Here is a 288,358-nt window from a genome sequence, read left to right as displayed (position 1 = left end):
ACTAGGCCTGTTTTTGCTATGTGCCCAGTACAACTCAGCACCTGAGCTCACCTGATAATGATGATGGCGATATTACGGGAACTAAGTTAAGTATTGTTTGAAATCTATTTCTCAAAGTGTTCAAAGATCAGTATCTTAAAAATTATATGCAATTCTTATGTCAAACGATATAAACTGAAAAGTTTATTGTCAGTCCCATGTGCGGATGTCAGAATGAACCTTGATGACAATTTTGTAACATGATGGGCATCTGATATTTTACACAAGAACGTTTTCTTTGGGGTTGGGGAGTGAGTAGTGTATTGAAACATTCCATCGTCTTTTACAATATCAGTAAAAAAGATCAAATTAGTCATTTAAGAAAACTTAGAAATTCAGAAAGCAAAAAGGTTATCTTTGTCGCTAACTCAAAAATGTGTGGAAGAAAATGAGCTATTTATTAAATAAATCATGTTCATGAACTGAATTCTATTAATTCACAATTCAGTCTTTGGGCTTCTTCCGCCCAAGTAACAAGATAAGGAGCTGCTGGATTAGAGATAGGCAACTCAGAACAGCAGCTGCTTCAGGGCTGGATAACCAAAGCATTTCAGCAAAGTGTACTGTATCTGAAGAAGTGTGCATGCACACGAAAGCTCATACCAAGAACAAATTGGTTGCTCCCTAAGGTGCTACTGGAAGGATTTTTTTAATTTAATTTTATTTTATTTTTGACTATGGCAGACCAACACGGCTACCTACCTGTGTGAAGAGCATCCACTTTGTTTGCTCAAAATGTATAGCCCCCATCAGATCCAAAATTAACTGGGCACTCCAAAACATCAACAACCCCTCAGCCAAATGACAGGCGCCACTGCTATAGGTTTCCACTTGGCTGACGCTAACTTGAAACGAAGGTGAGGCCTTCTCAGCCTGGTGAGGAGAGGAAGTTTCTGTGGGAGGGGAAATAAGCCCCACAAGCACTGCTTCCTGTGCCCTGGTGGGGGTTCACCCTAGATCACCCGTGGAAGCAGGAAACAGGGCCCTCAGTTTGCTGCATGGCAAGGGAATCAGACCAGCTCCACAATGAGCCCTGCATGAAGAGGTTGGGCGAACAGGGAAGGTGGAGAGAAGCAGCCCTTGGAAATTGAATGGCCTGGACTCATCCCACACCCCACAGATTTGAGAGCCTGGCTCTGCATTCTTGTGGGCTCTGCGTTCTTGTTTCATCAGTTGTCTAGCAGGGGAAAAAATCATCAACTTTCGGATTTTTCGGCATTTCAGATCCCTAAAACGAAATTTAGGCTTCACTTCTCAGTTTTTGGTGGGATTTAAGCACAACACAAATGACCCAATTACAGGTAGGTAGCCGTGTTGGTCTGCCATAGTCAAAACAAAATAAAAAATAAAAAATTCCTTCCAGTAGCACATTAGAGACCAACTAAGTTTGTTCTTGGTATGAGCTGCATGCACACGAAAGCTCATACCAAGAACAAACTTAGTTGGTCTCTAAGGTGCTACTGGAAGGATTTTTTTCATTTTTTATTTTGTTTTGACAAATAAGCAGCAATCAGCATAGGAAAATACCAAGAAAAAGACCCAGTTTTGAAACAATATAGTACATCTTTTATTCAGAAAAAATGCACATTTTACTGAAATATGCATGTATAACTGCTCACCACCTTCAGAAATTACCTGTCATTATCCCTTCCTCTGTTCTTTTCCTGTCTTTTTTATTGTAAGCTCCCTGGGGGCAGGGGGCTATCTTTGCCTGTAAAACTACCTGCCCCCATGTAGAGTGATGCTGCTGGATACAACGAACACCTCAGTAGGGCTTACTACCTGTATTTGCCAGATTCAGATGAAATGGTGCTCTGTGATTTGCCACAAGCCCAGATCAGAGACTGCTAAGTAAGCTCATGAAGCCTAAGAGATGTGCATTCTCATTGCACCACAATATGGCTTGAAATCATGCCTGAAAGCAGCTTCTGTGTTTGCGGCAAAAAACACATTCCCCCTAATCTTGTTCGAGTCTGCAGCTCAGCCCACATCCTACCCACTGTGAAACATCACCTGTCTTAAGAGGAATGGGAGTCCTAGCATGGGCGTACCCAGGGGGGGCAGGGGGGGCAGCTGCCCCCCTCCAGAAGCAAAAAATAAATAAATGGTTATCGGCAGCCTAAAAGGAAAAAAAGCTCAAGGCTGGTCTTTTTCCCCCTCCCAAAATCTCAATAACAATTGAGCTCTTCCGCTCTTGCCGAGGCACAGTTGGCCACTGTGTGTGTGTGTGTGTGTGTGTTGCGCCGGCTGTTTCCCCCTCCCTCATGCCGACAAAGAGCTGGCGTGCCTATCAGAGACCGGATCCTAGCCTGCACCCTGCTTGGTCAAATGGGGATGCAGGCTGAGACTTGGGCAGTGTCAGGGGGCGAATTCATCGTTGCCGGGATTCATCGTTGCAAGGGAGCTTGGCAAACCGAGTTCCCTTGCTTGCTGAGTAGTTCCTTTGCGAGGACTGAGGATCCTGGGAAACTGAGTTTTTCAGCCATTTGGGGCTTTCTGTTGGGGGGAGGGGGAATGTTTTTCTGTTTTTTGAAGCTGTTTTTGTTTTTGAACCTGAACGACCATGGCTTGCCCCCCCACCCCCTAGTTTTGACCCTGGGTACGCCCCTGAGTCCTAGTCTTCAGGATACTCCCCAGAAAGGGTGGCTTCCTTCCCCTTTTGGAGGCTGGGGTGGGAATGAAAACCACGATCTACAGAAGGTCGGTAGTAGCTTTTGTAACTCTGAGGGAGAAGAAGAAGAAGAAGACGAATTTGGATTTGATATCCCGCTTTATCACTACCTGAAGGCGTCTCAAAGCGGCTAACATTCTCCTTTCCCTTCCTCCCCCACAACAAACACTCTGTGAGGTGAGTGGGGCTGAGAGACTTCAGAGAAGTGTGACTAGCCCAAGGTCACCCAGCAGCTGCATGTGGAGGAGAGGAGACGCGAACCCGGTTCCCCAGATTACGAGTCTACCACTCTTAACCACTACACCACACTGGCTCTCACTGGAGAGCTGAGGGAAGTAAGTTTGACTAAAAAAAACAACAACAACCTCAAGACCCAGTGAGAAAAAGGGTGGGTAAAATAAGCACTTCCGACCGAAGTGTCTGCTGTTCCCCACCAGATGTGCTGAGCTGGACAAGCTGAAGGTAAGTGGGGAACTTTGAAAGAAGGAGCTCTCTGCTCTTTTAAATGGTCACCTCCACACCCTCTTACGTCTTTGGTTTCCGGCTTCAATAAAATAGCCTCTGTTGACATACCAAGAAGAAGAAAAAGACGCTAAAAAAATAGTCTATTTTTAGGAAACCTACTTCTAGCTCACTTTATTTTTAGTATTTAACTGGACTGTTTCTAGGGGGTGGGAATGGAGGGGGAGGAAGAGGAGGAGGAGGAGGCAATTTTGGAAAATGCTCTGAAAGGAATGCTGTTTGAGGAGAAAGATTTTCCATTACTCAGTTTAATCCCAGTCAATATGTGCAGAGAACCAGAGTGGGAAAATAATGTTGGTATGGACAGACATGGTCTATTTTCAGAGATGGGCCAACCCTGCCTTGAACAGCCTAGCCTTTCTAGACAATGCTCTTGTTTTTAAAAGTGTTTCCAGAGAGTTACAAGGTGTGCAAGACACAACTGAAGGACAATTGTAAGAGAAACGTGTTTGCACAAGCCCAGATGTTGAGTTCTTCTTTCCACAAACACTAGCTGAATTCAAAGAAAGTAACAATTCAAAGTGCTAATTTGGCACTGGGGGAAAGGTTTAACCTCGTTGCCTTCATTTTTCCCTGGGGTCAACCCAATTTCCAAAGCCACAAGATTGGCCCTGCAAGGGAAAAGCTCACCGAAGGCAAGATCACAGGTACGTGGTGTAGTAGACATTTGCTAGCTGAAGGTCGCAGGGTCCAAAGTCCCTCGTATCGGAAATGAAAAGGATCAACCTGCAGGTTGAAAGACTCCTGCCTGAAATTCTGGTGAGCTGCTGCCGATAAGTGTAGACCAATGGTTCCCAACTGGTAGTCCATGGCACCATTCATATAACAGAACTACCATAGAGATAACTGGGATGCAGGTGGGGTTGTGGTCTAAACCACAGAGCCTAGGGCTTGCCGATCAGAAGGTCGGCGGTTTGAATCCCTGTGAAGGGGTGAGCTCCCGTTGTTCGGTCCCTGCTCCTGCCCACCTAGCAGTTCGAAAGCACGTCAAAGTGCAAGTAGATAAATAGGTACCGCTCCGGCGGGAAGGTAAACTGGCCACATGACCTGGAAGCTGTCTGCGGACAAAGGCTGACTCCCTTGGCCTATAGAGCAAGATGAGCGCCGCAACCCCAGAGTCGTCTGTGACTGGACCTAACGGTCAGGGGTACCTTTACCATAGAGATATCAACATTTTCAAAAGTCCACCGTACTTAGTTAATTGGAAACCACTTGTGTAGACCATACTGGGCTAGATGAACAAAAGTCTGACCTGGTATGAGGTAGCTCGATACATTCCTTAGTCCGGAGTCCCCAATGGGGTGCCACGGGCACCATGATACCCTCAGACCAAGGCTCCTTGCCCATCCCTATTTTATTTTATATCATGGAATGCTTGGATGCAGAGAAATGGTGGGAGGCACCAGCTGGGGAACCACCAAGGGAATAAAGCTCAGAGCCCAGGGATTGGTGGTGGGAAGACAATGAGTGGTCAGAGGCAGAAGAGGGAGAAGACTGGGAATAGGAAGTGTCAGAAGCTGAAGAGGGGGCAGGGCATCACTCTGTGCGCATGACATCATGACGCATGCGCACGGAGCGACGCCTCCGCCCGGGCCAGCGAGGTGACATCCCTCCTCGCTGGCCCGCCCCTCTCCATGCCCTGGCTCCGCTCAGGCCGGGAGCTCCGAGCTGGGGAATGGAGAGAACGCCCCCCCGCCCCCTTGCTCCGCCCCTGGGTAACAGGGCTTAGGACTCGAGTTACAAATGCCTCAGGTTACAAACACTTCAGGTTACAAACTCCGCTAACCTGGAAGAGTTACCTTGAGTTAAGAACTTTGCCCCAGGATGAGAATGGAAATCGTGTGCCAGCAGCGCAGTGGCAGCAAGAGGCCCCATTAGCAAAAGCACGCCTCTAGTTAAGAACAGTTTCAGGTTAAGAACGGACCTCCGGAACGTTCATAACAAGAGGTACCACTGTAAAATGTTTTGAATGTGTTATAAAGCGCAATATACAATTGTGGCACTAGAAGGCGACTGTGAGCTAAAGCAAATTCAATGCATTTTTCAAAACGATTAAAAAAAAACATTTTGACAACGTTTTTAACATGCATGTAGATTCCACCTTAGTGAGCTGGGAGGGTATGTAGCAGAGAAAAGATCAGAAGCAAAAGCAGTAGAGTGGGAGGAGGGAGGCCAAGAGACAAAAATGAGTTAGGCTGCTGAAGAAGCATGGGTGTCTCCCCCTCCTGCTGTCACAAAATTCCCTCCCCCTTGGTCTCCCAGGACCAGGAGAGGCATTAAGTGGGAGAAGCAAAGGTGGGCACACTGGCACAGCCTCAGATTGCTTGGGTAAAGTCCTGAGAGACTGAGACTTAAGTGGCAGTGGGGAGGAAGGAACCTTCGGTCTCCATACCTACTCCTGACATATTATTACTTTTGGATTTCATGTTTTTAAGAGGAGTAGATGTTTGCCTGGATATGCGGATGGGGGCAATTCTGAGAGGCAGTGTCTTTAGTAAGTCAACACAGTGACAAATAAGAACTCTCTCTTAGCAAAAGCACATGGGTTACAATGCACTCGATAGTAACAAGGGAGGAAACCACCAGCAAGGTGCAGTGTTACAGCCACTTCCTCTTCTCCTACAGAGAACAAGAATGAGGTTTCAGTATTCTTCATATACTGTCCTTACTGCTTTCTCACCATCTAAAGTAGCAAAATCACTAAACACCCACCATTCAGGCCAGAGAGGCATTTATGAGCCACATCTGTACACTTAGCATGGAAGCAGCTGATCAGAATTCCATCCATCACTTGCATCCCTCCCACCCTGGGGCTCCAATCTCTCACCTAAGAGTGTCCATCTTTCCATCCAGCTTCTGTTTGCGAGTCAATGACCCCTCACCCACGTGGAGTAACTAAAACACACAGACACATGATTTTAGGTTAATGGGTAAAATAAGGCCACAACTTTATTGGTTACGTCGTGTGAGTGGTATTGGCTTAGGCATTGGACAAGAGAGCGCAACACCAGACTCCACCCCACGGGGAGGGGAGTCACTTTAGGGTTAACAACCAGTGGGAGGAGCTTGTTGATGCGAATTCAACTGGGATCGTCACCGGGGGTCGTGCCATGGCCCTAGCCACTAGCAGGGCATTGGACAGGATCCACGACTGCCGGGTCCCTTTAAAGGGGTACCCCTAGGAGGTAGGTGATGGCCGCAACCTGACCTCCAACACACCACACATATTACATCACCTATTGAATATTCCAATGCCTAACTGCCAATACAATAAGGTTGTGACAAGTTGCTACGAGGTAGGCGAATTTGCCAAATGGATAAAAAGAAAAAAAACCCTACCAGGTCCCCTGGACAACCAAGGCAACCAACCGAAGTCCATAGCAAGGTGAAAAAACCTAGCAAGACCTAAAGGGAGGGAGGGAGGAGATCTAATGCGAGCAGGGTACAGAATGAGTAAGATGGCATTTGCCGGGGTGCTTGAATGAAGCCAGACATCACCCGCCCGCCCCCCAGCCATGGCTATGGGGCATGACACGGCAGGAAGGAGGGGCTAAGGCAGGGGGTCGAACACGCCCCCCTGCACAGGCAGGAAATGGCTCCTGCTCGCAACCCCTCCCCTCTGGAAAAAGGAGAGGCTTTGTCAGCCAACCCTTCATACAACCATCCTGCTCTGTGCTTTTTGTCTTTCATCTCCCTTATTTCCCAGGAAGTCGTCTTCCTACTCATCTTTCTGGCCCAAAGTTTCTGGGCCTCCCTACCTTCAGACTGTTTTCTCCTACCACGGACACGTTCACTTTGGGGAGTCTTGCACTCTTCGACAGGCCCTAGTAGAGAGCGTGGCTTCGGGCAGATTGGCTACAGAAGTTTTGTCTTCAAAGAAATGTTGCAGAAATCAATCATTTCCACATATCCCACCCAGAAACATCTACAATCCTGTGGCCTGCCTCGAGCATTTATGCATATCACAGAACCAAGGTGTTAAACCCTGTTCCCAGATTGGCCACCTTTTTAAAAGTTTAAAAGCAGTCCTACAGGGATTGGGGGGGGGGGGAGAGAGAAGTCTGACTGGGACCACAGCAATGGTGGAAGGAAGGAGACCATCTTCGGACTTGATCCACCCAAAGCTGCAAGGCTTTGGTGGCAAATAACTCCCAGAAAGGGTTAAAAGGGAGGGCCAAATAACTCCCAAAAAGGGTTAAAATGGGGGGGGGGCCTTAAACAAACCTTCTGCCAGTACCACAATCATAATCAAATTGCCTCTCCCTCTGTTACCGCTTTTAATATTTTACAAAAGCAACTCACATCTAGTTTGGCTTTGAGTGTCTATGAACTGTCAGCACCAGAAATTTATACACTGAATAAGTAAGTTATTTATATGCCCAGAAGTTTCTCATCTACTTATAACAACCCTGTCCTTAAATAATAAATTGCCGTGTTCACATCCATAGCTGCTAAATGGAGATTCCCCACCCCCACCCCCCTCAGGATGACTTAAGTATGAGAAGGCAGATAGAAATCTGGAAAATCCCCCTTGGAGCCAGGTAGAGTCATGAGTGCCCAGAGCTGGGTGACTCAGGTGGGTGGAGTCTGGAGCAGGGAGACCTTCAGAGAGCAGTGACTTTTAAAAAAAACACACAACCCAGAAATATTCCATTTCTAAATACAAGCTCTCTTTGTTTACATGGAAGCTATCATGTCACAAGTTCAAAAGCCTGCTTTTCACAAGAACAAATTCTTCGGTGAGGTGTATCCACACTGGCCCCCCCCCGGCTATTGAGCTGAAGATGACCAGACACAAAGCAAACGGTTCCTGTGACTTTAAACGAGGAGGAAATGTCAGCTTTGCTCCTTACCGTAACACCTGCAAAAATTCAGAATCTTGTACAGCTGTTAAAAGAAAACAAAGCCTGTTCTCTTTTGCATCTCCTTCCCCCAGCTGAACCCAAAATTAAATTAAGCCACAGCTTCTCAGTCACCCAGAAGAAAACTGTAGGCCTACAGGAATGGCAAAGGGGCATGCTTTCTCTAGCAGAAGCCTGCACAACTTATGTGGCTCACCAAGCCAAATACAGCCCACCAGACAAACAACTCCAGCTTTTGCTCTCTGCCTGGGACTATTTAAAAAGGCCACTTGTTGGCCATGTTATGTATTGAAGTTCTCACCCTAGGCCACTAGGGGTGTGTATATATATATAGTTCATTCTGCTGCAGTTTTCACTCAGGTCCGCACATGCAAATGAAGGATTGAAAAGTGACGTTCAGGGATTGGGTAACTACAGAAAGTTGTTACTGTTGCATTGTAGCTGAGTTCTATATAAGCAGGCTGCTGAGCAGCCCTTCAGCTCACTTCTGTTCCAGCCTGAGAATAAACAAGAGCTGCCTGAAAATCACTGTGTCGTCTGCTGTGCCCACCCACAACTTAACAGGCCACATGACAGGTGGTCTTCCTCAGCTCTTGAGTTGGGCATACCTGCTCTAGTGCAATGCACAGGCAAGTACATTCAGCCAAGTCTGTGATCCAGGCCTGGGCTGGGAAAATGTTTTTTTTTTTATTTCGCTCAAGGATCACATTCCCTTCTGACCAGCCTTTTGGAGGCTTCATGTCACTGGCAGGGAAGAGAGAGAGAGAGAGAAATGTAAATTTTAGCATTTGTACAGTACGCTAAACTTCTTCAAACTTGGTCATCTGTCTCCATGCAGGCAAGAAAGAGGCATGATCAGAGTTCAAGCTTACATTCCAGCAAGGCGAAAACATTCAAGGAAGGTGCAAGGCAAGGGCAAGCGAAAGGTGTGGCTTGAAAGGATGCGTTGCCTGGGGAAGAGTCCTGAGCACCCGCTAGAGAGAAGCCTGGAGGGCTGCATTTGCCCCCCACCCCAGGCCTATGGTTCCCCATCTTTGCTCAAACCCGACACAAATTTACAGTACATGGCAGTAGTAAGTCCTGTTAAAAGAGCATGCATGCAATCAGATGGTTTGGCTATAGTCCTATGCAGACTTACTCAGGAGCAACTCCTGTTGAAACTCATCCAGGCTGTCAGTGTCTATGAGCGATGGTGGTGGTTTTCAACTGAATCACAGGAAGCGAGAGGGCTGTTGTGTTCACAGTGGTGGAGGAAGCCTGGGGGCGGGGCGTCGCGACGGGCTGTGTATGCGCGGAATTGCCACACATGTGCAGTCCATCTGCCCTGGTGCCGCGGCGACTGGGCGCCCTGCCAAGTGGGCGGTGGGGCTGCCGGGGCGGCCCCACAAGCTGCTGCTTGCTCGGCGGTTCGCTCGCTCAACACGGGAGCAGCGGCGCCGACTCGGATGCATTGCGCATGACTGGAACCTCCAGGGATGCGCAGTGCATCCCGCCCAGTGCTGCTGCTCCCATGGTGACCGGGGGAGCTGCCGGGCAAGTGGTGGCTCGTGGGGCTGCCCCGGCCGCCCGTGGGGCAGCATGGATGGGGTGCCGGGCAGTGGGGAGTGGCAGGAGGGGCTGCCAAGTGTCACCCCCCTCCCCTGGAACCCGGGGCGCCCCGCCCCATACGCCCCTCCCTTGCTACGCCACTGTGTGTTCATGTCCTTGTTTGCAGGCTTCCCACTGGTTGGCGACTGTGAGAACAGGATGCTGGACTAGGTGGGCCTTCAGCCTGACCTGGCAGGGCTTTTCAGATTTAGACTGTGATAAGCACTGGTGAAAAGACCACAATCCTGTAGTGGAGGAGGAGGAGAAGGAGGAGGAGGAGTTTGGACTTGATATCCTGCCTTTCACTCCCCTTAAGGAGTCTCAAAGCGGCTAACATTCTCCTTTCCCTTCCTCCCTCACAACAAACACTCTGTGAGGTGAGTGGGGCTGAGAGACTTCCGAGAAGTGTGACTAGCCCAAGGTCACCCAGCAGCTGCATGTGGAGGAGCGGAGACGCGAACCCGGTTCACCAGATTACTAGTCTACTGCTCTTAACCACTACACCATGGGGTGTGTGCCAAACCCCATTTAAAAATCACACTTTGACTCACTGATTGTCTAAAAAAAAGAAAGAAAGAAGGAAATTTCATAACGGGAAATTGAGATAAATGAGGGAGAGGAAGCAGGTACTTTCCTTTTTTTAAAGTCCTTACTGGGAGGTCACAGTTTCAACGCCCTTTCTGTCCTTCCACTTCATACCTGCTGTGTAAGTGGAGGAAAGCCAGAGTGGGAATGATCCGCTTCTGTTTTTCCGGTGACCCTCTTTGGTTCTATTTTCGAGGGCAGAGAAGTGAGTCGGGACTCAGTGGGACTCGTGGATATGGTTAGGTGCCCCTCAGCCGCCCGCCCGCCCGCCATAATCTGAGCACTGGGCAGCATGCGCGTAAGGTGAAAGTTCCTGGACATACTTTTCGACCAGGGGACGCACAGCAATCCGCGGTGGAAATGGAAGTATCTGGGCTCCCGACGACCGCCTGCCCGGCATCTCCCCGGCCTCCGCTGGGCCTGGGCGCGAGTGCGGAGCCGGCCTGTTTGGGCAGCGAGTCGGGTGCCGTCCGGCGCCAAAGGGAGGGGAAAGCGCGAGAGAAAGCGGCGCCCCAGGAGTCGCGCTCCCGCCCAGGTGCAGCCGAGGAGGATCGGGGCGGGGAAAGCGAGAGAGGCTGACAGCCGGCGGGAAGGAAGAGGCAGGCACGGCCGCCCTCCTGCCGGGTGGCTTGTTGTTTTGCTTTCGTCTGTTGCAGCTCGGAAACTTCTGAGCCGCCCGGGTGGATGGAGGAGCAGCCGGTAAGTTTGGGTAAGCTTTTAGTCCCTGCCGTCCAGAATCCAGCTAAACCCGGACTCGGGTCAGCCCAAGCGGCCAAACAACCTTGGCCCCTTCTCCCCACCCCGCCGTCCATCCTCTCATCCGTTTCCCCGCCGTTTTGGAAACGCGTCGCGTTGCGCAAAGTGGAACTTTGCGCGCACAAGTAAATGCGTGTTGCGAAACCGGGACGGGGATCCAAACACTCGGGACCAGCCGAAGCTGGTTTAAAGCCTGTCGTTGGTTCGGGGTCCGGGTCTCGCCTGCTCCCTCCCCAAGTAGATCCCGATTCCCGGAAGCTCCGGGCGCGCTCAATGGTTTGGCGGTTCCCCAGCCCCGACGACCTGGGGGGCTGCCGCGTTTGACGGGCAGCGGACCCAGGGACAGACAAAAGAGCCCTTCTCCGGAATTGGCTGCCGCAAGAGGTGGTGGAGATGGCTTTAAGACGAGATCGGAAAAACTCGTGGTTTCATAATTCCACCCGCAACTATTAGCCACGCGGAAGCCGCATGTTGAGAGGCGGCGCGCCCCTGACCACGGGCTCTTGGGGAGCCGGGAGGGAGGTTGTGTCCTTCATCTCCGCCCCTGGGCTTCTTCTGCCTTAGTTTTGATCTAGACCTGGGCAACAAGACTAGACTTCAAGAAATATTGAGAAGAGCCCGAGACACGTCCAGGGAGGGAAGGTAGGAAGGACTCTCCGGATTATATTCCTTGTGGGGGAGAAAATTGGGCGCACACGGAAAAACGAAGTGCCCAAGTCTGCTTAACCAGGCAGTGCCAGCCCCACAAACAACTCGTAAGAAGAGTCCCCCAGTTCTCTTGCTGGAGCCCTGAGACAATGTGGAATCTGTTCAGCTTGGAGACTGTAGTATCACTGCTAGAACAGAGCTCTTTTTTTAAAAAAAGAAAAGTGTTTTGCTGGGCATCATTTTTGGGGAAGTGAGACTTGTAGTGCTATAGGGCAGACAGAATTACATATGTCCTGCCAGGTTGTTTTAACACAGAGATGTAAACTGAAAGTAACCCAGATTTCTTTCTTTTTTTAAAAAAAATAACCACCATATTTTACCTATAAACATATATAATGAAAGAAATGAGGTTATGTGCCTTGTTTCTCTCCCACGATAAGAAGGTGGCCTTTAAAGGCTTCAATGCCAGGGGTTTCAAATAGTGAGCATGATGGCCCAGAATTTTTCACAAGGGAAGGCAGATGATGCTCTTGCTGTGGACTAGACTTCACTATCAGCTGAGCAATTGTGAATGGGATGGAAAAGGAAAAGAAAAAAATGTGAATGGGGTGGAGATCCCTGGGACGGTGGTCATTCTGGTTTGCTAGTGCTGGGTGTGTGACCCGGCATATGTGGAGTTAATGACGAGTTTGCCAAAGTCCATATAGAACAAGGGTAGGCAACGTGGTGCCCTCCTCAAGCTGTGGACGCCATCCTTGTCAACCTCAGCCAGTGCAGCCGAGGGTTAGGGATGATGGAAGTTGTAGTCCAATAACATATGGAGTGCCCCATGTTGGTTACCCCAGACCCACACTAAAAATGGCACATATTTCACTTGCACCGGCTTCCTAGAATTCCACACCGCTGTTCCACCACTGGTGCTCAGATAGGTTATTCATCCCCGACATGCCCAAAACTTGCATACCTCAGTATTCACTCACACTTTGGCACAAGATCCGTGCTAGAAATGAAGCAACGCATGACGTAACCATAGGGATGGGCGACTGGAAGTCACAGGGGCCAAGTCTGGATCCCAGGGAGGTTGTCTCTTTTATTACTCACCTGCAATCTATAGGCACATTAGGCCAATTTCTCCCAAGCTGAGACACAAGCCAGAGGCTCTTTAACCCCTCCCTATCCAGTGTGAACAGCAAGGGAGGCCAGTTTGGCAGAGCTTCCCTTCCTGGGCACCTGTCCTCCAGCTAAGGTGCTGTGAATGGCATTGAGCAACTGGCAGCCAAGCTGCATGTGAGTGACACAAGGAATCTGTGGTCCATGGGCGTACCTGGGGGGGCAGGGGGGCAACTGCCCCCCCCCCGAAGCAAAAAAAATTGAATGGTTATCGGCAGCCTAAAAGGAAAAAAAAGCTCAAGACTGGTCTTTCTCCCCCTCCCAAAATCTCAATAACAATTGAGCTCTTCCGCTCTTGCCGAGGCACAGTTGGCCACTGTGTGTGTGTGTGTGTTGCGCCGCGCCGGCTGTTTCCCCCTCCCTCATGCCGACAAAGAGCTGGCGTGCCTATAAGAGACCGGATCCTAGCCTGCACCCTGCTTGGTCAAATGGGGGTGCAGGCTGAGACTTGGGCAGTGTCAGGGGGCGAATTCATCGTTGCCGGGATTCATCGTTGCAAGGGAGCTTGGCAAACTGCATGGTGAGTAGTTCCTTTGCGAGGGCGGAGGATCCTGGGAAACTGAGTTTTTCAGCCATTTGGGGCTTTCTGTTTGGGGTGGAAAGTTTTTCTGTTTTTTGAAGCTGTTTTTGTTTTCGAACCTGAACGACCATGGCTTGCCCCCCCCCCAGTTTTGATTCTGGGTACGCCCCTGCTGTGGTCCCCTCTTTGGATATCTATTCTGAAATCAGAAGCAGGTCTGGTTTTGGTTGGGGCAGCCACCTTTTCCCTTGCATAATTTTCCTGATGGAAATAGTATCGTCCTTGAGGCCATCCATTTGCGAACTTCTGAAGTTGCTATTACCTTCAGTAGAGGGGGAAAGACAGACAAAATGCAGGTCCCCTCTACCCACTGGTGGAGCTAATAACAGCTTCATGAAGGGGCGGGTGTTTGATTGGGGCAGGTAGAGAATGTGTACTACTACCCCCCCCCCAGCAATTCTGGAACTTGCAGGTGCAACACTGGGAGCTGCAGTCATGGATAACATACATCCTGTGTAGTTTTGTCCTGAGGTGCTTCAAGAAAGGGTCTCTGGTGCTTTTCACACTAGCAGGGGAGGGGGCTAAAAGGCCCTCTGCCTTTGTTTTGCCTTTGTCAGAACATTATTGTTGGCTCTTCGGCTCTTGCTTGCGGGGTGGGGGGGTGATCGTTGTGACTAGCCTGGGCCCCCTGGAACACATGTGGTGGGTTCCAGATTATATGTACGCCTCTCTAAGCAGGAGGATGGGGGCATCGGAAGGCCCTGCTGCGGAGGCTGAGCCAGAGGGAAAGGGGAAAGAGCCATGCTGCAGGCCATAAACGGGATTCTGTGAGCGGCCAAGTACTTGTCAGAGCTTCGCCATGTTGTTTATGAACACTGTCACATTACTCCCTGGAGTTTAGAACAGGGGTCAGAGCAAAGAGCTCTGCTGAAGAATGTTGTTGTCTGTCCTCGGGAATTAGAAGTACGCTTGCCAAAAAGTTGCTTTAATTTCCAAATCTTTTAAAAGGGGTGGGGTGGGCAGATCCTGGGGGTTAGTTTAGTGGTTTTCTCCGGCCTCTGCACTTGCCTTTAACACCCCCTGTAAGGCACCTGCCTTTAACTGTCCCTCAGACAGTTGACTTGGGAGCAATGGTGCATTTAGAAAACCTCTCTTTTGCATGTGCCTGTGGTCACATTGGGGGAAGAAGGTGTACCTGCTAAGGGTAGGAGGCCCGAGTGGGCAAGGCAAGCCACAGGGCCTGGCAGGATGGGTGGGGAGGGGCCGTCTCAAGAGACTTGCAGCATCCACTGAGGTGGAGTACCAAAACCCATCAGGCATGTCCAGTAAGTTAAATGCAAATCTTGGCCACGTGAGCAGGACAAAAAGGGTCCAGCCCTCAGGGTCCTGTGCATAAGCCAACTTTAATAGTACCATTGAGACCAACTAAGTTTGTTCTTGGTATGAGCTTTCGTGTGCATGCACACTTCTGAAGGATTTTTTTTATTTTTTATTTTGTTATGACTATGGCAGACCAACACGGCTACCTACCTGTAACTTTAATAGTACCATTGTTATACATGTTTAGTGAGTCCCATTGAATTAAATGGAGCTTACTCCCAAGTAAGGGATTTCAGCTTAAGTCTTCATTAATTCAGTGAATTGTTATATATAGGGTATTAGATGATAGGCAGAAAAGAAGATGCCTTGAATAACATCTGACAAATTACCACAGTTTGTGTGTATTCTGTGATTGACAAAAGCGGAAGCAAATTCAGTGAGCGCAACACACTCTGCCTCTCAGTTTTGTTTTGTAAAATGTGTGTGTCCGTGACTCAGATTTTCATACAATTTTTGACCAAGGAAAGAAAAACTAGACGAATGGATGAAAGTGAGACTCAAGGGACTCAAAGGCTGGATTTAGTAGCCATGGAGGAATCGGACACAGCAGGAAACGCTCATGAGCAGCTCAGGTGGTTATGGGAAGGATTCTGACCAAGCCACTGTTGATGCTCAAAAAGAGCTTTTGCCTGTCTCTTGGTTCGCATGGAGATAAGTCAGTGTCACCCCTGAGCCGGAAGAGGGATTGTTTCTCCTTAGTAGCTCTGTGGCACATTTTTCTTACCTTACCTGGAGAATCCTTTCCACGTTGACCTGCCTATCAAGGAACCACTTGCACATGTGCCATGAAATCCCTGCGTGTTACTGGAGATTCCGTGGCCTGTTCCACAGCTTTACCATCAGTTTGCCCATGTGAAGTAAATTCACGACTCCCCTGTAGCTGCCTATTGCAGTGGGGGGAGATTATTAGTGAAGGACAAGATGCCGTTCAGGGATGCTCGCCTCCCATCTTGTCAATGAGGAGCTCTTAATAATTGTCCGAACAAGCCTAGGGTTCCCAGGAAAGCCTTCTGCCTTCATCATCCAAATGATTAGGTGAGAATCTCTGCATTTGGTTTCCTAAAAATACATTTCCTGTTCTTAATGTCTGAGAAACTAAAGAAACATGAGCATATATACAGGCCAACTAAGTTCGTTCTTGGTATGAGCTTTCGTGTGCATGCACACTTCTTCTGAGGTGTATCTGAAGAAGTGTGCATGCACACGAAAGCTCATACCAAGAACAAACTTAGTTGGTCTCTAAGGTGCTACTGGAAGGATATTTTTTTTATTTTGTTTCAACTACAGCAGACCAACATGGCTACCTACCTGTAACTAAACAGATATACAGGGATTGGAATAAAGGGGGTAGGAATAAAACCACCTGTGACTTATATGATGAAACTGTGTGGCTTCGTCCTTGGTACTTCTGTATGCAGCCAGTTCAGATGCTGCAGTAGACCCAAGTCCGCTGCAGTAGCATCTGTGGTTAAAGTTATTAATTTTTTCTCAGCCGAAAAAAAATAAAAAATTGTCCAGTAGCACCTTGGAGACCAACTACCATAAGTTTGTTCTGGGTATAAGCTTTTGTGTGCATGCACGCTTCTTCCGATACTTCTTCAGAAAGCTTATACCCGGAACAAACTTAGTTGGTCTCTAAGGTGCTATGGGACAATTTTTAAATTTTTTTTCGACTGCGTCAGACCAACACAGCTACCTACCTAAATTTTCCTCAGATACGCTTTATATTTTCTGCACTTTGACCTGGAGCATATTTACTTAGAAATGAGCCCATTGATTTTACACTGGGCTTGCTCCCTAATAACTATGTTTAAGATTAAGAGAATGCAATGGGAATGCAGTGTGTGTGTGTGTGTGTGTGTGTGTGTGTGTGTGTGTAAGACACCTGTCCTCCTGCTTCGATGCCTGTTGTTCCAGGGAGGGCGAACATCTCTCACCAGGCAGAGCCAGACACATTTTCCTCCCAACAGCAGAGGTTTGTCATTGCAGCCAAACTACTGTGCTATGAAGACCCTTATCCACAAGCATTTTTTCTCCTCTTGAATGGCAAGCAGAAATTCAGTTTGTATTGCTGTCTTTCTGATAAGTAGATGCAGCGATGGGGAGAAAGGATACATGTTGGAATTGTCTTGTTTCTTTCGCAAAGGAAAAAGTGGTGACCATAATGCTTAATTCTAGATAGCAAAGGATTTGTTTTTCTCTCTAGAGGTTTAGCATACCAGGGATCTGAACTCCCAAGAAAAGGAGCCCTGGCTGCTACCAGCCATCTCAGATCCCAGTCTGACACACACATACCCCTGGGTGGGTGGAAAGAACCTTGGTAAGCCAGTGCCAGTAAGTCAGTAAAGGAGAAGACACCAGTACTGAGAGCCAGTGTGGTGTAGTGGTTAAGAGTGGTAGACTTGTAATCTGGTGAACCAGGTTCGCGTCTCCGCTCCTCCACATGCAGCTGCTGGGTGACCTTGGGCTAGTCACACTTCTCTGAAGTCTCTCAGCCCCACTCACCTCACAGAGTGTTTGTTGTGGAGGAGGAAGGGAAAGGAGAATGTGAGCCACTTTGAGACTCCTTCGGGTAGTGATAAAGCAGGATATCAAATCCAAACTCTTCTATTTGCAGAGGGAGGAAGTTCCACCCGTGGGGTGGCACCAAAGAGAAGACACTTACTCACAGCACCACACCAGAGGCTTCACCAGTTGGTGGAACCATGAGAAGGGCCTCCCCTGCAGATCCAAAGCCTGGACCAATAGAAATGGAGGGAGGTCCTCCTTCAAGTACTGTATTAGGTTTCCAAGTTGTTCAGGACTTCATAGTTTAATGTCAAAAAAAAAAAGCTAATGCAGATTCTAAATAATTGTTATATGACTCCATTGTGCTACACCACACCAGCTGCAGATTCCATACTACCTTCAAGGGTGCTGGTTTTTCTACCCCTCCTGCAGTATTGAGGTTGCATGGGATCCATGATGTTTGACTGTAGTGTGAGGGAAATGGGAAGCAACAATCGTGCCACTCTTCCTGGCCTGCTTCCTCCATTAAACCTCTGGGCAAGGTCAAATCCAGCTTTTCACCTACCATCTTGATATGATTGCATACATTAGCATCATTATAATGTTTTGATTCCCCTTTTGTACCTCTCTCCAGATTGCACCGAAGGCTGGTGCTCCTATCACCCCATCCCAGTTATGCTACTAACCCTGCCTTTGTTTACCAGATGCTTCTCTACCATCACCCAGTCCTGTCACACATCAAAATACAAACCGGCCAGCCACCTTGGTTGGCATTCTGGCAGCCCTTGAGAGCCAGTGTGGTGTAGTGGTTAAGAGCGATAGACTTGTAATCTGGGGAACCGGTTTCGCGTCTCCACTCCTCCACATGCAGCTGCTGGGTGACCTTGGGCTAGTCACACTTCTCTGGAGTCTCTCAGCCCCACTCGCCTCACAGAGTGTTTGTTGTGGGGGAGGAAGGGAAAGGAGAATGTGAGCCGCTTTGAGACTCCTTCGGGTAGTGATAAGGCGGGATATCAAATCCAAACTCTTCTTCTTCTTTATTAACCTCACAGGACCCCAAAACTAAATGGAATGAGTCTGTGATTCGTCATATTTGCAAGCAGGACATGAACCCCTTTAACAAAACACATACACACATAGAGTCTCGCTGCCCAAACATCACTTCTTGATATCAGACATTCTGCTGACAACATTGCTTCATATAACAAACATCTCCAGGGAGGGTGGGGGTGGGGGTTCACAATTTTACAACAATTCTTAATCATTTTAGCATTCTTTAGCTTTTTTGTATTGGAAAGTGCCAAAGCATTTAAACCTTTATAGGCAAAAAATATGCTGTACTGGGGCCAGCCTCTACCTTAGGGGGCAGATCCTGAGCCCCACAGTTGTTCCCTCTGTTGGAGGACAGACACACACACACACACACACACACACACACACACACACCCCACAGTGTAAAGGGAAGATTCAGTCTCCGGTTCAGTTGGCTTCTGGATTTGGAGTGTGGGAAGTGCCAGCTTTTCCTTTGCCTCAGGCAGCAAAATGTCTTGGGTGAGCCTTCTTCTCCACTTGCTATAGTGTGTGTGTGCATAGCTGTCAACCCTCCCTGCTGTTCCCCACTGCTATAATAAGGGAATTTCCCGCAAAAAAAGGAAAAGGTTGACAGCTATGTGTGTAGGTAGCCGTGTTGGTCTGCCATAGTCAAAACAAAATAAAAAATAAAAAAAATTCCTTCCAGTAGCACCTTAGAGACCAACTAAGTTTGTTCTTGGTATGAGCTTCAAACTTAGTTGGTCTCTAAGGTGCTACTGGAAGGAATTTTTTTATTTTTTATTTTGTTTTAGCTCTGTGTGTGTGTTTTCTATCTGTAGCATTGGCCTGTACCATAGTAGAAGTTAGACACAGAAATTTACACCGCACTCCTATGCAAACTAACCCAGGAGTAAGTCCAGCTGAATTTACTGGTGCTTGCTTCTGAGTAGACATGCATAGGATTGTATTGTCAGGAGAAGAAGCTTTTCCTAGCATGAATGTAAATGGGGGGGGGGGAGCTTTATCTGTCAGACTTACTGCTGGTAAAGGAACAGTGGAGAAAAAAAAGGCAACTCTGAAGGAGTTTTGTAAAAGAAAGTGGCTTGAGAGAGAGATTTTGCTTCCCACAGGGAACACACACATATTCTTTTCCACTGACCAAACAGGTTTTGCAGGATTTTGAAAGTAAAAAAATAAAACCTACAAAACATGTTTACCCGAATCAAACGTGTAAGAGGTGTTAGTACCATGAGCTGCAATTCCTCTTTCAAACCATTTTCAGCTCACTGGAAGAAGAAGAGAAGAAGAGTTTGCATTTGATATCCCGCTTTATCACTACCCGAAGGAGTCTCCAAGCGGCTAACATTCTCCTTTCCCTTCCTCCCCCACCCAGCAGCTGCATGTGGAGGAGTGGAGACACGAACCCGGTTCCCCAGATTACGAGTTTACCGCTCTTAACCACTACACCACACTGGCTCTCATGGAAACATGCATTCATGTTTTTAAGATATTCCCTCATTATTATGGATAATTGTCAGTACAATTTTGAAAAGGGGGTAGACTTTCATGTTTTATTTTTGCACGTACTATTTTTTTTAAAAAACAACAACAACAACATTGCAAACGCTATCCGTTTTCACTGTTCCAATGAAGCCTTTAAACCTGTTGACACAGTGATGGCACGAAGACTTGCAGGCGGTTGCTGGAACTTTATCTTGCATGCAAAAAAGCCAAAGAAGGGGAAGTACCAATGACAGGAAAATAAATAAATAATAATAATTAAAAAGGGGGGAGAGAGAACATTCTAAATGTGCACAAAAATTTTGTATTTTGAATTTATTTTCCTGCACACTTTCTGTGTGCCATCTCCTCCCTGTTTCTCCGTGTGTGGTGTAATGTGACCTAGCAACTCTTGCACCATTAATCTCTAGTCATGCCTACCAACCCACAGACTGCTTGGGAGTAAAAGGTGTGAAGACTGTAGCAGCTTTGATGTATTTCTGTGCTATGCCACGCAGACTGGAGTTGAGCGTTAAAAGAGGAAACTCTCAGAGCATTGCACGCCCTTCCCCTTTTCCTGTAACACACCCTGCTAAAAAAAACAACAACCATTCAAAGGGTTGCACACTGTATGGGTTGATTCTCTCCCCCCTCACCACCCTCAAAAAAACAAATGAAAGAGCCTTTCAGGGTTAGAAGGCAAAAGAAATTGGAAACAGGCTGACGAAAGCTACCATTTGCTAGCATACATGTCTGGACCAGGTTGGTTTATAGAGCCATGATGCACCACACAATCCTAAAAATCAAGGATAGCCAATGTTGTATCCTGTTGTTGTTGTTGTTCAGTCGTTCAGTCGTGTCCGACTCTTCGTGACCCCATGGACCAGAGCACGCCAGGCACGCCTATCCTTCACTGCCTCTCGCAGTTTGGCCAAACTCATGTTAGTAGCTTCGAGAACACTGTCCAACCATCTCATCCTCTGTCGTCCCCTTCTCCTTGTGCCCAACATCAGGGTATTTTCCAGGGAGTCTTCTCTTCTCATGAGGTGGCCAAAGTACTGGAGCCTCAGCTTCAGGACCTGTCCTTCTAGTGAGCACTCAGGGCTGATTTCTTTGAGAATGGATAGGTTTGATCTTCTTGCAGTCCATGGGACTCTCAAGAGTCTCCTCCAGCACCATAATTCAAAAGCATCAATTCTTCAGCGATCAGCCTTCTTTATGGTCCAGCTCTCACTTCCGTACATTACTACTGGGAAAACCATAGCTTTAACTATACGGACCTTTGTCGGCAGGGTGATGTCTTTGCTTTTTAAGATGCTGTCTAGGTTTGTCATTGCTTTTCTCCCAAGAAGCAGGCGTCTTCTAATTTCGTGACTGCTGTCACCATCTGCAGTGATCATGGAACCCAAGAAAGTGAAATCTCTCACTGCCTCCATTTCTTCCCCTTCTATTTGCCAGGAGGTGATGGGACCAGAGTGTATCCTGTAGATATGTTGAACTCCAACTCCCATCAGCCCCTGGCAGCATGGCAGGAATGATGGGAATTGTAGTCCAAAGCAACTGGAGGGAACTCCAATGGCTACCCTTCTAAGTGGTAAGGAAACTTGCCCCCAAAGAGTTGACAGTTCAGACAGAAAATGGCAAACTGGGTGTTTAAAGTGATCTGTTGATTTTCTGCAACATCTTCCCCCTTACTTTCCATGCACAAGTTACAATTGGCATAAATGAATGAATGAAATATTTAACTAGAACAATGGGCAATTAATTCCTCCTCCTAATCCTTTCCATCGGTAAAGTGGTCAGGGAAGGACAGCTGTTCTGAGTTATGTGCTTATATACAGATGAAACTCGAAAAATTAGAATATCGTGGAAAGGTTCGTTTCTTTCAGTAATTCAACTTAAAAGGTGAAACTAATATATGAGATAGACTCATGACATGCAAAGCGAGTTATATCAAGCCTTTATTTGTTATAATTGTGATGATTATGGCGTACAGCTGATGAGAACCCCAAATTAACAATTTCAACTTTGGGGTTTTCATCAGCTGTGCGCCATAATCATCACAATCATAACAAACAAAGGCTTGACATATCTCACTTTGCATGTCATGAGTCTATCTCATATATTAAACTCCAGTAGCTAATGAAAACAATTGCTTACATAAATGGACTTTTCCCACGATATTCTAATTTTTCGAGTTTCACCTGTAGGTACTCACTAAGAGTTTCAGAAAAGGTGTGCTGGGTTGCTGTGCCATCAATTGACAGGTGTGCATTGTTACCCTTGGTGCTGAGAGAGGAAATCAAGTGTTGCTCATACTATGGATAATTATGGAACCCTCCCCTGCCAAATTTCTTCCAATATTTTGGGATTCTGAATTACTGGAATGTTTTACCAGCAGCACTGATGACATTGCAATACACATTTGCACACTTTTGGAAAGGCAACATAAAGAAATGAAATGGAAGGTGGAGCAAGCTTGTTTTCTCCTGCTCTGGAGGGTAGGACTCGAACCAATGACTTGAAGTTAGAAGAAAGGAGATTCCAGCTAAACAGCAGGAAGAGGTGAGAGGAACTGACTCCCTCCGAAGGTGGTGGACTCTCCTTCCTTGGAGGTCATCTGTCACGGTTGCTTTTGTTGAGATTCCCGCATTGCAGGGGGTTGGACTAGATGGCCCTTGGGTTCTGCTCTACGATTCTATAATTCTATGAAATGACTCAATTGATGTTAGGGATTTTGGTTGGTTGGTTGGTTGGTTTGGCTTCCTCCTCTACAATGCTAGTATACTTCAATAGAAAGAAAATGTGATAAAAAAAATCAATATATTACTATAATTAACAACAATAATGCAAACCTTAAAGGAATAAGCCTTTTCTTCTGCAAGAAAAAAAAAGTGGTGTCATTTTCTTTTCTTTTCCTAAGTACATGCAAAATCAATAATGAACATCCTGAAATTCTCCTTTCTTATTTTTTTTTACATCATAAATGCTTTTTTTGTGTTGTTCAGGAGACTGTTCTTGCTCCTCTGCTTGGGACAATGCAGCCTTGTTTTCATCCAGGAGCGGGGGGGGGGGGGGGCGCCTTTCGGCTGTTTCAGATGTTCTCTTCCACCAACGGGACTCTTTGCTTGTGTTTGCCCTTTTTGGAGGTCCAGTGGGATTGTCTCCTTTTGTCCTTCTCTTCCTCTCTTTTTGCAAAATAATAATAATTTCCCGCACACTTGGGGAGCCTTCCACCTTGTCTGATGATGATCCGACTCCACTGCCATACTTAGTTGGCACAAGAAACACCATGTTTGCTATTAGAACATGTTGGCAGGATTGGTAATATAAACTGTATATGTTAGTTGGAATTCCTCACTTTCTTGTTGAGTCTGTTCCCTCTCTGTGCAAACAGTTTGATGCCAAGGAGGCTATTAAAAGCTCTCTGTGCCCCTTAAGATCTGGAATTTCATCTTGCAGGTTTCCAGTTTCTACCATCTCTTTTGAAAAATTCCCAGCGAGAATTATGCTCCACTCCTACCTTTTCTGTTCTTTTTTCCTCATCAAACATGCTGTGCCTGTACGGTTCTGACGATCAAGAAAAAAGAGGCACATGGTAGGGATTGTGTACTGTGCATTTTATTCTGTTTTATTGATTGCTGTAGTAATTAGGCCAAATCTGAGCAGCATTCTGCAAATCAGACTATTTCTAGCAGAATGGAACAGACGAAAGAATTAAAGAAGTGAACCAGGGTAAAGCACAGACGCCAGACTAAGCCAGGATCTGCCTCCAACCATCACCTTTTTAAAACCATGAATTGTACCCCTCACCAGCTCTTTGCAATCTAATATTTATAGTTGATTGATATTAAAATAGGCCCGGTGCCACGTTATTCCAAAAGTGCCACGCACTGCTGTGCTTTGATAGTTAAACATTAACTGAAGGGAATTCAGAAGGAAAAGCTAACATAATTGTTCTTCATATTCTCTTGGAAGGTTTTCGAAAAACTCCCCTTCCAAGCAACAGTTGCAATAGCTCAGCTGGTTAGACCAGGCTTCCTCAACCTCTGCCCTCCAGGTGTTATGAGACTACAATTCCCATCATCCCTGACCACTGGTCCTGCTAGCTAGGGATCATGGGAGTTGTAGGCCAAAAACATGTGGAGGGCCGAGGTTGAGGAAGCCTGGGTTAGACCGTGGTGCTGATAACACCAAGGCTGCAGGTTCAATCCCCGTATGGGACAACTGCACATTCCTGCATTGCAGCGGGTTGGACTAGATGATCCTTAGGTTCCCTTCCAACGCTAAAATTCTATGGTTCTATGTCCCCTGTTGACAAGAGAAAGGGAAGCCTCGTAAACCTGAAGTAAGGGCTGGGACGCATGTGTTTGAGGGTTGTCACCTTCTGATGGCGCTGAAGAGTCTATCTAGGTCGGAGGAGAAGGAGGCTGTTGTGCTTCAGGGAAAGAATGCCTTAAGGAGAGAATGGGGTTCCGTTCTTGGCTATGCCTGAAACTTCCTGAGCATCCTCAGGCAAGTCACATGGTTCTCTGCCTTGTGGGGGCTTGGCAGAGTGTGAGGCTCCCTTTGTCCATTTAGATATTCATGCAGCTCTCCATGACCTCAAGTAACATCAGATTACTTCCAATTGCAGAACAGGGAGATAACATCTTATAAGGCCAACCAATAAATAAATTGGGCTCTCAGCTGACGCTGATGTGGGTTCGATTAGTTTGGTGATATAATCCACCAACTAAAGCTGTTGTAAGAAGGATTGAAATAAGAAAACGCTTCCTCCAAGCAACAGAAATTTAGTTATGCCTAAATCCTGTTGCTGTCAATGGGGCATTAGCAGGGCCGGCCCACCAGTGGAGCAAGGTGAGGCGACAGCTTCAGGCAGCAGGATCCCAATGCAGATATTTGTTCAGTGTGGTGTAGTGGTTAAGAGCGGTAGATTTGTAATCTGGTGAATCGGGTTCGCGTCTCCGCTTCTCCACATGCAGCTGCTGGGTGACCTTGGGCTAGTCACACTTCTCTGAAGTCTCTCAGCCCCACTCACCTCACAGTGTGTTTGTTGTGGGGCAGGAAGGGAAAGGAGAATGTTAGCCGCTTTGAGACTCCTTTGGGTAGTGATAAAGCGGGATATCAAATCCAAACTCTTCTTCTTCTTCTGTTCCCCCTCCTGCACAATGTAGATCTTCAGAGTGGGGTAGGAGAACTGAAAATAATGCCAAAATATTTCACATCTGGCAACAAATGTGCCCCTTGGGTTTCAGATGGTACATGGAAAGACAAGTCTAAAAATCCCAGGGCACAAATTTCCACGGTCCTCTATGCCGGCTCATTTAATGGAAGCAATGTATTTAGCATTAACTCTGCAAATGTGTGCTCGATTCTGACCAAACTAAGCCTTCTGATGTATATGTACATCAGTGTAGCCAGTGTGGTGTAGTGGTTAAGAGCGGTAGATTTGTAATCTGGTGAATCGGGTTCGCGTCTCCGCTTCTCCACATGCAGCTGCTGGGTGACCTTGGGCTAGTCACACTTCTCTGAAGTCTCTCAGCCCCACTCACCTCACAAGAGTGTTTGTTGTGGAGGAGGAAGGGAAAGGAGAATGTGAGCCGCTTTGAGACTCCTTCGGGTAGTGATAAAGCTGGATATCAAATCCAAACTCTTCTTCTTCTTCTTCATAATGGAGTTTACACTTGCAGAGTTTATGCTAAATAGAGGGCATGAAAATTTTTGCCCCGGGCTTTTTAGACTCGTCTACCCATGTACTATCTGAAAGCCAAGGGGCACATTGGTTGCCAGATGTGGGGAAAAATTGAGCTCTCCTATCCGACACCTTTTTGTCATTTGCCTCAGGTGCCAAAATATCTTGGTCTGGCCCATGACTAACCAGAGTCCCATTGGTGTCAACAGGGCCTAAGGGGAACCAATGACCAGAACCACTGAGCCTTGAGTTTAGTCCTGGAGATTAAGGGGTATAGGAGAAAAGTAGTATCAGAACTAAATTACTATAATCATTAAAATGAAAGTCAGTACAATTCAATATAAAGATATAATTAAGTTGCTTAACAGTGTAGACCAGTCATACAATATAATATAATTTTTTAACAGAGCTTCATAGAAGATTAGTTAAACAAGCATGGTTTGTTGATGTGCATATATCCTGTTTTCCATCAACAAAGAAGCCACACAGATCACATAACCTCAGAAATGACCAGCTTTTCTTAACCCAACAGACAGGCTTAATGGGTATTCGTTTCCCCCTCAACAAAGTTCTTAAAACACTGTTGTAGTGGAGATGCGGAAGAAGTGAAGATGGCCTTGTGCAATTAACCCTTCTTCCAAAGCTGACTCCTGCTTCTATTCGTGGAGATGGCCCAGCTGTGGATTGATTGTTTTGCAGACTTAGATCATGGGACACACACACACACACACAGGCCAGGTGATGACAGCTGGGCAATTAAGCCTCACCTCTGGAGCAGATGAAAACCAGAGGGCTCGAGTCCAAGACCCTCTTGGGGTGTCAACACTGTGAGCCCCTCCACTGTAGGCTCGGGTTGTATATATCAGGCATGTCCAACAGGTAGATCGTGATGTCTGTAGTAGATCACTGGTAGATCAGTGGCTCCCCCCAAAGAAACTAAAAAAGTTTGGCTGCCCTAAAAAAAACTCAACATCTTTGCCCTGCACCCCTAAAATGACCTGAACCACCAAAAACAGGGCTTTCCTTCCTAAAAATGTCGCTTTCCTCCTCTCTAAAGAAGCTCAACAAGTTTTATGTGTACCCCAAAAAACAGTTGTTGTTGTTGTTCAGTCGTTCAGTCGTGTCCGACTCTTCGTGACCCCATGGACCAGAGCACTCAAGGCACGCCTATCCTTCACTGCCTCCCGCAGTTTGGCCAAACTCATGCTAGTCGCTTCAAGAACACTGTCCAACCATCTCATCCTCTGTTGTTCCCTTCTCCTTGTGCCCTCCATCTTTCCCAAAATCAGGGTCTTTTCCAGGGAGTCTTCTCTTCTCATGAGGTGGCCAAAGTACTGGAGCCTCAACTTCAGGATCTGTCCTTCCAGTGAGCACTCAGGGCTGATTTCTTTAAGAATGGATAGGTTTGATCTTCTTGCAGTCCATGGGACTCTCAAGAGTCTCCTCCAGCACCATAATTCAAAAGCATCAATTCTTTGACCTGCCAGATCACTGCCAGTTTTTAACTCTGTGAGTAGATCACAGTCTCTTGGAAGTTGGCCACCCCTGCTATATATAATGTGTAAATAAACCTAAACATCATAGTCTCTGCTGTTTCTCATTCTGAGAAAACCAAACCCTGGGTAAGTGCCTGGAACCCCTGGAATCTTACTGCTTGGAGGTTAGGGTGGCATGCAACAATATTTTGGCTGAAATGGGAGTAACCAATTTCCTAAATTTGCACCTATACAGATAGATTAACATATGCACGTTTTATGCAACTATGTGTGGTCTTTGGCGGTGTTGTGTCTCCTCTTTTTTCTCTTACTACTCCAAGCCTGGGATGCAGCTTCTGCATTGTGGCACAGCTCTAAGATAACAAAAGCAAGCAAGCTGAAGGCAACGAAAGCATAGAGGAACAAAACAGACAGGCAAGTTAATCATCTCTGCAAGGAGAAGGTTTTTATTTAGCTGACGCAAACAAAACTCAGAAGCTAAATCCTGTAGAGGTGATTCTGTAGCAACTTATCTTGTAGGGGTTTATCTCTGCCATAACAGTTAAGGTTTGAATGACTGCGGTTCAATCTTAAATGAGAAAACCCAAATTAAAGCTAATTTTAAAAGGGGCAAAGCTCCTTTAAATTGAGAAGAGCCCCAAGCAAACTTGGCAACAGGAAAAGTTACTTTAGCCTGCAATCCTATCATGCATACTTACCTGGGAGTAAGCTTCATTGAACTTGGTGTGGCTTAGTTCTAAGTAGACATCTAGAAGAGTGTGCCTTCAGTAACTCTTGTGTGAATTAACTTTACTGGCTAAGGTTTCAGTTTCTTTAGAGTTCTATTTTAAGTTCATTGTAAAACCAGACAGTAGATTCAGCAATGTGCTAATTTCACCAAGCTAAGCTGCCAAGAAAGTCCCACGTGGTCACATTTGACTTCTAAGGAAAACATCTAGAAATTAGGGGAAAGTTTAAAAACGGAAGTGGAGAGTCAAGAGGGTCATATCTCTCCAAAACAGTGATTGCTTAAAACAAAAATAGTGGAAACTCAGCTTATTTACCCTGCTTAGAAACAGGAGCCATATGAAAAGTTGCAAAACTGCACAGGCTTTGAGTGTAAGAGCTGGGGCAACAGTTGTCCTGGAAGCCCAAGAGCAAGTGACCAAGCCTGAGCCAAGGGTCACAGGAAGTGCAAAAAAAATACCGAAGATATTTGCCCCCTTGACATCCTCTGATGCCTTCTGTTGTTGTTGCTGCTGCTGCTGTTTCCCCTAGGGCTGTTCCTCAGAGCATCATCAGGCTCTGTGTGGTCCATGACAGCCTTCAACAGCAAGTCAGAATCAGTCTGGGAAGGTGGGGGGTGCAGATGTATATACTGTAATTTGTCAAAGCACCCATTGCAGATTTTGCTTAAATGTACAATCTTCCCTCCTAGATCAAACTTGGTTCTGTATGTTTACTGCAGAAGACACCTGTGCCCTGCGCTGATTGGCTTGGAAGCCTCTCTTGGCATCCCTCCTTCACCCCTCCCTGAAGAAATTTATCAAGGTATTTGGATTTTATACTGCATTTTAAAGGGAAAGGGGGGGGGAGAGAGGCACAAACACACATTTAACTGGAAAAAAGTCCATTCAGCCCTTTGAAAACAAAACAAGTCACACTGCCTGCCTGAATCAGGATTTGATTCATCAGTTTGATTCATGGTGGATTTTGAAGGGGTGAGAAGCTAGTTTCAAAATGGGGGGGGGGGAGGGTTTGACTACAGTTATACCTACATGTGGTAAATCACCACCCCCATTTTGTGGCATCATTCACAGGCTATTATTTTTTATATTTTACATTTTATTTTCTTCCACAATGTTTTATTTTGGAATGTTTTATTTAGCATTTTTATGTAAGCTCTAAACTGCTTTGTTATCCCCCCCCCCAAAAAAAATATATATAAAGCGGTATGGAACTGGAAAGAACAATAAAATAATAATAATGAAAAGCAGGTGGGATTTCACCTTTTGTGAGGAGAGGTGAAACCTGCCAGTACTCCTGCAGCCTCCTTGCTGCTTCCAAATGCCTTTTAAAAATGTCCCTAAAATGTCACATCACAAGAGCTGTTGTGATATTGTTGGGACATTGACAGTGGGCCATAGCTGTCTCCAATGGCAGTTGCCATTTTCCCACCCCAGCTGTTGCTTGGACAATGGCATAGTGCCATTCCAGATTATTTGGGGGGGGGACTCCCCTCACCTCCCCCCCCCCCCACCTCCTGAAATTTGCCTCCTACTTTTGAAAAGCAAAAGGAAAGGGGGAAGGAGTGTCATCCCTCCTGTTTAGGCCAGGCTTCCGCCAGTTCCAAAGTTCAGCCCCAGCACTAGCTTATACAAATCTTGAGTTACTGGCCTGCACGAAATAGCTGCTATAACCTTCCCCCCCCCCCGCCTCGATGTCATTCAGCTGCAGCTCCCGCCCTCCGTAGTTATGGGTCAAGGGTTAATGGGAGTCCAACATCTGAAGGCTCCACTGGGTGGTCTTGAGTCAGTCACTGTCTCCCAGCCAACCTACCTCGAAGGGTTGTTGTGAGAATAAACTGAAGAATAAACTTGATTCTCTTAAAGCTGTGGAGTGCCATAATAGCCTTACCAGCAGAGGTCTTTGGCTAATATCTGAAGGGGATACCAATGGCAGCCTTGCTTTACCTTTCATCTCCCACCTGCGCAGGAGCTGGTGAGAGGAATTTGCACACAAGACCCATGTGCTCTGGGCAGCAAGCGGAGACCCAGCGGGCGAGGGGAGTGGCGTAACATCCCACCCGCCCTTCCTCCAGCCATGGAGCAGATCAGTCAGTTTTTCCACTCGATCTGGACTTTCGTCCTCTCCAAACACCAGGAGGGGGTCTACAACACCGTCTGCCTGGCTGTGCTTCTGGGGCTACCCACCCTTGTGCTCCTGCTCGGCATCTTTGTCTGTTGCCACTGCTGTTTCTGTGGCGGTCGGAGGAAGGACAGCGGTAGCTACAGCACGAGTGAGAAGAGGAGAAAGAAGATGAGGAGGAGAAAGAAGGAAGAGGACCTGTGGATTTCTGCACAGCCCAAAGCGCTCATGCTGGAAAAGAGGCCATCTCTGCTGGCCTAGAGAAAGGGAGTGATGGACAGGAGCTTGTGCATGTGTTCACACACACACACACACACACACACACACACACACCTTCTGTTAAAGGTCTCACGTTGCACTTTGGGCCACATAGCCTAAGACTGAGGACAAATCATGCTGGGTCCCTCCCCTTTCAGCACTGACTTTCAGCTTTTCCCTCCCTTTTCCTTTTTATAAAGGTGTTTGGATTGAAGAAGCTATCTTGGCCCATCACCGGGATGATGTGGGGAGTCTTTAGCTGGGCACACATATTTACATGCACACTGCTGAACGCAAACAGGTGGCGCGAGCTAACAGCCATGCCAGCAGACATACCAGTCCAATGTGTACATAATGACTTGCTCGAACAGACTTGCCAGCCCTTTTTGCAGCTAAGGAACAGGTATCTGTGACTCTTAAACAAGCCTTGGACTGGCACTAGCAAACTATGCCCTGACAAACTACCACATGTGCTTATAAACCAGCGCTGTCACCGTATGCGTACCCACAGGGACAGAGGACCTCTTCGAAAGGTTTTATCTGGGCGGTGGCTTTAAGAGGGGATTAGTGGAGTGGGACAAGGCCACCAGTGGCATTTACGCTCAGTTTCTCAAATTGGGTCCCCACTGTTGTTGCACTGCAACTCCCATCATCCCTAGCCCGCGGGGCCAGTGGTCAGAGATAATAGGAGTTGTAGTCCAAGGGGACCCAGTTGTAGTTGTAGTTGGGACCCAGGTTTGAGAAACACTGGCCTTAGGGATCCTCTAGGTTTCAAGGTACTGTAAGTCTTTGTACCACACGCCAGGAGACAAAGTAGAGAAGGCCTTAACACCCTGCTTGTGGGCACCTTGCTTCCTCACTGTTGGAAACGGATGTGGAATTGGACGGACCTTCGCCCTGACAAATGACACGAGTCCCCTAACCCTGATGCCACATTTCACAAATCCACCACAATATCTGCCCAAAAGGCTATAATTAGGTCTTTGTTTACTCACTATTGTTGCCACAGAATTCCATATAACCAAGAATCTCAACTCTTCAGTGGGTTCTAGGTTTCTGGCCCACAGTCTCACGAGTCTGCTTAAATCTTAGGGAGGGGGCCTTGAGCAGGATTTATAGGCAGTGAGGTTCAGCGCCTCCGTCCCTCCCTCTCTTCTTTTTTTCTCTCTCAGCTTTAGAAGTGGTGTCTCCATTTCCGTCTTCATCCCAAAGTTTCTTTTCCTCTCTGATCCTGGACAGAGCTTCTTCCCAGGTTCCACACAGCAGATCAAAGGCTCCCTCAAGCCCATATCTAACTCCCTGGAGTTACTGGCTGTTGCCCTGTGTGTACTTACCTAGGAGCAAGCCCCCTGGATACGGTGGTGGGACTTGATTCTGTGTAAACGTGAATGGGATAGAGCTGTGAAACTCATTATTGTGAGGGCCTCGTACCCATCGGCATATCCAGGAATTTGGGAGAAATTTCAACTTGGGCCAACATTTCAGGTCGCCTGTAGATGGGATGATAATGAATTCCTTCACAAGGCGATTGCTGGTATATCTTTAGATACTCCTAGGAAATCCACCTGCTGATCTGCCCTAGGCTTAAGCAGTGGTGTGACTAACTGCCCTTCTTTCATCAATACTTGTCCTGTGCCTTGTTTTGGTGTATGCATTCCGAGATTCCCTTATGTTGCACAGTTTATGCACACATGCAAAACAAAAAACAAAAAAAGCACCCAACCCATTCAAGCCTTTTATTTAAAAAAATAAATTTATTTAAATGAAACTAACCTGATTATTTATTGTGTCTCAGCCTCTACTTCTCATTTACTGGGTGGGAGAGAAAAGAAAACAGTTTTGTTATTTTACTGGCCGCAGGGAAGCGGTTTGCACAGAGATGAAAAGGGAGCTGAAATGCTTATCTTTTCTTAGCTGAAATCTGATGACAATCACAAAAGCTCTCGTCCACAGATTCAGGCCTGCACAAATTGTAACCTACCAAGCATAACACCCAGTTGTTGTGTGGTGTGCTGGGTGCTTGACACACACACAGGGAATTTGTAGCTTTTTTTTGGTAAGGCAAGTAGTACAGACCTGTGTGGTTCTTGTTAGTCAGCTGTAGTGCCTACAAGTGGGACTGCCAGGCTAAGCAAGTAATGAAGCAGAAGCCTAAACAATTGTTGTTGTTCATTCGTGTCCGACTCTTCGTGACCCCATGGACCAGAGCACGCCAGGCACTCCTGTCTTCCACTGCCTCCCGCAGTTTGGCCAAACTCATGCTAGTCACTTCAAGAACACTGTCCAACCATCTCATCCTCTGTCGTCCCCTTCTCCTTGTGCCCTCCATCTTTCCCAACATCAGGGTCTTTTCTAGGGAGTCTTCTCTTCTCATGAGGTGGCCAAAGTACTGGAGCCTCAACTTCAGGATCTGTCCTTCCAGTGAGCACTCAGGGCTGATTTCTTTAAGGATGGATAAGTTAGATCTTTTTTGCAGTCCATGGGACTCTCAAGAGTCTCCTCCAGCGCCATAATTCAAAAGCATCAATTATTCGGCGATCGGTCTTCTTTATGGCCTAAACAATTACTCAGGAGTAATTCCAACTGAATTCAATGAGACATTCCCTTGTGTGTTTAGGTTTACAGCTACAGGTAGGTAGCCGTGTTGGTCTGCCATAGCACCTTAGAGACCAACTGAGTTTGTTCTTGGTATGAACTTTCGTGTGCATGCACACTTCTTCAGATATTAAGCTCATACCAAGAACAAACTTAGGTTGGTCTCTTAGGTTTACTGCCCTATTATTATTCATTACTTGTAACCTCCCCTATCTAGTTGCCCCAACAGAATATAAAAGAACACACAATAACCAGACATTAAAAGCTTCCCGACACATGGCTGCCTTCAGGTGCCTATGGAAGGTTGTATAATTGTTTATTTGTTCGATGACTGAAGGGAGGGCGCCACTACTGGGAAGGCCCTTTGCTTGGTTCCCTGTAACTTCCCTTCTCACAGTGAGGGAATTGCCAGAAGGCCTTTGCGGATGAACCTTAGTTAAGTGGGGGTCAATTTAAATTGAGTGATGGAGTTAAGGACATAGCTGTTTACTTTGTGAGACTGCTGTGCCTTTTCTGTCACAGTAAATGAAAAAAATACTACAGATGGCCTAGCTTCTAATTAAGAGTGGTTTTCCGTGCTTACTTCCATTGTGTTACCTCACAAAAAGGCACAGATACAGAGATTTTGGATATGTAAAGGTAAAGGGACCCCTGACCATTAGGTCCAGTCGTGTCCAACTCTGGAGTTGCGCACTCATCTCGCTTTATTGGCTGAGGGAGACGGTGTACAGCTTCCGGGTCATGTGGCTAGCATGACTAAGCCGCTTCTGGCGAACCAGAGCAGCGCACGGAAATGCCATTTACCTTCCCGCTGGAGCGGTCCCTATTTATTTGAACTGCTAGGTGGGCAGGAGCTGGGACCGAGCAACGGGAGCTCACCCCGTCGCAGGGATTCGAACCGCTGACCTTCTGATCGGCAAGCCCTAGACTCTGTGGTTCCATGCTTGCTTCCATTGTGTTACCTCACAAAAAGGCACAGATACGGAGATTTTGGATATGTACAGTTACATAAATGTAAGCAGTGAGTCAATTAATTTAGTCAATAAGAGAATTCTTTCCATTCTGGCAGCAATCATTCCAGTGGTTTATTACCAATTTATTGGTGGGTGGAAGACTGCAACCGCTAATCTACCGAGCTCATCCCTGTCATGCGACCAATTCCTGTGCTTTGAAAAAGCTTAGCAACTGGTCAATGGCACTTATATACTGCCTTTGTACTAAGGCACCCAAGGCGGTTCACATTTTTAAAGGACTAAAACAGATGGTACAACTTTTAAAGTTGTTGGGCCAGGGAGGGGACAGTCTGCCTGGAGCAAGCCTTGATGTTGTCTGTGCCTGCCTTCCTCTCCTCCTCCTCCTCCTCCTCACAGGGCAGGTGCTCAGCTGTGGCCGTGCCTAGCACACTGGCATAGTCACAAATCACGACATCAGTGCAACATCACAACAACCACAATGTACGATTCTTGATGTGCTGCAGCAACCCCTGCGCCTGAGTCAAACTGGCCTACTTGCTGTTACAGATCCTCTTCTCTTAGCTTATCTTACAGACATTATTCTAAAGTGTAAAATGTTTTGTCAAAACAGAGCATGTGTGCGGACACCAGCCAACTGACTTAGGCGCCTTTCAGATTCAAGTAACCATGTAAGTTCAGCAGGGTACATTGTCTTCAACCAGATGTGTGCTCCTTTGCACAACACATGAAGAACCCTAGACTAAAACTGCCATTTTATGTTCTGTGTAGATTGGATTTCATAAAGAATTCTAAGAATATAATTTTAAAATCTTTTTATTTATAAGTAATAAGGATCTTCCCATGATTACAGGCTGTGACTAAATTATAAACTTTGCTAGACAATGCGAACTATTTCCGAAAAATTTCAAGATCCACAGTAAGTATCAAAATTGGCAATCATAGAGAAATGCATTTTTTTCCTAACAAGCATAAGTAATTAACCATAAAATAAAATTTAAGCAGAAGGCAGAAGCAAACAAGACAGGTACTAACTTGATTACAGCATAATTTAAAGCTTTTTTTAAACAATTATGTTTCTGTCTGTAAAGAGTTATTTAAAAACAAAACAAGTTAGATACTTGGGACCCTGTATAGTTTTGGTGAAATTTGTGCCTCCCGGACTTCTCAGTATTTGTTATTTAAAGTGTTTTTATAACAGTTTTTGTAGTTATTCATTCTCCCAAAATCTGATAACCATTTTTTTAACTGGAAGTTGAGAAATACTTGTCCAAGACTCTCCTCTGTGTTCCTGGCTCAGCTGGGATTTAAGACCAGGCCACTAGATAGAAATCTAATCATTGACCCACATTTGCTTTCACTGCGACTTGGAACCGATACAACCACTCCCTATATACATAAAATTATAAGGCTGTCGTCGCACAGCCCTCATTAGAGGATCTGTCGTGCTGCACCACAATATGCGTAAAATCAGCTTAGCCGCTGGAGGATATGTAGGGAATCGTCACAATCCCTGATCTGCATGAAGTCGGGGCTGGGAAAGGGAAGGCAGGCTGCACAATAGCAGTGCCCATGGCATGGGACTGAGAAGGAAGGGACACTAAGAGGGGGAAACTGGTGGTTGAAAACAGCATAAGTTTGAGTAAAGCAGTGGTGGAAAGACAATGAGAGGGAAATGGTGGTTTTAAACAACAGCAGAGGTATGAATAAAGCAGGGATGGAGAAAAACTGAGCAGGAAAATGTGGCAGTTTTAAACAGTGGCACAAGTTTGAGCAGAGTGAGGAAGGAGTACCAGTGAGGAGAAAAAAATAGCATTTAAAACAAAATTTGAAAACTATGAGAAAGGAGTTGGGAAAAGCTCTGCTGTGTTAGCTTCTGGGTTGAACCCATCTCTGCTATTTCTCCTTGTTAAACACACAGGTTTGTTTGTGATTTAAAGAGCAACCCTTCAGTGTACATCTATCCCTGCTGACTCAAACTTCTGCTGATGTTTAAAACCACAATTTTCACCCCAATCTCTCTCCATCTCTGCTTTACTCAAACTTCTGCTATTGTCTGAGTGCAATGAGAAGGACACTGCCAGGGGGGGGGGGGGATGGCTATTTCCCCTCTTCCATTCCTCATCTGCCTCATGTGAGAAAGATAAAGGATGTGGAGCCCTCACATATTTCATAGCACCGTCATACAGCCTACTTGCTATATGAGGCAAATATGAACATGAAGTTCCACATTTAATTTAGAAGAGGTTTTCATTAACAAGCAAACACCCACGTATGTGCAACGTCCATCAACTGAAGTTAAGCTTCTCTAACTAAACAATTAGGTAGAATAAAGGTACGAAGGTTATCATGATGTAGGAAGGGGAAGGGGGAACATGAGAGGAAATGGGGAAATGCGAAAGAGATTGCGAAAAAGGAGGGAGTATGAGGGGTGGAATGGCACTGGAGATGAAAGCAGGGACATGAAAGGTTCTGAAGCATAAGAGGGGATGGAGAGCCAGTGTGGTGTAGTGGTTGAGAACGGTAGACTTGTAATCTGGGGAACCGGGTTCACGTCTCCACGCCTCCACATGCAGCTGCTGGGTGACCTTGGGCTAGTCACACTTCTTTGAAGTCTCTCAGCCCCACTCACCTCACAGAGTGTTTGTTGTGGGGGAGGAAGGGAAAGGAGAATGTTAGCCGCTTGGAGACTCCTTAAGGGGAGTGATAAAGCGGGATATCAAATCCAAACTCTTCTTCTTCTTCTTCATAAGAGAAGGTGAAAAGGATGCTTAATAGTTGCAATATACAGGCAACCCCCATTTTAGGTGCAACCGATACGTGTGCAATCACACACATAGCTCCGAACCCGGAAATGACCCAGAAACGTAATAAAAGATATCACTAAAAGGACAGAATGGGGGCGGAGTGGGGTGTTTCAATTGCATGCAATTTCACGCAAGCGCACAATGACCCAGAACGCAACCCTGCTCAAGTCGGAGGTTGCCTGTATGGAAGGTGAAAGATGTGGGACATTGCAGTCAAACATAACTATGCACAACTGCTAGTTAGTGCAAGGAGGGGGAAAGGACTACAGAGTTGTATTGCTAGATAGACTCAGCTAGGTCACATCAGGAAATGGAGGAAGTAAACCCTTTCTACTTCCTCTTTCTTTCTCTCTCTCTCTCTGTGTGTGTGTGCATCATGTAGCAAGATGGAGATGTGTGAGCTTGCTCCAAAGGTTACAGCACATGTCTGGAACTATATTCTGTATTTTCTATGCACGGGTATCTTGCCTGTACTGTATTATGTTTGTGGCTGCATGGAACACGGCATGACTTAGACCTTGAATCTGTTAAGTAAAGTATTTAAAACTTAAAGGTGTGTGGTCTGCTCACTGCAAGAGGGGTAGAAAGAGGTCCACTGCTGTGTGCACAATCTATAGTCCTAACGCTGTACTGCAGCTTAACTTTTGTGAGTTTAATCTCTGCTGCTGGGGCTCTCTGTATGCTAGCCCCAAATTCTGAATCCAGACACCCAGCTGATTCTTTTGTTTATCCACATGCGCAAGTCCTCAGGGAATCGTGTAGTAAATTCCTTCAGATGATGCACAAGATTCCCCTGGGGGTGGTTTGTGTACAAGGAGGTTGCAGAAAAAGAGTGCAAAGGAGGTATAGACACGAAAGCGGCGGTGAAAACAGGTGTGCAAAGCAGGACTGCAGAACAGAAGAGAGAAGTGGCTTCGGAAATGGTATTGGGAAGGTGAAAAATGAGCTTAGCAGTTGAATAGGGTGGGAAGGAGAAGCTGGAGGGGGTGAATGTGTTGGTGAGCAGAACAAGTAGGAGTTCACCCCCTAGTAAAGCATATATACAGGTGAAACTTGAAAAATTAGAATATCGTGGAAAGATTCATTTCTTTCAGTAATTCAACTTAAAAGGTGAAACTAATATATGAGATAGACTCATGACATGCAAAGTGAGATATGTCAAGCCTTTGTTTGTTATAATTGTGATGGTTATGGTGTACAGCTGATGAAAACCCCCAAATTAACAATTTCAACTTTGGGGTTTCCATCAGCTGTACGCCATAATCATCGCAATTATAACAAGCAAAGGCTTGACTTTGCTTGTCATGAGTCTATATCGTATATTAAACTCCAGTAGCTAATGAAAACAATTGCTTACATAAATGGACTTTTCCACGATAGTCTAATTTTTCAAGTTTCACCTGTACAACATTAGAAATATTGACTTGCTATAGGCCCCTTTTTAGTCATACTTGAAATCAACATTAGGTGGTGCTATAACTAAAGTTTTACACATGGCTTGGCAAACTTATGTCAGGGCTGAGTCACTTCAGGCTGCGGACAGAGGCTTAAAATGACTGCATAATGCTTCTCCATAGCACAATATCTCTGCGCATAGAAAACTACATGTCTGGGAGGAGTGTTCCCCTTAGCCAGGCATTTGGGGCAGGAGGATATGGAGGAACATTCCATGATAGAAGTCCCACTTGTAGTATGAAATGGTACTTACTACAGAAACAATTTCTCAAGCGAAAAGAGGGGGGTGGGAGAAAAGGGGGGTGAAACAATTCCTCACATGGGAATAGAGCCAAAGAACAAGAGCGAACAGGGGCAACGCATTCTGCTTTGCTGCTTGAGGTGAAACGGGAACGGTCCCCGCTGAAGCCTGCCTCATCTGTGTTGTGCAGCAATGAGATCTCACATGCTCTGTGAGATCTTGCAATATTTCAGTGAGATCATGTGAAATTTGGTGAGATCTAGCCAGAAACCAGTGCTGCTGGTGGTGGTGCCAGGATAGGGCCCCACCTCATGGTCTTTTGCCACTTTTGAGGCACTTGCCTCACCTTCCCTCATGGACAGGGTCGGCCCTGAAAAAGAGCAAATGGAAAGCTGGAAAGGTCATGTTTCATGTAGGAAAGGCGTCTCTGAGATGCAACCAACCTCATCATTCTCAGCAGCGCTTGAGAGTTTGATACTGTTGGCTTTTGGCGACTTGGCAATTGTCTTGCAGGGAGCACCATGGATAGGAAAATATGTTAAGTTAGCACCTTGGGTTTTGCAAAGCTACACCTCAGAAATCAGAGCACAGCAGGCCAATCAGGCCCTTGTTGAGCGGAATAAGCAAAGCCACCTGAGAGAGATAGCAAAGAAGGAAAAGAGATGGTGTGGTGACTTCTTTGTTGTCTCTGGCAAGGAAAAGCAAGATCCTGCTGTGCGGGAAGCTGGGTGGCAAGAAGCCCATTGCTTGTCAAGAACACGGAACAATTGGAGGGCTGAAACGGGCCCTCCTGATCCATGGTAGCTGTCAGAACCAGAGGGCACTACAGGAAGACGGAGTGTCGATAGACATGGCTCTCCACAAGAAGAATTTCTGAACCAGCCCTTAGTCTCCTACCTTATTCTTTTCAAATTGCTCTCACAGTGCAGTGCAGGTTCTGTGCTGATCCCAACCAATTAAACCAGATAATTCTTCTGAGGAAGCCTGTAACCAGTTGCATGCGATTATAAATTTCCTAAAATAAGCAACCCAAGGTTACATGATAATGCACTGCCATGTTTCACTTGACAAGCACCACGTTTCCTCCATTTCAAACCCTGGGTTCCTTCACTGCTAGAGATCTCCTTTTTCTACCCAAGATTGGCTCAAAGCCGTGGGAGCGTGGACGGAACTTCATCTCAGTGAAAGGGATGGAGAACAAGTGGCCTTTCCATGGCTCCCAGTTAATTCCCTGGAAAGAGAAAAAGTAGCTAATTAAGCACCACATAGGAACAAAGGACGCTGCCCTGAGCTATACCAAGTCAGGCCACTGCCTGGCTGTGGTTGTCTGGGGCTTCAGACAAGAGTCTTTTCCAGCTCTTAACTGGAAACACCAGGAATTAAACCTGGGGTCTTTTGCATGCCAAAGAAACTTCTTGGCTCTGTGGGCAAAAATTTAAACTCCTGCCCATGTTTATAGTAGAAATAATATCATTTCAACCATATTACAGGTGAAACTCAAAAATTTAGAATATCGTGGAAAAGTCCATTTATGTAAGCAATTGTTTTCATTAGCTACTGGAGTTTAATATATGAGATAGACTCATGACATGCAAAGCGAGATATGTCAAACCTTTGTTGGCTATAATTGTGATGATTATAGTTACAGGTGGGTAGCCGTGTTGGTCTGCCATAGTCAAAACAAAATAAAAATTTATTTCCAGTAGCACCTTAGAGACCAACTAAGTTTGTTCTTACCCACCTGTAACTGGAACTATGGAAGGCACCACACTGAGCCGCATGAAATGGAAGCTCATACCAAGAACAAACTTAGTTGGTCTCTAAGGTGCTACTGGAAAGAAATTTTTATTTTGTTTGTGATGATTATGGCATACAGCTGATGAAAACCCCAAAGTTGAAATTATTAATTTGGGGTTCTCATGAGCTGTACGCCATAATCATCACAATTATAACAAATAAAGGCTCGACATATCTCGCTTTGCATGTCATGAGTCTATCTCATATATTAGTTTCACCTTTTAAGTTGAATTACTGAAAGAAACGAACCTTTCCACAATATTCTAATTTTTCGAGTTTCACCTGTACTGTTATGGCCTATAACAACCTAATGGATTAGAGCCAGTCCCCAAAACCTTTCAATAGGTGTTGATAAACTGCCACGCACCCCGTCTTGAAGTGATGAGCACGCTTAGGAGTTGTGCATGTGAGCTGTGCCGAAGGCAAGCTGAGGGCTAGCTTGGCAAGAGCTCTTTTTATTGGCAGAAAATGCAGAACCAGTACACAGTACATTTCGGACTGTGCCCTCTGCAAACCCACAAGGTCTCGGGATAACATCAAGTTATTTCGGTACCTGTTTCCCACAGCATCCTTTTCCCCATGAGCAAGGTTTAATGAAAGCAGACAAAGGTCACGGACAGGGCACGGCAGACCGCTAAGGAAGCGAAAGGTGAAACAGGGCAGGACGTTTCCATCTATACACCATCAATGAAACTCTCTCCCGGTACAGATCAGAATGCCCCCACATTATACCAGGCACCAGCTGTAGGTCTTCAGAGCACAGGTGAAGAACCTCTGTTTGTTTAACTGTCTAAAACGTTTCCTGCTCCTCTGGCTTGAACACTGATGTCACATCCTATTGTTATCATGTATTACTGGGAACTGTGGTTTTAATTTCTCTTTTATGCTGCGTTTTATGAATGTTGTTAGCTATTCTGTATGAGGAAGGGTGGAAAGAGGAGGAGGTGGAAGAAAAGTGTGCAATACTTTTGAGCATAGTAATTCTGGGTGATCAAAGCATTTCACATACACGGTCTTGCAACCTAGCAAGGTAAAGGTAAAGGGACCCCTGACCATTAGGTCCGGCCGCAGACAACTCTGGGGTTGTGGCGCTCATCTCGCTTTAGTGGCCGAGGGAGCCAGCGTTTGTCCGCAGACAGTTTTACCGGGTCATGTGGCCAGCAAGACTAAGCCACTTCTGGCAAACCAGAGCAGCGCACGGAAACACCGTTTACCTTCTCGCCGGAGCAGTACCTATTTATCTACTTGCACTTTGACGTGCTTTTGAACTGCTAGGTGGGCAGGAGCTGGGACCGAGCAATGGGAGCTCACCCTGTCACAGGGATTCGAACCACCAACCTTCTGATCGGCAAGCCCTTGGCTCAGTGGTTTAAAAGAAGAAGAGTTTGGATTTGATCTCCCGCTTTTCACTACCCGAAGGAGTCTTAAAGTGGCTCCCATTCTCCTTTCCCTTCCTCCCCCACAACAAACACTCTGTGAGGTGAGTGGGGCTGAGAGACTTCAAAGAAGTGTGACCAGCCCAAGGTCACCCAGTAGGCGCTTGAAAAAAATAGCAAGCACACCTGATATATAAAAGGAGAACCATACAGCAGGTGTGGGGGACCTGCAGCCTTCCAGGTGTTGCTGACTACAACTACCATCAGCGCCACCCAGCATGGCCAATGGCTAGGGATGATGGGAGTTGTGGTTCAGCAGTTTTTGGAGGGCCAAAGGTTCCCCACACCTGCTGGGCAGAGTGCGTAGTACTCACCTCACTGTGCTTGTCTTCGCCATATTTGCCATTCAGATTGGCCAAGTGGCAGTTCTTGTACCACCAGCCGCCGTGGTGTGTGATTGCGCAGTTGCTGAGAGCGATGTCGCTGTCCCTGTCCCAGGTGGTGAATTTCCAGCCGTTGTGGTAAGTCATGGCGTCCCCTGAATTGGGGGAAGAAAGGCAGGATTAGGAACACGGGGATCCTGGCTTCATTAACACCTGAGTGCACCTGGGTACCTGAAATAAGAGCTGCGAAAGCCTACCTAGAGGAATCAGAAATACAAGGGAACTTTTCTCAAGGGCCAACATGCAGATACACAACTACTGCTAAAAGGAGAGAACACAAATGGCCAACTATACAAGATTTGTGTCAGCATTGGCTTCTCCTATGAAAATGTGCAGCTTAGATGGATGCTGGAAATATAGTCAGCTCATAGTGGACTTTATTCACTGCTAGTGATCCTGCATGATTATACAGATATACTGCAAGTGAATTATTAAAAGTATTATAGGGAATTTGCTACTGCAGGATTCTGTAATGGCCCCTTTTTGTTCTTCTGAGCTGGGCATACTTCTGAGTAGACATACCTCAGACTGCACAGTTAAAGGAGTAACTAATAATGAAGTGAGTACTTTTTTCCTCCTAAAAAGTAAGGGGAAATATCTGTGCGTCTTATGGAGCAAATGGTGGTCCCTGGAGCTGAATTGCCCAGGGACCAAAAGAGGATCATGCTTTTTATTTTACACAGAGAAAAGGGAGTGTTGAAAGGACCCTGCTCAGCAGCTGATCAGCAAGAGATCAGGAGAGAGATAAGAGTCCCTGGCTCCCTTTCGGCCCCGCCCCCCTTGCCCAGGCCTCCATTGTTGAATGTGCTGCAGAGGGAGGTTGTTTGTTTCCCCAGCGACATGTGACTGGCTGATTAGATTATCTGTCTGGAAACTGTAGAAAAGGCTCCCTTTCCTTTAGAAGCTGCAGAAATGTGAGTTGAACCCCATAAAAATGGGGCTTTTCCTCTTTGCTTTTCCCCCTTTGCAAAAAAAGCTGCAAAACTTTTAGCTGATCCTCAAAAAAACAGGGCTTTTAGAAGAGGAAAACCAGAAAAATATTTTTTTTCTTGTTTCCTCCTCTAAAAATGAGGTGCGGCCTATGGTCCGGTGAGCCCTATGCAGCGAAAAATACGGTAAATAGCTGGTAATAAATCTCTTCATAGCACCTACCACTGAGGCACCAAAAGGTATCCCTTCTGGCAGAGTGGCTTTTTGGAAGTTGAGAAATCATTACACTGATGAAGTCAACAAACAACTGGAGTATGAGAAGGGTGGCAAATATGCTTTTCTGTCAATATGCTATATCACCTAAAGGTAAAGGTAAAGGTACCCCTGACTGTTAGGTCCAGTCGAGGACGACTCTGGGGTTGCGGCACTCATCTCGCTCTATAGGCCGAGGGAGTCGGCGTTTGTCGGCATACAGCTTCCGGGTCATGTGGCCAGCATGACAAAGCCGCTTCTGGCGAACCAGAGCAGTGCACGGAAACGCCGTTTATCTTCCCGCCAGAGCGTTACCTATTTATCTACTTGCACTGCGTGCTTTCGAACTGCTAGGTTGGCAGGAGCAGGGACCGAGCAACGGGAGCTCACCCCGTCACAGGGATTCGAACTGCTGACCTTCCAATCGGCAAGCCCTAGGCTCTGTGGTTTAGACCACAGCACCACCTGCATCCCTCACTATATCACCTACAAAAGGGAATAATGATTTTGGTTGAAAGGGCAAAGCAAAAATATTACTGGCTCCTTAAGTGCCAAGGTCATACTCAATTTATGCATAAAATTTATGTTGTCTGTGCTAGTATTGTCGCTACACATACTGCCACTTACGTATATAAGGTGGGAGTATCTATAAAACCACACCTCTATCTCTTTGTACACAGGTCATAAAGTGATTTCATGGGGAAGAATTGCAAAGAAAGCTGTGTTGCTTTCTATAAGACTATACTGTTAAACCAGCCTTCTCCAACCTGGCGCCCTCCAGCTGTTTTGGACTACAGCACCATGTGCTGGCTGTGGCCAATGAGTGCTGTGGCCCAGAAGAGCAGGAGAGCTCCAAGTCAGCACATAAACTCTACCTCTCTTTCAAATCAGAACCAGTGAAGGCCGTGAAGGTCCTGTGTGAGTGCCTGGAGGCGGTTGGAGGATGGATGGCGGCTAACAGATTGAGGTTGAATCCTGACAAGACAGAAGTACTGTTTTTGGGGGACAGGAGGAGGGCAGGTGTGGAGGATTCCCTGGTCCTGAATGGGGTAACTGTGCCCCTGAAGGACCAGGTGCGCAGCCTGGGAGTCATTTTGGACTCCCAGCTGTCCATGGAGGTGCAGGTTAATTCTGTATCCAGGGCAGCTGTCTACCAGCTCCATCTGGTACGCAGGCTGAGACCCTACCTGCCCGCAGACTGTCTCGCCAGAGTGGTGCATGCTCTAGTTATCTCCCACTTGGACTACTGCAATGTGCTCTATGTGGGGCTACCTTTGAAGGTGACCCGGAAACTGCAATTAATCCAGAACGCAGCAGCTAGACTGGTGACTCAGAGCGGCCGCTGGGACCACATAACACCGGTCCTGAGAGATCTGCATTGGCTCCCAGTACGTTTCCGAGCACAATTCAAAGTGTTGGTGCTGACCTTTAAAGCCCTAAACGGCCTCGGTCCTGTATACCTGAAGGAGCGTCTCCACCCCCATCATTCAGCCCGGACACTGAGATCCAGCGCTGAAGGCCTTCTGTCGGTTCCCTCACTGCGAGAAGCAAAGCTACAGGGAACCAGGCAGAGGGCCTTCTCGGTAGTGGCACCCGCCCTGTGGAACGCCCTCCCGTCAGAAGTCAAGGGAATAAACAACTACCTGACATTCAGAAAATACCTGAAGGCAGCCCTTTTTAGGGAAGTTTTTAATGTTTGATATTTTCGTATTTGATTTCTGTTGGAAGCCGCCCAGAGTGGCTGGGGAAATCCAGCCAGATGGGCGAGGTACAAATAATAAATATTATTATTATTATTATTATTATTATTATTATTATTATTTAGATTCTGTCCATTTTAACACCTGACAAGTTAGTTAGCTCCACCCAGTGAAAGGTGTCTCACTGCTTCTGTGTCCAGTGTCAAGACGTGATACTGCAAGCCAAACAACGTTTTCCTTACCAGCCGTGCCTCTGTACTTCCCCACGGAGAGCTTATATCGATCCCTGCTGGAGCCCACCTGGAAGAGGTCATAGACAGCGTAGGCAGACTCATTGTGCGTTCGTAAATCCACCCTCAGTTCACAGGGAACAGGGGCGCTACTGGTGAGCTGATGCAGTTTTTCAAGGCCTGAAAGAAACATTCCAGAGTAAGTTTGCAGACAACCACAGTTCCAATTGTCCGTGGCCAGTAAGAAATATTCCCAGGCGACAAGGCCAGGAAGTTTTCGTGACAAAGCTAGGTCTATAAATGTCAGTCCCCTTCCTGGATCACTGCCTTGTCGTGGTGAAGGGGCTTGAATAACTCAGGGAAGCTATGGACAGGTCATAGTGGAGAGTTTTGACCCAACGTGATCGACCTGGAGGAGGAACCGGCAAGCCACTCCCAGTATCCCTGCCAAGAAAACTCCATGGACAAAGACAACAGCCATATAAAAGTTATGACACTGGCAGGGGCGTAGCAAGGTAAATTGGTACCCGGGTGCAAAAAAATTTTTGTCACCCCCCCCCCAGGCATGGGAAGGTCAGGTGGTACCCGGTGCGGAAAAATTCTTGTCAACCCCCCATTGATTCCCCCTCCCCAAAAAATGGTTTTTTAAGTTATTTCATATTTTTTTTTACAAAGGAATAATAACAAGTAATAATTTTTTTAAAAAACAACTTTTATTTATATCCCACCCTCCCCGGCCAAAGTCGGGCTCAGGGTGGCTAACACCAGATACATAACATTGGTATAAAATCAAACAATAATTAAATTACCTCCTAAAAACATCTCAAAATCAAATTAAAGTCTAATTAGATGGCTATCCACAGGGTTAGGGTTGGGAATAGTAAAGTGTTCTCTGAACTGAAATTTCAGCCTTCACAGCATAGGAAAACAGCCAAGTAAACAGCTATTTTGGTGGAGGAGGGTGCCGGTCAATGGCGGACGGGAGTCTGACGGCTCCGTCCTCCGACAGGCTTTAGGGACTTCCGTGCCTGCGCCACGGGTCCCTTAAAGCCACGGGAAGAGCGTCCCGTGGACCTGAGCTTCGTGGGTCCCAGACGTGCCGTCTCCGTTCCCGATTTACCCTCGTAAGGGGAGAATCGGGCGAGCGGAGCGCCGGCACGGGACTGAAGAAGCGTCTGCCTGCGGAGGATCAAAGCAGCGATCCCGCCAGACTCGAGCACCCGGCACTTCCTGCATAGAGACTTCCAAAGAAACTCTGTAAGTTAAAAATTGGATCATTTTTACAAGATTTAAGAGCACTGCTTGCAGAGGAATTGTGAAAGGAAGCCTGTTCCCTTTGAACTGTTTGCGCGAGCTTGGTAGCGCTAAAAGATCAAAGCCGCGACTAACGGAAAAGTTTTGCGAACTTTTTAAAAGTTGATTAAAAGTTATTTAAAGGATGCTTAAAGACTTAAAAACAGTTGATATGGCAAAAGAAGATGCCCCTCACCCTCTGGATTAGGATTCCGGGTCAGTAGTGGGCTGTAATACATTGTTGCCATTTTTTCTTTGTTGGTGTTTCAGTGACTGTTTACCAGTGGAGATATTTGGACTTTTTTGTAACCAGTTACAAGCTACTTTGTGGACTTTGGTGGTAACACTGCAAGCTAGGAACTGTGACTGGCTTGGGCTATCTGAAAATAGACTCTTCTTGGCTTTAAGGAATTTATATTTTGGAAAATCAAAACTCTTTGCCTAAAAGTTGGACTTTCAGGACTGGTGTGGGCTCCTGGCTCAGCAGCCTCTTTGTTCTCAGGACTGAGCTGCTGGCCACCTGGTGTTTATCTTTGGGACTGTTGGCCTTCTGCTGTGAATGTCTGAGATTGTTACTACAGAAACTGGAGTGACCTTGAGATTACAGCTGCAGAGCCCACAAGGAATGGAACTTAGATCTAAAGGAACTGGCTCTGAAAAAAGAAAAGGCTCTGTTTCCCTTACTCTACAGGAACAAATGGAGAAACTAGTTGTCAGCGTTGCAGAGATTGCAGCAGGATTGAAAAGCGTGACTGATGGATTGAAGCAAACACAAGACCAAGTTTCCTCAGGAAATACAGCAGTGAATTCAGCAATAGAAAAATTACAAGCTGATATAAAAGCTGATATTAAAAATTCTACGCAGACCCTAGAAAAATCTATTGGACAAATTGAGGAGAACGTAAGGAAGAACAGAGAAGAGATTAATAGGATTGGGCAAGAGGTGGCCACCCTGAAAAAGGACTCAGAGGAAATTAAAGTGGTCAAGGAAAAAATAAAAAAGGTGGAGGAAAAACTAGACAACTTAGATTTGGAACAGATAGAGAATATTGGAACACGACAGAGGTCTGTGGAAGAGTCCCTTGCGTTTCTGCAACTACATCAAAGAGAGGGCAACATCCGCCTAAGAAATCTTCCAGAAGTGGAAGGGGAAGACTTAAAAGACTACATAGTGAAGCTATTCTCAGGATTTTGGGAGATAGAAGAAATTAACGTCTCAGCGCGCATAGTGAAGGCCTTCAGATTTGGTCCAAGAGGTTCCAGAGGAAAGAAAAGTAACAAAACAGTCAGTGACTGTTTGATTGTGTGTCACGATCGACACGATAGAGATTTCTTTCTGGATTGCCATTACAGAAATAACCTGGTGGTAGAGCAGAATAAAGTAATTTTTTATAAGGACATCCCCAGATTTTTCCTCGACAAAAGAATTCCTTACAACGACTTGACAACTGAGCTTAGAAAAAGGAAAATCCCCTTCAGTTGGGAATTCCCAGAAGGCCTGGCATTCACGTTTGAAGGAAAAAAGATAAGAATAAGGTCCCTGGCGGAGAAACAGAAGTTTTTGGACAAGCACCTGGAACAATTTAAAGGCACACCACTCGACCCAGCACAATTTTACAGGTTCCCAGAGGTACTCCCACCACCGCCGGGACCACCACCAAGTCTACCAAGTCCAGGCAAGGATCCAGAGGAAGGTAAGAAAGGAGAAGCAACTGGAGGAGAAGATTAGAGAAAGGAAAATGGCGCTCAAGTTGATGACATGGAATGTCCGGGGATTGAACCAGAGACCAAAGAGACGCAGAGTGTTTTATAGCATAGAAAAGAAGAATTTGGACATAATATGTTTACAGGAAACCCACATAGTTCGGCGTCACAGAAGATTGTTACAGAACAAAAAATTAGGCCAAGAATTTATATCATCGGACAAGGTCAAGAAGAGAGGAGTAGTGATTTATGCAAAGGAGAAATATAGCCCAAGACAGCTATTTAAAGATGAAGAAGGGAGATATATCGCAATTGAAATTAACGTACAAGGCGAAAAATTTTTAATTCTGGGACTCTATGCACCAAATGATGGAAAGTCAATTTTTTACAAAAAAATCCATGACTTGCTGTTGGATTATTTGGACTATAAGGTAGTTTGCCTTGGAGACTTTAATGGGGCAGTTTCCACATTAATGGACAGATCTCAAAGAACAAAATTAACAAATGATGGGAAACTCCCAAAGACTTTTTTTGAAATGGTGGACAATTTGAATCTGTTAGATGCTTGGAGATTAAAAAACCCCACAGAAACAGAGGCAACGTACTTTAGTGAATCTCAGCAGTCATGGTCGAGGATAGACTACGTCTGGATCTCGAATGAATTGGCTCCAAAATTACAAAAAGCAGAAATCGGTCCTAAAACGCTTTCAGATCACAATCCGGTACAGGTAAATCTAAAAATGATTTCCAAGGACTCTTTTAGGTGGAGAATGGATGATGCATTGATGAGAGATACCAAGCTAGTAGAAAGAGCGGCGAAAAAGATGAAAGAATATTTTCAAATTAATTGGAACTCAGATGTGGAGAAAAGGACTGCCTGGGATGCAAGTAAGGCGGTAATGAGAGGATTCCTCATTAGTGAAAAGGCAAAAAAGAAGAAACAACAAAGTGTAGAGATGGAGAGATTGTTGAAATTAATCAAAGAAAAGGAAAAAGAACTAAGAGGACATCCTAGATGTGCTAAAATTCAAAAAGAAATCAAATATTTGCAATCCCAATATGCCAATATTATGAATCAAGATATCGAATGGAAAGTGAAAATGATGAAACAAAGAACATTTGAATCTGCAAATAAATGCGGAAAACTACTAGCTTGGCAATTAAAGAAAAGACAAAAGGCAAATGTCATCAGCAAATTGGTAGTAAATGGAAAAAATGTAGAGAAACCGGAGGAAATCAGATGGTGTTTTCAGAGATTCTATAAACAACTGTACAAGGAGGAGAAGATAGATGACGCAGAGATAGACCGATTCCTGGAGAAGAATGGATTGCAAAAGGTCCCAGAGGAAAAACTAACAACTCTCAACCACCCAATAACGACACAAGAAATAGAAGATGCAATAAACAACATGCAATTGGGGAAGGCTCCAGGACCGGATGGATTAACAGCAAAATATTACAAGACATTGAAAGACTGGCTATCACAGCCGTTAAGAGAAACTTGCAATAGAATACTAGAAGGAGATAGGGCACCAGAGACGTGGAAAGAAGCCTTTATCACACTGATCTTAAAACCAGATACTGATAAGACTTTAATGAAAAACTATCGTCCAATATCCCTTTTGAATGTGGATTATAAAATCTTTGCAAATGTTTTGGCTACAAGGTTGAAAAGAGTGTTGAAAGATTATATACACAGAGACCAAGCAGGTTTCTTGCCAGGAAGGCAAATAAGTAATAATACGAGGATTATTGTGGACATTCTAGAAAAACTGGAGAGAGACATTAACACAGATGCAGCACTATTGTTTGTTGATGCAGAGAAAGCTTTTGACAAAGTATCTTGGACATTCATGAAAAAGAATTTGGAAAAGATGGGAGTTGGAGAAAAATTTTTAAATGGCATAAAGGCCATCTATACAGAACAAAGAGCTAAAGTTATTGTAAACAGTGTGATATCGGAGGAGATTGAAGTAGAGAAAGGAACAAGACAAGGGTGCCCTATCTCCCCTTTACTTTTTATCACGGTCCTGGAAGTCCTTCTAAATATGATTCGGAAAGATAAACAGACAAAAGGAATCAAAGTGGGAGAGAAGGAATACAAATTACGTGCCTTCGCGGATGATTTGATGCTATCCCTGCAAGAACCAGAAGGCAGTGTCCCCAGAGCCTTGGAACTAATTGAACAATTCGGACTTGTAGCTGGCTTCAAATTAAATAAGCAGAAAACCAAAGTTCTAGGTAAAAATATGAGTGCAGAACAGATCCAAAGAATTCAAGAAGCCACCGGCCTCAATTTTGTTAAATCCGTAAAATATCTAGGTATCAATCTCACAAGTAAGAACTTGAACCTGTATAGGGACAATTATGAAAAACTGTGGATGGAGATAAAAAAAGACATGGAGATTTGGACAAGACTCAAACTGTCGTTAATGGGAAGAATAGCAGTGGTTAAAATGAATGTCCTACCAAGGATGCTGTTCTTATTCCAAGCCATACCAATTTTGGATAAATTAGACTGTTTCAAAAAATGGCAAAAGGACCTATCGAAATTTATATGGCAGGGCAAAAAGCCTAGAATAAAATTTAAGATTTTAACAGACTCTAAAGACAGAGGAGGCTTTGCCCTGCCGGACTTAAGGCTTTACTTTGAAGCTGCGGCCTTTTGCTGGTTAAAGGATTGGTTTAAACTAGACAATGTTGATGTGTTGGACTTGGAGGGACACGATAATATGTTTGGTTGGCACGCATACCTTTGGTATGACAAAGCTAAAATCCACAGAACTTTTAAGTCGCATATTGTGAGAAAATCCTTATATCAGGTTTGGACTAGATACAAAGACCTGTTTGAGAGAAAGACGCCTAGATGGATCTCCCCAGTGGAGGCCAAGGCATATAAGAGACCGAACATGTCTGCAAACTGGTTAAGATATATGGACATACTGCAGCAGGAAGGGGACTCTTTAAAGCTAAAAAGCTATGATCAAGTAAAAAGCCAGGTCCCCGACTGGCTGCACTATTACCAGGTTTATGAAACATTTAAAATGGACAAAAAAATTGGTTTTCAAGTAGAAAAATCAAAACTGGAAACAGAACTGATAGAATCGAATTTTAAAAACCTTTCCAAAATGTATAATCTTTTGCTAGAGTGGCATACAAAAGATGAACTGGTTAAATCTTCAATGATAGATTGGGCAAAAGATGTCGGACATAATATCATGATGGATGACTGGGAGAGATTGTGGCAAAAAGGTATTAAATTTACTGCTTGTCATGGATTAAGAGAAAATATAATGAAAATGGTTTATAGATGGTACTTGACACCAGTTAAGATTGCTAAGATGAATACCAAAATGTCAGATGTATGTTGGAAATGTAAACATGCGAAAGGTACCTTTTTTCATATGTGGTGGTTGTGCCCAGTGGTAAGTGCCTTCTGGGACAAGATTTATAATGAGCTTAAGAAGGTAATGAAAGTTACCTTTTGTAAGAAACCAGAGGCATTTCTCCTGAGCATAACCAATGAAGAGATACCCAGTCAGGATAGAGTGTTTTTTATGTATGCCACAACAGCAGCTAGAATTTTATTGGCAAGAACATGGAAAGGTGAAGAGATACCAACGGTGGAGGAATGGCAGATGAAGATGATGGAATATATGGAACTCGCTGAACTGACCGTCAGAATCCGAGACCAGAGGGAGGGGAAGGCGTCGCAGGAGTGGAGAAAATTCAAAGACTATTTGGTTAAATCAGTTAAACTGAATATTTGAGCAGAATTAAATAGAATGTCGGCTTTGGTAGATATGTATTAGATATGAATGGTAAGAGGAATTGTTGTTATGTGAAAGATGTATGTGTCAAAATATGTTAAGATAGGTCGTTAAGATAAGATACATAGCTATTGAGATATTTGACTAAAAGAAAGCTAAGTATATTAAAATTTGGGTAAAAGTGAATTGAACAATATATAAAGCTACCTTGAAGAAGTATATGTTTTTTGAAGACAGTGGAGGGAATGGGGGAAGTCCCCAAACAGAGAAGTTAGAAACAAGAAATATATAAAGAAAGATAATGGTTAAGGTTTGTATATGTTTATTTTTATGTTTTTATTGTTGTTATTGTTTTGAATGTTGATTATGTTTATTGTTGATTAGGTTTAATGTTTATTGTGTTTTTATTGATGTGTATGTTATGTGTTGTTTTTGTATTTTGTTCTCCTTTTTCTATTGGAAAATAATAAAATCTTATAAAAAAAAAAAAAAGAAAGGGCAAAGCAAAAATATTACTGGCTCCTTAAGTGCCAAGGTCATACTCAATTTATGCATAAAATTTATGTTGTCTGTGCTAGTATTGTCGCTACACATACTGCCACTTACGTATATAAGGTGGGAGTATCTATAAAACCACACCTCTATCTCTTTGTACACAGGTCATAAAGTGATTTCATGGGGAAGAATTGCAAAGAAAGCTGTGTTGCTTTCTATAAGACTATACTGTTAAACCAGCCTTCTCCAACCTGGCGCCCTCCAGCTGTTTTGGACTACAGCACCATGTGCTGGCTGTGGCCAATGAGTGCTGTGGCCCAGAAGAGCAGGAGAGCTCCAAGTCAGCACATAAACTCTACCTCTCTTTCAAATCAGAACCAGTGAAGGCCGTGAAGGTCCTGTGTGAGTGCCTGGAGGCGGTTGGAGGATGGATGGCGGCTAACAGATTGAGGTTGAATCCTGACAAGACAGAAGTACTGTTTTTGGGGGACAGGAGGAGGGCAGGTGTGGAGGATTCCCTGGTCCTGAATGGGGTAACTGTGCCCCTGAAGGACCAGGTGCGCAGCCTGGGAGTCATTTTGGACTCCCAGCTGTCCATGGAGGTGCAGGTTAATTCTGTATCCAGGGCAGCTGTCTACCAGCTCCATCTGGTACGCAGGCTGAGACCCTACCTGCCCGCAGACTGTCTCGCCAGAGTGGTGCATGCTCTAGTTATCTCCCACTTGGACTACTGCAATGTGCTCTATGTGGGGCTACCTTTGAAGGTGACCCGGAAACTGCAATTAATCCAGAACGCAGCAGCTAGACTGGTGACTCAGAGCGGCCGCTGGGACCACATAACACCGGTCCTGAGAGATCTGCATTGGCTCCCAGTACGTTTCCGAGCACAATTCAAAGTGTTGGTGCTGACCTTTAAAGCCCTAAACGGCCTCGGTCCTGTATACCTGAAGGAGCGTCTCCACCCCCATCATTCAGCCCGGACACTGAGATCCAGCGCTGAAGGCCTTCTGTCGGTTCCCTCACTGCGAGAAGCAAAGCTACAGGGAACCAGGCAGAGGGCCTTCTCGGTAGTGGCACCCGCCCTGTGGAACGCCCTCCCGTCAGAAGTCAAGGGAATAAACAACTACCTGACATTCAGAAAATACCTGAAGGCAGCCCTTTTTAGGGAAGTTTTTAATGTTTGATATTTTCGTATTTGATTTCTGTTGGAAGCCGCCCAGAGTGGCTGGGGAAATCCAGCCAGATGGGCGAGGTACAAATAATAAATATTATTATTATTATTATTATTATTATTATTATTATTATTTAGATTCTGTCCATTTTAACACCTGACAAGTTAGTTAGCTCCACCCAGTGAAAGGTGTCTCACTGCTTCTGTGTCCAGTGTCAAGACGTGATACTGCAAGCCAAACAACGTTTTCCTTACCAGCCGTGCCTCTGTACTTCCCCACGGAGAGCTTATATCGATCCCTGCTGGAGCCCACCTGGAAGAGGTCATAGACAGCGTAGGCAGACTCATTGTGCGTTCGTAAATCCACCCTCAGTTCACAGGGAACAGGGGCGCTACTGGTGAGCTGATGCAGTTTTTCAAGGCCTGAAAGAAACATTCCAGAGTAAGTTTGCAGACAACCACAGTTCCAATTGTCCGTGGCCAGTAAGAAATATTCCCAGGCGACAAGGCCAGGAAGTTTTCGTGACAAAGCTAGGTCTATAAATGTCAGTCCCCTTCCTGGATCACTGCCTTGTCGTGGTGAAGGGGCTTGAATAACTCAGGGAAGCTATGGACAGGTCATAGTGGAGAGTTTTGACCCAACGTGATCGACCTGGAGGAGGAACCGGCAAGCCACTCCCAGTATCCCTGCCAAGAAAACTCCATGGACAAAGACAACAGCCATATAAAAGTTATGACACTGGCAGGGGCGTAGCAAGGTAAATTGGTACCCGGGTGCAAAAAAATTTTTGTCACCCCCCCCCCAGGCATGGGAAGGTCAGGTGGTACCCGGTGCGGAAAAATTCTTGTCAACCCCCCATTGATTCCCCCTCCCCAAAAAATGGTTTTTTAAGTTATTTCATATTTTTTTTTACAAAGGAATAATAACAAGTAATAATTTTTTTAAAAAACAACTTTTATTTATATCCCACCCTCCCCGGCCAAAGTCGGGCTCAGGGTGGCTAACACCAGATACATAACATTGGTATAAAATCAAACAATAATTAAATTACCTCCTAAAAACATCTCAAAATCAAATTAAAGTCTAATTAGATGGCTATCCACAGGGTTAGGGTTGGGAATAGTAAAGTGTTCTCTGAACTGAAATTTCAGCCTTCACAGCATAGGAAAACAGCCAAGTAAACAGCTATTTTGGTGGAGGAGGGTCAAGATATTAACCAGTTACAGATATTAACCGATATGCATGAAATTTCATATATAGCTATATAATTCTTGGTATAGTAAGATAAGACCTTCGGAGCAGGCATTTTCAAAAAAAATCCCAAAAAAATTTTTTCCAAAAAAAATTGTTCCTTGATAATTTGTCACCCCCTCCATTATGGAACATGGGCCGGGCCGCCCCCGCCCCCCCCCCTGCTACGCCCCTGGACGCTGGAAGATGAGCCCCCTCCGGTCGGAAGGCTGAACTCCACCCATTGTTTCTGCAACATAAATGCATACCAAGAGTTCTTCAGAGGCAGTCTGCCTTCACCTCTCCTGCTGCCTGGGGGCTGCTCCCTGCACCCGCTCCGCCAACCTGAGCCAAGCGCAAGCCGGCTGGCCAGGGCAGTCTGATAGCCAGCTGGACTTGAGTGGTGAGGCAGGGTAGCTTGGAGGCAGTGGGGACACAGGTAGAGGTGGCAATGGCAGCTCAGCCGCAGCTCTTGCAGGGGACTCACCAGAAGTGTGTGCTCTCCTTTGGTAGGAGACAGGGCTGGCCAAGGGGGGAGAGAAAACTTTGAAGACCGCCCCCCAGTCACACGCGGGTGAGACTAAGGAGGGGTTTGCTTTTCCCTGCTTGGAGCCCTCGCTCCTCTCCAATCTCTCCTCTCCCTCCTTTTGCCCTTCCTTGCCACTGAGGGAGAGTGCCACCCCTCCTCTACCCGCTCAGCTCCTGGCAACTGATTTGTATGCGAAGGGAGCGGCTCAAAGAGCCCCCCAGCGCAGACGGGCTTCTGCTGCTTGGCACTGCCTTGGCGAACTGAGCGAGCAATGGCAGCGCGCCCACCCACCCACAAGCTCCCAGGGGAGAAGGACTTTTGGGGGTGTCAGCAGCAGCACCATCCGGCAATTGCAAGCAAAGAAAGAAAGAAAGAAAGAAAGAAAGAAAGAAAGAAAGAAAGCATTGAGAAAGAGACTCACCCCTCCTTTTTGTAGTTCCTTTCCTTCCCACTCCCTCCCTTGTGCATCTTCTTCAGTGCAACTAGTTGGCAACACTGGCAGTTGAGCCCCTACAAATCTTGCACCCGGGGCCACAGCCCCTCTCGCCCTGCCCACCCTAGGCCACTGAGCTCGCCTATCCACAGTGCTGGCCAGAAAGACCAGATAACTATATGCGCACGAGCGGCGGCACTTTTTACAAAACCTGTGGCACCCTTCCCTGGTCACATACAGAATGCAGATACAGTACCAAGCCAAAATTCCCCAGTAGGGTCTCCAAAGCCTTCAACGTAATTCCTCCAGCGCTTAAAGAAATCCAGCTGCCCTGTGTTCCGTCTCTGAAACACCTGCAAAAGCAAACAAAAGCCAAGTGATAGGTCTGGTCCCCTGAACACAGAACACCAATGATAGGATGATAGATGGAAACTGAAGATGAGAAGGCTCAAACCATAGGCACAATAATAATAAGAAGAAGAGTTTGGATTTGATATCCCGCTTTATCACTACCCGAAGGAGTCTCAAAGCGGCTAACATTCTCCTTTCCCTTCCTCCCCCACAACAAACACTCTGTGAGGTGAGTGGGGCTGAGAGACTTCAGAGAAGTGTGACTAGCCCAAGGTCACCCAGCAGCTGCATGCGGAGGAGCGGGGACGCGAACCCGGTTCACCAGATTACAAGTCTACCGCTCTTAACCACTACACCACACTGGCTATCTAACCTGATGAGACCAACTTAATTTGACCATGAATTTTAGAATTTTCCCTATCTGAATATCTCTATTTTGTTTGGGGAGTAACACCAATGCCTTTGTGATCCACTGTTCGTTCTTTCTCTTTCTTTCTTTCTTTCTTTCTTTCTTTCTTTCTCCCTTCCTTCCTTCCTTCCTTCCTTCCTTCCCTCCTTCCCATGGCACCTGTGCAGTTCTATGCAGCTTTGGGTTCTCCTCTCCCCCCCCCACTTCAACAGGTTATCAGTGAGCTCAAGCACATGCAGTTACTGATTAAATCACAGGAGGAAAAGGAACTCCTTATCTCACCAATATTCCTTTTTTGTGCAGTGTTTTAACCATTGTGTGCATGAACTCGTGTGTATCAGTTAAGCTGTAAAGGCAGGGAGGGGAGAGAGACGAAGTAAACAGCGTGGAGAAACCAGTTCCCAATTTAGAAATTCTCCTGGTTAAATGATAATGCAGGGAAAGGAAACCAAGGGGCAGAACCAGCCCACAAGCAAGAACAGGAACTCCATGCAGGAAATCCACTCAAGGAAACTTCAAGGTAGGCTTTCTGAAGCATATGAAGACCCTACCTTGTACTGTTGCATTTCTGACTACCACTGCTAACTTTCCAGGGGGGCACACCTAACCTGTGGGGTTTGTGCTTTGACCTGTGTGCTGCTGCTCACCTCATCCCCCACAATACTGTCTGAATTTTGGTGCAGGTCTTGCAGAGGCAAATATGCTTTTGGTGTGGTTGGTTGCAATATGGCCACCAAGTGATAGTATGCTGCGTCATTCCCCTTGGTGGAAAGGGCCACACCTGTTGCACGAGTGCTTTGTGAAAGGATTGAAAACAGAGCTGTTTAAGAGCAGAACTCACTATCCATCCGCCTCCATCAGTGGCCATGTCACAGTACACCTGCAGGGGTCTGTTGACGTCACCGTTCAGGTAGATGGTGTACATGCCGCTGGCAGAGAGTCCATTTTCCTGGGTCTGGCTGCAGTCCGCAGGGAAGGGATAGTGCAAACTGACTGCAGGGGCGAAGGAGGGGGAAAGCCAAGTGAGCAAGTTCGAAAAGAAAGGTGAAAAAACAAAGAATATTTGTACTGCACAGCAATATAAAGGAGGCCAAGGCAACCGTTTCTCTAGATTTTCCAGTTTTCCATTCTTGAGTTCAGTTTGCTCCCTCTCTGCATCAGTTTGCTAAAATGTTGGGGAGGGGGGATTTGTATGCAAGTTCACATGCATTTTCTGTGCCTTCCTCCTAATACACATTTTTGCACACAGCTTAATCAAATGCATTTTACACCTTCTTTTCACTAATGTGTGCATTTTTGTGCACTCTCCCTGTTTTTTTATATATGGTTTTTTTTGTTTTGATAGCTGCTTTGCAAAATTTGGAGAACTGCAAATTTCAGTTGATAGCTGCATTTCAGTTTGTGTCGGAAAGAGCAAGATTAGGCCAAATAAATCTATCCCCTATCCTACACAGACCACGAATGGCAGAAGGCAAGAAGACCTGAAAGGAGGCGTGAACATGATCGAATGCAGTTGCATAAACCAAAGACTAAGGCTGCCAGTGTGGTCTGTACATGCTTGCTGTTAGCATTTATGTGGAACACCCAGCAGAAACTGAACTGGATATAGAATCCCTGCGACAAACTGAGTTTAATCGGTACATATGCTCCAAATGGAAAAAAGAGTGAATTCTATCAATCACTAGATAGGAAATTAATCAATTACGTGAGAGAAAAGATTATATTATTTTTTTGTTGTTCAGTCGTGTCCGACTCTTCATGACCCCATGGACCAGAGCACGCCAGGCACGCCTATCTTTCACTGCCTCCCGCAGTTTGGCCCCTAATTATATTATTAGGGGACATGAATGGAGTTATCGCACCAGATATAGACAGAATCAAAAATAATATAGGGAGCAAACAAGCAAAATTACCATCTTCTTTTTTCTGAATGATTGAAATTTTAAATTTAAATGATATTTAAAGCCGAAATTCACCCCAAAACAGTATCTGACCACAATGCAGTATTTGTTTGGCTGGAAGGAGAAGAAAAAAGAGACACACTGAGTTTAGGAAAATAAGAAAGCTAATATTTGTTACTGGAAATGCATGCTCAACAGGAAATATCTCTAGTTCTATCTACCTACAATGGAGATGCAAGAAGTATGTCTGCTGTCATCAGGGAGGCATGAATGAGAAGGAAGGTGAGTAGGAAGGGAAACCACCTACCCTAAGATTATCAGTCTGAAGGAAGGTCAACAAAAGGAGGACAGCCTAGGAAGTCTGGAGGTTCCTCTCTCTGTCTGCTCTTTCTAATGCAGTTACATCAGCCTACAGTGCAAATTGATCAGCACTCTGTCACTTCCAGCACTTACCTGGGAGCAAGTCCCATGGAATGCAATATAATTTACTTCTGAGTAGACATGCATATGGGACGCGGGTGGCGCTGTGGGTTAAACCACAGAGCTTAGGGCTTGCTTATCAGAAGGTTGGCAGTTCGAATCCCCGCAACGAGGTGAGCTCCCGTTGCTCAGTCCCAGCTCCTGCCCACCTAGCAGTTCGAAAGCACATCGAAAGTGCAAGTAGATAAATAGATACCGCTCCAGCGGGAAGGTAAATGGCATTTCCGTGCGCTGCTCTGGTTCGCCATAAGCGGCTTTGTCATGCTGTCCACATGACCCGGAAACTGTACGCCGGCTCCCTCGGCCAGTAACGCGAGATGAGCGCCGCAACCCCAGAGTCGGACACGACTGGACCTAATGGTCAGGGGTCCCCTTTACCTTTACCTAGACATGCATAGGATTGCACAGTATTTATGTCTAGCTGTGTTTGCTTACAGCCATCTCTCCAAACCCTTGTCTTTCCTTCTCTCTTGCAGTTTTCCCCACTGTCAGTTTTTCAGATTATATGCTTCTCAGGGAGCAAATGAAGGATGGAGAATCCAATTGTTCCTTTCAAATAAACAGTAGGTCTGTGACCCTGATGACTTTGTCCATATATCTTTCTGAGTTGATGCAGTGTGTCAGTGTAGCATAAGGTAATGGCTGAACAATCCAGCTTTAAAGCTGTCTACTTGTTATTAGACAACTGTTTTGTGCTTGCCCACTTAATTCTTAAGTATGCCAACATTTTTTAAAAATGGATTAGTTTGTAGCTGTTGTCAACTTTAAGGTTGTCTATGGCTCCATCAGCACACATTGGTTGTTCAACAAATTATCAAATGCCGAAACCTCTCGGCATTTTGTGTAAGGATGTTATATTCAAACACAAGTCTGAATGCAAGATTTCATCACAGTGAACTCTTCTTCCACTGTATTCCAAAATCTAGTAGCATCAAACAAGGTTTTATACCGGAGCCTCACCTTTTAAACTTAAAACAAAATAAAATAAAAAATTCCTTCCAGTAGCACCTTAGAGACCAACTAAGTTTGTTCTTGGTATGAGCTTTCGTGTGCATGCACACTTCTTCAGATACTTTTAAACTTATTTAATGATAATCTGAATGAAAACAGGGTCCCTACTTTCTGGTTATGGTCAGGGATAGAAAGCTCTTTATGCTTCTCTGAGCTGATGATAAGATTCTTCCATCTCATTCCCTGTTGAGGCTTCACAGATGGTTAGCATCCTTGAATGCGTTTTGCCACAAAATGTCTCGGGTATAAGCTAAAACGAAAGTCCTTCTTGCTCACCACAGATGAGCTCTTCCTAACTGGTCTTGATGATCAATCTCATAACTGAGTTTATTTTCCAGTTAAGGGGATCAGCAGTCGCATCTGCATTATGGAAAATTAAAAACTGGACAACAAGTATGTGGTACTTTGAAATTCTGAAGGTCTGAAAGTGCTGCCAGTTCTTGACCTGTTAAAACTTATTCCACTATTACTATTCAAATCTGAGGTGCAAAATCATCAAATTTAGAATGTCTTCAGAATAGGCTATTAAGATATTGATCTCAGGATTCGTTTAAATACACCCATAATACTTCTCAGATCACCAGAAACAGGAGTTCAACCTTTCAAAGCAAAAATACATGTTAGATGATGATGGGCACATTACCTCAGCTCAATTCAGTATTGGGTTTGGCAAACAAAACTATATTAAGTTTAATCTGAGCTCAATTTGCGTTCCATTCTGCTCCTGATGACATCATCAAATACTTGGTTATAAAAATGAATGTGTATGATTTGTGATTATGGTTTTCAGCCACATATTTTCCTACTAAGGTTCCGTGTGGTGCAAATTACTTCTTCCCCTGGAGACCCTGAGAAGGCGGCTAAAATCCTGAAATTTCAGATCCAAACCCTGAGACCAGACTGACCTACTCCTTGAACTCCCGGCCTCTTTCCAAGCCTTCATAATACAAAAAATCCTCAGAAGATCAACACAGATTCAGCTACAGGTAGGTAGCCGTGTTGGTCTGCCGTAGTCAAAACAAAATAATTTTTTAAAAAAATTCCTTCCAGTAGCACCTTAGAGACCAACTAAGTTTGTTCTTGTTATGAGCTGTTGTGTGCATGCACACTTCTTCACGAAAGCTCATACCAAGAACAAACAGATTCAGCTGGCAGTGCCACGTGACCCGTTTTGAGGGCAAGCACCATCTTGAACAACAGGTTGAGGAAATTTTACAGCAGTTCCTAAAGCCTACCTGTAGAAAAGGTGGTGGCTGTTTTTCGACTCCAGCGGTCTCCCTTAAAGGCCATGATATGTATGGTGTATTTCGTTCCTCGAGTAAGGCCTTCTAGCACAAACCTTTCCTCATTAGGACCTAACCGCACTTCCTGACACAAAAAAGAAAAGAGAGGCAAAAATTACATTTCACTGACAACTTGGCTCCAGCCCTTCTTGACCTTCCCCATCCAATCCCTGTAAGAGGCAGGGAGAGAGATGATTGGCTACCAAAGGACGGTTGTGATCCATGGGGAAGTGAAAAATGCAGTTTCTCTAGAGGAGGGTAGGGGAACGTGTGGCCCTCCAGGTGTTGCTGGATTGCAGCTTCCATCGTCCCTGACCATCAGGCATGCTGGCTGGGGCTGATTGGAATTGGGGTCCCACAGGATCCAAAGAGACACAGACTGCCCTTTCTGGAGGAGCAAGTCAGATGCACACAGTACTCGGTGAATAATAGTTGAGGTTCATAGTTCATAGAATAAGATCCAGTACTTGAAGGGAATAGGCTGTATTTACATTCCCAAAACACAAGGATGGAGCAAGTCAAATTAAATGCTTCACTTTTAATCTCTGAAATCAACTGTTCTTTTTCTGCTTTTTAAAAGGCTGTTAAAAATACTGTTTTATCTCTAGGCTGCATTTTAAGATTGCTTTTATATTTGCTATTTCTATAATTTGCTTTTACGTGGTTTTAATGCCTTATTATAATTGCATATCATAAACCATCTTGCGTGTGGGCTGGACATTTTCAAAACTAAAATGAGGCAAAAGGGCCCCCCTGACTATATATTGGCTTCATGCCAAATCTTCATGATGATTCAGTGTTGCTTTACAGTTATGTCACCTCCTACCAACTTTTCATAACGGGATGCAGGTGGTGCTGTGGGTTAAACCACAGAGCCTAGGGCTTGCTGATCAGAAGGTTGGCGGTTCAAATCCCCGCGACGGGGTGAGCTCCCGTTGTTCAGCCCCTGCTCCTGCCCACCTAGCAGTTCGAAAACACGTCAAAGTGCAAGTAGATAAATAGGGACCGCTCCAGTGGGAAGGTAAACGGCGTTTCCGTGCACTGCTCGGCCACATGACCTGGAAGCTGTACGCCAGCTCCCTCGGCCAGTAATGCGAGATGAGCGCCGCAACCCCAGAGTCGGACACGACTGGACCTAATTTACCAACTTTTCATATAACTTAAAAACATTAAATGCAAAGCACATGTAGCAAACAGGTTTGGAAAGTGCCTGTTTTATGCAGGTAGGATTGGATGTGGTTTTCTCTCTGTATCAAATCTGGGTTCATGGGTGAAAAGCTTGTGCGTTTTTGAACTGTTGGCTTAGCTCATCTTACATTTGCTCACATAGCAATTTACAGACTTACCTTGATAGTGCCATCTGGTTCCCGATAGGTGATAAGATAGCCAGTGATCTGAGCATCAGGTGGTGTCCAAGTGACCAGTCCACTGGACTGTGTTACATCTGACACACGGACATTCCTGGGAGGGTCAATTTCTAGGCAAACGACAAAGTGGGTGAAGGAGTTTTAACCTGTCATATGGTTTATTCATTACAATAACTTGTGTAGAAAGAAAGAGATACCACCTCCCCATATTTCTAAGAGGAATTGAACAAACTACTGGAAGAACAATTTTGTCTTCCACAATTCCCTGAGCGGTTAGAAATTAAAATATTTCGCAAAATAGTAGCACTGTCTAAAGCAGCATCAGTCCCACGCACCCCCTCCCCCCCATCCTGCTTGGTGTTGTAAGACAAAATCTGCCCTTATTCCCTTATGGGGTACACAAGAGCCCTTGAAAAGTCCTTTGCAGGTTCTCCATCGGTAGGAGTGAAAAACAGAGAATAATTAGAAGCAAAGCAGCTAGTAAGCTTGATCTTTATTGTTCTGTTGCAACAGGGTCCCTTCCTCACACACAGGTGAGCAGGGAAGAAGAACCCCAAACAAAGGGCTGCCTGTCCTTAAAAAGACATTTCAAAAAAATCCCCCCATTGGAGTCTGCCCCACCCCCAGAAACCTCACACATACGTCACAGAAGAGCTGCAGCCCCAAGCCCCCCCCCCCCCCAGATACATCACACCCACATCACACAAAAAGGCGTTATCTGATTGCCTTTTCTCAGTAGCCTGGCCATTCCTTAGAGAAATCTTCTTTAATTCCTGGGACAACCCCTCCTTCCTTCCTTCCTTCCTTCCTTACCATTTGGTAAACATTTGGTCAGTTTTGAGAGTCAAAATGGTGTCAATCCTGTCTTCCTGTGCTGCTTCAAACACGTGGCCTTGTTTGCTTGGAACACTTATGAACATTTATTATTATTTTATATATATATATATATATATATATATATATACACACACACACACACACACACACACCGTAATTTCTTACAACATTGGCAAAAGACAATAGCAGTTTCTCCACCTCTGCTTCATGCCTGCTCTGTCTTTGGGATAGCATACATCTTATTTCCAGGAAGATGCAAATTACAACACCATTTTATGGTTTTTTTAATGATTGTATTGATTTAGTGAAATTGAAGAAGTTCCCCTGTTCAACTTCTGGTTTGTCCCAGCCACAACAACCCTGTGTTGTAGCTCAGGCTGGCCCAGGGTCACTCGGCAAGCTTAGTAGCGACATTCGAACCCTGGTCTCTCTCTTAAATGCCCCTTTAATAGAATTAAACCCTTGCCCTAGATTTACTATCTCTTCCCCCCCCCTCTGGAAACCTGATACATGGTACAGTCCGCTCCGGCATTGAGCCTGGGGTCAGAAGGGACCATAACGATCCAAGGAGGGGTGGTGGGGAACTGGTAGGGTCCTTATACATTTGTGTGTGGCGCTTTTTCCTCTTCTGATAACTGGAGTTTCGTTTGCAAAGCGATAAAGCAGTGCAGAAAGGATTGTGTGTGGAGACAGGATAGGGAGCGAAGCATAGTTGCTGAGCTTTCTCATCCTACATCCCCCCCGCCATAAGGAATGGTATGGCCCGGGCCTAAAAACCTTTTCCTGCCTGGAGCTGAAACTACTAAGAAGAGTTTGGGCCTTCCTCTTAACTGTTTTTTTTTTGGCGGTAAGGCCCTTGGCAGAGGCTGGGGCTAGGGAGATTAATGGGGGGTTTCCCTGCTGTCTGAAAATGGCTGACTGAGGTGAAGGAGGTTTTTTGGTCGGCGCACAGTCTGTGACGCTGCCCTGCGATGAGCCTTTCTATTGGTTGTTGTTCAAAGTCTTTTTGAACATTTTTTTTTGCCTTTATTCTATATTTTAGGCATGACAGGTGTGGGGTTTTTTTAATTTTTATTATGCCAGATCCTTCCTCGATGGTCATGTTACACTTTGTCCTAATTTGATGCTGTTTGTTCCAGTAGCACCAACTATAACGGACTGGCAAAATTTAATGTTAGAATATCTGTATTTAGCAAAAACAACAAGTAAAGTTAGGAATCAAATGTCCCAGGAAGTATGGAAAGAATGGAGGATATTCAAAGATTACTTAAGGAATAATGGTATAAGTGGAATCCTAATGGCAGATGCAGACTGAACCTTTAAGGTAAACAAATAGAGACTAAAGGATGGAAAATTATGATTTGTAAATGAAATATATAACTGTACGCGATATAGGTATAATAGCTTAAAAATGCAATGAGGATAATTGGAGGTACAAGAATTTGTTTGTAAATAAGAAAAGAGAAGAATAGCAGTTTGTTTATGTTTATGTTTACTTTGTTGTGTTTGTGTTTGTCTTTATGTGTATTTGTATTTTTATGTGTATTTTTAAATAATAAAGAGAGATTATAAAAAAAATTGATGCTGTTTGTGGCAAAAGAGTTTAAAAAGAAAAATGTTAGAAGAAAAAAAGTAATAAGGGGATTAATTGGCAATAACTGTGAATTAGGGTTAATTTGGAAATCAATGGGGAGGGAACCGGGGGAAGTCTGTAAAGATGATATGTGCAAAGTAAGTGGTTAAATTGGGAAAGAATTGTTGGCTGCCCCAGTGGGAGGGGGGTTTGTTTTGTTTGCTCCCCTTGGTGAGAGAAAGGGGAGGTTGGAAATTTAAGCATGTATTGTGATTTGGTTTTAATTGGAAAATCTTAATAAATATTATTTTTTTAAAAAAATTGATGCTGTTTGCTGCAGCGGTTACGGAGCAAGGTGGTGTCACGCGCGCATGCAATGGGAACATTTATATATAGAGAGAGAGAGAGATTTGCTGATTTTATTTACTTTACTGCTCTCAAGCTGCTCTGAAAGTTTTAACTGAACAGCAGGGTACTGAATTCATATAATAAGTAACTACTTTGGCCCCTAAATCAGTATAACAGGGGGACAAATGTGTTTCAACCTGGCTTAAGTAGGAAAAAAAATCTCACAAGATATTTTAAAAAACAGGTAATATACCGTATTTTCCGTGTATAAGACTATATTTTTTCCTAAATTTTTGAAGTTTAAAATAAGGGGTCGTCTTATACACGGATAGTGCATAGTGCATTTTCGTAATTTTGAGTCCCAAAAATTAGAGGTCGTCTTATACATGGGGGCGTCTTATACACGGAAAAAAATACAGCAATTCGTACTTCGGATTTCTGTCAGAAAGAATGGGTGGGTTTTATTTTTGTCAGACTCGTTATCTAAGAACTTGCTTACATAAATCAGTTTCAGAAAAGATTTGCGGCAGTCGAAGAAGCCGCAAGGCCTCGCATGAGGACAGGCAGCCTCTTCTCTTGTGCTGAAGCTCCAATATTATGAAGTTAGCTCTGTGCACAAAGCCGCCTGTGGTTCTGTGTTCCCTGGCTGCCCTTCCACATGTCTGGAACTCTCATCATGGCTGGCAAACTGGCAGGCAAACAGCAACACACATGCCAGACCAACCCATGTTTCTGGCTGGTAGCTGAGCAAGCTCAGCCCATAGGCTACTATAAAATAAAATTTAAAAATGCCAGGACACATAAATGAATGCTTTGCCAACCCCCTGTTTAGTTGACTATTGAACTGCAGCCATAAGAGCAGAGTGTGCTATTTCAAGGCAAACATACAACATATAGTTGTCACAACTATCAGATCTCCATAGCCATACAGCTACAAAAAAATTACAGAGGGTCGACACACATGTCAGAGTATCTGTAAACATCACCAACCAAATTCAATCCCACTAAAAGAAAACTTATTTTCATGAACATAATAAAGCTCCTCTTAGTTTTTAAGAGTAGTTTGATAGAGAATTTGATTCCCATATGGGTTCACACATATCTTTCATCCCACAGTTGCATTTGGTCAAACAAGTTTTGCAGTTTTTTGAAACAGTATAAGAATCCACAAAACCTGTTTACCAGAGGTGATGTGGGATAAATGAACACACCAGTCAGGAGCAGTGTGAGAATACATTCAGTTACAGGTAGGTAGCCATGTTGGTCTGCCATTGTCAAAACAAAATAAAATAAAAAATTCCTTCTAGTAGCACCTTAGAGACCAACTAAGTTTGTTCTTGGTATGAGCTTTCGTGTGCATCTGAAGAAGTGTGCATGCACATGAAAGCTCATACCAAGAACAAACTTAGTTGGTCTCTAAGGTGCTACTGGAAGGAATTTTTTATTTTATTTTGTTTTAGAATACATTCAGTTCATTCTCCCATAAACACTTAAAAAGGTAAAGGGACCCCTGACCATTAGGTCCAGTCATGGATGACTCTGGGGTTGCAGCGCTCATCTCACTTTACAGGCTGAGGGAGCCGGTGTTTGTCCGCAGACAGCTTCCGGGTCATGTGGCCAGCATGACTAAGCCGCTTCTGGTGAACCAGAGCAGCGCACAGAAACGCTGTTTACCTTCCCACTGAAGTGGTACCTATTTATCTACTTGCACTTTGACATGCTTTCGAATTGCTAGATGGGCAGGAGCTGGGACCGAACACCAGGAGCTCACCCCATCATGGGGATTTGAACCGCCGACCTTCTGATCGGCAAGCCCTAGGCTCAGTGGTTTAACCCACAGCGCCACCCTGGCTGTAAACACTTACCTGGAGGTAAATCATACTGAACTCAATGGGGTTCAGATCTGAGTATACATGATTAAGCTTGTTTGTAAGCTGACTGTGGGTCTAGCCAACATGGTGCCCTGCAGATGGGTTGGACTCCAACTCCCATCAGTCCCAACCAGCATGGCCAAAATGGCCAGGGATCACCTGGCCAGGTCACACATTAGCCAAATCTGGTATAAGAGATGTCCTCCCCCCCCCAACCTATTTTCACATGAATCACCCTAGCAAACACTGCCACTGCATTGTGCAACCACTTGTACCTCAAAAGGAGAGGGATGAATTTTACTGCAACATCCATTAATGTTCATTTGAGCAAACATTTCGCAAAGCTGTTTTGAAACACCACCCTCAGCATTTCGCATTCCAGCTTAAGAAGCGGTTTCGTCCTGATGGCCACATGACCCAAAAGGCTGTCTGTGGACAAACGCCAGCTCCCTTGGTCTGAAATGTGAGATCAGTACAGGACCCCGTAGTTGCCTTTGATTGGACTTAACCCTCCAGCAGTCCTTTACCCTTTTATCTTTACCTTACTGTCCCTAAGAGAAGTCAAGTTCCCAGTCGTGCACACGCACACGCACACATCCCAGCAAAGCTAGTGTTGTCTAATAAGAGAGCCCAGCTAGGTATGCATGAATTTGGCCGTTTAAAAAAACAAATTATGCTGTAATATGAAGACTCTGAGCAGGCAATATTGGCTGCAGGAGAGGGAAACTTGGCAGAGAAACAGCCTGAAAAAATGTCCAGAGCAAGCTTCTTCACATGTGGACAACAGAGGGAGCTGCAGGGCCCCAAATTCACCTTCCTAGGACAAGGTATGTCAGTAGGTTTGCCATTAGTATTGTGCAGTGCTGCTTCTGCAAATTTTGTAGTATCTCACTACGTCCATAATGCTGCTATTTGTATAATGAAGGAAGCTCCCTTAGTATTCCATGATAGTGTTGGGAGAAGTCCACAGAACAGATACCCATATTTCCCTATGGGGTGATGTAGCACAGAGCCAGAAGCATCATTGAGAGCAGAGATTTTTTCAGTGCTGCGTAACTGCTAAGCCTTAGCAATGCTAAGGGTCAAAGCATACATGGTGTTAAAAATGCGGTTTAATCTCGCTTGTATCATTGTTGCTTTAAAAAAATAATAATCTATGATTCTGTTTTATAGCTTTAAAAATGATTTGGGCCCTGAAACCAACACAGAAACCAGTGCAGATATCCGAACACAGCTGCACAATGCCCAGAGTGGCAAGTCCACTTAACAAACTGACCACTACATTCTAGACCAGCTGTAATTTCAAAACCTCTTTTAGAAACAGCCCTGCATTATTATTATTATTTAATTAAGAGGATAATACTCTCCTGGGCCTTGTCTTATAGGGCTGAGGAACAGATTACTGAAATAAGTGTTATTGTCACCATCACCCAAAGAAGCTCTGGAGCCAATAGAGATTCGACAGCCTTGTTAATGCTTAACTCTAGTTAATGCATGGAGGGGTTAAGACCATAGAGAAAGCTGCCCTGCCAGGCTTAGCTAGATCACATCCCCTCCCCTTGGGAATAAGGGTTACCAAACTCTTTGTTCTCTCACCCTCCACCATGTAAACCTGACCAGTAAGGATGTTTAAGTTGGATGGCTTTAGCAAGCCATATTTGTGTTTCTATACAGATAATTTAGAAACTCTTACCATTTTTGAAACTCAGTTCTACTGCCCATCTTTTCTTGCTGCTGTATGGAAAAGCGCATGAATCTGACCTTTGAAGAGTTTGTAAGTAAACTATTTTTTAACTTGCCCAAATGTGTGGTCTCTTTGCTAAGGGAAGTGGGGAACTTTGGAAGGGGAGATATTAAAGGTCTAACACCAACATTTCCATACTTTACTTTGCTGCATGTTTCGCTACTTTAAATCTCTGCCAAGCCTCTCTCACCAAAGAGTACTTGCCCCAAACCTGGATCTAGGTATCCAGGGAATTCTCCTTTTAGTGCTTTAACCACATCATTAAAAACCAACAATCCCATCACTCCTCTCCACTGCTCCCCACTTAAGTTACCTGTCAGTGTCTTTGTGATTGTCCTCCTGCTCTGCTGGCTCCCCTTCACAGCCCAGATGTAGATGACATACTCCATGCCTGGCTTCAGTCCAGTCAAGGTGGTGCTGGTCTTATCCTTCCCAACGGTGATCTCTCTGGTGTCTCCATCAGCAGAGGTGTAGCTAAGTATGTATCGGTCTATAGGAGCCAACGCCTTATTCCAAGAGATAGTGGCTGTGTTCTCTGTTGCCTGGTCTGTTTTCAGGTTTGTAGGGCCGTCTATCTCTGCGAACCAGAATGGGGGTATTATTATTATTATTCTTTCTTTCTATATCAGTTATAACCTTCTTGGGCTTTTGTTTTGCAACGGTAAGTCATTTGTCATATTGATCTGTGGGACTTCACTTTGCCATGGCTAGACTGGCAAGTAGGTTTTTTACTCAGAAGTTAAATGTCATGCATACTTGCATCTTGATGCGTAAGAATTTGAATTAACTAATGTGAGGGAGGGGCGCAGAATCTGGGGAGGTGGAATTAGCCGTTGACAATGCAACTAAATCACTTAACAGAATGCTTGTCCGTCAAGGAAAAGGCAGGAACGCTCTCCTTCTAGCTCAGATCAGTTAGCACAGCTGAACTGGAAGCATTCACAGGGATCAGGTAGTATCATATATGACCCTTTCTGGCCCAGGGTAGCCAAGAAATTCCCCACTGGTCTGGCAGTAGTTCCTACTGTTGGCCTGAGCTTGGCAATGAATCTCCACTTGGCACACTTCTAGACCTAAGTTCAGAAGCTTGTCTTCACAGTGTGAAAACTCTCTCAACTCCTTCCATCAACGACTTACAACGTAAGTACTCATCCTCCCCCATGAACTGATCCTAAAATTTTATAACATTTAACAAGGGCTACATACTGTATGAAAATAAGAAACAAAATACAGGCAGAAAGGAACAGCACACATCTCTGGGTTACCTGTTTCAGCTGTTGTGCTTGCCTTCCTGCTCTGTTGGGTTCCCTTCACGGCCCAGATATAGATGGTATACTCCATGCCTGGATGCAAACCCACCAGGGTAGTGGTTTTCTTGTCCTTCCCCACAGAGATCTCTTTGGTGTCACCATCAGCAGAGGTGTAGCTCACCACATATCTATCTATTGGAGCCTGGGCCCCATTCCAAGAAATGGTAGCTGTGTCTTCTGTTACTTGGTTGGTTACCAGGTCAGTTGGACCATCAATATCTGTGAAAGGAGTAAGGACTTTTAGTCACAGCAGTGATCCTGACAAGATTTCTATCATAGAATCATAGAGTTGGAAGAGACCACAAGGGCCATCCAGTCCAACCCCCTGCCAAGCAGGAAACACCATCAAAACATTCCTGACAGATGGCTGTCAAGCCTCTGCTTAAAGACCTCCAAAGAAGGAGACTCCACCACACTCCTTGGCAGCAAATTCCACTGTCCAACAGCTCTTACTGTCAGGAAGTTCTTCCTAATGTTTAGGTGGAATCTTCTTTCTTGTAGTTTGAATCCATTGCTCCGTGTCCACTTCTCTGGAGCAGCAGAAAACAACCTTTCTCCCTCCTCTATATGACATCCTTTTATATATTTGAACATGGCTATCATATCACCCCTTAAACTTTTATTCTCCAGGCTAAACATACCCAGCTCCCTAAGCCGTTCCTCATAAGGCATAATTTCCAGGCTTTTGACCATTTTGGTTGCCCTCCTCTGGACACCTTCCAGCTTGTCAGTATCCTTCTTGAACTGTGGTGCCCAGAACTGGACACAGTACTCCAGGAGAGGTCTGACCAGAGTGGAATACAATGGTACTAATACTTCCCTTGATCTAGATGCTACACTCCTATTGATGCAGCCCAGAATTGCATTGGCATTTTAGCTGCTGCATCACACTGTTGACTCATGTCTAGTTTATGGTCTAGTTTGCCCATGTGTAAAAAAACACTCTAGGAGCCAATTCTTCAAGGCAAACCAACTCAAAGCATTTTGATGCACAAGGGCATCAAGTCCAGGTGGCACTCCCTGCTCTCCCCCAATTAACACGGAACACAGTCTGGCCATATGAAATTAATGGTAGTCTTGTCAAAGCACCTCCTCGAGCTTGACCAGGGGACCTTTCCAGTGATCAGTTCTGTCTGTCTCTAACTCAGTCAATCCACCAGTCAATCATTTAATAGTCATCAAAATTTACCACCAAAGGTTGCTCCTTCACTTTATTTGAAGGATACTGACAAGCTGGAAGGTGTCCAGAAGAGGGCAACCAAAATGGTCAAAGGCCTGGAAACGATGCCTTATGAGGAACGGCTTAGGGAGCTGGGTATGTTTAGCCTGGAGAAGAGAAGGTTAAGGGGTGATATGATAGCCATGTTCAAATATATAAAAGGATGTCATATAGAGGAGGGAGAAAGGTTGTTTTCTGCTGCTACAGAGAAGTGGACACGGAGCAATGGATTCAAACTACAAGAAAGAAGATTCCACCTAAACATTAGGAAGAACTTCCTGACAGTGAGAGCTGTCCGGCAGTGGAATTTGCTAACAAGGAGTGTGGTGGAGTCTCCTTCTTTGGAGGTCTTTAAGCAGAGGCTTGACAGCCATCTGTCAGGAATGCTTTGATGGTGTTTCCTGCTTGGCAGGGGGGTGGACTGGATGGCCCTTGTGGTCTCTTCCAACTCTATGATTCTATGATTTCATAGCAGAAGCATCTTCTGCATTTGATTTCAAACACTTACCAGCACCTGTCTATATTATGAACCCTTTCAGAGTTTGGCAGTAGCCCCCTTCAGGCATTCTACTTGCATGCAGAAGCAACATGTGAGCAAGGAGAGGTGAGACAAGTGTAGGAAGCTCCACCACCACTCTGCTGGCGTCATGAGTGTCACACTCCACAGGTTGGAGAGCAAACCTCTGAAGTGGGGAGCTCCTGTACTGGGGATATTCTCTGGGTGGTTTGGTGTAATGGAAGGTCCAAGGGTCTAAATCGTGCAGGGAGCCGCCAGAAGTACAGGAGAGGCCAAAGGGGACAGCAAGAGGGTCGTGTTTGGAGGTTAATGCACTCATTCCTGATCTCATCTTGCTTTTAACATGCAGGCAGAATGCCCAAACAGGGCTAATATGACTCACACAGACCTTACACCATGGTCAACCACCCAAGCAGCCTTTAAGACTGAAATACTTCACACTTTTTTCGTACTTTTAAAAATAAAGATGTTAAACCAAGGAGTTGCACAGTGGTGCTAGAGTAGGACTTCCCACATTCCCATCCGTTTGAAGGACTGCGGTGATCCTGAGTTTGACTGATAAGATTACTTGAGCCATTTTATAATGCTCAGATTCTATTCCAGGAGGCAGCAAAACGACCCTGGCTGCAATCAGACAGCTGTTTACTGTGCTCTCGCTGCGTTTCCTGAGCTGGGTTTCTAATCCGTGCTCACATGACTTTATCAAAATGTGCGCGTATCTTTTACTTCGTTCTAAAATACTGCTGTTTGAGTTGTCACTTCTCAAACCAACCTCAAACCAACTAGAGTCCTTAAGCCATTCCTGATTCATCTCTAGCCAAGGTGTGAACACCTTTGCATAGGTTAAAGACACCTCAGTCCCCTCAACGCACCCTGGTTTAAACCCTAACAGAAATGAATCTGACACTAATGAAGCCGTGCTGATGTGAACAGCTAGGTGGGAAAAGAGCAGTGAAACACATTGGTGGGGGGGGGCAACTTCAGTGTTATTTAAGCCATCACTCTGGGTTTATCCACACTTACCTTTTCTCCACTCTTTCCAGGCATGGTTTGAGATTTAAAGCTATGAGCTTTCCCCACAAAAACCTACTCTACGTTCAATCCTTTAAAACTCCAAATAGATGTTTGCTCCAATTAAGCGCCAAAGAATGGGTTAACACAGGGCCTTGTTACCCAAACAGCAAGGGAATCTCTTTTCTGTGAGTGGCTCCCATGTAGCTGGGAGAAAATGATCTAATCACATGGGCATGGAATGATGGGATGTAATCTTTCCCAAAAATGGGCACCCAAAATCCTCCCGGCAGAATCTGTGCCTGTCCACGTGGTTGCGTTGTGCACATGGACAATTCTAGTTGCAGCTGTGCAGTTCTTGCAAAGCAACTTCTAGGACTTCAGTTGTGTGTGGCGGCTTTATCCTGACACCTGGTTTAAGACAAGCTTTGCAAGTGTAGAACTACCATCAGTCATTGCTATATAGGGTGCTTAGCTTCTGTGTAGCAGAACAATTTGTAACAGAAAATGTGCGCTCTTTCTGGAGCTTGAAGAGCAGCCCACATGAATCCAAACAGCTCCTGCTTTTACAACCAAACCACTGGACAGTTTGTATTTTTGGCAATACAGACCAAAGAGTTGGCTTAATATATTTTGCCTTTCAGATTCCCTTCCCAGTTCCTTGGAGCTACTTTGCTGCAGCAACAAAGGAAGAAATGGTGCTTCTCATATCCAGCCCAAAGCACAACATGTTCGAATCCAAAACTGTTAAAATGGACACATCATCTGCAAAATCAGGACATTCCACAGCAATGATTTACTGCCCGAGAGGAAGCGGAATTTCAGTGCTCTAGCCTGACTTCCTCCCACTGGCAAGAAAATTCTGAAGACAGCAGGAGTAAACAAAAACACTGATCCAAAGTCTAACCCAAGGCTGCCAACTATAGGCATCTGGTGCAGGCAACGTCTGGTGCTGCCGGGTCTGCCCTCCTTTGAGAAAAAACAGTGGTCTGGTAATTCCATTGATGAATCCTTACATTTCCATTAGCAGAGGGAGAGCTGTTAATTCATGGCCTCTTCACAAATTACACAGTTGCAAGGCCCATGTTTGATCCCAAAAGTGCATGTGCTTCACATATACCTTTGGGTATAGGGCGGTATATAAATTCAATAAACAAAATAAACAAAATGTTTACTGCACTGTACAATACAGGGACCCAGGTGGCGCTGTGGGTTAAACCACAGAGTCTAGGGCTTGCTGATCACAAGGTCGGAGGTTCGAATCCCTGCCACGGGGTGAGCTCCCGCTGCTCAGTCCCAGCTCCTGCCCACTTAGCAGTTCGAAAGCACATCAAAGTGCAAGTAGATAAATAGGGACCGCTCCGGTGGGAAGGTAAACGGTGTTTCCGTGCGCTGCTCTGGTTCGCCAGATGCGGCTTAGTCATGCTGGCCACATGACCCGGAAGCTGTCTGCGGACAAACGCCGGCTCCCTTGGCCTATACAGTGAGATGAGCACCGCAACCCCAGAGTCGGTCACGACTGGACCTGATGGTCAGGGGGCCCCTTTACCTTTACTTACAATACTGCTAGACATCACATGATGATGACGATGATGAAGAAGAAGAAGAAGAGCAATAATGGAAAATGACAGAAACTGAAGTGTACAGATATCAACTTCACAGCTGTTTCCACAATTCCTTAGTTTTCTATGTGGAATTATTTATTTATTTATATTAATTATTATTATTATTATTATTATTATTATTATTATTTGTACAGAGGAACCATCAGCCTGACATGGTGCAGCCCATAGATTTTTACTTTCACAATGAGAACTAGGCCTATCTGCAGTGCGATACTCTAAACAGCATACCCTCCAATATTTATCCGATGAAAATAGGGACGTCCCATTCCATAATGATAATTCTCTTATTTATAACCCACAGATCTTACTGGGTTGCCCCAGCCACGCAGGATGGCTTCCAACATATATAATAGCATACTAAAACATTGGGGGGGGGGGGTGACTCCCTATACAGGATTGCCTTCAGATGGCTCAAGGGTCAGATAATTCCATACCTTCCAACATTTCTCCAATGAAAATAGGGACATCCTAAGGAAAAGGGGGACATTCCAGAATCAAAACAGAAACCAGGACGGCTTCTCTAAATCAGGGATATCCCTGGAAAATAGAGACACTTGGAGGGTCTGAAACAGCTATATGTGCAAGGAATATCTCAACGTTTTGAGATCTTGATATATAGGGCTTCTCCACACTTCCATTTGTACCGTGCCTTGAAAGCAGAGGTCCGAGTTGTTTTCTCCTTGTCCCATGCTTTCCAGGCACAGGCCTGAGCAGTTCCCCACACCCCACCCTACTCGTTTCCCAGGGTAAACCTGATCTTTATTGCTAAATTGGAGCAAACACCAGTCTGGAGAATTGCTGTTCATTCCAATTGAGAGCTTAAGAGTGGTTTTCCCTAGGGGAAAGCAGTGGGACAAGGGGAAGTGTGGATGAGCCCATACTGAGATGTTGCAAATCCTTCTGCAACCCAAGCTCTGGGTAAATGACTAAACTCTGTCTACAGTTAACACAGAGAGAACTGGGATTGCAGCAAGAGGCGCCACCCTCAGCCACCATACATTGGTCTATTGTCTTCAACACAGAACCTCTGTGTGTACAAGCTGCATGGTGCACACAGACACTGTCCTTGGCAATAGAAGAGACTATGCAAAGAAGCTTTGTGCAGAATAGACAAACAACATGGAGGGGCTTGAAGCGGTGGGGTGAGATCCCACTCTCCCTGCCCATTCAGGTCCTGATTGTACACAGATTTTAGTTAACTGTGAAGAGAGACATCTGGAGACAGTAACCGGGACACTTGGGAAGGCTCAAAGGATCACACTGTATGATCGATTGCTACGGCAGCTGTGACAACCAGTAGCAGCTGTGCTTGTGGAATGATGTTGCCAAAGCCCTAGATTTATACCTGTCCAGCCGTTCACAGAGGATGGCTTCCCTTCCATCTCATCCTTCATAGATATGACGGTGATCACATACTGGGTTCCTGGCTTCAGGCCTATAAAGAGAACCAGAGAGAAAGAGGTAAATTCTTCTGAGACACAGCTGCATCTTTGATTTCTTTCCGTATTCCATACTAGATGCGTTCCAAAGCCCTTCCTTTGTTGCATGTAGGATTTGTCTAGCGAGGAGGAGGGTAAAACTGCATCTCTCCTGTTCACAGTTCTAAGCGAAACAGTGAAACCCATCCCAGAAGAAGGAGGCCTTGGTCTGCATCCCCTCTTTTAATGTGGGAAGATCAGTCCTGAGACTCAGTTGCAGGGCTTCCCCTCTGAAATTCCCTAATGGTTTTTTTTTGCAACACTTGTGTCACTAGCTGAGGGGGGGGGACAGGACGCATTTGTCTCAAAAGGCATTTATTTGCTGCAGGCCTGGAGCTTGTTGGCTCTGTGTTGCCCTGTTTTCAGTTGGCTTTATCCATCTAAGTACTGTCTATTCAGACAGATCCATTGAAATTAGTGGACCTAAATAAGTCATGCTCATTAATTTCAGTGGGTCTACTCTGATCATGACTAACGCTGGATACAGATGACACTGGCCTGGGTTTTTATTTTTAAAATGTTGCATTAACACTTAGAATCATAGAGTTGGAAGAGACCACAAGGGCCATCCAGTCCAACCCCCTGCCAAGCAGGAAACACCATCAAAGCATTCCTGACAGATGGCTGTCAAGCCTCTGCTTAAAGACCTCCAAAGAAGGAGACTCCACCACACTCCTTGGCAGCAAATTCCACTGCCGAACAGCTCTTACTGTCAGGAAGTTCTTCCTAATGTTTAGGTGGAATTTTCTTTCACTTTTGTAGCTCATAAATGAAACAAAAAAAAGTTAATGTTTGGCCTCAGAGCAAGAAAGCACATGAATCAGAACTCTGTAAAAACTGCTTAGAGACCATGTTTGATACAGATGCCTAGACCTATATAAGCATATTTTTATTTTATTTTATGCCAGGGGCAGGTAACCTGGGACCCTTCATGTGTTGCTGAGCTACAGCTTCCATCACCCCTGACCTCTGGCCAGGCTGGCTGGATCTGGTGAGAGTTGGAGTCCCCTTATAGAGCTGCATTTCTCAGAGTGGTTTAACACTGAATCCCTCTTCCCAAGGAACTCTGGGAAATGTAGTTCTCTGAGGGGAATAGGGGTCTCTCTTAACAAAATTACAGTTCCCGTGATTCTTGCAGGGAAGCCGTGACTGGTTGGTGGTATGGTAGTGCTTTCAAAGTACAGTGCAGATGGGGCCTAAATAAACAACCAAATCAAATCAATTTATTTACAGTGGTACCTCGCTAGGCAAATGCCTCGCTAGACGAAAAACTCGCTAGACGAAAGGCATTCGCTAGTGAAAGGCTGTCTCGCAAGACGAATTTTCCTATGGGCTTGCCTCGCAAGACGAAAAATTTCCGCGATTCCCCCCCCCCGTCAAACCGCTATTCCCCCATTGGTGCTTCGCAAGACGAAAAATTCGCTATACGACAGCACTCGCAGAACGAATTAATTTCGTCTTGCGAGACAGCACTGTATTGCATTAGCCATATGGCCATAGCACATAGTAAAAGACCAGGCAGTGGCCTGATGCGAATATACAAAGAATGCTACAGATACAGTTAAAACATTGGAGGTAAAATCATGCTGGATAATACAAATAAAATAGAGAGCAATAGCAGGGCATGACGACAGAGTCCATGTCAGGAAGATACATAGGACTAAGGCTAAGGCAAGTTAGCCAAAAAGGTGGTCCTGAGTTTCAGGGCCTGTAATGTATAGATGGCCACTCCACATGAAATCAAGGGGTTGGCATCCGCCAGTAAGTATTTCATGCGGTCATCGTCCCTGGTGATAGTCGGCGGGATTAGAGGGGAAAGCCTGGGTCTTATTGAGACATATAGTGGGCAGTAGAGGAAAAAGTGAATAAAGTCCTCTATCTTTCCTTTGTTGCATGGGCAGAGTCGAAGAACCAGAGGAGTATTAGAAAATACACCCTGTAAGAATGCTGTGGGGATGGCATGAAATCGAGCCAGTGTAAAGGCCCTTCTTAGCGCAGGATTTATCAGATCACTCAAATAGTGGGCCAGAGATCTAACTGCCTTCAAGCGAGGGAACCACGTGGAGAGTCTGGCCGCATTAGATAGTTCTTGATCGAGGGCAGCATCCCTAGCAAGAATCCAGTCGCGAATTTTGTCTTTGTCCCATGAGGATAAACAACCAAATGTCAGTTCTCTTTCCAGTTAACAGTGAGAAAAATCAACAGATCTTCTCCACCGGCCTCATTCCTGATCGTAAGAAACTTACCATATTAATACCACTTACCTGTGATGACATATCTGCTCTTGGCATCACTGCTTTTAGGGACCAGCACCTCCTTCTGCTCCCCTGGCCGGAGCAAAGAGCTGAACCTCAGCTTGTAATAATCCACCTCTGTTGAAGGATTCTCCCACTCAACTTCCAGGGAATTATCTGTCTCTTCTGTCACCCATATAGCACCAATGGCAGAGACCTCTAGAAAAAGAGAGAATAATCGAAAGCAAAGCTGAAACAGCACATTGTTACAATCAATTGCTTTGCTTTCTAAGGAATAATTATAACGGAACTTTGGCTGTAATGCCACTTGCTTAGATGAAAGGCAGATGGGGAAAGGGAGGAATTTGGGCCAGCAGTTTCCCCATTAACTCCTGAGAACACAAGAGCCCTGCTGGAGCCAGCTGGATGCCTCTGGGAAGCCCGCAGACAGGGCTTGAGTGCTGCAGAGCTCTTGGGCTTCCCCACAACTGGCATTCAGAGAGATGCACGGCCTCCAACAGTGAGGTGAAACTGTAGCCGCCGTCTGCTACCCTTATTGAAATATACTCGGAGTCAAGTGTGAATTTCATGCTCTTTATTCAGCTCATAGTAGTGAGGAATGCAGTTCCCCCAAAACGTTTGCTTTATATACACTATTTACACAATGGGCCCCACGTGATTGGCTAATTCCGGGATACTCCTGTATGCCAATCGGAGTGCGGATTCACTTCCACCTGGAGCTGGATTGGGTGGCTGCTGCAGACCAATCAGACTGCTGCAATCTCAATCCTATTGTTCTGGGACCAATCAGACTGCTGCAATCTCAATCCTATTGTTCTGGGACCAGTCAGACTGCTGCAATCTCAATCCTATTGTTCTAGGACCAATCAGACTGCTGCATTTTGGATCCTATTCAACTCAGTACATAACACCTATCCACCACGATTTTCCCTAAACTTTATTTAAAGCCATATATGGTATTCGCTGCTATGACTTGTGGTAGCAGATTCCATAATTTAACCATTACGCACTGTGTGAATAAGTACTTTCTTTGGACTGTCATGAATCTTCCAACATTCATCTACGTTGGATGCTCCTGGGTTCTTGTATTATGAAAGAGGAAGAAAAACTTCTCGCTATCAACTTTCACTGTGTTCTGCACGGTTTTGTACACTTCCGTCATTGTATCAGGTCAGACGTTATACCAAAACTATGGTTTAAGTTTAAACATGCATAACAAGCAAGCCATAGTTTGTTGCTATGGTCTGCTTTAGGTTTTTGCTGGGAGTGGCACTCCAACTCTAGGTGCAATGGTTTGCCAGTTTAGACATCGTACCAAACAGTAATGAGCACAAATCCTGGTTGGTAAACTGACTTCAAACCATAGTTTTCAGCTGTAGTTTGCCAGCTAATCGCCAATCATAGTGTGTAAATTTCAACACCACTTCAAAATCACAGCAATCTTCAAGCAAGGTTGGAATCATGCCTGAACTGAATCGCTTTTTCAAAGTTTTCCCTTTGCAATCTGCTGGTGTGAACCAAGCACCACATAATTTAGGACTGGTTTTTTTTTAGTGTTCTTACCTGTGGTGGCTTGCAGGAGTTCTGGGTCACTGGCAATCCCCTTCTTTACATTGCGGACAGTGATAATATACTTTGTACCAGGAAGAAGACCCAGAATCTCATAGGTGATTTGATCTTTGGGCACTCGCACTTGCTTCACCGAGGATTCATACCCAACGGGAAAGTAGCTGATGAGATAACTGTCCACATCCATCACCTTATCCCAGCCAATGGCCAGGGAATCTTCTGTGGTCTTGAGGACTCGTGCATTCTGGGGAGCAAGCACTGGAGGAAGAGGAGAGGGCATCATCATTCAAAGGAATGAAATAGTTCAACAAGAGTATATTCCCCAATGCTGCAGACTGCCACTGTGTTACATTCATCAATAGGAACAGTGCGCCAAGTTAGCTTTATGAGTCAGAAGGTGAAATGAGGGTTTGCAGTCTAGTAAAATCTAGTAAAATCTTTGCATCTTAAAAAGCAAAGACATCACCTTGCCGACAAAGGTCCGTATAGTTAAAGCTATGGTTTTCCCAGTAGTAATGTACGGAAGTGAGAGCTGGACCATCAAGAAGGCTGATCGCCGAAGAATTGATGCTTTTGAATTATGGTGCTGGAGGAGACTCTTGAGAGTCCCATGGACTGCAAGAAGATCAAACCTATCCATTCTCAAAGAAATCAGCCCTGAGTGCTCACTAGAAGGACAGATCCTGAAGTTGAGGCTCCAGTACTTTGGCCACCTCATGAGAAGAGAAGACTCCCTAGAAAAGACCCTGATGTTGGGAAAGATGGAGGGCACAAGGAGAAGGGGACGACAGAGGATGAGATGGTTGGACAGTGTTCTCGAAGCTACTGGCATGAGTTTGGCCAAACTACGAGAGGCAGTGAAGGATAGGCGTGCCTGGCGTGCTCTGGTCCATGGGGTCACGAAGAGTCGGGCATGACTGAACGACTGAACAACAACAACAACAAAATCTCGCAACTCTTAAGCTGAACTATCAGTTTTTCAACATCCTCATGCAAAAATAGATAAAATGTGGGAGATCAGTAACCGGATCTCCCGGTGTTTTCATTTTCTGAAAGCAAATTAAGGAGGTTATATAGATTTTTCAAAATGCATGCACACACAAAGAAGAAAATGCAAGCTAAGCCAGCAGCCAGTAAGTAATGTGTGTGTGATCATCCGTGTGGTTTAGTTCATGATGCTATAGGCTGGAGCGTTGACAACACAACCTTAACTTTACATGCTTTTGTACTGCCAGTCCACTTGGTTAAATGTCTTGGCCACCTACTCCATAATTTTGTAAATGGCACCGTAATTTAAAGTCACAATAAAGCAGTAGTCAACGTCATTGCTTTGAAGCTTCTGCAGTACGAATACAGAGCTGTGACCACAACTTAAGTTCTGCTGTTATGACTACAGCTGAAGATAATGCCAGTAAAAAATTAGTCTCAAAACATCTCTTGGTGGTTGATACTGAAGCAATTACCAACAAATCACACATACAATATGTGTATATTGTATACACATTACTGTTCATGGCTTTCTTCCATTCTCTCATCAAGCCAAACCTGGCATTGCAAGAACAGGTAGATAGATGATCAAGAAGCTACTTTTAACAGTTTTGCAGTCTGGCTAAAGCTCCTAGTTTGCACACACAAAATAGTGCCTAAAATGTAATATGTTTTCCTTATTCCTGGTGATAAATTAATGGTTATTCTGTAGTATGGGGAATTTCAAATGCTATCTAAATTGGCAATAATTTAACACATTTGGCACAAAAGCAATTGCTTTGGTAATGATCATGACATCAAGTAGAATGATAAATAATTTTAATTTGCATTTATGGGTGAGATTTTCCCTTGAAACAAATTGGGTTTCTTATTTCCCCTTTTCATTACTGCCAGTTAAATGTTAGCATTGCCTAAACATACAAATTCCTCAGTCGCTGTTTGCAATTATAATGTTCATGCAAAGAGGAGATTCTGCCCATTCCTCAGTTCATGTTACAGGTAGGTTTTACAAGTTTGGACAAGGCATCGTTCCCATCCTTTAAAGGAACGTGCAGAAGCTTTGAATGTAGCGGAGCAAGAAGTGGAGACAACGCAGAGAGAGCTGTTTTCATAGATGAACAGGATGGAGGAGGAAAGAAGAAAAATAGTTTGGGGCCAAACTTGCTGCATAACAGCATTGGATTTGTGTCACCGAATCCTACACTACACTGCACTGCTTCTGCCCCCAAACTGCTTATTATAGCCACTCTGAGACAGATAGGAACCACGTTTGAGTGAAAAATAACCAAAAACAGTTTGGAATGAAAACACCTGAGTTCAGCTCCTCCATCCCCCTGCTGCTGCCCAGCCATGCAGCACTTTTAATAACCTTCCTCACATCTCTGCAATTGAGTCCCATGCAGGCCCATCTTACCCATAGAGGCTAGTGGCGCAGGGCACCAGGGCACCAAGTTCTGGATGGCGCCAGGCAAGAGTCCCAGGAACACCAAACAAGCACGCTGAATGAGCGAGGGTGTGTGCACTGCTCCCACCGAGCGTCAGCTTGGTTTTTTCAGGGTGCCAGAAGGCTAAAAGGCGAAAAACCGAGCCGACACTCGGCACAGGTCTGCTTGCTCGATGTGCTGCCTGCCATGGCCACTGCGGCACGAAGCAGCCAGCTAAGCCGGGAGACACTGCATCCAGCCTCTGCCTCTTCCCCACCAGAGGAGCCGCCCTCCAGCCGCTACCCGCCTCCTCCTGCCCTAAAAAAAAGGCTGACAGCTCTGGGAAAGGGGGGGGTGCCAGAGGGATCTTTGCACCACGGCGCCGGGTATGCTTAAGATGGCCCTGGTCCCATGGCCATGATATCTAGTGGTGCTCTCGTGTCTGATGTTTGAGCCTCCCCTCTTTGTTGCCCAGCACAGAGCAGGTTGCTTTTGGTTGACCCAATTGGTGCAGTACTGAGTTAAGGACAGGTAGGACGACACCAAAGGTTGGGCGGAGGGGCAGATTATCCAGAGAAAGGGGCCACTGATTTGCAGGGTTCTGTGTCACCTGTGAGGTGGTAGGGGAGAAGCTGGGCAGTCCAAGATGGGAGGAAAGGAGGTGGGGGGGGAGCTGCAGGGGGGCTCACAGGTGAAAGAGATGGTCCCAGAGAATCTCCCCTGTCCCCTGTCTCCAAGGACTAGGAGGGACTTAAAGCAGGAGCCGTGCGTGTGATTCTTGCACCTTGGGAGCTGATTATAATTGAGTGCTTTGCCAATAAAGAAATAAACTTCCAATTGTGTGTCTTCTTCCGGGGAGGGGGGCTGGGTTTGATCAGGACCAGGGGTCAGCAACCTTTTTCAGCTGTGGGCCAGTCCACCGTCCCTCAGACCATTTGGTGGGCAGGACTATTTGGGGGGGGGGGAATGAATTCCTACGCCTCACAAATAACCAAGAGATGCATTTTAAATAAAAGGACACATTCTACTCATGTAAAAACACACTGATTCCCGGACCGTCCACGGGCCGGATGGAGAAGGCCCCTGGGCCTTAGGTTGCCTACCCCTGCTCAGGACAGACTGCAACCTTAGGCTTGCTACTTAGGCCACTTCTACCCGTTTGGCAATTAGTGCCTGTACCAACAACCTAGGCCTCACATATCAAATATAGCAGACCGTCCAATGGGCTCTAAGCTGTGTCCAGTATGATTAAACAAAAAATGATCCAAGTCATAATCCAATTATTTGGTCTCCACCTACTTCTCAGAACGCCAAGGACCTACTTCAGGTATGTGCCTAGGTCCTCTGACATATCCGTGTCTAATGGTTGGAAACAAACAACTCATCTCTCAGACCCCACATTAACAAGAGCCTTGGTTCCTGGCTGTCTCTAAGACCAGTGGAGACTCTTGCGCTAGCTAGAACAATAGGGGCACAGATCTGTCAAAGAGAATAGCAAGCAAATATATATATATCCCCCCAACTCCCAAAGCTACACGCTCTTTCCTGCCCCCCATACGATACTTCCCCTGGAGGCATTTCTGTCAATCTCCTGTTCTCTGGCTAATCAGCTCTCTGCATCACTCAGCCAGCCCCAATCCAAAAATACTGCTAAGGAAAAGAGATCCTTGTTGCTTTATTAATTTACTGCTCTTAATGAGGGGTCTTGATTTCTGTGTTTCTGGTTTATCTCTCTCTTTATTCCGCACACACCAATCTTACAACAAATATTCCTCATGTTAATATGGAATTAATGAACGGTAAGATGCATAACTGGTAAGCAGTCAGCCTAGAACATAACAGGATCTCTACAAAGTGTTGTGCCTAACCAAGGCTGTTCATAATATGTACATTAAAGTTAATTTTTATTAACATAAAGCAAATTAATCCAGCAACAAAACCCAATTCCACACTGTGCACAAAATGAATGTGCAATGGATGCTGTGAACATTTCCCATAGCTTATCCTGAATTGCCAAATCTGGGTTTTGCTTCATTTTGTGAGGAGTGGTGAGTGGGACCCACGACAAAAACGTTGCCCTGTGCAGAGCTTCAGTTCAGGATCCAAGGCTCTCCTTCCCATTTCCCATCCAACAGTAAACCAGCATCCCACACCCACTGAACATACCCAATCATATGCCTGGTTTGGGGGGAGGGGTTCCTCTTACCGGGGGGGGGGGGTGTTTGCAGGGGGTAATGTTTTATATATGTTGTCAAACCTTCAGGTTCCCACTGACTGTTCCTAATTGTCAGGGAATTGTCCCCGCTGCAGCGCAAGGTGGTGGAAGGGCTCTCCGGATGCTACAGAGAGCCCCAGTCCCACCTTGCCAGCAGCTCCTCCTCTGGTAGTGAGAGGAGCGGCGAGACGTCCAGCGAGGAGGGGGAGAGTTCACAGGGGAAAGGGAGTAGAGGCTCTGGGGATGCAAGAGAGACCCAGCACTCCCACAGTCCCGAGGGCGATACAGGGGGAACGCAATTTCCGTCGCCCCAAAGACGTCATGGGGTGAAAAGAAAGGATGGAAGGCGGGGTTTTCGTATACCGAAACTCTTTCGTTGGGGTCAGAACTGGAAGGGGCCATTCCCGGATTCTGACACCGCTTGATACAGACATGAATTTTTTAGCTCTGCACTGTACATAGTTTGCACAGGAAACAGCTGAGTCCTGGCTGCTTACTTATGAGCAACTAACTGAGAACCTTACACTAATGGATTGTGATGATGCGCTTCCAATCATCACAACGCAATGGGGCTTTGCAGATATGGGGTGTCTCGATTCTTAAAGGCTCCCACTAAATTATATATGATAAAAAGTGATCGGCTACCTCTCCCTTCTTATGTGCAGTGCTGTCAAGTATCCCATTTTCCCCAGGAAACTCCCTTATTTGAAGCTGTTTCCCGCTGCCATCCCTTATTTTTTTATATCCCTTTAATTTCCCGTTTTTCAAAGGAAGCAGCTCCTTCCCCCTCCCCCTGCTGGCCGGGGACTGGGAAGACCTCGCCTACTTGCAGCCTCAAAGCAAGCGGGAGCCATTTCCTGCGCTCACAGGGGGGCGTATTTGGCCCCCTGCATCAGCCCCTATCAGCTGCTGCCGAGCCCCTCATCTAGACAATGGGGTTAGCTGGGGGGGGGGAGCCTGGCTGCCTTTGAAAACGGGCGGCTGGTGCTTTGAAACGTTACAATAAGCTAAGTTAACACGATCCTTTCCCCTTCCATTGCCCAGCGCCGGCTGCGGCAGCAACCGACAACTGCCTCCTCCTCCTCCTCTCGGTGCTGAGAGAGAGAGAGAGAGAGAGAGAGAGAGAGAGAGAGAGAGAGAGAGAGCGCTGGCTGGGGAGGGGAGAGAGAGAACTTTTGCCTTCCTTTCCCCCCTCCCCTTAAACCCCTCTCCTACATCGTTAGCCACCTCCTTCTCCACACACCCCACACATGCTCCTTGTCCCTTCAGTGTTTTTTCCTTCCCTCCCCACTTAAAACTCCTCTCCTACAACATTTGATTCAGACCGGAGCTCGCTGAGCAGCCGAGGCGTCGTAGCCCACGGGCAGCGTTTCCAAAATACAGTAAGCCTACTGCGTGCGTTCACACCAGTGCCGCCCACTTTTGCTTCTGGCTCCGCCCACCACTGCCATGTGACTGTCCCTGGGATAGGTGAGGCTGCTGATCCCTTATTTTCAAATCCGAAACTTGACAGCTATGTGTGTGTGTCTTACCTTTAGAGCAGTCAAGCCCAATGAAGCCGTCCTCGCAGTAGCACTCGCCAGTGTCACAATATCCATTCCCACTGCAGTCGTTGGGGCACCTCTTCTCACTGCAGTCATCACCAGTGAACTCCTTGTAGCAGTGGCAGACGCCATTCACACAGACTCCATTTCCACTGCAATTCTCAGGACACAGGAGCAGGCCGCAATCCTCGCCAGCATAACGTGCATTGCAAATGCATCGGCCGCCAACGCAGCGCCCGTTACCATTGCAGTTTCCCGGGCAGGTAGGGCGGGAGCAGTCCTGGCCTTCCCAGCCTTCGTCACAGTTGCAGGCACAAATCTCTTGGACGAAAACTCCGTGGCCGCTGCAGGATGAAACCTCTGCCCAACATGAGAGATAGAACCACAAGAAGCAATAAGGGAGACAAAGAGCCAAAACTAGAAAGACAACAAACATGAAAAGCATCCTGGTAAAAGCACAACCATGGAGTTACCAATTGCTATCCAGTACTTGGGTGGCGCTGTGGGTTAAACCACAGAGCCTAGGGCTTGCTGATCAGAAGGTTGGCGGTTCGAATCCCTGCGATGGGGTGAGCTCCCGTTGCTCGGTCCCAGCTCCTGCCCACCTAGCAGTTCGAAAGCACCTCAAAGTGCAAGTAGATAAATAGGTACCGCTCCGGCAGGAAGGTAAACTGCATTTCTGTGCGCTGCTCTGGTTCGCCAGAAGCGGCTTAGTCATGCTGGCCACATGACCCGGAAGCTATACGCCGGCTCCTTCGGCCAATAAAAAGAGATGAGCGCCGCAACCCCAGAGTCGTCCGCGACTGGACCTAATGGTCAGGGGTCCCTTTACTTTTGAGGATTTCTCCCTTTATATCGGGGCCTATATGGGGTATAGTACCCTGAAAGAGAAATCCTGGTACCTCTGGTTACGTACTTAATTCATTCCAGAGGTCTGTTCTTAACCTGAAACTGTTCTTAACCTGAAGCACCACTTTAGCTAATGGGACCTCCCACTGCCACTGTGCCACCAGAGCATGATTTCTGTTCTCATCCTGAAGCAAAGTTCTTAACCTGAAGCATTATTTCTGGGTTAGCAGAGTCTGTAACCTGAAGCGTATGTAACCACTGTATTTTGTACACTTTGAGGGAAGTTAGAAGTGCATGGCAGACACCATACAATTAAAGCCCACTGTTCCAGTACAAAAACTGTGACCCAGTAAGCTGAATCCATCCGACACACATATGTGAGGCCACCCAGAGTTCAATAAGTCTTCTGACTTTACTGCTTACCTGAGGCTGCAAAAACACGGAGTGGGGGGGAGATTGTCAACCACCCAAAAGGCCACAAAACGTAACTAGTGGGCTGCATTTGACTTAGCCAGTCACAAGTTGTGGTCATCACACATGGTTCTTACCTTGGGCTTTGCCACAGCACCTCTGAGGACCACAGATCCCCCTCAGATGTCGCACTTCCAACTCTATCTTTTCCAGCCTTTCCAACAAAGCCTTGAGCTGGCCTAGGAGTTCACAGTCACCTTTGGGAGCCTGCAGCCGAATGTTGTGCCTGAATATAATATTTTGCTCCTCACCCTCGTGCATCTCACCAGTCGACAGCAGTGTGTGACTGTCATCTTGGAGGGGACGTGGGTCTGGATCAACTTTGATCTGAGAGGACTTGGGCACGTCAATCTTGTATGAGTGACTGAAGGAGATCTGACTTTTGCCGGAGCAGTTTTCCGGTTGAGTCGGAAGCTGTGCCAGAGCTCCCTGGAGAGAGTAGTGCAGCACAGCCCCCAGAAGGAAATTCCAAAATATCATCTTGTTTCTGTTATTCCTATGAAATGATTAAGGCTAATTTGGAAAGAGCAAAAGTAGTGTTATTATGAAAGCAAACACTCCAAGAAAGGTATCATCCAGACAGCCCTTTTCTGGGAATTCACAGTCTGACAACTGATCTACACATGGAGTAAAGTCATGCAATGTAGCTTTTCCTGGACAGTATAGCCCTGCAGAAAGTTGAACTCTTGTTGGTACATCAGGTTGAAGGCTATCCTAAAACCCTTCCTTGACAAACTAGATTACTACATGTGTGGAGCAATTTTTGGATCAGGGTTTCCTGCTTACCATCTGATGAGATGCATTCAGCTGCTTCAAATGAACAACGTTCCAGAAGGACATTGTGGGCCAGTTATGGTACCAACCCAAGTGGTGATTGCCGCATTTTTCGCTCCATAGGGCGCACCAGACCATAGGGTGCATCTCGTTTTTAGAGGAGGAAACAAGGAATTTTTTTTCTGGTTTTCCTCCTCTAAAAGCTCTGTTTTTTTGAGGATCAGCTAAAAGTTTTGCAGCTTTTTGCAAAGGGAAAAATCCTGTTTTTTTTAGGATCAGCTAAAGGTTTTGCAGCTATTTTTGCAAAGGGGGAAAAGCAAAAAGGGAAACCCCCATTTTTATGGGGTTCAACTCACATTTCTTCAGCTTCTAAAGGAAAGGGAACCTTTTCTATAGTTTCCAGACAGGTAATCTAATCAGCCAGTCACATGTCGCTGGGGAAACAAACAACCTCCCTCTGCAGCACATTCAACAATGGAGGCCTGGGCAAGAGGGCAGGGCTGAAAGGGAGCCTGGACTCTTATCTCTCTCCTGATCTCTTGCTGATCAGCTGCTGAGCGGGGTCCTTTCAACACCCCCTTTTCTCTTTGTAAAATAAATAGCATGATCCTCTTTTGGCCCCTGGGCAATTCAGCTCCAGGGACCAGCAATCGCTCCATAAGGCGCACAGATATTTCCCCATACTTTTTAGGAGGAAAAAAGTGTGTCTTATGGAGTGAAAAATACAGTAAATACTACCTTCAAATTTAGAGCTTTGTACAGCTATGCATAATTTGATTTCACTATGGTCTTTATGCCAGTAAAGGCTTTTGAACTTATTTCTAGTTAACCAGAGATCTACAAGGAATAAATTCATTTAAAAATCGAAGGTTCTCAGGAGCCCCAAAGTACCTTCCAACCAAAGAGGCTGAACAGTGTATTGGGTGTCTTACAGCACACTCCTGTGAATTCTTATTTCCTAGTGCCTATGTTAAGAATTACAGCTGCATTAGTCTGGATTTGCCTCCTTTAGATCACAGAACACACCCAGAATGTAGCCTTAAGGAAAAACATAGGATGTGAGCTACTTTTAGGTTGGTTAATTCTGCCAAATCTTGACACCAGAAAAAATTATTTACGCGTCAGGCTGCTTAAAATGCCATTTTATTGTTTATATTACTGACTAGCAAAAAAAAAAAAATGTTTCTTGTGCACATTACTCAAGGTCATATATTGTGTTCGTCTACTGGACCTTAAATTGTGTGATATTTTCATAAACTTATCTTGATATCTGTCCTAATTCACTTCTGAAATGGTGGTCTCAATGTTGTCTGAAATGTATTTTATTTTGTCTTTTTGCGATTATGTTGAGTGTTATTTTATTTCCTATGAAATATGAATAAAACAATTTAAAACACAAACGCAAAGTGGAATAAAATCTGCAAATAAACTCTGGTAGAAACAAACAAAACCTGTGTGACAATATTGTTTCTACCTCTTATCAAAATCATTCAAACCAGACATTATCGTTTATTTGTGCACACACCATAACTTTAAAACAACCACCCCAAAAAGAATGAGAACTGTAGTTTTTAAGGGTGCTGGCAACTGTAGCTGTGTGAGAGGCAAACTACAGTTCCCAGGGTTCTTGGGACAGGGATGTGCTTTAAATGTGTGGTGTGTGCACAGCCTTTGTGTAAAATTGTAGGCCATTCGAATTCTATATACAATATTGCAAGAATTCTAGCACAGTTTTGGTATGCGACCTGCATCTTTATCCTAAAAAGACATCTTATCTTCATTTGGATGTGTTTTGCACAGAACATCAAGCACATCCTTCAACCGGGCACCTTTTACATTTAGTTAAATTAACTAATTCGTTTCATTTAGTTGCTATTTAAAATCTGTGACATGCTTTAAATTAGCTAATTATTCTAATTACTAATTAAATTTTGTGACCTGCTTTACTCTTCCATGCTCTGAAATTAAACGTTATTGAGGCACAGAAGTGAACTGTGCCTAAACAAAAGAGAGGCAATCAGACCAATGAAAAGTCAGTTTATGCATTCGGTGTGTTTTACCTCTCTGAGTGGGCTATCATTCACATGCTACAGTGGCCTCCAAGGTCTCAGGTAGTTTTATGGGGCCTACCAATGAGAGCTGATCAAGACAGGACAACTGCCCGGACAGATCAGTTGGTTAGGACATGGTGCCAAGGCTGCAGCTTCAATCCCCGCATGGGAAGGTTGCATGTTCCTGCATTTCAGGGGGTTGGACTGGATGATCCTCAGGGCCCCTTCCAGCTCTACAGTTCCATGATTCTATGAACACTAGACCTACCATGCAAGTCTTCCCAATCACGTATAAAATGCAGACTAGGGGATCCACATTTAAGAGAATATGGGGTGCACAGGTATGGGCTTCATCTAAACCCTTCCCCCCAACCAGCTTACCTCCACACATTCTTCTCCCCACCAGGCAACTGTTAGTATCAAAGCCCAGCAGAGGGGGAAGTGATGTCTGTTTCCTGTGGTTGTGCCTTCACTACATGCAGGTGTACTTGTAAGAATGAGTAACAACGGACCAGCTGCAGGAAATTCTCACTTCCCAGTTAGAGTCGCTTATAAAAATGAATGTAATATTAACCTGTTCTAGTTACAGGTAGGTAGCCGTGTTGGTCTGCCATAGCCAAAACAAAATAAAAAATAAAAAAAATCCTTCCAGTAGCACCTTAGAGACCAACTTGTTCTTGGTATGCACTTTCGTGTGCATGCACACACTGCTACCACTGTGGAAGCGTGAACAGAACGTAGTCACATATAGGAATAGATTTTTTGAAGCAGACAAATCCAAAGCAAATAATAACACACCCCAGTTAACTGCAAAACAAATACCGGTAGCATTATGAAATGCTGGCAATATTCTAATGCCCACTTCTTTTCAAAGTTATAAGTCCTCCGACCTTGAAAGCATGATATGACTTGTAACCCCTATAGCTAAAGGACTGCCTTTCGCCCATATGAAACTGTCCTCTGTGGCCCTTCTGCATGTCGCCACAGAGGGAGGTTGAGAGGCTGGCAATGCTTTTCTATAGGCCTTCCCCACCTCTGAAATTCGCCCCCCAGAGAGGACCACCTGGACACAGCCTTCTCACCCTTTCAGCAACAACTTCATTTTCCTGGGTGTCTGAGCAGCACCAATGACTGAATGTTTTTACTCTGTTTATGTTTTTAATACAAAATAAAAAATAAAAAATTCCTCCAGTAGCACCTTAGAGACCAACTAAGTTTGTTCTTGGTATGAGCTTTTGTGTATCTTTATTACTGCATTTACAGGTAGGTAGCCGTGTTGGTCTGCCATAGTCAAAACAAAATAAAATAAAAAATTCCTTCCAGTAGCACCTTAGAGACCAACTAGGTTTGTACACCCCAGGTAGTGTGGTTGCTGACCTTGAGCCAGACATCCTGGAGAGTGAAGTCAAATGGGCCTTAGAAAGCCTTGCTAACAACAAGGCCAGTGGAAGTGATGATATTCCAGCTGAACTATTTAAAATTTTAAAAGATGATGCTGTTAAGGTGCTACACTCAATATGCCAGCAAGTTTGGAAAACTCAGCAGTGGCCAGAGGATTGAAGAAGATCAGTCTACATCCCAATCCCAAAGAAGGGCAGTGCCCAAGAATGCTCCAACTACCGCACAATTGCACTCATTTCACACGCTAGCAAGGTTATGCTTAAAATTCTACAAGGCAGGCTTAAGCTGTATGTGGACCGAGAACTCCCAGAAGTGCAAGCTGGATTTCGAAGGGGCAGAGGAACCAGAGACCAAATTGCAAACATGCGCTGGATTATGGAGAAAGCTATAGAGTTCCAGAAAAACATCTACTTCTGCTTCATTGACTACGCAAAAGCATTTGACTGTGTCGACCACAGCAAACTATGGCAAGTTCTGAAAGAAATGGGAGTGCCGGATCACCTCATTTGTCTCCTGAGAAATCTCTATGTGGGAGAAGAAGCTACAGTTAGAACTGGATATGGAACAACTGATTGGTTCAAAATTGGGAAAGGAGTACGACAAGGCTGTATACTGTCTCCCTGCTTATTTAACTTATATGCAGAATTCATCATGCGAAAGGCTGGACTGGATGAATCCCAAACCGGAATTAAGATTGCCGGAAAAAATATCAACAACCTCAGATATGCTGATGATACTACCTTGATGGCAGAAAGTGAGGAGGAATTAAAGAACCTTTTAATGAGGGTGAAAGAGGAGAGCGCAAAATATGGTGTGAAGCTCAACATCAAAAAAACTAAGATCATGGCCACTGGTCCCATCACCTCCTGGCAAATAGAAGGGGAAGAAATGGAGGCAGTGAGAGATTTCACCTTCTTGGGTTCCATGATCACTGCAGATGGTGACAGCAGTCACGAAATTAGAAGACGCCTGCTTCTTGGGAGAAAAGCAATGACAAACCTAGACAGCATCTTAAGAAGCAAAGACATCACCTTGCCGACAAAGGTCCGTATAATTAAAGCTATGGTTTTCCCAGTAGTAATGTACGGAAGTGAGAGCTGGACCATCAAGAAGGCTGATCGCCGAAGAATTGATGCTTTTGAATTATGGTGCTGGAGGAGACTCTTGAGAGTCCCATGGACTGCAAGAAGATCAAACCTATCCATTCTCAAAGAAATCAGCCCTGAGTGCTCACTAGAAGGACAGATCCTGAAGTTGAGGCTCCAGTACTTTGGCCACCTCATGAGAAGAGAAGACTCCCTGGAAAAGACCCTGATGTTGGGAAAGATGGAGGGCACAAGGAGAAGGGGACAACAGAGGATGAGATGGTTGGACAGTGTTCTCGAAGCTACTGACATGAGTTTGGCCAAACTACGAGAGGCAGTGAAGGATAGGCGTGCCTGGCATGCTCTGGTCCATGGGGTCACGAAGAGTCGGACATGACTGAACGTCTGAACAACAACAACAAGTTTGTTCTTGGTATGACAATTCTTGTTATTCTTGTTGACAATCATTCTGGCACTTCTTATAATGGAAGAAAGTCATTGATGGAATATGAAAATCGTAACCAAGCAGGAGTTCCAGTGTTGGACAGTAGGATGAAATATCTCCTTCCTTCCCTCCCCCCAATCTTAACATACTATTCTGCTGAAACAGCCATTCTCCAAATCCTGCGGTTAGTCTGGCCACCTGTCATGCAAGGGACATCTCTGCTATTTCATTTTCCAAACTTTTCCCCCTTCTCACCAAAACGCCACAGAAATTAGCTATCTCTGCAAGTGCTCCAGTCCCTGGCATTCTCAGGCAAATCGTCAAATGAAGATTGCGTCAAAGCTTTCAACTAAAGTAGCATTTAAGTTCCCCCAGACCTTCACCATAAACCTCAGGAAGGATTGTCCAAAATGTTGTTTTGCGGTATTTGTGTTAAAAGACTGCCAGACCAAAAAGAGGCATTAAATTAAACCCAACATATTTCTGCAGCTCTCTCCTGGATGCCATTCTTAGCCATAAAGGTGACTGCTTGTAATTAAAGTCTACCCAGGGGCCACAAATTGATTCCAGGTTGGCTGAGTTGGCCAGTCCCTCAGAGTAAAGGCCCAGGATACAGCTCTTTTAAACAGCATAATAAGAAGTTTTGGTTATTCCTGGAGGCAGAGCATCCAATAATCTCCTATTTGTAAGAGGCACAGGAAGGAGGATGGCCCATTGCATAACGATCTCAATGAATCACTGGCTATAGCTTGAGGATCAGAGGTGAAAGTAAAAGCAAAGGAAAATATTGCACAGAATTATAGCAGGAAAGAATTCCCTAACAAGGAGGTCTATTAAGGTTCTTCCAGACCCCGCAATAAGTTAGCAGCTTGGCAGTGATGTATTACCAGCAAACACAAATAGTATTGCTGTTGATATTACTGTTTGCTGGCCCTCATCAAGCCCATCACCGAGTCCAGGCACTGGCCTAGGGCTTGACCACCCAATCCTGATTCCAATGTTACAGAGGAAAAGAACTGTAATGTGCATTAATGCAATGTACTGTGTAAACTATCTTAGAAACTTACATTTGAAAGACAGTAAAGGTAAAAGGTAAAGGGACCCCTGACCGTTAGGTACAGTCGCAGACGACTCTGGGGTTGCGGCACTCATCTCGCTCTATAGGCCAAGGGAGCCGGCGTTTGTCCACAGACAGCTTCTGGGTCATGTGGCCAGCATGACTAAGCCGCTTCTGGCGAACCAGAGCAGTGCACAGGAACGCCATTTACCTTCCCGCCGGAGAGGTACCTGTTTATCTACTTACACTTTGACGTGCTTTCGAACTGCTAGGTTGGCAGGAGCTGGGACTGAGCAACGGGAGCTCACCCTATCATGGGGATTTGAACCGCCAACCTTCTGATCGGCAAGCCCTAGGCTCTGTGGTTTAGATCACAGCGCCACCCGCGTCCCACTTGAAAGACAGTATACACATCTAAATAAATAGTCAGAGGCCTTTTAGTTTAGGAAAAGGAAAAGGGTGGCTAAAGGGAGGCAGTGGCGTAGCAAGGCCGGGGCGTTGGGGGCGGTCCACCCCAATTGTCACCCTGGAGGGGGTGACACTCAGCGTCGTCCCCCCCCGCGATGTCTAAGCAGAGCCCCATCACCCAGTAAAAAGCACGCATCGACAGCTTGCTCGCAAACCTGCTCGGCACGCGCTTTCCTTTTTCCAGCTGGAGTGGAGGCGAGGGCCTACCCCTCGCCTCCACCCGCCCCATAGCGTGCATGCGCAGCATTGCTCTATAGCGGGCATGCGTTGTGCTTCGTGGTGCATGTGCCGCGTGCCGTGATGTTGCGCATGCGCGCTACGAAGCGGTACCACGGCAAACCCCACTAGCAAGCTGTGGAGCGAGGCTGCCTCACTCTGCGGCTCCCGGGGTTTGCCGTGGCACCGCTTCGTAGGGCGCATGCGCAGTGCCGTTCCAACACACAACACATGCACACTACGAAGCGACACCCCGCCCTCGGGGGGGTGGCCTCAGGTTTGCCGCTGCAGGTGACCAAGCGGCTCTGTTCACCTCTGAAGGGAGGGCATGAGCAACTAAGGGAGAACTCAGGCACATCCATATATATTAATTGGCAGCGGGTCTTTGATACACCGAAGAAATAAGTTCTTGAATCCACTACCACAGGAAGTGGTGATGACTTCTCCTTTTGAAAAGAAATCTATATATATATAAATGTTCCCATTGCGTGCGCGTCCGGCCGCACCTTGCTCCGTAACCGCTGGACCAAATCACATCAAATTTAGGACAAAGCGTAACATGACCATGGGGGAAGGATATAGCATAATAATTTTTTTAAAAAACACACGCACACATGTCATGCCTAACATATAGAATAAAGGCCAAAAAAATGGTGCGCCTATTATACCTCACCAGCAAAAGGAATAAAGACTCCAACAGCATCCAATAGAAAGGCGGATTGCCTGCTGACATCATCAGACCTGGCCAGAGCAACAATGCCTTTGCCCTCACCTAAAATGGCCGCTGCAGCTTCGCATGTGCCGAGAAAAAAACAAACAACACGGAGCAGGAGGCATGCCTGAGAGGTCGCACTGAGTAAGACCAGCTCTGAGGGGATTGTGTCGCTGGGGTGCATGATTTTGGGACTGGGTAATTTTGGGACTGGGGTAGGGGAGAATGCTCTTTAAGGCTCCCGTGACCTAACCTAAAATGGCCGCCGTAGCTTCGCATGTAAAATGCATCTCTGGATTATTTGTGGGGCATAGGAATTAGTTCACCCCCCCCCCCAAATAAAAATATAGTCCGGCCTACCACATGGTCTGAGGGAAAGTGGACCGGCCCACGGCTGAAAAAGGTTGCTGACTCCTGCTGTAAAGGGACAGGGAAGAATGAAAACAGGAGCTTCCAGAATACTCTTGGGGTCAGGAGAATTTTAAAAAGCAAAAGAACCCTACAACAATGCGAAAGTTGGGGGGGAGGGAGACAGAGAGGTGCCAGGCAAGAGTTCAACGGGAGAAGCTGTGGGGAGGAAGGCAAAAACAGGAAATACGGAGAGGAGGCAGGCGGAAGTTCAACGGGAGAAGCTGTGGGGAGGAAGGCTAAAACGGGGGGAAGACAAACAGGAGGCAGGCGGAAGTTCAACCAGAGCAGTGCATGGAAATGACGTTTACCTTCCCACCGGATTGGTACCTATTTATCTACTTGCACTTTGACGTGCTTTCGAACTGCTAGGTGGGCAGGAGCTGGGACCAAGCAACAGGAGCACACCCCGTGGCAGGGATTTGACCTTCTGATCAGCAAGCCCTAGGCTCTGTGGTTTAACCCACAGCGCCACCTGGGTCCCTTTAGGGGGGGGCAATTAAAGAAAGCAAGGAATCACCGCTGACTACAAGGAATCCTGCATCCCAAGGCAGGCTCTCTGCCTGACTGCTTGCTTCCATGCACTAAAGGGACTTTTTGGTATCTATTTCTCAACCAGCGGCCCCCCTGCAACACAAGGCAGCCCATTTTCTTAAGATGAGAAGAGTTGAAAAAGCAGTCTGCAATAATGGCTATGTATGTTGTTTAAGAAAAACCATTTAATGGCTCTACCACCTCACTCCCCCCCCCCCCAAATCCTCTCAGTGGCTGCACACAAGCCTTTCTTTTATTGACTGTAAGGTATGACGCGGGTGGCGTTGTGGTCTATACCACTGAGCCTCTTGGGCTTGCCGATCAGAAAGTCGGCGGTTCGAATCCCTGTGACGGGGTGAGCTCCCGTTGAAAGCACGTGAAAGTGCAAGTAGATAAATAGGTACCACTCCGGCGGGAAGGTAAACAGCGTTTCCGTGCGCTGCTCTGGTTCGCCAGAAGCGGCTTAGCCATGCTGGCCACATGACCCAGAAGCTGTCTGCGGACAAACGCCTGCTCCCTTGGCCAATAAAGCAAGATGAGCGCCGCAACCCCAGAGTCGGACACGACTGGACCTAATGGTCAGGGGTACCTTTACCTTTACCTTTAAGGTATGAAAAGCTTTTGTTTCTCTCTGCCGTGGTCCTCAGCTATTCTTTTCTAGAACTGTTTCCTGTGGAAAGTTTATCCAACCAAGTATAAGTACCCATGTGGGCTGAAGGTGTGTGTACTTAAATCTGACACTGATCTTTCAGAACACAAGCATCCTTTATAAACCTTGCTTTGAATGTGTTAAACTCCCTTTTCGTCAACTGAGTAGTACTCTCTTTGTGTGCAATTTTGTACTTTTGCCCATGTGAGCTCTTGAAGATATTATTTATCACAGGTTATTTCAAAATATGCATCTTAAAGTAAACATCCATCATTTAGTGAATATTGTCAGCCACATGTGAGCACTGATGAGAACCAGATCAATTTCAAGAATGTCCATTATATCTAATCTTCTCACTTCTGAGGCTGACACTCTTCAATGACCATCAAGATGCTCTAGTTTATCTCCAAAGTTTTAAACATTTACAGCATTAAGGTAGAATTGTGGATACCAAATTCAACAAGATTAAGAGTTCATTGTAGCATACTGTTGTGAGATTGGAGTTCTGGGCAGGAAGGGGCTATGGGGTACAGAATGAATGCAAATGTTTTTTGTCAGTCCATGGCAAAATAGCCAGACACATATTTTGCTAGGGAAACTAGAGGGGATGTGTTTCCCTTGGGAACCAAATTTTAAGTTTTCTGTGTCCAGTTCTGGGCACCACAATTTAAGAAAGATATTCACAAACTGGAATGTTTACAGAGGAGGAGGATGAAGATAGAATCATAGAATCATAGAGTTGGAAGAGACCACAAGGGCCATCCAGTCCAACCCCCTGCCAAGCAGGAAACACCATCAAAGCATTCCTGACAGATGGCTGTCAAGCCTCCGCTTAAAGACCTCCAAAGAAGGAGACTCCAACACACTCCTTGGCAGCAAATTCCACTGTCCAACAGCTCTTACTGTCAGGAAGTTCTTCCTAATGTTTAGGTGGAATCTTCTTTCTTGTAGTTTGAATCCATTGCTCCGTGTCCGCTTCTCTGGAGCAGCAGAAAACAACCTTTCTCCCTCCTCTATATGACACCCTTTTATATATTTGAACATGGCTATCATATCACCCCTTAACCTTCTCTTCTCCAGGCTAAACATACCCAGCTCCCTAAGCCGTTCCTCATAAGGCATCGTTTCCAGGCCTTTGACCATTTTGGTTGCCCTCCTCTGGACACGTTCCAGCTTGTCAGTATCCTTCTTGAACTGTGGTGCCCAGATCTGGACACAGTATTCCAGGTGAGGTCTGACCAGAGCGGAATACAGTGGTACTATTACTTCCCTTGATCTAGATCAGTGTTTTTCAACCACTGTTCCGCGGCACACTAGTGTGCCGCGAGATGTTGCCTGGTGTGCCGTGGGAAAAATTGAGAAATTACTTTATATATAGTCAATATAGGCACAGAGTTAACTTTTTTAACATTTTCTAATGGTGGTGTGCCTCGTGATTTTTTTCATGAAACAAGTGTGCCTTTGCCCAGAAAAGGTTGAAAAACACTGATCTAGATGCTATACTCCTATTGATGCAGCCCAGAATTGCATTGGCTTTTTTAGCTGCTGTATCACACTGTTGACTCATGTCAAGTTTGTCGTCTACCAAGACTCCTAGATCCTTTTCACATGTACTGCTCTCAAGCCAGGTGTCACCCATCCTGTGTTTGTGCCTTTCATTTTTTTTCCCCCAAGTGTAGTACTTTACATTTCTCCCTGTTAAAATTCATCTTGATGATCAAGAGTCTGGAAACCAAGCCTTATGAGGAACAGTTGAGGGAGCTGGATATGCTTAGGTTGGTAAATCGGAGAGGAGATATGATAGCCATCTTCAAACATCTTAAGGGCTGTCACATGGAAGTTGGAACGAGCTTGTTTCTCCTGCTGTAAAGGGTAGGACCTGAACCAATGGCTTCAAGCTACAAGAAAGGCGATTCTGACTAAATCTCAGGGAGTTGTTTGACAGTGGAACAGACTCTCTTGGAAAGTGGTGGACTCTCCTTCCTTGGAGGTTTTTAAGCAGAGGTTGGATGACCATCAGCCATGGATGCTTTACTTGAGATTCCTGCATTGCAGGGCACTGAACTAGATTGACCCTCAGGGTCCCTTCCAACTTTGCAATTCTATGATTCTAAGAATGCAGAAAAAGCAGTTCCCTGTGGGCTAAGATGGATGTGATCTAGGTGCCTAGACACAAGAAAAAGAACATGCAGAGAATGAGAGAGAGAGAGAGAAAATTAGCTTGAGCACTAAATCATTATAGAGTGCTAGCTGTCTCTCTGGAGATGATGTAGGAGCAGTGGTCTTTGGTTGATGGAATATTTAGCTGCATTTGTACCTATGCTCAACACGTGTATTTATGAACAAGATCAAACACTACAAAACACCATAAGTGACATGGACCTCCTTCTAAAGGAAACCAACACTGGGTGTCTCCCTGGAAATGTGAAGTGGAGGAAGCATGTAGGTAGACGGATAAATGTAGAAACACACTTGCAAATCACTGCGATTTGAAGAATAATTCCTTTCATTTAGATGATAAATGTATAATTTACTAAAACCATTAAAGAGAGAAAAAAGGTTTGACTTGAAATATTAAAAACAGCTTATTTTAACAGATGTTGTCTCAGAATCTGCTAGGCTACTTTGGAAAACATTGCTATTGAATATGAGGGAGACGGGATTTAAAGGAGCAAACTTGCAGGGGGGGGGAGGGTGAACCAGAAACAAGCTAGGTCACTACAAATCCTAAACCCCACTCTTCAGTGAGTAGCAGTGCCATCCTAAGCATCTCCACTCAGAAATAAGCCCTATTAAATTCAGTTGGGCTTACGTCCTACGTAAGTGAGGCTAGGCTTGCAGACTGAGCCTCGATGAAATTGGTGGAACTTCTAAGTACAGCGATGTGAGTGGCGCTGTGGTCTAAACCACTGAGCTTCTTGGGCTTGCCGATCAAAAGGTCGGCGGTTCGAATCCCCGCAACAGGTTGAGCTCCCGTTGCTCGGTCCCAGCTCCTGCCCACCAACAGTTCGAAAGCACGTGAAAGTGCAAGTAGATAAATAGGTACCGCACCAGCGGGAAGGTAAATGGTGTTTACGTGTGCTGCTCTGGTTCGCCAGAAGTGGCTTAGTCATGCTGGGCACATGACCCGGAAGCTGTACGCCGGCTCCCTTGGCCTATAGAGCGAGATGAGCGCCGCAACCCCAGAGTCGTCCGCGACTGGACTTAACTGTCAGGGATCCCTTTACCTTTACCTTACTTCTGAGTAGACGCATATGCTCTAACACTTGTGGCTCCCTTAGCCCCTATACCATTGATCTTCAGTGGATTGTTGGAATCCACAAACAGACTGCACCCTGATCTAAAGTGGCTTGCACCAGAGGGATCACTGCCACTTTTTTGTTGTTTTGTTTGTTTTATATAGCACATTGTTGCTGACCTGAGGACTTCATGGAGGCCTGCTGGTATAAATATAAAAATAAAAATAAAAGTTGGTCTCTCCCATCATGTTGCAAATTTGCTGGGTGGGTCCTCCTGGTTCTAAAAAAGTCAGAGATGATGATTGCCCTCTGCACTCGCACAGTTGTTATATGACTGACCCATTTGCTGCCAAGGATAATTGGGAGTTCTTGCTCTAATCAAAATGAACCGAAAAGACAAGGCTGCTTTGAAACATATCCTAATATTCTGGATTACTGTTTTATAATGTTTCCAATTGTTAATGAACAACTGAATGCAAAGGAACATGTCTAACCCCGGTATAAGAAAAACAAAATAAAAAATTCCTTCCAGTAGCACCTTGGAGATCAACTAAGTATGTTCTTGATATGAGCTTTCGTGTGCATGCACACTTCTTCGGATACACTGTGATAGAAGTCACCAGACCCTTATATATATAGTGAGAGAGTGGGGAGGGGTATTACTCAGAAGGGGGGTGGGAATGGGTGATTGGCTGATGGGTGTGGAAAACCTGTTGATGACTGTTAACGACTGCAATTAGTCCTAAAGGAAAAAGCAAGGGGTGAGATGGCTAAAGATAGCTTTGTCATGTATAATGAGATAAGAATCCAATGTCTTTCTTCAGACCAGGTCTCTCCGTGGTTTTGAGTTTGGTAATGAGTTGCAATTCAGCAACTTCTCTTTCCAGTCTATTTCTGAAATTCCTTTGTATTAAGACAGCTACTTTGAGATCTTGTATAGAATGTCCTGGGAGATTGACAGTCATCAACAGGTTTTCCACACCCATGAGCCAATCGCCCATTCCCGCCACCCTTCTGAGTAATACCCCTCCTCACTCTCTCACTATATATAAGGGTCTGGTGACTTCCGTTTCAGTGTATCTGAAGAAGTGTGCATGCACACGAAAGTTCATACCAAGAACAAACACAGTTGGTCTCTAAGGTGCTACTGGAAGGATTTTTTTATTTTTTTTAAATTTACTATGGCAGACCAACACGGCTACCTACCTGTACCCGGTACAATAGTGTAAGTTAGTTCTGCACTGCCCATTTCACAGAACTGTGTCAGAATCTGCTCAGCAATTTTGAAAACTAATGGGGCAAAACTGGAGTTTAAAGGAGGGGGAAATTGTAGAATAAAATTGCGCAAAACAAAACATAAAAAGCAACCCAAACCCTACTGATTTCGTGAAAAAGGCAAGGTGTGAACCAGGGACCTCCTGCCTTAAAGAAACCACTTTGACCCTTAGTCAAAACTCCCAATCCACAGCATGGGGTGAGTACTATTGATCTACCTTACAAGGTTGTTGTAAACATTACCTAGTTCATGTATATGAAACACTTTAGTGCTAAACATGTATTCTTACATTAGGTCAATGCTACATTGGTATACTGATGAAAATACTTCAGCTTGGAACTTCCAGTCCCCATACAAATTATTTGTATCTGATAAAATGGACTGTGGTCCATGAAAGCTTGTTTTGTAATATTTATTTGCCTTTAAGGTTTCGAGGGGAGACTGGCTACCCTTCTAGAATTCATCACAAGTAAATTCTATCCTTCGTTAGAATCTATTACAGTAATTGTCATGTCATTAAGATGACAGGAGTTTACGGGGAAACATACCACCCCACTGCCGCATGTTTTCATTTGGGAACATTCAAATTATGAATGGCAAAATCATTTTGTGGCAAAAGCATCCGCTGAGAAAAGAGCGGGGTGAGAAATGTACTTGTGACATGCTGAGCAGGGTCAAAGACTTTGTACTCTTTGAATTGAGACCACGTAATAAGTTGACTTTACCCTGCGTCTTATCTGCTTTATCCTACCACCCGTAACACTGAAAAGGCAATAAGCTTTCCTAAGAAAAGGCTTCCTTACCTTGGAGATGCACTTCTGGTCTCAAGCAAGCAGTCGAATCTTATGCAGTTGGCGCCGAGTGAAAGGAAAGGCACAGAGAGGGCCATGGACTTATTCTTACTTGCCTAGAAATGCCTCTCCTCTCCTCTTGGGGTTTAAATTTCTTTGGGACCTGATGAAAGGACCAATGGATATGTTTGGGTGGTTCCCTTCTGAGGTTTTTCTCTCTCCCTCCTCAGAAGGATGGATGTGGCTAGAGGGATGGAAAAAGCAATGCGTGTCTGTGTCTCTCTTACTCTATCTAGCTGGAGAAACCAAGTTCTATCGTGCAAAGGTGGATTCAAACGGGGGAGCTAAAAGCAATAGGTTCTTTTCAAGTTTACACGTTACAAAGTGGAATTTGAGTTGTGCGCCTCTCAGAAGGCACGTGACTTAGCTGAGATTGGAATCAGGCCTCCCATGGGTCAAATCCATGGGTTCCATGCAATATTTGGTTACTTCCCACCCTGACGTACTCACCACACACAAGCAGAAAAGGGGGAGGCACATGTGTGCACAGAGACATGCACACTTGGCTTTCCTATAGGGACTGGGTAAAAGTCAGGTCCAATGCAATTAAAATACATCCTCTTGATTTAGCGTTATTTTAACATTTGGGATGGACAAACCTGTCAGTTCTGGTTTGTTTCAGTCTCTCATTTTTCCAGCCCTAAGTTCAGTTCACATATCCACATCAGTCTGGGTTGTTGTTTTTAAGTCTCCATGAAAATCCATCAGCATTGTAGTATGAATTTCTCCTAATATAAACATTATTGTATGCCATTTTGCCTACTAGGCACATTTCTGCAAAACAATTTTCTCTAATATAATGCATTTCTGTATATTACGTTCAGCTATATATACATTTAATGCACAGTTTGTGCTAGCAGTTTGTGCTAGCATATGCATTTTTGTACATATTGCTTTGGTGCAAAATTCAGAGTTACACAAATTTCAAGTTTGTGTATCCTTTCAGAAAGTGCAAAATAGGTACTGTAGGTTCGCCTTTAAATTTGAACAGAATCAAATTTCAGGCCTCATTCATACTATACATTTGTATTAGTTTTATACCACTTTCACAATCTTGGTTTTCTGCAAAGAACATCGGCAACTGTGGTTTGTTGAGGGTGCTGGGAATTGTTGGAGACTCCTATCCTAGCACGTAACTACAATAATTATACAATTATTTGCATTTGCATTTTTGCATGGGTATTCTCAGAGCCCCAAAGGCATTTTCTAAACAAAGATTTAATTTTTTGAAGGTATTTGCTAGGTATCTCCAGGAGAACATCCACCACGACCTGAAGCAGCTTGAGCAGGAAATCCTTGGTGCAGTGGGTGGTCGGTAAATCAATAGGAATCCTGTACTTGCCCCTATTGCCCAACTATGGCACAGAATTTGCTTCTGGCTACTGCTAAAATTACTATAGGAAAATATTAGAGGAGGTTACGCATCTCCTATGGTAGCCCAGCAGTGAGTCTGGGATAGTCACTGACGGAAGTAGCAGCAGAAACCCAGTAAAAATTTAGGCAAAGCAGCATACATGTAAGTACTGATGTCCATCCTTCTTCCCTTCCATAGAATCATAGAGTTGGAAGAGACCCCAAGGACCATCCAGTCCAACCCCCTGCCAAGCAGGAAACACCATCAAAGCATTCCTGACAGATGGCTGTCAAGCCTCCGCTGAAAGACCTCCAAAGAAGGAGACTCCACCACACTCCTTGGCAGCAAATTCCACTGTCCAACAGCTCTTACTGTCAGGAAGTTCTTCCTAATGTTTAGGTGGAATCTGCTTTCTTGTAGTTTGAATCCATGTCCGCTTCTCTGGAGCAGCAGAAAACAACCTTTCTCCCTCCTCTATATGACATCCTTTTATATATTTGAACATGGCTATCATGTCACCCCTTAACCTTTTCTTCTCCGGGCTAAACATACCCAGCTCCCTAAGCCGTTCCTCATAAGGCATCGTTTCCAGGCCTTTGACCATTTTGGTTGCCCTCCTCTGGACACGTTCCAGCTTGTCAGTATCCTTCTTGAACTGTGGTGCCCAGAACTGGACACAGTATTCCAGGTGAGGTCTGACCAGAGCGGAATTGTTGTTGTTGTTGTTCAGCCGTTCAGTCGTGTCCGACTCTTCGTGACCCCATGGACCAAAGCACGCCAGGCATGCCTATCCTTTACTGCTTCCCGCAGTTTGGCCAAACTCATGTTAGTAGCTTCGAGAACACTGTCCAACCATCTCATCCTCTGTTGTCCCCTTCTCCTTGTGCCCTCCATCTTTCCAACATCAGGGTCTTTTCCAGGGAGTCTTCTCTTCTCATGACGTGGCCAAAGTACTGGAGCCTCAACTTCAGGATCTGTTCCTTCTAGTGAGCACTCAGGGCTGATTTCCTTGAGAATGGATAGGTTTGATCTTCTTGCAGTCCATGGGACTCTCAAGAGTCTCCTCCAGCACTATAATTCAAAAGCATCAATTCTTCGGCGATCAGCCTTCTTGATGGTCCAGCTCTCACTTCCGTACATTACTACTGGCGAAACCATAGCTTTAACTATACGGACCTTTGTCGGCAAGGTGATGTCTTTGCTTTTTAAGATGCTGTCTAGGTTTGTCATTGCTTTTCTTCCAAGAAGCAGGCGTCTTCTAATTTCGTGACTGCTGTCACCATCTGCAGTGATCATGGAACCCAAGAACCCAGAGCGGAATACAGTGGTACTATTACTTCCCTTGATCTAGATGCTATACTCCTATTGATGCAGCCCAGAATTGCATTGGCTTTTTTAGCTACTGCTAAAAAATCATAGAGTTGGAAGAGACCCCAAGATGCAAGATTTCAGGGGTCCCAGGCCCTTCCCCAGGGTTTGGTTTCCTCGGAATGAGGGACAGCGGAGACTCCGGGGTCTTCATGATCTGTGGTTTATTTGCACATAGTCTATGATGGAAAGGCTCACAGCCCTGTTCACTCATGTCAAGTTTATGGTCTACCAAGACTCCTAGATCCTTTTCACATGTACTGCTCTCAAGCCAGGTGTCACCCATCCTGTATTTGTGCCTTTCATATTTTATTTTATTTTGGCCCAAGTGTAGTGCTTTACATTCCTCCCTGTTAAAATTCATATTGTTTGCTTTGGCCCGGTTCTCTAATCTGTTAATTTGTTCCAGACCAAAAGGGGGAAGGCTATACATACTATTTATACTTGAGAGGCAAGTATGGGGTTTGGAACCCTGTGATGGCCACCTAATCTAATGTATCTAGTTATATCCTGAAGTGAGATTTGGTGTCATGAACTGGCAGGACTTTGGGGAGGAGGAGGAGGATCCCAGAGAGGAGTGCAGCTGGGACTGGGACACATGGAGGCAAGCTGGAGATGGGGAAGGAGAGCTTGCTGTAAGTACTACTCACAGGGTGACAGAAGATGACAAGGGGCCAGTGCACAGGAATCCAAGCAGAGGGCCCACCACCCCCATGAACACAGTGGGTCCTGAGGCATAGGGAACAGCAGGCGGGGCACTCCAGGAAGCAGAGGCAGGCCAGCGCCTGCAGCCCAGTTCTGTAGCTGGCCAGGTGGGGAAGGAGGCATGTAATTCTTCAGCTGGGGCAAGTGGAGTGGTGAAGGTCACAGGCCTCATCAAGCCCAGATGCCGCAATCAGCAGAGACAATGTTAGAAGGCAGCAGAGCTGAGGAGCTGGGTCTGCTCAACTGCCCACATGGAGGAACCTTGCCTTGGTTACTCCTCGACCTTCACGGGTTTCTACTTTGGGCTTGACGCTGGACTGCGTCCTGACTTTAGACTTGGATTGACCCTGAACTTCGTTTCCTGACTTTCGGCCCTCAACTTTGGATCTCAGACTGTAGACTTTGCGGATGCTGATCAACCCTCAGATTTTGGACGTGGTCTTGGCCCGCTGTCCTGCTGCCAGGTAGGCCAGGGGATCGGGATATTTGGGCAGGAAGCTTCACAGCTTACATTCATACAGTATAATCCTATACATGTTTACTCAAGTCCTGCTGGGTTCAAAGGGGCATAAATCACCATAAATGTGTTTAGATTGCAGCCTAAGATACTGTTGCAAACCACTCCAATCTCCGAGAGATGCAAGATTTCAGGGGTCCCAGGCCCTTCCCCAGGGTTTGGTTTCCTCGGAATGAGGGGCAGCGGAGACTCCGGGGTCTTCATGATCTGTGGTTTATTTGCACATAGTCTATGATGGAAAGGCTCACAGCCCTAACACCCCAAGGAGGTCTTGCTTCTCCCATAGCTACAACCTTAGATTCCAGCAGAAACCAAACATGTCTTTCCCTCACAGGCTTCAGCCTGGCACCTGCTTCTAGCACACACCTCTCAAACCTGGCGTTTGGTCCTTCTAACTACCAGTCAGTTGAGGGAGGGGAGTCCGCCCATTTCTTCCCTGCCACAGAGACATTTCCTTTGTTGCCTTAACAACCCATACTTAGGCCATTACCAAGACACTGGCCTGACTAGTCCAGCAATGGAATTGGAAGGGACTCTGGCAAACAGCCTAATCTCCAATCCCCAAACTAACAGCAATATAATGCTAGGTGTAAGCTGGGTCCCCATATTAAATAAATTATTTTCCATATTTTCTTACAAGACAGTAATGAATAGTGGAGGGTTTTTTCATAGAAGAATAACTAGCATGTTTGTTTGTTTGTGTTTGTTTTTTAAATATATTTTTACTAAGTTTTACATAAATTTTCCAAACACCACTTAACATTTGTTCATATCTTATACAGTATTTTGGACTTCCATCAACCACGTCTAGAGATTTCCAGTCTTCATAACTTAATCTTGTATTTCCATAGTTTCACTATTACTTTAAATAATGTATAACAAATTATCCTTTTCCTAAATTTTATCTGTAATATTTCATATAGTCCTCCGTACAAAACTTCTTGCAATCCTACTAGCGCAATCTGTTGTTTACAGTTGTTCTTCAAATAGTTCTCAAATTTGTTCCAATCTTCCAAGAACCTCTGGTGCCGCCGGTTTCGAATTCTCCTTGTTATCTTGTCCAATTCTGCGTAGTCCATTAACTTCATCTACCATTCTTCTTTCGTCGGTAGTTCTTCTTGTTTCCATTTCTGTGCCAATAGTACTCTTGCTGCCGTCATCACATATAAAAACAGGTTTTTATCTTGTCTACTAATATCCTCACCTACAATGCCAAGTAAAAAAGCTTCTGGGTTTTTTTTATATAAATGTATATTTCAACATCTTTTTCATCTCATTATATATCATTTCCCAGAAGCTTTTCGCTTTCTTACATTCCCACCACATGTGATAAAACGTTCCTTCTTTTTCCTTACATCTCCAACATTTATTACTTGTTTTATACATTTTAGCTAATTTCACTGGTGTAATATACCACCTGTACATCATTTTCATTATATTTTCTTTCAAAGCATTACATGCAGTAAATTTTATTCCTTCTTTCCAAAATTTCTCCCAATCCTTTAACTGTATCTTATACCCAAAGTCTTTGTCCCAATGTATCACGGCCGACTTAACCTCTTCATCTTTTAAGTGCCATTCCAACAGCATTTTAGACAATATTTTACAATTATTATTCAATGTTTCAATTTCCAATTTTGATTTATTGCGATAAAATCCATTTTCTTTTAAATTTTCTTTAAACATTTCATTGATTAGGTGATAGTGCAACCAATCATTTACTGTTTGTTTTGTTTTGTTTTGTTTTGTTTGAATGGTACTGGTACTCTAAGCATTGTAGTCATTTCTGTGTCTAGCTTAAACAAATGTAAAATTTGCACCATTAAAAATAACCTCTGGTGCTCAAACACCAAGTCAAGGATTGCTTCTAAATCACCTGTTTATTAAGCATTCATACTGATTTGTTAGCACAAAGTTTGTAAAGGGTGACATAGGTTTTTTATTGAGCATTTGTTTTGAGGAAGGTTAAATGACATCCCACACTTTCTCCTATCACAAAGTCTTTATCGCAAACAGTCTCTTTTTTTTGGGGGGGGGAGCCAGCCAGTTTGTTGTGCGAGATCACCAAATCCGCTTTAACTGTGTAACCTGAATCGGCCAGTATGTGATAGCAGCAGCCGTCTGGAAGTGTCCAAGGTGCAAATATATCATTGATGCAATTGTCCACATAAATGATTTGGGGGAACTGATGGTTTGTGGGTTAACTAGTGGGGTGTTGCCTCTTTCAGAACTAACTCTTACAAATGGCGTATTTTGCATATGGGGAAATTGCATACTTTTAATAGAGAGCCTACATAATGTAGTGCCCGAAGAGTTGGGCATGAACTGGGGAGAGTCGAGTTCAAATCTTCTGCAGCCATGAAGCTCAATGAGTGAGCTGTGAACAGTCACTCTCTTTCAGTCTAGTATACAGTATTTCAAGAGGACTGGTGCAAGGATACAATAGGATGCACATTATTTTCATCTCCTTAATAGAGGAACTGCAGAGTGTAAACATACGTTTAACTAGTTAATGTCAATAACCCACACTTGCCAAACTTGACCTTAACCAGCAGAATATATGATACCAGGTTACAGGGCTATTGATTCCTTGAGTGAAAATAGCTCAGCTGGGATCCCACGCAGAACAATAAAAGAATGTACTGCAGTTATGCAAGATGCATGCATACAGAAACATTTTCCAGCCATTGATCTCTTGGTGCAAGGCTCATTATAATTTTTAATACTGGGTAAGCGGCACACACACTTAATCATGATCAGGAAGTAGTTGAGAAGCTGTGGAATGTTATATCTGTAAACTGATTCATAGGCATACAGAATAAGTCAGAAGGAAAGGGGTGATAGAGAAACCAAATGTGTAGTAATTATAGAACTGCAGGATAGGCAGACATACTTCAGAGAAAAGTAACCACATATGTGCTTTATTCTGGACGTTCCTTAGCATCATATTTTCCTCTTGGAACTCCATCCCACATGATTTTTTTTAATGAGAGCTCCCCTCCCAACCACCAGAACCTTGTGGTCTGCAGAAACCCTTACGCAAAGGTTTTGCAATGGCTACCAGCAGCTGAATCCACTGCAAAGGACATTTCTATACACTGACATCAGCACTGGGATGAAATCCCTCTACATCGTAATCCAATAATAGATTTATTTATTTTTAATTCTTGTCCTTTGGAAGATGCTTCAAGGAATGTCCTCATATTTATATATGTAAAAGGGTACATAATACATGATAGTTTACTGCGGAATTTAACATGTAACTAAGAAGAGAGTTATAATGTTCACATACTTTCCGAGTTAGATCAGAGAGAACCAGGCATAAATATACTGAAGTCTGGGGATGATTTTAGGAGATCGGGCCTCTGATCCCACTTTACCTTGGTAATTGGGGTCATTCTGGAAAATGGTACACTGAGAAAGCCACCCTTTCAAACCTCAGTTCCTTGTCTGTAAAATGGGAATTTAGTGTAGAAACGGGGCATGCAGCCAAACATGGCTGTACATTCTCATGCCCTAATAGTACTGCTCATCTCCAGGGTTCTAACAAAATAGAAAATTCTTTCCAGTAGCACCTTAGAGACCAACTGAGTTTGTTCTTGGTATGAGCTTTCGTGTGCATGCACACTTCTTCAGATACACTGAAACAGAAGTCACCAGATCCTTAAATATAGTGAGGGATACCATAAGGCATTCCATCACCATTCTCTCATTTTTCTTTCTCAACTTACATTCTTTGAGAAATCCAACATTAAATTGCCTATAAGCTCCCTCAATATATTTGTAAGCACATTTGTCGCAATTATTTCTCTTCTATCTCGTAATAAGCATAGCCTTGAAGCCTCAAGATCTGCCCATCTCTAATTTAAGGATCGCACTGGCCTACTTTACAGAACAAGGCAATAGTAGCGGTCAAGCGCAGAGCTCCAAGGAACCCCAGTGGGAAAGCAGAGGGAAGGCAAAGGGCGAAGCTCCCCCTGTGGTGTGATCAGAAAGGTTGGACGTGAACCAGCAGAAGACAGAATCAGGGAGGCCTGCAACGTAACAGGAATAAAGGCATGAGTGTTAAAGGTAATGGGGATGCGGGTGGTGCTGTGGGTTAAACCACAGAGCCTAGGGCTTGCTGATCAGAAGTTCGGCGGTTCGAAACCCCACGATGGGGTGAGCTCCCATTGCTTGGTCCCAGCTCCTGCCCACCTAGCAGTTTGAAAGCACGTCAAAAGTGCAGGTAGATAAATAGGTAGGCCTACCGCTCTGGCGGGAAGGTAAACGGTGTTTCCGTGCGCTGCTCTGGTTCACCAGAAGCGGCTTTGTCATGCTGGCCACATGACCCGGAAGCTGTACACCGGCTCCCTCGGCCAGTAACGCGAGATGAGCGCCACAACCCCAGAGTCGGACACAACTGGACCTAATGGTCACGGGTCCCTTTACCTTTTACCTATTCAAGGTAATGGAAAAGTTGTAGGTGATGAGGAATGAGTAGAGGTATATAGATTTGGCAGCGTAAAGGTCATCAGGAGTTTGCAGATAAAAAGTAGAAGAGAAATTGCACAGTCATTGGAGAGGATGTTTGGGTCAAAGGGGTGTTTGTATTTTTAAAAAAAACACACATGCAAGAGAAACAGTGGCATGTTTGAATTAAAGGGAAGGCACCAAAGGATACCTGGGTTATCAACCCCTCACCATGCTACAGAGAAGAAATAATAAAGGGTAGAAGGAAGAGGTAGAAGAAGACAAAGCTAGAGAGGTCTGAGTGGATGGAATAAATTTTGCTACTGGAGGAGGCAAAATCTTGACTAGAGAGTGAAGAGGCAGAGGCCTTAGGAGGGCATCAAAGGCAGAGGAGAGGTGCTTGGGATTCCTGGTGTTGATCATGAGATGGGGTTATATTGCTTAGTGGAGCTGGTATAGCTCAGTCGGTGGAGCAGGAGACTCTTAATCTCAGGGTCGTGAGTTCCAGCATGGCACTGAGCAAAATATTCCTGCATTGCAGGGGGTTGGACAAGACGACCATCTTGGTCCTTTTCAGCTCTGTTTCCATGACTTACAAAAGATAGATTGGTGGTAGTGGACAAAGAGCAGCCAACTCTTTATCCATTTTCTAAAGTTGTTCAGTTGCTGCAGAACATAAATGAAGATAGCAAATGGAATGAGTGAGCCGGGGCAGGGGAGGAGCAGGCAGTTCACTGCACAAGTAAACATATGTGTTATGTGTTGAAAAGACGGGTAATCGAAGGTGAAAATTGCAGAGTCTAACAAGCTGGACCAAGGGGTTGCCACTATATTTTTTTTGTGTGGAGGGTGGAGGAGTGTTCAATCACATACCAGCATATTCAGGTTGCACCTAGTCCTGCAGAACAACCCCATTTCCCCCCAAATGGACTTCTTGTGAAAAGAAAAGTTAAAAGAAAATGCACTGGAAAATGTGGGGTGGTGTTTTGTTGCCTCATCATCTAACCTCTCTGCAAACAAATCACAGGGAGTGTAGATTTGCAGCCAAAGTTTGAGTAAAGGTAAAGGGTAAAGGTACCCCTGACCATTAGGTCCAGTCGCAGACGACTCTGGCGTTGCGGTGCTCATCTCGTTTACTGGCCGAGGGAGCTGGCGTTTAGCTTCCGGGTCATGTGGCCAGCATGACTAAGCCACTTCTGGTGAACCAGAGCAGCGCATGGAAACACCGTTTACCTTCCCGCCGGAGCGGTACCTATTTATCTACTTGCACTTTGACGTGCTTTCGAACTGCTAGCTTGGCAGGAGCTTGGACCAAGCAACGGGAGCTCACCCCATAACAGGGATTCGAACCGCTGACCTTCTGATCGGCAAGCCCTAGGCTCAGTGGTCACCTGCGTCCCTCAAAGTTTGAGTAGCACAGAGGTAATGTTGTGATGTTGGACTGAAGGAAGACTTTTATCCGTAATAATAATTGGAGAACCTCTTTTGAACTTCTTGTCTTGAAAGAAAAATGAATGAACTTGAGATGCCTTGATTGAAGACTGGAAAAACATTGCTTAGTAGAAGGAGGAACATCTGGATTCGCATTCCGAATCAACCCTGGTGATCAGTGGGGTGACAGATGTCACAGCCAGATCACCCTTGCATCCAGCTGGATAATACCCTAGACTGAACATTTGACTGTTTTGAAGAACTCTTGCGTATATAATTGACAGATGGATAGCTGGAAGTCCTTTTTACTTATTTCTCTTTTTAAATTTTATTCCCTCTATTTCCTTTAATATTCTTTATCTCTTTGTTCTCTTTCCTTTTTCCTTCCTTTTTTTCTGCTTAGTTTTTGTTTTTGCTCTGCTCCGTTTATCTGTGGTCCTCTATTCAGGGTTCATGAGGGGTTAACATGCAATTGAAGGAGATGGGTAGTCCATGTGTGATCCTGTGTGAGAAACAGGAAGGGAAGATCTCCCAGGGTGGAAGGATGGAAGAAAGGGGAGCTCCCAGGTGACAGCAGAGAGGGTTCGCCCTTCTTTGTGTGTGGCAAGTTAAGATTTATCTGTGAAAGAGGGCTTAGTATTTTTATTGCTTTTTAGTGTAATGTACAGTACTATGAAAGGTCTTGAAGGGGCGCGGGTGGCGTTGTGGTCTAAACCACAGAGCCTAGGGCTTGCCTATCAGAAGGTTGGCAGTTCGAATCCCTGTGACGGGGTGAGCTCCCATTGCTTGGTCCCAGCTCCTGCCCACCTAGCAGTTCGAAAGCACATCAAGTGCAAGTAGATAAATAGGTACCGCTCCAGTGGGAAGGTAAATGGCGTTTCCATGCACTGCTCTGGTTTCGCCAGAAGCGGCTTGGTTATATTGGCCACATGACCCGGGAAAACTGTCTGTGGACAAACGCTAAAAACCCACAATGATTTCACTGTGCACACAAGGTGTGTATGAAAGTGACTGTGAGTTACAAGAGATGCTAGCTCTTTCTCCCTGCCTCTAGCATAGGAGACGAACTCCTAGGGACCAAGGTCCCTTCAGCTCCCCCAATAAAACATTTGAGGGGCCCTGACTTCCCTCAAAGTTGATGGGCATTGCCATTCAAATGGTGTGTGTGCATCATGTCATGTGATTGATTACACAGGACGGGGTTTACCTGGTTCCCCCCCATCTAATATTTTATTCAAGTTGGCACCCCTGATCTATAGGCCTTCACAGCACAATCCTACGCATGCTTGCTAAAAGGGGGGTTCGGCTGAGTCCCGAGCCTTACTCCCTGTAATAAGAAAAATCTGCCCTTATTCCCTTATGGGGTACACAAGAGCGCTTGCAAAGTCCTTTGCAGGTTCTCCGTTGGTAGGAGTAAAAAACACAAGGCCAACCAGAGAAGATTGAGAAGCAAAGCAGCTAGTAAGCTTGATCTTTACTGAAGCTGTTGCAACAGCGGTGATTTTCAGGGGAAAAGACCCAGAACAATGCAGGCATGCTCTTATAAAGACATTTCAAAATCCCTCCTGGAGTCTAGCCCACCCCCAGAAACAGCATCCAATCACAGAAGAGGTTATCCCAAGACCACCACCACCCCAGATACATCAGAGCTACATCACAAATTGGGGGGGGGGGGGAGGTCAGAGGAGGTAACTTGGGAATTTTCCACACCTGTGCCATCTCTCCTTGACCCCTCCCAGACACACATTTCTGCAAAGCAAAAGGTTTCCTCCCTGGCTGGTAGGGCTAATGGCTGTTCCTTTGTGAGGGATGTTATAAGAATTACGAGGGGGGGGAGGCGATGCCAGGGCATGTCCAGTTTTACCATTTCAGGCATGAACAGAGAGGGGTAACTGGACTGGATATGATGCCCAATTCTCCAGTTCCCAGAATCCTCCTCTTCGACGCCATGATCCACTGGCACAGCTTTCAAACATCTTCCTCTTCATTCCACTTGCAAATCACCCCTCAGGAATTTATCACCCTAACTCCTTTGATGAGCTAGCAGCTATTGTCTCGCATAGGAGGGGGGAAGAAAACTCATCTCAAAATGACAGCTGTCAGACTCAAAAACCATAATATTATTGTAAATATCCCTTGCCCTGCTGAGTGATACTGGAGTTATATTTTGTTCTCTTAATTGCTTTATTGATACACTGATGCTCTCTATTTGAAACAATGTATAACGCTACAAAATTTCCCCTTCCGAGTGTAACCAATGTTTATGTCAGACCTCCCTTTCTGAATCTCTTTTCTATTTAGCTGATACTGTAACCTTAATGCTATAACCCAAATACGTTAGAATTGTTTTGCTATATTTGACAGATGTTTTAAGAGTGTAATTTTTATAACCATGTTAGATTTCTCTTCTGTAATAAGGGAATTATATTGTTTGAAACCTACCACTCCCATACCACGGTGGCACCTAGTGTGTCTGCTTAGATAGGACACAATTACACATGGACAGTGACAGTTTATTCATCAATGAAGAAAAACATCCTGAACATGAATTTCACACCCACCCATATTGGAAGCCATTGCCGGAAAGGTGTGAGAACTCCAGACAGTCGCTAATCGCTCCACCATTTCAAAGGTCCGCTCCAGAAAGGAAGATAAGGGGAAGAACATTTGACACCCCTCCACATGAAAAGGACACCCATTATTTCCATGAACTATCCAATTTCCGTGTAAGACCCTTGTTTTTCACACCTTCCAGCCACCATTGGATTGTATGGGAATAGGAGGGTATAAATATTAAGGGTTTCCCATTTATCGGGGCCCTTTTCCTTTTTCTTAGAAGGCAGGGACCCTACAGCTGTAGTTTTTTTTCTGTGTCTAAATAAAGGATCAGTATTGTTTTGCCTGATCAACTTGTTGGTCTCTGTCATTTTCCCGACCGGAGCTTTGAACCTAGAATCAACTATTGAGTCTCCGTATCGCCACAGACTTCCATATGAAGCAGTGGCATTTCAGGTAATTCTTATAACAGGGAAATGGCCCATCCTCAGGCAGAGACTTCTCACCCCCTCCCTGCAGATGAAAACACCTGGCCAGTTAGGAGTCAAAATGGAGTGAGGCAGACCAACACGGCTACCCACCTGTAACTGGAGTGAGGCTTGTCTTTCTGTGCTGTTTTCAGACATGTGGCCTTATTTGTTTGGTAAATTAGTAACAATTATATATATGTGCAATTCTTGAAATTCTTACAACATCCCAATGCAGAAAGGCAGACAGAGCCCTGGATTACTCAGTAGAACATACACATGGGGAAAAACATAACTTCACTAGACTCCCTTACACCCCACTTCACATTCTTCCCCCATTTTTCTCTTCTTTTTATTACCTATTTATTTTGAATTCCTTAGGGGGGGCAACCTAATCTTTTGACTGCTTTAGGGCCTCTAAAGCCGTGGGTAGAGATGAAAGGAAGAAGTAAAATACTAAGGGCTGTCTATTTTAGGGAAAGGGCAAGGGAAGGGGGTGTTCCTACAAGTTTCAGTCAGAGCTGTCAAGTATCCCGTATTGGCCGGGATTCTCCCGTTTTTATACGCGTTTCCCGCTTTTATCCCGGATGAATCAAAATCCCGTATTTTCCCGGGTTGTGGGCGGGGCGCGGCACGCTGGCCAGGCCCTTGGGCGTTCCCGCCCAGCAGAGCTGGCCCCTTCTCAGCGCACAAACTCTTCTTGCCGGGCCTGGGGAAACAAAAGGGTGCGCGGCGAGGCTCGCTGGGATGGAGGGCAGAGCGCGCGACGGCTGGCTAGCCGCTCCTCTTCCTCACCCTTGGAGGAGGGCCGGTGGGGCGAGACCAAGCAGCAAAAAAAGCCCCAGTGAAGGAGAGCGCCTTGGATTCCCTCCGTTCCCGGGCCCGCGCTGCAGGCGGGTGTGTTTGTGGAGGGTGCGGGGCCAGCGGCTAGGGCGGGGGCAGCCCCCTTTTGCTCGTGCGTCAGCGCACCCCCACCAGCCCGCCCACTGGGAAAGGTGCCTCTTTCTGCAACAGGGAGAGCGAACGACCCTTGGCGCAAAAGCGGAGGCCGGGCACGCACTCACGCGCCCTCACACAAATAATGGCGTCTCTCTCTCTCTGTGCAGCCAGCGGGGGTGAGGGTGGGGGGACGCAAAGCGCCACTTGCTGCTGAGGCGCCTCGCGCTCGCCCTCCCGCGCTATCCAAGCGGCCACCGCCGTGGCGGAAAAGCAATGCGGCGTCCCCAGCGCTCGCCCACTTCGCGCGGCAGGAGTTGCTCAGCCTCCTCCTTGCTTGTTGTTCTGCAGCCCGTGCAGGGGGCAGGAGGCGAACTCCCGGTCTCGCCGGGCAACGACTCCCCGGCGCTTTCAGAGCGCCTCTTCCTCCAGCGCTGCGCCGAGCCCCAGCACGGGAACCGGGACTAGAGGGACCCGGACTCCGCCCCGCCGCCTCTCGGCTCCTCGCTGTGGCGGCTGGCGGCGAGCGCACGCGGGGAAACGCCGCGCCGGGTCTCGGGCGGAGTAGCAGCAACCAACCGCCCGCAGGCTGAGCCAGCCCCGTTTGGAGGCCGCCAATGAAGGCTGAGATGAGGCGGGGAGGAGGAGGAACTGAGCACGTGTGTTTAGGCCTGTGTGTGAATTGCCGGCGTGGCGGAGGAGGAATCGCAGAAGGGTCATTTAGTCCAACCCGCTGCAATGCAGGAACGACACCAGTTTAGTTGCGACGGCCGAGGTGCGTTCTAGCTGCTCCGCCCACTTTTGCTTCTGGCTCCGCCCACCACTGCCACGTGACTGTCAGGTGAGGCTGCTGATCCCTTATTTTCAGATCCGAAAGTTGACAGCTATGGTTTCAGTGGGACCCAAAGGTGTGGGTTGTGGTTCTGCATAGGGGTTCTAGCTTCCGCTAGCAGCGACTGACAAGTTGGCCCATTTCAGTTTCCATCCATTTCTCATTTCCCCGGTCTTAGGTTTGATCCTCCACATTTCTGCAGTACTTTGGATTTGCATAAGGACTCCTTTTTTAAAAATACAATGTTGCATGCAATTTTCGTAATGTTCCCATTTATGCAATCAACTTTCCATAATGCATGCTTGGATGTTCTGTTTGTACGCAGCGGACTCAGAGACTGCCTCAGCACCTCATACACACACACTGCTTCCATGGAGGCAGGAATGGGCTCAGGAGATGATTGCGGATCTCCTTTCTACTCGCCACCCCTCAACAAGGTATCGAAGGCAATTCAGCCTCAGGTTCCCCCCCCCCCCGAGTCTCCTGCAAATGGGAGAGATGCCGCCATTGCCACAGACTGGAACAAGAAGCCCACTCCGCTACTGTTAGTGAGTGAAGCAAGCAGGGGCATAAGCCCGGAATTGTAATATAATTACAGTATTGGATCAGCACAGCTACCCAGATTATTGGACTCTCCTTGTTGGCATGGCTATATGACAGCTGTCATGATGAGATTCTGCCCTTCAAAATATACTGTACTACAGCACCAGTGGTTATAGCGACAGTTCAAATCAAACTGATAATGGCTACAGTTTAATATGCAGAAGCACATATAAGCATATTCAGGATGGAACATAGAAAGGAGGAAGAATATGCCTCTTTTAGAAAGGATTCCCTCATAAACAAAACAAGTGGGACTTGCTGCTCCAAAATGTTTCAACATGGAATGCTTCTTTTCTGGATTTCAGACTCTTGGGGCTTATCCAGTTACCTTCCTCTGCCTTTTGCAGGCAGAGTCCATGCTTACCCTGCAATCCGCCGTTTGTTCCGATTGAGCTTTAAAGAGTGGATTTTTGCGCAGAAATCTCTGGGGCAAAAACCAGCAACAACAATGCTTAGTCAATGCTTTTAAGCATGGACTCTGCCTGGAAAGTGTGGGGCAAAAGGCAAGTGTGGATAAGCCCTCAATTCCATATACACACACCTCAGTTTTCTCACCACCTCTCCACAACACTCTATACACAGCTCAGTTCTCATTAGGCTACTTTTGGGGGAAGTCCCCTTGAAGCCTAGCCCCCCCCCAAAGATCTGTGTACTCTTGCAAACCTTGTGCATGTTCACAAACCCAAGTGTGATTATTTTTCCCTCTTGCGTGCTGTTTTGACTATCTAAGGACTGGGGCTCAGAGACTTGAGATCATCACTATCAGTAATGATGGAGCTGTGCCAGAGCTCTCCTTCGAGGCACTAGCATCCCCTGGTGTACATTTGTGTACCATCTCTGCCAAACCCATACACAAATTCAGCCAATTTGTGGCACAGCAGAAAAAGGGAAGATCTACTGCAAAATCAGAACTGCTTGCAAAATCTTCCAACCTTTCCATACTTCTTTGAGGGTGGGTGGGTAAGTAAGTGTGGTGTTTTGGATACTGCCTTCAGATATGCATTGGCAAAGGGGGGCTCAGTCTATGAGCAGCTCAGGCCAAGTTCTCACAAACACAAGCACGTCAAAGTGCAAGTAGATAAATAGGTACCACTCCAGCGGGAAGGTAAACAGCGTTTCCGTGCGCTGCTCTGGTTCACCAGAAGCGGCTTAGTCATGCCGGCCACTTGACCCGGAAAAACTCTGCGGACAAACGCCGGCTCCCTCGGCCACTAAAGCGAGATGAGCGCCGCAACCCCAGAGTCGGACACGACTGGACCTAATTGTCAGGGGTACCTTTACCTTTACCTTTATATAAGGGCTTGCACGCATGGCTCAGGGTCCTCCCTCATCTCTCCTGCGTGTGAGGGGATCACCCTGTTGCAACAGCTTTAATAAAGATCAGGCTTACGAGCTGCTTTGCTTCTCAATATTATCTGGTTGGCCTCTGTTATTCTCCTACAAAGGACTTACAAAGGACGCTATATGGGCTCTTGTGTCCCACCATCAACCTAACTATGAACCAATCTATGCAAGAAATACACTTTTTGGACACTACTATAAAAATACAGGATGGACACATAGACACCACCTTATACCGTAAACCAACTGACCGACAAACATATCTACATGCTTCTAGCTACCATCCCAAACATACCAAACAATCCATTGTATATAGCCAGGCCCTACGTTACAGCCGCATCTGTTCCAACTCTACAGACAGAGACTCTCACCTAAGAGATCTACAGCAAACCTTTTTAGAACTAAAATATCCACCTGATGAAGTTAAACAACAGATCGACAGAGCCAGACTGATACCCAGAGAGAACTTGCTGCAAGACAGACCCAAAAAAGAAAATAACAGAACACCACTAGTCATCACATACAGCTCCCAAGTTAAAACAGTACAACGCATCATCAGAGATCTACAACCTCTCCTAGACAATGACAGTTCTCTTTCTCAAGCTCTGGGAGGAAGACCCTTCATCGCATACAAACAGCCACCCAATCTCAAACAGCTCCTCACCCACAATAATACAAAAACAGGACTCAACATGGACACTGGTACCAGAGCCTGCAATAAACCCAGATGCCAACTTTGCTGCCACATAAACCCGGATAACACCATTACTGGTCCCAACAACATCAAACACACCATCTCAGGACTATTTAATTGCTCATCTTCCAACATTGTGTATGCAATCAAATGCCAACAGTGCCCTTCAGCTCTCTATATTGGACAAACAGGCCAAACCCTACGCCAAAGGATAAATGGACATAAATCTGATATCAGGAATCACAAGACAGAGAAACCAGTAGGAGAACACTTCAATCTCCCAGGACACTCTATAAAAGATCTCAAAGTAGCTGTCTTAATACAAAGAAATTTCAGAAATAGACTGGAAAGAGAAGTGGCTGAATTGCAACTTATCACCAAACTTAAAACCATGGAGAAACCTGGTCTGAACAAAGACATTGGATTCTTATCTCATTATACATAACAAAGCCATCTTTAGCCATCTCACCCCTTGCCTTTCCCTGCAAGACTAATTGCAGCCGTTTAGAGTCGTCAACAGGTTTTCCACACTTATCAGCCTATCACCCATTCCCACCACCCTTCTGAGTAATACCCCTCCCCACTCCCCCACTATATTTAAGGATCTGGTGACTTCTGTTTCAGTGTATCTGAAGAAGTGTGCATGCACACGAAAGCTCATACCAGGAACAAACTCAGTTGGTCTCTAAGGTGCTACTAGAAAGAATTTTCGATTTTGTTTTAACCTGAGGTTGAAACACTGTCAAGGTGGATCTTTGCGACAGGCGATGAAAGGTTTGGGGGGGGGGGTTTACATTAACTTTTACTGCAGGGTGAAGTTTTAGAATAATTTGCAGAGTAAGTTCTTGTGGTCTTTTCCTGCATATGTTGTAAAGGAAACTGTAGCCATTTCTACATTTGGGTGCCCTTTGCATTTAATATACTGCTTGTGTGGTTTTATTAATTGGGTAGGTGTATCTGAATACAAATGAAAAATAAGAACTTGAGAACACCAGAGAGGGTAAACAGAAATTTTTACATTCAGAGGCTGAGTCGTGGGACTGTCCTGAATACAACCTTGAGCACAAGCAATATTATGCTGGCCAAACGGCTTTGTGAAAGTGGGCTCATATTTGAGTATCGGAACAAGCAGAATATTACAAGCCCATGGGACGAGGAGGAAATGATCATGATATGATGTAGAACAGGGGTCAACAACGTTTTCCAGCTGTGGGCCGGTCCACCGTCCCTCAGACCATGTGGTGGGCTATATTTTTTTGGGGGGGGTGAACGAATTCCTATGCCCCACAAATAATCCAGAGATGCCTTTTAAATAAAAGCACACATTCTACTCATGTAAAAACACGCTGATTCCCAGACTGTCCGTGGGCTGGATTGAGAAGGCGATTGGGCCACATCCAGCTCACGGGCCTTAGGTTGCCTTATCCCTGATGCAGAACCTTAGCCATTTAGGACTGCCTTCCTTTTGTATTTTGCCTTTTTAGACTAAGCCCGAGGGCAGAGACTGTCTGCATACACATTTTCAAAGCACATGACTTGCCCCAAAGAATCCTGGAAACTGTAGTTTACCCCTCACAGAGCTACAATTCTTATCAACCATAACAAACTGCAGTTCCCAGGATTTTGGGTAGGGGGAGAGAAATGTTCTTTAAACATATGGTGTGTACACAGCTGTTGTCTTATTTGTACACACCTGCTAGCTTCTCTGGGGTCCCTTTTCGGCTCAGTATTGTGCTGAATGTATTTGAATTCATTTCCAACCTGCCTTCCCCCTACAAAAAGAAACCATTTCGTGAAGTTCAGAGATCCGTAAATAAAGGGGTTTATAAGGGGTTGGGCATTCATGAGGGGAAGTGTCATGGCTCACTGGTAGAGCATCTGATTTCTGTGCAGAAGGTCTCTGCTTCAATATCAGCTGTCTCTGCAGATGTTTCCTGCCGGAAGCCCTGGAAAGCTGCTGCCTATCAGTGCAGGCAATATTGCGTCCCAGTCAGGAATGGTTTGACACACACCACAGGTAGCGCTGATAGCCTGTTGCTGCAACATATTCTTGTAGTATGCAGCTGACAAACATGTGTATTAAGCTTTTGTGCACTACAAAAGGCACATTTACTTTTATTATTCACCTGCTGTCTTTTGTTTTCTATTCAGTGAGATTTTTTAAAGTGTTCTTGTTTGGCTGACTTTGCAAGATAATAGTTCCAAAATTTGATAAGCTGCTAGCACATTTGCAAAGCTAAGCAAGGTCTGGTATTGTTTCAAACCGGATGAGGTGCTCTGTGTTGAGATTCCTGCATTGGACGAGATGACCCTTGGGGTTCCCTTGAATTCTGTTATTCTCTATATTAATTTTTAAATTATATTTCATAACTGTCACCAATTTCAAATTTCTTATACATTTCTCTTGGGATATGGCTTCCCGCCTTTCTTTCCATGCTGCTTTTGTACACACCCCCTTTTAGCATATTGCATATCACATATTTCACCTAATACAGATTTCTCTATTATATCTCTTATTTGTTCTCCGCTTTATCTGAACCTCCCGCAGTCTCTCCTTCAACTGCGAGCGTACGTCTCCTGAAACATCTCTATGTCCCACTATGCGCAGTTAGCTCCGCCTAACTACTGGCGACGCATGCGCATTCTGCTGCAACGCCGTTGGAGGGAGGGCAGTATGGTGGGGGTCGGGGGCCAAGGTGGCGGCGGCGGCCGCGCGCTTCTCAACCACACCGCAGTGTATTTATACTTCAGTAGCTCCGCCTAACTGCTGGCAACGCATGCGCAGCTTCCCGCCGCGCCGCCGTTGGCGAGCAGCATTGTGGGGCCGCGGCGCAAGATGGCGGCGGTCGCGGCGGTGCTGCAGGCGGCGTCTCGTCAGGTGAGAGTCGCGGTCGCGGGTGTTTTCTCCTGGAGCGCCGCCCTTCCCCCCCCCCCGCGCCGGGATGGCCATGGTTGCGTGTTGTCAAGTTTCAGCCCCGCCTCCGTGCAAACGGGTTGGTTTGTGCGCCGCCTTTCTCCCGAGGGGGGGGGGGGCTCGAGGCGGCTGACAGATTGGAAACGTAGAAAAGGCGGTAATTAGAAAACACAGAGTTTGGCGCCATGAGTCCCGACCTTTCACCTGCCCCCGGCCCTCCGGATCCCCTGATCGCCGCCCCACTTTTTGCCCTGCGCTCAGCTGCGCGTGGCCGGCCCTGGGGAGAAGAAACACGCCTTGGTTTTGTGCCTGTGCTGGGGGTGGTGTGTGTGTGTGTGAAGAGGACACGAGCGTCTCATTTCGCTTGGATAGGTGTCAGCTGCTGTGTTTCAGGTTGGTGGAGGTTGGCCTTGGGGGACAGGAAGCCGGGATTTCGTCCCGTGAGTTACTGGGCCCCAAACAGAAGCCCACACTAAAGTCTATTCACCCCTCCCCAATAAATTCAGGAATGCAAATAGCCTTTTGCCTGATTACCTGTAGGAAGTATCGTAGTGCCTCCTGCTATCCAGGCGTTTATTCCCTGTGAGTCGCCCCATCAGGTTGCTACAAATTACAAACAATTGTGTCTCCAGGTGGGTAGGCTAGTAAATTATTTGTGGGCTCACAAATAACCTTTCCCTCCCAAGACTAAATCTGGAAAAAACGTTTGTCGGCATAATAAAAAAATTCCTTCCAGTAGCACCTTAAGAGACCAACTAAGTTTGTTATTGGTATGAGCTTTCGTGTGCATGCACACTTCTTCAGATACCGTTTTTGTCAGCAAATCAGATAAAAGTATAGATTTTTTTAAAGAACAGGTGCACTGTTGAGTATCTGGACGCTTGCATCTGATTATTTGCACAAAATGTACACTTTGACCCGGATTTATTTTTGTTATAATAATAGATCTTCCGCATACCATGTGTTGGACAAGTAAGGGGTTATTACGTTGACTGGAGGATGGTACGTGATGTTAAGAGAAGGAAGATGTCTTTTGAATATGCAGATGAGAGGCTGCGGCTGAATTCCCTTAGGAAAAACAAAATTTTGCCCAAAGAACTCCAGGTAAGATGAAAACACTCTGTTTTAAGATATTCTTGATTGTAGCAATGAACCAGGCCCATCTACATCACAGATTCAAAAATATATTTTATTTCAGTATGATATCTGCACTCCACAGGTTATGAACAGAATCATCTCCGGATTCATTTCCTACATTACATCAATTGCTTTTTACACACTTTTTTAGTCATTGGTTTATCCAATTTCTATTCTTTCCAGGAGCTAATAGTCCACTAAACAAATAATAGTATGGAAGCAGGTAGCCAGTTGTGTGCAGTTATAGTATTGCACTGAGGATCAGTTTGGAATGTAACCTACTGCTTGGGAATCCTGTAATTTTGTTTTAAGTTATTGTGTCTTTATTGTGGTGGGTTCCCTGAAGTGGAATCTATTATGCATTGAAAACCTTTCTCATGGTGTCCTTCAATTAAAAATTCCAGGCAGTTTTTTTTACTGGTTATTCTGTTCCGGACTGTATTCTTTCTTAAATTTTAAAGGCATCTTGAAAGCTCTTTTGTTTTCCATATGCTTTTAGAATTTAACTGTTGGTTGTTCTCCGTAGTGATTCAGTCCTTTTACAAAATTCCTTTTTCTTTTTTTAAATGTATTATTGTAGGTAGTGTTTTTGTTGAGTACCTGTGCACATGTGGTATTTGAATGCTCCAGGAACAAACTGCTAATTGTTAAAGAAAACAACACTGTTATAGTAATTTAAAGTCTTAACTAATTTATTACACTAGGGTTGCCCTGCCCTCCCCCATTCCTCACCCATAACTTCCTAGACCTTCCCCTTCCCACACCATGCAACTACTAAGATTGCTTTTCACCTTCCCATTTCTGAGGCTGCTTCTCTCTTCAGTTTTGCAACCCTTCTTTGCGCTCGTTTTTTACCTTCACCCCCATGTCCATGCTTCTTCCCTCTCCTTTTGTGCAAGCAGCCTTGCAAGGTTTACCAGCCATGGGCCAGATCAATCCCACGGAGATCGTCCATGGGCCGGATTGGTGCAGCGCGATGCCGGAAATCACGTCTGCACATGTCCGCGGTGCTGGAAATCACTTTTGCGCAGGCCCAGACACCAAATTTGCGCCTGTGCAGAAGCAATTTTGGCATTGGGACATGCACAGATGCGGCTTCTGCGCGTGCGCTGGTGCCATTTCCAGCACCACTTGGCGAGTTCCCGTGCTGCGTGGGTGGCTTGATTTGCAGGCGGCTCATGGGCCGGTAAAACGGTCTTTGTAGGTTGCATCTGGCCCATGGGCCAGAGGTTGCCGACTTCTGTCCTACACATTGCAACTATGCACCCTTTTCATCTTCTGCCCAAGTATGAAGCCACCACCCCTTTCATCTTCCACCCTATTCCTATGCCTCCTACTCCCTTTTTTCACAAACCCCCTTGCACCCCCAATTTCATCTTCACCCCCTTTCCCCCTCCATATTTCTTCCTTATTTTTTCTCCCTTGCAAAAAAATTAAGAAAATACGAGGATCGCTTGAAGGAGTATGTTTAGCCTGGAAAAGAGGAGACTGAGATAGCTATTTTCTAATATCTTAAGGGTTGTCACTTGGAAGTTGGAGCAAGCTTATTTTCTCCTGCTCTGGAGGGTAGGACTCGAGGTAATGGCTTCAAGTTACAAGAAAGATTCTAAGAGTTCAGCAGTGGAACAGATTCGAGACGCATGTTATTTTTGCGAGTGAGATTGCAGATTCCTAGTTGGGGGAATTAAAGCTTTGATTTGTCACAACCATAGTGGTTATAAAACTGCTGTTGCTGTCACATTTCCTTCCTGAGATGCTAGACTTTTAAGAGATCAAGACAGCGTCCTTGTGCATGATATATTCTACATGTGTCTCCCGATTTACACAGGGGTTACGTTCTGGACCTCTGTATGCATCAGTGAAACGTGCATAAATGGGGAGCACCTTAGAAAGTCCTAGTGGCTTGCGAGGAGACCCTGGTGTTCCCCATTTCCAGGTTCCAGCGGGTTGAATGCAAATAGATGGTGTGTAAATGGGGTGCTGCCTGTAGTAGCTCCAGAACTACTGATGGGTATTACCGCTGTTTTCATTTGTTCCAGGAAGTGGCTGATAAAGAGATTGCTGCCCTTCCCCGGGACAGCTGCCCAGTGAGGATCCGTAATCGATGTGTTCTGACATCCCGTCCACGAGGCGTAGTGTGGCGATGGAGGTTAAGCCGAATTGTCTTCCGCCATCTGGCTGACCATGCGCAGCTCTCCGGAGTACAGAGAGCAATGTGGTGAGCCACCACCGGCAAGGCTTTTCTTCAAAAAAGACAAAACTTGAGTTCTATTTCAACTCCTAGGATGAATTAAAGACAAGTTATATCACTTGCAGCATGTAAGGAATGGGGGGGAAATGACCTATTGGTAGAAGACCCTCAGCAGAAGGGGGGCAACCTTGTTTAATTTTGTCAAACCTTCCACACTTGCTCCTCTTGCATATTTAAAAATGACATGGAAAAATAAAGCAGTCCCACACTTGGATTTTGTTTGTCCTTTGCATTTAAGGTTTGATATACAACATTACATTGTTGCAGGGTGTAGAATGCTAGCAAATCTGAAAATATCACATAGACAGAGAATTCAGATACACTACATAGTTACTACATATATTTTCTTCCCGACTAGGCTGCTAAATGGATTGGTGCAGCTCTCACTGGTGCTAGATGGAGTGCATGGTCCAAAAACAACGGCTAGAAACATGAGGGTTTAAGTAAATATAGTTATCCTATATTTTGCAATTCCTGTTGGTGGGTCTAGGACCTCAATGTCCTGTTATTTTGACTATTGCAATAATTACGTTACAGCTTGTTCAGTCCATCACTGTCCTCACAGAATATCTCCACAAGGACAGATTGGCACAAATCCTCATCAGCACAGAGGAGGAAGCCAGAGTGAAACATCAATAGCCCTGTCCCCTGGAGCCTCCCAGCAATGTATTTTAATAGTCCTATTACATGCTAGTTAATTCACATGCTTCAGTAGTGCTCTCGAAATGGGCACCATCAATCTCTGCAGAAAAGTATATGAAGCTTTCTGTTTCCCTTGTCTGTACATGCAGATTACGGTTACCTGACCTGAAACCTATTTCCTCAATGGTTAAAAGTGAAAGTTTCTTATACAGAACTTGGGCAGGTGTGGGGTAATAAGTAGATGTTGATTTCAGACAATACACAGTTGCACTCAAACTAGCTTACTTATGTTTATCAATTTCACAAAAAGCACTTAAAGCTTTATGGAAAAAGGGCAACACATTTGAAGGAAAAGCTTTTCTGCATGCTTTATTTCCCATCTCCAACCTGAAATGTAAAACTTGTTTTTGCGCGGAAAATTACGTAAACAGCACACTTTCTCTGATCTCAGCACAAGCCCCATACAAAAGATGTACATTTAAGATGGGTATTTGTTCAAATATCTATTGGTAAATCATCTTTGACTTGCTTTTCTCGGCTCTCAACCCAGGCTTTGTTAATTGACCTCTTCATTTCATCATCGCCTTCAGCATACATCTTTTTCAGGAGATTCATCAACCCTTCACTCGGGTCCGAGGTGTCGTAAGCAGCTTTCCTAGAGCATACATACATACATACAGAAAATAATTACATCACCAGTTACACACAAAGTTTGGTATGCATTAAGATTTAAATGCAAGTAAACAGTAAAACAACAAGAGCTTCAATCCTAAACCTGTTTACCTGAAAGTTTTATTAAAAATCAGTGGAACATATACAGAGGGATTGTTAGGATTAGACTAAGGGTAACTGGCTGGGAGAGAGGAAGGCTAGATAACTTGGTTACTGTCTTGTTTCTCCCCAGTTCTGCTTACAAACCTCCCAACTCCCAAATATGAATTTGTGCCCCTTCTTACAATCAAAATACACATGTTAAAAGTACATACATTAGACCTCAGGGAATAAGAGGTGGGAACATGAAAAAAGTACAGACATTAAACCTGTCACTTGTGCTTACTATTCCTTCTGCATCATACCACACCTGCAGCCGCTCTGGTAAACTATCCATGTATCCCTCAAGAAGCTTGTTTTGTATATTGAGAACCATGGGTTTTGCTACAGGACAAATTAGTTCCTGAACATCTGACATTCAATGTAGTATCAATTCCAGAAAGTGACTTGGCCCTTTTATGCAGCAATAGAAACAACCAGCTTTTGCATATATTTAGTAGAATATTAAGTATTCGTGTTCTTGTAAGAACACAGGGCAGACTTCATTAAAAATACTGTGGCCTGTCTCAGGTATGAGTAGCAAGAACCACCAGAAGGAAAAAAAGGTTTCTGCAATAAATGTTACAAGCAAAGATTAAAAGCTCATCATGCTGCAGTTTAGAAATATACATGGAATTTTATTCCTTTATGAAAATGAGCAAGTTCTAAATAAGATGATCTGGCAGGGCTGACTTAGAGAGATGCCAGGGCCGTCTTAAGGAGATCGGCCGCTGAGGCGCAGCGATCCCTCTGGCGCCCCAGGCGTGCCGCCTCCCTCTCGCGCTTGCCGCCCCTCGGGAGGGGGGGTGGGCGAGCAGGGGATGAGGGACGTGGCGCTGGAGCGGCGCGGGGCTCTGCGCACCGTTCCAGTGCTACCGGGACGGGAGGCGAGTGCGGTCAGCCCCCATGCGTCCGGGGGAGAGCGTGGGCGGCGCAAGCACCCGGCCGTCCATGGGGATGGGGGGGGAGGCCGCCGGTGGGGCCGTGCAGCTCCCCCCCGCTTGCTGCGCTCAAAGACGGGGCTGTGCCGCTGACGCGCGAGCGCCCGCCCGCCCACCTGTCCATGGGGTCGGGTTGGGGAGGGGGCGCCCGGTATGCCTGCAGGCTCACGGGGGCGCCCCTGGGGGCCCGGCGCCCTGGTGCACCGCACCACCAGCCCAAATGGATGAGACGGCCCTGAGAGATGCCCACCAGGAATACTCAGCAGACAAAAGTGGCACAATTTGAGCCACTAATAATGGAACCTGGATTAGACTTTTGCCTCAAACACCACAACATTAACTCTCAGCATCAAACACCAGCTCAACTGGCAAATATTTTGCATGGATCAAGATCGCTTTGGGTTAACAAGCCTAATCGGCAAGTCCTTTTTTCTAGCAAACACAATGCAACACAACAAGAAATAGAGGTGCACTTACTCCTTCTCTTTAGACTCTTTTTCAACTTGTGTTAGGCAATCCCATTTTTCCTCTTGCTTTTTCCTACATAATATCAATATCATATCTGTTTTGATCTGCAAAAATAAGAAAAGCGCTACAAAAAGTGAAACAAGGTGGCAGAATTACCGAACAGGCTAAGCATCAATAACTTTATTTTTTAAAGTATTTAAAGAACGACAATTCAATTATGCGAGTTAAAAGCTGGAATATGGACAACAGGCAGCAACAACAAAAAAGGGGCAAAATTGGCAGGAGAGATGGCGTTGTATGAGCCATTTTCACTCCCATGTAAAGTATAAAATAGACTAATCCTGCGCAATACTTTTGCCAGCCAAAGCTACCCACTGAATTTGTTGTGAAACATTCAGAATGGGGCTTATGTTAGTATGTTTGTTGTCAGTAATTTGAGACAAGGTAATTGTTTTCACGAATCAGAACTTTTTTGCGTTAATTCTCTACACAAATCTCAGAATAAATGCTCCTCTTATATACAAGTGTTGTTTCTCTACTAGACAGGTCATATGATTGTAATTTGAAGGTTGCAAGATACGGTGGTACCTCGGGTTAAGAACTTAATTCGTTCCAGAGGTCTATTCTTAACCTGAAACGGTTCTGAGGCATACTTTCACTAATGGGGCCTCCTGCTAACGCTGCGCCACTGGCGTGCGATTTCCGTTCTTATCCTGGAGCAATGTTCTTAACCTGGAGCAACCACTTCCTGGTTAGCGGAGTCTGTAACCCGAAGCGTCTGTAACCTGAGGTACCACTGTTCTCTTGGGCACAGCAAAAATGTCTTTCAGCTGCACCCAAGAGAAAGAATCAATCCTTACCAAGTTCAATACTGCCTGCTAAAGCCTAAGAAACCATATTTAACATGAATTGGACTAGGCCCCTTGGATGGCATTGAACCAAGTGCTCTGCTAGTGCAGGGACTTGTGGCTGTGCAACGTAACTCCACTCCCTCTCCCAGAGGTTCCCACAGCTCTCCAGAGCAGATTTAGGGAGGGTGGAAACCATTGTGTTAATGGAAGCTCTTCTTTGGATACCATTCATTCTCCCCAACAGACTGGTTTCTTTGTGAAAGACTCTCTTGTTATGTCAAGTGGTACAGAGACTCCTTTGGGTAGTGAAAAGCAGGATATCAAATCCAAACTCTTCTTCTTCTTCTTCTTCACCCCAGATTTCTGACCTCAGGGACAAGTGGGCCTCTGAAATATGTGGCTGACTGTCCTCTATTCCCATTAATATTGAAAACAGAATGTAAATATATGGGCAGGAAGCCTATCAAGAAAAGGTATCTAAACATCTTGAAACCACAAGCTACAGAACTGATCGCTTACCCCCTGGCAAGTGCCTAATGACTAATCTGCAGCAGGTAGACTCAGGAAGCAGCCCTAAATTGTGGAAATCATAGGAATCTACAACAAAGTTAGCATGTACTTGAAAAGAAGCACTTACCTTCCATGAGCTGCTTTCCACAGAGATGGGTTTCAAAAGATTGTTGAATGTCATAGTGTAGTTCTTGTTATTCAGATTCTTCACCAGCAGATCAAATGATCTAGAAGGAAGAAAAGATTAATCATAAAGGCACAGCCATGATCTATCAAATTCAGAGAAAATTGACATGGAAAGGTAAAAAAATTAATTGCTCTGCACCTAAAACCTAGTATCACAAATCTAGAATCACATATAAGGCATAATTGAAGCAAAAGAGCTTGAAAGGAAAAACAACAATACTACAAAAATAATAGAAGTGGGTAAAAGTCAAGCCCAGAGATATTCACATTAAACTATAAGGAAATTAGTGTGTCTTTAAGACACAGTAAATAACGATTCGGTGACGCAATTGAGTTGTCTGGAGGCCAATAGACAAGTCCCATGAGGCAAACCAAACCAAAATAAATTGGGTGAGGGGGGAAAAGCACCCATCAGATCAAAGTGTCCCGCGATTAACCAGAGCTCAATCAACAGAAGCAATTATGGCAAGCAGAGAAGAGAAACCAAGTGGAGATGGAAGTAAGAAAAGCAGGGGGAAGTGGAAATGGAACTCAGAGGAGGAGCAAGGAGTTGGGGGCGAAATCTAAAGAAAAAAGGCACCAAACTGAGAGGTATAAATAATTATGAGAAAGCATATGGTACTTCAAAATCAAGAGCAGTAGCAACTATAATTTCAAAGAGATGCAGGTTTAGTATATTAAAGATGAAGAAAGATCCCGAGGGAAGATACATTATTATTCAGGGAACAATGGCAGGGAAAGAATATGTTATAATTAATATTTATGCTCCTAATGAAAATCTGGTGGAATTTTTTTCATAAAATGTTTAATGAAATGGAGGATTTGAATATATGGGCTGTATGATTATGGCAGGAGATTTCAATATGGTATTGACTGGATAAGTCAAATCCTATCCCAGAGGAAAGATGTAATAACATTACAGGATTAACTAAAATTATGAGAAGGAAAGATATGACAGATGTTTGGAGAGTGATGAGGGGAGAGAAGAAATTTTTGTTTCTTCTTAGCAATGCATAAGACCTATTCAAGGATCGATTAGATCTTCGTTTCAAAATATATTCAGATACATCAGTTTGCGAAGGAAATTTAATACTTTGGAAATATTTCACTAGCTTCTGAAACATCTTAATATGGGAACAAGCAACAAACAAAGCAAGAAATGATTCAAGACACAATCTGTACTTCCTGGCATGTAACGAAATACCCACCTTTCTGTGAAGTGCACCTTCACATTCTCAGCTGGGAGATGCTGAACTCCACTTAAAGTGATGTAGATTTTCAAAAATTTATCTGACTGATCCCAAGCTAAAGGGATTAAAAGAAAGCTGTATTTATTACATTCATGATCCCAAACTGCTCTCCCTAGGTGATGACTCCTGGAAATCTTAATGAGCAATTTCTTCATCTTCTAAGATTTTAGCAGGCACTGCCCACACCACTGCAAACAATTCTGGCAACCATAAGGGCTAGAAACATGTTTGTTTTTAATGTAAACTGGGGTTGCCAGGAAACAATTATGCATCAAGTAAGTTATTATGGTTTTTGTGTGCTCCTGTAGGATCACAAAAAATCCCTTGTTCATGACATAAGAAGTATATCAATCTCTGCACAATAACCGGTACTTTTCCATATATAATCCAACCTATGATTCATGGATTAAAAAATTATTTACACTGGCTGTGATGCTAAGCAGTTTACTAAGCAGTTTACAAGATGTTGATATTCTCTTGAATCTCTTTTATTAATTCAAAAGTTATGGGTGGATCACACCTACCATAATTGTTGATTTTCACTGTGTATCCTGTTGGAGGTGGTCTTTCTTCTTCGGATGTTTCTGCTTTTATTTTGATTGGTAGCTGGTTCTTGATTTCTCTTTCTATCTTATTCTTTTCTGCCAGCAAGACATCATGAATTCTTTTTCTTGATGCTTTTTTCAAAAGCTCTTTCACCTCATCTAAATCTTTATGTAGCTGGATGAAACACATAGAGCACACAAATCTGTAAGCTGCCTTGAATCCATACAGTACACATAAAAGCACAGAGTGCAGAATAGCAGACAGTTAAAGCCACAAAAAGCACATTAAGGAAATAACTGAATCAGGACATCTAAAGTATCACAAAATAGCGTACAAATTTTTGGCATTTCCACAAAAACTATCCAGCCTTGAGAAATTGCAAGCTTGCACATTATTTTGTCAAAACAAAATAAAAAATAAAAAAATCCTTCCAGTAGCACCTTAGAGACCAACGAAGTTTGTTCTTGGTATATATATTTCCTAATTAGTCATTGTAATAAAAATATATTTTGTTAAGAATGAGTATGGAAGTATGAGTATATGTATTGTATGTGTTTGTATTTTCGCAATATTTTTTTTTAAAAAAAGTTTGTTCTTGGTATGAGCACACTTCTTCAGATACACTTCTACATACCTGTAACTGGAACAAATGAATCGCTGTAAGAGCAAACTACAATCAAGCAATGTCGAGGTAACAGAATCCTAGAATTGGAAGCGACCCCGAGGGTCACCACGTCCAACCCCCTGGCAAATACACATTCCGTTGTGGTGATTGTAACTGAGTTTCTAAGCCCCCCCTGGTCTCTCCCGGGCTCCTGGCCCTCCCTGCCTTTTTCCCCAATGCACCACCACCTGCCGCCAACTGTAACAGAATTCCCCTTCTGTACTTGGGGAAGGCATCTGTGTCGTCGTTCTGACTATTTTGCCTTGCTTTGTCCTATTTTATTTCATCTCTTTCCTCTCCTTTCCCACCCCCCTCTTTTGTACCATTCTTAAAGGGGTCGTTTCTCCGCCCTCGCATTGGGTTCCTGCGCTCTGCACATGAGCAGGAGCCCCCTTCTTCCTCCCTCTCCGCCCCGTGAGCGGCCTCCGCCGATCCCCTCGGCAGCCTTCCAGAAAGGCGAGGGGCCCAACGGCCCTTCTTCCCTCGCTCGGCCCCAGAGCCGCCCGCAGCCCGCCGCGCGCCTCCGCCTCACCTCCTCCATGGCTGGAACAGGTGCCCGACGAGGCGGACTCGCGCACGCGCAACAAGCCGCCCAACGCTACGCCCCGCCCCGGAGGAGACGCAGAAGCGGCGACGCTTGGCGCGCCCAATCAAAACCGCGCCGGCTGCGCTTCTCTCATCGCCACGGCCCACCCCCACTCCCGAACTTTCTGACCTTAATCGTCACTGCTCTGCGCCCAGCCCAGCCAATAGTCGCAACGCGCCCATACAGGAAGCGGGAAAGAGAGAACTCTGGGATGGGGCCGTTTTATAAGCGGAGATGGAAACGGAAGAGGCGCGCCTCATTTTTCTGGATGCGTAGTTTCCGGGTTCAGTCTTGGAGAAGTGTAGTTTTTTTCTGCGAGGGCAAAAGCGAAGGCTGCGTGTTGAATTATAGACATATATAATTTATATATTCATTTATGTAATATAGATAGATAGATAGATTGCACTTATATCCCACCTCTTTCTCCAAGGGCCGCAAGGTGGCCTGCGTGGCTCTCCCGCCTTCCTCCTCCATAGAATCATAGAATTGTAGAGGTGGAATGGGCCCCTCAAGAGTCATCTAGTCCAACTCCCTGCGATATAGGAATCCCCACAACTCCTCTGTTGGGAGATCTGCCTGAGGCAGTGACTGTGACCCAAGGCCACTCCCAGTGAAGTTCGTGGGCAGAGAGGGAGGATTTGAACCCTGTTCTCTGCCAGGTCCTAGTGGAAACATTCTTAACCACGAGGTCTTTCAAAAATATTTTTCCCACCCCACCGCCCTATTTCAAATATTAAGTCCCCCCACAATTGCAAATACTGTCTGTTGTACCTCCCTATTTCAGAGGATGATAAGGAGCAGTGGTGGCTGAGGAAACACAAGAATATAAGGAGAGCCTGCTGGATCAGGCTAATGAGAGCCAGGCTGGATCAGTAGCTGCAGATGAGAAATCTGTAATTGCATTTAGCCCAGCATCCTGTTCTGACAGTGGCAGATCAGATGCCCCAATGGGAAGCCCGCAAGCAAGATCTGAGCACGAGAGCACTTTTGTCCCCTCCTGTGACTTTCAGAAATGTGTTCAGATGCATTGCTCTCTCCAGCCGTGGAGGCAGAGCATAACCACAATGGCTACTAGCCATCAATAGCCTAATTCTCCTCCATAAATTTGTCCAATCTTCTTTTAAAGGCATCCAAGTTGGTGGCCATCACTGCCATCCACATGACTTAGATTGACAAGAGGTTGAAACTGAAGGAGTGCTGTTTGACTGGGCAATAGAGTCCACCATTATTATATACTGTATTTAGCAACATCCAGTGTACCAGCCTTCGCCATTCTGGTGCTCTCCAGAGGTTTTGTACTAAAACATCCATTGAAACTATTCCTGTTCTGGTTGGCAAAGACTTCTATGTAATGTAAGGCATAATTTTGTACATAATCAGACTCCCAGTTTTAAATATATATTTAGTAAAGGAACTCCTGGCTCTGGGGCTGCAAAACTGAACTGTAATGGTAGGGAGAATGAACCATTCCACTGTGGCTTAAAAATAATAATTTCACAGCTTCCTTTCCATTTCAGCCTTCTGGAGTCTTATTTCTCCCCCATAGGTGAGAAAGTGTGTAGGGCAGGGGGAATTTTGCTACAGAAATGCCAACCAAGAAAGGATTGATTTCACTCCCACCTGCATTTCTTCCCAAATCTTCTCTCACATACAAATGTAAGGCTGCCATCGCCCAGCCCCCATTAGAGGATTTGAAGCATCTCATCACAATTCTTGATTTGGATGGGATGGGGAGGGGAGCATCAGAGAAGGCAGGCTGAACAACAGCAGAAGTTTGAATAAAGGAAACAGAGAGCAGCAATTATAAGGAGAAATGTTTGTGGGGAGCCCTGAAACCTTATGATCTAGCTGCAGCAAGGATTCAGAAAGGCACAGTCTGTTATATATTCCCTGCTGTTACAGTCCTATGGGAGATGGACCCTGTAGGCAAACTAGAAGATTCTCAATGGCACAAGATCTGGTCCACTCCTCCTCCAAGTCCACTAGTTTTTAACACAGGTTCAGCTAGCTCATTGTAAGAGCCAGCTCCTCCTTATGGTGGCAGGGTTTTAAGGTACAAGGAACATATTGGCATATGTGGTAGCACTGTAACTATGTACACAAGTTCTGGAAGCTGGCTGTAATTGGCAAACAGGTCACCTTGGATGCAAAGTTGTGTTTTTTATCCATTTCTGATGGTGCCAATGCTGACCTTACTTCTCTGTATCTGTTGGTTACTGCTCATTTAGTGATCTCTCAAGGATGGAAGGACACATCTTGTTACTCTCTGGATTTGTGGATTTCAAAGTCATGCTTATTGCCATTTCTGAAAAACTGACTCATAAAATCCTTGCTGCCAGAGGTCATGCGGACTCCTCAATTTCTTCTGCTTGGGGACTGTTTGTACTAAATTTGAGTTTATTTGATATGTTTTGTATAAATATGAACCTTATATTTCACTGGAATATATCTTATGCTACTGATTATTATTCTGTCATCTTGTTTTTAATTCCTCTTGCTCTTAAAAATAATACAAGTTATTCAGGGAAGCAAACTTATTTGACAATGCCTGGTTTTAATAATTATTTTAACTGTGTTATTTATTTTTATTTGGTCTTAAGGTATCTTTTTTGTAACCACTTAAACTTCACAAATAAATAATATTCATTTATATATGCCCTCCCACAGTACATACTATTTATAAAAAATAACAACACAACCAGATGTGGTTGCTAACCACAGTATTAATATGTTTGGTTTGGCCCTCAGTTTATCATGAGCAAGTCAAACTTTGCGTTATAGTGTTGAAAACTCCTAATGGCAAATATGCCCAACAATGAAACACAAAGTGAGCATCATTAAACTTTATTGTAGAGAACTGACTGATAGGCTATTGCGTTAATTTGGATTAAAATCAGCACAGAACAATGTCCCAGGAACACTTTTCATAACATGGAAACCAAGTACATAACCAGCTTCTTATCCAGTAGTAATGTTGACCTGTGAGACATTATTATACACATTACACATAATAAAAAAAAATATTTCCATCAATTTAAGCAATAGTATAATTCTCCATGAAATAAGCATTTCTATAAACATTTTATGTTAAATTCAAAAATGTAACAAATGTTTTTTTTTGCACTTTAGAAAGATATAAAACAAGTATGATTTCCAGACGGACACAGGAATCTTCTGAAAAATTTGTTCTGCCAGTCAAAGGTAAAGGTCACCTTCCATCAAAGCATTTCGGACACATTTTACCAGGACCAGGAATGTCCCCTACACAAGCCCTGTGCAAAAGAGCAAAGGGTGCAATCCACTGGGAAGTTCACCTCTGCTAGCTTCGATTCATTTTGGTGAGTGCTCCAAAGAGCTTTTGTGAGATTGTGCCCCAAGTCTGCTGATTGGCAAAAGAGAACAGAGGTGCGGGAAAGAGCTATTCCCCTTATTTGCAATATACGACATAAGTTACGGAATGCTTGAAGGCAGCATTAAAGTAGATGTGGTTTTATGCATGTTCTCGTTTAGTAGCTTTACATATATATATATATTTTTAATTACTGTTGTTCCACTTGTTACAGATGTGGCCTGAGACTCAAGCCTTAAAACAACAGGTGCATCTTGGCAGGGTGCAACAATAGCTGTAAACCTTTGAACTGATCTACCAAGAAACGCTCTGGCATTATAATAAATGTGCTTTTTCTTCATTATTTTACCCTGCCCCATCTCTCTCTTCCCCCAAAGTGGGGGAAAACTGTCTTATAAATAATTATGAATATTTTTAGCAACATATGGAACACATAGTTCTGAATTATTTGCTCCCCATACTTGAACTTCTAGGCATACAAAATAACATGTAAAATATGAAGGTACCAGGATGTGGCAAGGCAGCTGGGAACGAGTATTCCACATAAAACAGGATTCTTTAAATAACTTCCCTTCGGAAAGGGCCACATCAGAACAAATAAAAGACACTGAAGGAATTGGTTTGCAGGCTGGCTGTCCTGCCTGTCTGCTGCTTCCCCCTTTGAACAGGTGCTATTGGGTGAATATCCAAGGGGTTTCAAGCTGCTTTGTCCATTGTGCTCTTGGTGCTTGGAATCCAGCTGGAACTATGTGCTGCCCTCTTTGGGTGATGACGACAGCTGAGCCTGCTGTAGTGGCTGTGTGCCAGTAGCTGTTTTGATAGAGTTCAGGGTTTTGCTAAACCAAGAGTTCTTGGCAGCTTGGATTTCACTCATAAGTGCTCCTCTCTGGTGTTCTAGCTCCTGTGAAAGGAAAGCAGTCCAGTGCTGATCAGAGAACTATTCAGCAGGGCTTAGACATTTGAGTCATCCTTTGCTGAAATTAACCAGCTTAATAAAATGGTTGCCAAGTTTATAGATAATTTTCTATGTAGAACTTCAGTGACAAACACAGCAACAACTTATATCTCCTTCCATTACAATGTAATGTATGGGGTGTTAGGGGAGAGGTAGTACCTCTGGTGAGGGACACACTGTGCTCCTTTGGGGTAGTTTGTCTCCCTTTGGTCCCCACCCTGCACTCAGCTCTCACCTGTGGCCAGTGGCGGAGGAAGGCTACGCGGTACCCGGTGCGGCGAAAGAAAACGCCCCGGGGGCGTGGCGGCACATTGTGACGTCATGACGGAGTGCGCCTGCGCGAAATGACGTGCAGGCGCACTCCATCATTGGGCCGCCACCGCTTCTGCGGCCCCCTTTTAAGCTGCAGAGTAAAAAGGCGGCTCGTGGGGCTGGCAAGCGCTATCGGCGGCTCCCCACCGATTGCGCACGGCAGCCCCATGAGCCGCCTTTTCGCTCTGTGGCGCAAAAGCGGGCCGTGGAAGCAGCGGTCCAACAACGGAGTGCGCCTGCACGAAATGTCGTGCAGGCGCACTCCGTCGTCGGGCCGTGTGCTGCTGCTCCCGGGGTGACGGAGGGAGCGGCGGCGCGTGGGAGTGGCTGCCGCTTGTCACCCCCACACGCCGCTGTTCGCTCCTTTGCCCCGGGAGCGGCAGCACCGCACACACCATGCACTGCTGCTCCTGGGGCGACAGAGCAAGCGGCGGCGCATGGGGGTGACAAGCAGCGGCCACTCCCCACGCACCACCGGTCACCCCGGAGCAGCAGCGCTGCATGGACGGGCTGCTCACTCGGCTGTGTGCTGCTGCTCCTGGGGTGACGGAGGGAGCAGCGGTGCATGGGAGTGGCGGGAGGGCCCGCCGCTTGTCACCCCCACGCGCCGCTGCTTGTCACCCCCCCCCCACCCGTCGCCCAGGGCATACCGCCCCTACCGCCCCCCCTGCCTGTGGTTCTAGAAGCTGTCAGCGTGTGACAGTGATCACGCCCTGGAAATGGCTTTGACTGGTCAGCTAAAGCAGGTGAAGCTGGCTGGTGGGTCTTAAACCTTGATGAGTTAGGGACTTCCACTACATGGAAAGACAGGCTCTAGCAGATTGAGCGGACAAGACCAACAGTGGTCCAACAGTCAGAAAGGAGGTTTCTACATGTGCTGTCGAGGCAAGTATGGGGCAGATGGAGATCAACAACCTGGAAAGGTAGCCCATCTAGGAGAAGGAAAACTCTGATCCTAAACCTTCATTGGCTTGTGGGATATCTTTGGGAGAAGAAAAAGCTAAGGAGTAAACCCTACACAAATCCGGAGTGGAGTCCCTAGAACGGTTGGATGGTGCCTTGTACACCTCCTAGCAACACCTGCAGCCAGGCTGGTGAGAAACGTATCACTCTGCTTTCCTTTGGACCATATCAGTGAAGCTGAGAGGCAGTTCCTGTTGTCTGGGCAGCCAACCACCTCCATACACACTGCCCGGGTTTGCACCCTGGGGAGGTGACTTCAGTGCTGATAATGTAGTGGTTTTATTCACTTCCAGAAGTGCACTCCATTGTCTCTTGAGACAGATGGATGCCAGCAACAATGTAATTGTGAAAACTGTAAAGTGAGATGAGCGCCGCAGAGTCGTCCGTGACTGGACCTAATGGTCAGGGGTCCCTCTACCTTTTTAAGTGTTTATGGGCGAATGAACTGAATGTATTCTAAAACAAAATAAAATCAAAAAATCCTTCCAGTAGCACCTTAGAGACCAACTAAGTTTGTTCTTGGTATGAGCTTTCATGTGCATGCACACTTCTTCAGATGCACTGAAACAGAGGTCACCAGGCCCTTATATATATAGTGAGAGAGTGAGGAGGGGTATTACTCAGAAGGGTGGTGGGAATGGGGGATTGGCTGCTGGTGTGGAAAACCTGTTGACAACTGTTAACGACTGCAATTAGTCTTAAGGGAAAAGCAAGGGGTGAGATGTAATTGTGAGTTGTACATTTTTAATTTTTAAAAAGTTCAGTGTCAATCCTTTTAAAGATTATTATGAAAATCCTTCTCAACAGATTTGCAATGAATACTTAAATAAATAAAAAACTGGAACCCCTTCTCTTCTAAAGACAAAGCAGCCACCCCTGCAAATTAACAGAGGAATCCAAATGGGGACTGGAGTGCGGTGGATTCCCCACTGCACCCCCCAAAGCCCTGCCAGCAATTGACATGCAGAATGGAAGGGGTGGTTTATTCCTCTGTGTCACTACACCAGGGGGATGAAGCAGTTTTGGATTCAATCACAAGATTCTCATCACAGGAATCCCACCAAAGATTGCTTCATTGTCAATGAATACGTTTGCCTCAAAGACATGCTATCTGTCCCTCCAATACAGCTAGATGGGTGGAAAAGGTATATAGTTCATTCTTTACCATACCAAGAGATGCAACCACAGTCTATTTTCAGCAATGCAGTAAGGCATGCATAGGGTGACATTACCTGTATTTTGCATTTGGCTTCCACAAGTTGTAGTTTGGTCTGTGCCAGGTCCAGCTCCATCTCTCTCAGCTGCTTTTTAAGGGCATCTTTCTCATCATCTATGTCTGTTCTTGGGCTCTCTCTCGGTACAGCAGGCACTTTCAATGTCCCCTCTTTACTGAATATTTCACTACAATGTTTGCAAGCCATCACCTTACCCTGAAATAGTCAAATCAGAGCGTCAGTTGATAGTTATGATCTCAAAGAGGCTGCTCACTATGCTAAGGTGATGTTGTGAGTTGCAACTACAAAGTCGCTGAGCAGATAGAGTTAGGTTGCCCAATGTGGCTCTTCCTGGCCAAAAGGATACCAGAATTTACTGAACTGAAGACAACATATTGTAAAAAGGTATAACAACATATGGGACCAGTTTGGCATGAAAATCTGAGACCTCAGTACATTGTTGGTGCCAGAGACTGGCCATGCCATGTCCACTTTCAGAAACCTAAATCATATTCACACCACACACTGGGTGGTACTGTATTCTGCTTGGGTGAATTTCTGCTTGCTCAACTTTCTCCCACTCTAGGCACATTCTGTCTTATAAATTTATCTGTGATCAGAACCCTTTTTAAACAGACTCCCAAACATGGGAAGATTTCTAAGCGCATTCACAGCCCACTTCAGTCCTTAGTGCAAAACATGTGAAGGTCTGAAGAGGTGCTGGGTGTCTGAAGACACTGGGAGCGGGGTTTGTGTGTGTGCCCTGCCCACAAAGAAAGCACTCCTGTGTTCAGGTGAGTGGGACAGAAATCATCAATGAATCTACCAAGGCCTCTTTCAGATATTTTTTTAGGCAGGTCAGCCTTTCCACATTAGAACTTCTACATCTTTAACTGTCAGACAGAATAATTAAAGCAGACAAAACTTTTCACAGTACTCCAAGGCTTTGAAGAGTTGCACTTTTACCTGGGAAACCGCACAGCTGTTAAAAGGGTACATCCCATGTGTAATATAAATATCTAATTAACCGTATATTCAACAGGCAGTCATTGTTTATATTAAGTTGTGGAAATAGTTCCTGAATGGCACATCTCAGATCACAAAATGATCCACTCATTATTATTTTTTTACAAAGTCAATGTGATGTTAAAAGCCTTTTTCAAAAGAGGACTGCCGCCGTTTCCCTCTGCTGAAATGCCACCAAGGCAGTCTTTTGCCAGACGGACAGCCTATAGACCTACAATTGTTAACAATAACACATGACTATTTTGAGGTAGATGTGTGTCAGATTCAGAGTATTCTCACCTTTACCACTTCAAGTTCCTCTTTATTGGCTGCCTGCTGCTTCTCCAGCCTGCTACTCAACTGAGAACAAATCTAGGAGGAGATAATATACTTTCAATAACATTTATACTCAAGGAAAAAGAAAATGTAACATATTTAACTAAGGCGTTGACATTTCGTCTTCTTTTAGCCTCTTGAAAGCCTTTACTCTGTCAAAGGTCAGTTGAAGTGATTAGGATACTAGAGTCACTTCCAGACTATCAGTATTTGGGGGGGGGGGGGTTCAATCGCTTACCAGAAATTTAGGCTTGCGCAGTTAAAATGGATCAAAGTTTTCTGTCACAGTAAATCCACTTTTTAAAAAGAGGCGACTTTTCGCAGGTAAGAAAGGGACAGAGAAATTCACTCAAAGTTTGGGATAAACAATTGATCAATGGTGAGATGTAATGTGCAAGCAAATCAGGATGAAAGCTCATTGTTATATATCCTCCCCTTGCCCAACAATTCAGAATAGATGTTCCGTAAAGACCAGGTCAGGATGAATGCTTAATGAACAGGTAGTCTGGCCCTAGGTCCTAGGAGAACACAATCCAAAACCTCCGCTCAGCCATGAAGTTCTCTGGGTGGTCTGGGGCCAGTCACTAGCTCTCAGTGAAACCCACCTCACAGGGCTGTGGTGAGAATACAATAGGAGGAGAAGGGGAGACAATCAAGCAGGGACTCTGGCTACAGGGGGCGCAGGGAGCATCCAGCCCCCTCAATATTTCAAGGTAGGGAAGCTGAGCCCCCCAATATTGAGGGGGTCACCATCAACCCCTGCCCCTGGGCAAACACCAGGGTGCCGGGCAGGGGCAGGAGGTAAAAAATTGCCACCCGCCAACTGAACAGACCTGGCAGCAATCCCGTGATGAGAAGGGCGCCATCAGAGCTGAAAGCTCCAGTGCATGGTTCTGGAAAGCGAGCGCTCCTTCCTCAGAAAGTGGGGAAGCTCCCCTGGGCCAGCCGGAGGCAACTCCGGGCAGCAAAAAGGCGGCCTTGCAAACTTTTCTTTTCATATATATATATTCAAATATTTTTTGACTGTCTGCCGTTGGGCTTCCCCCATCGGAAGGGCCCCGTGTGAGGTCCGTGTGGGGGAGGCAGAGCGCAAAACAAAGAGGGAGGATTCCCTGAAGCAACCGGTGCTGGGAGGTTTCTGTTGTGTTTGGAGGGCTGCAGCATTTCAGGGGTGACTTCGGTTTGGGCAATCGAAAACTACCCACAAGCGTGCGTGTGAGAGGGAGAAAAGGCAGGGAGAATTGGCTGGGATTGGGCTGGGCTGAGTGTTGAGAGAGCTATGGAGGCTCCCCAACTATCTCCCCACCCCTCACACACTCACCTCTTTTCTTTTGCCCATGGCTAGTCTGAATGTCTGATAAAAGGTGGATTAGGAAGGGAGTTGAGAGGGCAGACCAATGGCTGCCGCCAATGGGAGTATTTTTGTGATTCACATGTAAGAGACTCAGGAATCGCTAGCTGCTTCTTCAGTGCCAGGAACAGCTACAAGTGAAGCTCCTCGCTGCCTGCCTTCCCCCTCCTCGGAATAGCCAAGCAATGTGCATGCAGAGAGCCACAAGAAGGCATCCTTAGGGTTCCTCTCCTGCCTGGGCACGGGCACTGGGCAATTCCCCCCTCCCTCCACACACCCCAATGTTGGGCCCATTGTATGGTTGGGGAAAGAACAGCGCTGTCCAGGGTTGTAAAGACAGCGGAGAGGATAACTGGGTGCGCTCAGAAAGCAACAGATATTGTGCAGGATAGTGTGCACCCTGGAAATGATCTTTTTCAGCTTCTGGAAGGAGGTATAGGGTCATAAAGACCAGGACCAGCCGCCTGAGAAATAGCTTCTATCCAAGAGCAATTTCTGTTCTAAATGCAACAAAAGGCAGTCTGTGAGGGAGGGTCTGTACTCAGATATGGGGTATCAGAGTTTTAGGGGTAAATTAGGGGAGGTATCAGAGTTTTTAGGGGGTTATTACGCAGAGGTAGGATGGTTGGGGATAGCAGGTTGATGGTTGTTGTAAGTTTGATGTAGATGTTCAATTTCATTGTTCTGCATTGGACAATGACAATAAAGAGTATCCTATCCTATCCTATCCTATCCTATCCTATCCTATCCAACTCAGTGCGCCTGCAATCAAATATGCTACTTTTAATTCTTTGGAAGAAAGGTAGAATATTAAATAAATAAATAAATATTATAAAAGTCATTCCCTCACAGGTCATTGGTGAGCATTTTTAAGTCTGATTAGCTCTATAAATTAGTATTGACAAACTTGCCTCTTAACATTTGGCACGGACTTGACTGGCAGGAAATACAAGCTTGTTCCTGAATTGTGAAGTGGGTGGCTACCTATTTAATTGTAAGTATACATAGTTGCTCTTCAGAAACTTACACACAGTGAAAGCAGAGATGAAAACATAGAATCATAGAATTGTAGAGTTGGAAGGGACCCTGAGGGTCATCTAGTCCAACCCCCTGCAATGCAGGAATCTCAACTAAAACATTTCTTAAAACCCATTTACCTGTTTATACTCTGCAATAATGGCTGCTGTCTTCTTTATCTCAGATTCTGCCTTCTCTAGCTGTTTTCTGAAGATCTCTTTCAACTTTTAATACAGAAGGAGAGAAAACATATTATTATTAAAGTTTGAGGTATATCCCAGACAGTTAATTAACTAATTACTTTCTGAAACATACCCTTTATCAACAATATTCTATATTCTCAGTTCTCAACTCTCAGGCAATCTTAGCAGTTTCTAGCAACAATTCTAACCATATCTACTCCAGAAATAAATTCTACTGAATCCCATGGGGTTTACTCCCAGCATAGGATTGCACCCTTAATCCCTACGTCTAGGGTAATTGTTTCCTATTAGGAGCGTGTATCTGGTGCAATGTTTTCTCATCAAAGATGGTGGGAGAAATTCAACCCTGCGCTAAGGAGATCACTCTCTTCTTCTCCCCCCGCATGCTGTTCCAGGGGTTCTCCTGCCCCAAGCCTACATTAGATGTTATAACCTGAAGAATTCATGACACATATTAGGCAATCATTGGTCAAATATATTACATGCACGAGGATATTCACTTCACATGGATTAATCACTATGGTGCAATTACCTTTTTATATTGTTGCACTCAGTGGTAAAAGGTTGCATATCTGACACACCTTACTCTTTGAATGCATATTTATGTGTAGGGTTGCAACAGCAATTCTAAACAAAGTATAGCCTTAGTTGTATTCGTTAATCCAGAAGTTCTCTTTTCCACACTTCCTTTTGTCCCACTGCTTTCCCCCAGGATAAACTGCTCTTTAGTGCTCAATTGGAGCAAAAGTCAATTTGGGTTTTTCCTGGATTGCCATGTGTTCCAATCTATTGGTAAAGATCAGGTTTTCCCTTGGAAAGGAGCAGGGCAAGCAGAAAACCGCTTGGACCCATGCCTTCCAGGCATGGCGCAAGCGTGGACGAACCCTTCATATCCTTTTCTGAACAATAGAAATTCCCATTGTTTGGCATACTTTAAATTAAGGAAGGAGAATCTGTAGTCTGGGAGAAAACCTTGACCTATCAAGGTTTAAAATTGGGCCGCGAGGCTGTTTTCCTCACACCACACCCCTGTCATCACTTTGATGGGTGGGGTGACATCAGCTTTTGGGCGCAGTGTGTGTGTGTGTGTTTCAATTGGCTATGCACATAGGGAACAGGCATGCACAGCCAAATCTGCAGGATTTAAACCCCCCACATTCCCTGATGATTGGAGTGGGGTGTTAAATCCTGATCAGGCAACTGCAGAGAGAAGCACTCCAGTTTCCACATCAGCTTATGAATAGAGCATTCAATCCTGCTGGCTGCTGCTTCACTGACAAGTTCTCTGCAAAACAGATCCCTCTCCACCACTCCCAGGTCAACTTTGGCAGGTGGGCAAATTCATCCACCATTAAGACACCAGATAGTTGGCAGGTGGATGGCCCCACCTACCTGTCAGTATTGGCCTGCAGAGGGGAGGGGTCTACTTCACCATTGTGAAACCTCCATTCATCTGCTGAGTAATTCACATGAAGTTGTCTAATCAAAGCATTGGAAACATGCCTCCAGCACACGGTTGACCCAACACATTTGGTGCCCAAGGAGAAAATTCCAAATGGTGCACTAATTAACATGAGGGACAATTTGCTTGGAAATTATTGGAGCGGCACCAGGAGAACTTCCCAGGGAATTGCCTCCCAAGGACCAGATGTTGCCTCCTGCTCTGCCATTATTAATGGTGCCCAACATCAGCACAAGGGCTAAACTGGTTCCCACTGTTGTTAGTGGAGGTCCCTTGAAATGTAATCACCTTTGGTAAGGCAATTTTTGCCTGGACTGTGGCAGGGAGATTTCCTGAAGCTATTTATTATGTACACAACTACATTCAGTGTAGTAGTATAATAATAATAATAATAATAATAATAATAATAATAATAATAATAATAATAATAATAATAATAATAATTTATATCCCACCCTCCCCAGCCAGAACCAGACTCAGGGTGGCTAACAGCAAAATATGTAATACATTAAATGTAGTGGTTAGAGTGTCGGGCAAAGATCACGGTGTGACCCTGGAGTAGTCCCTGCCCCACAGAGTTGTTGTGAGGATTAAATGAGTGGGGAGAATTATGTATGCCACCTTGAGCAACCTGGAGAAAAAGGTAGGATATAATGCAATCAATCAATCAATCAATCCATGCATTTTACATCGAGCTTCAAACAGGTCTCTCGTGGTCAGGCTGTGCAGTGTGAAAGCACCAGTGATTGTTCACGGGATCTTTAGTCGACGTTCTCTATTTTGCCCTTTTGATATACCGTGTTTATATGCTTATTCTGCATACAGGTTAGTTGCCTCCTCTGCTGATCACTGAAGCTATTCTTACCTGGGCTGTTTCTTCTTCCTGTTTCCTCTTCTCCTCTTCAGTCTCCACTAGTTTTTGTTTAGTCAAAAGCAGCTCCTTATTCAAAACATCTGCTTTGTCTTCAGCCTGAGAATTCAAAGAAGGTCCCAGTTACACAAGACTGGCTCTTGAGCAGTAACAACACAATTTATCTGAGCCTCAATGTGGAGCTACCATTGTCAATGGAACGTGCACTCCCCTGGAGATGTGTGCTTGTGTGTGTTTATGTATACAGTATATGTATGGTCTTGTCATCTCTCTTGGCAATTTGAAGATAAATGCTTACAACATTATGATATAATGTATATCCAAATACTGGGTCCAGAGAATTAGCCTCCCACATATCTCTTTACAATGAAATCTACACATGGGTAGCCATTTGATCTTTCATTTAAGTTAATTAAACATGCAGAAGGCTATTGGAAAGAGCAGCGTTGCATCCTTTGCTGGCACCCGGGGCACGCATGCACACACCGGGTGGGAGCAGGGATGGGGGGGGGGGAGAGGCGCAGAGGGTAAAGAAAACCTGCCGCACCAGCCCAGCCCTCACTGCTGATGCTGCCACCACCAGGTGGGCGCAGGCCAATGAGGGTTCACAGGGCCACGCTGTGCTGCCTGCCCACCCAGGGGGGAGTCTGCCTGGCCGACGCAGTCCTTGGCGGGCACAATCTCCCAACATTGACCAGGAGAGAAGGGTGGGGACATGGCAGGAAGGCCAGGCCAGTGGAAGGTAGGGTGTAACAGGGATCCCTGCAAGGGGGTTTCTGGTTCACATTCCTTCAAAATCATGTGTTTGAGGCTACAGCCCCCTGGCCCTGCCCACGCTACGCCCCTGATTGGAAAAGCCCCTATTGAGTGAAACATTTACTTTTCTAATACCCATCTCTCAGAGACATTTATTATAGAACTAGTGGTTTAAGCCCGTTAAAAAAACAGGCGCTAGAATATATGTGGAGGGGGCTGGCGCCCCACCCCCACCCCCCTGCCAAAGCCTGCTTTAGCGGGTGGTCGGGGGGGTGGAGGAGGGGCAAGCAGGGCTTCTCTGCTTTAACGGAGAAGCCCTGCTTGCCCCCCCGCCCCACCCCCCTGCCAAAGCGTGCTTTAGCGGGTGGGGGGGCGGGGTGGAGGAGAGGCAGCAGCGCCATGCAGGCCAACAGGGCAGGAGGGGGTCAGCAGCAACCGGCTCTCCTTGTAGCGGCGGGAGCAGCAGCGTGACCTCCCTCTTCGGCTTCCCCTCGTCCTCTGCAGCGCCGGCATTCCATTTAAACCGCCCCGCTTGAACTGCCGATGCTGCTCGTGTCTCTCTGCTCCAATCCCTGTGTCCCTGGGGCACATGCTCAGTTGCGCAAACCCAGAGACACACGGACTGGACGCAGAGACACTTGCATTTTATATATATAGATGGGTCTATACCTTCTTTTATCCAGGCACCTGTCTTCTCCTGGGCTTAGCCCAAATGTGACATGTCTTAAGTATATGGTAAGCCGTTTCTCTGAAAGTGGGGAAATGATTGGCCTTCATGAGCTCAGGGGTGCATAGCCTTTTTCACCCTGAGGACCACATTCCGTCATGGGCCATGTGGGAGCTCAATAGCATGCATGGCCAGAAGGACTCATTTATATCTGCAACCCAATAACATGGTTCTTTTGGTACCTCAAAAATATAAAATGAGAAAATACTATGCATTAAAAATATAAAAGAACTGTTGCAGCATAAAAAATTCCCAGCAGTGAGAGAAATCTAAAACCAAATTTATAGTTTAACTAAAAATGCACCGCATACAAAAGTTCCAATTTTAAGATCACATAGTTTAAAACAGGGAGACTAAAAAGGTCTTCACCTGGCACTGAAAAGACCACAAAGAAGGTGCCAGGTAAGACTCTCTGGGGAGGTTATTCCACAGCCTGAGTGCCATCACCAAGGCCTTCTCCCTAGCAACCACTAAAACCACATGGTGAAAGAACTTGAAGATGGACCTCTGAAGAGGATCTTAAGGTTCAGGAAGTTGAGGCTCCAGTACTTTGGCCACCTCATGAGAAGAGAAGACTCCCTGGAAAAGACCCTGATGTTGGGAAAGATGGAGGGCACAAGGAGAAGGGGACGACAGAGGATGAGATGGTTGGACAGTGTTCTCGAAGCGACTAGCATGAACTTGGCCAAACTGCGGGAGGCAGTGGAGGACAGGGGTGCCTGGCGTGCTCTGGTCCATGGGGTCACGAATAGTTGAACACGACTGAACAACAACAACAGTTATATACAGAAGGTGTAGATCTTGCAGGTAACCTAGTCCCAAGCCATTTAGGGTTTTAAAGGTTTAGGCCAGCATTTTGGAACACTAAATACCATTCACAAATATGAACCACCCACTAATAATAATAATAATAATAATAATAATAATAATAATGCTTACTCTCCAATTGCAAACCCAAGACTGTGATTTCTCTAATTTTGGCTTATACCTGCCTACTGATGAAGGCTTTTCTCACCTGGTCCAAGTCATTCCGTAGAGCAATTTTGCTTGTTACAAGTTCGTGGGCCAGGTCATCGTTCTCTTGCTCAAGCCGCATGCTGGCTTCCTGAAGCCTGCGGTTCTCCCTCTGCAGAAAGAGAGGAACCACCAAAACAGGAAGTTAACTCTTGCCAATACTGAAGAAGACACAGAGTAGCCATGCAAGCCATCTGAGCTGAAGAAAGGAAGTTTCGAAAGTGCTACTAATCTGAGTCCATAAATAATGATACGTTGTTCACAAAAATACTATGGAAGGTTTGGTTTGAACCTAAGACTTGGTACAATAGGGAAGGATTAAGTTCCACTACTTGTGTTCACCTTATTCTGCATGCAGCCCCTTGTCCTGTGATGATCAGCATGTGAAGCAAAGTGACTTTGCCTTTTTAAAAGCCTACAACCACAGTGTCATTCCTTGTCTCTTGAACTTAAATAACTATGCAGAACAGAGGGAGCAGTAAAGGGACTAAAGTGGAACTGGGCAAAGTTTAAAAACCTCTTTAAAACTACAAAAAAAACACCCAAATAGCAGAAGAGCAATAAAATTAAAAATCCAGTAAAGTGCTATCATAATAAATATTAAACAGTTTTAAAAGGCCTGGGCTTTTCCATTTGGTCCTCCTTCTCCTCAACAAATCTGATGAGCACACAACTTGCAGATTGTGAAAGAAGCAAGCAGAAAGTAAATTTCTTGGGTATGCAAATGTCACAAAGCAGAAGTCATACTGTACAAGTAAAGTGAGACTGCTGCTTTAAGGGCAACAGTGAAGCAGTTCCAAACTCTTCTCACGCAAAGCCTGCTGAGGAGACAAGAAAAGCATTGCTGCTAACGTTCTGTGGTGAGGAACATCCTGAATCAGGTGGTGTCCAGGATCACTCACATGTGTTCCGGGGATCATGAAGGCACTTGTGGTAAACAGAGAAGAGTTCACTAAGTCATGCCTCTGGACACAAAAGTGTGCTCTATATTTTTCCACAGCTTTCTTCCTGAACAGAGACCATATTAGAATGTTGAACCCAAATAGCCTGTACTGAAGTACCGGTAATCTTTTGCTGCATACAAAATGTAGGAACAATATGACATCACTTGCAATTTATGAACGGACTGCTTACAGGTGCAGACTCTGCATGGATAAATACGATAACATTTGGAATGAGTTTATACAAAATGTTGTAGGCTATTAATATTTACAAAAGCACTAGGACAATAACAATATATTACTATAGACAAGAATGTATGGGAATATCATATATATATATCTTCTTTTTTGCATATTTATGCTTTTATTTGTATCTTTATCGTTGTTTTCCTCCCTCTCCCTTTAATTCCTTTAATTGAAATCACCTTAATAAAATTTTAATATTTTTTTAAAATGTAGGATCATCCGGTTGCTGGATCTGATGAAGATGTGGAGATAGGCACCTGACAAATCCACTAATTACAAAAAGTGATCTTTCAAGAGAGCTGTCATGATGGATCTGATTGTCTTCATCCTAAAATGCTTCTGGTGGGAAGAGAAACTTGTTGAGGCACTTCCAAGTCCAAAATAGCTTTGAAATCTCCAACCTTTTGTGGCACCAAGAGAGGAATAGACTCCAGATCTCTAGACCAGAGGTTGGCAAAAAAAAAAAATTAGCCACGGGCCGGTCCACTGTCCCTCAGACCTTGTGGCGGGCAGGAGAAGCGGCACGGGGGGGGGGGGGAGCTGGAAGAAGAGGTGAGGGGGGCAAGTAGTCCTCCTCCCCGCCCCCAGCCGCAGCGCTTACCTTCCTAGGGGCTGCCGCCGCCGCCACCACCGCTGCTGCTTCTTGTGGGTAGGCAGAGGGAGCTCGTCTGCTTCACTCTCTGGCCCACAGGAGCACCAGGGCAGCAGCGGCGACAGCCGAGGGAAGATGAGTGGCGCGAAAGGGCTGACTCTGGAGAGGGGCTGCTTAAAATGGTGCTCAGCCAGCTCAGCCCAGCCCAGCCCAGCCTCCTTCCTCCTCTAGGCAGGGCAGGAAGAAGCCAGGAGGAGGGAGGGAGGGAGGAGGCGCCGCCACGGTGTGCGAGAGGGAAAGGAGAAAAAATGGAATGGCGCAGGGGGGGAAATGGCGCAGCCCGAATGAACAGAATGGTGTTTGGATAGATTTCATGACCTTGGGGAGGTCATGAATTTATTTCTGGGACAACATAATGCTCCATTACGTAACCCAGAGAGACCATCTCCAAGCCCTATGCATCCTTTGTGGTTCAGAACTAGTTTGATGCATAGTAAAGAGTCACCTACCTTCAGTTACTGGCAGAGAGCTGGTGTCAGGAAGAGGAAGACTTATTCTAAACCTTGCTGAACCCAGCAGATGTGTTTGTCCCTGGTTGGGCCTGCATGGAGCTGCACCCAAACCTCTGGGATAAACTCTGCTAGAAGTACTTCCCTGAAGTCCAATTCCTTGTGAAATAAGCCCGAGTGTAAAGACTGTCACTGTTTTGGTTCTTTTTCTTCCTTTCTAGAGTAGACTAGGCCTTCTTCTCATCTTTACTCTTTCTGAGCTCTAGATCAAATGCCTTGCCAAACAGCTTTGTACCTGAGAAGGGATGCTCCAGCCAGCCTGAACTAAGAACTGACTGGCTGCCCAAGTCCTCAGTCAAATGTTACTCCTGGCCACCATGTTAACTGTGAATGCTTGAGACTATAACTTGAGGGTACCCATGAGAAGTGTCTGCCATGAGAATAGAAGCCAGTCCAATCTTCTTGAGACCATCCTTAATCACCTTGGACATACCTTCCAGCTCCTGGAACCACATAGAATAATAGAATCATAGAATTGCAGAGTTCGAAGGGACCCTGAGGATGATCTAGTCCAACCATACGAAGCTAGAGCTGGCAAGCAAAGCCCAGAAGGCAGTAGCAGAAGCTTCAAATCTCCTGTGAAGACGCCCATCTTGCCATAAGGGTCCTTGGTCTTCCCTTCCCTTCCCTTCTGCAGAGTGACAGAAGAGGCAGGCATATGCTTATAGAAAGATGACTTCCTGGAAGAGCTGGATGATGATGATCTCAAGGGTGGAGACCTCCTGTTCCTTTTGTGGCTATTACGTTCCCAAGGATAGTGCTTTTGCTGTTTCCTTCTGGAACTTTCTAGACCCCAAACTGGAACAGATATGGCTGCTCCTCCCATCCTCTTCCAAATACAAAACCAGCCAGGGTATTTCATGGGCAATCATTCCCCACATCCAAGTGAAGAATTTGGGTGTAGCTCACTACCCAGATGTCTATTGGTATTGGGAATAAGAGCCTCATATTAAGAGATGCTGAAGAGCCAGCCTGTGAGGACTGCAGTGCTTGACCTTCCCCTGGCACCACTGTGTCCCCTGACACACCTTTCTGGGATTTCATGTCTGCTGCAGTTACCCCAGCAGCCCAAAGCTCATGTCTGGTCCCCTGGAGTGGGGGGAAGCTTAGAAAAATGTAAGCATTTTTTTTTGGCATATATATCATCCAAAACAGCCCTGACACAGGTGGGAGTAGCGAGAACTAGCCTGGCCAGTGAGATTTCTCCTACGGTGGGTGGCTTGACAGCTCCAGAAGGGGTGAGGAGCCTGCTTGCTGTCCCATTGCAACAATGGCATGCAGTCTCTAAAGTTGTTCTACTCTCTTTCCTATGCCCCAATCCCTAGCTGTGATGTGTTGGGTGGTTTAGAGGGGGGGATGAAAAGGTAATAATAATAATAATAATAATAATAATAATAATAATAATAATAATAGGAAATATTTTGTTTTACACTGGTGACCTTGAGAAGCTCACAAAAAAGCCCTGAAAGGTCTGATCTGGGAGGGCAGGGTAGCTCCTCCGCCTGAAGAAGATCATCCTTATTGGCTCTGCTGCTGTCCTGGGGATGGGGCTCATCCTGAAGGTTTGGAACACCCTTCAGGAGCTACAGGAGAATTCTGGGACTCACTGCAACTACTTCTATAATTAAACCGTGAAGCTGTGGAGTGAAGCCCAGCATGAGATAAGGGAAGCGGAAAAAATTGTGCTAAGATGTGAACGCAACCTAACACTAAAGTTCTTCCTGAATCTGTAAGGCATACTTCCAAGTGCAATCGCAAACTAGAGTTACACCTAAAATAAATAAGTAAACGCCCACAACTGTTTTCGGCCACAAGACATAAGAAAATATCACTTAAAGAAAGCTAGCTGGCAAGGGTGGGAAAAGCTGGCAACTCTTTTGCCTAGGTAAAAAAAGATTCCAAATTCTGTGTAAATTGTGGACTGATTAACTGTAGCAATGGGGCATCAATGGGGCCTTTCCCTTATCTCAGTGGAACCCTGAAGAAATAAGCCACCCCTTCTCACTCACTGCCCTCATGGTGAGACTGGGCTTTCCCACCCCACAAATTTGTTTAGAAAAAACAAGATATGTGACTGACTGCTAAGTCCAAGGGAGCTTTTCTACATGAGCAACAATTGGCTTTACATCTTTTGTTATCTGCTTACCAAAAGCTTTGGTGTTTGCAAAGCAAGTAGCACAAACGTGAACTTCAGGTGCCTGGCTATTCATTTACAGACAAGTGAGCAAGCAAGCTGTGTGGTAGGAATTGCAGTGTCCTCCTATTCTACACTATTTTAAAAAAATGGTCAAATTTAAAAATAGAGATGCTGTAGCAAATGACTGAATGAAAGCCCTCTGGTCAAAACTAATTTTTTTGGCTGATGGTCACTATCAAGCTGCCTTTAGTCCTTTGTGCTGCAGAATTAAATCACTGAGTATGGTTTCTACATCGTCCCCCCAATGTTCCCCTAGGGAGCAATTATATTATGTCAGAATGAGCCCTTGCTCTCTGCAAAGGAGTTATAATTCTTCTTGAAATAATCGTTTTTAAAATGCTTAAATCCTGAGAAAATTGAGAATCCCAGAGGGAAAAGAACTTAAATTATGCATCTCAAGGAATACACAGGTTCATTCTGTTGCCTCTAGGAAAGTTTTAGATTCACTTTAAATATAACCCAGCTGTAAATACTATTACATTCTGGAAGAAAACATTTATGAACATGCTAGCCAATTTAAAGATATGTAAACAGAGACTTCTTGTACTAACCCTCCAGTACTAGTTACTACTACTAATACTACAACACCCCCAATCCAAGTTGTAGCATTAATAGAGGGAATGAAGTCGAGGAAATTGCTTGTTATGAGCTGTCAAGAAGGACACTGCATTTCCAAAACAGAGAGCAAAATATGTAATACAGTAACACAGAGATATGAAACTTACCTCCATACAAGTCACAGAACAACTACTGCTTTCAATCATAGATATAAAGTTGAGAGAGAGAGAGAAGTAATCCAGTGAAATTTAAATATCAACCAACAATAATTAGGAGGCAGGGACAAAAACTAGCTTGGGAGAGTGCTCTGTGAGGGGGCTTGGCTTTTTTCCTTTTGCTTTTTAAAAAGGATATAACCTCTTCCAGCTGTGACCTATTAAAGGCAACATTTGATTAAAAAGAGGAAGCTTGAAACAAGAAGACAAGTTCCAACTCAGGAAAGCTGCAATACATTTAACTCCACCCTCAACTATCCTCACTCAGCACAGAGAACGAACATGTAGACTGATGCAAATAGATTACAATATTGTTCCTAAAGCTGGGTGTAACTCGATGTGTCACACCCCTTGCTAAACGCCTTCATTGTATTTCATTGCAACAGAGCGACTATTTGGACGCCGAGTTGCTTCAATATGGGTAGTTGTTAAAATTAGTAAGAAAACCAGAACCTTGGGTATGCACTGGTTTGAAATGCAGCCAAAAAGGAGAACGGTTAAACGTAAGATAAATTATTGCAAGCCATTAAGACTGCCAAAATATAAAAGCTAAAGTTAGACTATGTGCTTTGCGGAACACATCACAACGTTTTTTCCACTGTGTCGTCTGTTGCTATGAGCAATTTAAGCGCACAGTCATCCAGAATGCCATTATTTAGAAATTGTTCTTCAGAAAGAAAAACGGAATTCAATATGGGATTATTTTCCCCCACTCTTGCAGTCAGGGAGAGCAGCAGCAACACAGAATAGAATTTATTTCAGTAACCATATATCATGTGGTAAAAGGGATCAACTAGGTCTTGCCATTGGACAGAGTGAAATGGCTCCATGCGTGTCTTATTTTGTCTGCCGCAAAGCAAGAGCAGACTGTTGTTTATTATTATTGCATTTTTTATTCCCAGGGAAGGGGAAGAGGCATTTTCAGCTATAGGTGCCAAATAACTGAAATCCTGGAATGCCAGGACCCACTTTTATACCAAACATACATTTGTGGACCAATTTCTTTTCTTCCTCCCCTCCCCCCACCCATATTTATATGGCGGTAAGTGCTGCTGTTGAGCCATGAACCATAGTGGGCCCCAGCCCACCAGCTGACAACCAGTGAGCCAAACTGACTCGGACTGAAGTTCTGAATAAAAGGCAGGTTTCCACATTCCTAATCCTAAGCATGATTAGTCAGAAGCAAGTTTCACAGAATCAGGGGGCCACTAGTGGCGCTGTGGGTTAAACCACAGAGCCTAGGGCTTGCCGATCAGAAGGTCGGCGGTTCAAATCCCTGCGACAGGGTGAGCGCCCGTTGCTCGGTCCCAACTCCTGCCCACCTAGCAGTTCGAAAGCACGTCAAAGTGCAAGTAGATAAATAGGAACCGCTCTGGCGGGAAGGTAAACGGTGTTTCCATGTGCTGCTCTGGTTCGTCAGAAGCGGCTTAGTCATGCTGGCCACATGACCTGGAAAAACTGACCGTGGACAAATGTCGGCTCCCTCGGCCAGTAAAGCGAGTTGAGCGCCGCAACCCCAGAGTTGTCCGCCACTGGACCTAATGGTCAGGGGTCCCTTTACCTTTACCTTTATACCAGTAAAGTATGTTTGGAATTGTACAAGACCAATATATTTTGGTGTCAAGGTGGAAAATCCAAATGTCACACCTCAGAACCTGCTAAAACTTTCTCCTCTACAAGTCACATTTAAAATGAACTTAGGCTGTACTTTTGCACAGCTTCTGAATACTTCCAACTTTACAATTTGACTGGTTGCTTTAAATCACACACTCATAAGATATGGGCTCCCAGTGAATCAAGAGAGGGCAGACTGATTCTTATGTCTAGCTGGCAGCTTCCAAATTCTGAGGACAAGTGCCTGAACATTGCAGTTGCTCCTGCAACACACTAGTTTAAAAGATTAAAAGGACAGTAGTGTATTAATACCCAAGACTGGAGCTAGGGGTGATGCATTACCCCTTCAAAGGTAATAGAGGACTCTGTAACAGCAGGGTTTGGTTAACACAGGCATATTAATCAGTGATGGTGTCAAAGTTCAACAGTATCTAGCTGCCAATGCAAATGTATCTAGTTCACAATAAGCATAGGTTTCTAAAAAATCAGGATGTGCAGGACGAATCTCTTCTTCTTGTTGTTGTTGTTGGAGTAACAAGCTTGGTGGATCAGGGGGATGCTGTGGACATAGTGTATCTTGATTTCAGTAAGGCTTTGACAAAGTCCCCCATGATATTCTTGCGAGGAAGCTGGTAAAATGTGGGTTGAATGAAGTAACTGTTAGGTGGATTTGTAGCTGGTTGGCAGACCAAGCCCAAAGAGTACTCATTAATTGTTCCTCATCATCCTGGAAAAAGTGACAAGTGGGGTGCCACAGGGTTCTGCCCTGGGCCCATTGTTGTTCAACGTCTTTATAAACAACTTGGATGAAGGAATTGAGGGGATGCTCATCATTTTTGCAGATGACACCAAACTGGGAGGAGTAGCTAATGCCGCAGATGACAAAATCAAAATTCAATTTGACCTTAACAGATTGGAGAACTGGGCGCAAGCTAACAAAATGTGTTTCAACAGGGACAAATGTAAGGTTATGCACTTAGGCAGGAAGAACCAGATGCACAAATAGAAGATAGGGAACACCTGGCTTACTAGCAGTACATGTGAAAAGGATCTAGGGGCCTTGGTGGACCACAAGCTTAACATGAGTAAAAAGTGTGAGGCAGAAGAAAAAAGAAAAGAAAAAAGGTTATTCTATTCTAGGCTGCATCAACAGAAGTATTGTGTCCAGATCAAGGGAAGTAACAATACCACTCTATTCTGCCTTGGTCAGACAACACCTGGAATACTGTGTCCAACTCTGGACACCACAATTTAAGAAGGATGTTGACAAGCTGGAATGTGTACAGAGGAGGGCAAACAAGATGATCAAGGGACTTTGAAACCAAGCCTTATGAGGAACGATGGAAGGAGTTGGTTATGTTTAGCCTGGAAAAGAGGAGAGTGAGATGAAGTATGATAGCCATTTTCAAATATCTCAAGGGCTGTCACATGGAAGAGGGAACAAGCTTGTTTTCTCTTGCTCTGGAGGATAGGACTCAAACCAATGGCTAAGAAAGGAGATTCCAACTAAACATCAGGAAGAACTTTCTGACAGTAACAAATGGTCAATAGAGGAACTGTCTCCCTTGGGAGGTTGTGGAGTCTCCTTCATTGGAGGTTTTTACGCAGAGGTTGGATGGCCATCCATCATGGATGCTTTAGCTAAGATTTTTGCATTGCAGGGGGTTGGACTAGATGACCCTTGGGGTCCCTTCCAACTTTACAGTTCTATGAATCTAAGCAAATGTATTTCGAAGAAGCTTCTCTTGTTCCTGAATATTGTCTCCTGATCACATCAGAAGAAAATCTGAATCAAGAATATTATGTCTATTATTTGTCTAAGCCAGACAATAAATGTATTATCATTTGTATTTGTGGAAGGAAAGTCTATCTCATTCCGAAATTAACACCAGCTTTTGAAAAGAGATACATAATTTACAGTCTTAACCCTTTGTTGACAAGTGCACCCTAACAGCACTGGGAAAGAGTAAAAAAACTTGCCTTTGTCTTCTACAACTACATGGTCCAGGTTAGTCCTCAACCTTGAAATGTAGATCACCCTATGAGTCACAACTCCTTAACTTAATAAAAAAAAAAATCAGTGTTTTTATTCTCAATACTTTTTGTGGTCGGAACCCCTGCTGAAATGCCAGGGACAACTGAAAAATAACACAAAATACTAGGGGGCAAAGAAACCCTGCAAAATGCTGTTCAAATGGATAAGTTACTCATCATGCACACAGGTGCATAATGCTGAACCTGTTCCACCGACTTCTAGTGAGGAAGGAGCACAGAGGACGACAAAAACAATTATTTACACTAAAGCAATATTTTTTACTAATTGCAGAAAAAGCAAATTAGTCACCTTCTGTAACATGAACACAAACAGTATCAGGGACCAATAATACTGCAGAGGTTTACATTATTTTAAAAACATAACTTAAAAAAAATCCAGTTAGAACTTTCCTTGTGATCCAGCAAAACTCACAAATCCTGTTTCTGGGGACACTGCAACCCCAAACGTATCTGAAAATGTTTGTTAGCAACCAACACCCTCAAGCTGGTGGTATGAAGTGGTGAAAGTTCACCTTATGCAATACAAACTAAGTTTATGCAACAAAGAAAGTACCCGCCATTGTCATATTGAAACCATGCCTCTCCCAGCCCTTTAAGGCATCTGCCTGTGTGTGCACCTTTTCATAGTAAACAAGGATAACTAGTAATATAGCTACAGGTAGGTAGCTGTGTTGGTCTGCCATAGTCAAAACAAAATAAATTAATATAGTAATTAGTAATATAGCTGTAATACAGGCGCCCTCTGGAGGAAAGATTTTACCTGACCAATGAGGATGTATGTGCAAGGATTTGGGTTTCACCTTAACTGCCAACGGATGTTTTTGTAGAAGGGCATGGCATATTTTACATTTAGAGTAAACAGTCAGCCCAAACTAGCAAGGAAACATCTTCATGCTAGAATCCTACATTTTTCTCAACATAACTAACAACCACATATTTTACCTCCCCTTAATGGACTGCAAAAAGATCAAACTTATCCATCCTTAAGGATATCAGCCCTGAGTGCTCACTAGAAGGACAGATCCTGAAGTTGAGGCTCCAGTACTTTGGCCACCTCATGAGAAGAGAAGACTCCCTGGAAAAGACCCTGATGTTGGGGAAGATGGAGGGCACAAGGAGAAGGGGAGGAGAGAGGATGAGATGGTTGGACAGTGTTCTCGAAGCTACTAACATGAGTTTGGCCAAACTGCGGGAGGCAGTGAAGGATAGGGGTGCCTGGAGTGCTCTGGTCCATGGGGTCACGAAGAGTCGGACACGACTGAACGACTGAACAACAACAATGTCTTGTGGTAGAAAACAAAAAAGGGGGGATCATTCCCTAAGTGCTTCTTCTTTTCAGATATATTTGTACACAGCTTGCTCTTTGTAGGTTTTGCCCAGGCATGGATCACCAAGTATGGAAATTTGCAGTATGTACAGATTTTAATATTTCTCTTAGTAGGCAGTCAATGTGGTATTGACAAATTTCTGAGCAACAAAGCCTATTTTAGAAACGGACTGCAGTATGACAAATCTGCTCATCACAAAATGGCAGAGACTTCCGCAGAAGTAGCTTAATGAACTAACATTCCCGATCAATACTTTAATTAAACAAACAGAAAACAATCAATATATGTCACACTACCATGACCATACTAACCAGAACACCATGAAAAATTTCTTCTGACCTAGAATCCAAGCTATGCTTCAGATCAATGTAATAAAAGAATAAAAACATCCTGTTTGTGGGGGGTTGGTTTATCAATTCTTAGAAGAAAGGGGTAATATGGATTTATTTCTGTTGCATTTCTCACAAGGACCACAAATAGGTATTAGGACACCATATTAATAAAATTCAGTCAGGGGGTGTTTTATTTTATTAGAGCAGTTATACATGATGCAAGCCTTCAGACTTGATACTTGGCACTCGCATAGTGCACTTCAAGTACTCGAAGTGCTTCACATACATTATCTCAATAATCCTTACAACAGCCCTGTAAGGTAGGCCAGCATGATTATTACCACATTATCGATGCCAAACTGAGCCTGAGGGTATAGTGGCTTGTGGAATGAATTTGTGGCTGAGACGGGATTTGAAACAGGAACTTCCTGCTCACTTAGCCACTATGCTACATCATGACTTTTTGAGGCCTGGGAGTTCAGAACGAAGGGAGAATAAAAATGGGTGAGACAAGCAAGGCTTCACCTAAATAAGGACTTTCATTTTATCCTTGCTTAGGACAACCATGACTTAAGAAAAACTTGGCCCAATAAAAGATAATATTTCACCTATTCTGTGCCTCTCATTATGTGTGATAAACACAACTATAAACATGAACAAATTATGAGGAAGATTTGCACCACAGAGAGTGAAAGGTCAATCTTGGAAGCATGCACCTTCCAAAATGTGTCTGTGGTACTGAACCACACAGAGCTTTGTCTAAAAGCATAATATATTTCCTCCTTTGTCTGTCAGTGGTAGAGAATCTCTCTCTCTCTCTCTCTCTCAGGATCCCATGCAGTTTCCCAGAAAAGTTCAACAGCAGAAGTGTTACCTACAAACATATAAACTGAAAGAATAAAAAATATTATGTGGCAGGCTTTATGGTGCCTTCTAATTATTTTAAACAAAATATAAATGCATATTTTCAAACAACAGAAAGTGCCTGAAGTGTGCCTTTTAAAATAAACATATAACACACTACTGTTGAAAACAATACTAGAAAACCTACTTTCAGCTTGTGAAGGTGATCCCGTTTTGGCTAAGTGGGTCAATGGAAGTTGTCTGAATACTTTGCATCCCATTACCTTGTATCTGTCCAGAGGGTCTTCCTGCTGCAGCTGGTTCTCTCGCATCATCTGATACTCCCTCTCATATTTCTTCAGCTTCTTTGTGGGCACCTACAGGGGGACAAAAACTAATGTTAGTGATGTTAAGAGCAACACTTGGGAGTAGGGGCTGGGAGAAAAATGAGACAAATTGCTGTGCCAACACAGAGAGAGGGTAACAAAAGATCCGGACATTCCCTACTGAAGTTCAGTAAATGAGCAACATTAACTTGTTAAAGTCTGTCTCTGAAATTCAAGCAAGGTGAAACTAAAGTGAAACTGTATATAATCCCCTGGTGGGCAGAATTATGGGAGGAAAAGTAGAGGGCTCTACATGAAGAAATTGACAACGACAACAACAACCCATCCTTCACCCTATGTTCCAGGGCAGGTTACAACGTTAAAATTCAGTATTTTAAACAACTTAAAAACACAAAAAATTAGGAGGTCCTAAATTTTTGCTGGAGGAGTCTCTTGAGAGTCCCATGGACTGCAAGAAGATCAAACCTATCCATTCTTAAAGAAATCAGCCCTGAATGCTCACTGGAAGGACAGATCCTGAAGTTGAGGCTCCAGTACTTTGGCCACCTCATGAGAAGAGAAGACTCCCTGGAAAAGACCCTGATGTTGGGAAAGATGGAGGGCACAAGGAGAAGGGGACGACAGAGGATGAGATGGTTGGACAGTGTTCTCGAAGCTACTAACATGAGTCTAGCCAAACTGAGAGAGGCAGTGAAGGATAGGCGTGCCTGGCGTGCTCTGGTCCATGGGGTCACGAAGAGTCGGACACAACTGAACGACTGAACAACAAAAACACACTGCAGATACCAAAAGCCAGGGTAAAGAGGTATGTCTTCAGTATTCTCTGCAAGCGGTATAATGAAGGTGCCAGACACACCTCTGTGGGAAGGGAGGTTCACAGCTAAGGAGCCACCGCAGTGAATGCCCTCCCTCCCATGAGCTTCTGGGGGTGAGGGAACTACCAAGAAGGTGCTGATCTCAGCACCCAAGAGGGTTCGTAGGAGCCTAAGTGATTTAGGGATTTAAAAACTAATGTGAGCACCTTGAATTGGGCCTGGAAACAAACTTGCAACCAGGGCAGCAGTTTTAAAGCAGAGGCTATATGAGATATAAACGGAGCCCTAGCCAGCAATCTGGCTGCTGCATATTGGACCAACTGAAGTTTTCAAATCATCTTCACCGGCAGCCCCATGTGGAGCACATTGCAGTAATCTAACCTGGAAATTAACTACAGCATGGAGTGCAGTAGGCAAGTCATCTCTAAAAGGGGCTGCAGCTGGCAGACCAATTAGAGCAGAAAAAGGCACTCCTAGGCACTGAGGTCACCTGAGCCTCTAGTCAGTGTTGAATTGAGGAGCACTCCCAAATTGCAAACTTGCTCCTTCCAAGGGAGTGCAACCCTATCCAGGACGGGCTACTTTCCTACCTCCTGGACATAAGCATCTAGAATACATAACACCTCTTTTCAGGATTCAGCTTCAGTTTATTGACCTACATCCAAGCCCTCACTACCTCCAAGCACCTCTCTGATTCAGATGGAATGAAAGATAGAGCTGGATGTCACCTGCATTATTATGACAGTTCACTCAAAATCTCCTGATGGTGTATGAAGCTGGGCTGATTACAGTTTGTTGTAAGCCAGAATTTTTACTCTTGACAAAATTCAGGATTCATCTCTGACAAAATCCTGCTCCTGGCCATGCAGAAGAAGGTATCACATATGTAGCACTAAACCATGGTTTGATGCTAGATGTGATCACTAATAGTGTGCCAACAGATATTAAGTTAACTTCTACTGAATCAAACAATAGCATCAGCACAACTGCTCTTGGGGAGAGAAGGTGGAACTGCAGTCTTAATGTTGCTCTTTCAAATGACTTTGTCAATTTCTTTCCATAAGAAGAAATTCCGGATTTGCAATAATGTTCAGTTTTTACAAGTGAAGATAAAACAGAAGGCAAAAGCCTCCCTTCCCTAGCTACCGCAGACAATCTTAAAACGTAAAGGGACCCCTGACGATTAGGTCCAGTCGTGTCCGACTCTGGGGTTGCGGTGCTCATCTCGCATTACTGGCCGAGGGAGCCGGCGTACAGCTTTCGGGTCATGTGGCCAGCATGACAAAGCTGCTTCTGGTGAACCAGAACAGTGCACGGAAACGCCATTTACCTCCCCGCTGGAGCGGTCCCTATTTATCTACTTGCACTTTGACATGCTTTCAAACTGCTAGGTGGGCAGGAGCTGGGACCGAGCAATGGGAGCTCACCCCGTCACGGGGATTCGAACCGCCGACCTTCTGATCAGCAAGCCCTAGGCTCTGTGGTTTAACCCACAGCGCCACCTGCATCCATAAGACAATCTTCTTGTTGTTGTTGTTCAGTCGTTCAGTCGTGTCCGACTCTTTGTGACCCCATGGACCAGAGCACGCCAGGCACGCCTATCCTTCACTGCCTCTCGCAGTTTGGCCAAACTCATGCCAGTCGCTTCGAGAACACTGTCGAGACAGTGTTCTCGAAGACAATCTTAATTCAGTATAATTCAGAGGCAAAAAAATGCATCAATGTCATCAGTCAGGAAAAAAGAGGGGCAGACGTAAGCAAATAAAAGTTTTTAAAACCCATATTCTTTTTCCTATATATCCTTGGCTTTTAAAACTCTGGTCACACACTTAAAATCCAGATCCTGAAGAACAGATGCAAAGCACATCAGACTGCCTTCTATGCCCTCCTCAGCATGCTGATGTTTTGTGCATGGGGACACAGCAGATTCCTAACATGTTGCTAGGATACCTCTCAGCAAATGCACATCTTATATTCCCTGATGTTTTGCCACTACCCTTCTGTCAACAGAAGCAAGACGATAACAGAAAATACAGGGTAGTGTATAAGCTGGTGTGGAAAGCATTGCCACTAAGGCAAAAGAAGATTCGAGAGTTTGCAGGGGCAGTGTCAGAAACACTGACGTTGGCTTTTGAGGGAACAGCAATAAGTAACATTGCTGTTAATTGCTAGTGAATGGCGTGCATAGCAGGAAGGAGCAGCAGCATATCTTAGGCTCATGCACTCTCCTCCATCTTGGAAGCTTTGCTTTCAGATTTGGTTAATAATGGGTCACTGCATAGTTTTGATAGTTTAACTAATACCCAGTATTATTAAGAGGAAATTAAGTTATTAATTAACACTTAAATAAAGTTTTAGCTGAATCTCTATGCTGCATATGTATTAACCAAAAATTGATTTAAAATGTTATTCTTGAAGGACTGTTTAGAATAGATATTGTTCAAATTGCAGCAGTTGCTGCCTCATTTTTATCGTTTTTACTGTTTTATGTCGAGTTGCTCCAAATTGTATGTTCTGTTTGCTTTGTCTGTTTTGTTTTGATATGGGCCAATGGCCGTAATAAATTTACTACTACTACAGATTTGGTTAACCAGTTTGTTGTGTCATAAAGCCCAAATAACTGCAGTTAACATTAACTATGGCTGGTTTCAAACAAGCCAACTTCAAAGCATGTTTGCTGAAGCGCACTTGCTGAAACAAATATAAGTCAATGTTAACCACCCCTCTGGGTCCAGGTAACATGCCACACAGCGGTTAACCAAAATTGAAAGCCCTGTGGGAGGAGAAGGGAGGATGTGTTCAAATCCATGGCTCACTGTGGCTTGTTTCTGCTCATGACTTGTGAATGTGTTTACCATAACATAGAAATGAGTGTACATTTATCACTAGCCTGTGTGTCCAAGCTCCAATTCCATGTTTAGCTCCATTACAGAGGTCGGAAAGTAGGTGGAGCTTTCATTCTGTAGTCTATTCGAAACAGGCAAACAAATGCTTCATTGCCAAATCAATATTAATTGGGGAACTTTTTAAAATCACAAATACAATATTTCAAATTGTCTTTCAGTTATAGAAAGCTCAGCTCAGATTCTATATAATTTTGCTCAGATCAGAATCTAACATAACAAATTATGATCACATACAACCCATGGTCTCATACTACAAGTTATTAATCAATTGGTTCCAATTAATAACCTGCTTTGCATAGAATACACTAATTAGAGTAAAAGAAATATAATATACCCTAAGAGATTTATGCTTGAAAGAATGAATGTAGAAGTCAGTTAGAGAAAATTATCCCATGTTTTTTGGATGCTTCTATTGTCCTCCCGAAAACAGTAATACTGTATTGCTATTAAGTGTGAAGAGATATGTTGTCTCAGCACGTTAGGCTCAAAGTTACATTCTGCTCAAGGGAGAGGAAAAAGCCAAAGTAAAATTTCAATGAGGGACAAGAGACCCATTTGTTTTACTGTTAAAGTGTAAGAAATCTAATCAAGGGACTCAACATACCAGACCTGACGCAGCAGACAAGCCAAAACTGGAAATTTCTTACTATGAATTTTTGTTTACTGAAGTCTCCTGGAGGGCAATCCGAAGAACAATCCAAATGGGAAGACAATCCAAATAATGAATTCTATGAGAGGTGCTTAATCATACACAAAAGCCCCCAGAAGAAAGAAAGGAAAGGTCCACTGCAATTCTGGAAGTGTAGCCATTAAGGGAGTACTGGGGAAACAGCTTCTTAATTACTTCCTCCCATGTTGCTCTGGCAATGTTTGATGCAGACCTTAACTACTTCAACAATCCCACCAAAGTGATTCCTGCACCTAAATATTATCAGAGCAGAGTGGAAAGACAGCATTCATCGGGGAAGGAGTGACATCATAGAATCTTACAGCTTCAAGGGACCCAAGGGTCATCTTGCCCAACCCCCTTCTTATTGTATTTTTTTATTTTTATTGACACTGCCCACAAAGTTCCCCTATCACAGGAGTGGTATGAGAAGACGTCAGAAGAAAATGGCTTCCAGGCTGCCACAGTAATATAGGAATTCTATAGAAGATCTCAAAGTAGCTGTCTTAATACAAAGGAATTTCAGAAATAGACTGGAAAGAGAAGTGGCTGAATTGCAACTAATCACCAAACTTAAAACCATGGAGAAACCTGGTCTGAACAAAGACATTGGATTCTTATCTCATTATACATGACAAAGCTATCTTTAGCCATCTCACCCCTTACCTTTCCCTGTAAGACCAATTGAAGTCGTTAAGAGTCGTCAACAGGTTTTCCACACCTACAGGTAATCACCCATTCCTACCACCCTTCTGAGTAATACCCCTCCCCACTCCCTCACTATATTTAAGGGTCTGGTGACTTCCGTTTCAGTGTATCTGAAGAAGTGTGCATGCACACGAAAGCCTATACATACCAAGAACAAACTTAGTTGGTCTCTAAGGTGCTACTGGAAGGAATTTTTATTTTATTTTGTTTTGACTATGGCAGACCAACACGGCTACCTACCTGTAACTGGTAATATAGGAATTGTTACAGTTACAGCTAGGTAGCCGTGTTGGTCTGCCAACAGAAAAAATTCTTCCAGTAGCACCTTAGAGACCAACTAAGTTTGTTCTTGGTATGAGCTTTCGTGTGCATGCAGACGTCTTCAGATACACTTCAGAAGAAGTGTGCATGCACACGAAAGCTCATACCAAGAACAAACTTAGTTGGTCTCTAAGTTGCTATGTTGTTGTTCAGTCGTTCAGTCGTGTCCGACTCTTCGTGACCCCATGGACCAGAGCACACCAGGCACGCCTATCCTTCACTCCCTCTCGCAGTTTGGCCAAACTCATGTTAGTAGCTTCGAGAACACTGTCTAACCATCTCATCCTCTGCCGTCCCCTTCTCCTTGTGCCCTCCATCTTTCCCAACATCAGAGTCTTTTCTAGGGAGTCTTCTCTTCTCATGAGGTGGCCAAAGTACTGGAGCCTCAACTTCAGGATCTGCCCTTCTAGTGAGCACTCAGGGCTGATTTCTTTGAGAATGGATAGGTTTGATCTTCTTGCAGTCCATGGGACTCTCTTTGTCCATGGAGTTTTCTTGGCAGGGATACTGGAGTGGCTTGCCATTTCCTCCTCCAGCTCCTCCTATAGCTATAGCTATTGCCAGTTCCTCCTATAGCTAAGTTGCTATAGGAAATGTTAATTACTCTGTGACAACAAAACAAGCAAAAACAATGCCATCTTTAAAGTTCCCTGCTGGATTGTGGCCTATCAATGACGAATAGCCATGATGGCTATGCTCTGCCTCCACAGTCAGAAGCAGTAATGCTTCTGAATACCAGTTGATGGAATCCACAGTGCTCTGGTGCTTGGATCCTGATGGGCCACTGAGAGAACAGGAGGCCAGTCTAGTCGGGCTGATCCAGAAGGCTCTTCCTATGTTCTTAACTCCCATCAGCCACAGTAAGCATGGCCAATGGTTACAGATGATAAACTCCCAGCATCCCACAGTCCAACATTGTCTGGAAAGCTACAGGCTCATTGTGGTTCCATATGTCATTTTTAAAAATGACAATTTGCTTTGAGGAAAGTCTAGAATACTTCAAGCTCTAGCTTAGAGCAATTTTAATGTGGCTAAGAAGCAATCCACACCTTCATGACCCAGCACAGCATGCTTAACTCGTAACAAAAATGAACAATTGCAGGGTCTCGTTGCCTTTGTCAGTTATCCTATCTTCTGCTAGCCTTGGAGGACATCAATGCCTAAGTTCTGTTTCCAGCAACGACATATAAAAGTTGGAAGAGCCAGTGAAACCAGTATAATCAGGCCATGGTTCTGTTGACAGCAGAAGAAAAGAGAATAACAGCTACAATTACCAGCTACAATTACAATACTGAGTGGGTGGTGGCAAAGTTATGGTTTCAGAGCAGGAATGGGGAAACCCATGACTCTCCTGATGTTGTTGAATTAAAAGTCCAATCACCCCTGGCCATTGGCCATGCTGAATGGGAGATTGGAATCTGAGTCCATTATGTTTGTATTTGAGTGTGCGCGCACACACACACACACCCCTCTCCAAATGCATCACTGGATTTTTAATTATGTTATTGCACATGCATTTCTTCTATTATCTTTTTCGAGTCATGCTACTGCCTCATACCCTAAAACTGGAATTGGTAATCAGATTACAGTGGTAATATCCACGGTGGTCCCCCAGATAAACAACTGCCAGGGAAAAGGCAGAGGAGTGTAATTTTCAGACATAATGTGCTTTGTTTTTGGTTGTAAAATTTACCGCTAGATTGTGAAATGCTTGCTTTTTGCTTTAAAGGTTCTAGGATGGTCAAAAGTTCATAGGAAGGGGCTGTTTTGTTCAGGAAGTTTTGTACAGGAAGTTGGTATTTGAGAGATTAATGTCTTCATAGGCTTATCGCCAAGAAATAGAATTTCAATGTGCAACATTTATTGTCATAACACTAGGAGCACTGACTCTACAACAATTTGCACAAAATTAGGACTCATCCACACTTCTGTTTGCCCCGGGAAAACCAGCAATTTAGTTCTGAACTGGAACAAAACAGCAATCGGGTATTCTGTGGATTACCTTTTGTTCCAATTTAGCACTAAAGAATGTGTTTTCCAAAGGAAAGTGGCAGGGCAAAGGCAAAACTGCTCAGACCCACACCTAGAAAGCAAGGGACAACTGTTCAGACCTGTGCTTTCTATGCATGGAGGTAACAGTATACTTAGTAACCAGGGTAGGAAAGGCACTGTAAGTAAGTTTTGTTGCTTTTCCACATGGAAAATGGCTTAAGAGAAGCATACTACAATCATCTTCCTCAGCCCACTTCTTTCTTAATAAAATACTTCAAGTCCATTGTCATTCCTTCCAGGAATTAAGCTAACATATGCAAATCACAGCAATCAGACTTACAGCATATTGTTCTTCATAATCCAAGTACTTTTACAAATATTATTCAGAAGCCACTAAATTAGGTATTAGATTATGGATCAATTACCATGAAAAAATGCCTAATAACTGCTTTGTTAACAGGGAACTTCTGCTTGTCATTCCTCAGTTAAGACACAATTGTTCTCAAATAATTCTGCAAGGCACTGGCAGGGCACAGGAGCACAGTGGAACTGAATGTTCCCATCAACAACAGTTTCCATCACTGCCACCAACATTTCTGGATCATTAGCACTCCCAGAAAGAAATCACACAGGACTTGAGTTGGAGCTACAGTCTCTCTCCTTAAAAACATTACAGCAGTGAAGGCTGTGTCTTGGCAGTGACCTCATAGGGTATGCACTTATGACGGCAATTAGGAAACCACTTGCTGTGATGATTTATCATCTGTCCCAGATGCAGTAGCCGATATGTAAGAGGACCTTTCCAGAGGAGGAGATATGTGGAGAAGTTGGCTCTGGAGCTGAGAGGTTACTTTGAAAATATATTTGGCAGACTAAAAATAATCTGCTGTTTGTGATCCTAATGGTGTTAAGGGACCCATATCTTACATGTCTGTTCATGGAAGTACCACCTCTGGGATCTTTAATCTGGAGATGATTCCATACTACAGAGGTTATTCTACTAAATTACTACCAGTTTAGACTTGCCAATACTGTACTTCTTACTTGGAAATATTAGCAAGAACCAATAAATGGCAATATTAGTTATTTACGCAGAATGGTGGACAGGGAGTAAAATGCTTGGCAGCTTGAAGCACCTGTACAGAGATATTGGACAGCACAAACCAAACCCACATGACCTATACAATAAGCTTAAACCGTTAAATTTAGAGAGTCAGAAGTGGAGAGTTTGCCCTGTATGAAGTTCAAGTGGGTGCTAGGAACCAGTTGAACTGCAGCGGAAGCCTAAATGCACCAGGGAAAGAATACAGACAAGTAGGCTCTGCATAATGGGAGGGTTGAAAGGCAGCAAGAAATGACAGCAGCAGGGAGAAGCAAGACACTAATAGCTACCTGTCCCAAGAACTGAAGAGCAAAAAGAAGTAGTTTCCTGAGTTGCACCATGTGACGCTTGCTGCTGTAAGTATTCTGCTGAAATCAAACTTGCCTTCTCTGTTATTTTGCAGTGGCACTCTACTCTTTGAGCCGAGCAAGTTAAAACACACACACTGTTCCAGGATACATGCAGAGTCTAGCTGAACCAAATGTCTTAGTAATAATGGCTATTGCTACACACTACATGTAGGACCTGCAAAGAAAAAGACTGCACAATAAAAGTGCAAAATTTAATAAAAGTGGTCTGCTCATGGTTACCAGTCAGTCATGTTTTCCTCCATTAGACTATTATACAGTACTACACACACATTCCAGTGTTTCTTTTCCAACAGATGCTTAACATTTCTTGGCTCTAGAGCATATTCAGTCCTCACTGAGCTGTTGGGCAGGGGGTAGGGTTGCCCTCTTAGGTTTATTTATTTTAAAAAAAAATTCCCTAAGAATGTTGATACTCCATTATTACTTTAAAATGGGACTAAGAATTTTGATAAGGAGAGGAGAGGGACAGCCATCTTATCAATAGCTGAGAATATAAAATCTTTATCTAAGGGGATCCAGAGAGTCTATAGATTACAAAGCAAAGAGAGATTAAAAATCTACAAAAAATCATAGAACAAACAGAGGAAGAAAATGGAGAGAGGACAGCATAAGGTGTCGTTACAAAAAGTACCAATAAAGAAATGTATATAAAGACACAGAGAAGGCAAACAGAACAAGAACTGAATTCTATGGTGAGGAGTTGCAATGGGAAATTAAGAGGTGCCTCTGGAGAAATTGAAGAATATGGCATGGCTGGTTTTTTTTGAGGAATACTTTTAAGGCTTTTGGGGTAATAAGGTTATAATCCTATGCCCATTTGCCTGAGATTAAATTCCATTGAACTCAATGGGACTTACGTCTGAGTAGACGTGCAGAGGATTCTAGCATAGGTCAAGAATGTGCTACTGGCATTGAATGTGCTTACAGCAGCCATTCCCAAACTCGGCCCTCCAGCTGTTTTGGGACTACAACTCCCATCATCCCTAGCTAACTGGACCAGTGGTCAGGGATGATGGGAATTGTAGTCCCAAAACAGCTAGAGGGCCGAGTTTGGGGATGCCTGGCTTACAGGATCAACTTTGCAGTGCTTTTTTTTCTTTAAAAAAATGTTTAGGGGTACTCTCATTTTCCTACTCATATTGAAATACTGCCCCTCAATGAGGCAAAACTTAGATTCACAAAATGTTTAGGGGTATGCGTCCCCCTGCATCCCCCCAGAAAAAAGCACTGCAACTTTGTAAGATTGAGGCACACTGGCAAGGCACCATAAGACAAACTACAGCTACCTGGGACTGCACTTGTATGTTTGTTCTTGGCTAAAGCTCATGATTAGTCAGGAGAGATTTGAAGCACAGGCACAAGTTCGAACAACACACACGGCAAAGACTTGAGAAAAGACTGGGGAGGGCAAAGCAGCTGGGAGCTCCTCTCCAGGAGCCCCCATGTTCACACTGTCCTGATAAATCATAATCTGTCTTACCACAATGTGCAAACCAGGCCATAGTCATAAATGTTAATAGTGCTGGAATATACGCATCCATCTTGAAAATGTAAGTGAAAAAGAAATGGAAATTTTAGTTGATACACATCCAGAAGTTTTAAACAAACAAATGGGGTAGAGGTTTCTCACTGAAGAAGCATTTTATATAGATTGGGCATCCCTTTAAAATAAATGTATTTCTGAAGAATAATAAAATATTGAAGAGGCTAAACAATTCTTAGAAATTATAAATGGTTGTTTGCAAAGTACTGTTCAGAGTGGATAACCGTCTCTGACTTCAATGTTGACTTTCTCTATAACTTTCTATCAAGGACTTTTTCATGAGGCACCAGTGGGGAATTTCCCCACAAACAATACGAGCTTCAAAAGAGACGTTTTGATGAGGAAACTTAATATTCTCCCTCCATGCCTGCACTGCTTCTATTAATATCAATCCCCACAGCTGGTGAAATTTAAAACACCTGCACATTAGGTGCAAAAGTGCATTTAACCTCACATGTCATTTGGTCATGAGAACTGAAACACCAGACATGATGCTACAAGGTGTGTGAGGAAGCAGAGAAATTAGCCAATTTCAAACTTTTAACCAAATAACAAAACCGTGCAAATTGAGAATACAACACTTTACTAAGCAAAACAGTTAAGCATTGAAATTTTGGTTTCCTTTGCATTAATGAAAAAAGTAGTATTTAAAGTCTCCCTAGTATTTAAAGTCACCTCCTATTTTGGTTTCTGTGTGCTGCTCTGGTTTGCCAGAAGCGGCTTAGTCATGCTGGCCACATGACCTGGAAGCTGTACGCCGGCTCCCTCAGCCAATAAAGCAAGATGAGCACCGCAACCACAGAGTCGTCCGCGACTGGACCTAACAGTCAGGGGTCCCTATTTTGGTGGGAGGTGACATTTTCTCCAGTTTTTAACAGAAGAGGGAATATAAGGGCACGTTATCTTACATCACAGTAATAAAAAAAAAAGATTTCTGTCTCGCATCACGCTAAAATTTATAATGTGGTCATGGAAATCCCCAATTCAACTCTCACCTCCAGCCGCAAACTTAGCAGAATGTCTTAGATAAGCCTCTGCTCTGCCCCTGGCATTTTCAAAGCAAGGCTCTTTTACAGAGAAGACTGTAAAGGTAACTGAAATAGTATATGTCTAGAATTTCAACACCATATAAATGCTATTATTGCTACATCTACTTTTGATGAAGTAAACCTGCATGGATATAAACATTCTCTCCAAAACACACACACACAAAAATCACAACTGCATAATGAAAATGTCAGATTGTATTCTTGCTTCTTTTTGTCTAATAAATAGCTTTGCGCAGTGGCAGTATCGTAGCCAATGAGGTTAATCCGAGGCGCGATTATTGCTAATTGAAACTTTTTGTCTAATAAAGCTAGTATTTTCCCCTAGATTGCAAGTCCCTACATTATCTTGATTAATTGCATATTGTTATCACTATGATTATTATAATCACAAAATTGCAACCCTCTCTGTTAGTAAGACTTTCCTAACACAGCCTTCCTATTATTATCCAATTCTAATATAATTCAAGGGGGCAAAACACCGCGTGAGCAGGCACAGAACTTTAGATAGGGATAAAAATTTCAATGTTAAGTTTGACTACTTGATCATTTCTATTTCAAAGCTGTCTGTCATGCAATATGGCCTGATTGAGGATTCTGACTAGGTTTGCCTGTATGCCCTGGTGGGAAGGAGAACAAATCTAGTCGTTTCTCATTTGGATATTTTATTTTGTCCTAGTCAGAACAGACCCAGCCTGCTGACTTGCCACTGTCATTTTAACATTATTACTGATGCTAAATCTCTGTCCTAAACGGCAGTCAGGCTGGCAAAAATCAACACCCCCTCCATTCCCCTATATGTTGGAAGGGCTGTGGAAAGCTTGATTCATTTATTGATGTTTGGTGGGAATGCTCTTACATTAAAAACTTTTGGAATAGAGTATTCTCCATTATATCTACAATTACAGGCCAATCCCTTTCTCCAAATCCTACCTTAGCCCTACAATCTAAGTTGGACATAGACTTAGGTTCCGCCCTGTGCCACAGTGAACTAGCAGGCTTCTTACTGACTGCAGCAGGATTAGTGGTAGCTCAGCAATGGAAGAAACAAAGTGAAATACCCCTGAACATATGGGGAAATAGCATCTGGGATGTCTGAGGGTCTCGCCAGACACATGAGGGCAATCAAAGGCATAACGAACAGAGACACCTTCCAAGAAATGTGGGCCCCATTTTTTAATTATGTTAAAGGCCAAAATCAAAACCACTCAATATTCTCAGTGGAGGGGTTACGTCAAGTAATATGTTTGAATGTGTAAGTGTATGTCTAGAGACCACGGATAAAACAAACATCGTTAGCTGTACTGCTGGATAGGTGTTTAATGGCTATTGTATTTGCATTTGTTTAAAAACCAATAAAAAATTGGTTGGTTTTTTAAAATAAAAAACACACACATCTGTCCTGAAGCCAGGTGGAAAAAGTTCCTTACCTTCACTGGATCTTGGTGGCACTGCTTTAAATCCTTAAAGGACATTGGGGGAGGGGCTCTTATATGGCACATAATTTTCAGGATGTCTTTGTTGAGTAGGAACAAAATAAAATAAAATGAAAAATTCCTTCCAGTAGCACCTTAGAGACCAACTAAGTTTGCTCTTGGTATGGGCTTTCGTGTGCATGCACACTTCTTCAGATACTTTACAATGATGACAAATAGTAAAGGTGAATTGGGAGCTAACGAGTCCTTGCTTGTAAAAGAAGACAAGGGAGTGAGAACAAAAATATCAGACCAAAAACATGGAGTGGTATTACATGTTTTCAGCTCTTCAGTTTGAATGTTTGATATTGATATTTCAAGGATTTGTTTGTATTTAGCTGTCCAACTATAACTTTGTATGTTATATCCCAGCATAAGTATCTGAACAGTAAATGACATGCAAATATGATATTGCTAATTTTCTGGTATGTAAGCTAAGCTATAGCTACCACTCAGAAGCCAAAATAGATTCTAACAGCTAGTAGAATCTCTGTACACAGAGTTGCTATGTGAGCAACTAAAAAATCTGTTTTGGTTATGGTGATGCAGAAAAGCAAAAGACACAACACACAATCCCACAATGGTCTACTACCAATACTAGTTGGGTGTTTTATCATTTTTACATGGGTTTAATTCAGTTTAAGCCATGATCTGTGGACCCATTTGAAGCATTGTAACATTGTATATTGTTTCATTAAGGAAGTATACCATCTATGTAAAAGTATTAAAGCAATGCTGAAAATCAGTGGAATTATTATTAATTTTTGCAGTAAGCAAAAGGTTTAACCTAGGGGTCAGCAACCTTTTTCAGCAGGGGGCCGGTCCACCATCCCTCAGACCATGTGGTGGGCCGGACTATTATTTTTTTGGGGGGGGGAGGGAATGAACGAATTCCTATGCCCCACAAATAACCCAGAGATGCATTTTAAATAAAAGGACACATTCTACTCATGTAAAAACACGCTGATTCCTGGACCGTCTGCAGGCCGGATTGAGAAGGCGATTGGGCCGCATCCTGCCCACGGGCCTTAGGTTGCCTACCCCTGGTAACCTCTACCGCAGAGATTTAAAAATACCGTAGCTGATTCAGCAAGAAAGCTTCCTAAATGGAATGTACCTCAACTGCAGATTACACCACTTAAAACTTCTTTAAGCTTGTACATTTGCAGATAGGTAAAATGAGAATTAACATTCCCAATAATAAATCCACTCAGTTCTTGCATAAGCAGCACAATAGCCACTCTGGACTAACTTCCATGAAAACTTAAGTATCACATATGCATAATTTTTTCTCCCCAAACCCACTTTTCCCATGAAGCTTAACTCCTTAGTTCCCACTGCCAAATAAAACAAACTATATCACACACACACACACACACACACACACACGTTCCCTTCCATCTCTTTTACATAAACATAAATAAAATTAAATTGAAGAGGATCCTTTCTTGTGCAAATTAAGTTCACTAGTCCTACAGGTTAAGCAAGGTCACACCAGCTATAGGCTGCCTTGAGGCAAAGCAGAATCTCTTTTAGTGTAACAACACCAGGGATGGGCAGTGTGATAACAATCCATGGTTGTTCGACAAAAATATACATTTGACAGTGTGAGAGGTTTTTAGCACAGTACTATTCAAGAACCTTGTCGAGTCGGTGAGATCTAAAGGAGAAAGAGCAAGTAGAATCATTTCCCTACTACAGACATTGAAGAAAAAAAATGGCACTGAAGGGGAAAAAAATAGAACAGTATTTCACAATCTAGACACCTACCACATATTTGGGTTTGCTGACTGCAACCAGGCTGGCCAGAAAGTCTTCATCATATAGCTTGCTAAAAACATGGGAGTCGTAAGCCACCACAATGGAAATTTCGTCCATCATTTTGTCAGCACACTCTGTTAGCAGTGCCAGCAACAGGTTCAGTCTCCAACGACAAAGAATTAGCTCAGCTGTGTGTCGATTGTCCACACCCACTTGAAGAGACTAAGTGGGTGGAGTGTCACAGAAGGAACAAAAAAGCAAAGAAACACAGCAGCCAGCCCAAGCTCCTGTATGTTGCTTTCCTCTGGGAATCTTCCTTCTAGTTGTAACACCTGTTCATATGCTCAGATAATGAAACAGTCATTCGCTAAGGTCAGTAATAAAAAGTCTTTTCCCCAGTAATTAAAGTCCAAAAGAAGCAGGGGTAAATCCAAAAACGTCAGTCCGTAACAGAGTTCTCTCTTGTGTTTCCCCACAACTTCTTGTTCTTTAAATGTAATATTTCACCACAGTAAAAAGATTCTTTTTAGTGGAGGAAGACAGATTTCACAAGATGACTTGCTTTCTGCTTATCCCACAGATTCCCACAGAAGGAGTGAACAGTATTCTGCCACTCTTGGAATTTTTCAGAGTCTCTTATCAGATACCTGAGGAAATAGTGTTTTTTTTCTTTGGCAGGTTTGGTCTGGTGTAGGGTCTGCTTTTGTTTCTTTTTGGATTATTCTGACATAAAACAGAAATATAGGGCCTCATCAGCCTTTTATATTGCTGCATTGAAACAATCTTATATACCTGTAAGATCACAGCGACAAGTTTTCACTGTTAGTCAGAGAGTAAGATCATACCTCAAAAGGATAAAATCTCATCTACATGGCCTTCATTCACAAGAAAATGTATGCCTTTGTTCAACAAAACGGTAGAGTACAGAAAGAAAATCTTCCTTGCAGACAGTGTCCAGCCCTTCCCTAGTTTTTAACAGCAGGACTTTGTAGTTTCAGACCAGTAAGTTTGTCAAAAATATGTAAAGGAAAAAATGCGCCAAAATCTGAAACATTCGAGAATTTTCAACTATAGTTTTACCAAGACATGCAAAATCACATGAAACTCCATGCCTACCCTCCAAATCACACAAGCTGTTAACCAAAAAGCAATATTCTTACATTAAGAACAGAAAGGAGAAAGACTTACTTTCTGCATATTTTGCCCTGCTCTATAGCATTTTCTTCCAACTTTTAAGGACAGATATATACCTGACATTTATCATGAAAGAGAGTACACAGTGGTCACCACAAAAGTCATATGGTATTTCCTGGTCCAAACTGTTGCAACTTTGTCACATGTTTTTCCTGCCGAATAAAACCAAAAGAAAACTGCTTGTCTTTTCATCCTGTTTTCCTCAGGGGTCCCTCTCAAAAATTACATGTGTATTTCAAGAGCAACAGGTGTTGTTTGCTATTAAACAGGGAAGCTGGGACACAGCTGTAGCATGGTGGATAAAAAACATTTCCGTTTTAATAAAGGAGGAGTAAAAACCACTTGTTATTGCTAGGAAACAGCACAGAATTTTAATAGGCTTAAGGCAGGCAAAATGCAAAGAAATCCTCTTAAGAAATCCTTAAGAGCTACTGGTCACGTTTAACCCACTAAGTGCAATGAAAAACCTATGTATCCTATTTGAAACTTGTAACAATGTAGTTCTGTGATACTGAAGCTAGGTTAATCTTACTTGTTTTCCCATGGAAGTAGTTCAGACCCAAGCAGTAAACAAACCATTCTTTTTGGATTCCAGTGAACCTAATTCCTACCCGAGCTTCTAAAACTTGCACTCTCGTTTCCCTAAGCATGCTACTAGGTCCAGGGAACCTCTTCAAAGCAAGCAATTTCTCCCTTCAGCTTTGCTTCAACTTCCTGGTAGGAAATGCTTGCTAGAAGTGAAAGCTGCCTGCCTTTGTAGTTTCACCATCACAATGACTCAGCTTGGGAGTATGATAATGTGTGTGGCACAAGGCAGGTGGACAAAGACACCTGTTGTAGGAGGAGGTAAGGAATGGAACGTCCCCTGATCCCAGGTTCTCTTCCAGGAAGGGATGAAATCACAACAACCATCACATGCATTACAACTATATACATTCCTTTCTTAAAATTCTGCGGCGGGATCAAAGAAGGGGGTGAGGAATGCAAGATCTCCACCCAAAAAAGCAACCTTAAAAACATGTCAATAGTATCCAGGTCATAGCTGTCAACCTTTCCCTTTTTTGCGGGAAATTCCCTTATTACAGCATTGGGAAACAGCGGGGGGGGGGGGTTGACAGCTATGTATATAGCAGTGGGGAACAGAAGGGAGGGTTGATAGCTATGATCCAAGTATCTTTTGAGCAGTGGCGGTGGAAGGCTCCGTGCTACCTGGGGCGGCAAAAAACACGCCCCGGGGGCAGGGCGTCGTGATGTCACATTGTGGCGTCACGATCAGGCCGCCGCTGCTTCCGCAGCCCCCTTTTAAGCTGTAGAGCGAAAAGGCGGCTCGTGGGGCTGCTGAGCGCTATCGGCGGCTTCCCGCCAATCGCGCACAGCAGCCCCACGAGCCGCCTTTTCGCTCTGCAGCTCAAAAGGGTGCTGCGGAAGCGGCGGTCCGACGATGGAGTGCGCCTGCACGAAATGTCGCACAGGCGCACTCCGTCGTCTGACCGTGCGCTGCTGCTCCCAGGGTGACAGAAGGAGCAGCTGCACGTGGGAGTGGTGGGAGGGGCTGCCACTTGTCACCCCCACATGCCGCTGTTTGCTCCATTGCCCCGGGAGCAGCAGCACCACACACACCGTGCGCTGCTGCTCCCGGGGCGGCAGAGCGAGCGGCGGCGCGTGGGGGTGACAATCGGCGGCCCCTCCTACCACTCCCCACGCACCACTGGTCACCCCAGGAGCAGCAGTGCTGCACGGACGGGGTGCTCGCTTGGCCGTGCGCTGTTGCTCCCAGGGTGACGGAGGGAGCAGCGGCGCGTGTGAGTGGCGGGAGGGGCCGCCGCTTGTCACCCCCCACCCTCCCCTGTCACCCAGGGCGTACCGCCCCTACCGCGCCCCCCTAGCGACGCCCCTGCTTTTGAGTTAAACATTTGATGGCAAAAATATTGGGAGTCAGATTTTTGTATATTCCACCCTATCCTTTTAGTGTGGCAGCACCTGCACTTTGGAACTGCCTGCCTATGGATATCTAGCAGGTGTCTTCACTGTATTCTTTTCAACGCTTGCTAAAAACATTCTTGTTTAGGCAAGCCTACCCAAGTGGTGTGAATTTTAATCTGTTTTTAGTATTTTAGCTTTTCATATGGTTTAAAGTATTGTATTTTTTAATTTAAAAATTGTCTTCTTTTTGTAAACCACTTTTCAAGCATCATAGTATGTCCCTTTCTATTCTTAAGAAATGACAATAGCCACAACATTCATTTCCTCTACTATACTTAATTAACAAAAATGCATCCACTAGCTCCCTCTTTTAGATTGCTACACTGGCTTCCTAGGAGACAAATCAGGAGACAGCAGTCACTCCACTCTCTAATTCCCTCTACTCTTAATGAGTTGCTTGGCAGGGAAGGTAAAGAGAAGCCTCCAAGCATACTTGGAAGGTAATCTCTTAAATTCTCTCGTGCAACATTTCAACAAACTGGAAATAGAATACTTCTTCTTTGTAAATAGTTTTGTCTATTTTCCAGGAAAGCCACATTTGATTCCAGGTGCAGACATCCCATCTGCAGAGATCCTTTTAGAAATTTCAAACCATTTCTGCAGAATAGTTTACTGAGACCACAGTGACTAATCCAACGGCTACTGCTTTATCATTTCACAATGAAGCTACAGCAGAAGTCATGACGGAAGTGGTTTTACACCCTTTATTCTAGATTGCATTTATGGCTGTAAACTGAAACACTAGTTATAAATTTTCATGCACACACTCTACACTAGACTGTAAGATTTTAACTCACTGTTAACAAGGCATTTTGCGTTGAGGTAAAACTAAAGACCCAGGTGGCGCTGTGGGTTAAACCACAGAGTCTAGGGCTTGCTGATCAGAAGGTCGGCAGTTCGAATCCCTGCCACGGGGTGAGCTCCCGTTGCTCGGTCCCAGCTCCTGCCCACCTAGCAGTTCGAAAGCACATCAAAGTGCAAGTAGATAAATAGGGACCGCTCCAGCGGGAAGGTAAACGGCGTTTCCGTGCGCTGCTCTGGTTCCCCAGAAGCGGCTTTGTCATGCTGGCCACATGACCCGGAAGCTGTCTGCGGACAAACGCCGGCTCCCTTGGCCTATAGAGCGAGATGAGCGCCGCAACCCCAGAGTCGGACACGACTGGACCTGATGGTCAGGGGTCCCTTTACCTTTACCTTTAAAACTAAAGAAGCGGGCCCTGCTAGATCAGACCACTGGTCCAGCTAGTTCAGAATCCTGTTCTAAGAGTACCAACCAGACAATTAAAGGGAAATGGAAACTTAGCAAGAAATCTACTCTCCTTTCAACTGGCTAAAAAGTTGGTGAGTGGAAAATATAGTGTATAACCCAAGTTGAAAAATAGGGTAGATAGTTGCAGAATTGGAAAGGTTAAGGGCTGTGGGGTTTGAAACTTGTAGAGCTGGATCTGAAGCTGAAACACTAGTCAGAGAGCACTTTAGCAGCAGAAGCCAAGAGATGACTGTGAAGAGATTCAAAATCTGAAGAGAGGGTAAAAATGGATAACGTGTTGACTTCATTAGGGTAACAATTTAGAATAGCCATAGCCATATGTGTTTCTCTCCATTATTACTTATGAGGAACTGTAGCATTGTTTATCTCTAAAATCATTTTCTCAAACTGCTTGCCTTACTTAAAAAAAAAAAAGGGCCTATTTGTTCAGGAGAAAATTGGTCTGAGGTAGGACTGCCTGGTCAGGAACATCCAAGACCTTACCTGAGATTTCACTGCCGCAAACTGAGACCCTGGGGGCAGCCCCCAGTGATGTTGCAGGGGAGCCCCAATGATGTAATTAAGTATGACACTTTAAGTATTAACTGCAGTCCCTGAGAGAATGTCATTCAAATAAAGAAGCACAAGTCCAACAAATGAGCAGCTATATTACTCATTAGAAATTAAGATAGAAACCAAAGCTAAAGTGGGTGTTTCTAAGCTTGTTGTGAACTGCTCTTGACAACAGCCAATGTTAATGATGCAATTGCCACTCTGTATTGTATGCAATACATAGGGACCCAGGTGGCGCTGTGGGTTAAACCACAGAGTCTAGGGCTTGCCAATCAGAAGGTCAGTGGTTCGAATCCCCGCGACGGGGTGAGCTCCCATAGCTCCTGCCCACCTAGCAGTTCGAAAGCATGTCAAAGTGCAAGTAGATAAATAGGGACCACTCCGGCGGGAAGGTAAACGGCGTTTCCGTGCGCTGCTCTGGTTCGCCAGAAGCGGCTTTGTCATGCTAGCCACATGACCCGGAAGCTGTCTGCGGACAAACGCCGGCTCCCTTGGCCTATAGAGCGAGATGAGCGCCGCAACCCCAGAGTCGTCCACAACTGGACCTAATGGTCTGGCGTCCCTTTACTGTTTACCTATTGTATGCATATCACCAATGCTTGTCCATTATACAATTTGTTACTCCTTAACATGCCACAAAACATTCTTGCTTGTTCAGAAACAAAGAAAAGCCATTTATGAGCTTGTAGCAACACATAACATTAACATCAACACACAAGATCACATGTGCAGGTCTACCTGTCTGGCATACAAGGCAATCTGGCAGAAGTGGGGACATTGGCACAAAGTGAATATTACCTTTTCCAGGCTCTGGTTTAAACAGAAACACACACACACACACACACACACACACACACTTTATTCCACAAGCTCTGTATTTAAGCCATGAGATGCAATGTGAGTTTTAGTGCACCAAAGTAAAAATTGCAAGGATCCTCTTTTCCAAACTTCTCCTTTACACACCGACATGGTTAATTCCCCATTTAAGACACAGAGAGGGGTGGGGAAGCCAGAAATGCCACTGGGCTAGCAGAAGCCCCTTTTGTGAATCAATATCGTTCTGTCTTCAATTCAGATTTTAGTTTAGAAAACTAAACACACTCCCCCTCCCTTTCATCACTCCATTCTTTCCCATAGCCAAAGAGATTTCTCATGCCAATTCCTACCATTCCCAACTGGATTAATACAAGAGGGAGCAGGCAGGGGAGCTGCCCTGGAACTGGAAAGGGGGAAATGCTGGAATGGAACTGGGAACTTTCCAAATCAGTATTTTCAATCAAACAAGTCTCCAACCTGCTTCAAATGAAAATGAAAAAATACTTCCTCTAGTCCAGGCTCCACTCATGTTTCTCAGCACCCCAGTCTGCCATTGTGTAAATTTCTGCCATCACCCCCTTGGACTCACTTGAGAAGAACGAAAGACCATCCAGGAGTTGCTGTGGGCAGTGGAGGCAGCATGGTTCAGATCCCACCCCTCCTTCTCCTGTGTTCTGATCACTTCTTCAGCCCTACACCTCATGCCAGGTGCACATGAACACTCACAGCCCCCTCCTCCTCCTCCTGAGCCCATTATTTTTCTTCCTCTGCACTCCCTCCCACCACTGAGCCCTGGAGACTAAGGTTAACTGGGAGAGGTGGGGAATCAGACCCCCCCCCCACACACACACACCCCATGAGAGTATATGCAATGCAGCCAGCCTCCTGGTAAGCTGCATGCACTTTTTTTTAAAAGGAGACTCAAGCCCTCCCATTGCCAAGGGCATGAGATCTGGGACCCAGTGCTAAAGAGTTTATGCCACCTGAGCCACGCCCAACAATGCCGACTGTGGCTCCCATGCAACTGGCAATTATTGGCATATCACTTATGAACCTGAGGATTCCAGAGAGTCATCATGAGTTATAGCCAATTATACACATCCTCTATGGTTTTTTTTCCTAATCCCTTTTTAAAGACATCAAAGCTAGAGCCTCGTCATGTTTTGTGGCAGAGAATTCCATAAATTAGTTATACACTGTGTGTCCTGAATCTTTTACCAAATAGCTTCTTTAAATGACACTGAGTTCAAGGATTATAGCAAAGACAGATTTCCTCCCTAATTTTTCCTAACAAAACTCTCCCTAATAAAATATCATTTTACAGTGGTACCTCGGGTTAAGAACTTAATTCATTCTGGAGGTCCGTTCTTAACCTGAAACTGTTCTTAACCTGAAGCACCACTTTAGCTAATGGGGCCTCCCGCTGCTGCTGCGCCGCCAGAGCACAATTTCTGTTCTTATCCTGAAGGAAAGTTCTTAACCTGAAGCGTTATTTCTGGGTTAGCAGAGTTTGTAACCTGAAGCGTCTGTAACCTGAGGTACCACTGTATAAACTTCTATCATGATTCCCCCTTGGTCTGTTTTTTGAAATAATAAGAACAACATGTTGCCTTTCTCAGAGAACAATTTGGTACTTATAATACATTAAGGGAACTGCAAGTGCATTGAGAAGCCAAGCAGTGGTTATAGTTCACAAGCCAATTACTCTGTTACAGTCCCAATGGCTTTAGTGAGACACTTTGGAGTAACATGACTGTGGGATGTTGCTTTCAGGGTGCAAAAGGACATATATAGGAGGTCTGTGTCTGCTCTTGCTCTTTCTTTCAGAGTGGTCCCCACTGCCAAAGAGACAAGCTGTGTGAGGACACAACTGAGCATAGTGACCATATTGCTGAACTGCATGTGGGCTCTCGCATCCTGCCTTAAACAGCTACTTGTTCTCCTTACTTGGGAGTACAGTGGGTGCAGAAGCTGCTCATTCACCTTTTTTCAACTCCTTGTAGGTGTCTTGCCTGGTGGCTCCTAGCCCTGGGTTGCAATAGAGAGATCTGCCTCCTTCCTAGAAGGCAAACACCAAGAGACTGGAAAGAAGCAAACCACAAAGACTGGTTCATAAGTCAGAGCTGTGGTTTGTTTCCACCCACCTCACCAAATGGCAGAGCAGGTCAGGCACAATTTGAGCAGCATACATGTAATGTTGCTCATTCACATTAAGCCATACTTTGCTTCAGACTATGGTTTACTGTGATATGCAAACCAGATCAATGTGAAACTGAAGCAGCCAAAGTACTTGAGGAACAGATTGAAAGTATGCTACTGTGTGACTGTGGGCAGGATTCACTCAAGGAGCCCAGTTAGCAGAAGCCCTGTACAAGGACTTCCATTTATGCTATGGGACTTTCCCCCCCCCCCTTCTTCCTCATGCGCCCCCAAAACTGGTTCTGTGGAGGTTGGGAGAACCTCAGAATAGCCTGCAGAAGGAGGAGAGAGTGAATCATTCTACCTGGCAAACTGAAATGCAACCAGAGTGTCTGGTCATGAGAATTATTTTTGAGAGCCCCCCCCCCCCATGTCTGGGGTGTTGGTGGTTGAACTGAACTCGAGTATTTGATTTCTGAGAAAGGTAATACAGGAGGTAACCATTTTGCGTGCATCCGACTGATGCACAACCACAGATACGTGTGCCATGTTTGGCCCCGGATGGAGACGGGGCGTGTGTGTGTAACAGGCTTATGCATGACTGCTGACATGTGCAATGACCCATAACGCAACCCATGCACAAATGGGGAGTTGCATGTAGTGGAGAGAGAACAAAACACAGGTCAAATACAAGTACACAGCTTCAGAATTTTATCTCCATGTGAAGAATGAAGTGAATGTTGCCTGCCGTGGCAAAAGAAACAGGAAGAAATAAGAAGCTGCTCCAGGAAAATGGCTGGATATGGCCCCCTTTGTTATTCTGGCAGTTGCTAAGCAACAGGCTTGCCAAGGAATAGCTAAAGCAACATGGCATTAGTACTTTTCTGAAGAAATTGCATGCAAAACTGAGGTGGTAAAGGCAAAAATGGGAAAATAACTCAGATAAGATAACGTATTCCAAAAACTTTATTGAATATAAAGTCCCACTTTTCAACAGGAACAGTGACAACATTCCTAGGTAAACCTGGTAAAATACATAATTTAATCAGTACTGAAAATACAATCACCTCCTCTGCTCATTTAGTCACTATTTTCAGCAATCCAAATGTAATAAAACCAGATTAGCACCTGCTAGAATTAAATAGTTATAAAATGTATCCTCAAGCACTAACTGTCCTGACATCAACTTTGCTTCCACTGAGGAGTCCATCTTTTCCTTTATCCTCAATAACATGACAGTCTCCCAGGCGTGCCATTTTGGCTCAAGCAATTCCCCCCTGCTAATAATTGTATTTGACACCAAATGGCATTTTGACATGTTGAAAAGATCTAATGGGGGGGAAAGTATTAACAGAAATAGCGCCAGACCCAGAAGAGTTCCTGAACTTTTTAAACAAGGGGGACTGCAACCTCGTACAGAATAGGTTGCCCTCCTACTATGAGATCTGCTGAACCACCAAACATCAACACCTCCATCTTGTGTAGATGAAGTTAAATAAAAACATAAAGGCAGCGCTTACAAGACTGCCAAGTATCACACTGCCAAGTATCACACTGACCTCCATGGAACAAGTTAGAAAGAGAAAGTGTGCCAGTAACCACCCCTCCTGTTGAATGCCCTTCTCCAGGGAACACCTGGGTATAATCTGTAAACATACCCAGACCGTTCTCTGCAGTCAATGTTATACAGCTGCCATTATCAATGGGCTTATGTATGACTGAAAGTTTTTCAATGAAATTAAGATTAAGCTATAGACCCAGATTTCTCAGTTGTAACATGCTGTATTCTTCAAAGTTCAATGGGGCAGCAGAAGTGGGGGAAATACAAAATACAGAAAAATAATGACCCAACCTAGATTAGGGCTGGTGCCAGTTTGTCCTGGATCTTTGGCAAATAAACCGTAAAAAAGCTCAACAACATTGAGGTTTGTCTAAAGAAAGCTCAACAATTTCAGTGGTTTCCTAAAATAAAGCTCAACAACTTCCGGGGTGTCCTGGTTTTTACTTTTTGAAATATGGCAACCCTAAAGATGTTTAGTTTTATTATATATATAAAAAGCTCTGCCATGGTTTTTTGATCCAATTGCTAATTCCACTGCAGGGGCCTAATTTTACCTTATTTACAGACAAAATGATAGCCCTTACCTTTACATTGCAAGCCTGTTCCATAAGCCTTCTAGCGTTCTCTTCAGCTCTGTACCTCTTGGGCAGCTGTACCCTAAAGAACTTCAAAGCTCCTTCAAAATCAGCTTGCAGAAGATCCTCCTTGGACGTCTGTAAGGAAACACATTGGAGAAGTGGTGTAAGCACAGAAGACAGTCACACTGGCTCTGTTAAGGGCTGGACTCATCATCTATTGAATACGTTTAATGGCCTATTGGATTGATGTAAACAGAAATCCCTATTCTTTTGGGGGGGCTCTTTCTGGGAAGTCAAAAGCATATTTTTAGATATTGCAAACAGAATGATGTGAGTGTCAATATAGAAATTTGCAAAATACAAACAAACAAACAAACAAACAAAAATATATATGCCAAGAAACACACACCAGCTATAATCAACAACATTCTCTCAATATTAAAGTATTAGTTAGTTGTGCTAAAAACAACATACAGGCTCTTAACTTTGAGAAGACTTTATTTAAGACAAAGCTCAGCCTCAAAATTTAAAAAAGATTTTAATGTCACTGAGTATCCAGAGCAAATTTCAATTAATCTAAGATAATCAGAAAGTATTTCCAGATCAGAAAGTACAACATTTAGGAAGCCATGAGCAATAGCACATTTTGAGACAGTACACACTGAAACAGAAATGCAACCCACTGTATCTCAAACAGCTATGAGGGGAAGGAAGAGGAGTCCTCTGATAGAACCATTTGTCACTGCTGGGGTAACAGTGATCATCTTGTCTTGCCCAGTTGCTTTATGAACAGAAAGAATAAGCCCCAATATCCCCAAACCTCCTGAATGTGTGCTGCTAAATTAATTTGGCAAGAGAATTACAGATGGGGTAATGGAAGAGAGGTGCCGGATTTGTTTTCCATGATGAATCATTATTTCTTTCTAAACTCCCTTCTTAAATCTGCAGGCGGCAGCTCTGATTACAAAGAAAGGCAACTTTGTACCTGTACACATGAACAGTAGTGATACTTTAGCTGCCCTATTTCAGCTCAGAAAGCAGCTCTCAGACAAAAACAAAAAAGACACGTAACCAACTAGATTTTGCCTTGCCTGTGATTAGGCATTGAATTCAATGGGATAATTCCTGTTGCCTCAAGACTTGCACATTCTCTCCCCAGCCTTGTGATTCTTACCCTTGGTTCCCATTTCTCAATCAACCATAGTTTGCTTGGTTCAGATTAAATAGCAAACTGTGGTGGTGGTGGTGGTTGTTGTTGTTTTTTTAAAAAAGGAAGAAAAGGTAGGAATCACATGATACTCAGACTCCTCAGGGTTTGGTCACATAATGCCAACCTGTGGTTTAGCACGATGTGTAGGCAGGTTGTAATTGCAGTGTCTTAAATTTTCTGGCTTTTTTCCCTTAAATAGAGTTGTTAATAATAATGTATGTGAATGTTAGAGAGAATGGGCCTGTATCAGTTAATACATCCATGGAATTATTTTGAGCACCAGCAAAATTAGCCTGAAGTGTGTAATATTTGAATGTTCTTTCTCCCTCTCTCTTTTATACATATCAGGAACACTAGAAAATCTCTGGTATGTATTTTAAAAAACAATATCAGGCTGCAGGTATAGTGGTAAAAACCTACAATATTCAGGATATATTTTCGTGCACAACAACAACTTTGTGGCTCTCTTAGTGGGAAGTGTATGCGAAAGAATTGGGTGGGGGAGGAGAAATTACTGACATTCAGAAAATACCTGAAGGCAGCCCTGTTTAGGGAAGTTTTTAAACTGTGATATTTTAAATGTATTTTAATATTTGATGGAAGCCGCCCAGAGTGGCTGGGGAGACCCAGCCAGATGGGCGGGGTACAAATAAATTATTATTATTATTATTATTATTATTATTATTATTATTATTATTATATTGCTTCAAGTTTACAGTGTTTTTTTCAGCTGATCAAGGAAGTCCCAAGTGAGCCACCACAGAATCTTTTATATGCAATCTATTTTTTGAGCATGTCAAGAAATCTATTGATGGAATTATATGGTTGATAAGGGGAGGATCTTTAACTATTACCTTTCACAGAAATTTAGTAGTTATAGGATGAGTGCAGGAGACACCGGGAACTCACTAAATGGGGGAGGGGTAGCAATAAGCCAGCAATTCCTCCCCACTGTACTGGAATCAATGTTATTCAAGGATTGTGAAATGGACACCAAAATGACAGAACAACATAAGCAAGTGCAAAGCGATACAGACTGGTACAAAACCCCTAGATTCTCAATTGCTTTAATGGGCTCTAATATAATGGTTAATGCTTCAGAAAGATGGTGTGACAGTGGAAAGCTGACTGAAAGCATCAACACAGAGGACTGAAAGAGTGAAAGGGAGATAGGACCAGAGGACAGGAACTATTAGGAAAAGGACTAAAAGAGAACAGCATAACATGCACCCATGGCATGACCGCATTTAGAATACTGTGTCCAGCTCTGGTTGCCCCATTTCCAAAAGGCATCACAGAACTGGGAAAAGTCCAGGAAAAAAGGAAACTAAAATGATGAATGTTGGGGTACCTTCCCTATGAAGAGAAACTACAGAGGTTGGTGATAAGAATGTGCACAAGGTGGAATATGACAAAATTACGGATGGTGCCTAAAGGTTGTAATCCAATGAAATTTATTGATGTCTCAGATAAGAAAATAGAACATAGATGGAATGGTGGCTGCTAGCTTAAGTGGCTTTAAAAAAAAACAACGGGACAATTTTTCCTTATCTTTCTGCAGCTCTTCATTATGATAGCTCAATGGAATCACCATGTCCAGAGGCAACATCCCTCAAATAGACCTGAATGGGAGATACTGTGGACCAACTGTAGAAGGCCCTGCTTGTGAGCTTCTAGAGGCTCCTGGTGGCCATTGTTGGAAACTGAACATTAGCCTATACAAGCCTCTGGCTGACAGTCTGGTTTTACATTCTTATGAAGATTATTGAGGTTCTTCCCCTAGATTTACAAGGCTGCTGAATCGCACCAAGAAATACAACATCAAATCTCACATTTTAAATGTTGACGAAGTTTGTTAAGGGAAGCTGTTGAGGTAAACAAAACATTCCAGGTTCCACCCACAGGTGATGGTATCTGATCTGCTGAATTTGTATTTGTATACATTATTATTATTATTATTATTATTATTATTATTATTATTATTATTATTATTTTGTAGAAGACTAAATTGTAGCTAGTAATGTGTGTCCTTTTTCAACCTGGTATACATCATATTGACAATAATTGTGGCAAAACAGATTCTTAAATATTTTCAGGACAGACAAAGCAGCAGAGGTGCTCTTCTATTTAGCAACAGTATCAGGGTAACAGAAATTATTGCATGAAATAATGAAATTTTGAAACCAATGAAAGTCTTAGGCATCTGATGGATTATAAACCAGACAATGAAAAATTGCAACACCATCAAGTCCTGGATATACACTGTATATAATGAGAGTCAGAAACAGAGAGCTTATGGGTTTTGTTTTGGCTTGATTATTTTTTAATATACTGTGAAGATGATTTATTGTCATTTGGGCAGTGTATAAAGTAAACTGATGGACTGTGGTGCTAAGAATTAATATCTAGATGAACTAAAATAATTTTAGGGATAAGTTTGGATCAATCAAACCTGTACAATTTGCCTGTCATTTGCAGTTCTGAAGGTTTTATGTCTTAACTTCAGGTTACATGGACATAGTTAATTTGTTCTAATTGTTAAGAGAACACTGTTTAATAATTTCAGATCAAAAAATTCAACTTATCTCTTCCTACCAGCCCTATTCTCATAATCAATGACACAAACATTTGATTTGCACTATTTCTGCTTACCAAGAATGTAGAAAAGATAGTTTGCACCTTAGTAATATGGCAGAATAGATTGTGCTGATGCTAATAATGATGCTGATAACATCTGCAAATTGCAAAGGCCAATGGCTAGTACAATGAATTTGATGATGTTTAATAATAATGGTAATAATAATATCAAGTCTTAAACATTTGAGGATGCTAGAAAATCCACTGGAAAATCAGATTCAACTATGACACCATTGGCAAGTATAGGGGAGGCAATTTTGGACTCAGAAGCTAATCTAAGCCAGTTCCCCAGCCGGTGTCTATAAGGAAGACAACCAAGTGTCATTATGTCCTAAATTCACTGCATAAAATAGGATTATCCTCATGCAACCACCCATGAAATGGATCCTTTGAGACAGCTGAGTGTTAATAAGAATGGCAGATTTGCTATGCGTCTATTTCTAGAAAACCAGAATCTCACCGCAAGAAGCCGGGGAACAAACAGGCGATGCCCCATTCCCAGAAGTTCCAACACTCGACAGGCATACTCATTCACAAGCTTGCTTCTTTCATCATGTATATCCTGGGACTTTCTGATGGGTGGTGCAAGCTTGGGAGCTGGGGTTGGGCAAGGCACCCCTTCTTCCATCAGCAAAAAACAGCAAGTATCCAGAGTGAGAAGCACTGTTCCCTTAAGCCACAATTTCACACGGTGGTTATTATCGGAGCCAGCTTTAGGTCTCTGAAAGACCAATACATTTACTGTCTACACCAGGGACCTCCAGGTATAGGCTCAAAAAACAGAAAACATCTTTGCTAAAAAGCCCAGAAGAAGCTGGTAATTCAAAAAAGACCAAAAAACAAAAACTTAACGAGATGGATCTAAAAATGTCTGAAAACAGGGGAAATGGCAGAGAATGATGCAGAAAAAAAGGCTGCGGTGGCCCAGCCTGCCTGTGAATGTGTGTAAGAGCAGACAGGAGCAGCAGCAGCAAGAGCAAAAAGCTCAGGCCAGTTGTAAAGCTGCAAAGAGAAAAAGGATGAGCTCATTGCAATCCTAGATTCGTGACAAGCGTGTCTAAGCTGCTGCTGCCGCCTCTTGCTGTGAATCAGTAATGAAGGGGTAGAAAAGGAGGGGGAAGGGAGAGGCGGAGGTAGGTGAATGAGCATGCAGAGGGTGTCTCAGAGGAGAATGCTGTAATAAGAAGCCAATAGTGAGCTCTTGGACAGATGAGCTCCCCTCCCAATCCACCTTCCGTCTCTACATTAGTCTGACAGCTACCCAAGCCCGCAGACACATTGTAGTCTCAGTGTCTCTTGCTTGGAAGAAGTCAGACTGATAGCCACCCAAAATACTGGCCTCAATAAATATCTGCTTTCAAATAAAGATCCGATCCTGCCTAGGCATACCAAAGCGGGGGGGGGGGGAAGAGAGATCGCTGTACGAATGCAAGACCAATGGAAGAACAAAACAGCTGGGCGCTACTGGTGCATGATCATCTGAAATGGCATAGACTGTATCCCTATTCTCTGCACAGCACTAAGTTACAGCTTCCATGGTGGAAAAGCTTCAGAGCTGCTGGGGGTGGGTGGGAATAGAGAATTGCTCTAAAAACGTAAAATAAGCATGCTGGGTAAAAGGAGCAATACTGATTGGAAAATGTGATGTAGCAAAACTGTTGAGTACTTAACTTCAAAGGATAGTTTCATTGTTTCACAATACTGATTTTTTTCCTGAAATTGCTAAACATTCAGATGTAAATCTAATCTAACAAATTTAAAGTGCCAGATTATTTAGACTTCATTTTCTTTTCTTCATTGTAGACTTTAAATTCTTTTCTTCATTGTAGACTTTAAATCTGTTGTCTATAAAAGACATTATATTCGTAGTCACCTTGTTTTTAACAACATCTGTATTTCTCATTAAAGAGCCTATTGCCTGTAGATAACCCATGAGCCACATATTACATGCCCATATTGTCATGTCACAGATTTCAATGTGGCTGGGATAAAATCAGATGTCTCTGTCTCCTGGACAAATATACTGCTTGATTTGCTTATATTAGCCATGACACAGACACACATACACAGACACCATGACCATGTGTACCATAATTACCAAGAATTCGCCTCAATAAGGGGAATGCGGGATTCTGCATATGAAACTAGTTTTATGTATATTCTGGGTGGTGAGTGCACTTTTTTTAATTTAAAAAACTACCCCTCCAACCAGCCCTGACCCAATTGGGAGGGGGTAGATACACCACCATCATGTGACTAAAGAAGAACATCTAAAACAAAGGTTTATCAACAAGGAGAAATTATTTAAAGTATATTAAATCCAGCTAATCGCCGAAGACAAACATAGATGAAGACTGGTGATTTTCTGGAATGGAGCAGAAATTATCTTATCAAAGAGTGATTACAAAAAGCAGTATGGGTATAGCACAAGATCACAGACCATATACACCTACAGAAAACAGTGTTGTGAATTTGATGATTATTGTAAATGAATTTCTCACTATAATTCTATCTAACTTGACCATATACAGGTGAAACTCGAAAAATTAGAATATTGTGGAAAAGTTCATTTCTTTCAGTAATTCAACTTAAAAGGTGAAACTAATATATGAGATAGACTCATGGCATGCAAAGCGAGATATGCCAAGCCTTTATTTGTTATAATTGTGATGATTATGGCGTACAGCTGATGAGAACCCCAAATTAACAATTTCAACTTTGGGGTTTTCATCAGCTGTGTGCCGTAATCATCACAATTATAACAAGCAAAGGCTTGACATATCTCGCTTTGCATGTCATGAGTCTATCTCATATATTAAACTCCAGTAGCTAATGAAAACAATTGCTTACATAAATGGACTTTTCCATGATATTCTAATTTTTTGAGTTTCACCTGTAATTCTTGATTCCATTCCTAAGCTTCATGTCATTACTAATAGGATAAAATCACAACAATTCTACTTATATAAAGGCAGCAGGCAGGTCTGTTCTCTCCCCTAGCTTACTGTTCAGCAAAACCCCAGACTTAAAGGATTAAAACGTAAAGATTCTGAACATAAACTTGCCCTATGTGATTAAGATGCCATTTTATTTCTTGTTGACCCTGAAACTTCATTAAAATAATAACCTGCCCTTCACCCTAAGATCCCAGGCCAGGCTGCAACCATTAAAACACTAGGTTAAAAACAGTTTAAAACCACTGTGAATAAGGATCCTCTCATCCATGACTTGATTACGGATGAGAAGGCCGATCTGGCCTGCATCACTGAGACCTGGGTGGATGAGCAGGGTAGAGTTGGCCTCACCCAGATGTGCCCACCTGGGTACTCAGTGCAAGACTTGAGGGTCGGGTAGGGAGAGTTGCTGTGGTCTTTAGAGATATTCTCTCTCTCTCTCTCTCTCTCTCTCTCTCTCTCTCCCCGTCCAGTCGGCAAGAGGGACTCTAGAGTGTGTTCCTTGCGTTGAGCAATCAGGACAGATTAGGGATTCTGCTGGTTTACCACCCGCCTTGCTGCCCAGCAGTTTCCCTGCCAAAGCTGACAGAGCTGGTCTTGGAGGCAGTGTTGAAGACTCCCAGACTGTTGGTTCTGGGGGGCTTCAACATCCATGCGGAGTTGACCGGCTCTGGGGTGGCTCAGGACTTCATGGCTGCCATGATGACTATGAGGCTGTCCCAACATGTCAATGGCCCAACACACGTGGCAAGCCACACTCTGGACCTTATTTTATCAACTGGGCAGGAAGAAGGTGATCTGAGGGATATTGACACCAGTCCCTTATCATGGTCAGATCACTTCCTGATGACATTTAGGCTTTCAGCACCTTTACCCCTCCACAGAGGCAGGGGACCTATTAGGATGGTCTGCCCTCAAGAGACTGATGAAGTCAATGGGCTTCCAGACAGCTCTGGGGGATTTCCCACCCGATAGGACTGTTGCTCCCGTCGAAACTCTGGCTGACCCTCTGCAACAACCGAATGGCTCAGACCAGTGACACAATCACTCCTGAAAGCCAATGTGGTGTAGTGGTTAAGAGCGGTAGACTCGTAATCTGGGGAACCGGGTTCGCATCTCCGCTCCTCCACATGCAGCTGCTGGGTGACCTTGGGCTAGCCACACTTCTCTGAAGTCTCTCAGCCCCACTCACCTCACAGAGTGGTTTGTTGTGGGGGAGGAAGGGAGAGGAGAATGTTAGCCGCTTTGAGACTCCTTCAGGTAGTGATAAAGCAGGATATCAAATCCAAACTCTTCCTGCGCGCCCTCTTTCACTTTGTGAAACCCGTTTGGCTCCTTGGTATACTGGAACACGAGTGGAGGAAAAATCTGGTTGAATGCAATCCAACACTTGAGGGCTCATCATCAAGTCTACCTAGTGGCAGTGAAGGCTGAAAAGAAGGACTACTTTGCTTCCTCCATTGCATCCTCATTGTGCCGTCCAGCAGAGCTTTTCTGGCTAATGCGGGGCCCGTTACAGTGTGGCTCGAAGGAGGTGGCAGAACTAACAGCTGCTCACTGTTACTTGTTTGCAAAGCATTTTGAGGATAAAATTGCTTGCATCCATCGGGACCTGGCCTCTGCTGTTACAGCAGATGAATCTCAAGGGGTGTCCAGAGCACAGTCTAGACCTGTTGTGTTGGACAAGTTTCAGTTGGTATGGCTCAATAATGCAGACCCTTGGGCCGTCACCACCCTGTGCTAACATCCTATTTTGATTGCAAACTGAACTCAACCACCCAATTACAGGTAGGTAGCCGTGTTGGTCTGCCATAGTCAAAACAAAATAAAATAAAAAATTCCTTCCAGTAGCACCTTAGAGACCAACTAAGTTTGTTCTTGGTATGAGCTTTCGTGTGCATGCACACTTCTGAAGAATCTGAAGAAGAATCTGAAGGTATCTGAGGAAGTGTGCATGCACACGAAAGCTCATACCAAGAACAAATTTAGTTGGTCTCTAAGGTGCTACTGGAAGGAATTTTTTATTTTATTTTGTTTCAACCACCCAAGTTCACTATTAGAAAGAATGGTTAAAAAAAAAAATTAAACCCACACCCCACAAACTAGGAGGCAATTGGGGGGGGGCAGGGAGAGGGTGATGGTGAGAGCAAGAAGAGGAAACTTCAAGTATGGAGAGGAAGAATGAACCATCTTCTTCAAGCCCATAACAATTTATAGGTCTGCTGGAGGAGATCAGAGATCAGGGGTGGTGGGCTGCATGATGTTAAGTTAGGAAAACTCCCCATTCCATTTACCACTTTCCAAATGCCTCCCCCGCCAATCTGCTATATAGCTATAACACTCTCAGATTTGGGTGGTGGTGGGAAGACTCTTTACATGAATCACACTTGTGCTCCGATTTCTGAAACAGCCTCCTCAATGTACAGAGTTCCTGGGTGAATGGCTGAGCTTAAAATATAAAACTGAGTCTCAGGAAAGGTTTACATACACTATCATAAAGGGACTGCAGTAAAGCAAATTATTATTTTCTTCTAGAATGAAATAGCCTTTTCCTATTAAAGAATACATGGGAGTGATGCAGAGTGTGTTTCTATGCCTCACGGCTGCAATCGACTGATACTTGGGCCAATTTCATTATATGATTTTGGAAACTGTAGTTTACTAACTTATAATCATTTAAATGATTTGTGGTGCCTTAAGAACTTATTTGGTGGCACAGTCTTTAGTAACCAAGAGCCCACTTCATCAGTTAGGAACACAGGAAGCTGCCTTGGTTCATTAAGGTCAGTATTATCTACCTCAGCATCTCCCAAAGTGTGTGTGTCATATGCAGGTGGGTCACGAGCTTTTTAGGCAAACCCCAAATATCTGTATTGGTATCTGAAGTAGTGTGCATGCACACGAAAGCTCATACCAAGAACAAACTTAGTTGGTCTCTAAGGTGCTACTGGAAGGATTTTTTATTATTTTTTATTTTGTTTTGCCCAAATACTTACTGTGTGTAATCTTTAACTGGTATGATAAATACCTCTTAAAAACATTTTGTTTTGTCGCGACATTATGCTGCATTGTCATTTATAACCAAACATCAGAATCACTCAAGTCTTCATTTTAATACTTGAGAACTGCTCCTTGGCAGCAGAGAAGACCTAAGGTCCAAACGTCATGTGACAGTAAGTTCAAGGGCTTCCAGTCAGAATGAACTCAGGCTTGCAAGAGAGGTTAAAAATAATTTTGAAAGGTTTCTTCGGCTATGTTGAAACAAGAGGAAGAACAAGCAAGTGGTAAGTCCCTTGCATGGGGAAGATGGAGAAGTGCTATTGGGTAACAGAGAGAAGACAGAACTGCTCAACACTTACACTGCCTGCCATCACCCAACAGGAAAGCAATGCCCAGTCTTGTGATGCAAGGAGGGAGCTGCAGCCCAAGATAGGAAAAGATGCAGTAAGGGAACACCTAGCTACTTTAAATGAATTCAAATCTCCAGGGCCTGGTGAACTGCACCTAAGGGTACTAAAGGAGCCTGCAGATGAAATCTCAGAGTCTCTGTCTGTAATCTTTGAGAATTTTGGAGAACAGATAAGATCCCTGTGGACTGGAGGCAGGCAAATGTTGCCTCCATATTCAAAAGGTGTGTGGGGCGGAGAGAGAGAGAGAGAAGGCCCAGGTAACTACCGACCATTGACAATGATAGCAGAGAAGGCCCTAGAACAGATAATTAAACAGTCTGTACCTGGTGTCTATGAAATATAGTCAAGCCAGAGCTGTGATCTCCCAGAGACTGAGTGATATTGCTAGACAAGAGGACATAGCCCTTGTGAAACCAGGGATGTTCCTGGGGGAGCAGATCTATCAGGTTACACCAGCTCCTTATCTCGCGGAAATCCACTATGTGGAATACCGTAGACTCCTCACAGTGGCTAGATTAAATGTCCTTGAATCTGCGGTGTTGTGGGGAAGGTACAGGGGAGTCCCATATGCCCAGAGAACTTGTCATTGTGCCCTGGGAGAGGTAGAGTCCACTGGTCATATTCTCCTGAGCTGCCCTTTCTATACAGATTTCAGGCAAAATCTTATAGCCCCACTCTTATCTCAATTTAGCTCTCTATCCAGATAAAGACAGGTTTTATATCTGTTGAATAATGTTATGGGAAAAATAGCTTCCTTGGTGGCCAAATTTCTTTTTTTAGCTCTTAAGCGTCGTAAGACTAAGATTGATTGCATTGACATGGGTTTATCTGTATAGCTTCATCTTAGTGCTGGCTATGTTTTATTCTAAAGTTCCTTTAGATGTTTTAGATGTTTTAATTCTGTATGGATAAATGTATCTTTTCTGACTGACGGTCGAATAAAGAATGATGATGATAAACAGACTGTGAGCACTTACTGGAATATACCGCCTGATATACAACATCTATACAACATCTATGAACTGTATGGGCAGGCTTCTAAAAGCCACCTAGCTATGGTGAATAAAAACTACCTCCTAGTCACAAGGCAGGGAAGCTTTTATAAACTGGCAGGGAGGCTATCAAGGAGCAACAAATGACAACACAAACATACATGGTCAGATAGGCTAGTAAAGTTGTAGTGAGTAATTTTTGTCGAGTTACTTGTAAGGCTGTGTGTGGACATAAAACCTGGAATAACACAAAAATGACTTACCTTTAGGAGAGCCAGTGCTACATTGAAGATTACATTCAGACCCTGAAAAAGAGAAATAAATGGTATTGATCCCATTTATAAATTTTAAAAACAGGGACACCCCGAAATACAAATATTTAAGAACTACTTCTGTGACCAATCAAAATTAACACAAGCAGCAAATCAAGCAGCAAAACTGTTCCTAGGCTGTATCATCACTCTGCAGGTAAATCATTATGGCTTACCTGTGAAAAAAGTATCTGTGAATACAAAACTAACACATTAAAGATTAACTCTTCTTATGTAGTTTTCTGCATTTGTTTATCATTCTGTTGTGTGATTCCCACTTTTAGTTTAAAGCAGAACAGCTCAGGGACAGTATTTTTGCTTCATCTGATGTTTATTTTCAAGGAAGGGTGGATTAATAGTATTCGTAAATAAATAAATAAATAAATAAATAAATAAATAAATAAATGAATAAAAGTGATGCTAAATTATTTTGCACAATCACTCACAAATGTTAGGGTCACATGGCTCCTCCTCCCCATATGACCCATGATCAGAAACTTAAAACTGCAGTGAGTGGCAATCCAGAGTTTGCCCTGAAACCAGGACTGCTAACTATGATTTGCTTTTAAGTGTGATTAGAATATTCTAATGGCAGAGCGCGGGGGGGGGGGAGGAAGGAAGGAAGTGACCTCAAGGCTCATGATTTAGCAGCTTACAAATGGTACCGGCCACAATCTGGTACAAAATTAAACATGCTAAAGTTGTATTCATTTAAATGGGGTCACAAATACAAAAGGAATATTTTTTTAATCATATAGTGTAAGCAAACCAGATTTCATCCACTAGAGGTCAGAATTGTAACAGTAATTAAACTCCAATAGCCAGCAGCAGTTACTTTACATATCCTGAACACAATGTGTTTACAAACAGTACAACAGGGGCCGGCAAGGTTTACCTCACCTGGACCGGTTCACTCCAGTGAAGATCGCTCGTGAGCCAGAACGCACACGTTTTTCCAGCGCAATTTCCGGCATCTGCGCATGCGCAGATGTGATTTCCAGCGCCACAGAAGCAAGTCCCTACACTGTGCTGCGCCAGTTTAGCGCAGCGCCTAGGGACTCGCAGAGCAGGCGGCTCAGTTCCGGGGCAGCTCAGGGGCTGGTTAAACAACCCCCGTGGGCCACTTGTGGCCCATGGGCCTTAGGTTGCCGACCCCTACAGTACAAGATGATGAATGATAATGGCTCAGTTCAAACGTAAAACCAAATCATGGTTTGGTGACCAGCAGTGTCGCTGTGGGGTCACACATTCCCTCTTCCTACCCATGTGGAAGCCATAGTCATAGTCTACTGGGCCATACAAATTGGTAAAACACACCTCAATCCATGCCCAAGCATTATTTCTCTGGGCTGCTACAAACATGTAACATGGCCAACCCCTACCCTACCCCACTCCCCCAAAACGACTTTGTGCATTTTGACAAACTGCAGAATGGGTTGGTATCCTCGTAACTATTTAGGTCTCTTTGTTAAAGCTCCTTAGATTTCTCTTTGTCACTTTCATTTAATTAATATATTCTGTGCTGCTGCTTTAGGCTATATACACAAATCAGACACAAACACCCTTTAGAAATTAGATTTCGAGGAAAGGGTACAATGCCAGTTCTTCTACATACTCTAGACACTAGGTTCATTTGTAGGGCTGGGCAATGTCAGGTTTTCAACATCAAGTTATATCACCAAGCCAACCAAACATCGTGACCTGGTGATACACCGCAATGTCGAAACAAGCAGCTGCAGTGGCCACCGGCCAGTATGAGGGGCAGAGCAATGACAGCTTCGCCCAGCAGTATAACATGGGTGAAGCCACCGCTGTGCCTGAGTCCCTCTGCTACTAGCGGCCCGAAGCTGGTGGCAGAGGACTCAGGAGCAGCGTCTGTTTTACCTGCAATATACTCGGGTGAAGCCCCCATCACGGTCTGCCCCTCATAGTGGTCCTGAGCAATGTATCGATACATCACCCAGGCCTACTCATTTGTTCATTTATGTCTCTGGGGCCTGCAAATCGTGAAATAACGTCTATGACTCTTTCCGGTCTGAATGTTGAAAGGTAAACTAAAGTGTATGAGACAAACTGATTTAAACTTCATAGTGTGTTTGGGGGTGGCACTCTGAAGCAGCCGAAACCACGTTTTTAGAAAGCAGATTTCTCCTTTAACAAGTAGCCTCAATTATTCAAACAAATCTTATAGCGGAGAAAGGGCATAATGTCAGAAAAATTATCCCACAATCATTCCAGCACTTTGCTGAATGGAACAATCCACCGTTTTCCTTTACCCTGTGTAGTGTTGTAGCATATCTCCCAACCTCCCTAAAGCCAATTTTGGAGGGTATGATGAGAGAAGAGGGGAGAAAACCCTGTTGCACTAGCAGGAGCCATTGCGCTACAGATGGCAGAGTAACCCACATTATTTTAAGACAACCGAGTAAGTGTAAGAGCATTCCCATATAATATTCTCATTTAATACAAGTAGTCTTCCTTCAGATCCAATAACAAGCTCAAGAAAAGTGGCAATTCATTTCATGCAAAGCAAGACTTCAGACTTAAGGTGGTTTTATTTTACCTCACAAAGGAGTAGATCAATTATGTGGAAGACCATGCAGAGTGGGAACTTGGCAGTGAAGAGGGTGAGAAACCACTGGGATGCATACATGTGGGCTTCCAAGTTCTGTTTCAAGAAATGATTATACAAATCCGGAAGCTGCTCCTAGAGGTAAAAGAGAAAGTTGACTCCATCTTCTGCTCTCTGAAGTATTTATTTCTAAGCAGGCTTCTAACAATGAAATACTTCGTTACAAATGCTAGCATGCCAAAATACATTTTAAGTTGATACCTTTTTTGCTATCCTTCTGCTTATCCTACTAATATACCTACAAACACGTACATTTTCTCATGATGAATGTCTGTGACACCTGGAGGGCACTCAACAACATTGGGATGGCGCCACCTCCTAGAGCAGATATGCAGGGTCCACAGCTAACCAAAAGAACAATTAAATCAGGGTTGAGTAATTAAATCACAGGAGACCCTACTTAGCTCCCCTACATGTACAGCAGAGGCAAAAGCCACCAACTCCTCCTGTAACTGGTTAGTCTCAGAAGGAAAGAAGGTTCGAGCCCCACACTGGGGGAAAAGATTCCTGCATTGCAGGGGTTTGGACCAGATGATTCTTGTAGTCCATTCCAACTCAATGATTCAATGACAAACGCCTTCTGGGAGTCTCAGAAAACAGAAATTCACTACAAGGGGAATTCTATTTCCTCATGCGGATCCCAGAGGACACTCAACAACACAGGGTTACATCACAGCAGTATACATTCTGCTTTTTTAATATTTTATTTTTCATCTTCACATTTTGCAATATAATCACACATCTGAATTTACAGATCCAATTGAAACATCCAATCACCGACCCCCCCCTTTCTGCGGTTACTTATGCTCAATGTTTCCCCACTGCATTTCCAGTTCATATCTATCTACTAGTCATCATTTATGTTGTATTTCAGTTATTGTCACTGCACGTTTTTACGTCAGTCCTGCTAGTGATTTAAGTTGTTTACAATAATTCTTCAGATAATCAATAAATTTTCCCCATTCTATATCAAAAAATCTCTCTTCTTGATTTCTTAAATCTTCCTGTAAATTTCGCCATTTCTGCACACTCCATCAGTTTTTGTTGCTAAACTTCCTTAGTTGGAACTGATTCTTCTTTCCATCTCTGGGCATACAATGTGCAGGCAGCCATGGAAGCATACCTACCGTAGATAGTTTGCTTTGTTCTTTGTGTACCTCTAAACCTATTATTCATAAAAGAACAGCTGGGGTGTTTGTTTGTTTTTACAAAATGTTATCTTCAGCATTTTTTTCAACTCATAAATAACTCAAACTGCGCCATTAAAATTCCACTCTGGAGTTCTTCCTCGGTACACAGTTGTAAACAACTTAAATCTTCCCACATTGAAAGAGATCAGGCATACATTCTGTCTCAGAATGAATGACACTTGCAAGCTACTTTGCCTGGAAGGCCAATATCTTCTCTCAAATTCAGCCTCTTTACCACATCTGTTCGGCAGCAGTTCATTCCCAACTGCATTACTCCATCAGCTCTCCTAGTCCAGTCCAGGAATAATTTTAAAGTCCATTCAGCCTCAGTTTGGGGGTGGGGGGAGCTTAGTAAAACCTTGTTAAATTCCTTGTTGAGCACACATCAGTTCTCGGGACAACACTAAAGGTTTCAATGGTCCCCTACCTTGGTTTAACGTTTTTATAATGTAAAGATGAATTCCTGAGCCAGAGCTTACCTGTATAAGTTTCTCCAACTGGTAAAATTTGCTGCGAAGATCTTCTAAGTTGTTTTTATAGAGGTCCCGCAGGCCATAGTCATACATTATCCTCACCAGCACACAGAATGCTTGCTCTTCAGGCATCTGCATGGAAACCATTTAAATGAACAAAGTGGCCCTCATGTGAGCTCTGTAGTGGTTTAGCCCTAGAATGTTATTGTACATAGAGGATTATATGCAAAGAGTGCAAAGCAAACAAACAAAAGCATTTCTCTAAATATTGCATTTGGAAATTACTTTTGTGAACAGCAAGTTCTGTTATTCTATAAATTATGGGCCATACAATACATGCACCTGCCATTTTAGTTATAGTACTAGTGATGCTGCTGAAGTGCAAATTTTCCTAGCTGACAAAATGCAAATATATTTCAAAGTGAACTCCCTCAAACCTGAAAATAATCTTCTAAACCTGTTCTATAAGCACAACGGGAGCCCTACCCGATGAAGTGTTTCAGTCCTAGTGACAGAGACTAACGCTAACAAACAAGTTAAGCATTTGTACATGTTTAGCAATGGAGCAATAAGGCCAAGGCAATCAACGCTCCACCTTCTGATCTTACAGATTCCAGGTTCCTAAGTAAACAAACTCAATAAATAGCAATTACAGATATAAAGGTAGAAAACCAGAAGTGTGAGTGCTGTCCAATGTGTTTCATGGAGGGTTACAGATGCACGTACCTCAAACTAACTTTTTCAGGAAAGGGGCATGAAGAACTGAAGCAAATAGTGGTGACAAGAGACAAAGTTCTAAGCTTTATAGGCAAATAAAAATCTTAAGAAACCATTGGGTCCTAACAATATCTACCTGAGAATTCTTGAAGAATTCAAATATGAAATTGCCGAAAACCTTACAAAAATACATAACTTGTCTCTCAGATCAGTTTCCACACCCAAGGACTGGAAAGTGGTAAATTTATCACCAGTTTTTAAATAGGAGATCCAGGGGATATAGTTAGCTTAATATCTGCTCTGGGGAAACTGGTGGAAATAATTACTGGATATAGAATTATCAAGCATTTTTAAAAAATGTTTTGTTGAGGAACCAACACAGGATTTACCTTTGCACAACCTATCCCAAAAATCTTTTAGAGTTTTCGAGAGGATCAAGAGACAGATGAGCGAATACATAATGTGCCCCATGGCTTTCAAACAGAGTTTGATACAGCTTGCCAAAGACTCCCGAGTAAGCTTTGCAACCATGCAGGGGCGTAGCAAGGTAAATTGGTACCCGGGGGCAAAAAAAAATGTCGCCCCCCCCCCAGGCATGGGAAGGTCAGGTGGTACCCAGTGCGGAAAATTTCTTGTCAACCCCCCCATTGATTCCCCCCCCCCCCGGCAAAAATGGTTTTACGTTATTTCATATTTTCTTACAAAGGAATAATAACAAGTAATAAAAAAACCTTTTATTTATATCCCACCCTCCCCTGCCGAAGTCGGGCTCAGGGTGGCTAACATCAGATACATAAAATTGGTATAAAATCAAACAATAATTAAATTACCTCTTAAAAACATCACAAAATCAAATTAAAGTCCAATTAGATAGCTTTCCACAGGGTTAGGGTTGGGAACAGTAAGTGTTCTCTGAACTGAAATTTCAGCCTTCGTGACATAACAGCCAAGTGAACAGCTATTTTGGTGGAGGAGGGTCAAGATATTAACCGATATGCATGAAATTTCATACATAGCTATATAATCTGTAGTATAGTAACATAAGACCTTCGGAGCAGGCATTTTCAAAAAAAAAATTCAAAAAACATTTCCCCAAAAAAAAAATTCAAAAAGAATTGTTCCTTGCTAATTTGTCACCCCCTCCATTATGGAACCCAGGGCGGACCGCCCCCCTTGCTACGCCCCTGCAACCATGGGATCAGAAAAAGGTTAAAGAGCAGGAAGCAGAGTGTAATAATAAATGGGCAATTCTCACAATGGAGGACATATACAAATGTGGAATGAGTATTACGCAGTGCCAGTTCTGCAGATGAAAGCAGTTGAGTGGGCAAATATGGGAGCTGAAAATGGAGGAAGCTAGAAGAAGCTAATCAAAGAACGAAGTAGTCCCTAGTTTCATTCTGGACAAAAGAAGCAGCAAGAAAAGAAAACAGGGAAGTGAATCTTACAAGTATTTGAGATATGGAAAGCAAAAGTATTTTAACTGCTTTGGCTCATTAAGCAAGAACATGATTTCCATGGTGTACTCACGTGCAGCAGCAGAACAGCAGCTAGAAAGGAATGACCCTGACAATAACCAATTTCTTCATCATACACTGAATATGCCTGTAATAAAAAGGCAAGTTTGATTACAATAATGAATAATGCCAGTCCATGATCACAATTCAGGTGATGGTACAGAGAGCAACGTGGTCTTTCCAGAATGGCCTGTTCTAGTGCTTTATTTAAAAAGGTGTAAACGTAAACCTTAGCCTGCAATGCTCCACTGCTATGACAGACTAGGTTGGACACTGAAGTAGCAGGCAATTGTCGTGACTTGCCCACAAAATGTTAATATGTTAAACGTTACTTATACACAGAACAAACTACATAAGCCGGCATCAGTCAAAAAAGGTGAGCATTAGATTCAAGTAAATATGGTTGCATTTTTCCACATGCAAAATTAATTGCCAAACAGAGAGAAAGAGACATTAAAGAACTGCTTTATTTCTTTAAGCAATCTGGGACTAATGAATTAAAGCAATCTGAACGCTATAGTGCTGTGATATTTCTTCTGCTTGCATTGCATTGCCCAAGGACCTCATCTATGTTTGAAAAAAATAATATCCTTTTACTAAAACATGATGAGAACAGGGAGCCCAAGATAGGAGTGCCCTTAAACATTCGTTCCTTTTTCCCACCACATCACACAATCCTCTTGTGTCTGAATAGGCTATTACTACTGTTCATAATTTTGCATTGGTGGTTGCTTCATCCATTGTTACGACTCAACATGGACAAAGAGTTTTAAATTTCCCAATAAGGTAACAATAACAAATAATTTTACCCTTCATTCCTACCAAGCATCCAGACAAGACAGGAAATAATTACTTTTAAAGTTCATGTGATATTTGTGATCAAAACCATTTGGATCTCGGAAACAATCTCTGATAAGAAAAGCTTATATTTTTCCTTGAAATGACAGAATTCTTCTCCGATCAAAAATACTACCATCATTACCAAATTTCTTCTGACAAGCCCTAAAATGATTCTAACCGGCAGAATTGACTAGGAAAGTAAAAAAAAAAAAAAAAAGTGAATACATGTGGTCTTCGAATGAATGCTTTGTACAAGCACAACAATAGGTAACAGTATTTAAATATATAAAGGTGAAAATTCTCTCCCCTTCATCTTCTCCATACAAAGACAGCAGTGTTTCTTCAAATGGAAAGACAGACAATGGATGCAAAAATTCCCTTTTCTAAATAAAGGATGCCACCTTCTGTGCTACCGTTTTCCATGTAGCATCAGAATGAACTTGGTTTCAAGGCAACACAGGCGAGGCTAAACCATATAATTTTGCAAAGACACCTAGGTGGTAAGAAGAGAAGACTATATAATGGTTTGCGCTTTGCCTGACAATACATGGCAGATGTGTCATCTGTCAGCAAGCGAGATTTTAAATGCCAGGAAGCCATGGGAGTGTTCTTGTCAGTGTTCCAAATTCAAAGTAAGAGCAATCTTGTTTTGTTTGGACCCTTCTATACAGAACCTGAACTTTAAGTGAGCACCATAATTTGACGTTATTGCAGACTAGAACACAAAATGTTTAAATTGTATAATAGTTATGAGCATGGGACCTGACTAGAGACTACAAAAACATAGTTAAAATCAAGAAGGTTCTACCCATTGTTTATCAGATGACATGAATTCTGAATCAGTATCGCACTGGTTAGTTAAGACTATAATTATTAATTCAGTATTAATTCAAATCATATGAACAAATGTCTATTGTTCAAAAATCTAAGAGCAGATAGTAGAAATCCACAATAATTATCTACAGTATAGTGGGCGGTATTTAACTACTTTTTACTCAGAAAATACCTATTACAATTAATGGACTCACCTTATGACTAAGATAGGTCCATTAATTTTAATAGATCTATTCTGAAATTAATGAACTAATTTCAGTGGGTCTACCCTGAGTAAAATGTAGTTAAATATCATCCATCATGTCCATAGAAAGTTTCTTCCCAATTCCAAGCTAGTTAATTATTAATTTACAATGCTGGGGACTGTATAGATTTGCTTTTAAAGCCGCAAAAAAATTAAAAATACTGAAGTACAGCTTGTGCTAATATAGAAAAATAAAACCCCATTTTAGTTCAAGTATTGCAAGAAGATATCATAGGTGCAACATGAAGAAGTCAAACAATTAATTTAAACAGAATGTGGCTGATCACAACTGCTGCATGATGAGAAATGGCTGCTCTTTCTTCCTCCAAGCTTTGACCTTCAACACACTCCGAGCAGACGTAACTGAGATTTTTGCAGTCAACCATCCTCCTTATAACTTGGTAACTAAGGTGCAAGGTAAGAACACAAGATGAGCTTGCAGGATCAAGCTGTCATGAAGTAGTGATCCTGTCAGTGGCGTAGCTAAGGCTTTTGCTGCCCGGGGCAGTCACTGAGTTTGCAGCCCCTCTTGCTGTTCCTCAGTGAGTCTACTCTGAGTAGGACTAGCACCCGAGGCAACTGTGTGTGTGGGGGGGGGGAGATATGTAAATTTACATAGCAGGAGGAGGGCAAACGAGGGCTGAGAGCAAATGTAAAAAGGATGGGAGAGCTGCATATTCCTGCATTCCAGAGGGTTGGACTAGATGATCCTCAACAGCGTCACTTCCAACTCTACAATACAGTACTACAATTCTAGGGAAAAGGAGCCAAAAGGGCAAAATCACTTCCCAAAGGTGTTTTTCCACATGAGAAAGGATTTAAAGTGAGGCAGGAAACAGTTAAGCGGGGAGATGTGGAAAGGTGGGAGGGGGCACACACACAAATACAGAGAGAGAGAGAGAGAGAGAGAGAGAGAGAGAGAGAGAGATGGAGGAAAGAGTCGCCCTGTTTTTTTGTTCGCAATTTCAAAAACATAGCCCATTACTCAAGAAAAGAAACCCATGAATACCTGAGTGTAGGTGCTTAAGAGATACGGAGTGTGTGGCAGCGAAGAGAGAAGCGGCTCCATGCAGCTCCCAAGTGCCGGTGGGACGGCTCGCTTTTCCCTCTCACCTGCCTCTGCCTCCCTGCGGTGGCTGTAAGGGCAATGCCTGAGCCTGAGTGGGTTCAGGGGGCAGCAGCACAGGCACACGCTCCCCCATCAACAGACAGGGAGGGGGGAACCCTGTGGCACCGCCAGTGCAATTCTGGCATACTTCCTCTGGCCTTAAAGAACATAGCTATGCTGACTCCTTATCCATACACAGCGTCGAGTTCAGCCGCGTTTTGCTGCGTTTGCTGACTGAACAGCCCCCTTAGTGATGACACCCGGGGCGGCCCGCACCCACCACTCCCCCCTTCCTACACTGTGAGCAAGTATTGCTGGGGTGGGGCCCCTCAGGCAGGTGGTAACAATTAGTCCCCAAAGTGGGAGAATGTGATGGGGCTGGCTGGTTGACAGCATTCCCCAGCCCCTATAAATCTTCGAGTTAACCTGCCAGGGGAGAGAGAGAGAGAGAGAGAGAGAGAGAGAGAGAACATGCCGTGTATTAGACTTGCTGCTTGATGTTCTGGCTCCAGAGAAGGAGCCAACGAAGCTTGGTAACCCGTTTGGTGCCTTGCGTGTGATGGATTAGTAGCTTGGAAGGAGGACTTGGGAAAGCAACCCGCTCCTTGACATAGGCCAATGGCCCAGCATCCTATTCTCACAGTGGCTAGCCAGAGGTCCATGGGAAGCATGGTATTTTTATTCAAATGTAATCTAATTGGAGCTTTTTGTTTGACACTGTTATGCCTAGCCCTAACCTAGTACCAGGCACAGAGTACTCAGAGGATGACTCAGACACCCCACAGGTTGAGGAGTGGCAGGAACCAATGCTCAGGACCCCCCTGAAGGGCCAACTCTCCAGGGTTTCAGGCAAGGGACCCTCCCAACTCTAACTGGAGATGCTGGGAATCGAATCTGAGACCTTCTGCAGGCAAAGCAAGTGCTCAGCCATTGAGCTATGATCCTCCATCTGCTTTAGTGTTGAGGGTCCCACAAAACTTTGCTTCTGCCTAATCCAGACATTTAGGAGACATTGTGAAAGTGCTGCTGAAGACAGCCAACTACCCAAATCGAGACTGACAAAACTAAAAATAATTCCAACAGATACGGCCCGACAGGCACAACTGCAGCAGGTTGAGTTTAGGTCCCATTTTCCAAGTGAGAATGCTGTTCAGTCACATATTGGCACAGGAAATAACCACATGGTAGGCCCTGCAGCAGCTCATAATGTAACTTAGCGCCCTATACAAACGAGCAGCAGCTTTCTAGCAGACATGTAACAATGAAATAATTTCCAATTATAACTTCAATTTAAAATGCACACTTTCCGTTCAAAGCCACCCAGCCTCTTGAAACAGGGCTCCTTAAGGCTGATATGAAACATTCTGCATTTAGAAGAATATCAATGCAGAGCAGGGCAGAGGACAGGAGTACACTTGGCAATCCTAACTGGGCTCCTAATCCTTATCAATATGTAGTTCCCCCAAAACGTTTGCTTTATATACACTATTTACACAATGGGCCCCACGTGATTGGCTAATTCCGGGATACTCCTGTCTGCCAATCAGAGTGCGGATTCACTTCCACCTGGAGCTGGATTGGGTGACTCCTGCAGACCAATCAGACTGCTGCAATCTCAATCCTATTGTTCTGGGACCAGTCAGACTGCTGCAATCTCAATCCTATTGTTCTGGGACCAGTCAGACTGCTGCAATCTCAATCCTATTGTTCTAGGACCAATCAGACTGCTGCAGTTTGGATCCTATTCAACTCAGTACATAACAGCATCGGAGTGAATTTTGTAGGTCACTAGATTTCTAAAGCTGTACCGATATAGATGACAATACCTATATAAACCAAAAGCCAAATACTGCATCAGTAGTAGCTTGAGCATGTGTTTTCAAAGACAAATGTTTAACAGCTACATTAAGCGTACAGGTAAAAGGCCCAATACACTTGCTCAACTCATAGCAGAGGAGCAGCCCAGCGAAGAACTGGAGTGCAAAAAAGGGGGAAGAGGTACGCATTACAACTAAGAGTAGAGTAAGTGCCTCGTTCAATGGCTTTTCAATCTTACACCCTGCTTTCAAAATATATTTAAAACTCTTTCTTGCAAAATCGAAAAGAGATGATCTGTTTTGTTTTTGTTCTTTTGACAGAGTATTAACCTGGACGAGCTGGTATATGGAGTCTACCCAAACATATTAAATTCTACTCATTAAAATCACAGCAGTTGTTTCTCTGATAAACAAAAATGTGAAACAACAACGTCCCTCAAATTAAAATTGTGCACTGCTGTCACAGAAATCCAAGAGCTAAGATTAGGACTTTTACCAATTATTTTGATTCCCTGTAGTAAAACACCTTTGAATATACATGCAAGCAAAAAGTAGGCCACCAGTATTATTCCACAATGTATCAAATCCTAGAAAATTAATCTGTTTATATGATGGGGAAAGGAAATGCTTGAAAAAATAGTTATTACCAAACATCTGACTTGGCCCAGTTCCCTTCTAGAAAGCCCTTTGCAATTGTTATTTTCTCAGTAACTACCTTAAATCTTTCATGTTCTATTTCTAGGCACATGTAAGAGGACGCTCCATCCTTATAAATGAAAAAAGATCATCTACAGAAGTGGAGGCTATACCTAAAATTTGTCAGATAATAAAATGGTTTCTCATACATACAAACACACAAGTCCTCAAAGTACAGCATTTGAGACAAGAAATACAGGAGATTTCCCACTTACGAGGGGTTTTGTGTGCATAAGCGAAATGTGTAAGTGGGGAAACTTCATTTTTTAGTGGTTTTGTTTTCCATTTCCACCCCCCTCCTCCACTTTCATTTGGAAGGGTAGGAGCGGAACAAGGGCAACCTAAAGGGCAGCAGAGACCCCCTTCCTACTGCCCCTCGCCTTCAATCTCAGCCACGCAGCTGAGTCCGCTGCAAGGAACAGCTTCCCACTGTTGAGCAGGGTAGAATAGCAACAGAGAGAGCTCCTGCACACCATTTGGGGGTCAGCGTCGGAAACCTTTTTCACTTTCAGCTTTAGAAGTATAATGAGTTTTCTCCCCAGAAGAGTGTTCACAAGTTCCGTGACCACAGAGAAGCTGGGAAGGTTGCACAGATAAGACCTGCTGCAAAGGAGCTTTCCTGCCTCTCAGCTAATGAGCACAGTAGTGCACAGCAGTGGGGAGGGGGGGCACACACCTTTTTCAAGCCAGCACCAGAGCCCTGCTCTTTCATAATCTACAGAAAAATTCTTCTGGGCTCCGGGGAGGGTCACAAGGACTCTTCAGCTCTCTTCTGCCATTTCCAGGTTTGAATTGATTTATTTACTTATTTCCTAGCACAGCGCATAAGGAGTGTGTGTGTGCCTGCCCTGCATTCCAATGGCAAGGTATTAGGTGCCAATGTGGAGCACAGCAATTCATAGTCCCAGAGTTGATTAAATCATAGAATCCTAGAGTTGGAAGAGACCACAAGGGCCATCCAGTCCAACCCCCTGCCAAGCAGGAAACACCATCAAAGCATTCCTGGCAGATGGCTGTCAAGCCTCTGCTTAAAGACCTCCAGTTTGGATAGACCATAATAAAATTATAGAATATGGACCTAATGATTTAGATACAATGTAGTGAACAATGTATTATAGCAGGACTGTTAATCCTTCAACTTCCCCAATTTGATCAATAATTCTCTTCTAAACAGCAAATTTGTGGCAAAACAAGCTTGTTTTAACCCAATCTTTTGTTTGTTTGGTCTTCAGTCCATAATACTCTTAAAACAATCCAAAGAAGGTAACTATTATTTTTGTTGTTGTTTAGTCGTTTAGTCGTGTCCGACTCTTCGTGACCCCATGGACCAGAGCATGCCAGGCGCTCCTTTGTTCCACTGCTTCCCGCAGTTTGGTCGGACTCATGTTGGTAGCTTCGAGAACACTGTCCAACCATCTCGTCCTCTGTCGTCCCCTTCTCCTTGTGCCCTCCATCTTTCCCAACATTAGTGTCTTTTCCAGGGAGTCTTCTCTTCTCATAAGGTGGCCAAAGTATTGGAGCCTCAGCTTCAGGATCTGTCCTTCCAGTAAACACTCAGGGCTGATTTCCTTAAGAATGGATAGGTTTGATCTTCTTGCTATCCATGGGACTCTCAAGTGTCTCCTCCAGCACCATAATTCAAAAGCATCAATTCTTTGCCAATCAGCCTTCTTTATGGTCCAGCTCTCACTTCCATACATCACTACTGGGAAAACCATAGCTTTAACTATATGGACCTATGTCGGCAAGGTGATGTCTCTGCTTTTTAAGATGCTGTCTAGGTTTGTCATTGCTTTCCTCCCAAGAAGCAGGCGTCTTCTAATTTCGTGACTGCTGTCACCATCTGCAGTGATCATGGAGCCCAAGAAAGTAAAATCTCTCACTGCCTCCATTTCTTCCCCTTCTATTTGCCAGGAGGTGATGGGACCAGTGGCCATGATCTTAGTTTTTTTGATGTTGAGCTTCAGACCATATTTTTCGCTCTCCTCTTTCACCCTCATTAAAAGGTTCTTTAATTCCTCCTCACTTTCTGCCATCAAGGTTGTGTCTTAATATTTAGGCAGCTATAAATAAAATAAAAGGAGGCAAAGCATACTGCCAAGAAGATGGCTGAAGGGAACCTACAGCCAACAAATGGACCTTGCTCCCTTTACGTCAAGCCTCTTGTGTTGTTACTGGGTGGTGGATAATGCTTGAATTATTTAAATAAAAATATCCTAGACTACGGATATAGATGTTGTAAAATACCATTGAGCAAATTAAATAATGAATTACTGATTACCTAAAATTGGCCCTTTGAATGATATAGATCACCTGTTTTTCCTTGCAGCGCAAAAATATTATGCTGCAGCTGACTATTCTCACAGTACCATCACAGAATCACTAATACACAAAAAACCAATGTGCCACAGAATTACAAAATATTTAAACATTCAGAAATGGCATTTAGAATAATATATGGAAACTGTGTTAATATATGGAAGCTATTGAGACGTGTGTAAAATGTACTGGTCATTGGGAGAGGGAGCTAGACTTTTCAATGCAAATTACATACAAATCTGGTCGTACCTTACAGATCTTATATAGAGATTCCTGCCCATCTCCTCCTGTATCTTTAAAATATTCATGAGCTGGGAATGTACGATGGATGTCTCGTGTAATGACACTCTCCTGGGATGAGTCCTGTGAAGGAAGGGAGAAAATAGCATCATGCAAACGACACTTAAAACGAGGAAACCAAGATACTTCAACCAAGATACAGAATGAAAACATATACAGTACTTGACAGATTATACCACTACCAGCTGGCCAGAAGGCTTACCTCAATTGCAGGATGGAATCCAGAACATGTGCCCCATCTTAAGATTTGCAGGAAATTATTAGCCATTTAATAGGGCATCAGTAGTAACTGCTTAATGCATCCGCAAAACAAAACGATTAGTTTTTCCACTTTGATGATACACTTTGGAGGAAGCCATGGTGGCCCTTGGCGGGAGGGTGGATTACTGACTATATTGCCATCTCTTGATATAAGCAAACATGTCCCACCACTGCTGCCACCTATAGGAAAACAGATCCCTTGGTCCAATTTCCATAAACACACCAGTTTAGGTATTTGTGTGTCTTTCATTTTTATATTTCAGGGTCTATGAAACCCACTCTCCTAACTTCCCATGAAGGGGGCACAAAAAAGGGCCTCAGATGATGACTGCAGGGTCCAGGTTAGTTCATGTGGGGAGAGGTGGTCCTTGAGGTACTGGTGTCCACATCCACACAAAGATTTATAGATCAAATCAGCACTTTGAAAAGATTCTGGAAACAAATTGGTAAGCACTGCAGACATACCAGATTTGGTGTTATATGTACTGACTGTCCGCTGGGTTTTTTAAATTGCAAATTGGTGTAAGTGTCTTCAGCGCCTTGCTCTCATGGAAAGATTAAAACATGATATGAGGAAAGCAAGGGGCTGAACTACATCTAATCATGTTGACACTGTATGGTTTCTGCTCATTATTTTCATAAATATTTCTCTTGGGAGCTCACAACCTCTAACTACCCAAGCTAGGTTTTAGAGGGGCATTATCATATAGTTGCTTTACTTATTGTTTATCTGGTTTCAATGCTTATTACTTTTCTCCAATCATATGCATTGTAACAACGAAACACAAGAGATCCAGCGCTGAGGGCCTTCTGTTGGTTCCCTCACTGCAAGAAGCAAAGCAACAGGGAACCAGGCAGAGGGCCTTCTCGGTAGTGGCGCCCGCCCTGTGGAACGCCCTCCCATCAGAGGTCAAGGGAATAAACAACTACCTGACATTCAGAAAATACCTGAAGGCAGCCCTGTTTAGGGAAGTTTTTAATCCGTGATATTTTAAATGTATTTTAATATTTGATGAAAGCCGCCAAGAGTGGCTGGAGAGACCCAGCCAGATAGGCGGGGTACAAATAAATAAATTATTATTATTATTATTATTATTATTATTATTAATCTGTAACTGTTTGATTTGCTATTGTAAATCTTTATAGTACTGCAATTTATAAAATAAAACTCTTAATATAAATAAACAAACAAAAAACCCAGCACTTTGCAGCAAGCCCAGAAATGTATTGGTAGCCAGTGCAATCACTGGTGTTGTATGTTCAGACCACCTTGCTCTGGTAGTAGTCCAGTCTAGAGGTCACCAGAGCATGGGCAACAGATGTTCGGCTGTCCCTACCCATCGGTCAAAACTGTTGAGCACCTGTTGAGACTCCCCAGTAGAGGGCCCACTACAAATCCCTGGACCCACTGCTGCTCCTTCTCTGTGTTCTTGCTGCCTGTCCACTTAGGAGCATAGGAACCTGCCTTAAACTGAATCCAGATCATTACTGTCTGCACAAACTGGCAGTGGATGCCCAGGGTTTCAGATCTGACTCTCTCCCTGTCCTACCTTTAGATCCCAGGGACTGAACCTGGGACTTTCTGTATGCAAAGCAGATGCTCTCACACTAAACTATGTGAGAGAGAAAGGATAAGGAGCAGTGATCTCTGCACACCATGATTTTACCCATCATGACTAAAAACTTGCATCAAAACATAGTAAAAAGGAATATGTAACAAAAGATTGATTATATGTTAATAAAAAACAAAGCAAAACATTAAAATAAATATAAATTTACTATCGTGGACTTGTTAGATGCAGATAAATTGTGGGAGAAGTCAACTGGGGAACATGGATGTAGCCAAATCAAAATCAATACAAATCTGAGGTTCTGCTCCCCCCCAACAAAAGCTTCCCTCCCCACACAAAAATCCTGGCTATGCCCATGCTGGGGAACCAGCAAGGAAAGAAGCCTGAGAGCCCAGGGATTGGTGGTGGGACAATGACGAATAGTCAGAGGGAGAAGACTATGAAGAGGTGTCGGAAGCTGAAGAGGTCACAGAGCAGGTGGAGTCTGTGGCAGAGACAAGCCCAGAAGAGGAGGCCAAGAGGCAGAGACTGATTCTGGCACGGGAAGAGGCATGGGAGTCTCTCCCTCCTGTTGTGACCAGCTACCCTGCACCCGGGTCTTCCAGAACCAAGAGAGGCATGAAGAGAGAGGAAGAGAAATTAGCTTCACACAGGTAAAGTCTCAGATTACCTGGGGGGGGGGGGACTCTGGAAAAAAGAGGACTTAGGCAGCTCTGTGGAGGCCTTGTGGTACGTGCTTGGACCTCGAGTCTCAGCAACTGCTTCATGGGGGCAAGACCTGCCGGAGATGAGTTGCTGTGCTCATTAGGTATGATACTCCTGTGCAGATCCTGTTTTTGCTAATAGTCAACACCAATTAGCTCTGTGTGATTTACTGCTGGCCCTCTCCTGTCATCTACATATTTTTGTCCAAACATAGTTACCGTATTTTTCGCTCCTCCTAAAAAGTAAGGGGAAATGTCTGTGCGTGTTATGGAGCGAATGCATGGTCCCTGGAGCCCAATTGCCTAGGGGCCAAAAGCAGATCCTGCTCTTTTTTTTACAAAGAGAGAAGGGGTTGTTGAAAGGAAGCCGCTGAACAGCTGTTCAGCAAGTGATTGGGGAGAGAGATAAGGCTCCCTTTCCACCCCCGCCCCCTTGCCCAGGCCTCCATTGTTGAATGCAGAGGGAGGCTGTTTGTTTCCCCAGCGACATGTGACTGGCTGATTAGAAGCTGTAGAAATGGCTGTAGGACTAGAAGCTGCAGAACTGTGAGTTGGACCCCATAAAAACGGGGCTTTTCCTCTTTGGAAAAAAAAGCTGCACCACTTTCAGCTGATCCTAAAAAAAGCAGGGCTTTTCCCTTAGCAAAAAAAGCTGCACCACTTTCAGCTGATCCTCAAAAAAGCAGGGCTTTCCCTTTGCAAAAAAAGCTGCACCACTTTCAGCTGATCCTCAAAAAACAGGGCTTTCCCCCTTTCCTCCTCTAAAAACTAGGTGCGTCTTATGTTCAGGTGCGTCTTATGGAGCAAAACATACGGTATACCATATAAAATGAATACCAACAAGTCTGCAGAAAGCTGTGCTGATGGCAGATTTTAAATACTCTATGACAGGGATGTCCAACCGGTCGACCGCAATTGACAGATCGATCCACGGGTAATAGTGGTCGATCGCGGGTTCATTTTCCTCTGCGGTGGAAAAAGAGCATCCGTGCGTGTGCCGTCCTGACCTGACGAGAGTCGGTCATCGCTCGGCCCCCAGCACTGGCGCCCTGCTACTTCTGCGTTTCAGAAGCCCCTGCTGGCAGGCTGCAGCAAATTCACTCCGGCAGGAGGCTGCGTGGATCCCCGGCCGTGCCAGTCTACCCATGCAATCGTGCGGCAGCAGACCGTTCCTGGCGCCTATCCTCTACTTCCCTGTGACGGCCCAACCAGAGGGTAGCACGTAGCGGGAGCATCGCCGAGGATGAAGACCCACCTGGGTGCCGTGTCGTAGGTGATACGAGAGCGGCAGAGTGTTTATTGTTTCATTATCAACTTATGGCGTGCCCCCCAAAAAGCTCAACAACTTTGTGTTCCTCCCCCCCAAAAAATGGGTAGATCACTGCCAGTTTTTTATTCCGGGAGTAGATCACCGTCTCTTGGGAGTTGGACATCCCTGCTCTATGAAATAAGTGCCATGGGCAACAGATGGCATAAATCCCTTAGTCAAAACTAATGAAGTTGAACTTTTATACCATGCTAATTAATAGAATACATTCTGTTTCCCCTTCAGTTTGAAAAGTGTCACAAACCATGAAGACATTACTCAATTAGCAAAAAGAGATATTATAATATGATACACAGTGCTTTGAGGGAGGATCTAAATTTAATTTAACAAAAAACAAAAAACTATAGGTTGTGCTTCATGCTTTAAAAAGATATTCAAGACAGGTAATTCAAAATGGTGACATTTACAGAGAACAGGTTTCTAAAATGCCGCCAACTTAGCTTGTTAGTCAACATGTTTAAAAATGTTTGACAGCAAGGATTAAAACATATGTGAGCAGCACGAATTCTGACATTTTGTCTACTTAAAATGTTCCTTTAATTTCTGTGTTTTGTTCAGTTAGAACAGGCTTCTTCAACCTCAGGCTCCAGATGTTTTGAGACTACAATTCCCATCATCCCTGACCACTGGTTCAGCTAGCTAGGGATCATGGGAGTTGTAGGCAAAAAAACATCTGGAGAGCTGACTTTGAGGAAGCCTGAGTTAGAAGAACAAAAGGCACAGCACTGAACTTTACAAAAAGAAATTAAACATTGCTTAAGTTAGGGCTAAAGGATTCACACTGTGGCTACCCTTCTGTCCCCCTACAATGAAGACCTAACCTACAAATGTTTAATTCAAAAGTACCCCCAAGCTGCAAACCTGGTCCTTCCAGAGGTGTGCAGCAGGCCATCTTTCTGCCTCCCAGACTCAATAACTTGGAACACATAATACTTTTGCCACTTTAAAATTCAGCTTCAGTTTACTGGTCCACATCCTGCCCATCAGCATCTTCAAGCACCAGTCTAGAATCTCAGCCACCTCTCCAAATACAGACAGAACAGAGGGACAGAGCTAGGTGCCATCTTCATACTGGTGACACCTCACTCTAAATCTCCTAATGACAGCTCACAGTCATATACCAAATAGCATGAGGGACAAGATGAAAGCCTGCCAGCACCTCCCATAGTGCTGAACAATGGCCCCCATAATTATTTTCTGGAAATGGCCCTGGGGGTAGGAGCAGAACCACCAAAGTAAAGTGCCCCCAACCCTCACCTCCTTGAGATGTCCAAGAAGGATAACAAGTTCAATGGTATCAAAAGGTGAGTTGGTCTGTGACCGTTAAAAATAAATTCATTCATTCAATGGTATCAAAAGCCATCAAGAGGTAAAGGAAAACAAGAAGGATTGCACTCCCTCCCACCAACTCTCTCCTTACAAATGTCATCAGCCAGGATGACCAAGGCAGTTTCATTGCACAGCCAGACCTGAAGCCAGACTGCAATGAATCCAGATAACCACTTTCCTTCAAGCATGCCTGTTTGTTTTTAGTTTGTTTTTATTGTACAGTCACACTTCAGGTTGCGAATGCTGCGGGTTACATTTATTCGCATTGTGCTCGCGCCAAACACGGAAGTACCGGAACGGGTTACTTCTGGGTTTCGGCGCTCGCACATGCACAGAAGCGCTAAATCGTGCTTCGTGCATAAGCACCGAATCACGACCCGCGCATGCGCAGAAGAGGCGTTGCGGGTTGTGAATGCTGCGGGTTGCGAACGTGCCTCCCGCACGGATCACGTTCGCAACCTGAGCGTCCACTGTACTGTATGATGAAAAGGTTTCAATGGGGGGGAAAATATGGCACTAGTGGCCATGATGGCTAAGATCTACCTCCACTGCTGGAAGCAATATGCCTCTGAATGCCAGTTACTGGGAAATCACAGATAGGGAAAGGGCTATTGCACACAAGTCCTGCCTGCAGGTTCCCACAGGCACCTGGCTGTGAGAACAGAATGCTGCACTAGATGAGGCTTTGGTCTAACTCAGCAGGACATAAGCAGTGCACCTGTGCAGCCCTTGGCCCCTGCAAGCTGAAGAGGAAAAGACAGATTTGTTTGCTTGCTTGCAACCACCTCAGCCATGTGTTTTCCCTCTGATATCATCTGGTACCCAAATCTGATGTCATCACATCTGCTATAAGGCCCCTCTCTTGTTTGGATCACGTTAGGAGCTGTGCAAATAAATAATAATAATAATAATAATAATAATAATAATAATAATAATAAATAATTTATTATTTATACCCCACCCGTCTGGCTGGGCCTCCCCAGCCACTCTGGGCGGCTTCCAACACAATATTAAAATACAATAATTCATCAGATATTAAAAAGCTTCCCTAAACAGGGAGCAGTAGCACAGCGTGATGTAATAGAGTGCTGAAGTAAGACCAGGAAGACACAGATTTGAATTGCCATTCTGCCGTGGGTCAGTTACTACCTCTCAGCCTAACCTACTTTGCAGGTTGCTTTGAGGATAAAATCAGATAGAGAACCTCACATGCTATCATGAGCTCCATGAAAGAGAGGTGGGGCATAAATGTACAGGCATCCCAGCCCCCACTTACTTGGGGGTTACATTCCAGACCCCCATGCACATAAGCAAAAATTATGTAAGGGGGAGGCACCCTCTAAAAAGAATCTAAATGCCCATTTTTTTCCTGCTCTCCAGCACTCTCTCCCACTCATGGGGACAGCTGCCCCCCCATCAAGTAAAACAATATAAATACTTAACTGACCAATCCCATCAGTTCTGCCCCCCCCCCAACAAAAGTCCTGCCAACCTGCCAACAAAAATCCTGGCTATGCACACGCTCCCACTCTCTCTTCAACTAGAGTTGAAGCTCTGAGGCTGGCTGGAGACTGGCGCACTGGCGGAAAAGCAATGGCGGCAGCAGTGCTACGGCACACACCAGCTGCTACGCAACTGTTGTGAACAGAAACAAAATAACAACATGGTAGAGGATTTTTCACCTGCCTTGGAAGCCCATTCTTTTGCTTCAAAGCTTTTGAGGGTAAGAAAGAAACCTGTTACAGCACTAAAAACTGATTTATACAATGCTTCAGAACTTGGAAATGCAGCTTTGCTTCTTGCATCCCCACCCAAATTACATCCATGGAGGGAAAGACTGAAATCCCTAATTCTGCATTTTAAAATCAGCCTGAAATCTGCATGCTGTACTGCAATTAAAATTTGCAGTACAGCATGCAGATTACAGAATACATTCCTCAAACTCAATTCTGAATAGTGCCACCATGCTAAACTTGAATGGCTCATAGAAGCAAAGCGGAGGAGCCAGAAGAGGAGGTGGTGGCCTCCCCCTCTGCCAGGAAAAAAAAGCAGCTCACACATACTTTTCTATCCTCAGAAAAGCTGAGATAAGAAAACTGGGAAAGTTATTTGGGCAGCTCCATCCTTCTCATCTCCTTAGCAACTGAAAACATCTCCAATAACCATTTCAGCAGCACTTGCCTCAGGATGATTGGTATGAGCTAGAAATAGCACATTCCGCCATCTGCTTTTGTATTCCAGGGCTAGCAGTGTTCACACTTCACCGGTACTAAGTCTCATCAACATCCAGCAGCCAAGAGTGAAATACACCAATAGTAAGGTGAAAAAAGAATTCTTGCAACAATAATTAACAACCGGTTTGATTTTCATCAGTTAACAAACCCCTACATTGATAGAATATGAACCTTAGAAATCAGATTTAGTAAGCAGCCTCAAGAAGCGAGTTGGATGACAACATTAGTAAACAATATTTATTAAAAAAAAAAAAAACTATGGGAATGGGAATTGAAGGCTAGAAGGGTGGCCAATAACTGAAAGGCACTGAAAACCCTGGAATATATTATGTATATGCACAGAAATGCATTTAAAAAGAAGAAGGTGGAGGAGGAGTTGGGGGGGGAGCCTCAATCTGTGGAAAGAGAAAGGCAGCCAATTCAGCTCAAGTTACTACTAAAATCTTCTGCATGTTTAGAATGCCAACCTCTTGAACACACCCAGCCAATATGATATCCTCCTTTCTCTGTTTCCCCCCCAATTTAAGAGGAAATATTATTTATGCCAAGCCACTTTTATTTCATCTATAGAATTATACCCCCTCTTTATACGGAGAGAGATCTTTCACAATTCGCCAAACTACATTATTATTATTATTATTATTATTATTATTATTATTATTATTATTATCATTATTATTATTATCATTATTAATTTTAAAACATTTCTTCCCTGTTTGATTTGCTTTTTTACTGTTTTAATGTTGCTATAAATAATCAGTTTTAGAAGATCCCACTCCACAATGTTTATCTCGTTTCCTTGGATATAGGTAGCTGAAATAGATTTTATTTCATTTTCAAAAAAGAAAACCCTGTTGCCTACCATCCTCTGACACATTATTTTTACTCACTATATCGGACTTCATGTATTTCCTACACAGCAGCATGAATATAATTAACATGCACAGTACACTTGCCATTCTACAATTTTTTTATTAGTTATTTTCAAGCTGACCTATTTCTTGTCTCTAGATCATTTCCAACTGTTTAGGGTGCATACTCTTCACTGGAAAGCTCTGACTATATAGTTAGAACAGCAACATAACTTACTTACAAATGCTATGTAGGTTCCCTAAACACTGCATCAAAAATGCAGGAAGAAAATATCACTTGAACTAAACCAAGGGTCAGCAAACGTTTTCAGCAGGGGGCTGGTCCACTGTCCCTCAGACCTTGTGGGGGGGGGTGGACTATATTTTTTTTGGGGGGGACGAATTCCTATGCCCCACAAATAACCCAGAGATGCATTTTAAATAAAAGCACACATTCTACTCATGTAAAAACACGCTGATTCCCGGACCGTCTGCAGGCTGGATTTAGAAGGCAATTGGGCCGGATCCGGCCCCCAGTCCTTAGTTTGCCTACCCATGAACTAAACCGTCTTTATACTGTTTGCTACTGCTGGTCTGTACATTTTAAGACAGACTCATAACAATTCATTTTACAGTAGTAAAAATGAACAGGTTACATTCAGTACTGTCCCTCCACTGACAGAATACATCCATCTGTGGAAAAGGTTCCCTCTCCCCTTCCTCCACCCCACCCCAGTTCCTTCTCCAAAAATCCAGTATTTTTAGAAGGATTATAAAAGCCAAACTGCCCAAGTGGTAAAGTCAATGTAGTAGCAATCCATCTAAAATTTTCCAACTGAGATTCCATATACTGCAAGGCATGTGAGCTACACTCATTAATTAGAATCACAGTCTCTACAGAATACAGTGGTGCCTCGCAAGACGAAATTAATTCGTTCTGCGAGTCGTTTCGTATTGCGCAAAATTCGTCTTGCGAAGCACGACCATAGGAATGCATAGGAATGCATAGGAATTTAATTCCCATAGGAATGCATTGAAATTTTCGTCTTGCGAGGCAAGCCCATAGGGAAATTCGTCTTGCGAGTCACCCTTTCGTTAGTGAATGCCTTTCGTCTAGCGAGTTTTTCGTCTAGCGAGGCATTCGTCTAGCGAGGTACCACTGTAGTAGAGTTGGAAGAGACCCCCAAGGATCATCTGGTTCAACCGCCTGCAATCCAGGAATTTCAATTAAAACATCCTTTAATTAAAACATCCAACCTCTGCTTAAAGACTTCCAAGGAAGGAGAAACCACCAACTCCTGAGGGAGACTGTTCCACTGTCAAACAGCTCTTCCTGTCAGAACTTTCTTCCTGGTATTTAGTCAGATTCAGAATCTCCTTTCTTATACTGTAACGTGAAGCCATTGGGTTCAGGTCTTAGCCTCCAGAGCAGAAGAAAACTCCATTAGAGAAACAAAAAGACTGAAGCAAGCCAAATTATCCTTTGGAAATAGTAATCCAGGCATGGATCGCCGAAGAATTGATGCTTTTGAATTATGGTGCTGGAGGAGACTCTTGAGAGTCCCATGGAATGCAAAAAGATCAAACTTATCCATCCTTAAAGAAATCAGCCCTGAGTGCTCACTGGAAGGGCAGATCCTGAAGCTGAGGCTCCAGTATTTTGGCCACCTCATGAGAAGAGAAGACTCCCTAGAAAAGACCCTGATGTTGGGAAAGATGGAGGGCACAAGGAGAAGGGGACGACAGAGGATGAGATGGTTGGACAGTGTTCTCGAAGCGACTAGCATGAGTTTGGGCAAACTGTGGGAGGCAGTGAAAGATAGGTGTGCCTGGCATGCTCTGGTCCATGGGGTCATGAAGAGTCGGACACGACTGAACAACTGAACAACAACAACAACAATCCAGGCATAGGCAAACTCGACCCTCCATATGTTTTGGGACTACAACTCCCATCATCCCTAGCTAACAGGACCAGTGGTCAGGGATTGTAAGGACGTTCAGTGGTTGCTCATGAGAAATCAGCCAGATGCAGAACTTCTAAACTAAGTTCTTTATTGTGCAAAGTATTTACAGTGGAGAAAAAGTTCAAACGTCCATCTCATCCCTCCGCAAAGTCCGGGAATGAACTCTTCCGGTTCCTTGTCCGGCAAAAGAGGCGCGGGATCCTGAACCCCTGCCTCCCCCTTCCACGTCTTTCCTGTCTGCGAACTCGAGGCACGGGAAACTGTCCCTGTTCCCCGCTTTCCCCTTGGTGCTCAGGCTCTGCCATCCCTTCACAGCCCCTGCGCCGACTTCCTGCCTCTAACTCCCCCTCCCCACTGGAGGAAAGGTCGCTTCCTGCAGAGGAGGGGGATGACGAACTGGTGAACAGAGGGGGCGGTTCCCTGTACTGCAAACTCTCCCAGGATGCAACCCGCCCCGGGGGGCAGGGGGGTTTCCTGACAGGGATGATGGGAGTTGTAGTCTCAAAACATCTGGAGGGCCGTGTTTGACTATGCCTGTAGTAATGACTTCCTCTCCTCCCCACCCCAGAACAATGCTGCAAGCTACCTTCTCCAACTTGCACTCATTATAAGGCAGTGGTGGCGAACCTTTTAGAGACCGAGTGCCCAAACTGTAAACCAAAACCCACTTCTTTATCACAAAGTGCCCAAACTTGTTGAGCTTTTTGGGGGGAGCTGCCGACCAAAGTTTTGGAGCTTTTTGGGGGGGATCACACAAAAGTTGCTTTGCTTTTGGGGGGGCGCCCCAAAGCTGCTGAGCTTTTTTGGGGGGGGGAGAACAGAAATAAATGACAAATAATACCTTCACTGGAATTAACATGCAGCGCCAAAAAAAGCGCCAAAAAAACACACACACAGCACAGTAAGGGTTAAAAAAAGAACGCTATTACGCCCAATCAGAAACAACTACCAGTACTGACGCAGCAAATTGAAAAACAGATCAATCGCCGAACACAATCTCCAGCGACTAGCAAAAAAAAAAAAAAAAGTTCAAGGTTTCAACAGCGGACGCAAGCCTGGGGAAAAAACAACAACAGCACGGATGGGCCGATGGTGCGCGTGCCAGCAGTGAGGGCTCTGCGTGCCAAATCTGGCACGCGTGCCATAGGTTCGCCACCACTGTTATAAGGGGATGTGAGCCTCCAGTTGTTTACATGTCATTAGGAACAGGAAGCTTGCATTCTTCAGCTCCCAGTGTTAGTGAACAGCCTGGTCCTCTTGTGGGCAGTGGTTCTGGAGATCTCCACCAGCGGGGCAAGGGGGCAAAGAATGTGATCACACTGTAAGGGTGGCTGTTGCTGCTCTTTTATGGGCTAAAGCAGACAGTGCTTTCCTGCAGCCTTCCCTACTGCAGGGGGAAGGGCAGGTAAAGTGGTAAAACTGGTGGCTGTGCTGCTGGAAAAGTAAGCGGTGCATTTCAGAAGCCTAGGCTAGCTGGCATGATGTACCTAAGCTTCCTTGGTGGCAGAACATGTAAGCAATTATAGTAAGGCCACAACCTGAGCACATTTAATTTGTGTGCATTCAGCTTCATGAGCATGACAAAAAATTAAGAAAGGGGTGGGAAGGGTTCTGGGGTAAATGACTTTGGCAATCCCATCGACCACTGAACCCAATGGGTTTTGATTATACACAATTTTGGCTTTAAGCATGATCCCCAGAACAAAACCCCTGTGTCAAGTTCTGGGCTTACTGTCTATCTCTTCTTTTCCTGCTCTTCCTCCCAAAGGAGCCAAGAACCAAGTCTTGTTTCTAGCACAGGGTAACTTACATATGTGCAGCAGCACAATTTCCATAGGGTTTATAAGAACATAGTTCCTGTAATGGATGTGCCTATGTGGAGAGTAGTTAAAGAGCAGCACGGGGGGGGGGGGGAGAGAATTTATGGTTATTATTCACGCCTTAATTACCTTTCTCCCACGCCATCTGAGGCCCGCTATTTTTAAAGAACTACTCTCTACAGTAATGCTGTAATTATCTTCCCCCAAAATAGATTGTCCTCATCACTGCTCATACAGCTCTGCACATTTTAAAATTACCAATATATCTCTATGGAGACCTCATTATTATATTTATCTCACGTAAGTGAGCTCAAATATACACACACATATACATAATTTGACTTTTGAAGACTGCTCTATGCTGACAGGCCTATGATTGCTTCATATTATTTTAAAATATTTTACGTACAGTGCCCTAATGTATTGTGAGAGAGTAATATATGAATACTTTATTAAATAAATAAAATATTAAATACACATGTACTGTAGTAGAATTCTTTCAAACACAGGTTATGAGAAGCAACAAATGCAGATGGCAGAGACATTAAGGTAAGAGGGCTCCAACCTAATTTGTGAGGCAGTAAAACCTGTCAGTGATATCCTGGCAAGAAGCTGGCAGCAGAAGAAATGAGGACAGTGTAGCTTGCTCTTTTTTCGTATGGAGAAAATGTATACCCCTTCCACAAAAGTTAAGTATATTAAAAACATTACCTTTTCTTATCTGCCTGATCAGCCCTTTGTGCACATTCGCTCAGTTTATAAAAGTTGAGAGAGATTTTTTAAATATCAGTGATTTACTATGTCACTTAAACATGACATGTATTGGAAAAGGTAACACAACATTAATAGGATTAACTTCAACATTTCACTTATTTAAAAGACAGAATTACTTTGCCAGTGTTATAATCACCTTTAATTGAAATGACACATTAGCTAAATTTATTCATGTTTCTTAAAAGCATAATTTTTAGAATTGAATAATCCTTCTTAGTGGCAGATCAATGTCATTTCCAGTTAACGGCTACTAATATGAGATCTTTAATTCTGCTCTAAAAGCCCCACTTCTTCTGCTTTTCTTTCCTTTTTCCTTTTTTCTTTTGAAAGAAAATAAACACATTCACTTAAAACTAAAGAAAACCAAAATTTATAAAACTTAAAACTAAAGAAAACCAAAATTTATAAAACTTAAAACTAAAGAAAACCAAAATTTATAAAACTTAAAACTAAAGAAAACCAAAATTTATAAAACTGCCACACCAAATTCCCCCCGCAAAAACCCTTAATAGTAAAATTACAACTTTTTCTGCTATTATCCTATTATTTTAAAGGCAGTTCCCTAAAGGTACTTTCTCTACATGTGGCTCAACAAAGGGGCAAGAGGATGAGAAAACCAAACACAAACATTTATAGGATGGGCGTTCCCCAATTTATGGCCCAGGGCACCACCCACTACAGCTCCTAATGCCCAAGAAGGTTGGTAGGGTTGGATACGCTCATTAAGATATTTGGGGCGTAAATCGTTGAGTGCTTTAAACACTAATGTGAGCATCTTCAAATTGGGCCTAGAAAGAAGCCCAACAGGTGCAGCTGTTAGAACTCAGGGGTTATATGAATTCTAAATGGACAGCCAGCCAGTAACCTGGCTGCCACAATTTACACCAGCTGAAGTTTCTTCAAGAGCAGCCCCATGTAAAGCACATTGCAATAGTCCAATCTGGAGGTTGTTACAGCAGCCAAGTCATCTCTGCACAAAAAGGACCATAGCTGGTGAACCAGTCATAGCTGGAAATAAGCACTCTTGGCCACCCAGGCAACCAGAGCCTCCAGTGACAATGTTGGATCCAGTAGTACCCCCTAACCTGCTGCTTTTGGGGGAGTGCAACCCCATCCAAAACAGGCCATATTCCTACCCCCCCACCCCCAGAATGAAGAACCCGCAACACATAACACCTGTCTTTCGAGGATTCAGCTTCAATTTACTGATCCAAATCCTGCCCATCACTGCCTTCAAGCATCAATCTAGCACCTTATCCACTTCTCCCGATTCAGATGGAACAGATTTAAAAATAGAATATCAGGCAGAGTATGAAGTACTGAGTAGATACAAAGAGAGGCTTGTGAGATAGAGCGGATGCTCGGGTTGCGAACACGATCCATGCGGGAGGCACGTTCCACAGTGCCATGTCTGCGCACGTGCGGGTCGCAATTCGGCGCTTCTGCGCATGCACAAAGCGTGATTTAGTGCTTCTGTGCATGCACGAACGCCAAAACCCGGGTACTTCTGGGTTCGGCGCGGAGCACAACCCAAAAACGCGTAACTCGCAGCGTTCGCAACATGAGATATGACTGTATTTTGTTAGATCACCACAATTCTCTTAGGGAAAGGTCAGTCAAAAGATAAATCCTTCGTGAATGCCAGAACTTAAGGAGCCAAATGAATGTGAACTGCAAATGTTCCACACCTATGCGGCAACCACCAAGAAGGTCCTATTTCTTATGCTTGCCAACCTAAGCAATTTCACTTTCGTGCACGCAAACAGGAACTTCTATTTTAGGTAGGGTCATAACAACGTAGAGGGTCCTTAGGCCTCTAAATTCACTGGCAGTCAGTGCAACGGGCACCAAAGTGGTATCACATGATCAGAATACAAGCCTCCATTATTAGCATCCTGGCTAAGGCCAGGCCCTGCTGCTCCAGATGGAGATACAGCTGGCATACAAGCCTGGGTTGGTAGAATGCACTCCTGGCCACTGCCACTATATTTGCCTGCCCAGACAACAATGACCGCACCAGCACCCCAAGCTGCATACCTTGTCCTTTGCATTCCTGATATTTGACACTGCATCGCCGTGAATAAGCCCCACTGCTTAAGTTATTGTGGGCAATATTGTAAAAAGGATTGTGAAAGAAATACGAAAGAGACCGAGTTTCAGGCAACTAAATCTCGATGGAAAGGGCAGATGGTCAAAAAGCCCTATAGAAACAATATTGTTACCTATAGTATAGGACATTCTGTTACCACTTCCTAGGTGTTTTCTGCAAGCTACAACTATACAACCTATCGCATATAGTAAGCTTAATTAATTTCAAAATGGAAAGCGTTAACCTCCAGCCAACAGATTTAATTAAACTAATCCTCTAATTACCTGTCTTTCATCTTTTTCTTCCTTTTAGAGACTCCACCTGCTTTTCTCTTTAATTAGATTATATCCAAGTCAACAGGAAAAAGTAGCATGCTAGAGTGTACCAGGAAAGCCAACTTGAGTAAAATATTGGGGAGAGGCAGGTAAGCCCTGCCCCACATAATCAATCACAAGACACAGCACATGCACAGCATTTGAATGGCAATATCCATCAACTTTGGGGGGCGGTGAAGGAACCTCGGCCTTTAGGAGTTGACTTCTATGAAGTGCACAGGTTGCTTAGCAACGACACATTTGTTGAGAAGATGCACAGCATCTTTTTGGTTTCAAGAAACTCTTATTTTAGGAATGAGCTAAAAATAGCTTTACAGGTTTGCATGGTGGAGGAGGAGTTTGGATTTGATATCCCGCTTTTCACTACCCAAAGGAGTCTCAAAGCGGCTAACATTCTCCTTTCCCTTCCTCCCCCACAACAAACACTCTGTGAGGTGAGTGGGGCTGAGAGACTTCAGAGAAGTGTGACTAGCCCAAGGTCACCCAGCAGCTACATGTGGAGGAGTGGAGACGCGAACCCGGTTCCCCAGATTACGAGTCTACCACTCTTAACCACTACACCACACTGGCTCTCATATACATTTTCCTACAAAGAGATAAAGACAGTGTTTCAGGGCACATTAAAACAGGAACTTTTGTACTGCCGCAGTACTTGGCATTCTTGACCTGATCTCTAGGATCTGTGCTCCTGTTTCCTATCTCCATAAAGTTCTTCCCTATCCTCAGCTTCCCTCCTTTTCTCCAAGGGGCCGCCATAGAGGTGGCACTGGGAAGGGACTACCTGCTATTACCTGGGATCTTTCCTTTGTCCTCCCAGCCCCTCACCCTGGAAGACCAACATTTCCCTGTCTCTCACCCAAGGTCCTCCATCAACCACCTGCCACCTGCACGAGTTTACAATCTCTGGACCTTAACAAAGGCCCCAGACATAGGGCTTCCAAGACAGAAGAACATACAAAAAAACAAATAAGGGAAACAGAAAAATGAAAGGGACACTGAAAAGAAAGAAAAAAGAGAGTGAAAAAATATAAAAGAAAAAGAAACATTAGAAAAAGATACAAAAACAAAACTTCCAATTTTCCATCTCTGTGTTACTCTCTCTCTCTCTCTCTATAACATTCTGTCTATCGTCTCCACCTTTTGTTAGACAAGATTTCTTTTAAGTCAAGGTATCTCAGAATCAATCATTTCTTTTCCCCTAATTGTTAATATTATTGATAAATGTCAACCATGTTTTTCTTTTAACTTTAATTCCCATCACTATTATTCCACACTGAATGATAAATTAATTCTTCCGTTCATGTCCATTTTAAAGTCTCTCCATTGTGATCACATATTGGGCCAAAATTCCATAATTTCTTTTCTTCTTATATATCAGGGTGGATACAAATCAATGATTTTTTTAAAAATAAATTAAAAATCAGATTTATTTATTTATTATTTAAATCAGATTTTTAAAATAAAATGCTTTTGGAGGAAAAATCTTTCTAAATATAGTTTACTATTTAAGTTACATTATAGTCCAAAGGCTATTCATCAGGAAATAAGGATTTGTTTAAGTTTTTCATGTGTGCTAAAAATGAGTCTAAGTTTTATTTTTTAAAATTTGTTTAACCACGTCAGATAACAAACATGGATACATATGCTATAATGTTATTGTTTTAGTTAAATAAATTGTTTAAATTGTCATTAAGAAAATGATTGTTTTTCTCCTTCCAATAAAGTACAACCCAAATATAAACAGTTAACTTATTAAACCTCACAATAATTTCATAATTATTGGTCTATGTATTTCTAATAGTATAACCAAATCAGTAATTTTTGATATAATTGTAAAAACTACTCTGAAAATTTATTATTCCAAAAATGAAATCTTATCTGTTCTAGATTCAGGTAGGTAGCCGTGTTGGTCTGACACAGTCGGAATAATAATAATAATAATAGTAATAGTAGTAGTAGTAGTAATAATAATAATAATAAATTGTCCAGTGCTCCTTACAGACCAACTAAGTTTGTTCTGGTACAAGTATTTGTGTGCAAGCTTATACCAGAACAAACTTAGTTGCTCTATAAGGTGCTACTGGACAATTTTTTATTATTTTTATTTCATCTGGTTGTAAATATTAAGATTATACCAGCAAGAATGAGTATTTCTGTAAAAAAAAATGATTTAAATCAAATCCACCCTGTTATATAGCCTTTAGTTCAATCCCACTTACATACGCTAAAATTTCATTTCCTGTTTGCAACAACGACAGTATCCCAATCTCCGCCTCTAGGGCCTTCCATCTTTGTTTTTCCCCCCAGTCTTTTTCCAGAGAGAGTACCATAACTTTAATGTCATCATTCTCTGAATTTGCTCCAGGTCTCTTTTACTATTAATGGACTTATAATCACACTATAATCAAACATGCAAAATCCTCTAATTAAATAACTACCTGTATATTTTCTAAAGATGTTCCTCAGAATTTTGCTACTGACGCATGAGGGGTTTTTACCCAGGGAGATATCCAAGTAAGGTAGGCTCACAGAGATCAATGGGCTTAAGTTAAGGCCCATTCATTTCTACGAGTCTACTCTGAAGGTAACTAGCATTAGATATCAGCCTCAGTCTACCCAATTAATACAATTTGCAGAATACACCTTTATGCTGTGAACAGCTAATCTACTTCGCCTTTTCTTATTTCTTTAACTAAATTTTAATACCAATTTATCTTTAACTGATCATTCAAAATTGTTATCTGAGTAGACTAAAGAAGAAAATTTATCTTAGGAAACAATATAATGTTCTATACTGATTTTCTACTGAAATGTTACATTCATGTAATGTTCTAATGGCGTCACAAAATCCTTACAAACAGCAGGTCTTAACTGTTCATATAAAAACTATTTTATATTTTCTGAAATATAAATAAAAAAATAAATATCTTGCTTGCTTATTTACCCAATGGGCCTGTATGCAGTTTTATTCCCAGACTGTTCTTCCCTCATAGAAGTAGCACTGCACACACTTCCATAGCCTTGTTCCGAGACTTAGAATGCCTTCACCATCACAAGCACAGTGCACTATAGATATATTAGCATGAAAGATTAATGGAGTAAAAATCCAGAATACACGACACACTATTAAGGGTCTGACAATGCAACTGACAAACATTACCATCCCCTTTCTAGCTGTAAAAACCCAGTAGCTCTTTGTTCGGAGAACACTACTCAGTCGTTGTGTGAGTTAACATGCAAAGTTTTAACTTTCCATAGGTGGCCAAATTAAACCCTGAATTACAAAACCACTTCAAATTGTTTTTCTAGACTGCATGCAATTTGAAGCAGTCATCTTCCTCTGCCTGGGGGCTGGATTCCAACATACACACCCACCCGTGACATTGTATTTTCCACCTACACAATGCATGTTTATTTTTTAAAACAAAACTTCTTTCATGATACATAAAGTTCCTACATTGCGACTGCTTACCCCTCCCTTAAATCAGTAGAAGCAGAAAATATAGCCTTTAAAGATAGCTACACAAAGAGAGGGCTGAAGCAAAACCTATTGCATTTGTGTGCTTCTCTGTTACATCTGAACCAGGAGAAGCTGTGACTGTTTTGAATCAGAACCTGGATGCAGTGGTGGGCTGGCTGAGGGTGAATAAACTGAGACTGAATCCTGGTGAGCTCCCGTTGCTCGGTCCCAGCTCCTGCCAACCTAGCAGCTCAGAAGCACATCAAAGTGCGAGTAGATAAATAGGTACCGCTCCAGCAGGAAGGTAAATGGCGTTTCCATGTGCTGCTCTGGTTCGCCAGAAGCGGCTTAGTCATGCTTGCCACATGACCCGGAAAAACCGCCTGCGGTCAAACACCGGCTCCCTCGGCCTATAGAACGAGATGAGCGCCGCAACCCCAGAGTCGTTCGCAACTGGACTTAATTGTAAGGGGTCCTTTACTTTTACATTTTTTTAAATGCACCCTATGTATGGCCTTCCTTGAGACTAGTTTGGAAGCTGTACCTGGTGCAGAACACAATGCCCATGTTCCCAAGTGGAGCCCCTGGACATGCACATATTAAACCTGTGCTGAAGGAATTGCACTGGCTTCTGCCTAGCTATTGAGTTAAATTCAGTCTTGTTACTAACGTATAAAGCTCTGAACAATTCTGGACCAGGTTACCTGAAAGATCACCTGCCCTTGTACAAACATGTAAGATCATTTACAGGTGAAACTCGAAAATTTAGAATATCGTGGAAAAGTCCATTTATGTAAGCAATTGTTTTCATTAGCTACTGGAGTTTAATATATGAGATAGACTCATGACTTGCAAAGCGAGATATGTCAAGCCTTTGTTTGTTACAATTGTGATGATTATGGAGCACAGCTGATGAAAACCCCAAAGTTGAAATTGTGAATTTGGGGTTCTCATCAGCTGTACACCATAATCATCACAATTATAACAAATAAAGGCTTGACATATCTCGCTTTGCATGTCATGAGTCTATCTCATCTATTAGTTTCACCTTTTAAGTTGAATTACTGAAAGAAATGAACCTTTCCACGATATTCTAATTTTTCGAGTTTCACCTGTAGATAACCTGGAGAAATTTTACTAATGATACTATACTCTACAGAGTATCACAAGGCACTGAGTTGAAAATGGGCATCTTTTGCAATTGCCCGTGCATTGTGGAATGCCCTTCCCTCTGCAACCATCCATCAGTTGCTTCAGACAACTTGTAAAAACAAATATTTCTGCCCAGGGTTCCCCTGACCCATAAGAATGAACCCTGTTTAACTGAATTCCTGATTTTATTATACTCTTACAAAGGCTTTTATATTGTTTCTGTTTTGTGGTACTGTTTTATCATTTTTACATTGTATTTTTGTATACTGTTAAGAGATTTTTAAATATTAAGCAGTTTAGAACTGTTTTAAAACTAAGAATCCACCAAGAGTTCACTAATACAGTGGTACCTTGGTTTGCATACGTCTTGGTATGCATACGTTTTCGATTACAAACACGTCAAACCCGGAAGTGCGTGTCCCGGCTTGCAACCTTTTTGGGATTATAACCCTTTTTTTTAGATTACGAACAATTTTTTTTTGGAGGCCCCATTGGCAAAAGTGTGCCTTGGGTTGCAACCTGTTTTGTTTTACAAACGGACCTCCGGAACGGATTATGGTTGTAAACCAAGGTACCACTGTATATGAAGCGATCAGAGAACAAGGAAACTCCACAGCCACCACACTTAGATGCCTATTAGACACTGTACATTAAAAAAAAAACCAACCAGACAGGTCCTGCCACCAAGCTTAAAAACCAATCTGCTCTGAAACAATTCCCAAGCAATACCTGCAAATTCACAACAGTAAACCATAACTAAAGCATGAACGACACATTTTAGGGCTACATATTTTAAAACACCCAACCTCTTTAAACAAAACCAAACAGACAGAGTTGAAAATACTGGTACTATTTCTAGCTCCTGCATATCAGGGTTTCCTCTATGAAGCCAACGGGGGGGGGGGGGGGGGCTTATCACAATGATCTCATTTGTATGGGCTTGTATACTGGAACTTGTCTCAAATACTCTGGAATTTGAAAATTACTGAGGGTGACACCCAATGGTATCAACCCACATGCAAGGGGCTTCTATTAAAGGAAATTTTGGACTCACAGCTGTCCATGGAGGCACAGGTTAATTCTGTGTCCAGGGCGGCTGTCTACCAGCTCCATCTGGTACGCAGGCTGAGACCCTACCTGCCCGCAGACTGTCTCGCCAGAGTGGTGCACGCTCTAGTTATCTCCCGCTTAGACTACTGCAATGCGCTCTACGTGGGGCTACCTTTGAAGGTGAGCCGGAAACTGCAATTAATCCAGAATGCGGCAGCTAGACTGGTGACTGGGAGCGGCCGCCGGGACCATATAACACCGGTCCTGAGAGAGCTACATTGGCTCCCAGTACATTTCCGAGCACAATTCAAAGTGTTGGTGCTGACCTTTAAAGCCCTAAACGGCCTCGGTCCTGTATACCTGAAGGAGCGTCTCCACCCCCATCGTTCAGCCCGGACACTGAGATCCAGCGCCGAGGGCCTTCTGGCGGTTCCCTCACTGCGAGAAGCAAAGCTACAGGGAACCAGGCAGAGGGCCTTCTCGGTGGTGCCGCCCACCCTGTGGAACGCCCTCCCAGCAGAGGTCAAAGAGATAAATAACTATCTGACATTCAGAAAATACCTGAAGGCAGCCCTGTTTAGGGAAGTTTTTAACCTGTGATGTTTTAATGTATTTTAATATCTGTTAGAGGCCACCCAGAGTGGCTGGGGGGACCCAGCCAGATGGGCGGGGTACAAATAATAAATTATTATATTATTAAATTGGACTTACCATTCCTCTCCTCCCACAACCTGGCAGCCCTCTGCACATACCTAAGATCTGCTCCGGAGTTTTTGGGAACCCTCAGGAGCAGACTGGGGAGGTGCTGGGGGAGGAGAGGAAGGGGAAATCTCATTGCATCCCCTGGCACAACACTGGATCTTGCCCTAAGAAACTGTCTTCGATCATAAGTCAAGTGTTTCGCCTTCCCCATTGGATACACCAGGTATACCCAACACAAAAGTACATAACCTTTGATGCAAAAGGTTCTAGGGAGAATTTCATTATTAGTGTTCTGGTAAAAAAAAAAAAAAAGAAATTATAGGGCAGACATTTAAAATGTTATTTAAATATCTGGTACACATGTTAAAGGCAATAGTCAGAACGTGGCAGACTGAGCTAAAATCAGTATTATATAAATTACTGATAACCGTGAACACAATCCAGCACAAGTTAAGTCCCACTGATTGTAATGTGAACTGGATCGTGCCCTACATACTTAATGAGTCCTCAAAAATTGATTATGGAAGCACCAACACAAGTCCCCTACAAAAAAACTTAATTTGTGAACCTCTAACAAGATTTGCCTAATATGCATTTAACACTGCAAGAAGTACTTCTGTAAAGTCAACTCAAAATTTTATTTATCCCAAATTTAAAACAATGACTTAACAATATGCTAGGAAAACCATTAGGCACAGAATACAAAATGATCATTAAAAAAAATATACAGTGTTATATACATGCTGAGCTCATGCAAACTGCAATACATTCACAACTATATAACTAAAGTGGAACCTGCTTTTTAAAATTTACATTTAAAAATTGTTATTGAGCAGCTAAGTCACACTGCTATTTGATGTTATTGCATATGCAATAAATTACAAAGCAAAAGCATTAGCACAAAAAGACCCCATAAATTTGTGCTAATTTAGTAGGCACTAGAAAATACAAGTTAATTTCAATAATTTGACCGTTGTTTCACTCAATGGTATATTCTCTCAAAGCTTGCCCCTCACACACATTGTGCCCAAAATTACTCCAGTCCCCTCAAACAGCTTGAGAACAGTAGCTATAAGGGGGCAAATATATGGGCTTCTGACCCCAGAATAAATAATACGCCTGAGCAATGGGAACAAAAGGCTCCAAAAGAACAGAAAAGTATTAAGTCATTTATATGTGTTACACTAGAACATTAAAATATACTTTACATTATTTCCCTGCAAAGAAATATATTTAATTTTAAAATTACAGTAATTTTAAAAATGTTTTTGTACAAGAGACAAAACTACAAGATTGAAGCTGCCTCATATTAAAACTTATTATTTCCTAAGGACGTAATTGATAATCCATCACTTACTGCATCCAACAAGATTTATCTTAATACAACATAGTACTACAAATTCATCCACATATATAATATGTGACAATTTCACTATTACTGTTGATGAATTATTCTTTAGTTCTGAACAGATTAGTTCACACTACCGGAAGCTTTCCCCAACCAGTGATTCACTCATATACAACAATTTCACCAAGAGTCCATCTCTGACCATTCCAGCTACATGTTTTTCTTACAAATCACCATTCAATCTATAATTCATTTTACAGCGAATAAATATTTATTGACTGTTTATTGCAGCAATATTCCAAAGGATAGAATACTACCTAGCCCAAATATCACGTTGTATTTTACTGTTTTTAAGTTCTCCTTAGATGGAGCAGGAATTAGCCCGTTTTCTAGGAACTGGGTCTTGAACAATGCTGTCTTTTTTATGTACACAAGATGAACACACCGTCTCTGACAATCTCCAAAGTCCCAATCTGAAAACACTGTTGGAGAGGCTATATATAACACAGTTACAAAAACTATTGCTTATAGCGAGCCATGTTGTTAAGAAAGACAGTGCTGGGTTTTCCAGCACCCTAGAACTCTCCAGCATAAAGTAGATGATGTAGGGGAGCCAGAGCACATAAAACACACTGGTTATACGAAATAAAACCATAGCGTAGCGCCGGTCAGGGCCGTGCCCACTTTCTGCAGCAGTATCCACTTCATGACTGGGGAAACGAGCTCTCCTGTCATTTATCTCTTTGGTGTGCTGCCGGCAGATTTTGAATATGTGGAAGTACGTAAAACAGATGATGAAGGCTGCTGGAGCATAGAGTAAGCACACAATAAAGCCAGTAAAATAGGCATTGGTAAGCCAAGAGGTTGCACACCATTCAAAAATGTCTCCATGATAACCTGGCTTTCCCCAGCCAAAAAACGAAGGCAAAAAAATAAGGCAGGAATACAACCAAATCAAAACGATGCAGATTCTCAACCGGCAAGGTGTAACCAGTTGGTTGTAGGTAAGTGGTTTCGTGATGGCGAGATAGCGATCCACGCTGATAAAAGCAAGGCAGGCCATAGAAACACTTTTCAGTACAGAGATGATATATCCAAAAACCTGGCAAGTCAAAGACTCGTGGACACCTGTAGAATAGTGCAGCAATGACAAGGTAGGAATCAAGCAGCTAACCCCAACAAAAAGATCGGCGTATGCCATAGTCTGAATAAAATAGCTGGTGGTGTAATGATGTAACAGTGGAGCACAATGAAAGACAAAAATTACTGTTAAGTTACCAGTTATAATTAAAAATGTTAGCAAGACAATAATTAGAGTCTCAAGGATGCAGATATCAACAACACTGTAGTGTCCAAAACCAATTGGACAGGAGTAATGCTCAGATACATTCACAATGCTACTGCTCATATTCAGAGTCTTCCACTCAATCCAAGTGGACTGGTTCATGATCTGCATTACGTAACAATGTGTTCAAAACTCAGAACTAGGTGATTTGTGAGTCACCAGCTAATTTTGCTTACGTATCCATTTCTCTGGGTAGATTTTAGAATTCCTTCTAAAATTGTTAACATTGCAGTACAGAAAAGAGGCAAAAAGGCCACTGCTCAGCTTTTTCCTGTGCTCATTCCTTCCTTAGCAAAACACAAGGCACTTCTAAACAAAGCACTTTGTTTAAGCTGTACTTTTGGAGGAAACACCAAAAAGGAGAGTAAAATATAATGTCATGATAAAAAATCTCTGCAAGTGCATTTTCCGGGGGGGGGGGGGACGTGAAGGAGGGAGTACTGGGTAGAAATTCTCGATGTAATGTTTTCTAAAACAAAAATTGTTAGGAGCTAAAAACTAGAAGCAAAGTAGATAAGAAGTCTAATGAGATGCTCATTCTAATATATTGTATCCTTCGGCTTTCTTCAAGGAGTAATGTCATTTGTATCATCTTCATTCTGCATTACTAAGGTCAAGATTTGGGGCATTTTAATGCAAACAAATGTCACTAGTCTTTGGTAACGAGTAAAGAAATATGATGGGGCAGCAATCACTGCAAGAAGAACAGGTTCGTCCCTTCGATGAACAATATCCTCTCCATTTATTTAACAAGAACACGTATAATAAAGGAAAGAAACAAATAGACATGATGTTGGATCTTCAGTCCAGCCAATTAGAAAGATATGCTGTCCATTACAATATTAGACGTCAACAGGGTAATCCAAGGTTGTCATGGAATACAAACTTGTCTTGCATTTAATTTCAAAAGCAATAAAAGATAAAAAAAATTCTTTAGAAATAAATCCACAGCTGCTACAGTGAAGTTCATAGCTCTATCCATGTCATTTCTCACCTCTCCAGTGATGTCCACATTCTTTCGTATGTCCCAACACAATGAGGTAATTAACTCTCATCTAAATTCTTCTAAGAAGCTAATGAAACGTTGATTTAGCAAGAAAAGCTGCCGTTGCATTCTATTACTCCGTTAGTCTTCAGGCTTCATTTCCTCAGTTGCTACATACGCATTTCCTTAGACAATTAAAATGATAACCATCTGCTTCAAAAATTCTTTATCTTGGAAGCAAATATCACCACATCCATTACATCTGCCACTATGACACATCCAATGGGGTAAGAAGGCTCTTTCGATGCTCGCTAATAAGCAGGTATTTGACTACTGTATGGATCTTTCATTCAGCGCATGCAGCAGTCTTGCTTTCTAACCCACCCACCATCCACACCCAGATCAAATGCATTGTTCATCATTTAAAGATACAGGAGAAATTATTCAGCTCACATATTTTAATTAAAAAGAAAATCCAAGGTCATTTCAATTTTATGTTAACAGCAGACTCCTCTTTTCTCTTTTTGAAGTGCTGGAATCGCATTGGCACTGCTTAATGATCCTTGCTGTGCCTTCTGGAAAAAGAATTCCTTACATGAGAAAGAAAAGATTTTTCTCTCGTCCTGCTGCAGCAGTGGGATGAATGGAAAGCATCATTTTCTGTCTCATGTCCATCACCACCATGCTGTGCTGAAGGTCCTTATGCTTTTATAGCATCCACAAAACGTTGCCCATTGCTCATCTGTAAGCAGCTCAATCTATCTCAAAATTAAAATACGGTTAAAATTAAAATCTCTTGTCAAAGCAGTGAAGCGGTGCCTTGCATATATATTTGCTTTGTCAGGAGCTGCGGTGTAGACACAGAAATCCTATTTACTGTGATCAGTTCTGAGAATGCTATTGCTATTTCTTACATGCTCTCTTGGGGGTTTACAGCTTGCGCCTAAGCCTGCCCCTCCTCCGCATCCTTAGCTGATGCAGAAAAACTCGCCATCAGAAAGGTGACTCGGTCCTTCAGCCCCAATCAAAAGAACAACCAATGGCTACTGCAGCTGAAACTGTCACTAGGTAACAGTTGCCAGGGACAATGCTGGCTTATAGCCTTCTCCAGCAAGCCATGAATAAGAATGACAAGCGAAGACAATTGAAAGTGACCAATCTCAATTAATATATTGAGGATTCTAGGGAAAGCATGCTTCTGCAGAGCTACATTCTTCCATCAAACAAGCAATGAAAATATCCATAAAAATAACTTACATGCTCCAACTCCAAAGATACCTTTAGTGTACTAAAAATGAGCAGCCGCTAATCCGAGTCAGCAGTAATCTAATCCCCAATGGGGAGAAAGATCTATAAATTATTAAACACATAAATAAGGGTTTGGCGTTTAAAAAAAAACAAAAACCCAACCTTCTATAAGTCAAATGATTGTTTATCATTTGAAATGACAATGTATTTTATTGCGATTAGTAAAACTTGGAAGCTCTTCCTTTAATCCCTTTATACTTCAAATTACTATCACAATCATAATACAGAGGCATATAAACAAAGGTTCACTCTAAAAATGATTCATCGACATTTGTTTACATAACCACACATGGGAAAATAACTACAACTAATGCTAAAACTCTCAATTAAGTCATGTTATGCAGCAACTCAGATTAAAAATGCATTATCACTACAATTCCATATTAAAACAGTTGGGCTAATTGCAAATGAAATCAAGTCTATGGGATTTTACTTATATTTCTAATAGCACTTCCAAATTCAAATTCAAACATTTTAATTAAGGCAACAGTTCACTATTAGATTCCCTGAAATCATGCAAATTAGAGCAGATGTTTTGGTCAGGGGGGTCGGAGCGAAGAGGGGTGCAGGACAAATAGCAGAAAGAGATAATCACAGCTGTCACTATCCAGTGTGGAGCAGCTCCAAGGCAGCTAATAGACTAGAGAGTGATCTGCAGACAGAACAGGGCCACAATGGAAAATTTCAGATTTTCAAAATATAGTTAATTAGCTAGCAGTTTTTATTATTCTTTTCCACCGATGGACTGCAGGTACGTACGAAAATAAAAGATACACACAATTCTTCAATTTGACATTTTTATGTAACTATATTCAGCATGGAACTATGACCATATACAGCGGTACCTCGGTTTATGAACTTAATCCGTTCTGGAAGTCCATTTTTAAAAAAATCATTTTCATTAAATTTTCCACTTTAACCAACCAATCAAATCACATTAAATGTACCAAATTATACATAAACATAAAAATAATCCAAATATTCTGCCAAATTATAAATTTTTGCACTTCCCATGCTTCAAACTTGAAGGGCTCTGATCAACATCAAATTTCTTTTGCATTCCATAGTCATTTCCAATGATTCCCCTAGTTCTTTCTGATATTATCCTTCATCTTTCTTTCACAGCCTCTGAGTTTTTCAGACAAGCGAGATTAAACAAACGAAGATATGTTTCTGTGTGGATTTAATGTCTATGATTCTCTCATAAATTGCAGTGCGTCCTTGCAGGTTGGTGCTTGTTAAATCCAAAGGTCCTGCAACTGGCAGCCACCATCTCAAACAGTTCTGATAAAATCCAAACTAAGCGACAGCTCAATAACTTTTCCAGACCAGCTGCTTCAAACTTTAGCCTTTTCAGGGGAGGATTTCTGGGCAAGCAAGTGTAATAAGATATTATATATTAAAGGCTCACCTCCCCCATGGCATTGTGATTTCGCCACACGGTCTCGCTCTTCAACATGGCGGATTTCCTCATTAGAGCTGCGTCACTCCCCACAAAGCAAAGAATGTCCAGGAAACCGTCGAAATTTCATTGATAAGACCTCCAACAGCTAACAATGCTCTACCTCTCGAAAGTACCCACATCTTGGAGAACCTTTTATCCTCTTCCAAGCAAATCAAACATCAAAACACCTTATTATGTATTATTTCCATTTCCACAGTTTAGAATTTTGAAGCCATATTATGTCCATGAATATCTAACTTTCAAAATTCACTTGTTATACATGATGAAAACGGTCCTTCCTGGAGGGGTTTTTGCCCGGTAATATAATGTAATAAAACAAAGAACGATGGCAAAGAAGGCTCACTCCCCCTTTCCATCCCATTCCCACATACCAATTAGATATTAAATCTTCTTCCTCTCAATCTTCTTTATTACCTCAGAGGCTGGGTTGTTTAGCAAAATATTTCATCCCTTCTTGTTTGAAGCATGTACAAATCCTAAGTGCAAATTTTTCATCTTAAGAAATGGGGATTGTGGCGCTCACGAGAGACAACATCCCGGAGAGCCAAAATCCTCTTGGGGGGCTCTCAAACTGGGACACTACTTCCGGTTTTGAGGAGTTCGTAAACAGGGCTGTTCTTAAACCGAGGTACCACTGTACACTAAAAGAGACAGTTGACTGCAAACTTCTCTACTAAGCATTTATGTAAACACTAGGTATATAGTGATGAATAAAGTTTATTGTGGCCTTTACACATATATCTGCATAATAATGTTAAAATTTGTTACATGTAGCCTTAACAATGGCTTCGTCAGATTAAAAAGGTACAATATAGACAGATTATGGAGACGAAAAAGGGACCTTATCCTTGTCAACCAAAAATCTTTCCCTTGCTTTCATGGCCTTCATCACGTAAACTGCTGCCACATGAGAAATCTGAGGATTGGCATCAACTAATAAAAATTTTACACAGTCTTCGGGGTTACTTATTGAGTTGGGTATAGCTTGCAGAATCCCTCTAAAGCTCGAATAAAGAGGACAATGAAAGAAGTAATCTTGAGTTCTCATGGAGCAAGGACACAGGCGGCGCTCTAATGGGGTTCTGGCATATCTGCCGGCCAGGTATGCTGTAGATATTGTTTGGAACCGAGCCACAGTAAAGGCTCTCCGTAGAGTGGGGTCAGTGATATCCGTCAGGTAGCTGGCACAGACGGGTATATATACTTAGATATAAACAATTACAATATTTTGAGTTGTCTTGTTCCAGAATGCTTCTTGTATACCAAGCATAGCTGCATCTGAGTGGAAAGTTGGTCAAGTGACATTTCAAGAATAATTATTTTAAGTTTCCCCAAAATCTGAAAGCCTCTTCCCTGTCCGTCCGTCCGTCCCACTCATATCCTTCCATTTGAACTCAAGAAAAACTCCTGGAGATATCTCTGCCAGTCTCCCGTTTTCTGCCAGTTATTTCTCTGGACCACTAAGTCAGTCCCAATCCAAAAGTATTGCTATTGCCAGGAGGTCAGAAAGAGTCAATGCTCAGAAAGAGAGAGCTGGCGGTAGGTGTGGGAGTCCCGGGTGGGCAGTGTGCCATTGCCCTGTGCTCCCGGCTGCAGGAGACAGGCAGGCAGGGTAGAGGACAGGAAGGAGGCAGGCGAGCGGGAAGGGGAGAGGAAGGAAGTGGGATCGGTTGGTGCATGCGCGACTGTCCCGCGCCTGGGAGGGCACCCTCCATGCCCCTAGGGAGCGCGCACGCCCTGAGCAGCGTGGGCATATGCTCCGCCACTGGATTCACCACCACCCAACCAGTGGAAAGGAGTGGAGGCCCCAGCTTTGCCCTAGCACATGGAGACCCACTGCTGGTAGTAGCCAATAGAAAGACCAAAAGCTGAGTGTGTTGTGAGGTGCTGGCAGTTTTAGTTCTACTTTAGACCAAGCCCTGCAGAACCCAATCATTAGCGTGTGCTGACCTGGAGCTGGGAGAGGGAAGAAGAAGAAAAGTTTGGATTTGATATCCCGCTTTATCACTACCCGAAGGAGTCTCAAAGCGGCTAACAATCTCCTTTCCCTTCCTCCTGCACAACAAACACTCTGTGAGGTGAGTGGGGCTGAGAGACTTCAGAGAAGTGTGACTAGCCCAAGGTCACCCAGTAGCTGTATGTGGAGGAGTGGAGACCCGAACCCGGTTCACCAGATTACGACTATACCGCTCTTCACCATTACACCACACTGGCTCTCAATGTAGAGTTGAGTCCAGGGAAGAGCCCGCCCATCAGTCGGAGTGCTGCGGCAGGCTCTTCTACTGAGCAAGAGACCAAAGGGCACAGAAGAGAGCTGCCACTCTGATATTGCTTTTTTCATTTTATTATGTATAGGCTGCCTTTCAGGGTTACCTCTTCCAAGGCAGGTCACAACATATTGGAACACAAAATAATGCAAATCAAACACCACAATGTAAAACATATCTAAGAGTACTTGCAGAGTATTTTTCTACCCCAGAAATGATAAAAAAAACAGGTAACAAAAATATATTATATCATACTTTATTGACCTATTGGAAATCTGTGTTTGGAACAACATTGCCAATAATTATGGGAATATCAACAATCCAGATAACTTGTGGAAATTGGTCTATGTGACTAAGTAAGTTGAGTCAGACGGGGGAAGGCAAAAGAGAACAGACAAGGATGACTTTGAGCACAGGGAGAGGAGGACATGAAAGACACACAATGTCCACTTTTCACATAAAAGTGAGCTACGTGAGCTAGCAGCAACTAGGTGAGCTTGAGCCTGGATTGTGCAAGGTGTGAAATCCATACAGGGCAGAGCCAGGCTGATCCTCTGGAGTCTCCTCCAATATTAGTTCAGTTATGCCAATCATAATGCTGACTGCTGAATACTTAAACATGGCGTGCATGCCACACAGACTTTAAAAGACAGAGTGAACCATAACTGATGCCCTCCATCACATGCAATTCAATTAGGTTGCAATGCAATGCACTTCTTCTCTTAATTATACAAGTACAATGAAGAAGATCTAGCAATATTAAAAATGAATAGCTATGAGACTCCTATGCTACAAAGAAAACACAGGTAACATCAGCTTTACATGCCACTCCACTCCACGCCACTAAGGTCACCTGAGCCTCAAGCGACAGCAAAGAATCCTGAAGTTATTATCAGTGGCGCCGCTAGCCTCTGCGCTGCTGGGGGCGGCAGCAGCGCAGAGGCACCCCCCTGGGGGGAGGGGCACGACGCGTGCGTCGTGACGTCATCAGACGTCACGATGCACGTGTATGCAGAAAGGGGAAATTTCCCCCTTTCCGAGGCTTTTTTCGGCGGGGGGTGGTGGCCAGCTAGGAGGGGGTGACAAGCGCGACACCCCCTCCTCGCTGGTCCCCCCCCCGCCGAAAAAAAGCGGCGGAAAGGGCAAAAAGAAGCAGAGCAAGCGCTTGAATGCGCCTGCTCTGCTTCCTTTCCCCGCCCCCAGCGGTTTTTTCCGGCGGGGGGTGGTGGCCAGCGAGGAAGGGGTGACAGGTTTGACACACACACCCTCGCTGGTCGGGCCCCCCCGGCCGAAAAAAGCGCTTGAATGCGCCTGCTCTGCTTCCTTTCCCCGCCCCCCAGCGGTTTTTTTCGGCGGGGGGTGGTGGCCAGCGAGGAAGGGGTGACAGGTTTGACACCCCCCCTCGCTGGTCACCCCCCCGTCGAAAAATAGCCACTGGAAGGGGGAAAAGGCGACATGCCCCCGTTCGGGTCCGCCCGGCGGAGCGGGGTAAGAGGGACCGGCCAAAGTGTCACCCCCACTCCCCTTGACCTAGGGGCGGCCCGCCCCCCCGCCCCCTTGCGATGCCCCTGGTTATTATGTAGGCTACTCGCTCCTTTAGAGGGAGTGTAACTCCATCAAGAGCGGGCAACCTGCCATCCATCTAGTAAACCAGCAGAATCTCTAATCTGTCCTGATAGCCCAATGCCAGGAACACACACTCTAGATCCCCCTCACAACTGGACAGAGAGCCTGAAAGGGAGATGGAATCTCTATAGACACAGCAACTTCCGCTCCTGGACCCTCAAGTCTGCCCTGATGCTGTACCAAGTATCCAGGTGGGCACAGCTGGGGGAGACCCACTCCAGCCTGCTTACTGACCCAGGTCTCAGGGGTACAGACCAAAATCAGCCTTCTCGTCCATAATCAGATTATGGATGGGGGGATCTTACTCAGAGCGAACCTGGCATTCAGCAGCAACAACTGCAGACTTGAGGGCTGACTGACAGGACAACCGAATTCCCCAGGTTGGGGGGGGGGGCTGGCACACGGCAGAGTCACTAACTGCCTGTGCCATATGCCTCTTTTCTGGCCTATACATTATATGAATAGATTCATTTCATAATGTCCAAATGCTGGCTTGGAAAGAAACAGGAAAATACAGTGTTGGATATACCGGTACATTGGCTTCAGTGAGATTCATCCAACGAATATGCAGGATGCTAGATTGAAGCTTAATATTTTAAGAAACATACACAACCCCCAACCACGAGGTATTTCTATAAAAACGAAGAATGTCAAAAAGAAACGCGGTCACATTCATAAAGCTATATTTTATTGTTATGGCAACTGATTTGCTAAGAGAAAAAAATAGGTAATAAAGTTGTTATGGCAACTGGGATCTTAAAAGCAGTCAAAAGTAGAAAAATCAAATCAATCTCAGCCAACTTCTATGACTCAACTTTCAAAAGACCTACACATATTGTTTTATAAAATCTCCTCTAGAGAGAATTAATACATATCTTCAGTGCTACAGAACAATAAGTGTTGAACAAAGCAAACATGTATCAAAACACTGAATAAGAAAACAATTTTTTTTTGTTTAAGTATGTTCAGATTCTAACACGAAAGTTTTTATTATATACTAGGATTCATTCTAGGATTTAATATGTATTCTACACGCCGATTAGCTAAAATGTGACTTAGTCTGCATCAGATCTCCGATTCAAAATCCTCCAGCTTATCATGAGACTTCAAAAGTGTGGACATTACTTGTGATAACAACATTGCTGTTTTCAATAAGTGTGGAAAGCTAGAAGCATCCGATAACAAAGAAAAAGACAGGAAGTTATTCAAAAATCTGTTTTCCAAGGACAGCAATGAAAATAGGAAAAAGGTTTGATTGGCAAGAATCAACAACAGGAGGGAGGGAGGGAGGGAGGAAGGAATCAAGAAATCTCACCCTTCAACCAAAAAGTTCAGGGCAACATAAAGCCCAATTTCACTCCTACAACACTATGCGCTTTGCTAGACTGATGGTTGAAGATTGACCCAAGGTCTTTCAGAAAGTGTCTTGGGTGTGATGGGACTGAATCCATGTCTCTCCAGTCCAACACTTGATCCCCACCCACCCCCACTGTCTGCTGCTAAGGGCAGAACTGTGTGATACAAGAGGGCTGCTACCAAAAGCAGAATGCATGAATCATGAATCGTGGGAGGGCACGGCCCTGATTGACTCCAGCTACAAACGCTGAGGCTGTTGAAGAGCTCAGAGACCATCTTACCTACAGCAGCAGATACGTTGTATGTTTAGGATTGTATTTTAATTTTATTCTCTTGCTGATTATGCTGTTTTAAATCTGCATTTTATTTCACTTCCTTTAGTAATGTTTTCTTTCAAAATGTTTAAGATGAAATTGTAGTTGTTGTTAACTTTGCTGCGTTAAATGTGCATTCTGCAGCTGACCACCTTTGTAATGTTTTATACTGAAATCTTACAGATAACATTTTAGTTTCCGGTTCTGTTGCTTAGAATGTATACTTTACATTTGAATTTCTTCTGTAATGTATTCTTCTGGATTCTTTTTTTCCTTTTTTGATGCTTTAATATAGGTTTAGTTACAGGTAGGTAGCCGTGTTGGTCCGCCATAGTCAAAACAAAATAAAATAAAAAATTCCTTCCAGTAGCACCTTAGAGACCAACTAAGTTTGTTCTTGGTATGAGCTTTCGTGTGCATGCACACTTCTTCAGATACACTGAGACGGAAGTCACCAAACCCTTAAATACAGTTAGGGAGTGGGGGGGTATTACTCAGAAGGGTGGTGGGAATGGGTGATTGGCTGATGGGTGTGGAAGACAGTCAACAGGTTTTCCACACCTATCAGCTGATCACCCATTCCCACCACCCTTCTGAGTAATACCCCTCCCCACTCCCTCACTATATTTAAGGGTCTGGTGACTTCCGTTTCAGTGTATCTGAAGAAGTGTGCATGCACACCAAAGCCTATACCAAGAACAAACTCAGTTGGTCTCTAGGGTGCTACTGGAAGGAATTTTTTATTTTATTGTGTTTTTAATATAGGTTGTAAACCACTTTGATATTATTAGTTTTTTCTTAAAAATATAAAACGGTATAGAAATGAAATGAATAATAATACAGTACTGACGTGCAACGAAACACCGATGACACAGAGGTTCTCACTGGAGGGGATGAGGAAATACAGTGTTGGCATAAGGCAACCAAGAACAAAAATCCTGCAACCATTATTCATTAACTGGCCTTCTTGCCCTCAAACATTTGGGATCCCACATGATCCCACCTATAGTGCAGAAGCTTCTGGAGCCTCAACAAGGAATTGTGTGTGTGCTCTGCTCCCTTCCCTTCCCTTTGATAAAGACTTTTCTAGAAGACTGTACATGTTCCTACTTACCGGTAGTTCTCTTCCTAGCTCAATGAACCCTAGTCGTACCACCAGTATCTACAGAAGGAGGATGTGCAAACATCCACTTAAACAGCGATAGGTACAAAAAATAGGTACATATGGGATCATAGCAAGCTTTGCTACCTAAGGTTGGGAACGGTATAATATGGCCAATAATGATAATTTATAATACAAAGAAAATTAAAAAGGAGATGAAAAATTCAGAAAGCAAAGCAGACAGGCAAATAAGATTTGACTTCATACACTGGTCAAGTGAAAAGCCTACCAGAAAAAAATAAGTTTCAGCTGGCACTGGAATGCAACCAAAGTAGGCACCAAAAGTATGTCCTAGGGTAGGGAGTTCCATGACTGGGCACATAGAAGGAAAAATATTTTATTGTATCCCCATCAACCGCACTTCAGACAGTGATGGTACTAACTTTGGTCTCTCTCCAGCTGACCTGAGCAAGCAAGCAGCATTGTGTGGGCAGTGTATTTTTGAGCAAAGTTTAATTTCTGCTTTGCCAATATTACAGCTTCAGTTTGGAACACCTTTCAGCTACCTCAAATCCACTTACAATTTTATGTCTCCTTTTCATCTAAAGCAGGTAAGCCAGTAGAGGTTCTGAACTAGTGCTTGAACACAGTAATGAGCTGGAAGGCCAATCAAGAGACTTAAGGCAGACAAGGACTGTTTCTGAGTTGTTTGTCCATCTAGCGTATTGGCCTGAATATAAGCCACACTTTTTTCTTAATTCGGGCTGTGAAAAGTTAAAGTGCGGCTTATATTCACAACCTTCCTGTGCGGCTCCCACCCCCCAGTGGGAAGACCACTGGCAAAACGGCGCAGCTCCTCCCCCCCCCCCAGGAAGCAGCCCAAGAGCACGGGGCAAGGGTGCACAGCCTCTCCGCCACTCCCACGCCCCCCCCCCGGGGCCAGCTTGGGGGGTAGTACCAGGAGGCAGGCTGCACCCGCAAATAAGCCTTGAATTTTAAAGGTGCAGCTTATTTGCGGGTGCGTCTTATATTTGGGCCAATACGGTAATTAGACAAAACACAGCCTATTTTGGCCAGGGTTCTTACACTCCCCTTAAAAGAGCAGGTCCATGGTTAAAGGTAATCTTAGATCCAGCTGTCACTTGAGGAACACAACAGCCTTAGTGGCACAGAGCACTTTTTATCATGTTTTGCTTGCGTATGTGCATTGCGTGATTTGGCGCTTCTGCACATGTGCGAACCACCGAACCCGGACGTAACCCGTTCCGGTACTTCCGGGTTCGGCATGTTCGTAACCCGTGACAAACGCAACACGCAGCGTTCGTACCCAGAGGTATGACTGTATAAACTGGATGAGAGAGAGCTTTGTGGCAGTTATCCATGTGCTGGGGAGCTGTGAGCTGTACTACTGCAATGTGTTATATATGGAACTACCGGTACCTTTGAAACACCAGCTACCCCAAAATAGGTAATCAAGATTATTGATGGGGACTGGCAGGTATCATTACATTACAGCAGTGCTTGTCATATACACTGGCTTCCACTCACAACTACACAGTTAACATCACCTAGCACTGAACAAAAAATGGAAAAGGAAGCTATGCAAGAATGGGGTGGGTAGAGGGAGTGTGTGCACCCTGCAATTTGTTTCCAACCCCCCATCTAAACTAAGCTTTTGTGTAACCTGTACTTGCCAACTATGACTTCCTAACTATCTTTCCCCTCAATCCACTGGGAATGTTATCCTTCTTTTACTTGTGCTTAATCCATGTTACTTCAGTCTTAGGTATAGCTAGCAACATACTTTGTACAGTGTCAGAAACATTGCTGGTGCTAGCTGAATGACACACTTAGTTATATCTTTCTCTGCTGAATTTATTAGATTAATAACCTTGTTCACCTAAATTCTGGATAGGTAATAACTTTCAAAACTGAATTTCAACTCAATATTATAAAATCAATTATTAAAATGTTTTAAAATATACTAAAACCAATTTATCCTTGGTCAATAAATGCATATTCAAATAAAAAAGTATTGTATTAAGAGAGATATAGACCGTCAATGCACACTGTGTGTTAAAGCTTTCCAATTGCATATAGCCTATGGAGAGAGAAAAACACCACTGTGAAAGTAGAATAGTCTAAACAGTCTTAGATTTAATATTAAAAAGATATCACCATATAGAAAACAAGGGCAAAATAATTATTTGGCTTATACACAATATATACTTCCTTGCAAACATCGTTTTCTTTTATACTAGTCAGTGAGTGTATGATCACATGAGCCACTTTTTAAAATTAAGAGTCCACTGCTGATAAATTAACCCCATAACTTCTGTCAACACAAGCCTACTGTACCACTGGGATCAAAATATATTTCTCCTGATAGTACTAATGAAATATTCCACAGTTAATGGTATCAAGTAAACTGAAAAATTACAGAACGTGAAAGAGAAGAAGAGGAGGAGTTTGGATTTGATATCCCGTTTTATCACTACCTGAAGGAGTCACTACCTTTATCACTACCTGAAAGTGGCTCACATTCTCCTTTCCCTTCCTCCCCCACAACAAACACTCTTGTGAGGTGAGTGGAGCTGAGAGACTTCAGAGAAGTGTGACTAGCCCAAGGTCACCCAGCAGCTGCATGTGGAGGAGTGGAGACGCGAACCCGGTTCACCAGATTACGAGTCCACTGCTCTTAACCACTACACCACACTGGCTCTACCTATCAACTGCGTCTATCACATCTCGATCCCTCCCTCTTTCCAGAAAAACTTTAAAGGCTGAAAGCTGGTAGATACCAAAAGAATTAAAACCCTGGGGTACGTGTATATGGAGAGTCTTATCAGGGTCACAGCACAGTGGTTCTCCTAAACATTTAGGTCAACTTTTTCCATTCTTAATAGCACAGCAGCAATACACTTAGCAGCATATAACTAGACCTCAGGGCTGCAGGTATGAGCCTGATACAGTAAGACAAGCAGGCTAAAAAATTTAAAATTATAAAAGCAGCCAAGTGACAGCCTTGCTATCATGGAGAATAAGGGTCTCAGCGAAGGAGGAACAAGTTTGTTAAAAAAAGACCTACATCACAGTTTTTAGCATCTACACAGAACATTAGATGCCATGCAATATCAATAACCAAGGCCACAGGTTTCATTCCTAATTGAATCAAATGTGGGTATCCACAGCAAGCAGTAAAGTATTGTAGTGAAAATTTCTTTATACTCATTTTTTAAGATATAGCTCTATTGTTGCACAAGCAGAGAGATCTGATTTAATAAATACACCATATCAATGAACATTTCCAAAAGACTCACCTTTGTGATGAGAATTCTGTATTTTTCCAACATCGCCTGGTTATCATGGCATCCTGCTAGTAACTGCCATACCTCAGCTCTTAATGCCTCTGGAACACCACGCTTCACCAGCGAAGACAGTCCTTTTGGTCTCACACTAAGGTTACCATGCCTAACAAAGAGGTAGGAAAGTTGCTGCTTATTTGAACAGTGCAAGCCTCAATTATACACACACCTTCTACAGAAAGTCACTTTGAAATATGAAATATGAAAAATAGATTTGCCATAACAAATTCTCAACTATCCTAGTGATGAGAAGACAGCAGGAACGGTGAACTCCTTACAGAATTTTTCCATCTACAGGATGCCCCCATGTATAAGACCCCCCCCCCCATTTTGGGGGGACTCAAATTTTAAGAAAATGAGGGGAGATGGCCCAAAGTTGTTGAGCCTCTCCCCCCAGGCGGCTGCGGGCAGGAAACACTCCCTAGATTGTTTCCCACGCACAGCCGCATCGGGGGAATTTGCGCTCCTGCCCGCCATCCAGTGGGTGGGAGCGCAACCTCCCCCAATGCCATGTGCGGGAAAGGATCCAGGCAGCACCCGCCATGCGCAGCAGCATCTGGGGAAGTTGCACTCCCGCCAACAAGCAGCTTCTCCCCTCCCCCCACCGCAGCTGCGGGCAGGAAATGCCCCCAGATCGCCCCCGCTTGCTGCAGCATCAGGGGAAGCCACGCTCCTGCCAACTGGATGGCTGGCGGCACCCTGCTTCTCCCCCCCCCCATGCCATTATCCGTGTATTGGACGACCCCAGTTTTTTTACATGATTTTTGAGTCAAAAAAACCTCGTCCAATACACAGAAAAATATGGTATATGTCAAAGGAGAGCTTAATATTCTGACATCAGAATATATGCCCAATTCCCAACTCTTGCAGCGTCTGGGACTTTCTAGTTTAGAGGACAGGCCAGTAAGAGGCGACAAGATAGAAGTTCATAAATCATAAAATAAAAAGCTTTTTCTTCTTCTCCCATAACACTAGGACTCATGAACATGCAATGAAGCTGAATGTTGGAAGATTCAGGGCAGATTTAAAAAGTACTTCTTCACACAGCACGTTGTTAAACTATGGAACCTGCTCCCACAAAAACCAATGATGGCCAACTTAGATGCTTTTAAAAAACAACTGGACAAATCCATGAAGGGTAGGGCTATCAACGGCTACTATGGCTATGCTCTGCCTTCGTGGTAGGAAGCAGTAATGCCTTTGAATACCAGATGTTGGAAGCCATGGGGTGGGTGGTTGCTCTTGTGCGCAGGTCCTGCTTGCCTGTTTCCCACAGGTATCTGGTTGGCCATTGTGAGAACCAGATGTTGAGCTAGAGGGGCCCTTGGCTTGGTTCAGCAAGCTGTTCTTTCCGGTTTTCTGTTCTTAAAAAACTATACTGAGGAAGGGGTGCTAGGTCAGATAACAATTGCATCTCAATGACGTAAAATCATGAAATTAAACTAATTTTAATAGCCAACTTCTAAGTCTCTCAGTAGCCTATTGTTTACAAGTAAATGCCCATGCACTGAGTCCCCCTTTTAACAGAAAAGAGAGGTACTGACAGGGTAATTTAGGCATCTAATCACAGCAAGCCCAAAGGAAAACTGAAATAACTATGCATCACCCACAGGTTTCTGTGGACTGTGTCAAAGCATGAAATATGTGATATTTCACATATTGAAATATGTGATATTTCACGCAAGCACCTTCTTCTCTCCTCATCCCCAAGTACTGCTTTTTTTTCTTGCTTTCAGTTTTACGCCAAAGAAATGGAGTGAGATAAACTCCCATGTAAATTATGCTCTCAAGTCTTTAAAAAAGTTACTCTTCTAATCTGTTTAGTTTTCTTGCAAATTGATCCTAATTAATTCTTACCATCTTCCAAGCAATTCTCCCCACGAATACAAGATCTTCTCTGGGCAATCCTTTGATACATCACCAGTACCACTTGAGAGTTCATTATCGCTCTCTACATCGGAAAAACCCAAGACATGAACATGTTTAACAGTGACACAGTCACAAGAGATTCTGATTCCATTGCACACTTCTCATAACTCTGTAAAGAAAACTACTGCAAGGCAGAACACAAATTAGTTTATAAAACTAATGTAGTTAAGGGGTGTGGTTCGGTTCACAGGATCCCTGGCAGAAAGTGTGTGCCAGGGTGGTGGCAGTGCAACTGTCACTTCTGAAGAAGTCTCTAAGAACTCCCAGAAGCCCTATTCCATCTATACCATTCCAACTACACTCGTCCTTGCCCTGTAAGATTATTATTTTCTTCCTTGGAAATGGGAAAGTGGGTGGCAAAGGACAGGAGTGCAAGACAGAAGATTCAAGGCAAGCACCTTATTACACTGCCTACCTCAGTTCTCTTTTTATTCAAGCAAATGAAAGGTCCCACCAATCCAAGTTCTAATCACACCTGCTCTGTCATATATAAACTTTGATCTCTGCTATCAGCAGGATCTACTCTGGAGCTGTTTCCAGCCCACTACCTACAGAGATAGGTAGCGTTTGTAATGGAAGATGGACGCAGGGGGCTAACAAAGCAATTCATCACCAGGAGAATTAAAAGAGAGGTGACAAACAGCATTTATGGATAACCGGTTACCCCCAGAAATTATGCATCTCTCCTATTTGACATACATCCCTGGCAAGCATAATTAGGAAGAGCTATATTTAATGGAATACATTACAGCTTGTACAGGTATTACTGAGGTTAGCTTTACCCTCTTTAGCATCATCCTCATGTGATGGGCTGCCTGGTTCTTCCTCTCTTTCAGAATCTCTGTGCAGACTCAAGACTTCATAAATGGCATCTCCAGCATTCGGGTGACCTTTCTCTTCACTCTAAATATGACAAATACATTTCAGCCTAATGTTGTTGTTATTTATTAAATTTATTGGTCACTTCTTTGCCACTGCAGCTCAAAATCAGTTACAGTGTTTTAAGAAAAAACACACAAACACATATATACATCAAAGCCAGCATTTTCAAAAATCAAAAGTACTTTTTAAAAAACCGATTAGAACTGCCTGGCAACATTCATAGCAGTGACCAGTGACCAGAGGAGGGATGACCTCTGGGAGGAGGACAGACAGAAGAAACACCATGGTGCACCTGTAGCAGCAAAACCGGATGCCTTCATCTGCCTTAGCTGCAACAAAACATGTCTCTCCCGTATCGGTCTCTACAACCACAGCAGGTGCTGTACCCTTCCAACAGTTTGACTTCACCCCAAAGGTGCACTCCTCCATTGTCTCCCAAGGCAGGCAGATGCCAACCAGATTAAAACATCCAACCCACACAAAAAGGCCATAGGTATTAAAAAGTCAAAGGCCTTATGAAAAAGGGATGTTTTTGCCTGGTGCCTAAAGATATGCAGCAATGGCACCAGGCGAGCCTCCTGAGGAAACTATTCCACAAGCAGGGAGCCAACACTGATAAGTCCCTTTCTCGTGTTGCCATCTCCGGCCCTCCTGTAAAGGGGGCACACAAACAAGGGCCTTAGATTACAATCACAGGGTCCAGTTCAGTTCAAATGGGGAGAGATGGCCCTTGAGGAATTGGGTCCTGAGCCATAAAATACTTTATAGGTCAAAATTAGAACTTTGAATTAGGCCCAGAAACTATCTGGTAGCCAGTGCAGTTGGGTCAGGATTGGTGTTATGTACTCAGGCCATCTTGCCCCAGTGAGCAACCTAGATGCTGAATTCTGCATTAGCTGCAGTTTCTGAACAGTTTTCAAAAGTGTATAACAAATTGTAGTAATCTAACCTAAGGGTTTTGGGACACGGGTGGCACTGTGGTCTAAACCACAGAGCCTAGGGCCTCCCAATCAGAAGGACGGCAGTTCGAATCCCTGCGACGGGGTGAGCTCCCATTGTTCAGTCCCAGCTCCTGCCCACGTAGCAGTTCAAAAGCACATCAAAGTGCAAGTAGATAAATAGGTACCGCTCCGGCAGGAAGGTAAACGGCGTTTCCATGTGCTGCTCTGGTTTCACCAGAAGCGGCTTAGTCATGCTGGCCACATGACCCAGAAGTTGTCTGTGGACAAACACCAGCTCCCTCGGCCTATAGAGCGAGATGAGCGCCGCAACCCCAGAGTCGTCCACGACTGGACCTAACCGTCAGAGGTACCTTTACCTTTACCTTTACCTAACCTAAGGGTTACCAGAACATAGGCAACAGAAAATAAGGCTATCCCTTATCCATAGATGGGCTACCAGCCAAACCTGGTGGAAGACACCCTGTACCACCGAGGACACTTGAGCCCCAAGCAACAGTGATGGACCCAGACGTACCCCAAAATACGTACTTGCTCCTTCAGAGAGAATGTAACCCTGTCAATGTAACCTATGCCAGAGGTGCGGCACTTCAGGCCCTGGGGCCAAATGAAGCCCTCCAAGCCTCTCTGTCTCAGGACCATGCTTTGCAACCTCCTTGACTTTCTTTGCCTTGCTGGAATGTGTCATTTACCTCTGATAATGGAAGGTGAAGCTAAATATCTGCAAGTGAATCCTAAAATGTGTGCTCATTTGGTACTCCTCTACTGGACTGCTTCTGATGAGAAGAGAAGACTCCCTAGAAAAGACCCTGATGTTGGGAAAGATGGAGGGCACAAGGAGAAGGGGACGACAGAGGATGAGATGGTTGGACAGCGTTCTCGAAGCTACTAACATGAGTTTGGCCAAACTGCGAGAGGCAGTGAAGGATAGGCGTGCCTGGCGTGCTCTGGTCCATGGGGTCACGAAGAGTCGGACACGACTGAACGACTGAACAACAACTGGACCGCAGTAACTGAACCACTTCAACAATTTACATCTTGGTCAGCCACTACATTTCCCTGAAAAGTCACTCCAAGAAAGGGGTGAAGGTGGCAAGCCAAGTTCGCAGTCCCCCAAAAGTCTGCCAATTAGCTGTAAAGACACAGAAATTCACCCCTCTATGCCCCCTTTTTTGCTGCTGGGTTGGCAACTGCAGGCCAAACACCATTCCTCTAGAGGCCAAATTTTACCTAGGGGCTCCAGTTGGGCAGTGAAGAAACATTTTGAATTGTCTTTTAAATATGTTTTTTACCCTTGTTTACTGAAAAAGAAAAAAGGATTACCTGTTTCAGTTTCATGTGGAATGTTTCTGTGAAAGTTTTTCTGCTGAAATACCAAAAGCGCTCATTGGCAGGATACACACGTACAAGTGTCTCCAGCAGAAAACGAACTGGCTCCACCACTTCTGTGACCACCATATCTACTGCCACAGTCATGTACACACACTTATCTGTAGTACAAAAAAGTGAGCTTGATTTCACATAAAATAACTGATGATTAAATGTTATAGCATAAAAGTATTTAATAACATTGGAAACAAGATAAAAAAATACTCTGACAGTTTTCTCTTGTTTAAACTATGAGTTGCTACTGTTTCATGCGCCCCCCCCCTAAGTCGCCATCCCCTTTTTTTCTGGAACTCTCCACATCTCTCTCTCTCTCTTTTTTTTTTTTTGCAAAGGTTTAAATAGCATTTAAACTGCTCCTAAGCTTTTGACGTCTGATATTTCTCTTCCCCTTGTGTTTCCTCCCTTTCTGTAATCGTCTTGCTTTTTTTATTTGAACCCTTGACATAGGTTTGGTACTTTCAAACTGAATCACAGTACACCTAGTGTCAAAGCACTGTTATGCTATTTTCCAATCTAATGCATGAAGCATGGTCCATACAGTTGGAGGTTACACTAGTTCCTCAACCCACTTGCACTCCGGCAATTATATAAAGTAAAAAGTTGACAAATAGCATTTAAATGCATAATTACCTTTAGGAGTTTCCTCATTTAGTACTACAAAGGTAGGTGTATTAGGATTCCAAATCCCGGTAATAATATATGCTTTTCCATCAAAGCTTTTCCCCATGGACTCCTAAGAACACAAACATCACATTTAGAAGGATAAACTCTAAATTTTCAATTGTTTATTTAAACAACCCTCTGGTAAGGCTGTTGATTCTAATTGCAATTTTCCAAGTTAGTATAGGAGCTCAGTACAAATAAAGCCAAAATGTTGCCCTTCTGGCTGCCAGCTGCACATTTCAGGTACAAATTGCATACAGTTTGCAGTCCCCAGGCATCATGTGATGCTTGTGAAAATAATGGTATCAATAATAAGATTTGCCTAGATGGTGCAGCAGAATAACGTCAGAAAAGTTGATGGTTCTTACCATAAAGATGCAATTGTATAAATTTACTCAAAAACAGTTTAAATGACTTAAGCTAGCCTTGCCAGCTCCAGCTGGGTTATATAAAAGAGCAACTCCCAGATGATTTCCAATTTCCATAAAAGTACTTCCATGTGGAATATGGAGCTAGTAGCCAGAAATTCACTATTGTTTCTGCACTAAGTAGGAGCAGAGCATTAGGTACAACAAATGATGCATATTTTAGAAGATAATGCTAATGGATAGTGACAACAGCTTCAGTCCTCATATTTAAGCAGTCTAATTGTGTAATTTACAATCAATTCACAATTATATCATACAAATCAGCCCAAGGCACATCGTAGGATTAATAGTATGAAGAGGTGCAGAAAATATTGATAGCGTCAAGGAATCACTCCCTATCCAACTTGGTACAAAGACTTGTTAATAATTACATATATGACATAATGTATTTAACTCGCTGCAAAAGTGAGTCAGAAAATAAATATTTCAGGAAGACAAATGTAACTTTTGTTGAGTAGTGGAGCCAAATTGAAGAGGTGTCAAAGTTCACCTACAGGTACACCTCTCCAGGGTCAATTTTTATTTTATTTTTTTTGCAAAGGAAACAATTCTGCAAGCCTGCAGCAGAAGCCGACTGTGATAACTGGCTTTGCTTCTGATATTTTCACACCCAAATATACATACACCTGAGCAGTTTTAGAAACTTTGCAAGGGTTTTAGTATTTTTTAATGTGATAATGAATGAATAGGAACACACATTCATGCAGCATTTCAAACATTCACATGCATACACACAGGCAAGCAGCACATATGAAGAATGACGAGAACGGCAAGAATGATGGCTGAACCAGAGCTCAGTTCACTGGCATGTATGGCAATTATTAAAAATGTGAAGCCACAAGAATACCAGGTTCACACCACAGCTGAATATCTCATCTGAGGATCCTCTTTTGAAACATTCATCTTTGCCCTTAAGAGTCTTCGCACCCCCAGTTCCTTTCTAGGGAAAGGACCCTCTCCTTCCCCTTCCTTCTCCAGCAATAATCATATACTCTTCACTGCAAATGCAGTTCACGCCAAAGAACAACACAATAATTACTTGTAAGCAATCCTAGTCAATCATAAGCAACTTTGTTAAGGGGATGAGGGAGAATGATTCTAGCCTGGCATATGAATCAAGCAAGAAACCTTTCTCAGCAGCAGATCTGCCTTGAAGAAAGCAAGCCCGTGGTGGTATCTTCCGGGACATCACATGAAAAATCATAAGAAAGTGAGCCTCTTTTGTGAGGGGCTCAGCTTCATGCAATAAAATGAACTAATAATAGACTCCAGAGGATTTGTGAAGAACCACAACCGTTACTGAGGCATATTCTAGGAAACACTTACCATTAAGAAGCATGGGGATTTCAATTTCCACCCTGTTTTTAGTCCTTATGTCAAAAATATGTTCATTCAGGTGGATTTTGCAATAATTAATATTGGATACCGTAACACAGCAATTATTTAAAAAGAAAATAAATCAAGAACTGCATTGCCACAGTCTCTACTAGTTACATATAGTAATAATACTTGCCATATCCAGTAAGTGCATTTCACTGTTTTTGACATTTCGACCTGGACTTAGAAGCATCCCAAAGCACCTACAAATGATATGCAGAAAGCAACAGAAGAGTCACTTAAAAAAAAAAAGCTGACTTTTATCAATATATGATCAACTACTGTTTTCCAAGTCTCATGCTGATACTATCAACAACATATGTATCTGTTCTTGCAGCCTAGGTGTGCACAGTGGTACCTATGGTTACGAACAGGATCTGTTCTGGAGGCCCAGCCGCATCCCGAAAACATCATAACTAGAGGCACCCTTCTGCGCACACACGCAGTGCGGTTGAGCGCTTCTGCGCATGCGCGGCAAAACCTGGAAGTTTACATGTGCAGAGGGATACGTAAGCAGAGTACGACTGTATATGTTTTTCTGAGAGGTGCAGTTTAACATGTGTTTGCTCGTCCCTTGTCCTTCATGGATTGTAACATCATGTCAGGAGTGGTGGAACAGGAGAAGAAAAGGACCAGCTTTCTCCAGGAGGTAATTAATACTCCTTAAAAACTGGGGGATAATCATAGAATTCTAGAGTTGGAAGGGTGCCAGAGGGTCACCTAGCCCAACCCCCTTCAATGCAGGAATCTCAACTAGATCGTAATAGAGTAATAGAATTGTAGAGTTAGAATGATGCCTTGAATAAAATCAGGGAGTCAAACTGAAGAGGCTGCATTCTGCTTGGCAGGCAAGGAAGCAGGCAGCAGCAAAGGGTTACTCCCAACCTCTGACCAAAGGAAGGCCTGTAAAGATCTTCATGCCAGTTCCAAGGAAGAAGAGCCATTTCGCTGCACCAGCCTCAAGCTGGAGCAGGGATCTGCCTGCTCCCCACCCGCACTTTCCTCCATCGCTGCTAGATTATTGGCTGAATGGTAGGGTAACTACACTGCTGCACACGGCCACAGCAGCCGGCATTTAATATGGTTCTGTTAGGAACTACCAGGGAAGCTATCTATCTCCCAGGGACTCCTTTGGGACTGAAAGCATTTGAGAGAACTTGGTGGCAAACCATGGCGCAAACCTGTAAACCAGAGGGCACGAATTAGTAATATGTCCCTGAGAGACATTAGGGGTTCAAGAAACAGAAGGTGTTTGACCATTATCCATGAGAGTGTCAAGAGCCGTGACTTCCCTCTTTGGGGTTACAGGCCTTCAATGAGACCTCTCTGAAGAAAATCTAAAACATCAGGGTTGAGGCAGTTTCATACATTAGTGACTCAATGGTACACATTATTACAGTCATACCCCGCGCTAACCCGGAAGTGCAACACGGAGCGCGGACGCTTCTGTGCATGTCCACGCATGTGCAGAAGTGTTCTGTGCAATTCGCGCATGTGCAGAAGCGCGACGGCGCGCTTTCACGCATGCACGAAAGCACTGCCCGGGTTGCGCACTGTTCAGGGTGCGAATGGCACCCCAGAACGAATTGAGTGCGCAACCCGAGGTACCACTGTAGTATGCAGTGTTCCCCTTAATATTTAGTTGTCCAAAACTTATTATCTTCAATTCTGGTTTTTAAAAAATCTGGCAAAAGCAAAAAAAAAAAGCATATAAAACAAATACACACCAGCTGCAGCTCTATGGGTGGTTTTTTAATTTAAAAAAAAAAACATACTGCAGGGCAAAAGTTTCCTATATGAAACAATCCATTTAAAATCTTATGAGAAGGTTGCCACCTAGGGTAGTTTCTTTTTCAGTGCAACTTAAGAAAATGTGTTCAGAAGTCTTGTTTTATTATTAAGAGAAGTGGTGGAGCATATGCTCCCACCGCCTGGAGCAAGTACATGGGGCGCGCCACTGATGGGGCATGGCGTGGAGGGAGCCCGCTGTGCCCAAGCAAGAGAATGCTGTCTTGGTAGCATCTTTTCATGGCGGTGCCCAGCCGAGGTTAGGGGCAGCAACTCTCCTCTCCCCACCCCTGGGTCAGGCTTGATCAAAGAGTGGAGCTGCCGGCTGCAGCTCAGCTAGGCATGAGAATGCTGCCTTGGCAGCAGCCTTGCGCACACAGCCCAGTGAAGGAGAGGGGCGCCACCACAGTAACACTGCTACCGACTCTCCACTCCGCCCCCAGGTCAGACCTGACCCAGGAGCAGAGCTTTGGCCGGGCACGAGGGAGCTGGCCACTCCTTTGAGCAGAGTCCAGTGGAGGAGAGGGGTGGGGAAACTGCTGCCGACTTTCCACCCCCTGGTCAGGTGTGACCTAGGAGTGGAGCTACGGCTGGGTGGGAGCTCCCTCGTATTTTAGAGCCAGGCACCAATGAAGGTATTTGTCATGGGGGCACCTGATGTGCCCCCCCTCAGTCTCCACACACACACACACACACACACACACACACACACACACACACTATGCTACTGATTAAGGGAGGAAACTAATAGATACAATGTGAGATCCATGAAGGGAATTCCAGAAATCTTTCTCTTTGCTCCCAGAGGTGTGCATTTAGGTTGGTTCTGTGCATAGCAGGGAGACTGAACACTTCCCCCTTGAGCTGGGCGATATACTGGTAAATTGTCCGAAACCGGTAAATTGGTAAATTGTTTGCCTACCTGTACTTTTGCCGTCTGTAGGCAATTTGAGCTGGGAATACTTTGCAGCTCCCTGACCACCACAAAGTACTGCCAGCTCAAAATGTCTGAAATCAGGGCAGGGAGGGATGGTCATCCCGGGCACAGTTTGGGGGACACATTTTGCTCCTCACACTGCCCTGTCAACCCTCCACTGCACTGCAAAGCTGGGTTGGGATCTGACAGTCCTATCCTAGCTTCACAAAGCCACCCAGAGCTGCCAGGGGCAGCGTGAAAGGCGCACTCACACTGCCCTCACCGCTGCTTCAGGGAACTTTCACACCACCCTGGCGGAAGGCGCACTCACGCCACACTATCAGGGGGCAATGCCACCACTGCACACCCCGCCAGGCCCTTGCAGCACTGGAAGAAGCCACGTTTCCAAATGAGCTTCCCGGAGCACACCAGTACTGCTCTTGGGTTACACAGGGGCTGCCAGGTCAGCATGAGTGCGCCCTGAAGCAGTGGCAAGGGCATGGATGCTGGGCTCCCTCTGCGCATACACCCCAGGCAGCAGGAGCACATGCTATGCCCCCGTCTGAACGCTCTAGTGGTGGAAGCCAACTTCTCTGTTTCTATAGCCCCACAATGGTAAGAAAACCCTTCTGAATGGTTAAGAGCGGCACTGGATGAGTGGTTGTGTGAATAAGGTGTTTTAAGTTGATTGCTGATCATGCTGCCTGGCAATTAGTTATACAAATATGGTTACTATGGTTATCAGTATTGTATATTTATGTTGCTTGATTGTGTATTTGAATTTTCCTTATTGTAAACTGCCTCAAGAACTGTGGACAGCAAGTGGTTTAATAAAGAGACTAAATAAATTAAATAAACCCTAACAAACAATGAGCATTCAGGATCCATTTAAAAACGACAAGAGAGGATGTGTGATGCAGATGTAGGTAAAAGGGACACACTAAAAAGGCCCTGTCCCAGGTATCCACCATTCTCCCCTTCCCTAGTGGCAGACAAGATGGGGTCAATCAGCAGGCAGGTTTATACAGGTCTAGGAGGTCTGTTCCCATAGCAATGTGTTTCCAGTCCCAATTTAAGTACTGAAGACCAGTACTTTAAACTGGGACTAGAAACAAATTGATAAGCAATTTAGATTATGACAGATTGAAGCAGAGCATTTTCATTATCATTTTTTGGTTTGGCTAGGCCAATCCCGCCTTGCAAGGTCATTGAAAATATAATTAAAGAGCATTTCAACACTGATAGTTTCTAGCAATACCTTTCAATTGCTAATTCTTTGTTGGAAATCTGTTGTACAGTCATCACAACTTTCTTCTCAACTCCCTGTTTCAGTTTGAAATAAAATTTCTCTCTGTCCTTTGGTACTGGGCTAAAGAAAATTTCACAAGAATAACATATCATTAGCATCCATTTAACAATCATGGACTATAAAAATAGCAAACTATTACAAAATGTCTGCTGTAAATTCAAGACCATTTGCTTCAAGAAAAACTGAATAACTTCTAAGGAAACCCCAAAAATATACTCCATTATATTTTATACAAGGTGAAGTTCACTGTTCAGAATATTGCTTCTTTTGTTCTTGCACAGCTTCTGGTGTGCAATTTGTTGGGGCCAATGTTATTTCCACATTGTACAGGCTTTTAGCCTGGATCAGACCCACTGGACTATCAGGTACCAGGAAAAACAATCTATTCCTCCCCCTGTCCCTTCATGCTGGCGCCCTAACAAGCAGCATTATGTATGCTGTTCTGAGCTCCTTAGAGATGGACACCCAACAAATTCAACAAACTTTGCAAAAGAAATTTAACTGTACAGATAAAACAGCTGTTCTTTTTCTGGGTTTTTAAAAACTTCTTCCATTTACCTGAAGTTTCCTTTACCATCATCTTCTTTGACCTCTAAAGAAACACTGAAAGTGAATGTATCACTGTCAGGAGTTGGAACGATAGTATCCTTTATGTGATCTGATGCTTGTTTGGAGGAACGTTTGAATGCTGTTGAAAAACTATACAAAATTCGGCTGACCTAAAATTGCACCAAAAGAGGAGGGAGGAGGAGGAGGACAGAAGAGAAGTGGGAGAGACCGTGATTAAGCCAATAATTTATGATACAAAAAAGCTAAGCATGCAACTGGAACACATTAGCCAGAGTGGTTATCTCACACTACTGAACAGGTTTGGCTCAAAGGAATTCTACCACAACAGACAGGACAATTGTGAAACAAAAAGGTCATATACACTTAAGTCACCAATCTATTAAAACGTGATTTTATATGACAAATGCAAATAAAAAATAAACCCCATGCAGCTCTAACCACACCATTTCTGTAGTTTATAATGGCTTCTTCACGTCAGACTGACAATGCTGCTCTAGTATAACAGGAAATTTTGTTATTTGAAGTAGAAACAGCATACAATAATGTCAACTGGAAAGGTTAGGTACACTCCTCAAAAAGTTTGCAAAGGGCTTATTAAAAACAATACTTTCTACTCACTGCCTCTTTAATTTCGCAAGAGAAGACATGAATCTGGAACTCATCACTGCCACAGAAGCTCTCAGTAAAGGCAAAGCAATCACTTTCTGAGGTTCCACTTTTCCCACGGACACAAAATAAGACTTTGTAGATTGGGAAAGAAGCAATTTCTGTACCAGTGGACTGATCTATTATTCTAAATAAGAAGGAAGAAATTGAAAGAATTTTGTCACTCAGTAAGTCCCAAAGAGAGAACTCAACTTGCCACTTTTGAAATCTAAATAAAAACCTGATTAATCTAAAATATCCTGATTAAGACTGAAAATGTTCACAACACATTAAGAAACCCAGGTCATTCTATTCCAATTAAAATCATCAATATTAACACCTTAAGCAAAAAAATTAATAGATTAAAAAACTATTACTATTCTCATTTATTTCACTGGAAATCACGTGTGCATCAACAGGCAAACGTTAGTGTTTTTAATATGTACAAATGTGAACTCATTAAAAAGTTTCACCGTTTGTATCCTGTCTTGTGGAGTTCCACAAAGGAATAAAAGAACCTGACATGGGGTGGCAGGGAGGAAGCACTAAGAGAGAAACACTTTCTCGCTTTATACTGCCTCTCCCACACCATGCTTCCCCTAATCTAACTAAGGAGAGCCACATTCAAAACCAGTCTTCACACATCATTTGCTGAATAAAGGAGCTTGGGGTATGCATTAAATGCAGAAACAAGTGTGGATGTTCTCCACAACTTTTTCCATGTCTGCATGCCACTTTACAACTGCTGTTCTTGATCCACCAAGAAACGTGTGTGTGTGGATGTCTGGTTCTGCATGCAGAGAAGCAACAGCGGTGCAAATCATGGGGCAGAGTAACTCTCCTGCCACTTGTGTTGCTGCTTGTTGGAGCTGTGCAAGTGCACCAGAACAAGCACTGGGTTGGTGGTGGTAGTCCCACTGGTTCACCAGCATGCCCCCCCCCAACATCGCCACCATCTCAGGTAGGCGAAGCAGCAGCAATTCTGGTGTCAGGAGGGTGGTTACACCGCGTTACACGTGCCACTGCTACACAGCACCTTGCTTGGATTGTGGCACCTCAAACTAGCTTTGAGAACAAGTAGTACAGCCCCTCGGTACAAGAGAAACCATTTGAGCTCAAAGGAGATCTCCCAGCTGAATGACTTTCCTCTGCAATTCCCAGGCTAAAAAAAACCACTTGTTAGGTTTATTTATTTTATTTATTTATTAAATTTATATACCACCCCTCATCTGAAGTTCACAGCGCCATGGTTTATAATATAAAAACAGTAACACAGAGCATAATAACAAAAACAATACCCCCCACACACAAAGCACTAGCATCAGCACTCCCTCTCTGTGACAACATTTATTTAGCCCCCAACAGTATGTGGGGTGTTTTGAGGATGGGAATGCCGTGATGACATTCAAAAAAGTCACAAAAAGGTTTCCTGTGCATCTTGTATGCAGAAATCCACACCTGCTCTCTTCCTAGGCCCATTTTAGCATTCAGTGTCCCCACACAAGAAATATCCATATAACTAATGGAGGAAGAGGTAAACTAAGTGTCAGGAAACCGCCCTTGCCGGAGCTGGAAGCGGTGCCGGGGCTTTTTCAGTATCGTGAACCCCCGTCTCCGCTGAGCAGCTCGTCATCTTCCCCCAGTGGAGGAAGCGATCACTCTTCCAGTGGGGAGGGGGAGATGGAAGCAGGAAGTGGGAGCAGGGGCTGTGGCAGGGATGGAGAGCCTCTGCGCCCAGCGGGAAGAGGGGGAGAGGGAACCTTTCCGTCGCCCCGTTTTAGCAGGGAGGAAGGACGGAGAGGGGGGAGGCGGGGGTTCAGGATCCCGCACCTTTTATGTTGGGCAAAAAAATGGAAACGGACATTCCCGGACTCTGCAGAGGGATGAGCTGGACGTCTTTATTTTAGCTCCACTGTAAATATCTGCACAATAAAGAACTTAGTGTTTAGAAGTTCTGCATTTGCCTGATTTCTCATGAGCAACCACTGAAACTCCTTACACTAAGCATATACATATTTTGTCTGTATGCACAAAAGTATGAATATATATTATGAATTTAAAAAGCAGGTGTAACTCACCTAACAGAACCATCTGGGATATTTGGAACATACAGAGTTACGGGGAAAGGTGAATTACTTGAGCTCTTCAGAGTCCCCATGGCACACAGTGCCTCCGATTCACTGCGAGGAGCAGAAACCTTCATACATCCAAGATATGCCAGTTTGTTGAACAATACACTCTCCTCTTCTGAGGGTACAGTAGGGGAATATGCTGTATCTGACAAAACTTCTGAAAGTGAATAGAATTCAATCATTACCCACAATGTTCTCCTTTCCTCACAACAGTCATTCAACATCTAACTGCAGCAGTGTACTCAAGCTGTCCTTGAAGTCTATTTAAAGGTTGCAGCTGGTCGTGGTCATGGCCTACATTGACTTCCAAAGCTGCTCAAGTACAAAAGTGCTGGGTTTTACCCTTAATCAGACTTTAACAGTGTTGAGTTGACAACACCATTTCGACTTTATTTTTTAGGTATTCCTAACTTGTCACTTGCCAACTATAAGATCCACCAAGTGTGACCCCACACACCATTTTAAAAATGACAAAGTAGCTGCTGGCTATTTCACAAGTAACTAACTTTTCTTTAGAAGCTCAAAGAGCAAACTGGAATATTTCCCAAAAATTATCTTTCAATTTGGATTTGTTTTCAATGGCTACAGTTAAAACAAATATTTGCTCAATACATTTTTGAAGTTTGCTAAAGGATTCTTGGTTATTACAGTAGACGCTCAGGTTGCGAACACGATCCGTGCAGGAGGCGTGTTCGCAACCCGCGCCACTGCCTCTGCGTGATGCAATTTGGCGTTTCTGCGCATGCGCAAAGCACAATTTAGCAGTTCTGCGCATGCGCTCAAACCCGGAAGTGACCCGTTCCGGTACTTCGAGGTTCAGTGCAGAGCGCAACCCGAAAAGACATAACCTGCAGCAGCCATAACATGAGGTATGACTGTATCTGTTTTAAAAGGGCATTGCTATACAGTTTTTCCAAAGTCAGCCCACATAAAACTTACACTGGAGCAATCCAGGGCATGTTCAAAAATAATGGCAAGGAAAAACAAGCAAAGTTTGCTTAACAAAACAAATAATAATGAGTTTCATTCTTCTGTAAGAGAAAACAGACCTCCTAACCACCAACCAGTTTTTGTTTCACCTCCCCCACATTTCCCCTTAAATATATGCTAAATATTAAAGCCAGTACTTGTGGTGGAAGAATCCAGTAGAAAATGCATAGAGGACTGGCTGACATATCCAAGTGACTGCCTGCAATCACCACTCAAGTCTACACAATCAGTAGTATCAAGCTTCTGGCCTTTATCAGAATCTCTTAGTATCTCTTCCATGGCTTTCTCCATTTGTTCATCTTTGTTTGGAAGCATCTGTAGAAGGAAGAACACAGAGAGAGATTTCTGAATCTTTGTAAGATTTCACAAAATTAAATCCTTCACAGTTCCGTTCACAGAGATAGGATATTTCTGAATTGTCAGTATCTGGAAAAAGAAATTTAATCTAAGATGGTTTAACCATGTATTCATATTCTCACCTCATGTCTAATCTTTACTCACATAATTAGACAATACAGAATCATATCAAGCTGCAAATATAAAGTTTAATAGCCTTCTAACAGCTTGTTTCTTAAGAAGACAATGAACTTGCCACACAAACTGGCAAGGCAGAATGAGCTACAAAAAGCGACACAATTCCTTCTTCACACTTAACTGTATTTCACAATTAATTTAGGTCCATTTTTAGAATAGAATGCTACTTATGGGCCATCACTGAAAGGTTAAAACTGCTAAAATTTGTTTTTAAATAATAATCAAGGAAATGTTACCGTCAGCTGAAATTTCTCATCTTTTGCACACGGATCTTCAGGATGCTTTTTAACGAAGACATATTCTTCCTGATTTACTACCAAAACAGTTTCAGAAGAAAGACTGACTTTGTCAAATGAGGATCCAATGTCCATTTCAGAATGATGACCCTTTCTGCCGCCAGAATAAAATACAAAAATAACACTATCATCTACTAGATTAAATCAAGTTATCAGTACCACCAAAAAACAAACAAACCCAAAATCCTTATTGCAAACTCACAAACCATTGAACAGTTTCCAAAAATCCACAAATACCATGCATGGTTCCAAATAGATATCAAATAAATCCTCTCCCCTAATATATCACATATCTAGGGCTTAATATAGTGCATGAAAACCAAATAATAAGCAACCAAAATTAATATGATAAGAAGAAATATATAGTTTGTTTGTTTACCACATAATATAATTATAATGTTTTCACTTCATTATATAAAATTTTAATTATATATTTAAATGCATTTTCTGATCTATTTGGATTTCTGAAGGAAAGCATACGGTCTCTTAAATTAGAAAGAGATGTATCATATACAACAGGCGAGGTTCCACTCACACAACAGGACTTCACCTGCCTCTGCTCCCCCTTGCAGCCCTTTGCATGCCCCGCCAAACAGGTTCAGGGGGTCCCCCAATCCCCCAGAGCAGATTTTGAGGGCACACAGGGGGAGGAGAGGAAGATCATGTTTCATCGTGCAAATGGAAGTCAGTTCCACTAGCGAACTGACGGCACTGAATGCAGCCCAGTAAATGAAACTGAGAGTACCGTTGCTGTATTGTTAGGATTATATTTGAGATTTTAACTGTGGCATGATTGTAATCTTTCTTATTCTGATGGGATTGTAATTTTACAGCATATTGTAAAATTGTAAAAGGCTTCTTATGGATAACAGAAATAAGAAACTTGCAGCAATATAACAGTATTTTACCAATGTTTGGTTTCCTGCCCCCACTGTCACCCTCAGTCATTCTAAATTATATGCTGTTCAAAAATATGACAGTCTCTATCCTACTGGAATTAAAATCCATGTATATTTTTCTGTTGCCAAGGTGACATCCACCCCATGTAATGACTTCATGCCATAAAAGCAGCTTTGGCTACACTTTATTTATTTAGCTAGCCAAACCACTTCACTGCAACCTTCATTCACAGGATAGAAAAGAGAACTGGCTTTTCAATAAAATGCATATTTTGGATTTCTTTCTGGAAGACTGAACTAGTTATTTCAGTGCAAGGTTTTTTTAAAAAAAAAACACTTCAGAAAAAAAGGAATAAAACTTATTTGCTCTTTCATTATTTCTATAAACAATCCCACAACTTCCAACCTCTCATCAAGCCTCTTTTTAGATATTCTTCACCTTGTCGGTTAATGGCAAAATGAACTCAGACTTCAGTCCTATACCAATTTACCTGGAGGAAAGCCCCATTCAACTCAATGGGACTTAAGAGATATACAGTAGTACCTTAGTTTTCGAACAGTTTAGTTCTCAAACGTTTTGGCTCCCAAATGCCACAAACCCAGAAGTGACTGTTCCAGTTTGTGAACTATTTTTGGAAGCTGAACGTCCAATCGGGCTTCCGAATGGCTGCAGGAACTTCATGCAGCCAATCAGAAGCCATGCTTTGGTTTTCAAACATTTTGGAAGTCGAACGGACTTCCGGAATGGATTCTGTTTGACTCCCAAGGTACAACTCTATACAGAACAAAATAAGGAAAAGACAGGTGACTTCCCCAGGACCTTACAAACCTAAATTTAGAAGCACACAGAGGGAAAGAAAGGGAACAAGTAGTTCAAGGGTAACAAAATCAGCGAAGGGGAAATGGAAAGGCTATACTATCAGACAGAAAATTTTATCATTAATGGGCAGCAAAATTGTTAGTTACTTGGTTATTTCATTTAGTAGTATATTTTTTACTGTGGTGGCAGCAATTTGACATAAAATATTATATATTTATTACTTCATGTAATTTAAAACATTTTATCCTATCTTTCAATCATAAGCTCACTAAGAGAACTTATAAAACTAAGTGTTAAAAGCAGAAATGGCTCATCTTTGGTTCTCCAGATGTTACTGGATTACCATTACCCTCATCCTTGGCTTTTGGCCACACTGACTGGTGCTGAGGGGTGCCTGTCTAGAACATCTAGAGAGCCAGAGGTTAGCCACCCCTGAGTAAAAGGAACAGGGATAAAATATCAGACAATTTATTAACTCCAACACCACCAAATGCCTGGAGAAAAAACAAAAGTTTTAACTGGCACCTAAATGCTAATGTGCCAACACTTCCTGAATTGTTCGGGGGAGGGGGGAGTTCCACAACCACAAAACTACAGTAGTCTCATGATCGCTTCTGTCTTTCAAAAACCTCATTTACAATGCAACACTGAAACCTAAGAAACTAGTTTCAAGTATTATCAGGTCATTTTACAACTTGAAAACTGGCTATATGAAACATTAGGGGGCAGATACAGAATCAGCAATGGAAGAGAAGGACTTTGTTACATCTGTACAGTGGACGCTCGGGTTGCAAACGCGATCCGTGCAGGAGGCGCATTCGCAACCCGCAACGCTGCGTCTGTGCAGGTGCGGGTTGCGATTCGGCGCTCTGTGCATGCGCAAAGCATGATTTAGCCTTCTGCGCATGCGTGAAGCGCCAAACCCGGAAGTAACCCGTTCTGGTACTTCCGGGTTCGGCGCAGTGCGCAACCCAAAAACATGCAACCTGAAGCGGCCATAACCCGATGTATGACTGTAGTTGGAAATGCCCTATGCTGAAACAAATTTTGAACAAAGCTCATCTCTGAAATGACTAATTACATGTTATCAATTTACTTTCGCCCTGAAACAACTGCTTCTTAGACTGAAATCCTATATCCACTTTAAGAGGACTGGCTTCTGTGTGTGTTTGTGTGTGTGTGATTGTGCTATTGAGGGAAACCATCGTTTTATGAGCACCTTACTGTAGAGTGCAATCTTATACACGCCTACTCAGAAGTATGTCCAACTGAATGCAATGGGACTTGCTCCGAAGTAATTGGGTACAGCAAGGACAGGGAACCTTTTTCAGCCCAAGGGATTCATTCCCTCATCGGCAAGCTTCCTGAGGTTGCATGTGAGGAGGACCTAAGAAAATGTGGGTGGATGTGACTCTTTACAGTAGCCTACATTCCAGGCATACAAAAGTTAGAATTTTCTACACACATTTCTCCATCCAAGCAAACAAGAGGCATTATCACAGTTCAAGGGATATATTCCAGTCAACGGAAGGAATTAAGGCATGCCTGCAGCAGAGCTAGTGAGGTGTGTGGTCTGAGGAGGGTCCTAAAGGCTAGACAGCCACATTCAGCCCCCAGGGGCATATAAGCTTCACTATATTATTCTTTTTGTATTGCAGCACTTACCCATTTACTGTTGCCAGAACTTAACAGCATAAGGTATGATATTAACCAGTCAAAGAAGCTTTCATAAAGAGTGGTCTTTCAGTCATCAGTCATCTCTTTCAAGGTAGGCAGGATCTGTTAATCACCTTTGGGGCCTAACAAAAAAAGATAGACAAAGGTCAGACACACAGGCAGGCCGCCACACAACTTATCATCATCATCATCATCATCAGGCGGAAACAATCAACACGCAGCCAAACAGATGTGATTACAGACAGTAGTACTATAAACACAATATGGAATCCAATCAGAACATGCTGATGTTTTGCAAATAAGTCACAAAGGGCTGGTTCAGATACCCATCTTGAAGGATGAGATGGAGAACTCTTGCACAAGCTGAAAAACAGCTCTACAAGCCATTAGTGCACCAATGTAAACTCTTGTGCTTTTTCTTCCCTCTCCATTGCAAAGGCACCAGCACACAATTTTGGGTTGATGCCAGCATCCTACCCACTTCAACCAGCAATCCCCTGTCAGTTTCTTCCTCAGAAAAGGTTGGTGTTGAATGAGTGTGCCAGATAGCATATTTATTCTGCAAAATATAACTTGGGTTCTACTTGACACAGAATTTGTATTGTTGAGGCCCACAAAATTTAAGTTTAAGTAATCATCATAGATCGTATAAATCCCTGGAGCATTATGCTATATGTACTCAGTTTAGGCAGGTATGTTTTAGGGTACTGAATTTTAATATATGGTGCAGAAATGATATCATACTCCTACAAGAAGAAACAATGGAAATGAATATTGGAAAGATAGTCGTATCTGTTTAATTTACGTTTTCAAATGCATGTAAATGTGAATATTTGGGACAATTATAATGGTAAAATCAAATTTTGTGTCAATGTCAAATTTTACATGGGATACTTCTTAGGGTTCTTTTTTATAAAGCTTTTTAAACTTCTGCCATGCTAATAATCTCATCGACTAGGAAATGCTTGTCCCCAATACGAAGATCAGGTGCATAGCATGTCTCCTGACTAAGAACATTCTCCTCCCCCCCCCACCCAAAAAATAATAATTAGTATTTCTTTCATTCTACCCACTGAAACTAATCTGCACCTGTGAGTTCTACTTTGAGAAGGGGACGGACAACTATCATGAAGCTCACTAAAGAGTTAGATACTAGTTAAGGAGTGGAACAGTCAGGCAAGAGGATGCATGCAAATCCTTTAACAGCACCCAAGAGAGTGAAGGAATCACTATTACATCAAAAGGGTTGTTCAGGCCAGGGTGGGGGAGGGGATGGTAAGTTGGAATGTGAGGGCTCTTTGTAATTGTGTTTATACACTGAAAATCAATAAAACTTCTTTTTTTAAAAAAAAAAGGTTAATCAGAGAAACTGCTGCTCAAGATGAGAAAGATAACAACACACCAAGAATATGGCACTATCACAGTGCATACTGATGTCACACTATATTAGAACTGCCACCCTAGCAGTTCGAAAGCACACCAGTGCAAGTAGATAAATAGGTACCACTGCGGCAGGAAGCTAGCAGCATTTCCATGCGCTCTGGTTTCCGACACTGTGTTCCACTGCGCCAGAAGCAGTTTAGTCCTGCTGACCACATGACCCAGAAAGTTGTCTATGGACAAACGCCGGCTCCCTCAGGCCTGAAAGCAAGATGAGCAGCACAACCCCATAGCTGCCTTTGACTGGACTTAACTGTCCAGGGGTCCAAAATGTTACATGGAAAAAATATGAGAGAGACATCGCACACACTTTTGTAAATCAAGAAAATCTTTAATAAAAAAAAACTGTCAAGGGGTCCTTTACCTGATATTAGTTACCATACCACATTCTTCACTAATAACTATTTGACTCCCCCCCTTTACAGGACAGCTGCATATTCCAACATTGCAGGGGGTTGGACTAGATGATCCTTGCGGTCTCTTCCAGCTCTTTGATTCCATAAAACCAATTCCTGAGTATTATGAATTACAAAGCTTGCTGCAGATTTTAATTTTTATATACATTTGCACATGCAATTAATTTTGTATGCCAAGTTAGATTCAGCTTATTTATTCATGCCCAATCCAAATAACTTTATTGTAGTAGCCACTGGCCATGACAAATCAGAATAAAAAATAAATAGGTAACACATGCAGGAAGACCCCAAATCACAACACATATCAGATGAAGCATTGGGTTTTTGGCAGAAAATTATATGAACCTATGTTACAATTCACTGTGCAATTCATGTATTCTGGTTAGCAGTGGCTCTTCAAAGTCTTAAGGATGGGTCTTTGCCAGCCCTGCCACCCAATATCATTTTAGCTGGAAATGCCAGATACTGAAACTTGGACCTTCTGCATTCAAAGCATGTGTTCTACAGCTGATCTAGCACTGTTTTCTCAGTATAGTTTGAAGGAACACAAGAAGAGCCTGCCAGATCAGGCTAATTGTCCATTTAGCCCAGCATCCTGTTCTCACAGTAGCCAAGCAGGACCTGGGTACAAGAGCCTCTCCCTTCCTGTGGCTTCCAACAACTGGTATTCAGAAGCATTACTGCCTCCTATCATGAAGGCAGAACATAGCCATTGTGCTTAGTCACCGTTGATAGCCCTTATCCTCCATGAATTTGTCAAATTGTTTTTTTAAAGCATCTAAGTTGGCGGCCATCACTGCCTCCTGTGGGAACAAGTTCCATGGTTTAACAATGAGCTGCATGAAGAAGTACTTTCTCTTATCTGTCCTGAATCTTCCAACATTCAGATTCATTGGATGTCCACGAGTTCTAGCATTATGAGAGAGAGAAAACTTTTCTCTACTTTCTCCTGCTAATAATATATTTAAAGAGGTACTTTTCATTGGTCTTAATGGTTTTAACAATGTTTTTCCATAAAGTCTCTTTTAAAGGTAAAGGTAAAGGGACCCCTGACCATTAGGTCCAGTTGTGGACGATTCTGGGGTTGCAGCGCTCATCTCACTTTACTGGCGAGGGAGCCGGCATACAGCTTCCGGGTCATGTGGCCAGCATGACTAAGCCACTTCTGGCAAACCAGAGCAGCGCACGGAAACGCTGTTTACCTTCCCGCCAGAGCGGTACCTATTTATCTACTTGCACTTTGACGTGCTTTCGAACTGCTAGGTGGGCAGGAGCTGGGACCGAGCAACAGGAGCTCACCCCGTTGCAGGGATTCAAACCACCGACCTTCTGATCAGCAAGCCCAAATCTCTTTTACCATCCCTTTATTGTCTGCTTGCCCTTTTTCTGCCAAGATATATTAATATATTACTTATATATGCTATGCTTTATATTCAACCTGTAACAATCTGATCCCAGAGCTGAGTTACACATCACAAACACAGTATTAATGCTACATTATAAAACATATCTGAGTGGTTTAAAACTCCAACCCTTCCCAAAAGCCTGAGTAAAGAGGTGTGTCTTCTGCTGCCAATGAAAAGTCAACAATATGAGGACTCTGTGCACCCCAGGAGAGGTTGTTGGTTTTGTGGACTCACAATGAAATGTCCACTTGACATTTTGCAAATATGTTATATTTAAATATGAGTCTATGCAGGAATTAAAATATGTACAATCAATGGGTAACGAAGAAGGGGAACAAATGAATGATGAAAGTTAAAATATTCTAAGTATTGAAATGGAATTAGCAAATGCATGTTACACTGAGCAGCGAGTAAGGGAGAGGAGAAATACATCATGGACGCAGGGTGGGAAGTCAACTTTTAAATTTGCATTTAATATGAATTAATTTGATGTTAATGTGTTGATTTTTTTGAAAAGCAATAAAAATTAATTGCCCGTGAGAGGTTGTTGAAGCAAGGAGCCACTACACGTTGTCAACTTTGTTTCAAGACTTGTTTGCGACACTTCCAAATGTCATCTTGAAGCATTTCCAGATATAGGTAGTGGGCAAAGTGAACCTATAGGTCATCCTCATTATAACATACTCAGGCTTGCAGTACAATCATTTAATCATGTATGCCTCCTCCAATTTCAACAGAACTTCTCCCTAATAGAATTCCAGGCTTAATAATTTCAGGAGCCTACTGAAGCTACTAAGAATAAACAAAATGTTCATGTTCCCGCAAAATCAGATACTTTTTTTCAGGCTCTCATATGCATATCTTTCTTAAGGTATGTGACAGTAAGAAACTTTGTCAAGGGGGCTGGAAATGCATCTTTAAAAACAAAAAACAAAAAAACACCAGAATTTAGCTTCACTTCACAAAAGAATTCCACAGCTTGTCAATACAGTAAATTCTCTGCACAAAATTGCTTTTGGACGCGAATAAACAAAAACTAAATTCTAACAACGATTTTCTTCTGGTTCTCTACCCCATTTAGTTGTACTGTAATTCACAAGCACTTCTTCTAGCTTCCCCTGAAAGCAGCTAGTTTATGAAACGCCGGCCAGTAAAGCCCCTTCGAAAGCTGAAGTGTGACAAACACTTTGCAGTCTTCGTCACAGTTTCAGTGCCAGAGAGAGAGAGAGAGAGAGGAATACTGTAGAAAACTTGACAAGCCCTGTGTATTTGCTCTCCCAATTCATCTTTGGACCTGAAGTTCTGCACAGCGCTAATTCATTGAGCTCTACCCAGATGTTTGTTAGGAGAGCTTTCCATTAAACCGCAAGCCATAGTATTCTTCGCCTCTGCCGGGGTGAAAATTCATCTACCATCGGTCCTTGTCTAACAAGAACATCTGTACCAGGTCCAGGCACATCCAACAGGTAGATCGTGATCTACTGGTAGATCACTGGACATCTGTGGTAGATCACTGGTAGATCACTGGCTCCCCCCAAAGAAGCTGAACAACTGTGGCTCCCCTTTAAAAAGCTCAACATTTTACCTCCTCCCTGAAAACAATTTTGACCTGAACCCCCCCCCCCAAAATGGGCTTTCCTCCTCCCTAAAAAAAAGCTGAACAACTTTCACCTGAACCCCAAAAAAGGGGGTAGATCATTGCCAGTTTTTAACACTGTGAATAGATCGCAGTCTCTTGGGAGTTGGCCACCCCTGATCTATACCAAAACATCCGCAGCTTTCTAAAAGGAAAAGGAAACGCTGATCGACAATGACAACCTCCTCCTCCTTCCACCCCCCCACCCCGCAGAGCAACCCCTCCGTGCTCATCCGGAGCAGCCAAAACGACTTTATCTCGACAGCATCGCCACTCGCCGCAAAGTCTCGCCGCTTTCGGGAAAGTGTACGTACTCAAGGGCTGCTGCTGCTGCAAAGCAGAAGAACCGCAGCGGCTCCCGTCCAGAGGCGCCCTGCCAATAAGGCACAGGTCTCCTTTTAACGCCTCCTCGCTGCGTTCATCATTTATTGGATTTCTCGACCGCCCTTCGCCCCAGGTTCACACGCGCACAAGTTGGGATGGAGTCTGCGCGGCTCTTTTTTCCTCGGCATCCCTTGAAACGATGCGAACTTGCAATATGCAACCGCCCCCCCCAGAGGTTTCTTTTTTTGGGGGGGGAGGCAAGCAAGGAGAACCCCGAAATTAACCCGAATCGGAAGTTTGTTCTTGTTGCTGCCCCTCCTCCTCCTCCTCCTCCTCCTGTCCCAGAAAGGTTTTTGCAGCAACAGCAGCAACAACAACAGCAGCCCTCCCCTCCGCCAAGCCGGTTTCCCGGAGAGCCTCTGAGGGAAAGGGAGACAAGGGGGGGGGGCGGGAAACCCCTCCCGAAATAGAGAGCGCCCAAACAACTCCGAAGTCAACTCTCGGCGTCGCCTCCCTCCGGCGACACGCGGCGGCCCTGAGGGACAGCGCCCCCGGCGGAAGAGGAGCAGCGCCCCGGCCCCCGGCCCGCTTCTTACCGGCGGCTCCCCACTCCCCTCAGGGCGGCGGTTGGCGATGGTGGCAGCAGCAGCAGCAGCAGCAGCAGCAGAGCCCCCCGCCTTCTCTCCGCCCCCCCCCCCGCTTCCCTCTCCGCCGAAGGGACGGCGGCGGCGCAGATGACGTTGGCGGTTCTGTTTTTGCGCGGAGGGGGAGGAGGAGATGGAGCGGCGGCGAGAGACGGGACAACCGCGCAGGCGCGCGCCGAGGCACCAGCCCCGCCCCGCCCGCAAAAAAAGGGCGCGTCCGACATGCCCCGAACGGGGGGGGGGGTGTTTGAGCGGGCGCTGGGACAGGCAGGGCCGACTTGTCCGCGCCCCCCTCCTGTTCTCCTTTGATGGGCTCTCCCTCTCCCTCCCCCACGCAGAGGCATCCTGCAGGCCCCGCCCGCGCTGCGAATGAGGGGCTCCGGCCCTCGGAGCCTTTCGCGGGCCGAAGCCCAGCGTCCCGTTAGCGCGGCCAGTTAAGGTGAACCACCAAAATGTGGCCTCTGGATCTCACCTGGAGAGGCCGCCTCGGAGTGGCCAGTTTCTTTTTTTTTTAATATATTTATTAAAAAAATTCACATAACAAAAGACAAAAACAACATAACAACAATAACAAACATAAAAATACAACAAAAACAACCACTCACTATTTTTCTTAACAAAATAGATTTTTCCTCACATCTTAGTGGGACTTCCTCCTGTCTCCTCCTGCTGCCTCCTTTGTGAATACCTTTTTCGTAACTTCCAAAATCTTATAATTCTATTCTATTTTCTTACAAAACTTATCCATTAATATCTCCTATATCTTAACTTATTTTATAACATTATCAAATTACTTAAATCTATCTCTTATCCTAACCTTTATCATCTTAAATCAACATCAACTAATTTCTATTCTACAACCTATCTTGTCCTCAGAATATATCTAATTTTCCAGAGTGGCCAGTTTCCCCCCTCCCCCGGATTTTTATTTTTAAGAAAAAGCCCCGGTTGGATAACGTTTGTAATGTTTGAAGTGCAGGTGTTGTTTGTGCTGCCCCCTTTTTATTTAAACCAAACCAGTTTTACAATTATTATTTATTACATTTGTATAACCACCCTTCATCCATAGATCTCAGGGCAGTTAACAGCATAAAAACAGAAGATTGAAACAAAATACATGATACATAACATGAGCAATAACAAAACAATAACGCCTTGCACCCCAAAAGCACATTTAAAAGAGTAGAGCAGGCATGTCCAACTCCCAAGAGACTGTGATCTACTCCCAGTAAAAAAAAAAAAACTTAAAAAAAAACTGGCAGTGATCCACCCATTGTCATTGGAGGGAGAAGGAGCATGTGTGGGGTGGGTGGATTGGATTGCCCAGAATTGTTGATCTTGTTTTTAGGAGGGAAGTGCCCAGAGTTGTTGAGCTTTTGGGGGGCAAGATTGCACAGGTTTTTTTTGCTCCCCCCCCCAATAACTCTTTGTGCACAGTAAGGATCCCGCAATCTACCAGAATCAGCTGGGGATCTACTGGTAGATCACAATTTACTGGTTGGACATCCCTGGAGTAGTGGATGTTTTACTGGTGACAGACCACAATCCTGGCCCAATGCATTTTGGTGCCTGAGAACCACAAAATGGCACCATAATCCCCACCTGCCAGGAAAGAAAAGGGGAGTGAAGATCTGCAAGGTGAACGAGGGCACCTCCTTGTCACCAAGAGGCAGCATTTCCGGGAAATGCAAAGGTGGCAGCAGATCCAGTCTGCAAGTCCAGCCTCCTGCCTCATGGATGAAACAACAGCCAACTGTACTAGCTTCTTTCTAAATCTTACTGCAAATCACTTTTCCATTGAGATTTATTTTGTGTAGGAAAAACTTAGTGCATGACACAACCATTCTGCCGTTCAGCAAACACAGTGCTCTCACTAAACGTCTCCTAATAACCTTTAGCCTATTTCACACACACACACACACATATATATATAAACAATAATTATTTCCAGCCATATACAGCACTCAAGGCAAATTATTAAAACATTCATAATAATATTGAACAACAAAAAAGCAAACAATAACAAAGACAGCACATAACTTGGCTGGCGAAACATTCCTGCCAGTAGGACCTTCTGCTGGCATTCCAGATGGCTTCTGGGTTACACTTCCTCTAGAATCTAGATGCAAATGCTGCTCAGCCAGCAAATCTTTGAGTTTAGGATTACTCTCTCTCTCTCTCTTGGTATGCTTGCAAGTACTTCCCTTGTTTGGCTGCATTTATTCTCAGAACTGTGATGCGGGGATTCGGTGCTGGAGCTTCCCATGCATAAGCCTAGGCCGCCTACGCATGGGATTCCAGTTGCTGGGGATCTGCGGCCAGCACCTCACATGCGTAAATGCACGGGCGCCGGCCAAGCCTGCGAACAGGACGCACCGTTGTCCACCAGGCTGAAATCTGAAGGTGCGTGAGTGAGTAGGAATAAAAGACTTGCCTCGTAACTAAACTTGAGGTGACTTGCGACCTCCTACACTGCTGAAAAGCACTAAGTGAAACCCCTGACGTTTTTTAAAACCAAAATTCCTCCCCAAATAAAGACAGACACAGTCATTTCTTTTATGGCTTTGGCTGACCCGCATAGGCTTCTAGACTTTCTTTGAACCTATCCCTATTCTAAGAGTCCCCTAAACTAAAAGTCCCTACACCGCCAAATCTTCCGCAAACTAAAAACCTAACTAAACCTGCACGCGCTTCCAACCCAACCAACCCTCAGCCCCAAAAAACCCCAACTGAAAAGAACCAAAGAATAACGTAACTAACCCTTACTAACTGAACGGCTGTTCAATGCTGTCTAGCTGCCTAAAGCGGGGAGCCTCAGCCTTTTATTGATAACCAAGTGTGACATCATGATTGATATATTTACCAATAGGAACGCTGTTGCTGCCCCCCAAAAAGGCAGGAAGCAGAATAAACGACCATTGACAACTTTGAAAATCTCTGGAACTAAACTTTTAGGCAGAGTGATCTCAGTGGCAAAATGCCCACTGAGTCTTACTTTTACTTTCACTTTTGTGAGGAAGTATACATAAAGTAGTACACAAATAATCATTAAATTAAACAAATAACGGCGGGTTCAAAGGAACCCACGAAGTGTATTCCCACACTGTGAGTGTAATATGACACGGCAATAATTTTGTTTCTGAAATATACTCACAATATTTGTGAATTTCATGCTCTTTATTCAGCTCATAGTAGTGAGGAAATGCAGTTCCCCCAAAACGTCTGCTTTATATACACTATTTACACAATGGGCCCCACGTGATTGGCTAATTCCAGGATACTCCTGTATGCCAATCGGGTTGCGGATTCACTTCCACCTGGAGCTGGATTGGGTGGCTCCTGCGGACCAATCAGACTGCTGCATTCTGGATCCTATTCTAGGACCAATCAGACTGCTGCATTCTGAATCCTATTCTAGGACCAATCAGACTGTTGCATTTTGGATCCTATTCAACTCAGTACATAACAGTTTGATTTGCTGTGTTATGGCAACTCAATTAAAAATATATGAATTGGTAGTCATAAACTATGAATTATTGGAACAGAATCAGCTTTTAGGATTTTTTTCTACTAAATTGAATACATTAAATGTTACTTTTTTACTTAAGCTCCACTACACCAGTTTCAAAACATTGTCGTAAGAAATTACAATTCAATGATATCATTTGTCATTATTACATATACGTATTTTAATTGTATAGCAATTATAGATTAACATTACTTTTTACCACACAGTGCCCAGTACTACTTCACCGGTGCCCTTTAAAAGTCTTTCATTAGACTGGCAGTTGGAGATACCACAACTTTTTTTTGTAAAACGTTTAAATAGCCAAGCCATCAATTCCTCAGGAAGGAAATATATTGGGACGGGCTCTTGGACCATAAGACATTGATCCTGTAAAAGCTGCCTCTTAAATTACATGATAATTTTGTGAATTTAAGCAGATTCTTAACAGACTGGCAACCTTCATAACAATCGCTGACCCAAAGAGACCAATATATTAAATACATGGGGATGGCGGGTGTTGAATAGTTTGCTCACTTTAAACAGGTTTTTCTTATATTGCTTCATCCAGAGTAAACAGAATTTGTTCCTGTTAGACAAGCTGTTGCAAGGACATGGTTTCTTTCTACTCCCACCATGCAGCTTAAGACAACAGGATGCCATCGCCCAAATCAGAATCACTTATGAGTGACAGGCAACCTCAGAAACTGCTATTTATCAGAGTAAGCTGATTTGCCATGCCTGCTAGGAGCAGATAGAAGATGAAGGCTTTGAATGGGGTGTTAGGGGAGAGGGTAGTACCTCTGCTGGGGGTAGTTTGTCCACCTTTGGTCGCCCACCCTGCACTCAGATCTCACCTGTGGCTCCTAGAAGCTGTCATCATACGACAGCAGCCACACCCCGGGAACGGCTTTGACTGGCTGGCTAAACCAGGTGAGCGGAGCTGATAAGTCTCAAACCCTCGGTGAGTTTGGGGCAGCATGCAAAGACCGGCTCTGGTGGATTGAGCAGACAAGACCAAGTGGTAACTGAGGTCTATGTCATGTTTTTATGTGGTTTTTTTTCTATTTAGATTAATCATTTTTTCATAATTTAATGAAGAGGTGGATAGGGAAGTCAAAGAATAAGGTTATCCAACAATTTAGCCTTACTGTTGTGAACGGATGGCTAAAAAGTATGAACATATATCTCTTAATTAGTCATTGTTATAACAAGATATTTTGTTAAGGAATGAGTATGGAAGATATGGATGTATTTCTGTAAGTGTTTTGTATATGTACAGTGGTGCCCCGCTAGACGAATGCCTCGCTAGACGAAAGGCATTCGCTAGCGGAAGGCTGTCTCGCGAGACAAAATTGTCAATGGGCTTGCCTTGCAAGACGAAAAATTCGCTATTCTTCCATTGGTGCTTCGCAAGACGAAAAATTCGCTATACGACAGCACCCGCAGAACAAATTATTTTCGTCTTGCAAGGCACCGCTGTATTGTGTTTTGTATATGTATTGTATGTGAATGTGTTTGTATTTTCGTAATTATTATTTTAAAAAAAAAAAGACCAAGTGGTCCAACGGTCAATGTGGTTTCTGCATATGCTGTAGAGGGAAGTGAGGGGTACATAGGGCTCACCAACCCGGGAAAGTAGCCCATCTAAGAGAATGAGAACACTAATCCGAAATCTCCACTGCCTTGCAGGACATCTTTGGGAGTGGAAAAGGCTAAGGAGTAAACCCTACACAAATCCAGAGTAGATTCCTTAAGATGGTTGGATGGTGCCTTGTATGGCTCCTTTTGGCGATTCCTGCAGCTAAGCTGGTGCCCAGGTATTGCTCTGCTTTCCTTTGGACCACATCAGTGAGTCCGGGGGGGGGGCTTGTTTGGGCAGCCCAGGACCCCTATACACATTGCCCAGGCTTGCAGATCACTTCAGTGCTGCTAACATAGTAGTTTGACTTTACCCCCAGAGATATATTCCATTGTCTCAAGAGAGAGATGCATGAGAGCAACAACAAAGAACACACCAGCATGTTCATGAGCTTGTGGGTGCACACGTCTGATTTTCCTATGTGTTTTTGTGCACATTCATCCACACATGAACACTTTTAGGTGAACTCTATATCTATGTTTTCTGTTCACACTAGCAGGCAATGCTTCATGGGATGTATTCACATTGTGTGTTGTCCCCTCCCCTCAGTTACTACCTTTCCACACACACACCCCCAAAAATCAGAAACTTGAGATCCATTGTGAGCATGCACACAGGTATTTGTTTAGTTGTGCCTGGTGGCCAATTTTTTATTTTTTTGCAACACAAGTATTCCCACATACCAGATTTGCACAAAAGAGTGGGCAAAAAAATTGGTGTGGGTGTGATGCCTGCCTCATCAGAAGCCACCCTCTCTGAGTTCCAGAAACCTGAGCGCCACTGTGGGCGCACGCTTAGGTATGCCTAAACATGCATGCGGCTAATTTTCACCCCCACCAGCAACCCACTAAGAAGTGCCTCACACGGAGAGTGGGCTGGGATTGCTCCTAGCAAAATATCACCACACAGACGAAAAAACACATGCACGCTTTGATACAATGCACAGTTCAGTACACCTGTAATTGGGTGACATGCAATTTTATATTCCCCCCCCCCCCGACCACATTATCCATGGATTGGGGAAAACTGAATTAAATTAGCAAAGTCACCATGGAAAAACAGCCTGTGCATGTGATCCTTAAAGGGTTAAATATTACAACTTTGTATTATGGACTAGAGTTAGACAACACCCTTTGGACTTTCATTTGCTCACCATTTTCAGTTGTGCTTTCTACCAAGCCAGTGATAAGGAAACATGTTTGTTTGCCTGCAGTGAGAAGTAAGGGTCTGCTTACTCTGCAGTTATTATGATGAGTATAGCAGGATTGGATGTTTATTGCCAAAGGGTGAAATGAAGGGATAATTTAAAGTAATATGATATATATATATATATATATATATATATATATATATATATATATATATGCTTTACTCTCATAGTGACCATTTCCCCCTCTTTTATTAGTACAGTTGTTGTTGTTCAGTCGTTCAGTCGTGTCCGACTCTTCGTGACCCCATGGACCAGAGCACGCCAGGCACCCCTATCTTTCACTGCCTCCCGCAGTTTGGCCAAACTCATGCCAGTCGCTTCGAGAACACTGTCCAACCATCTCATCCTCTGTCGTCCCCTTCTCCTTGTGCCCTCCATCTTTCCCAACATCAGGGTCTTTTCCAGGGAGTCTTCTCTTCTCATGAGGTGGCCAAAGTACAGTACTTTATAGCAAAAGGGCTACTTAAAAATGAGGCTGAAGTTTAGATTTAGTTTTAAATTGTATTTTAATCTGTATTTTAATGAACTGTTTTTTTGTTTTTGTTGTGATTTTATTGGTGTTAGCCGCCCTGAGCCCGGTTTCGCAGGGAAGGGCGGGGTATAAATAAAAATTTATTATTATTATTATTATTATTATTAAAGGATGAAAACAGCCCTAGAAGAACAGAAACACTGCTGTTTACACTTACAGTTGTTCGGCTGGTAACTCAGAGCTAATTTATGAGGTTCCCAATGTGTGCAGCTCAGTAGGAGGCCTTTTTCGTGGATTTCATGGTTTCTGGACTGAAAATCAAGCCCCAGCAACCGGGAGGGGAGGGGGGATCCAACTGTTTCCCACAATTAGTTTCCAATCACTTAGTCCTTTCTATAGCAACTAGTTAACTGATTTTCCATTCACTGTCCAACCAGAAGGAAAATCCTAAAGGTCAGGAGCAAACCTAACAGAACTAACAATTAAAAGACTCAAACGGGCCAAAAATATAATATTCTGTTCAATGTACATAATGGGCTAGGTTAAGTTAACACACTCTTTGCATGGGAGAGTGTGAGTAAAGGTTACTATGGTTCCCTTTTTCTGGCCTGGCCCTCACAGCCTCTCCACTAGTGAGTAGAGGGTTGGAACTGGTTGGCACGATGTGCCTCCCCCACTCCAGAAAAATACCCAACCTAGGAATGTGGCTGCTGTCTAATAAGCAAAGCTGGCTACATGGTTGCACTGCTTTCAGCCCTTCACTAGAACCCCCCCCCCCAGATCCAGCAATATTGCATTTTATTTTACTGTAGATATCAACTTATTTTGCACCCTGCAGTATTATAGAAGCTGATAAGGGGTTGGGTTTCCTGCCCTTTAAGTATCAGAGTACTGTACTGTATTTATAATATAACCTGAAATGAAATTTATGGGTAATTTTGTTTTGTTTGTTTTTTTAAATTGGACCTTAAATTGCGATCCTGGCAATTTAATTTAATTCAAGTATCCCATAACCTAAAAATACCACAGACTTACCATTTCCCCAACTGTAATTGTTTTGGACAAGTAATCAACATAATTCCAAAATTAAAATTGATTTTAAATTTGTATTTGTCCCATCAATGCAAAGTAAGCATTCTTATGTAAATTAAAGGTGGGGTACACACTGATCCCAAATTTATGAAACCTGATTTGAGGTTAGACCTGTGTAAAATAATTGGGCTAAATATTATGCACAGGAAGGCAATTGCTGCAAACCGACAACAATTTCAGACGTATTTACTAGAGGCTAGAGGTCACCTCGTAAGTGCCCCTACACTTATTTGTATGGTTTTAAATTGCAATTTTTAAAAATGTAGCAGCTCTGCATGAATTCTTGGACTATTAGCAAGCTTTAATCTTTGCCATAAGACAAACCTACATAAAATGTGCTTTCTTTTATAGCCTTAAAAAAAAGCCTTAAAAAAAAAGAAAAGCCCGGTGGGGGGCACCGCCCAAAGTGTCACCCCCAGCAGGGCGCTGGCCGGGGGGAGCCCGCCCCCCTTGCTACGCCCCTGGGTACCTCGGGTTACAAACACTTTGGGTTACAGACTCCGCTAACCCGGAAGCAGAACCCCGGGTTAAGAACTTTGCCCCAGGATGAGAACAGAAATCGCATGGCAGCAACATGGCAGCAGTGGGAGGTCCCATTAGCTAAAGTGGTACTTCAGGTTAAGAACAGTTTCAGGTTAGGAACGGACCTCCGGAACGAATTAAGTTCATAACCAGAGGTACCACTGTATAAGTACCACATTCATATGGTATGCGTCCGCATAACAGGCAAAATTCAGGTGGGGGAAAGCCATGCAATTGAGCCTGCCCACGTAATTCTGGCATTGACACATATTGTACCTGTTGGAGTTCACACAGTTCCAGTAGCTAGAATCATACAGTTGGAAGGGATCTTGGAGGCCATCTGGTCTAACCCCTTGCTCAATGCTGAATGCAGCTACAGCATCCCTGACACACGGCTCCCCGGCCTCTGCTCAAATACCACAGCAGAGAAGACCTCACCAAGTCCCAAGGCAGCCTACGCCATTGTCAAACAGCTTTTGATCATTAGGAGTTCACTCCTAGTGTTATCTAGGCAGTTAAAGTAATTATATTCTACCCCCAAATCACTGTAACTGCGAACAATGATAAATAGGATTCTAGTAAATTATGGGGGAAAGAAGGAGATGTGTAGCATCATGTTTGAAAGAATTCTAACTGAGTTAAGTGGGGTTTACTTCTGAATTATTACACAAGATTACTGCCTTTCTCTGAGCTAGGCTATGAAAAGCTGGAGTCAAGGAGCTTGTTAAAGTCATGGAGCTTTGAGGAGATTCCTGAGGAGATTTGAGGATTTTATTCCTTTTAAAAAAAATCTGTTTATTTTAATTTTTCAGCTATAACAATGAAAAACAGAACTCCCTCCATCCTCAAGAGTACACTGAGTTGGAGACAATTATACCGTTGACTATACTAGAAAAGGTTGAAGTTGGCAGTCACGTTGTTTAAAGAAAAGTGTATTTCCATAGATTTCAATGGGACGCAGATGGTCTGTATCCTTGTTCTTTTTTTGGAATGCATGAGAAATAAAACTGAAGCACGTGGAAGCAAATGTGTCAGTCAGTTTACTGCCCCTTTGTACCCATATCTGTAGTCTTTTGTGAGTTTTTTTGTTACTATTAAATTTTTGTTTTCCCATTGATTTTAAAACAGTAACAACAGAACATTTCTTCTAGTAGCTAGTTATTCACATGCTCGCTCTGACTTCTGCTGGAGGTGCAGAACAGGTAGCAGAACGAACACTTCCTCATTAAACAAGTGAGCTCAATACAGCTCTGCTTTACCGACAGCAATCTAGGTCGCTTCCAAATTGCTAGCACCACACCTAACCCTGATTGCAGGGCGCGCATGGATATGGGTCAGGTGTGAGGCATGGAGCTGAACCCACAGGTCTGGTCTGGCACACAAACACAAGATATTCAAAATGGCAGTAACATTTAATGCTCGAATGCTAATGATGGGCAACTGTAGGGTTTCACCAGAAGGTTTATAAGAAACAGTGGCGCACACAGGTTTAAGGTGGAAAGCTGTGCTTCTCTGCCATGGCTGTTTATGTACAGTGAGTTCAGGTCACATGCACACAACACCATCAGCACATAATTCAAATTCAAATGTATTGCTGCTATAAGCCCATAAAAACATAAAATATGGAATATATAACATAAAGTTACAGCATACCATAGACCTTGGAGTCATAGGGAATCAAACCACAGCACAAATACAAGTTTTAAAATTGCAACCAAGGAGCAGAAAACAAAAGTATTAGTGGTCATGTAGTTGGCCACAGCGCCTTTTTTGAGATATGACAGAGTTTAAAAACCTTGCCACCTGCAAGGTTGTATAGGAATCATTGTCTTGCAGGAGTAACCCAGTCCAAGGGTTAGCAAATTCATCACGCCAAAGACATTGGACGAGATAATGGCTAGGTAATCTATGCCAAAGAGTTAACCAGTAGATGAAAATTCGTTTCCATAAGAGAGTCTCTAGTGAAGGAATCTTCAATTCTAGTCGTATAGCTGCATTACTAACACACGTAGGGAGTTTTAAAAGCCGGCGAAGAAACTGATTTTGCAGCACCTCCAGCGGGGCCGGATTCATCAGCACATATACACCAACATGTTGGAAGAGTTATGAGAAAACAGATGAGCTTTCTCTGAACACTCGCCAAGAAAGCTTGCTAATACCAAGTTGATTCTGAGATTATCCAAGAAGAGCTCAAGCTTATTGACAGGAATAATCCAGCAGTAGATCACATGAAGTAAGTGGAGTTAGTGCTTTATTAGAAAGAACAGGATCTACACAGGAGTGTCAGACCTAATGAGCACAGCAAGTCTTCTTTGGTAAGTCTTGCCCCTATGAAGCAGTTGTGGCGACTGAAGGTCCCCACCTTCTCACAGCTGCCTAAATCCCCTCCTCTCCAGGGTCCCCCCCCAAGCAATCTGGAATTGTGCCTGTGATGCTAATTTCTCCTCTGCCCTCTTCATAACTTTTCTGGTTCTGGGAAACTAGCGGGGAGGGAATATTGTCATAGCAGGAGGGGGAGACAATTGTGACCACCAGCTGGACTCATCTCTGCCTCTTGGCCTCCTGCTTCAGCTTCTGATTCTGGACATCTCTCCAATCCCCAAGCTCTGAGCCCTATTTCCTTGCTGGCTCCAAAGCTGGTTCCTCCCACCATTTCTCTGCATCCAACCAGTCCCTGACTCTTATCCATTGTTGTTGTCGTTCAGTCGTGTCCGACTCTTTGTGACCCCATGGACCAGAGCACGCCAGGCACGCCTATCCTCCACTGCCTCTCGCAGTTTGGCCAAACGCATGTTAGTAGCTTCGAGAACACTGTCCAACCATCTCATCCTCTGTCGTCCCCTTCTCCTTGTGCCCTCCATCTTATCCATTACTAACTATAAACCAGGAGTCTCCTTCCTGCAAAAATGTGACAATATCATCCTTCCTTCCTTCCTTCCTTCCTTCCTTCCTTCCTTCCTTCCTTCCTTCCTTCCTTCCTTCATTTTTAAAAAAGAAATAAGATTGAAATTATCTGTGAACTTACTTACTTAGATATACATATGCACAGGACCAGAATGCATACGACAGAATTTTAGAAGAGGATGACAACAGGAATTTGTGCAGTGCTCTGAAACTTCTGTGAACTTTCAGAAATGACAGATGGATAGCTCTGTAATTACAACAGTAGAGGGCATCAGACTGTCAGCTGAGCATCCACAATTTGCTATGAAGTGGTGGACTTTTCAGGGCAATATGATTTATTTAAAACATTGACAAATAATTATAAAAACTAGCTTAATAAAACATCCTGGAATGGGCCTGATAAAGACCAAAACCTGCTCTATGATATTATTACTATTACTTATTTAATTTATTAGGTGCTGTGGCAGACCTACCACTTAATACCACCCATTAATAAGGCAGCGGATCCACTCCTGCTAACTGCCCCCCATTAAATATAGTGTACCCACAATTTACCACAGATAATCTAGTGGGGAACTTTTGTGAGGGAAAAATTTATGACTGGTGTCTCAAGCAGAAAACAAACAAACAAGAAAAGGTTTATGAAACAAAAAAGATTTATGAAACCAAGTGGGTCAGGAAATGCATTTTTTTCAGGTAGAAGTTAATTTGTTTACTTTAACTCAGGCTTAAACACAACACTATAGGCACAGCTCTTCTTGAACTTCAGTTACTAAAAATCAGTTGTTACGCTTCAGGTGGTTGATGTTCCGGTTTCTAGAATAGAGAGTATGTGGGGAATGACAGGTGTCTTGAAGTAAAAGAATTAAATCTGAAGATGTAACATTAGTAAACTATGTTTTAATTTGTTGTGGAATATTACATGGCACACTACTATTTCAGGTATGCAATTTGCTGTTGAAATTTGAGGGCTAAATTTGGGCTGTAAAATGAGAGTAAAAATATGATATTGAAATGTGCCTGAGGATTTATTAATGTTAAATCAGCACCTTAGCAAATCCAGGACAGAAGTAATAGGATGTGACCATATAGGTTTGGCTTCTCTAGCAATTATTTTGGTGTCCTGATCATTACACACA

The 288,358-nt window shown here is 43.8% G+C and overlaps 6 protein-coding genes and 1 non-coding gene across 12 annotated transcripts; 3 read left to right on the top strand and 4 right to left on the bottom strand.

Moving 5' to 3' along the window:
* The first annotated feature begins 29,660 nt into the window (after positions 1 to 29,660).
* Positions 29,661 to 30,357, top strand: KIAA0040 (KIAA0040 ortholog). Its single transcript, XM_033151258.1, has one exon. It carries the CDS (start codon positions 29,774 to 29,776, stop codon positions 30,077 to 30,079), a length of 306 nt encoding a protein of 101 aa, XP_033007149.1. The 5' UTR covers positions 29,661 to 29,773; the 3' UTR covers positions 30,080 to 30,357.
* A 7,838-nt stretch (positions 30,358 to 38,195) lies between these two features.
* Positions 38,196 to 87,655, bottom strand: TNN (tenascin N). The gene is made up of 14 exons (XM_033151257.1): positions 87,226 to 87,655; positions 85,817 to 86,188; positions 79,653 to 79,916; positions 78,099 to 78,287; positions 75,702 to 75,791; positions 69,940 to 70,203; positions 68,988 to 69,251; positions 62,281 to 62,411; positions 60,887 to 61,019; positions 57,101 to 57,252; positions 55,756 to 55,852; positions 53,562 to 53,729; positions 41,693 to 41,856; positions 38,196 to 39,376 (listed from the first exon to the last, which is right to left on the bottom strand). The coding sequence occupies exons 1-14, from the start codon at positions 87,626 to 87,628 to the stop codon at positions 39,236 to 39,238; spliced, it is 2,832 nt and encodes a 943-aa protein (XP_033007148.1). The 5' UTR covers positions 87,629 to 87,655; the 3' UTR covers positions 38,196 to 39,235.
* A 34,691-nt stretch (positions 87,656 to 122,346) lies between these two features.
* MRPS14 (mitochondrial ribosomal protein S14) lies at positions 122,347 to 125,883 on the top strand. Its single transcript, XM_033151256.1, has 3 exons — positions 122,347 to 122,448; positions 123,430 to 123,588; positions 125,661 to 125,883. Exons 1-3 carry the CDS (start codon positions 122,407 to 122,409, stop codon positions 125,841 to 125,843), a joined length of 384 nt encoding a protein of 127 aa, XP_033007147.1. The 5' UTR covers positions 122,347 to 122,406; the 3' UTR covers positions 125,844 to 125,883.
* A 203-nt stretch (positions 125,884 to 126,086) lies between these two features.
* CACYBP (calcyclin binding protein) lies at positions 126,087 to 133,328 on the bottom strand. 2 transcript variants are annotated; one of them, XM_033151255.1, is made up of 6 exons: positions 133,273 to 133,328; positions 132,055 to 132,250; positions 131,489 to 131,585; positions 130,222 to 130,321; positions 128,743 to 128,837; positions 126,087 to 127,169 (listed from the first exon to the last, which is right to left on the bottom strand). In XM_033151255.1, exons 1-6 carry the CDS (start codon positions 133,279 to 133,281, stop codon positions 127,010 to 127,012), a joined length of 657 nt encoding a protein of 218 aa, XP_033007146.1. In that variant the 5' UTR covers positions 133,282 to 133,328; the 3' UTR covers positions 126,087 to 127,009. The 2 variants fall into 2 exon arrangements, with proteins under 2 accessions (XP_033007146.1, XP_033007145.1); XM_033151254.1 differs by lacking the exon at positions 133,273 to 133,328 and having other exon boundaries at positions 132,055 to 132,265.
* Positions 133,329 to 136,154: 2,826 nt separating this feature from the next.
* RABGAP1L (RAB GTPase activating protein 1 like) lies at positions 136,155 to 270,097 on the bottom strand. 5 transcript variants are annotated; one of them, XM_033151247.1, is made up of 26 exons: positions 269,995 to 270,097; positions 266,551 to 266,704; positions 265,918 to 266,095; positions 264,737 to 264,947; positions 262,632 to 262,806; positions 262,002 to 262,162; positions 261,393 to 261,503; positions 257,567 to 257,633; positions 255,593 to 255,695; positions 254,897 to 255,063; positions 252,515 to 252,635; positions 251,661 to 251,754; positions 249,759 to 249,909; positions 211,649 to 211,762; positions 203,555 to 203,629; positions 201,314 to 201,439; positions 199,576 to 199,719; positions 196,965 to 197,006; positions 185,505 to 185,633; positions 160,636 to 160,728; positions 148,863 to 148,973; positions 146,359 to 146,463; positions 143,969 to 144,052; positions 141,425 to 141,496; positions 140,138 to 140,335; positions 136,155 to 137,576 (listed from the first exon to the last, which is right to left on the bottom strand). In XM_033151247.1, exons 2-26 carry the CDS (start codon positions 266,683 to 266,685, stop codon positions 137,421 to 137,423), a joined length of 3,123 nt encoding a protein of 1,040 aa, XP_033007138.1. In that variant the 5' UTR covers positions 266,686 to 266,704; positions 269,995 to 270,097; the 3' UTR covers positions 136,155 to 137,420. The 5 variants fall into 5 exon arrangements, with proteins under 5 accessions (XP_033007138.1, XP_033007140.1, XP_033007141.1 ...); XM_033151248.1 differs by lacking the exons at positions 136,155 to 137,576; positions 140,138 to 140,335; positions 141,425 to 141,496; ... (1 more) ...; positions 146,359 to 146,463; positions 148,863 to 148,973 and adding an exon at positions 160,079 to 160,397; XM_033151249.1 differs by lacking the exons at positions 196,965 to 197,006; positions 199,576 to 199,719; positions 201,314 to 201,439; ... (13 more) ...; positions 266,551 to 266,704; positions 269,995 to 270,097 and adding an exon at positions 189,806 to 190,140.
* LOC117049309 lies at positions 172,397 to 172,545 on the top strand. Its single transcript, XR_004426938.1, has one exon. It is a non-coding gene; the product is annotated as a U4 spliceosomal RNA (small nuclear RNA).
* On the bottom strand, positions 233,937 to 236,417 carry GPR52 (G protein-coupled receptor 52). Its single transcript, XM_033151252.1, has one exon. The coding sequence runs from the start codon at positions 236,124 to 236,126 to the stop codon at positions 235,032 to 235,034; it is 1,095 nt and encodes a 364-aa protein (XP_033007143.1). The 5' UTR covers positions 236,127 to 236,417; the 3' UTR covers positions 233,937 to 235,031.
* Positions 270,098 to 288,358: the final 18,261 nt, after the last annotated feature.

This window comes from Lacerta agilis, chromosome 6, assembly GCF_009819535.1.
Source record: "Lacerta agilis isolate rLacAgi1 chromosome 6, rLacAgi1.pri, whole genome shotgun sequence".
Taxonomy (NCBI): Eukaryota; Metazoa; Chordata; class Lepidosauria; order Squamata; family Lacertidae; genus Lacerta; species Lacerta agilis.
This window is presented reverse-complemented; position numbering and strand designations above follow the sequence as displayed.

What these genes read in the sequence shown, in the direction of transcription:
- GPR52 (XM_033151252.1), bottom strand. Translation starts at nt 236,126, where the DNA reads ATGCAGATCATGAACCAGTCCACTTGGATTGAGTGGAAGACTCTGAAT.
- CACYBP (XM_033151254.1), bottom strand. Translation starts at nt 132,265, where the DNA reads ATGTGTTTCATCCAGCTACATAAAGATTTAGATGAGGTGAAAGAGCTT. An exon ending in AAGGTGCACTTCACAGAAAG is followed by an intron (nt 130,322 to 131,488) that starts GTGGGTATTTCG and finishes TCTTCCTTCTAG; the next exon opens with ATCATTTGATCTGCTGGTGA. An exon ending in AAAGAGTCTAAAGAGAAGGA is followed by an intron (nt 127,170 to 128,742) that starts GTAAGTGCACCT and finishes TGTATGCTCTAG; the next exon opens with GAAAGCTGCTTACGACACCT.
- TNN (XM_033151257.1), bottom strand. Translation starts at nt 87,628, where the DNA reads ATGATATTTTGGAATTTCCTTCTGGGGGCTGTGCTGCACTACTCTCTC. An exon ending in TGGGCTTGACTGCTCTAAAG is followed by an intron (nt 79,917 to 85,816) that starts GTAAGACACACA and finishes CTCTTCCTCCAG; the next exon opens with TGCTTGCTCCCCAGAATGCA. An exon ending in AGCCACCACCTTTTCTACAG is followed by an intron (nt 57,253 to 60,886) that starts GTAGGCTTTAGG and finishes TCGCCCCTGCAG; the next exon opens with TCAGTTTGCACTATCCCTTC.
- KIAA0040 (XM_033151258.1), top strand. Translation starts at nt 29,774, where the DNA reads ATGGAGCAGATCAGTCAGTTTTTCCACTCGATCTGGACTTTCGTCCTC.
- RABGAP1L (XM_033151247.1), bottom strand. Translation starts at nt 266,685, where the DNA reads ATGGACATTGGATCCTCATTTGACAAAGTCAGTCTTTCTTCTGAAACT. An exon ending in AGTTGGAGAAACTTATACAG is followed by an intron (nt 199,720 to 201,313) that starts GTAAGCTCTGGC and finishes TTTTACCTCTAG; the next exon opens with GAGCAGCTTCCGGATTTGTA. An exon ending in AGGAAGAAGAAACAGCCCAG is followed by an intron (nt 144,053 to 146,358) that starts GTAAGAATAGCT and finishes CTGTATTAAAAG; the next exon opens with TTGAAAGAGATCTTCAGAAA.
- MRPS14 (XM_033151256.1), top strand. Translation starts at nt 122,407, where the DNA reads ATGGCGGCGGTCGCGGCGGTGCTGCAGGCGGCGTCTCGTCAG. An exon ending in TGCAGGCGGCGTCTCGTCAG is followed by an intron (nt 122,449 to 123,429) that starts GTGAGAGTCGCG and finishes TTATAATAATAG; the next exon opens with ATCTTCCGCATACCATGTGT. An exon ending in TTTTGCCCAAAGAACTCCAG is followed by an intron (nt 123,589 to 125,660) that starts GTAAGATGAAAA and finishes CATTTGTTCCAG; the next exon opens with GAAGTGGCTGATAAAGAGAT.